General features: G+C 54.2%; 6 protein-coding genes across 15 annotated transcripts; 4 read left to right on the forward strand and 2 right to left on the reverse strand.

Moving 5' to 3' along the window:
- Window positions 1-33,281: 33,281 nt before the first annotated feature.
- PPP2R2D (protein phosphatase 2 regulatory subunit Bdelta) lies at window positions 33,282-56,423 on the forward strand. 2 transcript variants are annotated; one of them, XM_040071048.2, is made up of 10 exons: window positions 33,282-33,406; window positions 33,624-33,716; window positions 44,439-44,536; window positions 46,643-46,808; window positions 47,847-47,959; window positions 51,049-51,226; window positions 52,360-52,524; window positions 53,154-53,323; window positions 53,539-53,630; window positions 54,458-56,423. In XM_040071048.2, exons 1-10 carry the CDS (start codon window positions 33,400-33,402, stop codon window positions 54,735-54,737), a joined length of 1,362 nt encoding a protein of 453 aa, XP_039926982.1. In that variant the 5' UTR covers window positions 33,282-33,399; the 3' UTR covers window positions 54,738-56,423. The 2 variants fall into 2 exon arrangements, with proteins under 2 accessions (XP_039926982.1, XP_039926983.1); XM_040071049.2 differs by having other exon boundaries at window positions 46,697-46,808.
- A 1,119-nt stretch (window positions 56,424-57,542) lies between these two features.
- On the reverse strand, window positions 57,543-65,112 carry BNIP3 (BCL2 interacting protein 3). Its single transcript, XM_040071168.1, has 6 exons — window positions 65,014-65,112; window positions 62,542-62,725; window positions 61,946-62,030; window positions 59,300-59,406; window positions 59,056-59,205; window positions 57,543-58,451 (listed from the first exon to the last, which is right to left on the reverse strand). Exons 1-6 carry the CDS (start codon window positions 65,048-65,050, stop codon window positions 58,400-58,402), a joined length of 615 nt encoding a protein of 204 aa, XP_039927102.1. The 5' UTR covers window positions 65,051-65,112; the 3' UTR covers window positions 57,543-58,399.
- Window positions 65,113-72,985: 7,873 nt separating this feature from the next.
- Window positions 72,986-139,502, forward strand: JAKMIP3 (Janus kinase and microtubule interacting protein 3). 5 transcript variants are annotated; one of them, XR_005701827.2, is made up of 25 exons: window positions 72,986-73,061; window positions 97,991-98,140; window positions 99,445-99,614; window positions 100,712-101,209; window positions 105,807-106,022; window positions 107,662-107,781; window positions 108,236-108,382; window positions 108,788-108,919; window positions 109,368-109,403; window positions 110,756-110,815; window positions 112,736-112,864; window positions 114,242-114,370; window positions 116,126-116,209; window positions 116,878-116,940; window positions 117,707-117,805; window positions 118,349-118,447; window positions 118,528-118,587; window positions 120,083-120,148; window positions 121,341-121,409; window positions 121,486-121,563; window positions 124,530-124,733; window positions 125,046-125,111; window positions 126,292-126,333; window positions 127,051-128,280; window positions 137,266-139,502. XR_005701827.2 is itself a non-coding variant. In XM_058421482.1 (24 exons), the coding sequence occupies exons 3-23, from the start codon at window positions 99,480-99,482 to the stop codon at window positions 126,309-126,311; spliced, it is 2,535 nt and encodes an 844-aa protein (XP_058277465.1). In that variant the 5' UTR covers window positions 92,988-93,116; window positions 97,991-98,140; window positions 99,445-99,479; the 3' UTR covers window positions 126,312-126,333; window positions 127,051-127,174. The 5 variants fall into 5 exon arrangements, 1 of the variants encoding a protein (XP_058277465.1); XR_005701826.2 differs by lacking the exon at window positions 72,986-73,061 and adding an exon at window positions 84,989-85,122; XR_005701828.2 differs by lacking the exon at window positions 72,986-73,061 and adding an exon at window positions 85,158-85,282.
- A 314-nt stretch (window positions 139,503-139,816) lies between these two features.
- Window positions 139,817-154,942, forward strand: DPYSL4 (dihydropyrimidinase like 4). Of its 2 annotated transcripts, none has more exons than XM_058421483.1 (14): window positions 139,817-140,107; window positions 142,499-142,587; window positions 142,870-143,054; window positions 144,503-144,667; window positions 146,603-146,664; window positions 146,758-146,838; window positions 148,920-148,988; window positions 149,074-149,194; window positions 149,840-149,996; window positions 150,192-150,333; window positions 151,316-151,486; window positions 152,143-152,322; window positions 153,318-153,489; window positions 154,079-154,942. In XM_058421483.1, the coding sequence occupies exons 1-14, from the start codon at window positions 139,817-139,819 to the stop codon at window positions 154,168-154,170; spliced, it is 1,977 nt and encodes a 658-aa protein (XP_058277466.1). In that variant the 3' UTR covers window positions 154,171-154,942. The 2 variants fall into 2 exon arrangements, with proteins under 2 accessions (XP_058277466.1, XP_039926745.1); XM_040070811.1 differs by lacking the exon at window positions 139,817-140,107 and adding an exon at window positions 140,829-140,888.
- Window positions 154,943-158,261: 3,319 nt separating this feature from the next.
- On the reverse strand, window positions 158,262-230,169 carry STK32C (serine/threonine kinase 32C). Of its 4 annotated transcripts, XM_040071909.2 has the most exons (12): window positions 230,043-230,169; window positions 191,208-191,263; window positions 170,411-170,562; window positions 168,318-168,491; window positions 166,668-166,705; window positions 165,887-165,976; window positions 165,216-165,319; window positions 165,008-165,124; window positions 163,523-163,648; window positions 163,243-163,374; window positions 162,523-162,590; window positions 158,262-161,745 (listed from the first exon to the last, which is right to left on the reverse strand). In XM_040071909.2, the coding sequence occupies exons 1-12, from the start codon at window positions 230,125-230,127 to the stop codon at window positions 161,628-161,630; spliced, it is 1,260 nt and encodes a 419-aa protein (XP_039927843.1). In that variant the 5' UTR covers window positions 230,128-230,169; the 3' UTR covers window positions 158,262-161,627. The 4 variants fall into 4 exon arrangements, 3 of the variants coding, with proteins under 3 accessions (XP_039927843.1, XP_039927845.1, XP_039927844.1); XM_040071911.2 differs by lacking the exon at window positions 191,208-191,263 and having other exon boundaries at window positions 230,043-230,123; XM_040071910.2 differs by lacking the exons at window positions 191,208-191,263; window positions 230,043-230,169 and adding an exon at window positions 170,652-170,836.
- Window positions 230,170-258,681: 28,512 nt separating this feature from the next.
- PWWP2B (PWWP domain containing 2B) lies at window positions 258,682-276,362 on the forward strand. The gene is given in 4 exon segments (XM_040071444.2): window positions 258,682-258,768; window positions 258,770-258,843; window positions 263,099-264,758; window positions 275,901-276,362. Coding segments are annotated over 3 exon segments (1,803 nt in total). The 3' UTR covers window positions 264,741-264,758; window positions 275,901-276,362.
- The last annotated feature ends 4,263 nt before the right edge of the window (window positions 276,363-280,625 follow it).

The following is a 280,625-nucleotide window of genomic DNA, read 5'->3' on the forward strand; positions in this document are numbered from 1 at the left end:
TCCCTCTCTCACAAGTACAAACACATCTAAACGAGTAAAACCCTCTCAATTAATCCACAGCTTTGTTTGGAGAGAAGGAATGGTGATTCAGGATTTGTCAGCCGCTGTCAGACCCTGACAGCTCCACATCCGAGTCCTTTATTTGTGGGCTGGGCACTGAAACCCCTTCAGGGACCCCCGAGGGAAGGGCAGGGCTGTCACCTCTGCTCCCTGGGGAGCAGGGGCTGGGCAATTCCGTGTGACTCCACTGACTCCATAGAAATCAGGAGTGATGACCCTGAGGGACTCCAGTCTCCTCAGCCACCAGACTCTTTGCCGACTCACAGTCTCCCTGCTTTATTTTGTCATCTCCAGTAACTGGAGAGGAGTGGGAAATGTCTCTTCCACCCACCCTGGCACTCTCAGCCCCTGCTGATGCCTCCCAGAGGCTGCAAGGAGAACGAGGATCCAGGCTGCAAATTCACCTGGGCAGAGGAGCCACCTGAGACCAGCTGTGACTGCAGCTTTTTATCATAGTCCGTGCTTCTTCTAATAGTTCATAAAGCATGAGATAAAGCATTATTGTTATTTTCATGTGCAGCCCAAAGAGCGAGCGGAGCAAGGCTGTTCCCAGGGAGGAATAAAACCCTGATTTTCCTCATGGGAACACTCCCAAGAGCAACAGCAGCTCAGGAAAAGCCCAGAGCTGACCCCAGGAGGGGGAACATGACAACCACAGCTGGGAAAGATGGGATTTTACTGCTGTCACTGACTGCTCTCGTGGCTGGGGAGATCCACATTTTCCAAGGCAGGGAAGGATCACCCACCGCTGAAGGGACACCCTGCTAGGAACAGTGCCACAGCCCTTTTGTCCTTAGGACTTTCATTAGTTCTTCCCCGTTGCTGCGTTTCACAGGAGTTTTTCATTGCTCCCCTCTCTGCTCAGCCTCATCCTCCCCACCAGGTCCATTTGCTCAGTGCTGAGCTCTGCCCAGACTTTGGATCACTCCACTTCATCTCTCTAAGGAGAAGAAAGCCCCTCCTGGACAGGAGGAAGGGACCATTGTGCAAGGCAGTAACAGGAAAATAAATGTGTGTGGTTGTAGGGGAGGGAAAGGCAGAGCAGTCAGCACTCCTGGCTCCGAGGAAAGCTCATCCTGCATCCCTGAGCACTTCATCTGCCTTGCTCAGCCCCCCTGCCTCTGCAGAGCACAGTGGCCACAGCACTGGCCTGGATCTTCACCCACCCATTAATACCTACACGAGCTGAGGATGTCGGAATCTCAGGCCACATTCCCTTCCCAACACACCCAGTGTCTCCAGCTGCACCAGGGAGGCTCGGGTTGGATCCTGGGGGATTTCCTCCCCAGAGGGTGCCAGGGCTGGCAGGGGAGGTGCTGCAGTCCCCAGCCCGGGGGTGCTCAGGAAATGAGCATCTCTCTTGCACCTGGCAGGAAACGTTTCCCCCTCGCTGTGGCTGTCCGTCCATCCCTGCCGCTCAGCTCCACGCTCTGCCCTGTGCGCTGGATCTTACAGAATTACAGCTGTAATTTACAGCTTCCCCCGCCTCTCCTCGGGGCTCTGCTCCCCAGCCCGCACTCCCCTGCCCCCCATTAGCATGTGCAGGCATTTTCCTGGGGACTGCCTGACATAATCCCGCTCCTCTGCACGGCTGCCTGGGTTATTAAGGGAAGTGTGAAAAGGAGAATTACTCTCATAGTGTTCCACAAACTCTTGCAGGGTTAAGCCCTCCCCTGGGTAAACGGTCTTATGAGATGCAGAGTAAATACTACGAGGATTAGACTCCAAATGCCTCTCAACTTTGGAAACCAACAGGAGCCCAGATCAGCCATAACCGTGCCAGGCTGGGTCAGTCCCCAGGCTGAACCAAGGAAATGATTTCTAGGAATGAGGTTTTGTCTAAATGTTCCATGCTTATGAGAGGAACGAGGTTAAAATTCAAATGAACAGCCTTGGTCCTGCTCAGGTGTGAGATCATCTTGTGGCACCGAGAGCACCAGAGCTTGGGGCTCAGCAGGGATTGGGGCAGGGGCTGGGAAATGATCCCAGGCACGGAGAAGGATGAGGGAGAGTTTTGTTCCTGTGTTGAGCTCCTGCTTCTTTCATTGGCTAGAAACCCCACGAGGGCAAATCCAGGCATCGTCCAACCATGGAATCCCAGAATCCCAGCCTGGTTTGGGTGGGAAGGGATCCCAAATCCCAGCCAGTGCCACCCCAGCCATGGCAGGGACACCTCCCACTGTCCCAGGCTGCTCCAGCCCCAGTGTCCAACCTGGCCTTGGGCACTGCCAGGGATCCAGGGGCAGCCACAGCTGCTCTGGGCACCCTGTGCCAGGGCCTCAACACCCTCAGGGAACAATTCCTGATTCCCAATCTCCCATCCAGCCCTGCCCTCTGGCAGTGGGAGCCATTCCCTGTGTCCTGTCCCTCCATCCCTTGTCCCCAGTCCCTCTCCAGGTCTTCTGGAGCCCCTTTGGGCCCTGGCAGGGCCTCAGAGCTCTCCCCAAACATCTCCTCTCTCAGTGAACAATCCATCTCTCCCAGCCTCTCCTCCCAGCAGAGCTGCTCCATCCCTGGGACCATCCTGGTGCCTCCTCTGGACTCTCTCCAGCAGCCCCAGGTTCCCCCTGTGCTGGGCCCAGAGCTGGATTACATCGGTCAAGCTCTCAAACTGAGCACAGGGACATTTAAAGTCTTCTCAAAACACCATTTCCCTCCCACATCCAGGAACTGCCCAAAGGGGACAATCCCAAAAGGGTTCCTGAGGTACAGACACACACTGATAACACCCAGGTGAGGAGGAGGAGGAGGAGGAGGAGGAGGAGGAGGAGGAGGAGGAGGAGGAGGAGGAGGAGGAGGAGGAGGAGGAGGAGGAGGAGGAGGAGGAGGAGGAGGCACAGCCTCTGCAGAGCTTAGGGAAGCCTGATTTCCTTCCCTGCTGTCAGTGAGTGTGGTTCCTTTGAAAGCCGTGTCCTTACCGGTGTCCATGTGCATGTGGACATCCAGGAACAGCAGTAATTGGGCTCGCCTGCTCCGTGACCCTAAATTCGTGATATTTATGAACTCTCTTGGTTTCTCTTTGGCTTTTTAAAAGGGACTGAATTGCCAGCAGCATCAGGACACGCAGTGCTGAGCGATCAGCCAGCGGCAACGAGAACACTTGACTTTCAGAGTAGAGATTAATGGATGTTCCCCTTAGCTGGAAATTGCCCTTCTGACCAATTTTCTATGGCTATTTTTCCACTGCTGTATTATCTTTTTCTGAGGATGTAGGAGTCTTTCCTCATTATTCGAAGAAATCTTATAATAAATTGATCTGGAGTCACAAGGAATAAAACCTTACTTGAACGAATGCCTGCTCCCCTGGGACAGCAGCAAAGAGGAGGTTTTGTCATCCAACAAATGGGAGGGAAAAAAAAAAAAATTAGGTTCTGATTGAGCACGTGTTGCTGGAAGGATGCTCAGTGTTACCTTCTTTCTACAGTTTTCGGTTTTTCTGTTTAGTTTGAGAATAAGAAAAACAAAAAATCGAATATTTGCAATAGAAAATTATATTAAGCTATATATATTAAGCACAGGTACTGTGCATTTATTTGCACAATTATCATACTGTGTAAAAAAATCTAATCATCAGAATTTCTCTAAATAAAAGGGCAAGAGCACCTCTACAGAGAGCAGAAAGGAAGAGTTCCTCAGCTCCACGAGAAAGGCTGGTTTTTAAAATCAGTTCAAACTTAGCCTTTCTTAAAGTTTTTCAAATGCTCTTTGATATTTTTCATTCTTTTCCTTTTGAGGGGTTTGAGGCAGTGAGCCAGAGAACCTGGGCCCTGCCCCTGGCAGGGGTGTGGGAGAGGTCACAGGCACCAGCACCGCTCCCCAATTCAGGAATTCCCTGAGGGAGAGGAAATGTCCGCGAGCTCTCACCGGGAACTGAGGCTGGGGCTCATCCGAAACTGCACTTCCAGCTTCACACGGGTTTGCCTCAGCTCCCAGGCTGCCTTTTACCCTTCACTTTACATCGTGCAAAAAGGAATTTATCCATTGGTGGGACTTTGGTTGGTTGGGTTTTTGTTTGGGTTGGTTGGTTGTTGGGGTTTTTTTGGGTTGGGTTGGGTTGGTTTGTGTTTGGTTGGTTTGGTTTGATTTGGGTTGGGTTTGGTTGGTTTGGGTTGGTTTGGTTTGGGTTTGGTTGGTTTGGTTTGGTTTGGTTTGGGTTGGGTTGGTTTGGGTTGGGTTTGGGTTTGGGTTGGTTTGGGTTGGTTTGGTTTGGTTTGGGTTTGGTTGGTTTGGGTTTGGTTTGGTTTGGGTTTGGTTGGTTTGGGTTGGTTTGGTTTGGTTTGGTTTGGGTTGGGTTGGGTTTGGTTGGGTTGGGTTGGGTTGGGTTTGGTTTGGTTGGGTTGGGTTGGGTTTGGTTGGGTTGGGTGGGTTGGGTTGGGTTGGGTTGGTTTGGTTTGGTTTGGTTTGGTTTGGTTTGGGTGGGTTGGGTTGGGTTTGGTTTGGTTGGGTTGGGTTGGGTTGGGTTTTTGTTGGGTTTGGGTTTGGTTGGTTTGGGTTTGGTTTAGGTTTAGTTGGTTTGGGTTGGTTTGGGTTGGGTTGGGTTTGGGTTGGGTTGGGTTGGGTTTTGTTTTGTTTTGTTTTCTTGTGTTTTTTGTTTATTTTCTAGCCAGGCCATTACAGCGTGTGTGCATCCCTGTCAAACCCACCCCACTCCGGGGTGACCCCAGCACGGAGCACCCCCAGGCACACGGAGGGGTTTGGAGCTCTCCTGCCTCCCCGGATCCTTTCGAGATGCAAACAGAGCTGCAGGACCATCTGCAGCACCAACTGCTCGGGATGGCAACTCCAGTGAAGTGTCCTGACAGCAAATCTGCAATGAATCTGTAATAAACCTGGGAGAGATTTCCAGAGCTCCGTCAAGGGCTGGGTGAGCCCAGGACCCACCGAGCTGCGGATCCCCAGGTGCTCCCTGGCTGGGGGTCAGACTCCGGGATTCATTTCCAATGTGCTGCAGCTCAGAGCACATCTGGCAGCACAGATCCTCCCTCCCCACACGGATAGAGGTCTGTGGGGAGCACAACTGGACAGATCCTCCCTCCCCACGCGGTGAAGGGTCTGTGGGGAGCAGGGAGGAACAGATCCTCCCTCCCCACATGGTGAAGGGTCTGTGGGGAGCAGGGAGGAACAGATCCTCCCTCCCCACACGGACAGAGGTCTGTGGGGAGCAGGGAGGAACAGATCCTCCCTCCCCACGCGGTGAAGGGTCTGTGGGGAGCGGGGCCCTGCTCTGCAGGCCGTGGTTCCCACACTGGCAATCCCGGGATTCCACACAGGGAGTCCTGGCTGGACCCAAACCCCTCCTGTGTTCTGGGAGCAGCGCTGGACACTGGGGCGGGCCAGGGAGCTCCATCCTGGGAGGTGCCCAAGTCCCCGGACAGGTCCTGGGGTGACCCAGGTGGGACAGGGACCCCCAGCTCTGCCAGCCCCAGCTCTGCCAGCCCCAGCTCCCAGCTGGAGGAGGTGAAGCCAAGTTTTTCCTGGCCCAGGGTCCCATTCCAAGGAAAACGCATGAGCTGAACTGCAAGTTCGGTATTCTGGGAGAGAGGAAACAAAATCACTGAGGGCTTGAGATGGAGGAAACATCCTCCCTTTAATTAACCCAAAAAATAGGGCAGCCACACTCCCACTGACATTCCTTTTTCAGATCTTTTATCGACCAGCATTGCTCAGCTATTTTTATCCTCAGGATGCACAGGCAGCACTGGAGGTGCAAAGTGGATGGGCAAGGATGGATAATTTATACAAATAGCAGGGAAACAAGAGCGAGCGCTCACACCAAGGAGAAAAATCCGCTGTGTTCCTCTCACAATTACCTCTCTGCCTTCTCCCCACTGCGCCAGGGGCCTCTGCATCTTCGGCAATAACCGGGAGGTGAGGCAGGAGAAGGATGCAAGTGTCACTGCAGGGCTCTGGCAGCCAGGGGAGGAGAGGCTCTGCACGGGCACAGATAAAGTCAGCATGAAGAGCAGCCTGGCAGCCAGAGCACACGTTCGCTTTGTTCAGCCTGCAGAAAAGATCAGGCAAGGAAGGAAAAACCGAAAGCCTTGTGATGGTGTTTTTTTTGTTAAGTTGATGGAAGAGGTGACAAAAATCTTTGTGTGATGTTGATGCAGGGGATGCTGGGAAGCAGGCCCTGAGCGACAGCGGGTCTGGAGCTCTCTGGAAAGATGAAATGTGGGAACATTGCAGCAGAACACGGTGCTGCAGCACAGCCCCTTCCCCCTGAGGGGTTCCAGGCTGTGCTGGAGAGGAGTTTGTCCTGGAGAGGTGTCTGTCCACCCCTCTGGAGAGGTGTCTGTCTGTCCCTCTGCAGAGCTCTTTGTCCGTCCCTCAGCAGCTGGGATCTCTGCAGCCCCGGGCTGAGCCCCCACCACGGGGTGGTGCTGGCAGCACGAGGAGATGCTGCTGCAGCTGCTCAGGGTGTCCCTGTGGCAGGGACACCTCCCCTGTGTCACCTGTCCCAGCACAGGCAGAGGGGTGGCAGAGGGGCTCCAGCCAGGAACCTGCAGGAGGCTCTGCCCAGGCCCAGCAGTGACACCCAGAGCTCAGGGACAACCAGTTACACTCAGCTCTGCATAACCCAGAGCTCAGGGACAAACATTCACACTCAGTTCTGGATAACCCAGAGCTCAGGGACAGTTACACTCAGCTCTGGATAACTCAGAGCTCAGGGACAGTTACACTCAGCCCTGGATAACCCAGAGCTCAGGCACAGTTACACTCAGTCCTGGATAACCCAGAGCTCAGGCTCAGTTACACTCAGTCCTGTATAATCCAGATAACCCAGAGCTCAGGCACAGTTACACTCAGCTCTGGATAACCCAGAGCTCAGGCTCAGTTACACTCAGCCCTGCATAACCCAGAGCTCAGACAGAGTTACACTCAGCCCTGGATAACCCAGATAACCCAGAGCTCAGGCTCAGTTACACTCAGCCCTGGATATTTCCCTCTGCAGGTCAGGGGTCTCTCAGCCTGACTCTCTCCCTGCTTGTGCTGCCTGATTTTCTGCTTTACCTGTGATTCCCCTTCACACACCTGATGCCAAAACCCTGAACATGAAAGGCCTGTCGCTGAAATCGATTTTTTTCAAGTTACAAATTACACAAAGCGTATTTTTTAATTGGATGTCCAAGAGAACCTTTGCAACAACTACAGGAATTAATAGCGTTTAAAAATAACTTTCCTATGCAGAGCAGTTCCTCTGGAGCAAATCCTCGGAATGTAATGACATGGAGTTTGCATTTATTTAGTTGTTTATTTATTTGCACCCCAGGCCCCATCCCTGGAAGTGTCCCAGGCACGGGCTGACCTGGCACTGAGGAGGAACCAAAACCATCCTTCCGCAGCTCAGACAATTAACAATTGTTAATTAACCATTGAAACTCTCCGTCTTGAAGCTCTGCGAGGTTAAGTGCAATCAATGTTTATCTGATTACACTCAACAGGGTCAGGAGGCTCAGTGCACAGAGTGTTTGAGGAATTACCTTGGAAAGAGAAATAAATGCTGGGGGTAGGACGGGGCGGGGCACTGGAGGGGGGAATCACCTTTGAAAAACAAACAAATATAACAAACAAATAAATAAAACAAACCAACCCATCCCACATTCAGAACTAAAATGTGCCTGGACACAGTTGGTCCCTCCCGTACAGACACCTGGTGAGCGTTCAGCGTCTCAGTGTGCTCAGCAGAGATGTTTTTCCCTGAATCAAACCAAACCAAAGCAGCCTGGAAAGGCCCTGCTCCACCAGCCCCTCAAGCCAGCAGAAAACTGCCTTCAGTGAAGCTGGATCAAGCTCCAAGTCTGCATATTTGTGCTTCCCTGAGTCGTGTAAACTCCATCTGTTCGCCGAGCCCTGGGGAATGCATCTCTGTCTGCCTGGCTCCGTGTGCTCCCTGCCCTGCCCAGCCCAGCCCAGTTCCGCCAGTGCCACACTCCAGTGGTGCACGGAGCAGAGCCCAGCTGCCCGCGGAGGCACCCGCGCCAGGGCTGGCACCAAACCCCTCTTTAATTAAAAACAAAACGTTATTACATCACAGCCGCCTCTCCCGCGTGTGTTCTGAAGCGCAGAGCCTGGTGTGGGACACAGCACAGCACTGAGCTCTCGGAATTTTTGTGTCCTGCGTGTGTCACCAGCCCAGTGCTCGCAGGAGATGCAGGGCTGTGATTCCCCTGGATCCCTGGCAGTGCCCGAGGCCAGGCTGGACATTGGGGCTGGAGCAGCCTGGGGCAGTGGGAGGTGTCCCTGCCAGGGCAGGGGTGGCTCTGGGTGGGATCTGAGCTCCCTTCCCAACCCAGACCAGTCCCAATCCCAGGAACTGTGCCCGAGCTGCTCATGCTGAGCCCAGGCCAGGCTCAGGGAGGTGTCACAGGGCACATCCCCATGGGAGCTGTCCCATGCAGGACCTCTGGTGTCCCACTGGTGTCCCACTGGTGCCCCACTGGTGTCCCACTGGTGCCCATATCCCCCTGTGCCCATGTCCCCCCACCCCTGCCCACACTGGGGACATCCCTGCCCTCGATGCCCACCACATCTGACAGCTCCAGACCGGACCCCAGGTGAAGGGAAAGCAGGGCAGGAGGGGCACAGGGAGCACAGCCCAGCACAGGGCTGGAGGGGCACAGGGAGCACAGCCCAGCACAGGGCTGGAGGGGCACAGGGAGCACAGCCCAGCACAGGGCTGGAGGAGCACAGAGAGCACAGGGCTGGAAGGGCACAGGGAGCACAGCCCAGCACAGGGCTGGAGGGGCACAGGGAGCACAGGGCTGGAGGGGCACAGCGGGCACAGCCCAGCACAGGGCTGGAGGGGCACAGGGAGCACAGCCCAGAACAGGGCAGGAGGGGCACAGGGAGCACAGCCCAGCACAGGGCTGGAGGGGCACAGAGAGCACAGGGCTGGAAGGGCACAGGGAGCACAGCCCAGCACAGGGCTGGAAGGGCACAGGGAGCACAGGGCTGGAGGGGCACAGGGAGCACAGCCCAGCACAGGGCTGGAAGGGCACAGGGAGCACAGCCCAGCACAGGGCTGGAGGGGCACAGGGAGCACAGCCCAGCACAGGTCTGGAGGGGCACAGGGAGCACAGCCCAGCACAGGGCTGGAGGGGCACAGGGAGCACAGCCCAGCACAGGTCTGGAGGGGCACAGGGAGCACAGCCCAGCACAGGGCTGGAGGGGCACAGGGAGCACAGCCCAGCACAGGGCTGGAGGAGCACAGCGGGCACAGCCCAGCACAGGGCTGGAGGGGCACAGCCCAGCACAGCCCAGCACAGGGCTGGAGGGGCACAGGGAGCACAGCCCAGCACAGGGCTGGCAGAGCACAGCGGGCACAGCCCAGCACAGGGCTGGCAGAGCACAGCGGGCACAGCCCAGCAGCAGGCAAGGAGAGCCTGCAGAGCCAGGCCAGCAGGAACAGCGCAGGTGGAACCACTCCTGTGTGTGCAGAGCCCCACACAAACCCCAAATCCTCCCGAGCCGCTCTCGCATCGCCTGGCGCCGGCAAGGGCCGATAGCAGCAAGAGCTCTGATGGCTTGGCGCTGCAATTACGGATCTAGGAGGGGACAGCAAATGTGTCACTGCTCATCCACAGCTGAACGAGCGGCTCCCTGCTCCTGCAAACCTCCGCAGCCTCCGGGACGAGCCATTAGCACAGCTCTGCCTTTCCACAATGTGCTGCTCCTGCACCTGAGCACCAGCTACAGTCCCACACTGAAATTGGGTTTACAGAGCCAAATGTCACCGAAAAAATATCTAAATCGTCTCTGTTCTTTGGTAGGAGCCATTCTCCAGGAAAAATACAGTTTTATTTTGCAAAACCTGACCTATGGCTGTGCAGCCCTCCATCTGCCAGGGCCGTAAAACTGCTCGAAAACACAAATGTGATTTGGGTTTGAAACATGTACACAATTGAGTAAGAAATTGCAATGTTCGTTGATATGGGAGCTGGAAGCACAGCTCACATACAAATAAATCCTGGGTGCAATCAGACAATACCAATGCAGGTGTTTAATCAGCCCTGGAATCGGGAGCTGTGTAAACATGGGCCAGGGGTGATCCAATATTCATCCCACAGCCCCAATTCCAGAGGATTCCAGGCCTGCCCCGAGCCCTCAGCGGGTCCTGCACCAGGCAGGGCAAACACACCTGAAACAGGAGGAGCAAACAAACGTTCTTTACAAAGTGAAGAGGCCTTGGCTCAAGTGTTTCCAACCCATTCCAAGCCAGGTGGTTCCTGTGGTTTGCTCCCTGGCCCCATTTCCCTCTAGGGTTAAACTCTGGGGCTCTTTACATGGATTTATTTATAAGAATCCAGAAATTCAGTGAAAATCAGAATATCTGTATCCCTCAGAACTCACGGTAATCCCCTCACCACCATTCTGCTGTCATTTAAACTTTCACCGCCTTGCAGGGAGCGACTCGGAAACCAACTCTTGGTGGTGTTTTCCCTTTGTGAGGCTCAGTGTCCAAAACGTGACCCACCCTCTGCTCCACCAGCCTGGGGACAGCAGCAGCTGTGCCCTGCTCCACCTCCCAGGGAGGAAATCCTCACCCTGAGGCAGTGGGAAGCCGTTCCCCCTTCCTCATGGATGCTGTGGTTCCTGCACTAATAACTCCTGTATAATTTCGGTAATTCTGTGCCCTCCTGGCCTGTCAGCTGCCCTTCAGCTCCTACATTTGCCAGCACACACCAGGCTTCGTTGCAGCTCCGGTTCCGTTGTTTGCTGAGCTGCTCCGGGGCGGTTTCCCAGGCACAGGTCTCACACGCCCATCCCCAGCAGGGCCAGCAAACACCTGCAGCTCTCTGTCCCCAGCGCCCCCGGGCACGGGCAGAGCCGGGGGTGAGTAACTCCGTGTCCTGGGGAGACAGGGACAGCAGCCTGCAGGGACAGCACGCTGAGAGCCCCCAGGAATTGGGGAACAGCCGGGGCTTTGGGCCAGCGGGAAGCCAGCGAGGCTGGGCTCCAGCAGGGACTCTCCGAGTTAAGAGAGAAGTGTGGGTTTTCTGTTTACCAAAAGGACTGATGTCGTCCTGCAAGATAAAGCAGCTCCTGGAAAGTGCTATTGTTTGTCTTTCTTAACCATTTATCAGCAGAGAACAGTTTAATGTTCTGGTAGAAGGCACAAGTGAGTATCTCTTCAGTGATGAAGGAAAATAAGCTTAGTGCTAAGGCAAATAGAAAATATTGATCTATCTTCAGGTAGTGCGGCCGAAAATCTTTTGTGAAATTTATCTTCCCTACCCCTCCTGAGCAGTGCTCTTTGTCTCTTACCAGCTAATTCTCTGTAGTGGAAGTTTAACCTTGAACACAGAGAAGGGAAAATCTCCAAGCCAAAGCAAACTGGCTCTGTGAGGGGCTTAGATCAGTAAAGGCACAGCTGGGGTGAGCATCTCCACCCCCTCACCCATCCTGGGGAGAGGAACTCCTGGGGAAAACCACATTCGGAGCTCCACTTCTTGGTAAAATCTCCAAGGCAGGAAAGGAACAAGGAGAGAAGTGACCGATTAGGTAAAGCTAGGAGGCTCATAAATGTGATTATCTGGGCTGGGATTAGATGGAGTCCCCAGCAGAGCCGTGTCTGTGTCCTTCCCTGACCACTGACCACTGACCACTGACCACTGACCACTGACCACCCCTCCTCTGGCTCAGGCCCCTCTCATACCCTGTTTGCACCTCAGGGCAGGGACAGCACCAGGCACTGCCCAGGGCTGCTGGGGACAAGGGACAGAGCTGGGAATGGTTGGACTCCATGGCCTCAGGGGCTTTCCCAACCTAAAGAAATCCAGGATTTGGGTTCTGTTGAGCCAGATTTCCCCTATCAGTATAAACATAAAACCTGGGAATCATGGAATCAAGTCCAAGCATTCCTGGCACTGCCCAGGCCACCACTGGCTCATGTCCCCAAGTGCCACATGCACAGGGCAGTGAAATCCCTCCAGGGATGGGGACTGCAGCCCTGCCCTGGGCAGCCTCTCCTTTCCATCAGGAAACCTTTCCTAATCTCCACCTGAAGCTCCCCTGGCACAGCCTGAGGTCGTTTCCTCTCATGCTGTCCCTGTCACCTGGGAGAAGAGCAGCGTGGGGAGCACGGCCTGGCACGGCGGGACAATGGCACAACCCCCGCCTCAATGGCCTCACTGTCCCGTGTGGCACCCACGTGTGACACCCACGTGTGACACCTGTGTGCGGCACCCACACAGTTCAGCCACGCGTGACACCCACACGGGATCAGCAGCACAAGGCCGGGGGCACAAAGAGCCCCAGCAAACCCAACCCCTGTTGAAGCAAACGTTCAGTGGCTGCCCAGAGCAGGCAATCAGCTCCAATTTAGAGCAGCACTTGACAAGGTTCCTGTTTATTCCGGAGCTGGGATGGGCTTTCCAGGCCAGCCTCTTTGTATCTCCTCTCTGCTTCTATTAAACACGGGCCTGTGCCATAATATCATTTTTCCTACTCTCATGCCACTGACAGCGCATCCGTCATTCTTCATAATTGCGTCTAACAAATATTGATTTTGTCTCCAAAAAGAGTAAACAGAAATATTAAAAGTGCTTTTGCAGAAGGCAAAAACACTCACGGAGAGCGCATTTAAGCAGGGCGAGGAGGACGAAGCACGGACAGAACATATGGCCGTGAAAAAGCAGCGCCAATTCTCACTGCCTCAAAATCTCAGCAGGACCGGGCAGAGCTCCGTGCCAGGGAAACGCCGCCGGGACCAGCGGCGGCTCCTGTCCGCTCTGGCTCGAGCAGGAGCGGCTCCGAACGTTTCCCCGCTCCCCTCCGAAGGGAGGAAGCAGCTGAAGCCTCCGAACAGGTTAATGCTGATGAAAGCGCTGCCGGCTGCCTGCGCCGGAGCCACGGCACCGCGGGGACACGGCAGCACTGCCCACGGTGGGACACTGCAGCACTGCCCACGGTGGGACACGGCAGCACTGCCCACGGCGGGACACGGCAGCACTGCCCACAGCTGGGACACGGCAGCACTGCCCACAGCGGGGACACGGCAGCACTGCCCACGGCGGGACACGGCAGCACTGCCCACGGCGGGACACTGCAGCACTGCCCACGGCAGGGACACGGCAGCACTGCCCACGGCAGGGACACTGCAGCACTGCCCATGGTGGGACACGGCAGCACTGCCCACGGCAGGGACACGGCAGCACTGCCCACGGCGGGACACGGCAGCACTGCCCACAGTGGGACACGGCAGCACTGCCCACGGTGGGACACGGCAGCACTGCCCACGGTGGGACACGGCAGCACTGCCCACGGCGGGGACACGGCAGCACTGCCCACGGTGGGACAATGCAGCACTGCCCACGGCGGGACACTGCAGCACTGCCCACGGCGGGACACTGCAGCACTGCCCACGGTGGGACACGGCAGCACTGCCCACGGCGGGGACACGGCAGCACTGCCCATGGTGGGACAGTGCAGCACTGCCCACGGTGGGACACGGCAGCACTGCCCACGGTGGGACACGGCAGCACTGCCCACGGCGGGACACTGCAGCACTGCCCACAGCGGGGACACGGCAGCACTGCCCACGGTGGGACACGGCAGCACTGCCCACGGTGGGACACGGCAGCACTGCCCACGGCGGGGACACGGCAGCACTGCCCATGGTGGGACAGTGCAGCACTGCCCACGGTGGGACACGGCAGCACTGCCCACGGTGGGACACGGCAGCACTGCCCACGGCGGGACACGGCAGCACTGCCCACAGCTGGGACACGGCAGCACTGCCCACGGTGGGACACGGCAGCACTGCCCACGGCGGGGACACTGCAGCACTGCCCACACTGGGGACACGGCAGCACTGCCCACGGTGGGACACTGCAGCACTGCCCACGGTGGGACACGGCAGCACTGCCCACGGTGGGACACGGCAGCACTGCCCACGGTGGGACACTGCAGCACTGCCCACGGTGGGACACGGCAGCACTGCCCACGGTGGGACACTGCAGCACTGCCCACGGTGGGACACGGCAGCACTGCCCACGGTGGGACACGGCAGCACTGCCCACGGTGGGACACGGCAGCACTGCCCACGGTGGGACACTGCAGCACTGCCCACGGCGGGACACGGCAGCACTGCCCACGGCGGGACACTGCAGCACTGCCCACACTGGGGACACGGCAGCACTGCCCATGGTGAGACACGGCAGCACTGCCCACAGTGGGACACGGCAGCACTGCCCACGGTGGGACAATGCAGCACTGCCCACGGTGGGACACGGCAGCTCTGCCCACGGCAGAACCGCAGGGGCTCTGGGGCCCGTCCACCCCAAAGCACAGCACCCCGCGGTGATATTTGGCTCTACTGATCCCTCACTTTCACCCTCCCCTCGGGGAACCTCTGGGATATGGCACAAATGAGCCCCACCTGTGTGTGACAGCAGGGACACATCAGGGTCACACCTGGGACACACTTAGGACACACCTGGGACACACCTGGGACACACCAGGGACACACCAGGGACACACCTGGGACAGCCCAGCACACACCTGGGACATGCCAGGGAAACACCAGTGTTCCCATTTGTGTAAGCAGCAGTGCCCAGGGCACCCGCCCTCCCAGGACAGCCCAGGTGGCATCACCGGGCAGGGGCAGTGCTGCTTCCTCACTGGGCACAGACAAGAACAGATATTCTCCACCTCGCCCAAGGGCAGTGCAGCCTCTAAAAGAGACGGTTCCCAGAAATACCGAGGCCACCTTGATGCATTTTCATTAGGGGCAAGTCTAAAAAGGAAATTATCACCACTTCCAGTCTCAGGAGCTGAACCCACAGCAGCAGCCCGTGTTTGTCCCAGCTATGCACAAGCTCTCCTCTCCCCAGGGAAAACTCAGGTTATGTCCACAAGCCTCTTCCTCTCACTCATGGAACTGCCACAGAGCAAGAGATTGTCCTAATGAGCCAATGGTTTATTTTCTCAAGGATTTTTCCACAGTTCTGCTTAAATTCTCCAGGAGCAGCTCTTCCAGAACAGCCCTGTGGGCAACATGCTCAGATGTTTATTTCAGCAGGGAATGTTCTGTTTGGAGACAACTCTGAGAGGGGAAAAAACCCACAAATCTCTCAAATCAATCAAGCAGTGTGTTGGCATGCAATAAACACCAATTTCTAAAGGAGAAATCTTTCTAGAGAAACTTGATCGACTCTCTGACAGTGTTATGGAGTTGGAAGATGAAAAGAAAAATTATACATTGGAGTTGCAGTAAAATATTGGGTTTCATGTCTTGCTGCATCTTGATTGCTAATACGGTTTGAGCTGTGTGTGTGCAAAATCCCACCACACTGGAAATGAGAAGGAAGTGAAACCAGCAGGGATCGAGGATGAGGAGCAATCCCCAGCTCGTGGGTTCCCTGCCACCTGCAATGCCAGCAGCAGGGAACAGCCCCCGACCTCTGCCCCCAGCAACCATGGAAAAATCAGAGCAGATGGAAAATCAGGCACAAAACCCACCAAGGCCGGGTTGGACAGGGCTGGGAGCAGCCCGGGACAGTGGAAGGCGTCCCTGCCCATGGCTGGGGTGGCACTGGGTGGGTTTCACGGTCGCTTCCAACCCAACCAGGCTGGGATTGTGTGACCCAGCTCAGGGGCAGCTCACGGGCCACCAGCTGCAGCCCAGCTCAGCTGCGGGCTGAGCCCTGGGTCAGCTGCACACCCAGCTCAGCCTCACCCACAGGCTCTGCTGCTTTGGGCACAGATCCCTGCCAGAAAGCTCCTGCACTGGAACCGGTGTCTGTCCCAGTTACCTCCGATCCCGGCAGGAAAGCACTCCCATGATCCACCTCCCTGGGATTTGGGAGCTGGCCACCAGCATGCAGGAGGTGCGGGAGGGACCCAGCAGAGCCCGAGTGTGAAGCCAGGGCTCTCTGAGCAGGAATCCCGAGCCAGAGGTTCTCGAGAGTTTCTGCGCTGAAAAAATCAGGAGTGGATTTATGCATGTTTCTGTCTGGAACAGAGGGGACAAGATCCTCCCGAGCTCATTTCCTCATCTGACACTTCTGCTCTATCACACCCAACCTCGCGCTGATTTGTTCTCTCTCCTCCAATTTGTCTTTGGTATTTCCTCTCCTGTTCCATTCCTAATCCTTTCTTAATTCCTCCTATAAAAAATGACTGAGGAACCAGCAGGAGATGCCCACAGTGGCAGAGAGTCAGGCCCTCATCTGCTCTTACAGTGGCGGATGAGAGCAGTTTCCAGCTGTAATACGTTACATCGAAAGGAAAAAAGCTGCTTTAAAAATCTATATTAAAGCTTTTATCCAATTAATATTTCATTACAGCTGCCTGGGAGAGACTCGTCACTCCTCAGTCGTTTCATTCTAAGCAGCTAAAACCCATTTGTGCAGCTGTAAATCCTTACTTTTTAATATGAATTTTTTGGTAAGGTACTAATTAAAAAAAATAATTTAAGGAATTTTTTTTTTCCTCAATTGGCTTCCTCCTCTTATTGCTTTTTGCAGCGTGAGGAGCAAACATTAAACCCATCGCAGCTGCCTGGCAGTGGCTGTGCCCAGAGCTGAGCGTTTCACCTGCCCCGACCTGCAGGCAGTTAACAGAACACAATCTCCGTGCGTTTATTGAACCCTGACAAACGCGGCCCTGATAGGGAGCGGGGCTCGGGGTGCGGGATCCGGGATGGGGAGTGCGGGATGGGGGATGCGGGATCCGGGATGCGGTACAGAGAGTGCGGGAGCCGGGATGGGGAATGCGGGATGCGGGATCCGGGATGCGGTACAGAGAGTGCGGGATCCGGGATGGGGAGTGCGGGATGGGGGATGCGGGATCCGGGATGCGGTACAGAGAGTGCGGGATCTGGGATGGGGAATGTGGGATGGGGAATCTGGGATGTGGGATCCAGGATCCAGAGTGCGGTATACAGAGTGCAGGATCCGGGATGTGGGGTGCAGGATGCGGGACGCAGGATGTGGGATGCAGGGTGTGGGATCCGAGATGCAGGATCCGGGCTGCGAGATCCGAGATCCAGGATGGGGAATGTGGGAGCCGGGAGCCGGGATAGCGAGTGCGGGATGCGGGATGAGGGATCCGGGATGCAGCATCCAAGATGTGGGATCCTGGATGAGGGATCCGGGATATGGGATCCAGGATGCGGGATAAGGGATCCGGGATGCAGCATCCAAGATGTGGGATCCGGGATGTGGGGTCCAGGATCCGGGATCCAGGATGTGGAATCCAGGATCCGGGATGTGGGATCCGGGATGAGGGATCCAGGATCCGGGATGCGGGATAAGGGATCCGGGATGCAGCATCCAAGATGTGGGATCCGGGATGTGGGGTCCAGGATCCGAGACGTGGAATCCAGGACCCGGGATGCGGGCTCCAGGATGCGGCGGGCGGTACGCGGGCCCCGTCGGTGCGGGAGCAGTGCCCTGTGCTGCCGCGGCGTTGGCACCGAGAGCCATGGGGCGCCCGACGGAAGCGGGCCCTTCACTCCCTTTACCCATCGTCGTGCCCCGAATGCTCTCAGCCGCCTTTCCGTGATTCCCGTGTTTCCCCACGCCAGAGCCCGTGTCAGGAATGACCCCCAGAACCATCAAGCCCAGCTCCCCGCTCCCTGCAGAGCTCCAAAAGCAGAGCGGACCTGAGAGCTCCCGGGTGCCCCCCGACCGCGGCTGGGGCCACGCAGCTGCTTTCAGATCTCTGCAGCCTGATCCATAATTTACATTCGTGTCGCCGGGGGATTTTCCCGGGAACAGCTCTGCGTGTGCCGGGCCAGGGAGCCCCGGACAGCCGGAGCTGGTGAGACAAATCCCGGGGATGAGGCACTCCCGGCACGCCGGTCCCTGCGGTCGATACCCGGAGCTGAAGCGTCCATCAGCAGCTCAGGGGCTGTCTCCGGGAGGAATCAGCCCAGTGCTGAACTCATCACGCGGCTCCGCGTCTCCAGGAGCAACAAGTGCTCTGTATCTCAGCAGATCAGACACTTCCCATTCAATAGTTAATTAGGGGAGCGAGTACCCAATTCACTCCAGCCAGCCTGGGAGAAAATGTTAAACTGATGCAGTTTAAGCACAATTAACACGGGGACTGGCAGCTACCTGCTCGGGGTTACAGGAGGAAGCTGCTCCCCGGTAACAGGTTCCGAGAGGAGAAATCAGCGATTCCCCTGTGCCGCTGATCCTGACCCTGGAACCCCGCAAACATCCCCCACTGCCCGCCGGGGGCTGTGCACCCCAACTCAGCCCAGCAGCAGGAGGGGGAACTGGGAAAATCATGGAATGGACTGGGCTGGGAGGGACCCTAAATCCGCCCAGTGCCATGGCAGGGACACCTCCCACTGTCCCAGGCTGCTCCAGCCCCAGTGTCCAACCTGGCCTTGGGCACTGCCAGGGATCCAGGGGCAGCCACAGCTGCTCTGGGCACCCTGTGCCAGGGCCTCAACACTCCCAGCAGGAGCTCCCAACCCCCCACAGGTGTACTGCTGAACCACCAGAGCTCTGCCAGTGCCCCCACGCAGCCCCCGCAGAGCCACCAGCTCACACCCCTGCTCCTGAGCAGCAAAATAAACGGTGCTGGCATCGATGACAGCCCCAGAGCTGCCACTGCTCAGCCCCAGGAGGGCCAGCCAAGGGGAGCAAATGTCCCCAGGTGAATTGAATGTCCCCAGGTGAATTGAATGTCCCCAGGTGAAGCCAATGTCCCCAGGTGAAGCCAATGTCCCCACAGGCAGTGTGTGTCCCCAGGTGAAGCCAATGTCCCCACACGCAGCACGTGTCCCCAGGTGAAGCCAATGTCCCCAGGTGAATTGAATGTCCCCAGGTGAAGCCAATGTCCCCACACATAGCATGAGTCCCCAGGTGAAGCCAATGTCCCCAGGTGAATTGAATGTCCCCAGGTGAAGCCAATGTCCCCACACATAGCATGAGTCCCCAGGTGAAGCCAATGTCCCCAGGTGAATTGAATGTCCCCAGGTGAAGCCAATGTCCCCACACATAGCATGAGTCCCCAGGTGAAGCCAATGTCCCCAGGTGAAGCCAATGTCCCCACACGCAGCACGTGTCCCCAGGTGAAGCCAATGTCCCCAGGTGAAGCCAATGTCCCCACGTGAAGCCAATGTCCCCACACGCAGCACATGTCCCCAGGTGAAGCCAATGTCCCCACACGCAGCACGTGTCCCCAGGTGAAGCCAATGTCCCCACACACAGCACGTGTCCCCAGGTGAAGCCAATGTCCCCACAGGCAGCACGTGTCCCCAGGTGAAGCCAATGTCCCCAGGTGAAGCCAATGTCCCCACAGGCAGCACGTGTCCCCAGGTGAAGCCAATGTCCCCAGGTGAAGCCAATGTCCCCACACGCAGCACGTGTCCCCAGGTGAAGCAAACCACCCCCGTGTGTTTCTCCAGCCCAGCGCCTCGGGGCACGCATCGATCACAGAATTCAATTAGGAGGCGCCAAGGCGAAGCAGGAGGTTATAAAGAATTGTACTTGTGCACATTAACAAGTTCAGGCTGGGTAACGCCGTGCTCTGAGTGCCTCAGCCTGCACCCAGCTCCACGGGCAGGGAGGGGAAGCAGGCCAGGACAGGAAACCTCCCACGTGCTCGGAATATTCCTCACAGGAAGATTATCAGCTGCTGTCTAGGCAAAGACAGACCCTTCCACTGTGCCGGGAAATAAACTTGGAGGTCTTAGTGCCCTCAAGACCTCAAATATTCTTCAACGTTCCCCTGCAATTCTTCTATCAATATTAATTTACAACTGCCTGTGCAATAAAAACCCTTGTCTCATTAAAAACAACTAATGCCACTGCTGGATTGAGGATCTTCTGATACCTCCCAGAGACAACATTGGAGAGCTTGAGGTGGGTTGGTTTGGGTTTTGTTGGTTTTTTTTTTTCTTGGCAAGAAAACAGAGGAATCTAATTTAAAAATAAGATACTGAGAGGGTGTCGAGGCCCTGGCACAGGGTGCCCAGAGCAGCTGTGGCTGCCCCTGGATCCCTGGCAGTGCCCAAGGCCAGGTTGGACATTGGGGCTGGAGCAGCCTGGGGCAGTGGGAGGTGTCCCTGCCATGGCAGGGGTGGCTCTGGGTGGGATTTGGGATCCTTCCCACCCAGACCAGGCTGGGAGCTGGGGAGGGATGAGGCTCAGAGCAGCCTGATGCCAGGTCCCTGCTGGACCTGGGCTGGGACTCAGCTCTCCTCAGCAGCATCAGCCAGAAGTGTTTTTCCCATGTTCTGAGCCACGAGACAAAAGCCACGAGGATTTGAGGCAGAGATGTCAGAGGCAGACAATGTCACCGATGTCACAGCTCTCAGTACTTTTATTATTGCTTTAATTTCTCCTCTGCTCCGTGCTGTGACCTGCGGCTCCCCGGGAAGCCCTCAGGTTTGTGCCGCGGTGTATCTTCACTTTAACACCTCCTTGAGGGAAAATGCCTTCACAGCTCAAAGTGCCGAGTTCAGGCCCGGGCTCAGAGAGCCTGCAGCAGGGACCGGGGCTGTGCAGCTGCATCAGCCTGCAGCTGGTGCCTGGAGCCGGAGCTGCTGTGCGCGCTCAGGACGCCGCAGCGCGCCAGCCCGCGCCCAGCCACGGGCACACGGGACACGGGAGAGGCGTCAGGGAGGAGAAACGGAACACGAACGGCAGCTGTCCCGGGGAATTCCTCCTTAAACCAACCCTGCTGCCCATCCTCTCTGCTGTGCCCCTCGCTCTCGCGGTTGTTCATCCATCCCCGGACTTTCTGAATTAGCAGATGGCAATTGCACGTTCACTTTTGCAGGGTATAAAAACGAATCCTCGGATTTTACCTTGTGACTGAGCATTTCCATACAAAACACTCCTCCTCCATCAGTATTCTACCCACGGACTCAGTGTGTGGATGTTGGAAACGGGTTCGGAATCATTTCCCTGTGTTTTACACATCTTTCACTTTAAAGAAAGATGAAAACCCATGACCCAGAGAAGCCGGTCCATTAGGAAAAATCTCCATAATTCTGTAGTCATTAAACCAAAAAAAAAATCCTGCTTGTTCCTCTTTTCATTCGTGTGTAGGAGCTGTGTCGGAAAGACCCCCAAAGTTCGAGTGGGTTTTAGCAAAATGCCGTTTTAAGTGGGGTGTAATGAGGACCAATGGTGCCACCAAGTGGGGACGAGCTGCCGATGGAAACATCGCCATTTCCGGGAATCCTCCTTGGGATGGAAACCCGCCGAAAAGCAGAAAGAGCCGCTTCAGTGAAGGTCATCGCACTGCCTGTCCCCTCAGATCTGTTATTTAAGTTTTGAGGCACCATAAGCTTGAAAAAAAAAAAATCGGAAAAATCAAAACCTGTTCGAAAAGTCTTTCCCATTCCAAACGTTTCCTTTTCCCACACACCGAGAAGCTGTGGCTGCCCCTGGATCCCTGGCAGTGCCCAAGGCCAGGTTGGACACTGGGGCTGGAGCAGCCTGGGGCAGTGGGAGGTGTCCCTGCCATGGCAGGGGTGGCACTGGGGGGGATTTGGGGTCCCTTCCTGCCCAATTCCAGGCTGGAATTCTGTGACCACGGGCAGCAGCTCAGAGGAGAACTCACCAGAGAACTCAAAGCCCTGGAGCTGGAGGCAGGAGCAGAGGCTGGGCACAGCTGAGGGATGTCCCTGCTGAGCCCAGGACAGCAGGGAGCACTGCTGCACATGGAAACACCCCAGACATTCCCAGCATTTCCGGCTAAACAGGGGTTAGCAGGACAGCAAACAGGAGAAATCACCTCCAGCTCTCAGCATAAAGAAAAAACACGGCGAAGCAGGCAATAGCTGAGCACCAAAGAACTGTGTCACGTAATAAACCAAATATTTGCGATGCATTAAAATGTACTACTTGGAGAAAAGCAGGAATACTCTAAAAGTCCAAAGCCTGAATTTCTCACAGGAACTTTGTTTGGCATTCGGAATTGTTGCAATGTTTAGTTCAGGAAGATGGGGAGTGCCTCGGGTGCAGGAGGCTTTGCTGTAACAAATGTCCCAGCAGTGCTACGGGAGCCCGAGACACCCCAGCCAAATGGCCACAGTCAGCAACCTGTAAATTAAAATACAGCAAAAAAGGAAATTAAAGAAGGCCAAAAGCTTTTTAAAGTACTGCTGTTAAATTTGCTGGATGGGTAACAGAGTATTTCTGTAAGACTCTAATTGCAGAGTGCTAACCAGCTCAAAAGAAATCAAAATAGAATCCTCATAACTTCTATCAATACTGAAAACTCCCTGGTCGCGGCTGAAGACAGCACCTCGTGCCAGCTTCCCCATCCTGGGGGGAGACAGATCTCCTTCTCCACACAAACATAAAACCTGAGAGCCAAAAAATCACAGACTTGTTTAGGGTGGGAAATCCCTGTGAGCCCAGCGAGTGCAGCCAGCACCACCACAGTCACCAATAAACCCTGTCCTTGAGTGAGTGCCACATCCACGTGTCTTTTAAATCCCTCCAGGGATGGGGGCTGCAGCCCTGGGCAGCTGTGCCAGGCCTGGGAGCCCTTTGCATGGAGAAATGGTGTCCCCTGAGCCTCCCCTGGCCCAGCCTGGGGCCGTTCCCTCTGCTCCTGTCCCTGCAGAGACACAAGGTTCCACTGAGCCTCCTTTTCTCCAGGCTCAGCCCTTTCCCAGCTCCCTCAGCCTCTCCTGGAGCTCCAGCCCCTTCCCAGCTCTGTTCCCTTCCCTGGACACGCTCCAGCCCCTCCAGGGCTCTCCAGAGCTGCCCCAGGATCTCAGGGGATCCCTCAGCAGGGCCAGCACAGGGGACAATTCCTGTCCTGGGGGACAATTCCTGCCCTGGGGGACAATCCCTGTCCTGGGAGACAATTCCTGCTCTGGGGGACAATCCCTGCCCTGGGGGACAATCCCTGCCCTGGGGGACAATTCCTGTCCTGGGGGACAATTCCTGTCCTGGGGACAATCTCTGCCCTGGGGGACAATCCCTGTCCTGGGGACAATCCCTGTCCTGGGGGACAATCCCTGTCCTGGGGGACAATCCCTGCTCTGGGGCTGTGCCCATGCTGGGGCTGGCACAGCCCAGGGGCCATCGGCCTCCTGCCCCCCTGGGCACCCCTGGGCTCGTGTCCAGCCCCAGAGCCTTTCCCAGTGCTCCAGCCCCTCTGTCCCTGTCCAGCCCCAGAGCCTTTCCCAGTGCTCCAGCCCCTCTGTCCCTGTCCAGCCCCAGAGCCTTTCCCAGTGTTCCAGCCCCTCTGTCCCTGTCCAGCCCCAGAGCCTTTCCCAGTGTTCCAGCCCCTCTGTCCCTGTCCAGCCCCTCTGTCCCTGTCCAGCCCCTCTGTCCCTGTCCAGCCCCAGAGCCTTTCCCAGTGATCCAGCCCCTCTGTCCCTGGCCAGCCCCAGAGCCTTTCCCAGTGTTCCAGCCCCTCTATCCCTGTCCAGCCCCTCTGTCCCTGTCCAGCCCCGGAGCCGTTCCCAGTGCTCCAGCCCCTCTATCCCTGTCCAGCCCCAGAGCCTTTCCCAGTGCTCCAGCCCCTCTGTCCCTCCCTGGAGCTTTCCTGGTGTCACCCACAGCAGGACCTGGCACTCGGCCCTGCTGATCCTCACCCCGCTGGCCTCTGCCCGTGCAGCCACCACGTCATTGCCACTGCCAAGGATCTTGTCCCTTATCAGAGACAATCTCTGAGAACGTGCTGCCCGTAATTCCTGTAGCCTAAGCAGCACAAAGGTGCCGTGGAGTGCCCAAAGAAGGGCCCAGACGAGGAGGGGTCTGGTGGCGTTACAGCCTCACTGCCAGCAGCCAGCTTCATTTTCTGTGTGGCTGCCCAGGAGCGTCGGGATGCAGCATCCATCCGTGCTCCTGTCAGTTTGCACAGCGGTTTCAGTGTCACCACCAAATCCTCCAGGCAAGGACAAGAATTAATCTCCATAAGGGCAGGGGCAAGGCCAGCTCCAGCCCAGCCCAGCCCTCAGTGACAACCAGCAGCAGTGACACAGCCCCTGCAGCCCAGCCCAGCCCTCAGTGACAACCAGCAGCAGTGACAGAGCCCCTGCAGCCCAGCCCAGCCCTCAGTGACAACCAGCAGCAGTGACACAGCCCCTGCAGCCCAGCCCAGCCCTCAGTGACAACCAGCAGCAGTGACACAGCCCCTCCCCGGCGGGCAGCCCAGCCCAGCCCTCTCCGAGCTCACCCGGGATGTGCCCAGTCCCGGACAGCCCGGCGTACCTGGAACTGCTCCCCCGTCTCAGCCATCCCTGCTGTCCCAGGACTCTCACGCTGCTGAACTGGCAGATACTCTGTTCCCCAGCTCCACATCTCACATCCCAGCACGCCTGAGCTGCACCCAGCTGACGCCGGGGGCTGGGGAGGAACTCGGGCAGGAGCTGCAGCCCCGCCACGGGAGCTGCTCAGGCAGTGCCAGGCAGGAGCAGGCTTCAGAAAGAGACATCAAACTCACCCAGCTCCTCAGACACAAGGAGCTCTCAGCAGCCAGCGGGGAGACAGCAGCTTTTCCAGCTCCAGCAGATCTCCTCTCCGGCAGAAACAGTAATTCCCTTCTGATTTCACAGGCAGAAGGGCACTTCTGGGTTTCTAGAGAAAACCCTCTCGTTGGTGCTGCTGTTTCTGCAAGGCGTGCACACCTTTCTCCCCAGACCAGCACCTATTCTGAAATGCATTTCATGGCTTCCTTCTTCAAAATAAGTTCCCTTCCTTTGGCTTCAGGCAGCTCGACTTCCTATACAAAACCCCTCTGCCATAAAGGAGCCTTTGCTGTAGGGCTCATTAGTGAGCTCAGCCCTCCCCACTGCTTCCCACGTCTCTGGGATCCCTGGAGAGAACAACTTTGCTTTGATTAGAGGGGAAAGCATCTTCTCTTTCAGTCTGTATCAGAGTGCCTGAAAGCCAGCACCGAATTTGGGATGGGGACCTGGTACTCGTGCGTGCAAGTAACGGAGAGGTTTGCACAGGATGGAGGGAGAGCACAGAACAGCTCCAAACTAAACCGGGCCGACAGACGGCACTCAGCAGCACGGCTCAGGGCAGCGCTTTCCAGCTCTCCAGGGGACGGTGCTCTCCAGGACCTGACGTGATTTCACTGGCTGTTCATCACCCTCAGATCTGGGGAACCCAGGGCTCTCTGCTCCCTGTGGCCCTGCTGGAGCCCTCCAGAGGGATTTGGGCTTTTCCTCGGATGATTCAGGAAGTCGTACCTATAACATGCCTCAGACAAAAGCTATGAACACAGAAATTTGTGAAATGAGGAGCACAGTGCCTGGTTTTGGTGTGCTGAGTGCAGAGAGCCTGTGAAGGCACCCGCACACCTTTGCCAGGGGGCTCACCCGAGCCAGAGCCAGCAGCAGGACGGGTTTGACACAAGCTCATCGCCTCACACTGATGGTGGTCACAACACCAAACCAGCCCCACCAGCCCCTTCAGCCCCACATCCCCCGCAGAACCGGAACCTGGGCTGTTCTCTCGCCCTGCTCACCACCAGGGGGAAGCTCCGACAGCACAGACACAAGAGAAGGCTGACAAAAACACTGCTGAGGATAGAGAGGAAAGGTTGAACCTTGGAAACACTGAGCAAAAATCAGTAAAGCTCAAAATGATGCGTGCTGCAACACTGGAACGAGTTGAAGGTCCAGCAGAAATGTACCCCGCACCTGGAGCGCCGCTGGGTGACAGCAAAGCAGCAAAGAGAGAGGAACTGGAGCCCAGGGACTGCAGCCACAGCCAAGCTCCCCGACAGTACCTGCCCGGGGAACCAGCCCGGGCTTGCAGCACAACTCAACACCACCCGCGGGTGTTTGTTACCGCCCCAGCCAGTGACTTCTGTGACATTGAAATGGAAATGAATCGATGGAAATGGCTTCACCTCGGAATTACCACTTCAAAGAGTTCAATAGCCGAGACAAGCTGCAGTACTAATGAAACTCGCGATCTTTTTGAGTAGGATATTCCGCTTCCAGCAGTAACCCTCCGCGGGGAAGGGGCTGCAAACCCTTCCCGAGCTTGTGGTGAGCAATGAGGGCAGCTGACATCGGGGGAGCGAGCAGCTGCCCGTGCCCGCGCGGTGCTCTCGGGCACAGCGCCAGCCCGTGTTCGCAGCCCGCGGCGCTCCCCGGGCACACGGCTCCATCGCGCTGCGGGACCCGGGCCGAGGGACGCTTCCTGCGCTCAGCAGCGCGGGCAGGACGCGGAGCCGCTGACAGCGGGGCCGTCTCACAGCGGCACCGCAGTGATCGCCCCCAGCCCTGCTGGGCTCCGTGGCACGGCACCTCCCGGCACAGCAGCGCTCGGGGGGCGGCTCAGGCCCGTGGCGAGCTGCCGTGTGCCCGTGGCGAGCTGCGGCGTGCCAGGCTGCGATAACCGGTGCTCCTGCTGCCATCCCTGCCCGTGCCTGTGCCTGGGCACAACGCCGCACCACCACAGCCCAGGGACGCTCAGGAGCCACCACGCCCCGGGGGCACGGCGCTCAGAGCCCAGGGCAAAGCTAAAGGCTCCTCGTTCTGTTTCCTCCCGTGTTTTACAGCTCCGACTGTAATTATCCTAAGCAACAACATTCCTGTTGTCTTTTTTACAGAACCACGTCTCACATCCCGGAGGACCTGCCACCCACACGTGGGTGGTGCTCCCAGCAAACTGCTGCCCGCCTGGCACCGCTGTTTGGGATGAACAGCAGCTCCCTGGGGGACACGGGGCTGGAGCACAAAGCACCCTCAGTGCCACAGCTCTGGGAGTCACTGAGAGAAGGGCCCTGGCTCCACGGCTGTCCTGGGGCAATAAAAACACCCAAACCCGCTGGCACTGCTTTGGAACTCCCTCCCCTTCACACACCATGGCCACTACGAGGTGGACAGGGCAGACAGGCTGGAGACAGAAGAGTTTTTAAAACTTCACTCTATGGAGCCCATAGTAACATATTCTGTTACCAACATCCACCAACTCCTCAAGGATTCTTCCTGAGACTTCCAACCCGATTTAGCTCCACCATATGTCAGCGCTACTTGCTTCAGCACTGGATTTCCTCCAGTATTTCACTACAGCTAAAACACTCCTCTGTTATTCTGAATAGAACTAATAAAGGAAAAAATAACTGAATAACTGAATGAAAAAAAACCCAAAAAACAAAAAACCTCCAACCATTTAAGAGGATGATGAATCTGGAAGCCAACCAAACTTACATCCCCCTTTTGGACAGAGAGTAGGGAGCACACTCACCTGGCCATGAAAATATTCAACGTTTCATTTATGCAGTCACAGAATCCCAGAATGGGTTGAGAGGGATCCCAAATCCCAGTGCCACCCCTTCCATGGCAGGGACACCTCCCACTGTCCCAGGCTGCTCCAGCCCCAGTGTCCAACCTGGCCTTGGGCACTGCCAGGGACCCAGGGGCAGCCACAGCTGCTCTGGGAATTCCATACCAGGTCCTGCCCACCCTCCCAGGGAAGAATTCCTGACCAATATCCCAGGTAAACCTGCCTTCCTTCAGCCTGAGGCCATTGCCCCTTGGCCTGTTCAGTCCCACCTCCCTTAAAAACCCCCTCATTTTTAAAGAGTTCTGCTGAACACTTCCCATGCCAAAGCCTGGTGAGCAGAGCACCCCAAGGGTGCTCTAAGGCACTGCTGCTGGGATGTGCATTTCCTGCAGCAGCCAGCAAGGAACGTGGAAGGGCTTGCTAATCCTGTTCACTTTTAACTCCTGAGCTTGGCCCATGTGGCCCTTTGATCCTTTGACCCTCTTGAAATCACACCCTGACATCAGCAAGGTAAGAGGGGAAAGGAGTCTTCATTCAAGCCTTCACTACCTCAAACAAGAGCAACTACATCAAGGAAAAATGTCAGTTCGTACATTTATGTCATCCCACATAAATGGTTTGGGGGTTTCTCCTTGCAGCTGACTCAGACTGAGGGGAGACTCATCGGGGTCCGCAGCTCCTCCCGAGGGGCAGCTCCAATCTGTGCTCCTGGGGCAGGAGCCAGGAACGGCTGGGGCTGGGCCAGGGCAGGCTCGGGCTCTTCCCCCAGGCTCTGCCCAGGCTCCCCAGGGCAGGGAATGGGCACGGCCCGAGGCTGCCAGGGCTCCAGGAGAGCTTGGACACTGCGCCAGGGATGCCCAGGCTGGGATTGTTGGGGGTCTGTGCAGGGACAGGGGCTGGACTGGATGATCCCTGTGGGTCCCTCCCAGCTCAGGATATTCCCCGATTCTATGAAATAAATGGGTGTTTCCACAACAGGAGTGCTCACAGTGCAATTCAAACATTTCCTTTTCAAAGTGAAGTGTTTTTCTTTTCCCCCTGCCTTAAGCATCTCCATTAGTTTCACGCAGGAAGAAATGCTTGAGGAATGAGTGCTGCCCATGCTGGCAGTGCCACAGTTCCCCGTGGGGAGGGACTGAGAGCCCAGGAGCACAGGACCTGCAGCCACACCTTGCCGAGGCACTGACTCACGGCTCCGCTGGGACATGTTTATAACTTTTCTTCTTCAGAGGAAAATGCACAGGTAGCAATTAAAATCTGGGTGAGGCTGGACAAACCCATAAATGTTTGGAATTATTCCGAAGTTTTAATTGAGGTTGGAGAGCGGAGCAGCTACAAGCGGAACGGGAATGAGATTTTGACATTTAAGGAAGTGTCACTGAGAGAAATCTTGCTGTCACAGATATGACTCACCCACTGCTGTGCCTGACAGGTGTCTTCTCTGACTCCTGAGATCAAGATAATTTCACTTTAATCTGAGAAAAGCAGAGGGATGAGCAATTCCATTTATTTATAATAGAAGCTCCCTTGAAAGGTAACCTGAAAATGAATATTTTGGGAGGACGTTCAGAGTTCATTGCTGCAGAGGTGTGAGAACAGCACAAAGGGCCCTCTGCGGATGGACAGCACGGCATGGAGAAGCAACACCGACCATCCCCAGAACAAAGGCTGTTTAGGGAAGACACACTTTGTGGTGGGGGAAGCTGGGAGACGCTGGGGGAGACCAACATCAGACAGCGCAGCACGTGGCAAGGCAGAGATTTATTTGGTTTTCATTACAGTAACAAGATGACAAACATTTGGCTCCCAATTTAACCTGGAAGGCCACAGTGGCACACCTGGTTCCTTCCAGCAGCGATTCCCACTGGGACAGAAGTGCCCAGGACCTCTGCAACGCCGTGACCCAGCCCTGAAGCCACTGGGCTGGGCAGGACAGAGCAACCAACCGCTGGTGCCAAGGGCAGCAGTAACCCCAAAGGCTGACTGCAAACCTGACTGGAGACAGGATGGATCCCCAGCTCTCAGGCAAATAACCAGGAGGAGATCTCCTCATGCTCAGCTGCTCCCAGCTCCTGCTCCATGAACAGCGAGTCAGGCACCAGAGGAGATGCGATCCCTGGCTCGGGGCTGAGTAACGGGCAGAGCCTTTCCCAAATCCACACCAGAGCCACTCTGGCTCCTCAGCCAGGGGCACAAAGCACCCATTCCCTAGATCCTCTGCAGGCAGCAACGCTTCTGACACGACTCCAAAAGTGATTCCTGTAGAAGCGCTCCCAGAGTGAGGAGAAGCTGCCTGAAGCGTTGGGTTAGCTCTAGATCTTTCCTTATAAAGCCAGAGAGCAATTACTGGATCACAGCACGAGGAACACAATAGAACAGACACTTTCTTCAGTCAGGAGGTGATTCAGCTATCAAAGAGGTTCTTTTGTTTCTATTTCGGGGGAAAAAACCATGACTGCATTCAGATGTCTAACGCTGACGTGTCCAGGGTTCGTCAGGGCTGTCAGTGGCTGGGAAGGGGTCTGTTCTCCCTTCTCCTCACACTCCGGCCTCTCTGACAGCTGTGGAACACCTGGGCACGCACCTGAGGGTGAGCAGGACATGACCAGGGCACAGCGTGCCTCTGCAGCCAGAAACAGAGAGCACAGCTCAGGGCCTCGTCCCTTCCGTCCCCTCACCCCGAGCCAGCCGGGACACACACACGGGGCCAGGAAAACGCCGTGCTGCTCCTTCCCGGCAGAGCTCCCCTCTCCAGGGCTCAGCTGGTGCCAGGCGGGCAGGGGGAGGCTGCTGACAGCCAGGAAGGTGATGGCACTGCTGGAGCTGGCACCGGGGAGGGCAGGGAGGGAGAAGCTGAACCACGAGGTTTAGGACATTTGCCTGGACGTGACAAGGGGATTTTGCTGAGGGGCTTGGATGCAAGGGCTCTTTGGAGCAGGAAAAGGCTCTGAATGCCACACAAACCCCATAGAATGGCAGCATTTCAGGGAAAGCAGGCTCTGTGCTCAGCTGCGGGAGCAGGGACCTGGGCAGGAACCAGCAGAGGTTAACAAGGACTGACCCCAGGGTAAGGATGGAAGTCCAGGGTATCTTTATACACCACAGGGATTAATACAGTTTACAAAATACACAGGTAAAATTGCTAAACACAGGGCTCATAAGGCAACCCACCAACTGCCAAACCACAGGTTTGCTCCAAAGTTTGGAACACTGACAAAAATTCCATGGGAAAAAAATCTGTTGCGCTTCTCACCCAAGAATAATCAGGTGTTTTGCTGTCAATTAGCATGTGATATGCGTGTGGTTTCTATCTGTTAATGAAATCTGACTCTGTGTGCCCACCAGCCGTACTCCCCTTCAGGATAAAGGCTCTTTCCATGGCTTGCCCCCTGTTTTTTGAAATTACCCTTGCAGCACGTTCTGTTCCCAGAGCAGTAGCAGCGAGAGCCCCCTGGCAGTGCTCAGGGCTCTGTGAGTCCCAAGCAGAGGATGGAAAACAAGCTGAGGGACACGGCTGCGGTGCTGGCAGCACCTCCCACAGCACACGGAGCAGCTGGCCTGGCACGATCCTATTTCCAGAGCACATTTGGAAACTTTGCTCTCAGGAGCTCCTCTCGCTCAGCGTGGCCAGGGCAGAACGTCACCTTCTCGTGAGCGCAACCCTGAGTACACGGCAGTGACCCAGTGACTGGGAACAGCCTCTGCTGACACCCTGTGCCTTAGTTCTGGGAATTCTGCAAAAGCACCAGACACAGCCGCGTCCTGTGCTTGTGCAACCCCTCTGCCCAGGCCCCACACACACCCCGAGCCGAGCAGGGAGAGCTTTCCCAACACTCCAGGAACAGCTTTCCAGCACTCCCACCACAGAACCACCGCTGTCCCCAGCGTGGGCAGCAGGAACGGGGGATTCTGCCCCTGTGCCCAGGTGAGAGCCCACCTGCAGAGCTGCCCCAGCACAGCAGGGACCTGCAGCTGCTGGAGAGAATCCAGAGGAGGCACCAAAGGATCAGAGGATGGAGCAGCTCTGCTGGGAGAGCTGGGGGTGTTCACTGCAGAGGAGAAGTTTGGGGTGACCCCACTGTGGCCCCGCAGGGCCTGAAGGAGCCACGAGAAACCAGAGAGAGACAATTTACAAGAGCCTGGAGTGCCAGGACATGGGGGAAGGACTTCCCAGTGCCAAAGGGCAGGGTTTAAAGGCATTCTTTGCCCTTAGAGATGACTTTCCTACAGCTACAGAGCAGACAGCCAAGAGACTAAATAAAAAATTATTTTATTTAAACACTTGATACACAACACACTGCATAAGGAACAAACACAAATCAAGTAATGAATTTATAAATGGGTACAGATGTCATACCAAGAAATTAAATAAGGGAAACTTGAGTCAAACACATTTCTGTATCTAAATTACCAAGAACAGGCTGCAAGCCCAGAGCAGAAGTGTCTCTGAGAGGAACCATCCTGAACTCGGGCAACTGCTGGACTTCAGTCCTTTCACAGGAAAATCCCAAAGAACCTCCAGGTAAAATTCCATTCAGTAAGAGAAAGACTCCCAGCAGAGAGATTTACTTGTCCCTATCAAGACTCTCACTCTGCAAGAGGATGTTCTTCACTCATCTGTGTTCAAGATCTCAATTAACCATGTCTGTTCATCAACCACTTTGCTTGTGTTTCCTACAACCAACAGAATTTAGGAAACCACCTCAGACAGACACCAATGCGGATCTGTCACCTTCCCGAGCACTTAGCCCTGAAGTGCTAGAAGCAGCTGGGCTTAAAAGTTCTTTAAGTTGTACCACTTTCCAGGGGACTTAGAAACCAGGAATACATTAACACAGGAGATTCAGGGTAAACACAGAATTCATTTTCATTTCTTTCTGCTCCTTTGGACTTAGGGGCAGAAATTGCATCTTCACAGCTTCCAGTATCCGTGCTTGGAAAAGAAGAAGTCAGCGTACGAGGCCCGAACTCAACGGGGCATCAGGAATACGCGATTTCTGAGGCAGGAGGTCCGGGAAGAGGCGGACAGCTGCACGCCTGGAGCTGCAGGAGCGCAGTTCCCCAGGGATCCCCGTTCCCCGCTGCCCCCCGTGCCCGTGTCCCAGAGCCGGCCACGCACAGCCGCAGGGCCCCGATCCTCTGCCGCTCCTGCCGTGCCCGCAGCGGGGGGAGCGCGGAGCGGCCGGGCCGGGACACGGAGCCGGGGCAGGCTGGAGGAGATGGATTCCCGAGGGGCAGGGGCTGCCCGGGGAGCGGAGCGGCCGGGCCGGGACACGGAGCCGGGGCAGGCTGGAGGAGATGGATTCCCGAGGGGCAGGGGCTGCCCGGGGAGCGGAGCGGCCGGGCCGGGACACGGAGCCGGGGCAGGCTGGAGGAGATGGATTCCCGAGGGGCAGGGGCTGCCCGGGGAGCGGAGCGGCCGGGCCGGGAGGTGTCCAGGAATTCCTGGAGGTGGCACTCAGTGCCCTGGGCTGGGGACAGGGTGGGGAACAGGCACAGCTTGGGCTCGATGGTCCTGGAGGGTCTTTTCCAACCTCCGTGACTCTGTAATCCTGGATAAATCTGTCCCAGAGCAGCGCAGACCGCCGGACCCCCGCTACCCTCCGTCCCCTCACACCGGCCCTGGCGCTCGCTGAAGCCGGAAGCGACTCAGGGCTACGTTTGGGGTTTTTTTTTTTGTTGTTTTTGGTGGTTTTTTCCCCCTCATCATTATTAACCCTTCAGGGAGCGAGCAGAAATAACCCGGGAGGCAGAGCGTTATCTCCGTGCCGCTGTGGCGGTCCCGCCCCGTCCCTTCACGTAAAGCCGCGTTTGGAGCGGCGCGCGTGGAGCCCCCGCTGCCGCCCGGGGAGCGCCTCCGCGGCCGCAGCACCAAGACCACCACTCCTTCCTCCTCCGCACGCTCACGGTCCCGCTCCTGGCGCCGCGCACGGCCCGCACCCCGCCGGGACGGGGCCGGACGGGGCCGGACGGGGCCGCGATCGCCGCCCCGCTCGCAGCCCGGCCCGCCCTCCCTGAGGGGAGCCGGCGGTGACGTCACGGCCGGGCCGCCCGGCAATGGGCGCCATTTTGAAACCGCGAACCCTCCCGCGGCTCCGGGCGGCTCCGTCCCGCTCCCGGCCCCGCTCCCGGCCCCGCTCCCGCGGCTCCCCCCGCCATGGCAGGTCTGTGTTCGCGCTCCGCGCTCGGCTCCGCGTTCGCGCCGGGTGGGCCGCGGGTCGGCTCCGTGTGGCGGCGGGAGCCGGCCGCAGGCCGGGCCGCGCCGGGCGGCACCGGCGGGTGATGCGGGAGCGCGGCCGCCCCGAGGGGTCCGGGCCGGGGGTCGGCGCGTGGTCTCCCCTCTCCCTCCCTCTCTCACCGCCCTTTGTCCCTCCGCTGTAGCTGCGAGAGCTGGAGGCGACGACGGCGGCAGCAACGAGGTGCAGTGGTGCTTCTTGGAGGTGAAGGGGACGAGCGACGAGGACGTGGCGGAAGGTGAGGGGAGCCCCGACACGCCGAGCCCTCCCGGGCAGCCGCGGGGCAGCGCCGCAGCAGCCCCGGCCGTGCCGGGGGGTGTGTGCCATGACTAAGCGAGCTCCCACCCGTAGAGCATCACCGACCAGTCACGGCGCCTTCCTCCAGGTCTTTAGTGCGAATCCCAGAATCCCCAGATCGCTGGGGGTGGAGGGGACCTCTGGAGATGATCCAGTTCAGGCCCCTGCCCGGGCAGGGTCACCTGCAGCAGGTGGCACGGGAGCGTGTCCAGGAGGGTTTGGAATGTCTGAGGGGGAGAGCCCAGCCCCTCCCTGGGCAGCCGTTCCAGGGCTCTGCCCCTCCGTGGACAGAAGTTCTTTCTCACCTTGGGCTGGAACTTGCTGGGGTTTCGTTCCTGGCCATTGCTCCCTGTCCTGGCTCTGGCACCGCTGAGCAGAGTCTGGCACCGTCCTGTGCCAGCCCTTGGGGAGATTGGTATGGATCGATGGGATTGGTATGGATCGATGGGATCCCCTCTCAGCCTTCCCTTCTCCAGACTGAGCAGGCCCAGCTCCCACAGGCTCTCCTCATCCCAGGGATGCTCCAGTCCCAAAGTGACCTCTGCTGGACCCTCTCCAGTGGCTCCTTGACTTCCTTGTCCTTAGGATAACTGTCTCCAGTTCTGGGCTTGGGATAAAAGCTAACAACAGTGATACCATACAGGGAGAGGAAAAAAAGAAACACCAGTGGAGTCTGTCAGGCTTGTCAAGTTTCGCTCTGACGCACAGAGAGTGCAGCTCTGTCATTTGTGCTGCATTGAAAAGTGCAGTTTAAAGGGTTCCTGCAGCTGGGGAGAGATTTGATTCCCACTTGTTAACGTTTGGGAGCTATAAATAGGGATATTAAGTGGGGAAAAAGGGCACACCTTCACATTTCTCTGAAACTTTCCAAGCGCTTCATGTTTTGGACAGGGTAGAAAACAAGAAATGTTTTAACCAGGAAAAGTGTTTTCTGTAGTGTGCAGATCCTGGGTGGAGTTTTGCTTGACTCCGATGAGAAAGTTCTTTTTTTGTCCCTAAATTTCCCTAAATGTGTTCTAACTGTCCAGGCTGGCAGCACTCCTTTCTAAAGTGTGGATTGACTTGCAGGGCCGTGTGTGCTCAGCTTGGGTTTGGGATTTTATTTTTGTTACTGGATGCAGTAAATATTTTTCCTTGCTGCCTGCTATGGGGAAATTGTGCTGACAGTGTTTTCATTTTCATGCCACTTGTTTGGCATTCCATTCAAAATAATGGCCATGGGAGGGATAGACTGGAAACTGCTCAAGAAAACTAGACTCACTCAGTTGTTTTCTTCCTTTTTCTCCCCTCTGTATATTCTGTAGCTTGCTCTGAAGTTCATATAGGAATGTATATAAGTAGCTTTTATGTTTTTAAATGTTTTTTATTTTTTCTTGGATCTGTCACCTGTGTAACTAGAAGTCAGTTCTCCATGAGTTAAGGATGTAGTCCTGGGAACATCTGGCTCCTGGGACCACCTTGCTTCCCGGGTAACTCCTGAGCCGCGTGGATTTGCACAGAGCAGGAGAGCTCTGGGAACCATTCAGCACCTGCTTTTGCAAAACTACCACTAAAGTTTCATTTTCCTATGGGAATACCAGAACTATTTTCAGGCTTTGTGACTTTTTTTGCTTTATTTTGATTTGTGTCCTTTCCCCTCCTGTTGCATTTTGCCTTGAAATCGGAATTAAATATAAAATATGGGCTATTTATTTACTAATAGTTGCCCAAATTTAATTCACTAGTAAGAGTACAAACACTTGGTAGATTTTGGGCCTCAGTTAGGGACATATTTACTCATTACCATCTTTTAAATCCTCTCTTACCAAAGTGCACATCTAAACCTGCTTGATGAGCAACTATTGCCTTGAAATAGCCTTCAAGTCACACATAAGTTTTTGTGATGGTGCTGTCAATTTTTGTGAAAAATCAGCTCTCTAGAGGAAGAGGACACCATGAAGTTGCTGTTCAGCCTCTTCCATGCAGAGTGTTTTGCTGGATTTTCTTAGAGATTTATTCAGGAGTTGAAACTGCTCAGCCAGGCAACTTTACCAGAAAATCCTTTATTTTACAGAGCAGCTCTAACATTCATTTTATATTCCATCATTGTTTCTCAGGTGTCTGGCTTCAACACAAACACTGGGACGAGTGTCTGTATCAGATTGGCAGCTGGATTTTCCTAACTGGGTCATTAATACAGAAAATCACTGTCTCCCCTTTGTCATGTCCGTGCCTTGCCTTTCCTCGGTGACTAATCCCTGACCTCTGTTCAGCTCTGTGTCAGGAAAGAGAAGGGCACTGTTCAGTCTGACCATTTCTGAAAGACCAGGATAATCCATCACTTACTGAATATGGATTTTGTAAAGGGTTGGATATGACTTTTCTAGAACAGAAACATTAGTTGGATTCAGGGAAGAGGACTGGAGGATAAAACAGATTGAGTGAAAGATTCGATATCGGGGATGGCAATAATCATAATTTGAAAACAAAGCTAATTAAAGATTGTGTTGTAATTTTGTTGTTAGTGTTTACCTCGTGACTCCAAAACTTGCACTGATTGCCATTGGAACTTGTAATTCTTAGACTGCTTTTTTTTTTTTAGGAGGACCTTTCTAAATAGAGAATGCAAATGCTGCCAGAGACTTTATCAATTCCATGATTTCAGTGTTGAATTTGTTTTGTGTGTTCAAAACTGTCCTGTTTTGGGAGGCTCTTTTCTTTTGAACAAGTAAAATGTAAATCTGTTTATTCAGTAATAAATAATAATACAGAAATACCCAAGTTCCTGTGGGCCAGATGTTCTGCATCTAATCCATGAGCACTTCTGGATGCAGTTCTGTATCTCCAGTTAATGATCGAAGAAATAAACTTTCTTTTTTTTTTAAGTTCTCCAGACAGTGGCTGGTATTGATTGATTGCCGTGCCAAACTGGGACATCCCTTGTTACCATCACTTCAGCCAGCTCTCCTTCTGCTTTTGCTGCCTGTTAGCTGCTGGGTCAGACACCTCAGCAGTTTGCCAGGAAGCAGAAGACACAGGGCAAAGACAGCCACAATCTAATAGAAATGGATTAGCCTGTAATCCTGAGTGCAGCTACAAGCCATTTAGAAATGTTCTTTAGAAATTGTCTTTACAGATCAGTGGTTTAAGATGTTCTCATGTGTGGTTCAGGAATTCACTTGGCCTATTCTCCTGTTCTTAAAGGAAATTCTGGCATGATTTTGTGCTTAAAAAAAACCCCCAGCCTCTTGCAGTAACAGTGCAGCTCTGTGTTGTCTGGTTCAGTTCTGTGGAGGGAGCTGCAGAATTGGTTGTAAGTTTAATAATGTCTTTTTTCTGTAAGAACTGGAAAACAGGACTAGTGACTGAGTGCCGAGCCAGGTGCTGTTTGCTGTCACTGTGCGTCCCTGGTTGTGTCTGTGGGTGGCACTGTGTGCAGAGGGGCAGGAGGTGTGCTGTGAGCTGCCTTTGGGCTGCGGATCCTTGAAAGCCAGTGCTTTGCCATGGGCAGGACCTCGGATGCCTCTTTACCCTCCCTGAAACCTTGGGGTTACCCAGAGCAGCTGTGGCTGCCCCTGCAGCCCTGGCAGTGCCCAAGGCCAGCTTGGAGCAGCCTGGGGCAGGGGAAGGTGTCCCTGCCATGGCAGGGGTGGCACTGGACGGGCTCTGAGCTCCCTTCCAACCCAAACAGGCTGAGATTCCATCATTACACTTTGATGAAATATGAAGCTTTGGTAAGATGCAGCTTACAAATGTTGAAGGGTTTGAATAAGCAGTGAATATCAGTTGCAGAGTTGTAAGTGGGAATGCAGAACAAAGTAATTTGAGTGGTGGGAATACAGGAATTAGTGCAGGTCTTCCTGTGTGAGCAGTGGGAGCCACTGGATTTGTCCCTGCAGAAGGGCAGGCTGGGTGCAGAGGGAAAAGCCTAATGAAAAATGACAAAACCCACTCTTTTTTTAAAGGATGGGAAGGTACAAAAGCTTCAATTGAAAGAAAAATTTGATTTTCTTATCATGCTAAGACTTTTATGAACTCCTGCTGGAAGTACACCCAACACCATCACAATGAGGTACTTAGAAAAAACTAACAATAGCATGAATTAATTAAGTATACTTCTAGTAGGAGAAAGCTTATTGGAATTAATCTTCCAAAGGTTAAAAAATAATTCCGAGGCGGTAGATTTGCACAAGGAATACGGGATTATGTCACGAATCTGGGAAGCAGCCTCCATCATTTCTCATGGCTGGTAGGGAAGGCAGGGCACGCTGTGCAGGCAGGAAGGGAGCACATCTGTGTGACTGAGCTCTGGCTTTGCTGCTCCCTTTCCGTGCCACGCCGGTCTCACTTTCCTCTCACTGGCACATCCAGACAGCTCCGGGCACCCCAAACTCCAAGAAAACAGCTTTTTTGAGATACCGTCAGGGGATTTCAGTGTCAGGCCAGTCTGGTTCCATTGAGGAGAAGACACAAAGTGAGCTAAATGAGGGGATGGCGCTCAGTGCCTGCCGTGCTGGAGCTCCGGGTGCTGTGCCGCCCCTGAGGGGTGGCAGGGGCTGGCAGTCCCTGGGGCAGGGTGGCACCCGCGCTGCTCTCTGCCCACCCGGCAGGGCAGCCTGCACGCTCCTCCAGGAGCCAAGTGGCTCAGCTCCAGGCGTGCAGGACACACAGGAGCTGGCAGGCTTTCCCACACAGCTCCAGACAAGATGTTTGGAGTTTGCCACAGCCTGTCAGCAGCAGCGCTGACCTCGGACGGCTTCTGCTTCCCGGCTGGCCGGTGCCCTGCTCGTGCTTTGCCTTCAGTCTCTTCAGGGATTTCAGTTAGTCCCAAAGCAGAGTTATTTTGGACTAAGTTAAACCCTGCCAGGTGCCTAAAGGCAATTCAAGCCGTTTCACAAGTGATTTGAGTATTAGGGCATTAGAAAACTGTTGGACCTTACGGATATTTTCAGTTGGCGGCGTGTTTAGTGGTGTAAGCTGAGAGAAGTTTGGTCTGGGCAAAACTATACCCTTTGTCTCATTCTCCTGATTTCTGGTACACCTCACTCCTGTGTTAGCTCTTCAGAGAAATCCTAAAAGTGGAAGTGTAAGAATTCATTCTATAAGGAGACATATTCTGAAAAATAGGTGATCTCAGTAACTTGGGTGTGTATGTATATTGTCAGGTGGTTACTGGCAGCTGTGAAGTTTGGCTCGTGTTTCGGTACGGTTGTGATTTCGATCAGCTGTTAGGAAACAGCACCTCAGGAGCACTGACAGCAGGAGCAGCGGGTCCCTCCCCGCTGCAGGGTGACCTTCTCTGCTCCACTGGCTGTCCTGGCAGCTGTGGGGACAGCCCTCCCTCACCTGCAGGCAAGTCAGAGACATGGACAGGGAGGAGGGAGAGGCTGAGGGGCAGAAGTGAGTGCTGGAGACAGAATCCTGCAGTGGCTGAAGCTGCAGGCAGGTGGGGAAAGGTCTGTTGGGAGCAGGGTGCTGCCAGCAGCTCCCTGTGCTTGCCTGCTGTGGTACCTGCAGCCATCCCAGCTGGAGAGCTGTGGCTTCACAGCCCTGCTTCCCCCTGCCCACCCCGGAGCCTTCCAGTGCAGCTGCACGTCCGTGGGAATGTTTGGGAAGTGCTATCACTGCAGATCAGTGACAAGCAGTTCTGAGGCCCTGTGTGTCTGGAACTTGTTGAGCTCCAATAGGATTTTGGTTTTTAAACATTTGTTTCTGTGATCTGCTCTTCAGCAGGTGCTGGTCTCTAAATTGCTTCATTTTCTTTGATAATCTCTTCCCTCTAAAGGGGCTCTCTGTTTTTTTCACTGATCTTATTTGCTCCTATTATATTTTTTATTTGAGGAGTCTCTCCTGAGTTGCTCTGAAGCGATGGTTCCTTGCTGTTCTCGCTGCCCACATTTGTCACCTGAGGTCCCTCAGAATGGTCTCTTGTCCCTGTCTGCTGCAAAGAGAGTTGTGTTCCTTCTGTTGTTGTGTCACACAGTTCAGCACAGCGTTCCAGGGAGATCCCAGTGTCTGCTCTCTGAGTTGGTTCAGGAGCACAAGACTGGCTGTGATCCCTTCTGCACACCGTGCTCACTTCCCACCCACTGCAGGAGACCACACAGTGCCTCCCACAGCTTTGTCCAGCCACAGGAGAACTCCAGCTTTGTAGGATATCGGTGTTGGAGGGAAAGGTGTGTCACCTTTGAGCTTGGTCACAGCCTCAGAAATATTCCCACTGGCAGTCTCCCTGCCAGTCCATGCCACCCATCTGCCTGCAGGCCAATCCAGCCATTTCCTCTCAAAGCAGGAGCCTCTGCAGAGGTTTCCGTGGGCCTTGCAGCAGTTCCTGCTTTGGTCCCAGGATGGGTCCTGGAGAACGGGGCTGTGCATTCAGACTGCTCCCCAGAGAGCAGCACAGGAGCCGGGTGTGCAGGCTGTGTGCTGAAGTGGTACGCTGTCCGTTACATACTTGGAAAATTGTGAGTTAAAATGCCCTGGAGGCTGGAGCAGCCTCCTTTTTAGGTGCTGTTAGAGAGCTGTGAGTGTTTGGTTCCTTTTCAGTTCATGTCTGAGGAGCGGGTTTGTGACAAAAGGCTCTGAGCAGCTCAGGAGGATGCGAGGCACTGGTGCTGACCAAGTCTCATTAGTGTTGGTCCTGAACGTGAGCTGCAGCTGCAAATTCCTTCTCTCCTAGGTGAGCCGTCAGGTAATTCCATGTTTGCAGGTTTGGGTTTGAACCAGAGCAGCAACGCACAGCCAGCTTAGAGAGGAAAAGTTCACAGGAGCTAATTTTAGGCACCTGATGTAGATGTTGTGGATCTCTTTGCATTCTCCATTACCTCAGCTGAGAGGCCGGGTGTTGATACCGGTGTCAGAAATACCCGGGATGAATCCTGGGGGGATTAAGTTAGTTCGCAGGTATAAGCTTGCTGTCATCTCCAGATCCTAACAAAAGCTGGTCTCTGCCACCCCTTGACTCCCAGCAGAACCTGCCCAGGAGGCTCTGAGGGCTGTAAACTTCCCCGAGTTCTGGCAGGAGCTGTTTGTAGGGAGGTTCTCACTCAGCAGGGATGGTGTAAGGCTCCGAGCACTCAGGCTGAGCTTTGACACATCTCTCAGGGCCGACAGGGCTGTCCTGGGGCAGGGATGGGCTCCACCACGTTACTGTAGAGCTGGATACTTGTGACCTCCCATGTGCTGGGTTGGCATTTCCTGCCCATGGGCGTGGTCAGTGCTCTGAAATTTGGGGGTACTACGGAATCACTGTGCAGTTGCCAGCAATCCTTTTAATACACCAGCTGTGGAAACAGCTTGGAGTTTCTCCTCTGGATGCAGTGTAACCATTTGGAACTCATTTCCAGAAGTGAGGCTAAACATGAATTTTTCATACCTGGAAAGGAATATTGCCAGCCTTGTATGTTACTGTGACGTCGCTGGGATTGCTGCCCTCCCTGGTTACAGGAGGAGGATTTACACGGATGCAGAGCAAATCCCAGCCCCACAGGAGCAGAACTGGAGGGACAGCTGGGCTAACCTCTGTTTCTAGAAAAGCAGCACCTGAGAGGAGAGCCTTGGGGTGCTGTCCATGAGCAGATAGCACACCGGTTTGGCCTTTCCCACATTCCTTTGGGAGTTAACTCTGCTGGCATGGAGAAGAGGCTGGAAAGTAAAGCCAGGGGATAAGACTGTGCTTGTATCTCTAAGAAGCAGTTATGACATCTAATAAAAAAGCTTAGAAACCCCAGAGTTAATGCAGTGAGGAAGAACCTGCAGAGGTTTGCTTTGTTCTTTCCTAAAAGTTTTAAGCTGACTTGGAAGTGAAGAGCAAATGTAGGTGGGTGAAGTGTTGCGCAGAACAGGGATGGTTTGGAATTCATTCTGTGCTTTTCTTGGAATCTTGGAATATTTTATTTCACCTGCTTTGAGATGGTAGAGTGCTGAGGATAGTGGGTGGAGTGATTTGGGGGATTGATCTGCTTCAATTAAACATGCCTACAGGGAAAACTTTATAATTCATACATTTATGGATAAAACAATTGCAGTGCTATTAAAACAGGTGATTGCTCATATTCCAAATTTTGTAACTTGGAAAATATTTGAAGGAAGCTTCTCTATTTTTGTCCTGCTGTGCCCCCCCAGTCCCTGTTCCCCAGAGCATGTTGGTGGCAGGCTATTTCAGTGCATGTTCTTTACCCTCCTCTCCCTGCACTTCTTGTTTCAAGCCCTGGAATTTGGGTAGTGTCTGTGTTTTGGTGTGTTTCCACCCAAGATTCTGTTTGTCTGGATAGCACTGCTGGGGAATAATGGCTGTGTCAGCAGGTTTGGGCATTTTTGTGAAACAGAAATGATGCACAGATTATTGTGAGCAAATAATTGTGTGAATACTCCAGTAGAAAATGGGAGAAGCTTATAATAACTTTTTGCCTGTCTGAAACGAAACGGAAAAGTAGTTTTTTTGACTTTGAAAGAATTGTGTGTGTTAAGGAGGCATTTATTCCTTCTGTAATTCCTGAGCCTCCAAGGGTAGAAGGGATCCTTGCCAGAAGGGCTTGCAAGTGGTGGTAGTAGTGGAGTATTACTTTTGCTACAAATAAACTTTCATACCTCAAGGGCTTCTTCACATCTGAATACTGAAAATGTCATAAAATTCTCATTGAAGTCACTTCACTGATTGCTTACCTTCTCAGTTTGTGTCTTTTTCCTTCATTTGCTGCTTTTTCAGGGTGCCTTTTAAAATGCCTGTGTATAATTAGTAATAGCTGATAATTGGCTGGTAATTCTCTTTAAAGAAAGGTGACTATAAAACTGGATGTGTCCAAAAGCTGATTAGTAATGTGGTATTGAAGGCTGGCATAAATAAATAGATAAATAAATAGAAAGATGATATTTACTCATTTATTTAGTTATCCTAAATAATCTTTTTTTTAATCCGAGAAGGTAAATATTTATCTCTACATACTAGGGAAAAACTTTTAAGGGCATCATTGATAAAAGGTGAAAAAGGAATTTATATTGAGAGAAAACTGGTTAGGGTTTCCAGTCACCTTCCTCGTGAGAGTGGGGCATTATTGAAAGGAATTTCAAAGATAGCACAGCAAAATCAATACAGGAAAGGAGTTTCCAGGAGTCTCCAGTTGCACCCTCTGGAACTAATTGATATCATACACTTCAAACCTCAGAATTTTGCTGTGTGCATCACAAATGCAATATTTGATATGAGCAGGCCCAGCAGGAGCAGTGTTTGCTGAGTGCTTTGTTGGGTTTGTTACCATCTGCCCCGGCCCCGGGCCAGACATTTCCAGCTCCTTATCTCACCTCCCCTTGGCTGGGCTTGTTCAGTGGCAATTAGTTCTTTATTGCCACCTCCCTAGGGGCTGGGGCTGCACTGGGGATAAGCACCGGCCTCTCTCCAGGCCCTGGCCCAGGGCACTGCAGGTCCTGAGGGTTTTCCTTTGCTCTCCTGCTTCCATGTGTCCTTGCTGAAGCTTTGCAGGGAGCTGCTTCAGCGAGCTCGGCCGGAAGAATTTGGTTTCTATTTTCCCCCTTTGGCTGAGGGGAGCTGCCTGTTCCAGGCTTCTGAAGGAACTCCCTGAGTGCTTGGCTTGGGAAAGGCAGGGGTCCCTCAGCCTCACCTGGTCAGGGTTCCACGGGAACAGCACCTGGCAGGATGCACACACTGGGCTGGGATCCCTGGGGAAGCTCGGGGCAGGGAGATCCCTGTGCACACTGCAGTGTTACTGCCCACACCTTGGGGAGCTCAGGGCAGGGAGATCCCCCTGCACATTGCAATATTCTTGCCCACAGGCAGCACACACACCTTGGGAAGCTCAGGGCAGGGAGATCCCCGTGGACACTGCAGTGTTACTGCCCACACCTTGGGAAACTCAGGGCAGGGAGATCCCCGTGCACACTGCAGTGTTACTGCCCACACCTTGGGGAGCTCAGGGCAGGGAGATCCCTGTGCACACTGCAGTGTTACTGCCCACACCTTGGGGAGCTCAGGGCAGGGAGATCCCTGTGCACACTGCAGTGTTACTGCCCACAGGCAGCACACACACCTTGGGGAGCTCAGGGCAGGGAGATCCCCGTGCACACTGCAGTGTTACTGCCCACAGGCAGCACACACACCTTGGGGAGCTCAGGGCAGGGAGATCCCCATGGACACTGCAGTGTTACTGCCCACAGGCAGCACACACACCTTGGGGAGCTCAGGGCAGGGAGATCCCCATGGACACTGCAGTGTTACTGCCCACAGGCAGCACACACACCTTGGGGAGCTCAGGGCAGGGAGATCCCCATGCACACTGCAGTGTTACTGCCCACACCTTGGGGAGCTCAGGGCAGGGAGATCCCCATGCACACTGCAGTGTTACTGTCCACAGGCAGCACACACACCTCGGGGAGCTCAGGGCAGGGAGATCCCCATGGACATTGCAATATTCCTGCCCACAGGCAGCACACAGACCTTAGGTTCCTAAGGCAGAGTGCCTCTGGTGACTATGCACTGAAGAATGAGTAAGTTTTAGCTTGTCAGTAAAAGTGTGTCAGGCACTGGAACATGGCTGCATTTGGGAATGTAAATGGAGAATCCTGTCATTGCATTAATACAAGTTGTAATGCTTTTTTTATGCTCAAGTCTTGGAACTCCTTGATTTGCTTTCCACATTACAGCGCTGGTTTATTTGTGTTCTCTTTACAGCTGATATAATTTCAACAGTTGAATTTAATTACACTGGTGATCTTCTTGCAACAGGAGACAAAGGTGGCAGAGTGGTTATATTTCAAAGGAAACAAGAGGTCAGTGACTCGAAAAACAAAAGTGTTGTTACTACGCTGTTCTTGTGTTGCACAGTCTCACTTCATCTGTTCATGCCCTGAGGTTTACATGGAGAGTTTTCTCAGAAAACCCCAAGTTAGCCAAGTTTCTAAATATCTGCCCTGTGCTAACTTGGTAAGTTGGTCTGGTGAGGGTTCCCCTCCCTCCTTCCAAAACAAAGTCCCCAAAATCCGAGTGAGCTCTTTACATGTACCTGGTGTCCTCAGTGTTGCTTTGCAGAATTTGGACTTTCTCCTAAATTTTTCCTTTGGGTCAGGCTGATCTGAGATAAATCACAATTCTTTGGGAGAGAACGTAGAAGGAGTTCAGGAAATAAGCTGCAAGGACTACAGGATAAGGTGTTTAAAAACTGTTTGAGGATTTAAAACTGGTGGGAACGGGCACTTCTCCAGAAGCACTTGAGCATTTCCTATCAGGAGGGTGGGAGCACTGTCCCTCCTGCGCTTCCACAGCTCCTCTTCATGGAGTTCAGCTGTGTGACAGTGCTGTGGTGTTCCTGTGTGTTCATCCTGAGCCACATCCCTGAGCTGCACTGGGGATGGGAAACGTGCACCAAGTGCTGAAAAGTAATTGTCATGTCTGGGAGGAATCTGGGATTGTGTTCTTTTGAACAGTCAGGATCCCACCTGGCAGTTCTTAGCAAAGTCTCTGCTTATCCTGTCCTTTGAGGAGTTGAGGGGAATTGGAGGGTTTGAGCATTCTCCTGGGTCAGAAATACCAGAATTGATCATGGAATTTTAATTCAGCTTGTCTGTCCATGAATATTACAAATCTTGAGATGCTGTGGGCTTTCTCCAGCAGAAGCCCTCTGCTCTCGCTGTGGGGCTCAGATGATGCTGGGTTAATGAACACCTGGCCGGTGTTTTGCATTTCTGGTCCTAGGCCTGTCCCACAGGTGGCTGGTTGTTGTGGCAGGCTGTGGAGCAGGCGGTGCCAGCGCTGCTGAAACATTACCCGCACACTCCGGCCTCATTCATCATTTACTCATGGTGGCCAGAGACTTAGCTAAGGCCCAGGGATAAGGTCAGAAGTGCCTCAGGAGCATCCTGAACTTCTCAGGATCTCAGACTTGCCTGATGTGGAGGGGGACTGTTACGGGTTGGCTCTCAGTGGCTCCGTAAGGCAAAACCCACCTGTCACGGCACTTCCTCAGAGGGTGGGGAAAGCAAACCCCAGGTCAGACTGTTCACACAGGAGTATTCAGCTCTCTCCTTGGGAGCACATGGGAACTGAGGGAGGGGTTGGGAACGAGGGATGTTTCTTTTGTCATGTGCATAACTGCAGAAAAGGATCTAAAATAAGTATAATAGTGGAACCTTAAAATAATAACCATATTTTTTACCCAGTTTGGATTTAAGACTAGGTTAACTGGGTCAGTGACAGCCTAGGGTGGTTATACAGTTCCCCAAACACTTGGATTTGGGAGGGCACCCTGGAATGCTCTGCATCGTGCCCTGGGCTTGGAGGACTTGACTTCACTTGCAAGCAGCAATTACTCCAAGCAAAGGTGTGAGTCGAGAGGGAAACCTCCAGTGCCAGGGCTGCTCACTCTGAGTGCAGGGAGCTCCTGGGTGGGGTCATGTGAGGGGAACCTGGCCAAAATTCTTGCAGGTCAGTGATGTGTAGGGAGTAAAATCATGCAGAGTCTGAGAGTAAACTGAGAGTGTGGAAATTCCACAGCCAGGGAAAACTGCACCCCTGGGGCTGTTCTGCAACACAAACACTGACACCAGCTTACTTGGAAAGCCTGATAACAAGGTGCCTCAAATCTGATAATGCAAATCTGGGGAACCTTGGGACTTCACTCTCTGTTCCTTGCTCCCACACCCGGCACACAAGGATAGCAAAGCCTGAAGGGTGCACAGATATTTATACATAAAGCTACATTTCTGAAGAGGAACCTGTGTTGATGCTAAACTGGGTACAATGTCACAGACTGGAGTCACAATTGAAGAGCTGTTGTAAAAGCTGATGTTCTGGTTGACAGTTTCTACTGATTGATTTGTATGGGCCATTTCTGAGGGACCCAGTGACCTCAGCCTCAAGAAATGCTCTTTTTCTTGCAGTCTAAAAGCCGTCCTCTCTCTCGGGGAGAATACAATGTTTACATTACCTTCCAGAGTCACGAGCCTGAGTTTGACTACTTGAAAAGTCTAGAAATTGAGGAAAAAATTAATAAAATTAGGTGGTTACCACAACAGAATGCTGCTCACTTCCTGCTGTCTACAAATGGTAAGGGCCCTTTCTCTCGCACAGAGAACTTTGTCATTGGAATATTGTCTCACCTGTCCTACACTTGGGGCTTTTGTCTGACATGTTTTGGGGTTGTTTTAATGTCTTCTCCAATTACATGCAAAATATGTTTTGATTGTAATGTTGGATGTGTGAATATTGGGTCTGTTTAGTTTTGGTGCATCATGGAGCATCTCTAAGTGAAGTTGTAGAACTGGGGATGTGGGTTAGTGAGAATAGTTAGACTCATGTCTTAAAGTTATTTTCCAACCTAAACTATTCTGTGGGAAACATTCGCTCCTCTTATCAGAGGAATACATTATTCCTAACAGTTTGGATCACTTTGTGAGGTCAGGGTGAAATTCTAAAAGCAGGAGTGACTTCTGTCTGCTGGTCTATGCAATTAAAATAATTTCCTCTGATAGAAGTTTTAATAAAGCATTCTTTAAGTGGTGTCATCTGAAAAGCTCTGCAGGAGTCTGGGGAGGAGAGGTTTGGCTCCAGCTAGGCAAGGATCTCAGCACTGGGTGAGACAAGTGTGCACTCCGTGGCTGCCCCTGGAACACTTCCCTGGTAACACCTGGGAGGTGCATTCCTTTGGGCCCCAAAGAGTGGGGCAGATCCTGATCTCTGCCTTTACTGGCTCTGAGCACGTACCCGGCACAAAGCTGGTTTCCTTCAGCACAGTTAGAGTAAGGAGTTCACGTGTCTGCTGGGTTTGGTCCCTAGCAGTGCTCTATTGATGTAGTTCAGATAATAATCCATGCCTTGGTGGGGAATTTGGGTAATCGTGTGTGAAACTCTCCCCAGGCAGTGGCGTTTGGGTGAGGGGAGGCACGGGGCCTTACTGCTCAGGCACAGCCTGGGATCTAATTCAATCTGCACCTCCCGTTGTGGGTAAAGAGCTCCATCAGGGTCCTTCTGCTGCTGTCAGTGGAAACACGGACAGCTCACTCGTGTCCACCCTGCTGAGTCCATAGTTAGGGATTTCGTTTCGTGTTCAATTCATTCTCAAGCATGTGAATTTTTTGGTTTTAGATAAAACTATTAAACTATGGAAAATAAGTGAAAGGGATAAACAAGCCGAAGGTTATAATTTAAAAGATGAAGATGGAAGACTTAGGGAGCCTTTCCGAGTCACGGAACTACGGGTACGTCTCTGCTCTTTGACTTCGTGTATCTCTCTGCATGCTCTTCTCTGTCTTTGTGCTGCCAAACTGAAATGTGCAAATCAAAAATGGTGTGTGGGTCAGGGTCATTGAAAACTTTCAGAAAAAAACGGAGACGCTTCATTTTCTTAAATATAAAAACTATTAAAAAAGGTTCCTCTGGAAAGCTTGAGGGAAACTTTCATCATTATAATACTGTATTTCTAAGAGGATGACTCAAGAATTGGAACAGGGTATTCTGTGGCTGGGTAAAGATGTGTTAGACCAAATTCCAAGCATTTGGATAACCTGATGTGTGCTGGAATAGTCTTGGACATCGTGCTGTAGTGATAGGGTTAGTGCTCCAAACTTGGGATCATTTGGAGCAGAAGCCCAAGAAATGAAAGGTGGGCTTGGGGTTTTCCCTGGGGTTTCGTGTTGTTCCACCATCAGCAGGAACAGAGCTCTCGCTGCGCTCAGCCAGCCCTCCATGGCTTCAGCTGGAGGCATTTCTTGGGGGTTTGTCTTGCTTTTGCTAGCGTTGAACAGAAGCTTTGGGTGTCCAAAATGCCTTGGGAAAGGCTATCCTCTGCCTCAGTGTGTGCAAGCCAGGGCTGGATTGAGTACTGCAGTGAGAGCAGCTGAGCCCAAGGACATCCCTCAGGATGGAAGGAGGTCCCGGGGGAGTTTTGGGTTCTGCAGCCTTGCCCTGCTGGAGCAGCCGGGGACTTGGTGAGAGCAGGCACCAGCTGGGGCACGGAGGGGCCCTTTGGGCTCCTGCCCGCAGGGAGCAGCAGCAGGAACCTCTCCAGTCACTCCCTGCACTTGCTGCTGCTCCGAGCTGATGGATGAGCCAAATCTGAGCAAGAGCTGGCTGGAGGACAGGCCTCACCTGGAGGTTCCTCCTTGTGTTGAAATGCTCAGGGTTTGGGGAACCAGTGTACAGGAGCTTTGGGGCTCTGTTGGCAGGTTTTGTTACAGAAACACAGTGCCCTTGTTCATGGGGACGTGGCCTGGAGGGGAAGCGGTGCTTTGCACGGACACCACGGCATTTCCAAGCCCCATTCCTGATCTCTCCCATTAGTGCCCCTGTGCTGTCACAGCCAGGCTGGGAGCGCTCTGAGATAGGACAGTGGCCTGGTAAAATGGAATGGATTAATTGTAGTCATTAGTTGGCTGTAAACAGGCTGGGAGATAGAAACCAGGCAAGCAGGTAGGGAGCCCTGGGATGGATCAGGCCTTGCTGCAGGAGGACATCTTAGGAACCCCTGAGCTGCTTGTGGGAGCAGCACATCCAGGTGTGCCCAAATTCCTGCTGACTGTTCACAAACAGATTGGGAATTTTCTTGGAGACTGTTCTTGCCTGACTCCTGAGCACCCGTCTGAGGTCTGGGGATGTTTTTAAGGTCTTGTTTCTATAACCTTTGGGTGCCATTTCAAACTCAGCCCGTGTGCTGTTGGGTGAGACACCAAGGGCTGGCTTTGGCTGCGAGGGTTCCTGTTGGCAGCGTCCAAAGTCAGCGCCCATGTGCTCTCTCAGTGTTTTTCGTGCTCAGTGGATTTCAGAAGTGTTTAGTCACCGAATCAATACAGAGATCTGTGGAGTGCAATTCATTAATTGCCATCAAACAAGCAGTGGGGTTCAGGGCTCAGCGTTGGCGCCAGTTCTGTTTAAGGTCTTTATTGATGATCTGGCTGAGGAGCTCGAGAGCAGCCTCTGAGTTGGCAGAGGATGGAAGGTGAGTGGGATGTGCACCTGCTGGAGGGCAGGAAGTGCTGCAGGGAAAACTGCTCAGGCTGGATTCATGGGCCAGGGCAGGGCTACAGTCCCCATCCCTGCAGGGGTTTCACAGCTGCGTGTGGCACCTGGGGACAGGGGATAGTGTTGGCCTCAGTAGGGCCAGGAGAAAGGACTCAATCCACAGGGTCTTTGCTAAGGCAGTGACGCTGTGCTGGGTGATGTGTGGGGTCAGCAGTGACCCTGTGCTGGGTGATGTGTCTGTGGGGCTCAGCAGTGACTCTGTGCTGGGTGATGTGTCTGTGGGGCTCACAGTGACCCTGTGCTGGGTGATGTGTCTGTGGGGCTCACAGTGACTGTGCTGGGTGATGTGTCTGTGGGGCTCAGCAGTGACTCTGTGCTGGGTGATGTGTCTGTGGGGTCAGCAGTGACTCTGTGCTGGGTGATGTGTCTGTGGGGCTCACAGTGACTGTGCTGGGTGATGTGTCTGTGGGGTCAGCAGTGACTCTGTGCTGGGTGATGTGTCTGTGGGGTCAGCAGTGACTCTGTGCTGGGTGATGTGTCTGTGGGGCTCAGCAGTGACTCTGTGCTGGGTGATGTGTCTGTGGGGTCAGCAGTGACCCTGTGCTGGGTGATGTGTCTGTGGGGCTCAGCAGTGACTCTGTGCTGGGTGATGTGTCTGTGGGGTCAGCAGTGACTGTGCTGGGTGATGTGTGGGCTCAGCAGTGACTGTGCTGGGTGATGTGTCTGTGGGGCTCACAGTGACCCTGTGCTGGGTGATGTGTGGGGTCAGCAGTGACTGTGCTGGGTGATGTGTCTGTGGGGCTCACAGTGACCCTGTGCTGGGTGATGTGTGGGGTCAGCAGTGCCCCTGTGCTGGGTGATGTGTCTGTGGGGTCAGCAGTGACTGTGCTGGGTGATGTGTCTGTGGGGTCAGCAGTGACTGTGATATGTGGGGTCAGCAGTGACTCTGTGCTGGGTGATGTGTCTGTGGGGTCAGCAGTGACTGTGCTGGGTGATGTGTCTGTGGGGTCAGCAGTGACCCTGTGCTGGGTGATGTGTCTGTGGGGTCAGCAGTGACCATGTGTTGGGTGATGTGTCTGTGGGGTCAGCAGTGACCCTGTGCTGGGTGATGTGTCTGTGGGGTCAGCAGTGACCCTGTTGCTGGGTGATGTGTGGGCTCAGCAGTGACTGTGCTGGGTGATGTGTGGGGTCAGCAGTGCCCCTGTGCTGGGTGATGTGTCTGTGGGCTCAGCAGTGCCCCTGTGCTGGGTGACGTGTCTGTGGGCTCAGCAGTGCCCCGTGGGCTCAGCGGTGCCCCTGTGCCCAGCCCGTGTGCTCTGTGCCCGCTCAGGTGCCAACGGTGAAGGCCAAGGACCTGACGGTGGAGGCGAACCCGCGCAGGACCTTCGCCAACGCCCACACCTACCACATCAACTCCATCTCTGTCAACAGCGACTACGCCACGTACCTGTCTGCAGACGACCTCCGCATCAACCTCTGGCACCTGGAGGTGACCAACAGGAGCTTCAGTATCCTTTGGTGCCCGCTGTGCCGCGCGTGCAGCTCGCCCGCCCGCGTCGCAGAGAGTCGCGTTAACGTTACTGATGAGAGCGGACCTTTGAAGCCGGGGATTAGAAGCGGGTTCTGGAGTCTGGAGGTGTAATGCAGTGAAAGCAGGCTTTGGGATGCTCCGTCCTTCCTGAGGGCAAGCATGCCTCCGGTGGAAAGCGGTCAGTAGAAACATCAGACAGGGTTTGATTTCCAAGGAGGAATTGTGGGAGCATCCCTAACTTGTGGAGTTCAGTCAGCTTAAGTAACAGTTGTTGGATATGAACAGTAGGTCCTTTGTTACTGTGGATACTTCTTTCAAAGTTTGTGGTCTCTTTACCAAATCTCAGTGTTTTTTCATGTCAAATGAAAAACCATTAACCGCAGAAGTAACTTTCAGATCCTTTTGCAAACCTGTGCAACTTAAAACTGTGTTTTACATTGACAAGTCTGCAGTAAAATAGGAAGTTTCAGGAGTACTGACACCTAAATAGGTATTTTCTAAGGTTTTAGGTCAGGTTTTCCAAGGCTTTAGGTGAAGAGATGAGTTTTATTTGGTGTGCAATGGGAAACATTAAGAAGGAGGCTTGAGGAGAATTGCTGGACTTTGATTCTTGTGAGATGATCTTTAACTCCAGGAGTCTGAACTTGCGCAGCATCTGTGGATTTGAGATGGAGAAAGCTGGAGAGGCACATTTTAAAAGAGTGTGTAATGACAGGCCAAAGGGGATTGGCTTCCCACTGCCACAGTGGGAATGATGGTGGCAGGGCTGGATGGGAGATTGGGAATCAGGAATTGTTCCCTGGCAGGGTGCTGAGGCCCTGGCACAGGGTGCCCAGAGCAGCTGTGGCTGCCCCTGGATCCCTGGCAGTGCCCAAGGCCAGGTTGGACACTGGGGCTGGAGCAGCCTGGTCCCTTCCAGCCCACACCACTCTGGGGTTCTGTGGCTTGTCAGATGCAGAGCTCTCCAGGCTCTCCCCCACTCTTGTACCGTACACGGTGGAAAGGAAGCTCCTGCCCAGTTTCCTACCTGGCATTTTTAAGCTCTGTCACCGATGAGCTGATGGAGGGGCTCTGGTGTGCAGCGTTGCAGGCCTTGACCAGCTGTGGCAGACATCGTGGACATCAAACCAGCCAACATGGAGGAGCTGACGGAGGTGATCACAGCGGCCGAGTTCCACCCGCACCACTGCAACGTCTTCGTGTACAGCAGCAGCAAGGGCACCATCCGCCTGTGCGACATGCGCTCGGCAGCGCTGTGCGACCAGCACTCCAAGTGTGAGTGCCCTGCTTCCTGCCCTCCTGCCTTCCTTCCACCCACGCATCTGCCCCTCCTGCCTTCGACCAATCCATCCGCCTCCTGCCTTCTTTCCACCCATCCATCCGCCCCTCCTGCCCTCCTGCCTTCCACCCATCCATCCGCCCCTCCTGCCCTCCTGCCTTCCTTCCACCCATCCATCCGCCCCTCCTGCCCTCCTTCCACCCATCCATCCACCCCTCCTGCCTTCCTCCTGCCCTCCAGCCTTCCACCCACCCATCCGCCCCTCCTGCCCTCCTTCCTTCCACCCATCCATCCGCCCCTCCTGCCTTCCACCCATCCATCCGCCCCTCCTGCCCTCCTGCCTTCCTCCTGCCCTCCCGCCGTGCTGCTCTGGCTGTGGGCTTCCCTCCCTCCCTGGGGGTGACAGGGCTGCACTTCTGGGGGTGCTGGGCACGTCTCAGTTGTCTCGCTGTAGGCCAGCAGGGCAGATGAGTGTGGCATGAGGCAAGCACCTGACTGCTCCTGTTTGCCCATTTCTGCCTCATAAACTGGACAGTCACCGATTTAAAGTTTTCCAATTCTGAAAACACTGGAAGCCGTAAGAGCTGGCGTTGGTTTCATGTGGAACTGTGTGTTCTCTCTGCAGTTTTTGAGGAACCTGAAGATCCTAGCAGCAGATCATTTTTTTCAGAAATAATATCCTCGATATCTGATGTGAAATTCAGCCACAGCGGGCGATACATGATGACAAGAGACTACCTATCTGTCAAGGTGTGGGACCTCAACATGGAGAACAGGCCCGTGGAGACCTACCAGGTACAGCAGGACCCCCGCGTGTCCCCGTGTGCCCCGTGTGTGTCCAGCAAGTGTCCCCATGTGTCCAGCGCGTGTCCCACGTGTGTCCCCGTGCCCCGTGTGTGTCCAGCGCGTGTCCCACATGTGTCCCCGTGTGCATGTGTGCATGTCCCCGTGTGTCCCACCACGTGTCCCCGTGCCCCGTGCCCGTGTCCAACGCGTGTCCCTGTCCCCAGGTGCACGAGTACCTGCGCAGCAAGCTGTGCTCCCTGTACGAGAACGACTGCATCTTTGACAAGTTCGAGTGCTGCTGGAACGGCTCCGACAGGTGAGGCTGAGGGGCCCCAGCACTGGGACAGGGCTCTGCCGGCTGCTCTGAACGGGGCACAGGCAGGGCACAGATCCCAGCAGCATTGCAGGGCTGCTCCTGCCCCTGTGCACAGGTGAGAGCCCACCTGCAGAGCTGGGGCCCAGCTGAGGAGGGACCTGGAGCTGCTGGAGCCAGGCCAGAGGAGGCACCAGGATGGTCAGAGGGATGGGGCAGCTCTGCTGGGAGAGCTGGGGTTGTTCACCCGGAGGGGAGAGGCTCCAGGGTGGTCAAAGTGTGGCCTCACAGTGCCTGAAGGAGCTAACGAGAAATTGGAGAGAGACTGTTTACAAGGTTTTGGAGTGCCGGGACACAGGGAATGGCTCCCAGTGCCAGAGGACAGGGCTGGATAGGATTTTGGGCAGGAATTGTTCCCTGGGAGGGTGGGCAGGCCCTGGGACAGTGGGAGGTGTCCCTGCCATGGCAGGGGTGGGACTGGATTGGATTTGGGGTCCCTTCCAACCCAAACCAGTCCGTGACCTGTGTGGACAAGGGACAAAGGGATAGAGGAGCACCAGGAAAACCGTCTTTGCTCACGTGCAGATGAACAAAGTGTAACTGCAGCTAAGTGCCAGTGGCAGGAGGGGACACCAGGGGAACACCTGCTGAAAGAGAAGTGGTTGACTGGCAGCAGTGCTGAGTGCAGGGGGAATGGAGCAGGTGTCCAGTGGAATGCAATGCCATGGAATGCACGGCCTGGTGCTGAACGTGGTCTGACAGTCAGGTGTGAGGGAGGACAGGGTGGATTTCATTTCTAACAAGGTGTGCCTTCCTTTTCCTTGAACCAGTACAATCATGACTGGATCCTACAACAACTTTTTCCGGATGTTTGAGCGGGACGCGCACCGGGACGTCACCCTGGAGGCCTCCCGGGAGAGCAGCAAACCTCGTGCCATCCTAAAGCCACGCAAAGTGTGCACGACCGGCAAGAGGAAGAAGGACGAAATTACCGTTGACAGTCTGGACTTCAACAAGAAGATTCTGCACACAGCGTGGCACCCCATGGAGAACATCATCGCCGTAGCTGCCACCAATAACTTGTATTTATTCCAGGAAAAGGTTAACTAAAGACAGCCGCCCGCGGACAGAGCCTCGTCTCTCATAGTTCAGCTCAGTTGTTTATCTGTAACAGAAGGCCTTGTTGTCCTGTCGGTGAGGAACATTGATGCACTTAACTTCCCTGGAGCTATCGGAGAGCATCTGGCCTGGCTTTGAGTTCCTGGCGTGGTTCTGCCTTCGGTGGGGTGGGAGCGTCCGCGCGCCCCTCTGAGGCACGGCCGGTGGACAGCGCTCAGTGAGGCCAACACTCAAAACAAATGTATTTATTGATGTCTGAGCCTTCCTTTCCAGTTTATAGACCAAAAAAGTTTAACACCTGAGAAGAAAAACTTGTCATAAAAGTGTAATTTCTCTCTCTCGCTCTCTCTGCTGTAATATTTGGGCCTTTCAGAACATTTCTCGTGCTTGATGCCTGCACATTGCTCCTCGGGCCCGGCGCCGGCTCTGACCTCGGAGCGCTGCGGCAGGGCTCCAGCTGGGCTCTAGGCAGGTGTCCATGGCTATTTACTCACCAACTGTACCTATAACCACACCTGGTGGAAACCACTTAATAAATAACAGCCTAGCAAACGTGTTCTTAGAGCTGGAGGGATGTATTCGGTCTTCATTTTGTATTGCATGTCCTGAGCTGGTGCAGAACAGTTCTGGTGGCACCTCTGACAGGGTTTGCCCCAAAACCACCGAGTTTTCGGCAGACTGATACGAACTTCTTCGTGTAGTATTTCAGATCCTAAATTTCGAGTTTCCATGGCATTGTCATAGAGTTGGAGTTGCACTGGATTTGTTGTCAAAGGCTCTGTGTGTGCCAAGTAGGAGATGGAAAGGGTCCTAGAAACATCCGCAGCCTTAACCAAGTGTCGGCCTTGCACGGAGGGAACCAAAACATCGACACCTTCTCTGCCCTGAGGATGAAAATGCAGCTTCTCTGGTGCATCTCACCCTCTGTCAGCCAGAGACAGACCTGACGTGCATTATGGTTTTTAACCTTTTTAGTATTTGTCACAAAGGGAATAGTTTATTTTAAGTATTTGGCGTAGTATCTTGTATTTCCCGCTGCAGTTCCAGAGCCAGCCCTGGCCGGGCTGGGCTGCCCAGGGAGGGCCAGGCCGAGCCCGGGCTGGCAGGACAGCAGCTGCTGGAGCTCTTTTGCTCACGTTTTAAAGCCTTAGGTACCGTTTGTTTCTGTTTTCTTTTCTTCCAAAGAGGCCTCAATCACATCCCCTTCCCCCGGCTGAGCCCGGGGCCGAGTGGGCGCATCCAGCAGCCCCCGCAGGCAGAGGCTGCACTCTGCCAGGTGCCTGCAGCCTGGGAACTCCTTCCCAGAGCCCCAGGCGTTCCCCCAGCCAGTCCCCAGCGTGGTTACACTCCGTTTTCCCTGGAACAGAAGCGTGTTCCGGTCCCAAGAGCAAACCGTGGCCGTCCCGCCCCTCCCGGTGCCACCCCCGAGCCCCTGGGTCCCAGGAAGGTGGCAAGGACAAAGCCCGAGGTTCTCCCAGGAGAGGTTCGGTTCAGCCAGCCCCTGCCCTGTTGGTTGTGACACTTTGGAACTCTGGAGATGTGGAACTGGGGGGTCGCTGAAGCGCCGATCCGACCGCGTTCCCAACGCCTGCTCGAGCCGATCCGTGGGGTTGTACATAATTGTTCAGTTCTTTTGACCAAAAAGTTTAATAAATTTTAAATGTTTACCTGGCCGTGCTCCCTGTGTTTTACAGCATTTCCTTCCGTGTGGGAGGGAGGTGGCTGGATGGGCCAGCCCGGGGGGTTCCCAGCTGGGGTGGTTGGAGGGGCCAGGGCTGCTGCCCCTGATCCACATCCTGTTGTGGATCCGTTCGTTCAGCAACTACAAGTGGAACGTCAGTAAAAAGGAGAGGATGGAATCTCCTCCAGCCCTGGTTGCTGGTACCGCTTTCAATTGGCTTTTGACCGTTCTCATGGTATTTTATCCTTTTATCTAGAACGAGATTTTAGTGTCAAGTTTGATAAAAGTGCTGCCCTAGTGGAGCACCCTGGTCTAGTGACAGGTTGTGCCTCCCAAGGCAAGGGCTGGAGCTGGGTGGGCTCCAAGGTCCCTGCCAAGCCCGGCCCTTCTGGATTGTTCCTGCCCACGGCTGGGGCAGGCGCAGCCCACGGGCTCAGCCCCGCGGAGAGGAGCTGCCGGGACACTGGAACTCAGTGCACTTCACCGGGAGTGAGCGAGCCTGGAGCCCTCAGTGCCTCTGAGCCCTCCTGCACTTGGGGGACAACGGCGCTGAAAAGGGACTTGGTGCTTTAACCCCCTCCCTTCCCCGCCAAAGCCCCAACGTTTGCTCAGCACTGAGCTGCTGCTCTCAGCCCCACAGGAAATGGAAGTGGCACCGGAGCATTCCGGGGATTCCGATCCCACCTTTGCTTTTGGCTCCAGCCTCAGGAGAGACATTTGGAGATTGGGAAAAATTCCCTCCTGGAAAGGGCTCCCAGACCTGGCACAGCTGCCCAGGGCAGGGCTGCAGCCCCCATCCCTGGGGGGATTTCACAGCCCTGTGCATGTGGCACCTGGGGACACGGGGCACTGCTGGGGGTGGTTGGACTCCATGGGCTCACAGGGCTTTTCCAGCACCAACAATTCCATTTCCAGCTCCTCAGGAGCACCTCACCCCTGTGTGTGTATGCATTGAGTGCAGGGCACCAGGGCCTGCCGAGGTTGGTCTGATGCTGTTCCCATGGAAACTTCTCAATTCCATCAGGAAGGGACCAGTGGGAAAGGGGCAGGGGGAGGCCAAGAGCCTCGGCCTCTGTCAGCCATTACTGGAGAAAAAACAATGAGGAAACTCCGAGTTCACCAGGAACCTTTTTATTTAAATATATAAAACACGGTATTTTGGCAAACATTCATTTTCTCATTAAATAAGGTAAAATCACTGAAGGGAAAGGCATTACATCAGTAAAAACCAAGAAGCCACCCTGTGGTTCACGTGCCCAGGGCCGGGGTCAGGTGCAGATTTCTGTGGGACAGGTAAAGCCTGTGAAGCGACAGCCGGCAGTAGGTACAGCAGAGAACCTGGACTAACTGCTAGGGGTTAAATAAATGTCCTGGCAAAAGCAGCTGTTAGTAGGCACTAAATCCAAATTCTACCTCTGAACTAAGACAAACTGATAAGAGTTTTACCCACGTGCTCCTCTCTTCCCCCTGTGTCTCAACACCATACACCTTCCACCGACGTGAACTAAGCAACAACTAACTACCAGAGAAGCTGTGCCCCGGGGCGGTGACAGCCCCCGGGACCTCCCGGCTCCATCCCTAAGGCCACTCTCAGTGCGGGCTCCTCCCTCCCCGCGGGGACTGCAGGAGCAGCAGCGACATTCCCACCGCGGGCACGGGAGCGGGCGGGACGGGCACGGCTGGCACCGATCTCAACACGAGCTGCTCTAATTCTCAGGTACTTCACTACAAAGCACTAAGGGGCATTACAGCGTCTGCCACGTGCTCTAGGGGTTGATCCAGCAGGGATTGATCCAGAAGGCTCTATGTGACACGGGGGCTCCGGCGTCTCCCTTCCCATGTTTAGACTAAAGTAAAACAGGACACGGACAGGACACACACACGGACGGGACGGCGCCACGCAGCTCCCCTCCTGCGCGCTCCCGCGCTCCAGCCGAGTCCGCCGCGCTCCGCTCGCCCATCGCGGCCGCCTCTAAAAGGAGCTGCTGGAGGCCGTGGTGGTCAGGCGCCTCCCGATGTAAATGCTGCGGGGCAGAGCACACGCTCAGCCAGCGGAGCGCTCTCCCTGCCGGCCGCAATCCCCGGCAGGAGCAGCGCTGCAGCGGGGCCCAGCGCGGTGCCTGCTCCGCTCCGGAACCCACACCACCCCGCGGGTGAGGGAAGGAAACGTGCACCGTGTTTAATGGCCTCAGACACTCGCACCGACCCCCTCCCCGCCAGCAGGGAATTTAAAAATGTATTGAGTCATTTCAAAGAATTGTAAATATTTTTAAATCTGTGTCTGTGGAATTTTAAAATCTGTTCAATATCGGCTTTTTCCTTTGCTGATCTCCTATCTGTGAGATTGAGTCTCATCTCCAGTGCCAAGTGTTGTGTGACTACAGGTCCAGTGTACAGAATTCCTCATTTCCCTGCCCCTTAACTGTTCTGAGAAATTCTCAGCCAGGGAGAAAATCAGAAAACTTCACCCATACAGCAATACCACAGACAGGAAGCACCACCTCTCCCCCTGCACGGAGAAAAGTTACTCTTCTCTGGGACAAAGAGAGAACTGGGAACCAGAACGAGGCCACAATGAAAGCAGGTGAAAAACAAAAAAATCTTTTTTTCTTTCCAACTGAACCTTACCCCAGTCCAATGGCCAGCAGGTGAGAGAGCAGCAGGGATGGGAGGAACACCTTCAGGAATTCTGCAGAGAATATCCCCCCTTTCTTCATGACGCTGGTGTTCCTCATGCTGAGCGTGGCCGTGCGCCGGGGGTGCTTGAAGAGGAACTCCCTGCGTTTGGGAAGGAGTGTGAGGTGTGCGCCCCGCCCGCAGCAGAAGCTGCAGGAGCTCTCCCAGCAGCTGCGCCAGCGCCCGCTGCACTCACTTGGGGGGGATGTTCTCGGGCCGGCTGGACCAGTCCCAGATCCAATCCGCGTTCTTCCTCAGCAGCCGCTCCACCTCCCTCCTCCTCTCCAGGAAATCCTCCTCGGACTGGAAGCGGGAGCCACAGCAGTCAGAGCCGGCAGAGCCGGGAGAGCTCCTGCTCCGCAGCGGGAGCGCTGCCCGGGCCAGCTCCGACACCCACAGCCCTCCCCACGCCCCTGCCGCCAAGGGCTCACACCCCAGAGCCAGGTGGGGAGCAGGAGATCCATCCACCCTCGGAGTGGGGTGGGAATGGCAAAGACCATATCCCATATGCATATCCCGTACCCCATAGCCTGTATCCCATATCCCGTATGTGCCTGAGACAAGACTGCCCTGGCAGGGAAATTCTACAGCCCAGTGTTTAATCCTCACACACAGACCCAAAATATCCCCAGCTCCCAGTTCTGATGGATACTGGGCACAGGGATTCCTGCCCTATTCCCATTCCCAATGGACACGGGGCACAGGGATCCCTGCCCTATTCCCATTCCCGATGGACATGGGGCACAGGGATCCCTATTCCCATTCCCATTCCCGACAGACACGGGGCACAGGCATCCCTATTCCCATTCCCATTCCAAATGGACACGGGGCACAGGGATCCCTATTCCCATTCCCATTCCCGATGGACACGGGGCACAGGGATCCCTATTCCCATTCCCATTCCCAATGGACACGGGGCACAGGGATCCCTGCCCTGTTCCATTCCCATTCCCGATGGACACGGGGCACAGGCATCCCTATTCCCATTCCCATTCCCGATGGACACGGGGCACAGGGATCCCTATTCCCATTCCCATTCCCAATGGACACGGGGCACAGGGATCCCTGCCCTGTTCCATTCCCATTCCCGATGGACACGGGGCACAGGGATCCCTGTTCCCATTCCCATTGGTCACAGGGATCCCTGCCCTGTTCCCATTCCCATTCCCGATGGACACGGGACACAGGGATCCCTGTTCCCATTCCCATTCCCGATGGACACGGGGCACAGGGATCCCTGTTCCCATTCCCATTCCCATTGGTCACAGGGATCCCTGCCCTGTTCCCATTCCCATTCCCATTGGTCACAGGGATCCCTGTTCCCATTCCCGACGGACACGGGGCACAGGGATCCCTGTTCCCATTCCCATTCCCGATGGACACGGGGCACAGGGATCCCTGTTCCCATTCCCATTCCCGACGGACACGGGGCACAGGGATCCCTGCCCTTTTCCCATTTCCGATGGACACGGGGCACAGGGATCCCTGTTCCCATTCCCATTCCCATTGGTCACAGGGATCCCTGCCCTGTTCCCATTCCCATTGGTCACAGGGATCCCTGCCCTGTTCCCATTCCCATTCCCATTGGACACGGGGCACAGGGATCCCTGTTCCCATTCCCATTCCCGACGGACACGGGGCACAGGGATCCCTGTTCCCATTCCCATTCCCGATGGACACAGGGCACAGGGATCCCTGTTCCCATTCCCATTGGTCACAGGGATCCCTGTTCCCATTCCCATTCCCAACGGACACGGGGCACAGGGACAGCGGCAGCCCCGGGCCCATGCAGCCTGGCAGCTGTGTGCTGACAGCAGCAGCCCCCAGCCCCAGCTGCGGGGCAGGGACGGCACAAACGCTGAGTCAGGGCACAGCTCCTGCCTCAGCTCGGCTCCATTCCACACGGCCCAGGCCTTGGGATAAAAATAGACCCTGCTCCCAGAATTCCAACAGCTCTCGATGCAAACACACACACAGGATGGAAATAAAACTCCAGGCATTCTGATGGCTTTCTAACTTGGGGTTATTTGTTCTCAAAGTCTAAATAATCATCTTTAAACAGCTGAAGGGTGTTTCTGACAATATAAAAATAATTAATTTTCAGCAATAATTAACTAGCAGTACCACATTTAGCTAACCTAAACCTGGGTCCTTGGGTCTGGCAGGAGCTGTAGAAACGATGCAGAAAAATTAGCTTCCTTCAAAAACTTCCTTCCGCAAAATGTTTTGCAAGTTATTTTTTTTTTTCATATTAAAAGCTAATTTATTACATTTCAGATTTCAGCCTGTCATCCTGCAATAAGCCCTGTATTGATTAAATATGGTCAATGTACAACCTTTCCCCCACTCTTGTTGCAAATGTGTTTATTCATTTTCCTTGCAAGGTAAACAAACCTACAAAGTGAAATCAGAAGGAACAGGGAGTTTTCCAAAGCAGCATGTATTCAGGTTTGGTATTAATTGGTAAAACACCTGGAATCAAAGCTATGGCAGGCCTTGGAAATTGTGTATTTTTGGCTGCCATATTTGACTCTAGAAATTCTTGCTGCTGTCAAAACAACTTTTAAAGTTCCTACTAAATTGGTGGAGGTACATTTCAACATTGGTGGGGGATGTAGGGAATGTACCCCATCAGCAGCCAAAGAGAGAGGGGAAACCCCTCTGAAAAATCTTAGCCACAGACTGGAAAGACCAAAACATCCCCGTGTGTCAGGACCAAACACAGGCAGGATCTGCCAGGGTTACTGTGAGTTGTGGAAGTCCCTGCTTCAGAGACCCCCCTGTTCTCCCCCAAAGCACAGGGAGTCAGAGCTCCTCTCCCAGAGCGAGGGGAGGATCTTACCTGGAAGCTGTTCTTCTCCCCACTGCTGTGGCTCTCTATCTCCAGAGCTCTGTGGCTGTCCTGGGGGGTCTGGGAGCGAGGAGGGCTGCACCGAGACACAAGGACAGCAAGGAGCAGGTGAAGCTTTCTGTGACACCCTGCAGCTGGGCACGTTCTGCCCAGGAGTGCCCAGCCGTGCCCCCAGGGCTGCGCGGGGCACTGCTGCCACAGCCACCACCGTCACATGGGCCCAGCTGTGATCCCCAGCCCTCTGCACACTCCTGCTGGGGCCCTGCCTCTCCTGCAGAAACAACAGGCACCAACCAGGAGGGGGTTTGCTTTGAATCCCCACCGGCCAGGCCAGGCAGTTCCACGTCCCGCTGTGGAGTCTGAGTCCTGGAGCCTGGGTTTTTCCAAACACAGTTTAGGCTGGAGACCTCACAGCCCATCGAAGCCCAGCAAATGCATTAACTGGGCTGAGCTGTAGTGTGGCACTGCTGGAAGCCTGCTCTGGTTTCCAAACACACCTGCACACGCGTGCGGCGCTTGTCCTCGCCTCGGGGGCACCCACACGTCCTTGGGACCCCGCGGTGCCCTCGGCAGAGCCCCCCGCTCACCTGTCACAGTGCGAGCTCTCCCTGGAGCTGCTCCTGCCCGACTCGTGCTGGGCGTCCAGCAGGATCTTCTCCATGTCCCCGTTGTGGATGGAGAGCGAGGCTGGCACCTGCTCCTGGCTCCCCCCAGACACAGAGCTGCCGCTGCAGCTGCCATTGCTGCTGAAGTGCAGCTCCACCCAGGACCCTGCTGGGCGGAAACAGAGCTCAGCCCCAGGGCCCGAGGGCTTTGCTGCAGGCATGAGAGCGATGACAGCCCGGGAGTGACACGGCCAGCCCTGCCCCAGCTCATAAACAGCACGGAATGCAAAGTGCAGGCAGCTGAGCCGGGGCGGCTCACAGGCCTGGGACACAGCTGCTCAGTACATTGTGTTTCTCTCTGCACATACAGATCTTTTATTTTGGGACACGCTCAATTTTTATTGTTCAACATAGGTGGCAGTCCAAATAATCTCAAGGACTTTTGCTGCCAAAGTTCAGTTATTCATTCATTGAAATTATTTTGGGCTCTGGAGCTCAGGGACTGTTTTGTGCAGCTTTTTTCAGTCCCATTTGTAGGTGTTGCTGTTAAGCAACAGCGGCTGTGTGGCAAGGGCTGTCATGGGTTTGCTCCTCGCAGTATATTTAACACGGTCACATGGGCTTTGTTTTCCTAAGGGAGGGAATAACAACTCCCTCCTGGGCAGGGACAGCTCGCTGCAGGGCTGGAGCTGTTCCCTCCCTTAGGAATCCTGGAATGCTTTGGATTGGAAGGGATCCCAAATCCCACCCAGTGCCACCCCTGCCATGGCAGGGACACCTTCCATTGTCCCAGGCTGCTCCAGCCCCAGTGTCCAACCTGGCCTTGGGCACTGCCAGGGATCCAGGGGCAGCCACAGCTGCTCTGGGCACCCTGTGCCAGGGCCTGCCCACTCTCCAGAGAACAATTCCTGCCCAAAATCCCATCCAGCCCTGCCCTCTGGCATGGAAAGCCATTCCCTGTGTCCTGTCCCTCCAGCCCCCCGGAAACGAGCTCAAGGAACAGAAAATACCCGAATTACACAAAAGCCAGAGGAGTCCCACTGTGGAACAGATGTGGCCCGGCCACAGCAGAGCACAGGGAACAGAGCAGTGAGGACAGGAGGAGAAGGGCAGAGGGAATTCCCTGAACTGGGGGGAAGGATGCCTAGGGAACTAGCAGGGAAAGGCAGAGACACGGACAGCGGTGCTGGGGCTGCTGGTGCTGGCTGGGCAGAGCTCCGGGGAGAAATACAGGCACAGCAGGGAGAGAGGGAGCTGCAGGGCCCCTTCCCAGCCATGCAGGGCTGACAGAGCAGCATCACAGGAATGCAGCGGGGAGAAGCCAGTGCAGGGCTCCGTGTGAAGCAGGAACGCCAGGCAAGCAAAGATATCCCAGATACCCTGGCTGGGAGGAGACTGAGGGCTCCAAAATCAAATGGGAACAGCACAAAGCCAAAGTGCCTCATGGGCATGAGCAACACGAGTATCTCCCTTCTAAACAGAGACCACCACCCAGACAGCCAAAGCACCACAAAACCTGCTGGATAAAAACATTCCAGGCCCCCGCGGTTGGGAGAGGCGCTTTTCCTCAAAAGCCCTTTTCCTTCACAGCTGCTTTGTTGCTGTTGGGGTTTGTTTGGGAATCTTCCCCTCCACGTGACAGTGCCTGGTATGTGGCAGGGAGTGTGCTCAGAGCCACACAAACCCTTCCTTACCCTTTCCCCCGAAATTTATGGAAGCTCAAGTTGTTACCAAAGAACGACTACAATCACTAGAGCTCAAATTAAGACTTTATCTGATTAAATCCTACTGGGTACAGCGCTGGGAACACAAGATAAAGCAGCAACAGGACTGGGATTGCAGCAGCAAGAGCACAGTAGATGTGGTTTATAATTTTCCCTTTTTTTCCTTCTCCTTCTGGACACTCCTCAGAGAGAGGCTGTGCTGGAGCCCATGGAATAGGCTGTGATATCATCATTTAAAGATAGAAGAAGCTGTGTCTTTATGAAAGTGAAAATACAAACAGACCAAAGCCCACGAGAGGCGATGCAGCCCGGCCAGACGAGTCACGGGGAAGGAATCGGGACAGAGGGGTCTGTCACGATATCCCAGCCCAGGACACATGTGCGAGCACAGACCAGCACTGCAAAGTACCGCATCAGCGCTAGAAAGCTCCGTTTTCTTAAGATACAGCTTCCAACGCTTGAAATTAAGAAGCAGAATTCCACAGAGCGATGAGAACGCCCCCTTAAATCGCTACAACCACAGTGCCAACCGCCCTGTTTGTGCCGGCACTGGGACTTTTCCCTCTCCGGGCGAATCTGGCGCTATCTAACAGCCGATCCCCGCGACCGACCCGACCCCTGCCCACGGACACCTCCACCCGGCCCGTTCCCCGGGACAAGGGAGCACGCACATCGGCGAATACGCGCCAGGAGGCCCCCGCGGGGCAGGGCCCGCTCCCCGCGGCCTTACCCTGCAGGTTCTCCTCCTGAGGGCTCTGTCGCGACATGGCTGGCGGGCGGCGGGGCACGCACTGACCGCGCAGCGCCCGCGCGCAGCGCCCCGCGCCGCCGCCTGACGTCACACCGCCCGCCCCGCCACGTCAGCGCCGCGCCGCCCGCGCATTGGCCGCTGCGGAGGGGCGGGGAGCGGCGGGGAGGGGGCGCGCGCCCCCTCAGCGCTCCCCTGGGCCGCCATGATGGGCGGGGAAACGGGGAGAGACGGGTGAAGGGGGGAAACGGGATAACGGGGGGAAAACGGGATAAAGAGGGAAAACGGGATAAAGGGGGGAAACGGGATAAAGGGGGGGAAACGGGATAACGGGATAACGGGGGGAAACGGGATAACAGGGGATAACGGGATAACAGGGGAAACGGGATAACGGGGGGAAAACGGGATAACGGGGATAACGGGGGAAAACGGGATAACGGGGGGAAACGGGATAACGGGGGGAAGCGGGATAACTGGGAGTAACGGGATGACGGGGGGAAACAGGATAACGGGGGGATAACGGGATAAAGGGGGGAGACGGGATAAAGGGGAAAACGGGATAACGGGGGGAAACGGGATAACGGGGGGGAAGCGGGATAACTGGGAGTAACGGGATAACGGGGGAAAACGGGATAACGGGGAGAGACGGGATAACGGGGGGAAGCGGGATAACTGGGAGTAACGGGATGACGGGGGGAAACAGGATAACGGGGGGATAACGGGATAAAGGGGGGAGACGGGATAAAGGGGAAAACGGGATAACGGGGGGAAACGGGATAACGGGGGGAAGCGGGATAACTGGGAGTAACGGGATAACGGGGGAAATGGGATAACGGGGAGAGACGGGATAACGGGGGGAAACGGGATAACGGGGAGTAACGGGATAACGGGGAGTAACGGGATAACGGGGGAAAACGGGATAACGGGGGAAAACGGGATAAAGGGGGGAAACGGGATAACGGGGGGAAACGGGATAACGGGGGGAAACGGGATAACGGGGAAAACGGGATAACGGTGAGAAACGGGATGACGGGGGAAACGGGATAAAGGGGGAAAACGGGATAACGGGGGAAACGGGATAACTGGGGGAAACGGATAACAGGGAGAAACGGGATAACGGGGAGAGACGGGATAACGGGGAGAAACGGGATAACGGGGGAAACGGGATAACGGGGAGAAACGGGATAACGGGGAAAACGGGATAACGGGGGAAATGGGATAACTGGGAGTAACGGGATAAAGGGGGGAAACGGGATAACGGGGGAAACGGGATAACTGGGAGAGACAGGATAACAGGGGATAACGGGATAACGGGGGAAAACGGGATAACGGGGGAAAACGGGATAATGGGGAGAGACGGGATAACGGGGGAAAACGGGATAACGGGGGAAAACGGGATAACAGGGAGAAATGGGATAACGGGGAGAAACGGGATGACGGGGGGAAACGGGATAACGGGGAGTAACGGGATAACGGGGAGTAACGGGATAACGAGGAGAAACGGGATAACGGGGGGAAACGGGATAACGGGGGGAAACGGGATAACGGGGGGAAACGGGATAATGGGGAGAAACGGGATAACAGGGAGTAACGGGATAAAGGAGGAAATGGGATAACGGGGAGAAGCGGGATAACGGGGAGTAACGGGATAACGGGGGAAACGGGATAACAGGGGGAAACGGGATAACAGGGGGAAATGGGATAACAGGGGGAAACGGGATAACGGGGCCGGTTCCCGCAGCACAACTCGCAGGACATCCCGCAGCCCGTCCCTCGCCCTCCCGCTCTGTGGCTCCGCACGGCGCCTCGGAGCTTTCACAGCGCACACGGAGGGGATTTCAGAGGATGACGCCTCCGGCTGTCAAATCACAGCTTGCAGCCGCCGGACCAGCCCCGCCAGCGAACAGGACGTGGCATTGAAACAGGTGATAATCACAGAACGGCTGAGTCGGAGATACATGGCATTGAAACAGGTGATAATCACAGAACGGCTGAGTCGGAGATACATGGCATTGAAACAGGTGATAATCACAGAACGGCTGAGTCGGAGATACATGGCATTGAAACAGGTGATAATCACAGAATGGCTGAGTCGGAGATACATGGCATTGAAACAGGTGATAATCACAGAACGGCTGAGTCGAAAATGCATGGCATTAAAATAGGTAATAATCACAGAATGGCTGAGTCGGAAGGGACCCACAAGCATCGTCGAGTCCGACTCTTAGCCCTGCACAGAACAGCCCCAAGAAAATGAATAAATAATAATAAATGAAAACAAATAAATAAATATTAAGAAATAATAAATCTTCTCCTTTTGGTCTTTAATTGACGCGATGCCATCAGGGCTCTCGACAGCGGGAACCACTTAACTTGTGTTGTCATTTGAAAGCAGATACTGATTTACTGCTGGGACTTTGTAAAGGCAAATAAAGCCTGATTTTATTTATCCAAAGCATTAACTCGGTTAAAGCATGCAGGCTTTTTTTGTCCTGTCTGGAATTGTTTTCGCTCGTACCTTTCCGCAGCTGAGTCACAAAGCCCGAGTGAAACCCATCAGTAAATTGTGAGTTATTGCACTAGTGAGGAATATCGCCTTACAACCTTCCCAGAAAGACAAGGTCGGGATGTGATGGATGTGGGCATTGCACTCTGTATAGCCGGTGGATAAAGAGGAGGAATGGAACCCATTCTGTTCTAGTAAGGATCTCAGGGAAGAATTGTCCACGGCAGAACAGAACAGATTTATCGGATAACTGCGCGTGGAGCGGGATCCGTGCCTGTGCCTTCATTCCCGCTGTGCTCCGTGCTCGTCCCGCAGTGCTCTGCTGCTCCCTGCTGCCCACCAGCCTCCCCTCCGGGCACGGGCAGCCGCTCCTGGGGCACAGCCAGTTCTCCCTGGCGGGAACGAGCTCCGGGTGAGCCCCGGGGCTGTGTGAGCAGCGTGTCAGCACTGCGGTCATACTGCGGGGGCTGCCTGGCTCTGCAGGGACACGGGGATCGTGGAATCACGGAACCACAGAAGGGCTTGGCTTGTGAGCGACCCCAAATCCCACCCAGTGCCACCCCTGCCGTGGCAGGGACACCTCCCACTGCCCCAGGCTGCTCCAGCCCCAGTGTCCAACCTGGCCTTGGGATCCAGGGGCAGCCACAGCTTCTCTTTCACCAGTCATTGGGTGAATGCTTTTATTTTCATGCCAAATTTGATGGCAAAGACTTTTGGGTTATTGACAGAAACGCACGGTGCTGAGATCAGGAAAAATTGTGAACTTTCCTGTTGTTGGATGAAGTCTTTGAAAGGTTATCGATTTGTTGCACTGCAATCCTCTGCACAGCTGGGACTCGTTCTCATCTTATTTACTTGCATGTCACAGAGCAGTCATGTATTGATTAATTCCTTTTAGGCCAGAGACAGTGACCTATCTCCTCCACAGACTAACAAAGGCGATGATTTGCGTACACCCTCACTGCTCAGACAGCTTCAACTTTGTGTTTGGTTTTCAGCCTGTGGCTTGGAACTGACATGCAGGCTCAGCCCAGCTGTGAGGGACAGATATTCCAGGCATTCACAGAAGTTGTTTGTAATCTCAAACCGGTGATGAACTTGCATTAGTTTAGAAATTGGTAATATTCACTGATGCTTCTTTGGTTTCTTACAAATAAAAATAATCCGCCCACTTCCTATCAGCACAACGTGAGGAAGTGGGAATTTCAGGACTGACTTGAGAAAATGTGCCTACAACTCCCTGACAGGAGGGGACAGCCGGGGGGGTCGGGCTCTGCTCCCAGGGAACAGGGACAGGAGCAGAGGGAACGGCCTCAGCCTGGGCCAGGGGAGCTCAGGGGGGACAGCAGCAGGAATTTCCCCATGGAAAGGGAGCTCAGGGGGGACAGCAGCAGGAATTTCCCCATGGAAAGGGAGCTCAGGGGGGACAGCAGCAGGAATTTCCCCATGGAAAGGGAGCTCAGGCACTGGAACTGCCCAGGGAGGTTTGGATCCCCATCCCTGGAGGTGTCCCAGGAATCCCTGGAGGCGGCACTCAGAGCTCTGGGGACAGGCTGGGGATGGGGCACAGGGGAACTCCGTGGGCTGGGAGGGATTTTCCAACCCAAGTGATCTGGAGCTTCTGTGACTTCTCAAAGGCTCAAACCCTGCTGAAATCGGAGCACTCCCTGTCTCCATCCCACCGAGGGGTTGGTCATTAACCTCCCTGGCTGCCTCTGGAAATCGAACCGTACGTGGATTTTATGCTGAGCATTTCTTGGAATAAGGTTCATCATTAACCACCCAGCTGCTCTCACGTCCTCCCGAGCTGCTGCTGCTGGCCCAGGCTGTTGATGTGGGACAGTGCAAGGTGTCCCTGCCCACGGCAGGGGTGGGACAGTGTTACCCTGGTTTTTCTGGTTTTCTTTATTAGCCTTTTGATTTTCATAAATGGAGTCAGATCTTTTAGTTACTGTACAATATTGGAGCAGTTTTCTACCTTTCCCACAGAAGTAATATAAACAAATCCTTTGGTTTTCATTCTCTGTCCTTTGTTTGCATATTTCTAACCTGAAAACAATTGTAACTGACAATTGGTCTGGCCACTGAGGCTGAGGGGTGGAAACCCCAAAAAGCCAATCTTCTGCTGGACCCACAAATGTATAAAAAGTAAGAAAATAAACAAAGGGGTCTCCTCTTCTCTCCGCTCTTTCAGCTGGGAGCTGGATCAGAAGAACCTCTGCGAAAATCTCTCGTCTGCATGTGATTGCTTTGTGTGTCTCGGTGACAGGACAGGACGAGCCTTAAGGTCCCTTGCTGCCCAAACCCTTCTGTGATTTTCTGTTCCTCTAGCTCTGTTCCATTTGGAGAGCATGTGAAGAAGCTGTGCGTGGTGTGGGTGCTGCCGTGGCTGTGCTGAGTGTCCTGGGCCACGTCTGTCCCGTTCCTCAGCGATGCCCGCACGCTCGGTGCCGTGTCTGTGGTGGCTGCACGGCGTGGTGGATCCCTGCCTGACCTGAGCTCGGTGTCACGGGGAGCTCAGAAGCGTGTGCTGGCACAGCTGGACAGGGCACAAACCACGCCCGGAGTGCTGCTGGGTTGCCTTTCAACCTCACAGTGGAAGAAACCGACCACGTCCAGTGTGAATCTGAAAAGCAGAGCATCAAAATTCTGTCAGCTCTTCTTTGCTTACTAACTTCAAGTTTTTAAAGTCTGTTCCCGTTTTTGTACAGCTCAGCCCATGGAAGTTGCCAGAGGAATGCGTCTCCTGAGCACTTGCCAGCTGAAAAACAAACCCCAATTCTTTGAGTGGTGCAAACCACTGCTCTTGCTGTAAGTCACTTACAACACTGCCTGTGACGTGACTTGTTTTGTTTACAAACTCCCACAAAGTGTTGCAATTCAGCTCTAAAAATAGAAACCGGCTTTATTTATCTTGGAGCCGTTGTTGTCACAGCTCTCAGAGCCACAGCCAGTCCTGTTGTCTCCAAGCGCCACTACATGTCCCTTGGCAAAGGATAATTGAACCACCGAGCAGAGAACAGGCAGGAGGAACACAGCACTGGTGAGCCACAAACATAGGAACAACTTTCTGAGGAATCTGGTTAGCAGTCACGTGTTTCTTTTCCTGCACAGCTGGGAGCTTTGGATGCAGGGAAAATGAAGATTTTCAATGTAAAGTTGCAGATATTTAGCTATGGTTTAAGGGGAAAAAAACCCCAGACCCTCCTTTCCAAAACTGAAACTGCATGTAGGTTTCTGCTTCCCAGCCCTGCAGTCAGACCACTCTGGCATTCCTGTCAGCAGTTCATGGATATACACCGGGAACAGTTCCCAGTCTTCACTGTTTCTCATCTCAGACACAAAATGGAACAAATATGCCCTATATCCTATTTGCTAGTAGAGAACTTTGTGGTGTGGGACTGTCAGAAGTACCTTGTACCCACATGCATTTATTTTTTGCGTATTTGTGATTAGTTTCTGATGGAAAGGGGAATTTTCAGTGGGAGTCAATATTGACAATGGATATTTCCTCAGGTATGAGGAGCAGTGGGATACAGCACACTGGGGTTACAGACCTGCTTTATGTCCATGCTTTATATCCATCCTCAAATCAAACCTTACAGGGCTTAGGAACAACACCTGCCTTTCCCACCTTCCCAGCACTGCCACGTGGCTTCAGAGCACGCTGGTACCCAGGAATGCCATTCCTGTGGAGACACACCCCTGTGCCTGGCCCTGCACTTCCACTGGTGGGGATTCCAGAGAACATGGACCTGCTGCAGTGAGTCCAGAGGAGCCCCTCTGCCCTGGAGCCAGGCTGGGACACCTGGGGGTGCTCAGCTGGAGAGCAGAAGCTCCAGGGAGAGCTCAGAGCCCCTGCCAGGGCCTGAAGGGGCTCCAGGAGAGCTGGAGAGGGGCTGGGGACAAGGGATGGAGGGACAGGACACAGGGAATGGCTTCCAGTGCCAGAGGGCAGGGCTGGATGGGAGATTGGGAATCAGGAATTGTTCCCTGAGGGTGTTGAGGCCCTGGCACAGGGTGCCCAGAGCAGTGCAGGTATCGGGAAGGGAGGGCTCTGGAGCCCCGGCCCGTGCTGATCTCTGAAGGGAGGGCTCTGGAGCCCAAAGCAGTACTGATCTCCGAAGGGAGGGCTCTGGAGCCCAAAGCAGCGCTGATCTCTGAAGGGAGGGCTCTGGAGCCCAGGATCAGTGCTGCTATCAGGAGGGAAGGGCTCTGGAGCCCAAAGCAGCGCTGATCTCCGAAGGGAGGGCTCTGGAGCCCAAAGCAGCGCTGATCTCCGAAGGGAGGGCTCTGGAGCCCAAAGCAGCGCTGATCTCCGAAGGGAGGGCTCTGGAGCCCCGGCCCGCGCTGATCTCCGAAGGGAGGGCTCTGGAGCCCCGGCCCGCGCTGATCTCCGAAGGGAGGGCTCTGGAGCCCAGGATCAGTGCTGCTATCAGGAGGGAAGGGCTCTGGAGCCCAGAGCAGCGCTGATCTCCGAAGGGAGGGCTCTGGAGCCCAAAGCAGCGCTGATCTCCGAAGGGAGGGCTCTGGAGCCCAAAGCAGCGCTGATCTCCGAAGGGAGGGCTCTGGAGCCCAAAGCAGCGCTGATCTCCGAAGGGAGGGCTCTGGAGCCCAAAGCAGCGCTGATCTCCGAAGGGAGGGCTCTGGAGCCCAAAGCAGTGCTGATCTCCAAAGGGAGGGCTCTGGAGCCCAAAGCAGCGCTGATCTCCGAAGGGAGGGCTCTGGAGCCCAGAGCAGCGCTGATCTCCGAAGGGAGGGCTCTGGAGCCCAAAGCAGCGCTGATCTCCGAAGGGAGGGCTCTGGAGCCCAAAGCAGCGCTGATCTCCGAAGGGAGGGCTCTGGAGCCCAAAGCAGCGCTGATCTCCGAAGGGAGGGCTCTGGAGCCCAGAGCAGCGCTGATCTCCAAAGGGAGGGCTCTGGAGCCCAAAGCAGAGCTGATTTCCAAAGGGAGGGCTCTGGAGCCCAAAGCAGCACTGATCTCGGGAAGGGAGGGCTCTGGAGCCCAAAGCAGAGCTGATTTCCAAAGGGAGGGCTCTGGAGCCCAAAGCAGCGCTGATCTCCGAAGGGAGGGCTCTGGAGCCCAGAGCAGCGCTGATCTCCGAAGGGAGGGCTCTGGAGCCCCGGCCCGTGCTGATCTCGGGAAGGGAGGGCTCTGGAGCCCCGGCCCGTGCTGCTATCAGGAGGGAAGGGCTCTGGAGCCCAAAGCAGCGCTGATCTCCGAAGGGAGGGCTCTGGAGCCCCGGCCCGCGCTGATCTCCGAAGGGAGGGCTCTGGAGCCCAAAGCAGCGCTGATCTCCGAAGGGAGGGCTCTGGAGCCCAAAGCAGCGCTGATCTCCGAAGGGAGGGCTCTGGAGCCCCGGCCCGCGCTGACGTGCTGCCGGAGCTGCAGTCCCTCCGCAATGGCCGAGCCTGCCGGCGCTGAGCTCATCCCGCCGCCGCGGAGCGCCCGCAGCCCGCAGCCTGCCGGGGATCGCCGTCCTTAGCCGCTCCGACCGCTCGCGTCCGCGCCCGGGGCTACGCGGTGAGCGCATTTTACTCTACGCTTGGGGGATTTTTAGTATCTGTTATTTTGTTTTCCTTCCCTGTGCTCTCAGTGCTTCCCTGGACCGATCGATGCATCACTCCCCATCTGATCCCGCCGTTCGGAGGACGGAGGGGGAAAACAGAAGCATGTGCAGCAGGGATGGATTATTTTTATTTAGCCTTTCGCAGTGTGAATCGTAAAAATCTCTGTAAATGCGATTGCCTGCTGGAGCAGCCTACAGGTTTTATGTGAAGCGCGCCGCAGGCTGGGGCTCCCTGGGTGTGCGGCATGGGGGAGTGAGGATTCTGCCTACCTGTGCTGCTTAATTAGCGCCTACCTGTGCTCGCTAATGACTGCCTACCTGCGCTCCTTAATTAGTGCCTGCCTGCGCAGTGTGTGCTTGTTAATCTGTGCTTACCTGTGTACTGTACCTGTAAATACGGACAAAATGTGTTATGGACAGACAGGTTTGTTGCACATGACCCCTCTGCTGCCTAAAGGCTTAGTGGGCTCCATTTTCAGATGTGTTGTTGTTCACTCCGTGCCAGAGGCTCTTTCGGCGTGGTTATAACCACGGCTCTGATTTGCAGAGCTCTGCTCTCGGCTGCCAGGAAGGGGATGGCTCTGCCTGGCACCGGGGCCCTTCCTGCTCTGTTCATTCCTCAGGATTTCATGGAGTCTGTGTCGTGCGTGCTGCAGTTGGGGTGCCAGGGTCAGTGGCTGCTGCTGAGTCTCCTCTGCAGCTGCAGATGTTGGTGTTGGGGGTAGTGCACGCCCTGATGAGTTGCTGTGACAAATAATCCGTGTCGGTGCTCACCGAGGAACTGATTCGGGCATTTCCTGTTTGCTGCACTCCGTGCCCTGCGTGTCTCAGATCTGCTTCCCCTGGCAATGCCGTCCTCATCGGGAAATCCTCCCTGGCACTGCCCAAGGCCGGGCTGGAAGGGCTTGGAGCATCCTGGCATAGTGGCAGGCGTCCCTGTCCATGGTAGCGGTGCACTGGGATGAACTCTAAGGTCCCCCACAACCCAAACCACTCTGGGCTTTTGATTTTGTTCTGATTCTATTCTATTCTATTCTATTCTATTCTATTCTATTCTATTCTATTCTATTCTATTCTATTTATTTTTCTTTCATTTTAAATGTGATTTATCTCGTCCAGATTCCTTTTCCTTTCCGTTCACGGTATGCCTCTACTGACACTGCTAAAAATGGAGACAGAAATTAGAAAACACATTGGAGTCGGGTTGACTTTTGCCTGTTATTTCACACATTGTGGTACAGCCAGAGGAGTGTGTGTGTGTGGGGTACAAAATAATAATTTCCTGGCAAGACAGGCTCACAGCTGCCAGCCTGGGCTCTCAGCTGACGTGCAGCACCCTTAACCTGCCCCTCTCTGCACTTGGGCTCCTCTCTCTGGGAGGGCTCGCTGGGTGCTGGATGGATGCTCAGAAGCTGAACGTGTCTCAGGGGCTGCTGGATTGCTTTACTCTGCAGTGGAATTTCTGTCTGGTTTGTGTTGGCTCTGGGCAGCGTCCTGACTCATAACCCCTTGTTCTTCACCTGCAAATATCAGACTGGTAGGAATTTTAGTGTTTGCAGTGGTGTTTAAATGCAGCAGTAGGAGGCCACAAGGATGGCCTGAGCAGAGCAAAGTGCATTTGTCACCAGGGCCCTGATGGAGAAAATGACACCCCACTTGAGTGAGGCTTTAAAGAATGTGCTGAAGGCTCATGGGTTGTCTTGACAAATACCAGGCTGGGATGTATTTGTGGAACTGTGTGCCTGCAAATCCTTCTCTTGGTGTATGCTCAATTGTCAACACCTCCCACGTGGTGAAGTTTCACCAAGTTTCCCAGTGCAATGTCAGCTTACATGAAGAGTAAAACTTTACTTCACTTTTTTTTTTTTTTTTCTCTCAAATGTGTGTCTAAAATATTACTTTTTATTGCAGATGGCTTGAATTCAAAGTAGCATCAGCAAATGAATGTTAACAAGTGAAGGCCCTTAAATAATGTTCTCTAACGTTTTCCCTTAAAACGTGCGTTCTCAGCTTGCCACGTTCTGTGCTGCAGCTCTTCATGTATGATCAGGAGCAGAGGCTCAGCTTAAATGGAAAAATAACTTTAAGAGCAAGTCCTGATAATTTTACACATCCCATTTGACTGAGATGTAGGATTTGACCCCATCCAACCACTCTGGGAGTGAGACTCTAACAGCACTGAGCAATTTTAAGATGCATAACAGCATTTGTGCAAATATATTTTATGGTAAAAGCAGATGAATATTAACCAATACTTCAGAAATCCAAACTAAATCACGTTTTTATTTGCCCACGGTGGGCCAGGAGCACGTACCTGCATGCAAAGGGGAGGAGAGGAGAGCTTCCTTCTCCCAGAGCTCCGAGTGTTGGCTGCTGTAGTGACAAAATGCTAATCCATGTCTAGCAATCATTTCAGCTGGAAAGCTAATTCCTGATTCTCCTTTGCAGTCACAGCCAAATGCACCATGCCCAAACAAACCCCCGAAGGTCTCAGGAGCTGGACGGAATTCTGTAGAAATGCCTCTAATGGAGGATGAGATGGTGGTTGATGTTTGAAAACCTCTTCGTCCCTGTGCAGACCCACGGTTCTTTCCAGGCACACGTGATGAGGGATTTGTCATTCGCTGCTGGCGGGGAATCGAGATGAGGGTTCAATGGATTTCATCCGTGGAGCAGAGACAGTGCCTGAGGAGGGAGCTGGGAAAGGCTTGGCAGAATGTCTGGAGGATAAATGGGTTTCCTCAAACACACAGGCCAGCAGCAGGGCGTGGAGTCTTGGCTTTGCTTAAATCCGGTAGAGATCCTGGGTTGGAGCTATTGCCCCGGTGCCGTGGTCATTCGACCTTGACAAGGTCGTGTGCCATCAGGGGCTCTTTAGAAGGGTCACTTTAGGCTGCAGAGTGTCTTTTGCATGCCCTCACCTCATGTTCCTGCCCCTGTTTCCCCTGTCGGTGGTTGAGCTCGGCTCGCCCAGCCGGGAGGCGTCACTGCCCGGGGAGGGGCTGCGGGCTGGGCTTCCACCCCGCAGCTTGCCCACTCTCCCTGGGATGGGGTCACGGAGTCCTGGGAGGGTCCTCAGAGCTCATCCCGTCCTGGAACCCTCCGGGTTTCACCCAGCATGAGGCACAGAGGCTTGAGATACCGCGGGGTTTGACCAGGGCGTGTCAAACTAAGTTTGTTACAAGCATTTATCAGATCAGGGCAGTGGTCCCCGGCCTCGGTGGTGATTTGTTTGCTCTCAGGGCTGTTGTGCTTCTCTCAGTGTCACTGCTGAGGATCCCTGAGGTGCTGGCTGTCCCCTCTGAGCGCCGGGCCCAGGGTACCCGTGTGCTGGGTTTGGGACACCTGTTTATGGTACAATGGAATGGTCCTGAAGGAGAATTTATTTGCTTCATGTGTAGTATAAACAGCAACTGGCAAACACTCAGTGGTCAAGATTCATCCGTTCTATCCCAGATAATGCCTGCAGTGGTTAAAAGCCTTTTCTCTCCAATCCAAACACTTTTGGGATCTCTACTGTGGCTGCTAATGACTAATTAAAAACTTGCTGTCCTGGCAGATCCCAACTTTTCCCAGCAGTCACCCGTGGGATGGATTTGGGGTTCGTAGGGCAGCCCCAGAGCTGATGGGAGCACCTGCAGGAGGCTGCAGGGCTGGCCCTGGGGCTGGGGCTGCCTCGTCCCCACGGGGGAACACTTCGCTGCCTCTGGAAGGATTCCTCACACGGTTTGGCACTGTGTGAGGAAAAAATATATCATGGAAAGGCTTTTCCAGTCCTGCCACGGGCTGGCCAGGGGGTGTCCGAAAAGCGTGTGGCTGTGGCCCTTGAGGACGTGGGTCGCGTGGCCTTGGCTGTGCTGGGATGGCATCTGAACCCAGCGATCTCAGCGGTCTTTTCCAGCCATAACAATTCCACCATTCCCTGATTCAGCAGCACAGCCAGAGACAAACCAAAACCAGCCTTTGGAGCAGAGGGTGTTCTTTGGGTTTAGTTTCCTCTCCACTCCTGGACACACAGCTGGCTCCTGAACTTGCGCATGCAGGAATTCCAATTCCACAATTCCGACCCCAGTTTACAGGGACAAAACCAGCACTGCCAAAGCCCTGGACTTTGCTGGTTTGCAAAGTTGCAGTGGAAGGGAATCTCGTTAGCTTTTATGCCCTTAGGATACACTCAGGCATAGCAGGAGTTAAAGGAGCTGTTGCTTGGCAGGTGCCCTCGTTACCTGTCAGTCACCCTGACCTGGTTCCAGGCTGAGCCAGCTCTGGACAAAGGGAAGTTTCTGCTTTCTTTGGTCTGGATTTTTTTTTTTTTTTTTTTTTAATTCCCCTCTTACTAAAATATCAGTGTATGTCCTAGGACTGACATGGTTCTGGCCTGATAAGGTTTTACAACCACAAATCCGTTAAAACCCATAGTGGAGGAACGAGCGATGCAGCGGACAGGAGATATCACGGATGTGAAGAGGAATGGAAAAGACAGGAATGCTTAGAGCCTTCCCAGAGGTGTCCTGCAGGAAATGAGGCGGGTGTGGATGCTGAGACGGGAAAAGCAGGGACACAGGGACGGGGAGAGTCGCCGAGGCTGGTGTCAGAGTTAGCACCGAGAGCAGGAGCAGACAAATATAAACATGGGCTTCTTCCCCTCAAAGCTGTTTTTTGGTGTTTGGGAGTTTGGGGTGGGTTTTGTTATTATTTTGTTTGTTCAAAGGGAAAATATGAAATGGGAGTGTGTGAAATGAGTTTCTTCAGCAGTGCCCAGTGGCCAGCAGGATCCCAGACCCGTTTGGGTGGGAAGGGACCTTAAAGCTCATCTGGTTCCACCTCCTGCTGTGGACAGGGACCCCTTCCACTGCCCCAGGTCTCTCCAAGCCCTGTCCAGCCTGGCCTTGGATGGCAGGAGAGGGTCAGACTCAGTCTGGTATTGGCAGAGGGGGCACATCCCAACCCCAGGAGAGCAGGAACCTGATCAAACCCCTTGGAACACCCAGGCTCTGCTGTTGGGCAGCACAAAGCTCAGTAAAGGACTTGTATAAGTTTGGGGGGAAAGTCTTAGTGTAAAGCTTTTTTCTCCTCCTTTCCCTGTAAATTCCCTGCCATTATGGTGTGAGGGTTCCTTTTCCTTCCAAGAGCTGAGGTCTGGATGTTTTAGGGTAAGAGCAGTTCAGTTCCCTGAGAGGAACAAATTGTTGGTTAACTCGGTGTTCTGCATAAACACGAAACTAAAGAGAAATAAATGCTCTGCTAAAAAATATCGTTGCTGTCATTTAAAAATAAGGCAGTCAAGGACTGAATGGGAGACTGAAGAGCGTTCCAGAGGCACGAATGTTTCCTTTTGTGCTGCTGTTTCCGTGTCAGGCAGGCAGGGGTATCCGGCAGTGCTAGTGAGCCGGGAGCAGACGTCGCTCCCGGGAAGGAGTGTCTGCACAGGCAGGGATGTTCTCCTGCATCCCCAAACCCGCAGTGAAAGGCGGGCAGCAAAGATCCGAGGGCTCGGTGAAACAACAGCTGCGTCTTTGGGATGGAGTTTGAAGGTGTTGTCCTCTACCCGCACCCAGGGGCACCGGGTGATTCAGTTCCTGACGAGCCCAGCCCTGGGAATGGTGGAATTGCTCCTGCCCCTGGCCAGAACGCTTCCCATTTCCTCCACATCCCTCAGCTCTTCGGCCCTTCTGGAAGTTCCCTGTTCCCAGGCACGCTCGAGTGGCTCTGGGTGGGAAGGGAGGGCCCTGTGACCCCCTGTGTCTGTTCAGCACCCCCTGAACGCCGTGTCCCAGCCCTGCCCTGCTCCCGCTGGGGCTCTGGGTGCCACAGCAGTGCCAGGGCAGGGACACTGCTCAGGATATGTCAACATGCACCAAAGCAGGCACCCCGTGTGCCCCCAGTGCCCCCAGTGCCCCCAGTGCTGGGCTTTGCCCATCCTGGTGGTGCAGGAGCTCCCTGCCAGCCAGTGGTGAAGCTGTGGTCAGCATCACCGCTGGGCTCTGACCTCCTGGGAAGGGAAAGGAGCCCCAGGAGGGGCTGGGGGAGCTGGGAAGGGGCTGAGGCTGGAGAAAAGGGGGATCAGTGGAACCTTGTGTCTCTGCACAGCTCCTGACAGGAGGGGACAGCCGGGGGGGTCGGGCTGTGCTCCCAGGGAACAGGGACAGGAGGAGAGGGAGCAGCCTCAGCCAGGGTGGATTTTTTTTGGGAAGATTCCTTCCCCAAAAGGGCTCCCAGGCCTGGCACAGCTGCCCAGGGCAGGGCTGCAGCCCCCATCCCTGGGGGATTTCACAGCCCTGCGCATGTGGCGCCTGGGGACACGGGGCACTGCTGGGGATGGTTGGGCTCCATGTTCCCAGGGAGCTTTTCCAGCCTGACCAATTCCCTGGCTGTGGCTGTTGGGGACACACAGGGGTCCTGTGAGCGTGGCCCTGCTGTGCAGGTGTGACACAGGTACCTGCAGGGAGAGCTCCTGGCTCAGGGGAGCCTTGGTGCTCTGGGTGCAGCACAGCGAGGGCTGAGCAAGGAACTCTTTAATTAAGGAGTGAACTTGGGACAGGTATTTATGGATCTTTAGCGCTGTGGGTCAGGACCTGCTCCTGGGTGTGCAAACAAAAGCAGCAGCAGCCTACGGGCGTCGTTCCCTGGGGTGCCAGGGAGGGTTTTGCCCTCGAGGGTCTTGTCCAGACAATCCCCAGTGCTTGGATGGGGCACTGAGGTGTGCAGTGCTGGCTGTGACCGGGGAGTCCCAGCTTTGCTGAGGGGTGCTGTACTTCTGGCTTTGGGAACATTATTTCCTGGCTGCTTATTTCATATTGATGAGACTCATCTATTTAAAGTAACATGTGTGCGAGCCGAGGCCCTTCCAGTTTCCCTGGAGTTCTGAATTCCAAGCTAGCTTCACTCACATGGAGTAAAATTCCTTGAGATGTTTTTCTCATGCTCTTTATCACCCAAATCGGTTTTGTTACATTGAAATTTGGGCCATCAGCCATGCAGGACTGGTCGGAGCCATTTGTTACACCAGTCATTATTTCATTGCTGTTGTGTTTTCGTGCTCAAACCCATTTCTGGGTCTGGCTTGTGTCCTGATGACAATAAAGCTGAATTGAACATGAGAAATGTGAAGTGAAAACCTGTCAGGGCCGAACCTTCCCCTGGAGATCAGGATCTTGTGCCATTTCCTCTGCAGCCCCCAGCAGGTCCAGGTCACGATTCCCGGAGACGCCTTAGTGCACTCCAAGTCAGCCTGCTCCCAGGAATGTGCCACTGCCTCAGTTGTTGTCTCCTCGTCAGCAGAGGGCTGGGAGGGAGCTCAGACAGAAAAGCTCTGTGTGAAATGTCACATTTGGCAGCCTTGCAGCACCTCTTGAGAAAGTTTCATTTGGATCCTGAAATATTTGTAATATTCTTGCAGGGATATAGGATTTGTTTTGGTTATTAAAAAAAAAACAAAACTGCAACACATCGACTTTGAAGATGAAGCATGAAAATTATTTTTAGCATTTGCTGCTAAGTCATCAGAGATGATAAAGGAGAAAGAACATTTATAGCTCCCTTCTCTTTGGCAACAGCAGAAAAGCCCCATCCTCCTTCCTGGCTGAGTAAGGAGCTTTCCTCAAAGTTGACCTTAAAAATCTTCCAGAGCCACCCCTGCCACGGCAGGGACACCTCCCACTGTCCCAGGCTGCTCCAGCCCCAGTGTCCAACCTGGCCTTGGGCACTGCCAGGGATCCAGGGGCAGCCACAGCTGCTCTGGGCACCCTGTGCCAGGGCCTCAGCACCCTCCAGGGAACAATTCCTGATTCCCAATCTCCCATCCAGCCCTGCCCTCTGGCAGTGGGAGCCATTCCCTGTGTCCTGTCCCTCCATCCCTTGTCCCCAGCCCCTCTCCAGCTCTCCTGGAGCCCCTTCAGGCCCTGCCAGGGGCTCTGAGCTCTCCCTGGAGCTTCTCCTCTCCAGCTGAGCACCCCCAGGTGTCCCAGCCTGGCTCCAGAGCAGAGGGGCTCCAGTTTCAAAATAGGGCTTTAAAATTCTTGACTTTAATTGAACATAAGTGCTTCTAAAAATTCAAATGCCATTCTAAACCATTTCAGTTTCACTTTCGACAGCATCTCAATCTTTCATCTTAATGTTTTGACTAAAATGATTGAGAGGAATAAATCCATCATCAAAAAGTGTTCCAGGCAGCGAAGTTCACCACAGCAGCTGTGGGAGGTTTGGATCCCCATCCCTGGAGGTGTCCCAGGAACTCCTGGAGGTGGCACTCAGAGCTCTGGGGACAGGGTGGGGATGGGGCACGGCTGGGGCTCCATGGGGTTGGACTTGGAACGATTCTGAGATCCTGTGTGTCAGACATTGCCTTGTGCCCGTGGGAGCCCTCTGGAAATCTCAGTTCCCGATCTGCAGCAGTTGTTGGCCTTTATTTGCAAAGGAAAAGGCAGAGGAGCAGCGGCTTTGGCCTCCATGGTAACGGCAGGGCTGCCAGGCTGCTGCGCTGGCTCCGCCGCCTGCGGAAGTTGCTCCCGAGGATGTATTTGTTTTCCAAAGCTCTCTGGCTACAAGCCCGTTTGCCAGCGGAGAAACTCGTCCTTTCCTTGCTCCAGTTAGGAGAGGGGTGTGTGGCTGTGCAGGGCCCCGGGCTGCTCTGCATCCCGCTGGGGGCTGCTGAGAGCCCGGGGAGAGACCTCGCCCTGAGCTGAGGGAGCAGGGTGGGACAGGGCTCACCTTGGGCACTGAAAGCCTCTGCTCGGCCCAGGACAGGGAATTCATTCCCATTCCCACTCCCATTCCCATTCCCATCCCCATTCCCATTCCCACTCCCACTCCCATTCCTGTTCCCATTCCCGTTCCCATTCCCACTCCCATTCCCACTCCCATTCCCGTTCCCATTCCCATTCCCATTCCCATTCCCATTCCCGTTCCCGTTCCCGTTCCCGTTCCCGTTCCCATTCCTGTTCCCATTCCTGTTCCCACTCCCCATTCCCATTCCCGTTCCCGTTCCCATTCCCGTTCCCGTTCCCGTTCCCATTCCCGTTCCCATTCCTGTTCCCATTCCTGTTCCCACTCCCCATTCCCATTCCCATTCCCATTCCCATTCCCGTTCCCGTTCCCGTTCCCGTTCCCGTTCCCATTCCTGTTCCCATTCCTGTTCCCACTCCCCATTCCCATTCCCGTTCCCGTTCCCACTCCCACTCCCATTCCCATTCCCATTCCCATTCCCATTCCCGTTCCCATTCCCACTCCCATTCCCATTCCCATTCCCATTCCCATTCCCATTCCCATTCCCGTTCCCGTTCCCATTCCCGTTCCCGTTCCCATTCCCATTCCCATTCCCATTCCCATTCCCATTCCCATTCCCGTTCCCGTTCCCATTTCCGTCCCCACTCCCATTCCCATTCCCATTCCCATTCCCATTCCCATTCCCATTCCCGTTCCCGTTCCCATTCCCATTCCCACTCCCACTCCCATTCCCGTTCCCATTCCCGTTCCCATTCCCATTCCCACTCCCACTCCCACTCCCATTCCCACTCCCGTTCCCACTCCCACTCCCATTCCCTCCGGTGGATTTCCTGCTCTGCCGGAAGGTTCCCAGCCCCTGGCACGGCTCGGAAGTGCCCAGGGCCGGGTGGACACCGGGGCTTGGAACCAGCAGGGGCAGAGGGAGGTGTCCCTGGAGTGAGAGGAGCGCTCCGCTCCTTTTCAGCCCAAACCAGCCTGGGGTTTTAGGGATGTGCCAAGCACAGGAGTCAGACAGACGCAGAGCTTTCAGCCTTTCCTCGGTGTGCCCCCTCCCAGAGGCATTTCTGGGTGTAATTAGGGGCGGTCTGGCGGGTCCTGTCCTCGGGGGCTCCGGGCTGCTGCCCCCTTCCCTTTGAAGCCAGGCCAGTGCACGGAGCTGCTGTGAGCAGTAGCTCTGGCAGCAGCAGCACAGCAGCCGTGCTCTCCTGGGGGTTTGCAGGCTCTTTGAAATCGGGATTCTCTACTGCTTCAGGCTAATATTGATTTTTTTTTTCCTGTTTTTATTATTTTTTTACTCAAGTATTCACCTTGTGTCTCCTGCATGACATGAAAATTTCATTCTTCTGCTGTCTTACTCATCCACTATTGAATCCATTCTAAAATTCTCTACTGCACCTCGTATTTCTCTTTTTAAAGAAGTTGCTGCTCCTTGGTTCACACCTGAAAACTGTACCTGGTGGTCTCTAATATTTTAGTGGTTTGAACAGATCTTTGTCTGCAGAGATGTCAGAATTCTGTATGTATCTCTTCTATATGTATTTCTTCTCATCTCTTCTGCACCAATTTTTGGCTGCTGCTGGAGCACCCTGTATCTCAAAACCTGATGGCCTGAAGCTTTGTAACCTTGAGGACTTTGTGAAACCCATGGAAATGTGCAGGATGTGTTTGGGATTCAGTGGTGCCAGCACAGGAAGGAAAACAAGACAGTCCTTTTAGATAAATGGCATCTGCATTCTTGCTTCTAATTAAAAAATCGAAGGGAAAAGCTTTCTGTAATTAAAGGACGTGTTTGCTAATTTGTCACAGGCTGGATTCGGGAGCGCTTGTGGCTGGATCATTCTGGCAGTACCTTCCAGCTTTCCCTGTCCACGGGAGCAGGCTGCTCCTCCACCCCTCTGCTGCTCAGAATGCCGAGGGCAGGGCAGGGGGAGCAGGGACAGACAGTGTCCGTGTGTCCCACCCGCATTGCTGGGGCTGGAGCTGGGCGTGTGGCACTTCTGGAGACACCTGCGCACGTGTGGGGCCGTGCCGGAGCTTGGGGCTGTGCTGGAACAGCCTGGGCTTTATGGGGCTGGGCTTTGTGGGGCTGGGCTTTATGGGGCTGGGCTTTGTAGGGCTGGGGTTTATGGGGCTGGGGTTTATAGGGCTGGGCTTTATGGGGCTGGGCTTTATGGGGCTGGGCTTTATGGGGCTGGGGTTTATAGGGCTGGGCTTTATGGGGCTGGGCTTTGTGGGGCTGGGCTTTATGGGGCTGGGCTTTGTAGGGCTGGGGTTTATGGGGCTGGGGTTTATAGGGCTGGGCTTTATGGGGCTGGGCTTTATGGGGCTGGGCTTTATGGGGCTGGGGTTTATAGGGCTGGGCTTTATGGGGCTGGGCTTTATGGGGCTGGGCTTTATGGGGCTGGGCTTTGTAGGGCTGGGGTTTATGGGGCTGGGGTTTATAGGGCTGGGGTTTATGGGGCTGGGCTTTATAGGGCTGGGGTTTATAGGGCTGGGCTTTATGGGGCTGGGCTTTGTAGGGCTGGGCTTTATGGGGCTGGGGTTTATAGGGCTGGGCTTTGTAGGGTTGGGCTTTATAGGGCTTGGGTTTATGGGGCTGGGGTTTATCGTGTGGCTCAGCTGTGGCTGCTGGGCTGCTGGTGCTCAGGGCTGTGCCAGGGCAGCCCCAGGTTGCCCGGCTGGCTCGTGTCTGTGCCCACCTGGCAGGCTCAGCTCGACACACGGGGTCTCAGCCCTTCAGAGCTCACCTGAGATCCCCTGGGCTGTTCCCCCGTGGTGTGGGTGGTGCAGAGCCGAGGGGGTGCTGGGGTCTGGCCCCTGGCTCAGGGCTGTGCTTGGGGTGAGGAGCTCATTCCCTGCCTGGTCCTACCCAGGGGGATCCTGCAGCCTGTGCAGGGGCCGGGGGGATCCTCCCAGGGCCTCGTGGGGCATTTTCCACCCCTGCCAGCTGCCGGGCTCCTGGGGCAGGGGCTCCTGTTCTGTTCCCATTCCCGTTCCCGTGCCAGCCCAGCACGGGCACCGCAGTTCCCGGGATGTGATGTCCGACTCCCTGGCTAGCAGTGAGACCTTTGCTTTGCTTTTGAATCCAGCGCAGGTAGGAGCTGGGAGCCTCTCCTTCCTCGCCCAGCCCGCTTCCCAGGCAGCCTCTGCATTTGATTTTTTTTTCCCCAAGAAAGCGTTTCCTGTCGTAACGTAACCAGATGGGGAGGGTTCACTGGAAATACCTCGGGAGAGGCTGGCAGAGCGGCGGATGCGGGAAGCAGATCCTCCCCGTAGCATTGGCCCGCTTTGGTAAGTTCCATCTGAAAAATCCGAAGCTGCTGCTCCCTTTGCTGAGTCACAGCCCCGCGGAGCTGCTGGACGCGGAGCGGGGGCAGCGCAGGCGGCCCCGGATCCTGCCCGGGTGCTTTTCTGGCCCGAGACGATTTTTTAAATCCCATTAAAGTGCTCTGTAAGTTGGATCGCGTCTGTGGGAATGCATTCGTGGCTCGGGGGCGGGGGTGGCACGGCCGCGCCGAGGCGGATGCCGGGCGCATCCCGGGGAGCCGCGGGCACGGAGCGGCTGCGGGCGGACGCAGCGCCTGGGGACGCTGTCCCGGGCGGCACCGAGCGCTCCCCGGGCTGGCGGCAGGCGGCGGGGCCCTGCCGGGGCCCGAGGGGCCGCTGAGCCGGTGCCAGGGGCAGTTCTGCCGGGGCCGGGGCGGGCGGAGCTCCCCCGCTCCCCGCGCAGCCGGCCTCTGCCGGAGCCGCTCTCCCGTTCGTTCCCGTTCCCGGCTCCTCGCCGCTCTCCCGTTCCCTTTCCTGGCTCCTCGCCGAGTTCCCGTTCCCGTTCCCGGCTCCTCGCCGCTCTCCCGTTCCCGGCTGCTCACCGCTCTCCCGTCCCCTTTCCCCTTCCCATTCCCGGCTCCTCGCCGCGTTCCCGTTCCCATTCCCGGCTCCTCGCTGCTCTCCCGTTCTTGTTCCCGGCTGCTCGCCGCGTTCCCGTTCCCATTCCCGGCTAATCGCCGCTCTCCCGTTCCCGTTCCCGTTCCCGTTCCCGCTCCCGGCTCCTCGCCGCGTTCCCGTTCCCGGCTCCTCGCTGCTCTCCCGTTCCCATCTCCATCCCCGTTCCCTTTCCCGTTTCCCGCTGTCCTCGCCGCTCTCCCGTTCCCGTTCCCATCCCCGTCCCCGTCCCCGTCCCGTTCCCGTCCCCGTTCCCCGCTGTCCTCGCCTCTCTCCCGTCCCCGTCCCCGTTCCCATCCCCGTTCCCGTCCCCGTTCCCCGCTGTCCTCGCCGCTCTCCCGTCCCCGTCCCCGTCCCCGTCCCCGTCCCCGTCCCCGTTCCCCGCTGTCCTCGCCGCTCTCCCGTTCCCGTTCCCATTCCCATCCCCGTCCCCGTTCCCATCCCCGTCCCCGTCCCCGTTCCCCGCTGTCCTCACCGCTCTCCCGTCCCCGTCCCCGTCCCCGTCCCCGTCCCCGTTCCCCGCTGGCCTCGCCGCTGCAAACCCCTCTGCACCGGGGCCTGCGGCTGCCCCAGCCTTTGCCCCGGGGTTTGTCTGCTGCAGTTCCGCAGCTCCGTTTGTACCTCGGGGGTTTCGGCTGCGCAGTCCCACGCTTTTTCCCGAATATTTTCGGTCTCCTCGAGCCCACAGAAGCGCGTGTCAGGTCCGGAGGAGTTTATGCAGGGAGGAGGGAGCCGGGATTGCTGAAGGAAAGACGGGAGGGTTCCCTTAGAGCAGGTAGGACAGGGACACGGGAGCGTTTCCTGAGCACCGGTAAAATGCAGCATTTGACACTTGAAAGTAATTCTAGTTCTGTTGAAATTCTGCCAAGATATGTATTATCTAGACAGAAAAATGCTCTTGGGCTTCTATTTCCAGTGTAGCTGTGGTCATTTCAATGGCGGATTTGTTTTTCAAAGTGAATCTGAAGTTGTTATTATCATTAGACATGTTTTCCTTGTAGTCTTTAACAAGCTTTTGAAGAACTGTAAAAATCTCCGTGTCTTTAGGAGGTGTGGTGTTGCTGGTCCGTGGGTAATCAGCGCACCTCAGCTGCCTGACCCCTGCCGGTCACCGCGGCCCGAGCTGACATCCCCGAGGGATGCAGCACAGCCATGGAATCACAGGAACACACAATTGATAAGGCTGAAAAAGCCTTGACGGTCATCAAATCCAGCTACTGACCCGCACCAGCACCATGTTCCCTTCCAAACCATGTCCCTAAGAGCCACATCTGCGTTTTCTGGACACGTCCAGGATGGTGACTCCATCACTGCCCTTGGCAGCACTGACGACTCTTTCTGTGCAGACATTTGCCCTGATCTCCAACCTCCACCTCCCCTGGTGCAGCCTGAGGCCGCTTGCTCCCAGCCCGAGGAATTCAGCTGCGGCCTCTCCTCCCGGCCCCTCGCCCCGCTGCTGAGCCTCTGGCGCCTTCCCTCTGCTCCTGGCCCAGCAGGGCTCTCCCGGGATGTCACTGGGATGTCACCGGGATGTCACAGGGAGCTCCCAGGATGTCACAGGGCTCTCCCGGGATGTCACAGGGATGTCACAGTGCTCTCCCAGGCTGTGTCACAGGGATGTCACAGGGCTCTCCCAGGATGTCACAGGGATGTCACAGGGCTCTCCAGGGATGTCACAGGGCTCTCCCAGGATGTCACAGGGATGTCACAGGGCTCTCCAGGGATGTCACAGGGCTCTCCCAGGATGTCACAGGGATGTCACAGGGCTCTCCCAGGCTGTGTCACAGGGATGTCACAGGGATCTCCCAGGATGTCACAGGGATGTCACAGGGATCTCCAGGGATGTCACAGGGCTCTCCCAGGCTGTGTCACAGGGATGTCACAGGGCTCTCCCAGGATGTCACTGGGATGTCACAGGGCTCTCCCAGGCTGTATCACAGGGATGTCCCAGGGCTCTCCCAGGATGTCACAGGGATCTCCAGGGATGTCACAGGGCTCTCCCAGGCTGTATCACAGGGATGTCACAGGGCTCTCCCAGGATGTCCTGTTCCATTGGCTTTGCACCAAGCAAGAGCAGAGCAGGAGCTGCGATTCTACAGAAGTACAGAAATAAATAACTGAGAAGGACAATGGTCTCGCCCAAGGCAGAGTGCAGACACCAGGGAGTGCCAGTGCTGCCCTGCCCTGCCCTGCCCTGCCCTGCCCGGCGGTGAGGGGCTGGGCTGGAAGGGCTGACCTGTGGGGCTGCTCCGGGGCTGGGAAAAATCCTTTTCATTTCCCGCCGGTGCCCACAGGGTGGTTTCTTGTTCTTGCATTAGTATGAAGAAGTAACCAAAACATCCTTTTCACCTACACAGTATCAATCATTTCATCACTTCCTGTTCAATGCCCCTTCCAAAAACACACAGATCCCGACTCTTTTATTATCTGGTTGCACCTATTATTTATTTAGGGGAATTTGAGTGGATTAATGAGCACCCACCGTTTAGCTTTCTGCAGCATCATAATGCTTTTCCTCTAATTTCACATCTCTTGCCTCTGTAATACCTTATTTACATTGCTGTGTGCACAACAGATGTCCTCAGTGATGGCTTGATCTTTCCTCCTAAATCTCTGTGTGCAGGATATGTCAAATAGTTTTGTTTTTTTTTAAATGTAGATTATCTTGTACTTTCACGGATTGAATTTCATGTTGCTAAGTTACCTATTTTTTCTAGTTTGAGGTTATTGTTTTATTTTTTTCTTCCTTCTGCCGGGCTTGTCCTCTTTCCTGATTGACCTACATAATTCTCTGCTATCAGCAGGTTTTCGTGTCCTGCCCTTTACCGGGTCACCAGAACACCAAGCGGTGCCAGCCCCAGCTCTGGGCCCTGGAGCTCGCAGCTGGGAATGTCCTCCCTGGAGCAGGGGCTCCTTTGTTTGGATCCCCATCTGGGGCTGGGGTTTGTTACACGTCACAGCGCTCGGTCTCCTCTCGGGGACGCTCAGGGTGGGATTGTGGGGTGTCCTGGCTGGGCTCAGTGACCCCTGTGTCCCACCCAGCTCAGGTGTTCTGTGACCCCACAGCCCCTGGGCAGGTAACCGCAGGAGTGTCCCAGCCTGGAGTGTCCTTGTCAAACTGACATCCAGATTCCCATCCTCACCTCCCCATCACCTTTTGGAGGCAGGGTTCGCTGAGGTCGCTGTGCTGCCCCTCTGCCTGCTGGCAGTCACTGCCTTGCTGGGCATGGGCTGATCATCCCCTGGATGTAAGGAGCCACAGGAATTTGCATAGTTTCCATTAAAACTCCCAGGCTGCTGTTTTTCCATCAATATAAACCGGACTGCAAAACTGATTTCGTACCTTGGAGTTTCGGAAAAAGGCTCTCAGCATCTCTTTTTTAGCACCGCTTCGTTCAGCAGCGGCGCTGGAACAATTGGATGGAGCGGGGTGTTGGCTGAGCGAGCAATCCAGTGCTGCCTCCCTCGCACCGAGCGATCTGTTACCACACGTGGAGGATTTCGGAGGTGCAGCTTGGCGCACCACAGCCGTGGCTGTTCCCCCCGCTGCCCCTCCAGGTGCTCCGGAGCTGCAGTGCCTCCCTCGGTGCCCGGAGAAGCGCCCGGCCGGGATGCCGGGACGCGTCCTGAGCATGCCCCGGCTGCGGGCGCTCCCCGAGGGTCGGGATCGGGCGGACACAGCCCTTGGCTGAGCTCCGGCACAGAGCCAGAAGCCACTTTCCCCGGAGGAGTAAGGGCACAGGGCTAAAGGACCGGAGAGTGCTGGGCTCAAATCCCGGATTAGCCAGCTGCCACACTGACCCAGAAGCGTGGAAGGGGCTCCTCTGCAGCTGCTCCAGCCCGCGGAAGGAGAATGTTTTCCCGGTTCATTGTGCAGCACATTCCACACGCGAAAGTGGGCCGGTGCTTCTCCTGATCATCTGCACAAGTCCTCGAGGGGGAGATTCCTGCAGGGGAGGGCTTTCCCCGAGGGCAGGCATCAGCCGGGAGATGCCGCTCGGCAGTGAGTCACTCGTCCTCAGAGGTGAGCTCCAGGAAGACAGTTTTAGCGACCCAGTGGAGAGCACAAGCAGAGGCAGCTCTTGAAGCTCCTCTTTTCCCTTTTATTTTTTTTTTTTTTTCCTATTTGTTGTTAGTCTTAAAAAAAAAAAAAAAAAAAAAAATTATAGGGCTCTCGTGTTGAAAATAACATTTTCCCCAGAGAAAGGGATCCCAGGTCCCAGAATGGTTTGAGTTGGAAGGGACCATAAAGCTCATCCTGTTTCACCCCTGCCGTGGCAGGGACACCTCGCACTGTCCCAGGCTGCTCCAAGCCCCGGGGTCCAGCCCGGCCTGGGACGCTTGGATGGGGCAGCACGGCTGCTCCGGGCAGCTCCTCCAGCCCGGGATCCCCGCACTCCCGTGTGAAGGTGAGGGTGAAGCAGCCCTGTCCTCCCCTCAGCGCTGGCTGTGCCCAAGGCCCCCCGTGGATGTGTGCGGTGAGGCTGCGGGGCCGTGCCCTCTGCGTGCCAGCCAAACTGACTCCAAAGGTTTTGCAGCATTTCCAATCAAATCAGCTTTAAGCAATCAGATTTCAGCCGCAGAGCCCTCCTGGCAGAGCTGCCCTGGCCAAGGGCAGCAGCCCCGGGCCAGCTCCGTGCCTGGGGGCCGTGCCTCGATGCCCCATGGGCACAGGGTTTGGGTGATGCCACACCAGCGCTTCCCTCTGCTCCCTGACTCTTCCCCGTGCGCTGCAGCCCCTTCCTTGCCCCTGCTGCTGTGTCTCCGCTGGAGAACACGAGCTTTGTTCAGCCGCTGGGTCAGGGTTTCTGCCTCACCATCTGGGAGGACATTTTGCTTTTAGGATTTTATTCAAGCATCTTCCGGGCTGCTGCTTTTGCTATAATGTCTTTTTTATGATGAATAATTTCTTTATAGCTGGAAATGCTTATTTATCCGGGGCCTGAAGGGGCTCCAGGAGAGCTGGAGAGGGACTGGGGACAAGGGATGGAGGGACAGGACAGAGGGAATGGCTCCCACTGCCAGAGGGCAGGGCTGGATGGGATTTTGGGCAGGAATTGATCCAGTTTCTGTGTTCTGAACTCATTTGCCATCTCTGGGTTAGGTCTCTCTCTCCCTTCCCCAGCAATATCCGTGCTGGAAGCTGCAGCAGGTGAAAGCAGCTGGGTGTGTCTCAGTCTGGGGTTTCTCTCAGTCTTTGGTCTCTCAGTCTGGGGTTTCTCTCAGTCTGGGGTCTCTCTCAGTCTGGGGTCTCTCAGTCTGGGGTCTCTCAGTCTGGGGTCTCTCAGTCTGGGGTCTCGCAGTCTGGGGTCTCTCTCAGTCTGGGGTCTCTCTCAGTTTGGGGTCTCTCTCAATTTGGGGTCTCTCAGTCTGGGGTTTCTCTCAGTTTGGAGTTTCTCTCAGTTTGGGGTCTCTCAGTCCGGGGTTTCTCTCAGTTTGGGGTCTCTCAGTTTGGGGTTTCTCTCAGTTTGGGGTCTCTCAGTTTGGGGTTTCTCTCAGTTTGGGGTGTCTCTCAGTCGCTGTAATGCAGATCTGCCTGTCCCCAGCACGTCCCCAAAGCTCTCCTGATCCTCCCCAGGGGCCGTTTTCCCAGCTGACACCACCCTGGAGCGCTGGCTCCGGCTCCCAAGGGCGCTCCCGCTCCCAAGGGCGCTCCTGCTGCCGGCCCTTGCCCTGGTGCCAGGGCAGCAGCGGGGTTGATGCCTGGCACTGCCGCCCCGCTGGGTCCCACCCCTCCCAGCGCGTCCCCAGCCGCTCTGGGAGCGTGGGCATGCTCCTGCCGTCCCTCTAAAGCAGAGTTTGTGATCATTTGGGGGGGGGTCACCTTTGCCATTCGGGGACAGGGCAGAGGTGCGCTGGCGCCGGGGAGGAGACTCGCAGCAAGCGTCACAGAAAGGTCATTTACAGCAGGATGTTCAGCAGTGAAAAATCAGGTCTGAAATAATCTGATCCTCAGGTTTGCAGGCTGCAGGAACAGCTTTTCCCTAGAGCCTGATGGACATCTCCCAACTGTTTGCATTTGGGAGATTAATCGAGTTTCCATTCAAATTCTTGTCTGTTGCCGTGAAATGTCAATTTTTATCTTGATTTAGAGCTGGGCACACATACTGAGAAGTAAAACCCACTGTCAAATAGAAATGTAATTTTTGGATAGTCTGGGTCGGCCTAAGGAAAGGTTCCTACTCCCATCAGTCTTTTCCTGCTGCGCAGTCCCTCACAGCTGAATTTAATGGTGATGAGTCAGTCTGGAAATTAACCTTAATTCTGAAATCCAAAGTGCGGTGGTTTTGTTGCCACTGTTGAGTCTGTTATTTTTCAAGCTCATTAATAAATTGGATAAATCCAAGAATGAAAATCTTTTATAAGAGCGTAGCAATTAAATACTGCCTTTTCCATCCCCAAATCCAGCTGTGTTGTGTGTTGGTGCCGAAGAGGATCGGAGGGGTAGCATTAAATAGTTATTTAGGGATGTTAATAACATGTTTAAAGTGTTTCCGTCGAGTGCTTTTGGATGGTGCGATGCCATCTGTGTTACAGTTGATTTGGTTAATTATACAGGCATGAATTCCTTGGGAGAAGGGATGGCATTGCTCGAGCAGCTTGCTTGTGAGCCAGATAACGCAGTGACACGCTGTTAAACCCCTGGAACCGGGTCTGAAATACATTCCTCACTTACAGTCCTCCCCAAGTTTAATGCATAATTTGGGTGGGCGTGTCACTGGAGTTCATTGCAGAAACTCCAGTGGGTTTGTGTACCTTAAATATTGGGGGTTATCTGAGAAAAAGGAGAAATTGCTTTCCTACCTTCTCCCCTGTTTGTTAATGAATTGTTGCTCTTTCTGCAAATTAGCCCTAAGGGTTGTTCAATTAAACGGGTGTCCTGCTGTAAAATCTACCTGCTGGGATCTGGCAGCAGTTGTGGCTGCCACTGTTGCACGCAGAGACTGTCCTGGGCTGGGACTCACAGGGGTCATGGATCCAGACCCCCCAAAATCCCAGCCTGGGCATCCCTGGCAGCCTCATTCCCTGGGGAGCCCGGGCAGTGCCAGCACCCTCTGGGGATGAACCTCTCCCTAAACCCAGCCAAGCCTGCCCTGGCACAGCTCCAGGTGCTCCCTATAAACGCTAATTAACTTTATGATTGACAAAACAAACCCCAAAAGCCTGTGTAAAACTGAACCAGAGGAGGGGATTTCGGTCCGGGGGTGTGGCACAAACGGGAGCCTTCGCACCCCAGGAGAGTCTGGAAGCTGCAAACGTGGAGCTTACAGAGGACACGGTCCCCCCATCAGTGAGCTAAAGCCAACAGCAGTGGAAGGATTAATCTTTGAGGAAAAATCCAGGTCAGTGGGGATTTGACATGTGTCTGTTACAGCTGCTGCTGCTGCTGGAATTGATCTAATCCTCAGCAAAACTTTGGCTCCACCTCCATCTGCAGAGATCTCAGGGCTGGGGGCTGAGATTATTTTGAATCTAAAGCAGATATTATTTCATGAGAGGTAGGCTTCAGGGTTTACTTAACCCTGGGAAGCCTTGGCTGGTTATTTATTTCCCTTCTGGAAATGGAGCCTTGCCCCACAGCCGCCAGCTGCAGGGACCAGGCTGTGTTGACCCTGCAGTGGGGGCAGCTTCAGCTTCCTCAGCAGGAGCATGGACCACTCAGATGTGCCTTGGGGACGTCTGGGTCCAGTCATCCGCAGTGTTTGTATTTAAAAAAGGGGATTTTCCCTAAATAGTCTCAATCTAAACAGCACAGAGGAAAAATTCCTCATAGAATGTCCAGGGGAGGGAAGGGAGCTGGGAAAGGGAAAGGAGCTGGGAAAGGGAACGGAGCTGGGAAAGGGAAAGGAGCTGGGAAAGGGAACGGAGCTGGGAAAGGGAAAGGAGCTGGGAAAGGGAAAGGAGCTGGGAAAGGGAAAGGAGCTGGGAAAGGGAACAGAGCTGGGAAAGGGAATGGGGCTGGGAAAGGGAACGGGGCTGGGAAAGGGAACGGAGCTGGGAAAGGGAAAGGAGCTGGGAAAGGGAACGGAGCTGGGAAAGGGAACGGAGCTGGGAAAGGGAAAGGAGCTGGGAAAGGGAACGGAGCTGGGAAAGGGAACGGAGCTGGGAAAGGGAAAGGAGCTGGGAAAGGGAACGGAGCTGGGAAAGGGAATGGGGCTGGGAAAGGGAACGGAGCTGGGAAAGGGAATGGGGCTGGGAAAGGGAACGGAGCTGGGAAAGGGAAAGGAGCTGGGAAAGGGAAAGGAGCTGGGAAAGGGAAAGGAGCTGGGAAAGGGAACGGAGCTGGGAAAGGGAATGGGGCTGGGAAAGGGAACGGAGCTGGGAAAGGGAATGGGGCTGGGAAAGGGAACGGAGCTGGGAAAGGGAACGGAGCTGGGAAAGGGAACGGAGCTGGGAAGGGGAACGGGGCTGGGAAAGGGAATGGGGCTGGGAAAGGGAACGGGGCTGGGAAAGGGAATGGGGCTGGGAAAGGGAACGGAGCTGGGAAAGGGAACGGGGCTGGGAAAGGGAACAGAGCTGGGAAAGGGAATGGGGCTGGGAAAGGGAATGGAGATGGGAAAGGGAATGATGCTGGAGCCCCAGGAGGGGCTGAGGGAGCTGAAAGGGGGCTGAGCCTGGAGAAAAGGAGTCTCAGTGGAACCTTGTGTCCCTGCACAAGTCCCTGACAGGAGGGGACAGCCGGGGGGGTCGGGCTCTGCTCCCGGGAACAGGGAGAGGAGCAGAGGGAACGGCCCCAGCCTGGGCCAGGGGAGCTCAGGGGGGACAGCAGCAGGAATTTCCCCATGGAAAGGGAGCTCAGGGGGGACAGCAGCAGGAATTTCCCCATGGAAAGGGAGCTCAGGGGGGACAGCAGCAGGAATTTCCCCATGGAAAGGGAGCTCAGGCACTGGCACTGCCCAGGGAGGTTTGGATCCCCATCCCTGGAGGTGTCCCAGGAATCCCTGGGGGTGGCACTCAGAGCTCTGGGGACAGGGTGGGGATGGGGCACAGCTGGACTCAATCCTGGAGGGCTTTTCCAGCCTCAGGGATCCCAGGATTGGACTCTGTGGTTCTGCATGTGAAGGAAATGCACCACAGAACCCGGTGTGCAGGACAGTTCATGGCTTGGCTGTTGTTCCCTGATCTCAGCTGCCTGTTCCCTCCTTTTCCCATGCAATTTCCCACAGGTTTCCTTCTCACACTGCAGCTGAGTGAGCGATCCACTGTTTATATGGATACATGACAAATGTTTATATGGATAAAGCCCAAAGCACAGCTCCAGCACGGGACACGATTGCACTGGCTTAGCATGAAATTGCTGTTCAGGGGAAAACTCCTTTTGTTGCCCTCAGCTCTGTAGGCTGGTGCAATCCCAAATGGAACGTGGATATCGCTCATGTGAGGAAGCAGGAACTCAGCCATGAACAGTATTACATTTTCTTTCTATTATGTTATTTCAAGGTGCACCAGAGGCTCAAAGAGGTTTGTTTAAACTAATTAATCAGAACAATTTGTCAAAACCAGAGAACACCAGTGCTCACAGGGCTGTGCAGACATTGGAAATGTTCCATATTTGTACGAACAGCGTTCCGCTTTCAAATACTGGTACCCTGGGTAGGGATTAATTCACTTATTTTTAAGCGTGGTGAAACGTTCATTTCAGCAACTGCTACCTAGAAAACAGATTTCCCAATTAGTCCTGATGTCTGAATTGCAAGTCAGGAGGCAAAGGGAGCGCTGAGCCCTGCTCAAGGCAGCTCTGATGCATTATTGATGCTGTTTTCAATATCAAACATGCCAGGAATCAGATGCATAATCTATTCTCCCAGCAGCAGGAATAGGATGACCTTTCTGTTCCGTTGAGGTGATGTCTCTGATAGCTGCCCCTTCCACGAAACTCCTTGGAAAATAAAGGAGAAATCCGGAGGAGGTGCCCGGTTTTGCAGGGAGTGTGTGCTGTGCCCAGAGCTGCTCTGTCCCTGCAGGGACGGGGTGTGTCGAGGCTCTGTCCCCAGTGTCCCCGGTGTCCCCCAGTGTCAGAGCAGGGCCCGGGAGCAGCAGCTCCGTGTCCCCTCAGCCTGGGCTGAGCCCCTCCTGGCAGCTTCTGGGTCAGCACAGCTCTGCTGCCTTGGCAGCGTTCTTGTGGAGTGTTTTTGTGGCGGTACTTGTGATAAATATTCTCTCTAGCCTGGCCTGGCATCTGTCCCCGGGCGCCAGCTGGCTCCTCAGCGCGGGGCGTGCTCCAGCAGGCACGGCTGCCCCGGCTGCAGGGCCACCCCTGTTCCCAAGGGGACACAACACAGCCCCCCTCTGTGCCTCCAACAATGCCTCTTGTTCCCCTGCACACGCTCGGGGTGGTGCTTGTCCCTGGGAGCTGCCGTGCTCCGTCCTGTTTCCATTCTCACCCTGGGAGCAGCAGCCTGCAGTGTCCACCCCTGCTGCTGGGGCAGCTGCTGGGCTCTGCTGTGCCAGCACAGACCTGCTGCGGCACCCCGGGTGGGCACTGCCACCCCGTCACCACGCTCACATCCCCGCTGCCGGCCCAAAGGAGGGCTCTGCAGGATCCTCTGACCCCCTCGGGGGGATCCCCTGGAAGAACACACCGCAGTGTGCCCTGGGCTGGAGGAAAAGCCTTCCCCCGCGGTGCCCTGCAGCGCTGTGTGGTTTACCCCACGTGTCCCCAGTCCTCGTGGTTCCTCCTTTCCCTGTGTCCCCAGTGGCTGCGGTGTCCCCTGCAGGGCACTGCCCTTTGCCCTGCCCTTTGTACCCCCTGTGCCCCCAGAGCCGCGGTTCCTGACCCTAAATTAACCCTGCGCTCACCTTTGATCCCGCTCCTCTGTCCCGATCCCTTCGGGCTGCTGGAATGAGCCCTCCCTGGCGCTGGTGGCACCCGAGGCGCTCGCTGCCCCTCCTGCCCCGTCCGTGCCGTGCCCGCATCCTCCCAGGCAGCCTTGCCCAAGGGGATGGCACCGGGGATGGGTGCCAGCAGCCACCTCCTGAACCCCCCGCTGCTGCAGGGCTCCAGCACCTCCTCAGGACCTCCTCGGGTCCATCCCTGCCACGCACCAGAGGCTGGCTGGGCATTTGCGACGTCTGTGATATGGCTCAGTGGGCATGGTGTCAGCGCTGGACCGTCCTGGGCAGGGATGTCAATGAGCTAAGCAGATGCTCAGTGGGAAATGTGGCAATTCCTTCCACTAAGCCTTTCTAACATTTTAAAGAAAATTTAGGGGTTGCAACGCTGTTAAGTGTCAGGGTCTGTGGTTCTACAAACTGACCTCAGACAGAATTGCCACTGAGTGAACTCTGCTCCACAGTACCAGCTCCTGTTTTCTTTTCTGTGAGCACACAAATGTAAATTCTCGCAGCCCTGGTCTGCCAGAAAGGATCCTGTTAGCAATTACTCTCTCAAATCCCTGCACCATTCAAATGATGATTTGTCTGCCATTCATGTGGAAGCAGCTAAAGCTTGTTGGTGGCTGCTTCTCGTTTCCTCAGGTTGTGAACTAACCTGGCTCGCTCTGCCTCTGCCTTTGCAGGGAATCCTCTGAGAAAATAATTGTAATGTGCACAAAGGCCTCATTTGCTGCAGCAGGTACGGCTCTGTGCCTGTGGCTACAGGCTGCCCCATTTTTTATCAATAAAGAGATAGGGGTTTAAATCTCCATTGGTGGGTTGTGTCTGCTTGCACAAAGCATTGAGAATCTTAAATGCAAAGAGCATGTACTCCTGTTATAGATTTTTCAGGCGATATCTTTAAATTTAATTTATTTCTATTTCCTTGCCCAACCAAACATGTTTCTTTTTATAGAAACTTCCAGGCTACAAAGTCAGGCACCAGCCTGAGAAACAGCAGAACTGACACTGCTTGTACCACCTCGCTTTGGACAATTAATATCAGGAATGTTATTTTGTTCTCCTTGTTTCCCTAGGTCTCAGCCTCTCTCTGACCCAATGCAGATGTGCAGTGACTGCTTGTCCTACGGGATTTCTCTGGCTCTCGGCAGCTCTGCCCTCCCAAACTCCAGCCCCTCTCCTGGATGCTCTGAGCCCTCTCCCAGCCTTATATCCCATTTTATACCCACAGAGCAGCTGCCCCCCTCGGCTCTTTTCTCCCTGATAGCTTCAGGCCTTTGCTCCATGGATTCAAAGCAGGCTTTTTCCCGCCGATGCTGTTGTGGAGGTGGTTCTTGTGGCTGCTTTGCTGTGACCATTTGTTGTTCCTCTCTCCTTGCAGCTGGCCTGACCTGCTGAGGGCCATCCCGGTGTCTGGCCAGGGACAGTGCCTCTGCTGTGCTGGGACTGAGCCATGCGGGGCAGACCCCGGCACTGAGGGGCATCGGCCAGGAGCACTGCCGCCCACCTCAACAGCACCGCTATCAAAAAGGTTGGAAATGTTCTCCCAAATCTGAGTGCTCTCTAATGAATTTCGTGGTGTAACCATCCCGTGATTCCATGAAAACAGAATAGAAATTCAATCTTCCCAGCGGGTGCTGTCTCCGAGCCGTGGCAGTGCTGGGGGCTGGTGTGTGGATGTCCCTCCTGAACATCCCCATCCCCTGCGCTATGTGGGTTCCTCAACCCCTGTGCTATGTGGGTTCCTCAACCCCTGCACTGTGTGTGGGTTCCACATTCCCTGTGTTATTTGGGTTCTACATCGCCTGCACTGTGTGTGAGTTCCACATCCCCTGTGTTATGTGCGTTCTACATCCCCTGCACTGTGTGAGTTCCACATCCCCTGCACTGTGTGTGGGTTCCACATCCCCTGCACTGTGTGTGAGTTCCACATCCCCTGTGTTATGTGCGTTCTACATCCCCTGCACTGTGTGAGTTCCACATCCCCTGCACTGTGTGTGAGTTCCACATCCCCTGCACTGTGTGTGAGTTCCACATCCCCTGCACTGTGTGTGGGTTCCACATCCCCTGCACTGTGTGTGAGTTCCTCATCCCCTGCACTGTGTGTGAGTTCCACATCCCCTGCACTGTGTGAGTTCCACATCCCCTGTGTTATTTGGGTTCCACATCCCCTGCACTGTGTGTGAGTTCCACATCCCCTGCACTGTGTGTGAGTTCCACATCCCCTGCACTGTGTGAGTTCCTCATCCCCTGCACTGTGTGAGTTCCACATCCCCTGTGTTATTTGGGTTCCACATCCCCTGCACTGTGTGTGAGTTCCTCATCCCCTGCACTGTGCAGATTCCTCATCCCCTGCACTGAGTGGGTTCCCCTGCGCTGTGCTGGTTCCAGTGCAGATGAAGGAACAGGACACTGTTCCTGCCTGGCAGGAGGGTGCAGCCAGGGGCTCAGACCCTGCCCAGGGAACAAGGGATGGGACAAGAGGAAACGGCTGCATCAGGGGAGGTTCTGGTTGGACGTTGGGCTCCACTTCTCCATGGAAAGGGCTCCCCCAAGGGATGTGAAATCCCCAAACCTGGAGGGATTTAAAAGCCGTGTGGATGTGGCAAGTCCCCAAACCTGGTGGGATTTAAAAGCCCTCTGGATGTGGCGCCTGGGGATACGGGTCACCAGCAGTGCTGGGGGCACCGTTGGACTTAATGGTCTTGGAGGACTTTTCCAACCTGAACAAAGCTGTGATTCCACACCTAAGCCAGGGAATCCTCAGCTGCTGTCCCTGGGGGTGCTGTGGGCGGTGTGTCCCAGGCTGTGTGACAGTGCTGTCCCTCCTTGCAGCCCCCAGAAGATGTAGAGCGGAGCAGTCCCTCACCATGGCCAAGAGGGGCTCCGGCAGCCGCGCCAGGGGGGACAAGCCCGACGCCTTGGCCGCGCTGCAGGCTGCCAACGAGGAGCTCAGGGCCAAGCTCACCGACATCCAGATCGAGCTGCAGCAGGAGAAGAGCAAGGTGGGCAGCTTCCCTTCCTTGGAGTGCGAGTTGGGGTCGTTCGGAAAGTCAGAAATGCTAAAATTCTCCTTGCTGGTTCTTCTCTTTCCCTTTTCCACTGACTTCATTGGGATTTTGAGCTCAAACTCCTTCACACCAGCTGCCTACCCACATGTACAATACCAAACCTCAGCTCTGCCTCCTGCTCTAATTCCCAAATTCCAAGGAACCGCTGCTTCTCCCTCAGCCCCCAGGAGAGGGACAGCTGGTGGGGCTGGAGCCTCAGCTCTAAGAGTTTCCGGCTCCTGCCCTCAGATCACTTCTCAGCAAGAGCATGGAATGTTCATTTGCTTTTCCCTAATTCCCCAAATCAGTTTCCAGTGATAAACTTCGGGGGAGTTTCGGTTCCAAAATAGAAACATGTTACCATGCAGGGACAAAATGATAGCTTGCATTGTTCCATGAATTTGCACCATTTTTGTGCATTTTAGACCATGAATACAACGCACACGGACATATACATAGAACATCTGTTCATCCTTTTGCTGTGAAGCAGCATTTTCAGCTTTAAGGCTGAGGACTTTGTTTTCCTTCTCCCTGTCCTTCACAGCCACTTCTGGCCGTGGCTTCTCTAGAGTTTATGGCACGGTTTTAACTTGAAACATCACTTGAGCCTTGTGTGGCCAGGTACAGTCAGTCCTTTCTGCTGAATATTTCATGGTTTAAAAAGCAGCTGGTAAAATGCAGCTGTTTGGGCCTTCACAGGAGCTTGCACAGAGCTTTTCGTGCCCTGCCCATGCACGTGCAGGGTTGGTCTGCGTGCCTGAGCGTGCCAGAGTGATGGCCTTGGCAACTGATGTTTCCCTTGCTTTGGGGGGAATGTGCTGTGAGAGCCTCTGCGGGATAAAGTAAGGACTCAGACTTACTCAGAAGGTGCTGACTGATTCATTAATGTGTGTTAAACATGAGCCTGCTCCAAAAGAAAGGTCTTTGCTACCACCAGTTTGCATTGAGGTGTGATAGTGTAAAGTCATCTGTTCCAGTTTTAAATGATATCATGATACGTATGCACTGTTTGGTAGATGGGAAACGCTGTCCTTTTCTGATTTTCCTCACAGGTCAGCAAGTTGGAAAGGGAGAAAAATCAGGAGGTGAAGCAGATCAAGGAGCACGAACAGCACAAAAGCACAGTGGTGGTCACAGAGCTCAAAGTCAAACTTCATGAAGACAAAATGAAAGAGCTCCAAGCTGTCCGAGAAACCCTTCTGAGGCAGCACGAAGCTGAACTGCTCAGAGTAATAAAAATTAAGGATAATGAAATCCAGAGACTGCAGACCCTGCTCAACGCCGTACGTGACGGGGCCCCGGACAAGGTGAAGACGGTGCTGCTCAGCGAGGCCAAGGAGGAGGCCAAGAGGGGCTTTGAGGTGGAGAAGATCAAAATGCAGCAAGAGATTTCCGAGCTGAAGGGGGCTAAGAAACAGGTGGAGGAGGCTCTCACCATGGTCATCCAAGCTGACAAGATCAAAGCAGCGGAGATCCGGAGCGTGTACCACCTGCACCAGGAGGAGATCACCAGGATCAAGAGGGAGTGCGAGAGGGAAATCCGCAGGCTGGTACGTGTCGCCCTCTGCTCCTGGCACTCGTGCTGCTGAGAGGAGCTGATCAGGGCTGGGCTCGCTGCCTGGGTGCTGAAACTCTGGGGCTTGCTGCAGGTCTGTTTTACATTTACTAGGGAAAAGGCAAACTGTCTTTTAAAAGTATGAGTTTGGTTATAAAGGTATTAGTTGCTGGTTTTGTAAGAATCATCTTTATCCATGATGTTGTTCACACTAAAGGCATCAGGAGGAGCCCTCAGGTTCCTGGCTGGTCAGGGGAATGCTACAAGAAGAAGTAGAATCAGTAGAACAGTTTTGTTTCTTGGGTTATGCCTCAGTTTCCTCACCAAGCGTTCCTCCCTGATCCACCTCGGTCCCTCCCTTTCCCTGCCCTTGCTGGTTCCCATGAGCATCCTGCAGCGAGGCTTCCACCATCCCAAACGCTCCTTTTCTGCACCCCTGAGCACCAGGCGGGCAGCAGGGCGTTCAGGGGGCTCCTCTGCGTGCCCAGCGTGGTGGTTTTGCCCAGGACAGGGGCAGGCTCTGCTCCTCTGCTGGCTCCCAGCTGAGCAGTCCCTGGGCTCTCCCCTGGTCCTGGTGTGTGCCTGCCCTCGCCTGATCCAACGTTTGACCCTCAGCTGCAGCAGCTCCTCTCTCAAAGGAAAGAGCTTCACACCTGGTGTTTGGGGTTTTCCTCTGTGTGGGAACTGCCTGGGGAGGTTGGAGGGAGGGTGGTGCTCGGAGAAGGGGGAAATCCCTGTGGGAATTTCACAGGGAAGCCTTTGCAGCAGAGCCTGGCAGGCCCCCAGCACCTTCTGGGGCTCGGGGGGGTCCTTGCTGCTCCCACACTGCAGGGAGTGTCCCTGAGCTGCTGCTGCGCTCCCGGGGACCTGGAGACGTGGGGACACCCCTCCTCTTGGGATGTGGGGACGTGGGGACACCCCTGCTCTCAGGATGTGGGGACATGGGGACACCCCTGCTCTCGGGATCTGGGGACATGGGGACACCCCTGCTCTCAGGATGTGGGGATGTGAGAACACCCCCTGCTCTCAGGATGTGGGGACATGGGGACACCCCTCCTCTCGGGATCTGGGGACGTGGGGACACCCCTGCTCTCAGGATGTGGGGATGTGGGGACACCCCTGCTCTCAGGATGTGGGGACATGGGGACACCCCTGCTCTCAGGATGTGGGGACGTGGGGACACCCCCTGCTCTCATGACCTGGGGACATGGGGACACCCCTGCTCTCAGGATGTGGGGACATGGGAACATCCCTCCTCTCGGGATCTGGGGACGTGGGTCGACCCCTGCTCTCAGGATGTGGGGACACCCCCTGCTCTCAGGATGTGTGCTTTGGCTCCCATCTCAGGATTTCTGTGCTCGTTTTGTGTTTGCCCTGCTGCTTTACAGCGCCCATTGTCCTACCACAAACCCGTCCAGCTCTCTTCTAAGCCATCGGCCCTTAGCCCCTACCCAAACCCTAAAAACAATTTGAAATGCCCAGAGAGCTTGCAGCCTGGCCCCAAATCAAAGGCTGGCCACACTGTGGAGCCTCCTGCCCTGGCAGGATGCTGGTGCAGCCCCACCTGAGCCCTGGCACCCAAGGGCCTGGCAGGGACCGACACCCCAGCAGTGAGTGTCCCCTGCCTTTATTTACCCTCCTCTTCTCTCAGACTTCAGGCTGTTAAGGTTTTTTCACAGGTTATTTTAATGAAGAGGATATTCAAAATAATTTATAACCAATTTTTCCACTGATGTTGTTCAAATATCCTGCAGTGTAAGTACCTTCTCTAAGTATACGTCACTGGTGCATTGATTCCGTACATCCCAGTGAGTGGGGGCAAAATGGGCATCCTAAATAAACTTGGTGCATCCCAGAGAAGGTCCCCACTAATGGCCTTTAATGTAGAAGCTGTCAAATAAATACAGTGCTAGTTATAGGGAATAGAGTGGTTCAACGGGGTGTTTTCTAAACTGCCTTTGAAAATGAAACTTTTTTTACAGTTCCTGCTGAAAGAATCAGATTGGCTCACTGCACCAGTGAAATTACCTGAGCCTGTGACTCTGCCAAGCCCTGAGCGCTGCCTGGGTGCCATCCCAGCTCCACCCTCAGTTATTTTGGTGGGACCTGGTGGCTGCTGGCCCCTCGTGAGGAGGGCCCTGAGGGAAACAGAGACTCAGGGATTCACCGACAGCTTTAGGGCGTGTTTTGTGCTTGCACTGACTGGCACTCTGTGACAGGAGCAGATGGAATGTGCTCAGGGACACCTTTCCATTCCATTCCTGTGCTCAGGGACACCTTTCCATTCCATTCCCGTGCTCAGGGACACCTTCCCATTCCATTCCCGTGCTCAGGGACACCTTTCCATTCCATTCCCGTGCTCAGGGACACCTTTCCCTCCCATTCCCGTGCTCAGGGACACCTTTCCATTCCATTCCCGTGCTCAGGGACACCTTTCCCTCTCATTCCCGTGCTCAGGGACACCTTTCCATTCCATTCCCGTGCTCAGGGACACCTTTCCATTCCATTCCCGTGCTCAGGGACACCTTTCCATTCCATTCCCGTGCTCGGGGACACCTTTCCCTCTCATTCCTGTGCTCAGGGACACCTTTCCCTCTCATTCCCGTGCTCAGGGACACCTTTCCCTCTCATTCCCATGCTCAGGGACACCTTTCCCTCCCATTCCCGTGCTCAGGGACACCTTTCCATTCCATTCCCGTGCTCAGGGACACCTTTCCCTCCCATTCCCGTGCTCAGGGACACCTTTCCCTCCCATCCCTGTGCTCGGGGACACCTTTCCATTCCATCCCTGTGCTCAGGGACACCTTTCCCTCTCATTCCCGTGCTCAGGGACACCTTTCCATTCCATTCCCGTGCTCAGGGACACCTTTCCCTCCCATTCCCGTGCTCAGGGACACCTTTCCATTCCATTCCCGTGCTCAGGGACACCTTTCCCTCTCATTCCCGTGCTCAGGGACACCTTTCCCTCTCATTCCCGTGCACAGGGACACCTTTCCCTCCCATCCCTGCTGTTCCCACGCTGTCTCTGTCTGGCAGTGGGCTGCAGGCACCAAACTTGTGCATGTGTCATGTACGGAAATTTGCTCGGCTGAAGGAAGATGTCAGTGCTGATCTTTGCTTGTGGTTCATGTTTAGGGATTTTTTTTTTTTTTTTTTTTTTTCTGGAAAACAACCCATTAGTTAAATGCTGTGAAATGTTTCATGTTTCCTCATCTCTTTGTTGCTCCCAATTTCATGTGTTTCCTTTGTTGTAATGCGTCTTTGTTTCCACATTAATAAGAATCAACTATCCAATATTCTGCTTATTTTAAACAAATAATCATTTGATGATGTGTTAACTTTTCATCTGTGCATCCATTTAGATTTCTCCTCATTAGGCATTTAGCAGAAAGACCTCAGGTGCTCGGGAGCACCTGTGTCTTTGTTTCGTTCAAAGTCAGCAGACGCTGCCTTCATGGACATTGTTGCGAGGATCTTTAGTCAATGGCACCCCAAATCCCTTTCATTTGCTCCATTTTGCTCTCCTCATACCTGTGTGACCTGCCAGCCCCTGCCCTGGGTGGGCCACCTTGGCATTTATTGCCAACAAAGTCCTTGGAGTGACCATCGATTCCCAATGTCATTTTTTTTCCAGGTTTACAAACAAAGTGGAGATAAAAGTATTAACACAACTCTTACAAGCAAAATGTTCTTAACTTAAGCAGGCCAGGTTTAAAAACTGACCATTGAAATGAAAAGTGTAAAGTCTCAAAATCCGACAGCCAAAATCTCGTGTTCCTGGAGTGTGGAAGCAGCTGCCAGACCCCGGAGGGGATGGAAGTGGTTTGTGCCTTGCTGTGGATCCCTGTCTGTGCCACCCGTGGCACCGTGAGCAGCTCTGCAGCCGTGGGTGATGTGCCTGTGGGGTGCAGGGTGGGCAGCACCACCCCAGCCCGGCTGGGATCAGCTATTCCCTCCAGCCGCCCTCCTGAGCTGCAGCCACACTCCAGGGCTCCGACCCTGGCTGATCCCACCGGCCCTTGGCACAGGCAGACAGGGAAGGAGAGCGTTAGAGCTCCCTGGGCATTGGTCATTTAAGCACTTCATGATTTTGGGTAATGTTTATTATGTGTAAGTAAACCCTCGCATGGAAAGGGAACTGCTCACAAGGGAGAATTTTGGGGAAAAAAAATAATTAAAAATTCACATTTCTTCTAGGAATTTTTAAAATTTAAAAGATACTGAGGGTTCAATATTTTTCTTTAAAAATTATTAATCCAAATTTTCCAGGGGTGGCATCCAAGCAAAATGCTGCAGAGTGGTTAAAGGGTTTTAGTGAAGCAATCGAAGTGTGATGCGAGTGCCAAGCTTTCATGTTTTTTCAGCTGTTCTGAAGTGGTGGTAGGATTACAGGCTGTTCCCCCACATCCCAATGCCAAAGTGCCTGCTGAAGGAGGGGTTTGCTGCTGTGTGGCCCCGGTGCGGTGCTCTCTGCCCTGTCCCTGCCCCTGTCCCCGCGGCTGCTCTGGCGGCAGGGCAGCGATGCTGCGTCACCCCGGGCTGCTCCGGGGGCTCCCGAGCCACTGTGTGATTGTGTTCTGTTCTCCTTGTAGATGGAGGAGATTAAGTTTAAGGACAGAGCAGTCTTCGTGCTGGAGAGAGAGTTAGGGGTGCGAGCCGGGCATGCTCAGAGACTGCAGCTCCAAAAGGAGGCTTTAGATGAACAACTGTCCCAGCTCAAAGAGTCTGACCGGCACCTGAGCAGCCCCAAGCGGGAACTTCCTTATGCAAGTGGTGCAGGAGACGCTTCAGATCACTCGGGAAGCCCCGTAAGCACTTCCACGTGGTTTCACCTAAACGAGCGACCAAACGGCACCGAGTGACAGAATCTTGATGAGTGCACCCTGAGCAAGAGCTGTCCCATGGCTGTGCAGGGGGGCCCTGAGGCTCCCGCGCCGTGCTCTCGTTTTTATCGTGCCCAAACCATTGAGATTTCCAATCAAACCTCGCCATGGGAGAGCTTTTGCTTTCTGTCGTTTTGTTTTCCCGGTCGGTTTGGTTCGGTTTGGTTTGGTTTTGTCAGCAGGGTGAAATTCCTCTGTTCTCTCTCTCCTTTTCCTCACCGCACCATGCTCAGCCCACCCGCCTTAGTTTGACGGTTTGACACGATTCCGCCAACAAACGATGCAAATGCATTTCTCACCAAGCGCTGTTTGTGTGCGAGCTCTGGGAGGCTGGGGCTCGGGGAGCAGATGCACGAGGCCAGTTCCAGAGGGATCGGGGGAGGCAGTGGGGCAGGGCAGCACGGAAAGCCTGCAGACCCCCAGGGCCCCCTCTCCTGCTGCTCAGTGCTCTCACCGTCAGCAGGACGCAAAGCGAACCAAAGACCTCCCAACCTATTCTCTCCTGTTTATTCTCTGCAACGGCCGGAACGTTCGATTGGAGTCACCCCCCACAACGGCTTTTTTCAATGTAAATTTTTTCAATGTTTTCTGGCACCTCCCTCAGCCCAGGAAAGCCCTCGGGTCACTGCCCTCGTGCCTCTGACGTGTGCAGGACGTCCTCATTGCTGCTCCTCATCAAGATTTCTTTTGCGACAGCCTCGATTGTCTCAGTGCAAGTGTAAAACTTATACCTGAGCAAACCAATCTGTTTTATTCTTTGGCCCAAGCCTCTCCTGCACCTGTTGAATGAGGAACCCTAGACCTCCCAAAAGTGTCACCAGAGCTGTGGGCACTAATTTGCCTCTCTCTAGTTGTACTCAACTTCTGCCAAAGACCAGAACAAGTCATAGACAAGGGGAAAAGTCTGTCACGTTTGTCAGTAGCTGTAACTCCTCTCTGACTCTGAACGAGAATACATCTACCTATATCTCTATTCATTTCTAATTTGGTTTAAGCATTTTCACTCAGATAAAGTGCTACCTCTGTGGCCTTACAAGTGACCCTTCAGGACCCCATAAGGGCCACAGCTTTCTGGAAGAAGAGCTTATTCAATGCACAATTCCATGGATTTTCCCCATTTAGTAATTCAGTAATTTTAATATCAGTTTCTTGTGACCAAGTCCTCAGAGCGGGGGATGTGTCTGAAGCTCTCACTTCAACAGTGGCATCATTGGAACACGGCCTTCAGTTTTGATATTTTCTGTTGTTTCCAAGTTTACCATTTGCAAACTTTGTATTTGCACATTCGTAATGTCACATTTGTGACTTTGTATTTGCATATGCATATATGTATATGTATGCATATACATTCCTCTGCATTTGCATTCTTTGTTACATTTCCACTCCTGACTTTCCATTGGTCTCGCCCTGCAGCTTGCCGTGGTCAGTCGGGTTCCATGGGTTACGCTCCACGCGATCACATTTTGAAGTGTTTGGATTTGGGATGAGAAAAAGCTTGAGCTTTGCCGTTGTGCCTTTGCATGTACACTTACGAGCAGTTATTTGCAGTTGATCTTTGTTTTAGGAACAGCAGTTGGATGAAAAGGATGCCCGGCGCTTCCAGCTGAAAATCGCGGAGCTGAGCGGGATAATCCGCAAGCTGGAGGACAGGAACGCGCTGCTGTCGGAGGAGAGGAACGAGCTGGTGAGTGCAGCAGGGTGAGGGCACAAGTGCCCTGCCCCAGAAACACCCAGGGGTTTGCTCCTGTGCTGGTTGGAAAGGAGGGGCTGCCTCCTCCTCCTCCTCCTCCTCAGCTCGGTGCTCGGGGCTGTGCCGCGTCACTCCGCTCTTGGCTTGTACAGCCATGGATTTTTTAGATGGCATTAGCTTAAATTATGTTTATTTCTTTTTAAAGAAATAAATTATATATAATGTATTTCTTTTAAAAATAAGTGTATTCCCCACATTGAACGTTTGCTGCACAGATAGAGTATCTTCTCATGCAGGAACACTCTCTTCCCAATGGAAAACCCAAAGAATTTTTGCCCAGTTCTGCTTTGCATCAGGAGAAGACACTTCTAGTGCGATGGTTACAGAGAGTAGTTAATGTATTTGATGAAAAAGCTACAGAGGTGTTATTTTTCTCTTTATCTTTCAGCTGAAACGTCTCAGAGAAGCGGAAAGTCAGTACAAACCCATTTTGGACAAAAACAAACGCCTCAGTAGGAAGAATGAGGAGTTGTCACATGCCTTACGTCGAATGGAAAATAAACTGAAATTTGTGACGCAGGAAAATATTGCCATGGTGAGTGCCCGTGCTCCTGGGAAGGTGGGGTGTGGAGCTGGTGGGGCTGAGGGGGTCAGGCATTGGCCCACACTTGCAGGCTCCATGAAAACTCTTCCGTTCTGGCAAGGTCCCTTCCAACCAAACTAATCTGGCATTCTGTGACCCACCGTCAACTTTCCTGCCGGAATCACCTCATCTTCCCTGGGAAATCTGCGCTTGTGGCCCTGCCCCTCTTCCAGCTGGAGGAGCAGGACCATCTGGCACATCTGGAGCCCGGATGTGAGGCCCAGCAGAAGGGGAGCAGGAGAGCAGCAGGGCGAGCACTAGGGAGATATCTGCATCACTTGCTGCTCAGGGAAGGGCCAGACAAGCCCCTGGCAGAGCCTCCTGATCATTTCCTCTTCTGTGGTTCTTGGATTCTAGAGGCAAAGAACTGGAGCAATAAGGAGACCAAGCTCCCTAAATGACCTTGACCACAGCCAGGAAGAAAGGGAAGTGGATTTCCTGAGGCTACAAGTTATTGAGCAGCAAAACATCATTGATGAGCTCTCCAAGGTGAGATGGAAGGCTGCTGGGGCAGTGCAGAGGAAGCCCAAGGAAGGGACACTCAGGGCTCTGGGAACTGGCACAGCAGGGGAACCTGGCAGGCATTTCTGTGCTTAGTAGGAGTGTAAATTGTCTGTGGTGTGGTGCCTGGGGGATAAACCCTTTCAGTCTGCATTGGCCTGGCATGACAGAACCATGTCCTTACATGTGCTGGTGACAAGGTCTGGGGGGGAAATGGAGTTCCTTCAGCTGGAGACACCACCAGGCTGGAGATTCCTGTGTACAGGGGGTGCTCTCAGTCCTGGGCTTGGGGTTTTGCTTCCTTCTTTACATGTTCTCTGTCCTTGGGAACAGAAAACACCAAAGCCATGACACTCCTCTAGAAAACAGCTTTTATTTCTTCCCTTTGTTTTTAAGCTTGTCCAGTGGCTGACATTATTTCATTCCTTTTCATTAGACCCTGGAGACTGCTGGCTATGTGAAGAGCGTCATGGTAAGAGTGACATCAACTTCCTCCTCATCTATATGTGCTTTAAATTGCTGTTCATGGAAAGCAGGCAGGGTACAATAATATTTTTATTTATTTATTCTCCCTTCCATCAGTGTTCAGCAGTGAGCTGACCCAGAGATTTCCTCAGAGCAGATATTTTATCAGCAGTTGTTCACCAGAGAAAAGCACAGTGATAGTGGGGAGGAAAGCTTTAGTCCCACCACCTGCCCTGATGGCTGAGAGTGAGTGTCCCCATCTCCAGGGCACCTCTGTCACCTTGGAGCTGTGTTTTCTTCCTCTGGCTGCCCCTGGCTTTGTGTCAGCCACACCAGGGTGTGCTCAGCCCTGCCCTTGCCCATCCCTGTGCTGTGGTGGGCAGGGATGTTGTGGGGCTACACCACTGGTGGGAATTGATGGGATCTGTTCAATTGTCCTCAGCCACTGCTGCTGGCCTTGGGATTGGCCACCTGCACATCTTAGTGTCCCCAGTGCCACCACACCCCTGTACCCAGCGGGCAGAATGGAACATCTGAGGGTTTCCCCTTTAGAGCTTCCATCTCTGCATGTCCTGGGCTTTGCAAGTCCAGAACAGAGACTTTTTTCTGAGTATTGTAAAATATCAACCTAACTCCATAAAGAGGAAGAAATTCTTCCCCTGTGAGGGTGGGCAGCCCCTGGCACAGGGTGCTCAGAGCAGCTGTGGCTGCCCCTGGATCCCTGGCAATGCCCAAGGCCAGGTTGGACACGGGCTGGAATCAGCCTTGGAACAGTGGGAGGTGTCCTGCCATGGCAGGGGTGAAAGGAGGTGATATTTAAGGTCCCTCCAACCTGGAATTTCATTATTCTATTATTTCCTCCAATTGGAAAAATTGTTGGCAGCAGTAAATTCTCAAACCTCACTCCAGAGGCACAGGGAACCTGCAGATCCTTAGAGAAGGAGCTGAGCCTGAAAATGCTGAGCTCAGAGGCCCTGAAATGTGTGCAGTGTGGCTGTTGGGTGTGTGCACCTCCCAGAGCCACCCACAGCCAGCAGAGCTGGGGGCAGGAGCAGAGGCAGGGCGAGGGCTCCAGTGCCGTGGTCACCCATGGAGCAGCTCCAAGGGGACACCCAAACGCTCAGCATAGAGCTCCTCATCAGCTTTATTTTAGTTTGGTCTTCATGGGCATGAAGAGCAATTTCTAGTTGTCTGTGGCAAACCTGAAATCTGTTGGAGTAAATCACCCGGGACTGGTGACAGCGTGGGACAGCAGGGACACTCCTGTCTGTTGGCTCCCCAATGGCTCCCTGTGCTGACATTGTTAATTTAAATAACTGCCCTCCGAAAACAGCTGACACTGGTCTCTGACTCTCGCAGGAACGTGATAAGCTGCTCCGGTTCAGGAAGCAGAGGAAAAAAATGACGAGAATTCCTAAGGTAAAGAACAAAACCTTCTATGGTGACATGCTGATGGACGGTGCTGGGATGCTCAGAGCACCTCGGGCCGTGGCCATGGCAATGCTCTCCTTAAGGGTCTGCAAATGGGTCCTAAAGTTAAATTTGGGTGGCATGTTGAAGGACATTCACAGACTGCATTGGGATGTTCAAGGTGGGGCAGGGGACCTGTTTGCACGGAGCACTCTGAGCCTTTCCATGCTCTGCATTTACCCTGAGGGACTTCGGGGGAGGTGTGGTTGTCTAAAGAGGAGACAAATTTTATTAATTAACACATCTGCAAATGATCTTCTAATGGTGCTGCCCCGCGAACATGTATATGTTGTAAATAATTCATGACAGAGTTTAGTAACATGCGAAAATTGCCGGGTAGGGAAGCGATGGTTAGAGCTGAGGGAAAAGGGAGTGTTGGTTAATGAGGGCTCGGCAGGGTGTTAATGTAAATATTAACACTCAAATGTCACAGGGAGGTTTAGCGTCAGGGACTGCCTGTGTGCTGTGATCCACAGATGAAGAATTAGAGCGAGGCTGCAGCTAATGAATCTATGAATAACTAATTAAGGTCGATGGGAGATAACTCCTGTCATCCTGAAAATCACACCCAGGCCTTCCAGGGAGTCAGATCTGTCTCTCTGAAAGCTGGATAGGGCTTGGGACAAGGGATGGAGGGACAGGACACAGGGAACGGCCAGGGCTGGATGGGATTTGGGGCAGGAATTGTTCCCTGGGAGGGTGTTGAGGCCCTGGCACAGGGTGCCCAGAGCAGCTGTGGCTGCCCCTGGATCCCTGGCAGTGCCCAAGGCCAGGTTGAACACTGGGGCTGGAGCAGCCTGTGACAGTGGGAGGTGTCCCTTCCACATTCTGGATTCCCCTGATTCTCCTTCAAAAGTTACCCACTGCAAATTAAAGCCAAGGGCCAAAATCTAGGTATGTTTTTGTGAATCATCCATTAAAAGTGTCTTTAGATCTGTGAAGTGTTGTCTTTGACTTCCATGCATTTACAGTAAGTCCTTCTTTACCACCATTCTTTTAAACAAAAAACAGTTGTGAGTGGAAAACTGGATTTCTTCAGACCACAGACTTATTGCTGTGGCGATTAACTTCAAGTACAATACTTTTTGACAATTTTCACGTGAAAGTTGTGGTGCTGACGGGAGAGACACCATGGTGATGACAGTGGATTAAAAGACATTTCAGTGCACAGCTCTCCCCTCCTGTTGAGGGGAACACTCAAAATTAAAAGGGTGCTTAGCCATGGGGGAACTGGAAAGAAAATGCATTTAAAAAGGCAGGGCCTGGGAGGGGTCACAAAAATGCCAGTTCAGGGATTCAGATGGGTTCAGGTACGGTTTGAGCTCTGTCGTGGGTGACAGATGTTATAAATACACCTGTGAAGGACTGGGCTGGTGCTGGAGGGGCAGCAGAGTGAGAGGTGCCAGCACCTGGAGCTGAGGGGCTGCAGAGCCTGTGCTCAGCCCCCAGGGCAGTCTGTCTGTCCCCCAGGGCAGTCTGTCTGTCTGTGTCCCCCAGAGCAGTCTGTCCCCCAAGGCAGTCTGTCCAGGTCCCAGGGCATTCTGTCTGTCTGTGTCCCACAGGGCAGTTTGTGTCCCACGGGGCAGTCTGTCCAGGTGCAGGGCAGTCTGTCTGTCCCCCAGGGCAGTCTGTCTGTCTGTCCCCCCAAGGCAGTCTGTCCCCCAGGGCAGTCTGTCCCCCAAGGCAGTCTGTCTGTCTGTGTCCACAAGGCAGTCTGTCCAGGTGCAGAGCAGTCTGTCCAGGTTCCAGGGCAGTCTGTCTGTCCCCCAGGGCAGTCTGTCTGTCTGTCCCCCCAAGGCAGTCTGTCCCCCAAGGCAGTCTGTCCCCCAGGGCAGTCTGTCCAGGCTCCCTGACCCTGCTCTCTGTCAGAAGCCCGTGGTGGAGACGTTCTATGGCTACGATGAGGAGGCTTCCCTGGAGTCTGATGGTTCCTCCATCTCCTACCAAACCGACCGCACTGACCAGACCCCCTGCACGCCCGAGGACGACCTGGAGGAGGTACAGCTCCAACATCCCTCTTGGTCTGGTGGTAACCTGATACTGCTCTTTAACGAGAGTCCTGCCCTGTTCCGTCATTTCCATCATTTCTGTTCTCTCATGTCTGCTCTATCACTCTGTCACCTCAGACCACAAAATGAAACATTCCTGTTAAATTTGGTACTATGCATGTTGGTCGGCATCTCCAAATCTCAGGTCTTCAGTGACTTCACAGCTTCCAGCCAAGCTGGAAATCTCATATCCCAAGAATATTGAATTCGTGGCCGGTCTGCAGGTCTAAAGAACTGAGAAATTGGAGAGCCCCTGGGAGATGTGCTCGCTCTGAGCCTGGCTGCAGATTTTGGCCAGCCGAGCTCGGCGCAGAGCAGTAAGGTCCGTGTTTGTGGAAGGAGAAGGGAATGTTCTCCTGAAGCTCTGGGCTCCAGGGAAAGGCTGGTTCCTGGCTGAGTTCCAGAGGCTCTGAGAGCACAGCACACAAATGTAAAACAAATTAAAGGGATTATTCCGTGTGTTTGCCAGGGCTTCTCCACAAACGCATTCCCCAGTGTGTGTCAGATCACCGGACCATTCCACAGCTCTGGGCTTAACAAGAATCTTATAATAACCAAAAATTGCCAGTGATGATGTGCAGCCTTTTCACGGCGTGCTGGCTGCAGGTGTGATTAGATCTGCTCAAAGGGAAGCCGCAGAATTCCATCATGAAAGGCACGCGATGGTTACCAGGTGTGCGCTGCACTGCAGGAAACGTGAATGCATTTGTGTATGCATGAGCCTGTTTGTTTTTCACTCCGTTATTGGCATTCTTCCCCCTGCTCAGCCGCTGGGAGGGTGATGCGTGCACCCAGCAATGTCATTCCATTTCACATTGAGTGAAATATTCCGGTCAGCCTGAGATGAAAGCCTTCCATCCTGGATATCGTAAGGAGGGTGAAGAAGATGAAGGGCTCCTTTCATGTTGCTGTCACCACTTCTACAACTATTAACTCCGGATTCGTGTTTGAATAATTGAGTGAGGCTGTCAGGCTTGGTTTCCTTTCCAAATGGAAAACCTTTTGTTGTTAAAGAAAGCTGCATTTTCACCTTTAATGTGATGATTTTCCCGGTTCCAGTAAGAAAGGGTGGTGCAGTCATTAGTGCGCTGTATGGAAGGTAATCTTTTATCTTTCCAAGGCAGGGATCACCTCTTTATTTCTGTGTTGCATTTCCTGGAGGTAAGAGCGTGCAAGAGATGCGCAGGGGACGGAGGGGAAGCAGCTTGAGGGCACTTAACCAAGGTTTTCAGTACCGTGCTTCCAAATCGCATTTCAAAAGCGATGATTCGGGCACTTTTCAGAGCAAACAAACCCAATCCCCTCCTTTTTTCTTTTGTGCTTGCAGGGCATGGCCAAGGAGGAGACGGAGCTGCGTTTTCGGCAGCTGACGATGGAGTACCAGGCGCTGCAGCGCGCCTACGCCCTGCTGCAGGAGCAGGTCGGCGGCACCCTGGATGCGGAACGAGAAGTGAAGGTCTGCACGGATTAGACTGCATGGAAGGGAGCGGCTGGGGCTGGGAGGGTGCGGGGGATCCGAGTGTCCTTGCTCAGGCTGTTCCCAGCTCGCCCGGGCGGCTCCGGGCGCCCTGAGTCCTGCCAGCCTCGCTGGGAAGGGTCTCTGAGAATCCACCGCTGCTGCAGCCGGGGCTTTTCACCTCTGATCCCTTTAAGGGAAATCCAGGGGGAATTCTTCATGGGAAATCCTTGAAAGTAAGCTCTTTTTCTATAAAGAACTAGGGCAGTTAGCCTTAAATATATAATGCGTGGTCTTTAATTCCTTCTGGGCTCTGAGAGATTACATGATTCCTCATAAAATGTTAGAAGGCTTATAGCTGAGATTTTCCTGTTAATTTAATTGCAAAGTGCCCCGTGCTATTCTGCCTGTCTGCCTCTCAGAGTTCCCGTGGCTCTGGACAGCTGCCCTGAGGTGCTGCTTTTGTTGTGAACTCGTTGTGTGTTCCAAGGAGCTACAAAGGAATTGTTCCCTGGAGGGTGCTGAGGCCCTGGCACAGGGTGCCCAGAGCAGCTGTGGCTGCCCCTGGATCCCTGGCAGTGCCCAAGGCCAGGTTGGACACTGGGGCTGGAGCAGCCTGGGACAGTGGGAGGTGTCCCTGCCATGGCAGGGGTGGCACCAGGTGGGATTTGGGATCCCTCCCAACCCAAACCATTCGGTGACTCTCAGAAGGGCTGGCAGCATGGGCCATGCCCAGCCTGCAAGGGTGACTGCAGTCAGGAAAGGGACAAATTTACTGTTTGACAGGATAAATGTGCTCACATTTGTTCCTGCATCTGTTCTGTGAAGATGTTATCCAGGAACTAGAGTGGGTCAAGGTGTAATGCACGTAAGCTGACATTCCCACAAGTGTCCCCAGCATGAACATCCACGGTGAAACATCAGGGATTGCCCCTGGAATGAAAATCCCAGTGAGCCAAGGCATGCCCAGCTGTGAAAGTGACTGGATTTTGTTTTTTCACAGTGAGCCAAAGGAGGCACCAGTGTAGGTCACGCAAACAAGATCATTTTCAGTGTAAATAATGGGATATATAGCAGAGAAATGGTTCAAGGAAAGAAAGTGTTCCATGAAAGTATATAACAAATAAAACAACTAGCAGCAATTACATTTATTCTCCAGAAAACGTGTAGGAATGGGGTGTCTATTTAAGTAAGCAGAAAGCAACAAATATCGTAAGAAATAAGACATGGGTACGAAAGAGACATGGAACTAAACCATAGATGGGGTTTTAAGTCGTAGATAAAGGACTAAAGGCACAAAGGTCAATGAAATTTGTCAGTTTGTAAGGTGGGATCTGTTCTGAGTGTTTAACCTGCCCCAAATTTAAGGGAACCAGGTGTGCCCAGAATTGTGCCATAATAATTTTAATTTGTTTTCCTGGAGGAAGGGGAGTTCTGGCTGCAGCCTGCCATGACCAGCTGCGAGGAGCCAGCTCTGCTTTGCCATTTTGTTAATCTCGAGTTAAATCTCAAAATCATTAATCCTGTCTCCCAGACTTGACTGGATTACATTTGATTGTTTGATACTCTGTGCTCAGCTGTAAATTTCTTCAGCCAAAAAACTCTAAAAATCATTTGTTACAAGCTTTTGGAGTTTTAAATATTTTCTGTGACTGCGTTAGGTTTGGTCTTTTGGTGAAAGATTTAATTTTTTATTTTTTTTAATTGTTCTTTATCAATTGGGGGGGTTGTTTGTTTCTCTCTCATGTCCCACAGACACGTGAGCAGCTCCAAGCAGAAATACACCGGTCCCAGGCTCAGATAGAAGATCTGGAGAAGGCTCTGGCTGAGCAGGGACAGGTAATGCTGACTCCAGCCCTTCCCCACCCCTCTGCTGGGGAACCACAAAGGTTCCCAGGCTGGTTACAGCTTCTGCAGACCAAAAAACCCAACAACCAAAGAAAGAAAGAAAAAAAAAAAAAACCAACAAACAAACAAAAAAAAAACCAACTACAACAAAAACAAATGAACCAAGAAGTAAACGGAAAATGGTTTTGAGAACAATAAAATATTAAATAATTTATTCATTGCCATCCCAGCTTAACCTCTTATTGTTGTTCTTGCTGATAAACCATGTTCTGGGGTTTGTGGGGTTTATATATTCCTCAGACTAAGAGATTCGCTTCCAAATCAAGTTTTGTTTGCCCCATCTGCAGAAATATGTAATTTGTATTTAGCAACATAGAGATTTGTTCATAAACACATAGTTGGAAATATACCTTTTAATGCAAACCAGATTTTACCTGAAAGAGTTTTTTAAACACTGGAATGTTTTTATTCCATTTGTCTACTACAGAGCTGTTAAAATTATATGGGCAAGTTTATCTTAGGAAGTTATTTTAGGAAGTAATGGACTCACATTTCACAGCTATCATTATTTTATCCCTTGCATGTGAGATTCAGTGAAATCCTTGCTGCTGTGCTAAACGTTGCAACTTCACCTCCATGTTGTTCATTTCCTTCCCAAGGACATGAAGTGGATTGAGGAGAAGCAAGCCCTGTACAGAAGAAATCAGGAGCTGGTAGAAAAGGTATTCAACTTTTCTGTCTGTATTATTCAATTAGTGTCTGTGTCTTGGTGGTCGCAGAAGGTGCAATATTCTGTCACTAGTGCACACGGGTAAATACGCACCGATTTGCCTCCAAGAGATGAAGGCTGAAGAAGAAAGAACTTTATTGTTTACAAAGACTTTGCTTTTAGAGGTTTTGAAGAATGACCAGGGATTGGAGAACAAGGTTACCACCACTCCATCCCGCTGGCCAGGCTAGAAGTCCATCAGTTGACTACCATCAGAAAGGAATGTAGAAAAACAAAATGTTTACATTAGGGGCTGTGGGAAAACTCAGTCACAGAGCCGTAAACATCTCACAAAATCTCACATAATATGGCAACAATAGTCTAACCTTTATGGCTGGAAATAGTTCCTGTTTAACACAAGATCCTCACGTACCTGCTGGGATAGTGGTTCCTGGCACTCTGCCGTGGTGCCAGGCGCGCAGGGCCAGCGGCCTGGGCCCGGCCCGTGTCCCCTCAGCTGGGCACGGCCGAGGCGCGGCCTGGGCCAGGCCCGTGTCCCCTCAGCCGGGCACGGCCGAGGCGCGGCCTGGGCCCGGCCCGTGTCCCCTCAGCCGGGCACGGCCGAGGCGCGGCCTGGGCCCGGCCCGTGTCCCCTCAGCCGGGCACGGCCGAGGCGCGGCCTGGGCCCGGCCCGTGTCCCCTCAGCTGGGCACGGCCGAGGCGCGGCCTGGCGGAGCGCCCACGGGGCCCGAGCCCAGGAAATCCTCATGCCTCCGCAGATCAGACACATGGAGGCCGAGGAGGCTCGCCTGAAGCACGACGTGCAGGACGCCAAGGACCAGAACGAGCTGCTGGAGTTCAGGATCCTGGAGCTGGAGGTGAGCGCGTGTGGCGCTGCCCGGGCACGGCGGCTGTGGGGACGCTGAGGGAGGGAGGCCGAGGGCTCCAGGCAGAGGGGAGCACCACAAACACACAAACCACCCACTCTGGAGGAACTGCTGGGGCAGGAGGATGGGGTGGGATGAGCTTTATGGGCTGCTGGCAGGAGGATGGAGCAGGATGAGCTTTATGGGCTGCTGGGGCAGCAGGGTGGATGGCATGAGCTTTATGGGCTGCTGGGCAGGAGGATGGAGCAGGATGAGCTTTATGGGCTGCTGGGTAGCAGGGTGGATGGGATGAGCTTTATGGGCTGCTGGGTAGCAGGGTGGATGGGATGAGCTTTATGGGCTGCTGGGCAGCAGGGTGGATGGGATGAGCTTTTTGGGCTGCTGGGGCAGGAGGATGGGGTGGGATGAGCTTTATGGGCTGCTGGGGCAAGAGGATGGAGCAGGATGAGCTTTAAGGGCCCTTCCCACCCAGACCGTGCCTGGTGCTGTGGTGGGACACAGCGAGAGGGTAACCAGGAATTCTTGTCCTCGCAGGAGAGAGAGAGACGGTCCCCTGCCATCAACTTCCACCACGGCCCCTTCACGGAGGGGAAGAGCCCTCTGCAGGTGTACTGTGAGGCTGAAGGGGTCACGGTAAGGGATGCTGCTCTCCCCTCCTCCTCTCCCCAGCACAACCTGCGCTGACCCCTGCTTCTCCCTTTCTCTCTCGTCAGGACATTGTAGTAGCCGAGCTGATGAAAAAGTTGGACATTTTAGGGGATAACGCCGTAAGTGTATGTTCCTTTAATAAATTGTGCATGCTTTGGGGAGTACCTGTCCTTGCGTGGAGTGAGCAAAGCTGCCTGGTTCAGTGCTGCACAGCCTGTCCTGCCCCTGCTTTGGGCGACCAGCAAAGCGTTTCCTGGCATTTAAAGGGATACCTGAGGCTCGGTATCACGATATTGCTCCAAAGATTGCTGTTATTTGGGGGAAAATGTTGCTGTTTGGTGCTTCTGGCCACTGGGCACACACGGTTTCTTGATTTGCTTGCTCTGCGTTTGCTTTGCTTTTGCATTTCAGCAGCCGAGTGCTCTGGGTTTGTCTAATAACCCATTAACCCTTGATAGTAACCGGGATATTAAACAAGAAGTCAAAGCAGCAGCGTGAAAAGGAGAAGCAAATAACGAGAAACTTGTGAGTGCTTCTCCTTCAGCAGGGGGCAGTGAATAACTGCACGTTCAGTCGTGCACGGGGAAGGCACACACGTCCCGTGTGTCCTTTGCTGCGCTCTCCCTGTCAGCAGAGCCCTCTCCAGCCCCACAGAGCCCTCAGCCACTCCAGAGCCCTCCTGGGAGATCCCCCAGCTCTGGGGCTGCAGGAGGGTCCCCACAGTTTCCACACCTGGGCCGCCCCAGGCTGGATAGCAGCAAAACGCCATCACCCAGGAGCGTGGCACAGCCTGGAATACCAGAACCATAAACACCTGAGGGTGTTGAGGCCCTGGCACAGTTTGCTCAGAGCAGCTGTGGCTGCCTCTGGATCCCTGGCAGTGCCCAAGGCCAGGTTGGACATTGGGGCTGGAGCAGCCTGGGACAGGGGAAGGTGTCCCTGCCATGACAGGGGTGGCACTGGGTGGGATTTGGGGTCCCTTCCCACCCAGGCTGTGCCAGGATTCCCTGATCCCGTCCCTGCAGGATGGCACTGCCATGTCCCAGCAGTGCCTTGGGCCGGGGCTCTGCACAGTCCCCCTGCTCAGCACCTCCCTGGCTCTCACTCAGGGTCCCCAGGAGCGAGCCCAGGCCCCTTCCCTGCTGTACCTGTGCTCACACTGGCATGAAATGCAAAGCCCAGCTCCAGTACTTTGGTTTATTTTTAAGAAAGCAACAGAAGATGGATGGAATACCAACATCTCAATAAATGCTTCCCAAAATCACCACCTGGCTGCACAAAGGGAGGCTGGTGCATGGGATGAGCACTGCATCTCCCCTCCCCGTGGCTCTTTGTGCTGAGCTTGATCCTGTCCTGTGTAAATGTGTGTTTATTCCCTGTTGGGTGCAAACAGATTGAGAGTCCCTTTTCTTTTTGGTAAATATGAGGATTTTGGGAGAATGATGTACGATAAGGATTGGTAATGAATAGTGACAGTGGCTCTTACAGTGATTCTGCATTACAATATTAATTTCCTCTGCCTCAGTTTGTCATTCCTCAGACATGTTTAATTGCAGATGTATTTGGGGTTAGTAACAGGACCCTGGGATTGGTTGTAACTGTGCTCTGCTTTTGGTGCAGAACCTGACCAACGAGGAGCAGGTGGTGATCATCCAGGCCAGGACTGTCCTCACGCTGGCTGAGAAGGTAACGGCACAGCAGCGCTGCTGTTTGTGTGTGCAGCATCCCCCGAGCACGCACTGCTCCAGAAAGCACGCGTGGTGCTTTGTGTGGAGCTGCACTGGCCTTGTCCCAGGGCGGGTGCCAAGCCAGCAATGCAGGCAGACAGTGCTTCATTTAAAATGTTACTGAGCTCGCAAAACCCCCAGATTTGGGGTCAAAACCTCCCCAGAACCCCAAAATTTTGGGGTAAAACATCCCCCCAAAACTCCAAGATCCCAAAATTTGGGACCCCTCAAACCCCTGGGACTCTCAAATTTGAGCCAAACTCCCAAAACCACCCCAGAACCCCAGATTTGGATGAAATCCCACCCAAATCACACCAAAACCCCCAAATTTGGGGTGAAACTCCCCAAAACCTCCCCAAACCCACCACAGGCCCCAAATTCTGGCTGCAAAACCCAAAACCTCCAAATTTGGAGGGAAAACATCCCAAAAGCACCCCAGAACCTCCCAAACTTGGGGTTTAAATGTCCCAAGAAAAACCCCAGAATCCCAAATTTGGACTCAAAGCCCCCCCCCGAATCAGCCTGAAGCCCCAAATTTGAGACCACCCAAAACCCAATACCCCCAAATTTGGGCTGAATCACCCCAAATCACCCCCCCCCCCAGACTCACCCTGATGTCAGAGGGAAGGCCCAGGCTCTGAAATGCAGCGGGTAGAAAAGGAGAACGGTGATCAAGTTGGGTTTGCTGTGTTGGGTTTGCTGTGTTGTGTTTTGCTGTTGGTTTTGCTGTTGGGTTTGCTGTTGGATTTGCTGTGTTTTGCTGTTGGTTTTGCTGTGTTTTGCTGTGTTTTGCTGTTGGTTTTGCTGTTGGATTTGCTGTGTTGTGCTGTTGGTTTTGCTGTTGGTTTTGCTGTTGGTTTTTGCTGTTGGGTTTGCTGTTGGGTTTGCTGTTGGTTTTGCTGTTAGTTTGCTGTTGGTTTTGTTGTTGGTTTTGCTGTGTTTTGCTGTTGGTTTTGCTGTTGAGTTTGCTGTGTTTTGCTGTGTTTTGCTGTTGTTTTTGCTTTTGTTTTTGCTGTTGTATTTGCTCTTGGTTTTGCTGTTGTTTTTGCTGTGTTTTTCTGTTGTTTTTGCTGTGCTGCTGAAGTGCCCGGCCCCCAGGGGAGGCTGAACCCCGGGCTGTGCTCAGCAGGGCTCTGCTCTCTGTCCCTCAGTGGCTCCAGCAGATCGAGGTGACCGAGTCTGCCCTGCAGCAGAAGATGCTGGACCTGGAGAACGAGAAGGTAGCAGGGAGGGGTGGGGAAGGGACACGGCCCTGGGGCCGTGGTGGTCACTGACAGCCCCTTCCTCGGTCCCCAGGAGCTGTTCAGCAAGCAAAAGGGCTACCTGGACGATGAGCTGGACTTCAGGAAACAGTCCCTGGACCAGGCTCACAAGGTGAGGGCTGTCAGTGGTGGCTGAGCCAGCACACCTGGCTCAGCTCACTGCCCGTGTGCTCTGTCCCTGTGCAAACCCTGCCTGGGGCAGTGCTGCTCCTGGAGTGCCCCCAGAGCTGCCTGGGGTGAGAGCTCAACAAATCCTCTGCACCCTGAGCTGGCCACAGTTCCTCGGAATCCCTGGGTTCCAGTGGCCCTAGCAGGGTTAGAACATTAACTTACTCAACACGAGTTTTAATTCGGCCAAAGTCTCAGTAAATGACTGATGGGGAAATTAGGTTTTCAGTAATTTGTCTTACATTAAAAAAAAAAAAAAAAAAAAAAAAAAAATTAGCCTAGAATTTCTTTGGATTATGGATTACACCCTGTGTAACCAGAGCAGCTGGAGGTATTCTGGGATGTGTAAATTGGAAATGAAACTGCTTTTAAGTCAGGTTCATCATTAGCTGATCCTAAGGCATTTCGCCCACCTTTCAGTCTTGTTTCCATCAATGACAGAAAGGCTATATATATATATATATACACATATATATATACACACACACATATATATATATACACACACACACACACATAAAAGGCCTAAAGTTTCCCCTCAGTTTGTCTCATTTTTCCAGTTCTACATGAACCTAGAGCGCAGTTACACTTTCTGAGGAACAGTGAGCATTTATGCCTCTGTTAATGCATCCTGTTGTCTACTTGTGTCTTGAGCCATTTGGGGGAGCTTTTGCTCCATACATTTTGTGTCCTGTGGGTGATTTTTAGCACTGATTTTGCCACATTCTGAGCTACATCTGGAACCAATGCACAGTGGAAACCTTGGAAAGCACACAAGCCCCCTCACCTGTGGTCTCAGCCCTGTAACACCTTTCAGTGGAATTTCCCTGCCCATGCCAGGGGGTGGAACAATATGTTCTTTGAGGCCCCAGTCTGGACTCTGTGATTCCATCCTCTGTCCTGAGCAGCAGTTTGTGCAGCTGCTGGCTGTCTGCTCGTGGGAAGCAGTGAGTGCAGAGGGGGCTGAAGGTTGTTTGCATTTTCCTGTATTTTCTGAAGGCACCACACGCGTGTCCCAGGCACAGCTTTGCTCCAGGGAACAAATGCAGCCCAAAAGCAGCAAAGGAAACTTTGCCCTGCCCTGGAGTTCGAGTGTAAAAAGCTCTTTTGCTTTGTAAAATTCGCCTCACTTCCATGTTTCCTTTGTGCCCCTGGAGATGAGGAGCAGCTAATCATGAACCCCCTGAAGCAGAGCCAACAGGATTAGCAGGCACAACCACTGAGCCTTGGCTGCTGCTGGGGGTTCTGCTGCAGGTTCTGGGCCCTTGGCTGGCACTGCTGCTGCCCTGGAGGCCAGGAGGGACCCCTGCCCCTCCTCCTCACCAGTCATTCCCTCCAGAGAGCATGGATGGCTGTGTCCATGGGTTTGAGCAGAAATCCAGGGATCAAACAGCAGCACTTCACTGGGACGAGGTTAGCAAGTTGTTGGTGTTGTTTTTAAAAGGTAAAGCAGAATCTTTTACTGAGATCTGACATGTTCCTCCCCGTGGAGATGCCATAGTTATCAGCAGTTATCATCAGTTATCAGAAATTATCTTCAGTTATCACCAATTATCACTAGTTATCACCAGTTATAATCAGTTATCACAGTTTCTCCCCAGTGATCACTGGTTATCATCACCCATTATCCCCGTTATCCCCAGTTATCCCCCATTATCAGTTATCCCCCATTATCCCCAGTGCCAGGGCTCCTGCCCTGGTGCCCCATCCTGCCGGGAGTGCTCTGCTCCCCTGGCCCTGCTGGCACCAGCCAAGCACCAGCAGCAATTCTGATCCGAGCTGAGCTGAGCTGAGCCCAGCTGAGCTGAGCCCAGCTGAGCTGAGCCCAGCTACCACCACAACCCCGCAGGGTTTAAAGGGTGTCCCTGTGGCCCCTGGGGCACTGGGTGGCACTGACCTTGGCAGTGCTGGGGGACCCTGGGCGCTCTCCCAGCCTCAGCAGTCTATGATCCTGTTGCAGAGGGGTTCCCAGGGGCCATGGGAGCTCTGCAGGGTGCCTCCAGCCCTGGACAGGGTGTGCAGAGGTGCCTTCAGCTGCTGCCTTTTCTCCTGCTCCGGATCAAACTTGTTGGAATAGGTTCCAGCTCTCTTGGCTTGCCTGGGATATAGATTTATCCTGGATTGCAGGGCAGCAGACACGGCCTGGAGGAGGACTCAGTGGAAGGCTCAGTGACCCAGGGAAGCGTGGCCAGTCCTTTTCCTGCTCACCTCTCTGTCCCGGGGAATGCAGGCTCCATCTGTCTGCCTGGAGGGGCAGCAGCAGAGCCCAGCTGCAGGGCACAAACCCTCCTGGAGCTGCCAGCTCTGCCAGGGGACGTGCTGGGAGTGGCTTCCCATGAGGATTCCCCCTGGCTGGTACCAAGAGCTGCACACACGGCAGGGAGTTGTTCCTTCTGGCAGCAGCAGGGACTGGTGCTGCTGTGTCCTCTGCTGGATACAGGAGAGCTGGGCAATGGGAGCCGAGGGACTGAAAAACACATGTAAAAAATATCTGTACCTCACAAAATGAGTCTTTCATGAACCTCTTTCCTTCTTCCCTTTCCTATTTACATTTCCCTTCTCCCTCTTCCCTCTCCCTTCTCCTTTTCCCCCTTCCTTTACTTTTTCCCTTTCCCTCCTCTCTCCACGGCCACCTCCCATCCCCAGGAAGGAGAAGGTGACTCCCACATGTTTGTGGGGCAGACGGTGCCGGGTCAGAGGCTGTCCCGGTTCCAGAGCCGCTCAGGATGAGGGCAGCCCGCAGTATTTTCCCTCTGGGTGGATTTTCCGCGCTGTCCCGTGCCGGGGGCTCAGCCCGCAGCCCCTCCGCTGCTCCCGTTGCCTTTCAGGGTCGGATGTTCCGTTCCTCACAACCTCCTCGCCCAACCAGGGACAAGGTCGAGCTGACAGCTTTATATTGTTTTTGATTAGCAAATTCTGGAATTAGAAGCCATGCTCTATGATGCCCTGCAGCAAGAAGCTGGAGCCAAAATTTCCGAACTTCTTTCAGAAGAGGAGAGGGAGAAGCTGAAGAGCGCCGTGGAGCAGTGGAAGCGGCAGGTGATGAGTGAGCTGCGGGAGAGGGACGCCCAAATCCTGCGGGAAAGGATGGAGCTCATCCAGCACGCCCAGCAGGTGGGTGTGGGGCAGGCTGGGCCGGGGCTCGGGGAGGGATGGGCCCTGGGAGCACCAGCCTCTCCTGGAGCTGAATCAGGCTGCCCAGGCGTGTCTGGGCCTCGCAAAACCCTGCACACAGAGTTAGCTGCTTCTCCTGGCTTTGCCACACACGGTGACGGTCACACAGGACTCACCTGCAGCCTAACACCCAACTTATTCTTGGTAGAAGCACAGCACATAGAGTTTATATTCCCCCAAACTAAAATGCATCTTCCGGGTACATCTGTATTTGGTTGGTTAATAAATATCTTTTTATTTGAAATCTGACAGAGAATTAAAGAGCTAGAAGAAAGAATTGAAGGCCAAAAAAGACAAATAAAAGAGTTAGAGGAAAAGGTAAGGTCATGCAGACGGAACAGCTGCTGCGTGTGCACATGACCATTCTCCATTTCACCTGGGCCAAGGAAGCAACCCTAGAGAGAGCTGGTGTGTGCAGTGCAGAGAGAAAGGGGGCAGCTCCAGGAAAACAGCTTGCATTTGCAGCAGTCCCTGTGAGGAGGGAAGGTGAACTGGTTCAATGGAGTCCCTCCCTCCCGCTCCCCTTCAGAGGCAGGGTGGGCAGGGACGGGGCCATTGCAAGCGCCAGAGCCGAGGGCTCGGGGCAGCAGAGCTCTGGGGAACGAGCTGGGCTTGGGGCTTTTCCCTCCTTCCCTCCCAACCCAGCCCTGGGCACGCAGTGCATGGAGCAGCCTTTCCCAGCAGGAGCCGGGGGCTTCGCTCTCCGCCCTCACCTGCAGCTCATCCAGCTTTCTCCAGCCAGCCCAAACCGGCGTGTTTCACCCCGGAATGTTTCACCTCAGCCCGTGCGGGGACACGGCCGTGCTCAGGGGCAGAGGGGCTGAGCTGCACCAGAGCCTGAGAGCGAACCCAGAGCTCCGCAGGGCTGGGCTTGGGGTGTCAGGAGAACTCAGCTGGTGCTCAGGAGAACTGGGGTGTTTGGAGGTGTCAGGAGAACTCAGCTGATGTCCAGGAGAACAGGAGAACTGGGGTGTTTGGAGGTGTCTGAGGTGTTCAGAATTGGGGTGTTCGAAGTGTCAGGAGAATTCAGCTGATGTTCAGGAGAACAGGAGAACTCGGGTGTTTGGAAGTGTCTGAGGTGTTCAGAATTGGGATGTTTGGAGGTGTTTGAGGTGTTCAGGAGAACTGGGGTATTTGGAGATTTTTGAGGTGTTCAGAATTGGGGTGTTTGGAGGTGTCAGGAGAATTCAGCTGATGTTCCCCCCCTTTTCCCCTGAGCTGGGGCTGTGGCTGGCTGGGCTCAGAGGGGCAGGGCGTCACTGTCACCAGCCCAAGGGACACTGGAGCTCCCGAGAGCCAAGCTGAGCCCAAGCACTCGGACTTTACTTCACACTCCATGTTTCTTCTCACCTGAGAGTTTTGTTGCACTCTGTCTATAACCACAGCTTATTTCTCAGTTAAACACACTGTAAACTCTTAATCTCTTTCTTCTCTTCCGTTTTTTCCTCTCTTCTCTCCCCTTTTCAGTTTTTATTTTTGTTTTTATTTTTCTCTTTAGCTTTCATTCTTTGGTCATAGCCCTTCAGGCCACATGCACAAGGTAAGCCCTCGGGTCTCCTCTGCTTTCTCCTCCTCTCCTCAGAAAACATCAGACCCTTCCTTTTGCTGTACCAGCAGGATTGAAGGGACTCTTGGGCATCCCAGAGAACCTAAAAATGGAAATCAGCACATCCTTTAAAAAAAGGGAAACCTGGACCCCAGCAGGCAAAAACTTGGCCATCAGAGTTTCCTTCTTTAGAGGGAAGGACAAGGGAAAATCAAGCAGGGTTAAAAGCAAGGAGAGCTCCAGCAGGCCAGGGAAAACAGCCAGTCTGGGGTGATTCCTCTGAGTGCAGCTGATCCGTGCTCGAGGTCCATGGAAACCCTCAGCCCCTCTCCCTGCACAGCCTGGAGAGAGAGAGGGAGCCTGTCCTGCCTCCAGGACAGCAGCCAGGTGTTTTGGGGGGAACATGGCATTTATTAGGGTGTGCTCCAGGCATTATGCCATAGGGCCCCAGGGACTCCCTGAATTCCCTTTTCCCCCTGTACATAGGGGATAAATGCCCTATTTCTGTGTGTGCTGCCAGAAATGACCATTGCATGGGCGTGGAGGGAAACACTCCCCACTAACAGCATGAATGGAGTAGTTCACAAATCCTTTCATATCGGCTGTACAATTCAGCAGATAATTATAAACGGGACCTCGCAGGAGTTTTGTGGATGTTATTTCTGCCCAGGTGGGCTTTTCTTTGATTCCTGTTTTTCTCTCCCGTTTCAGCCCCCTGAGGCCACTCCAGCTGCTGCTGCTGTTGTTCCCAGAGGGCCAGCCCTGCTTCCCCAGACCCACAGAGAGACTTTGCCCTTCCCACCCGCCCGGATCTGCCTGGTCCTCTGCTGCTGGCCACGGGAGGTGCAGCCTGTGGCGCTCCCGGTGGGGCTGGGCGAGGGTCCCTGCCGCCGCGACACCCCCGAGGGCTTTGGAGAGGATGGAACTGAGCCGACGGGGAAAGGCGAAATGTGCGCTCCTCACCCTCCCCCAGCCCCAGGAGTGCTCCCGGAGTGCCAGCCCTGCTGGGGGACCTGCCCGGGCTCTGCCAGGAGCACCCTCACTAATTCAGATACACTGGATTTATTCTGGTTCCCTGCTGAGCAGGTGGCAAATTGCTTCTGTGTAGAAGTGCCCGTGTCCTGTTTGTATGCCACACACTCGCGTTTGTTATCCACAGCTCTTCAAAAACCTGTCTTGGAAGGAGATTTTAGGAAGTGTTCCAGAGGAGTAGCTCATGAAAAGAGGAATATGAATGAAAATGAAGTGGTTTGTTCCAAGGTATTTCTTCGTTACACAGGCTATGTCCCGTGCTTTGTTGAATGTTCCATGAGCCCAGTTTTAGGAAAAAACATAAAGCTACATTCAAGAAATCAAGCTGTAATTTTTTTTTTTTTTTTTTTTTTTTTTTTTTTTGGAGTTGTCAGTAAACCGTTATGCAAAAAATTATGGAATAATTTATAATCTATAACTATCCCTGAACAATGACAAAAGACCCAACACTGTCCCAGCAAAAAGTTCAACCTGGAAAAAGTGATCTAAACCAGATCATCCCTGATCCACGTGCACTGGGCTGGGAGAGGCAGCAAGAGGGAACAGAAGAGGTTTTCACCTGGAAGCTGTCACCTGCAAAATGTCCTCACCTAGGGAAAAGGGAGCACAAGTCCCCCAGAGCCCGAGCCCTGGAGGCTGGCACGGGAACCGGGAAGGAAAAAGAATCCTCTAGAAAAACGGCTGAGGAGGGGAAAATCCAGAAGAAATTCCAGAGTGTGATTGGACATGGGACTCACAGCTGAGCACCGAAATGTGGGGCTGTGGGGCAAGGCCAGGAAGGAGGAAGGAGGCCAGGAAGGAGGAAGGAGGCCAGGAAGGAAGAACAAGGCCAGGTCCTGTTGGCAGCCACGGTCCCACGGCGCCCATCCCTGGGGGCACGGGGCAGAAAGGGATCAGAGCTCCCGGCAGGTAAGCTGTGCTGACCAACCCCTTTAGCCTGGGATTCCGTGTGCTCTGGAACTCCCCCACCTGCTGGTCTCTCTCACTTGGGTTGAAATACTTCAGGTGATAACAGAGGAAATACTGAATTTGGTATTGAAATTACCGGAGTCTTTATGTAAAAGTTATTTAATTATTGCTATTTTACTGCAGCAATTTAGGTGTTAAATTTCAGTGCGACATAATAACAAATGCTGACTTCATGTTTTAGGTCAGTGGTCACTCTTAACTCCCTTATTGGGAGGTAATTAAATGCACTGTCAGATTTGTATGGACAGCGAGCAGCCTGCTTTTAAAAATGCATGTTTGAAATGCAGGAGATGAAAATATTTTTCATTTTGCATAGAGAAGACAAACAGTAATCAGAAAAATATTTTAATTCACAATTCCACTCACTTTTTCTCAAATTTGTGCTGATAATGACTTCCAGAGCGGCAGTGAGAGCTGCAGTTGCACAGGTTTTACAGAAGTGTTATTTGCATGCCAAATTCATGCATTAATGAGGCATCAAATTGTAATTCCACTACAAGATGAAGCTGCCCTGTGTGTCAGAGTGGGCAGTGCCCAGGTGGGGGTGGGCAGAGACCCCACCAGGGCACCCCACTGCAGGGGCTGTGGCCAGGGGACGCTGGGACCTGTGTGCTGCAGGACCAGAGTTCTGCTTTACCGCCCATTGGATTGTCTCAAGCAGGCTTAGGGTGGAATTTCACTTATTTTTCAGTGTGTGTTTGGTTTTGGAGACTGGAGGCTCGCAGGGGTGGGCAGCGCTTGCCTGTGTCCAAATTAATAAGTTTTCAATTACCTAAGAGAAATTTTTATTAGATATTACCTCTTACATTTATGGAAGAGGCTTGAGCATCCATATTTTTTTGCCCAAATTATCTTAGTTTAATTAAAATCCCCTGAATTTATTATAGCTCCATTTGATATTTGTTTATTCAAAGGAAATAACACCTGGAACTTGCTGGAACAAATAATATTAAATTATTGTTTTCAATTTTCCAGTGGTAGAAGGATGGGGAAAACACCATGGCAGAGGGTTTGAGCTACACAATCTTTGCAGTCCCTTCTCCCCAAGCCGGTCTATGTCCCACATTTCTAAAATCAGGTTGCTGTGTTTAACTGCTGTCTGTGGAGCTGAACGTGCCCTGGGGCCGTGGGGAGATGCCTTTCCCCCAAAAAGCCAGCAGCAAGGCAGTTTTAGCTTCATGGTGCACCCACCTATTTTCAGATCCTCCTCTAACCCTTGTATTTCTTAAAACAATATAAATTCTCTTTAGAAATGGCCTTAATATTTTTAATTAAGACTATATCACGTATTTCCTCCTGTGGGCAGCAATTAGAAATACCAGTTTCCAGAGTCCAGAGGTTGATGTTTTCCTTTGACCACGGATAGCAGGGGTGCTGGGCTGGGGGCATTTCCCGGGACAGCCTCCTTCACCACCCAGCAGGATCTGTCCCTGCGAGCCCCTCCGTTCTGGGGATAATTCCCTTTCTTTCCGTGACTTTTCACAGTGATCCACTGAGCAGCGGGCAGATTGTTCTGTGCTCCCGGTGCACTCCAGCTGTCCGCAGAGGGTGGGGTTTGGGTTTTAACTCCCTTTCAGGAAGGATGGGCAGGGAAGGTGAGGATGGAGCTGGAATTGGCTGCAAGGCTCCTCAGCAGTGCTCTGGAAATGAATTCCTTCCCGGGGGCACTGGAGGAATGCACCCCACAGCTGGGCAGGGGTTTCCGTACAGGGAAAGGTTTAAGAGTCACCCCTTGCTGTTCTTACAAGGTAAAAGACCCAGAAACTTCGATGTTCTTTTCCCAGTAATTGCCCAGGTGCCAAGCAGAGATACCTGGAACTCAAAATCAATTTCATTGGGCAAGGTCCCAAAAAGCCCTCCTGGGGCATTCAGTACTTAAAAGATTGCACAGAGCTGCTCAGTGCTTTTTTGGACTGACTGCCTTAACCAGTGCAAGAGTTCTCTCTACACTGTGCTTGGCTTCTATTTCTTTTGTCTGATACTGTTAATTATCTTTGTCCTTGCTAAAACCTTTTCTTTTACAAAGCACGTCCAGAGAAGCCGTCTCGCTGTTATTAATCCGCTCTGGGGGGCTGCGGGTCAGCCCTCAGACCCGATACATCTCCACGGGCTCATTCCACTCTGGCCACGGGCACTAATGAGCTCAGCACGGGACTGCTAATTGGGCAGCCTTTGCTGCTCAGGGTGACCCCGAACATCCCTGTTAGCAGTGAATGTGGGGTAACTCGGGCCATCATCCCCGTTAGCAGTCAATGTGGGGTAACTCGGGCCATCATCCCTGTTAGCAGTGGATGTGGGGTAACTCGGGCCATCATCCCCGTTTGAAGTGGATATGGGGTAACTCGGGCCGTCGAGGGTCTCCCGTTGAGCAGGGGCACCCCTGGAAGGCTCGGAGGGATCGACTCAGGAGCTCTGAGTCCCTTTTACTGCGCTGTGAATCTTGCGGCTCTCTCTCACTCGGGGAAGAGCAGGGTTGGGCTCGGCAGTAACGAAGGTTTTTCCAGAGGGTTAATAATTGTCAATTTGTATCAGAGCGCGGGGTGTCGCCTGGCACGGCGTTTGCTCTCCGCTGTCTCCGGGGCTGTGGCAGACTGAAATGCCGGGAAATGACAATGTCAGGGTGAATTTGTGGATGAGGCGGGGTGAGATGGAGGCCCCGGGCAGGAGTGCGTGGCTGGTGCTGAAGGAGGCTCCAGCCAGGTCTGAGCACGGCCGGAGCTCGCTCACCCCACTGCTCATCCCAGATATCGCCGGCTGCGCAGGGGCTGCTCCTTCATGGAGCAAATCCCAGGGGAAAACACTGTGACACGGGCCAGCTGGGATTTCCCTTCTGAGCAAAACACCTGCTTTATTACAGCAGGAATTTTGGTTGTGCTTCCTGGGCCAGATGTGGGACCAGCCTTTCATTCATCCTCTCTACAGCTGAAAACCACCCACTGCTGTGCTGCTGCAGGGGTATCACACCCGGCACAGGACCCAGAATGCTTTGGATTGGGAGGGACTTCCAAGGTCACTTACTGCACCCCTGCCATGGGCAAGGACACCTCCCACCATCGCAGGTTGCTCCGAGCCCCATCCAGCCTGGCCATGAATCGTTTATGTGGGTGTTCCTCTTTCTGTGGGAAATAGAGGAGAGCTTTTTCGGAGCGTGAATTTGTGCAGCAGCAGCAATTTGGTGTCCAGTGTGCTTCCCCCTCAAGACCCCGGCGCCTTCCACCCCCAGCTTGCTCTCAGAAAGAAAACTCTGCCTAACTCTGTACAGAGCTGGGGCTGGCAGGGTGAAAGCCTGCTCCACCAAGCTGCTTGTAAGGATAATCATTCATTTCACCTTCCATTCCCAAAGCACTCCTGGGCAGAGCAGCTCCAGTTCTCATCACAGCTGAAGGGTTCTCCCCCTTCCTTAGGGTCTTGCTGAGCTCTTGCAGATAATAAAGACACGCATTTTTTGTAGTTTACCAAACTCAGTGTTAGCCTGAAGGATTATTCGGCTGGAAAATCTATCATAAACTTATATTTTTTTAAAAAAAGAATGCTTTCTGTTTGTAAATCAGTGTGTGCAGGTGGCCCCTGCTGTGGAGGGGGTTGGGGTGCTCAGTGATACGTCTGCACTTCCAGGTCAGCAGAAATCCCAGAGAAACGTCCTCGGGAAAGGAGAACACGTCCAAGTCAGAAAGGCTGCACTGCCTCATGCAGATCTGTCCAGGCAGGAGGAAATGCTGCTCTGTCAATGGCTTTTTCTGCAGACGGTTGCCGCGGGGGGCACTTTGCTCCTTGTTAGAGACGAGGATGCTGTAAACAGCCCCGGGATGCAGCAAAGGGTGAGTGGAGTGACGGCAGGCTGTCAGGAGGGGCCGCAGGGACCGGCCTCGGCAGCGCTGAAACGGTCCTGAAAGGGGATTGTGAATACTGGCACCGTCAAATCAAAGCCACATTTCTCCCTTTCTGAAATACACCGGGAGGATCCTAGCGGCTGTCAATTCACTCAGAGCCGGGTTCTGAGAGCGCTCTCTGGAGCTGTGCTCCCCAAAGCCGCTGTGGTGAGCAGGATGTCCCAGCGGGATGGGGCGGTGCTGTCACCCCGTGCTCCTGTGGGGTGGGGTCAGGGCTGGCAGCCCCCATGTCACCGCGGTGCCTTCCCGGGAGCAGGTGCAGGGGAGACAGACGTGTCAGCCTGCATTTCCTGCCTCACCTGTCCTGCTGAACTGTCCCTGCTGAAATGTCCATGCTGATCTGTCCCTGCTGAACTGTCCCCGAACAGTCCCTGCTGAACTCATCCCACTGAACTGTCCCTACTGAACTGTTCTGTCTCCTCTCAACTGATCCCACTGAACTGTCCCTACTGAACTGTTCTGTCTCCTCTCAACTGATCCCACTGAACTGTCCCTACTGAACTGTCCCTGTACTGTCCCTGAGCTGATCCTGCTGACCTGATCCTGCTGAACTGTCCCTGAGCTGATCCTCCTGACCTGATCCTGCTGATCTGCCCCTGCTGACCTGATCCTGCTGAACTGTCCCTGAGCTGATCCTCCTGACCTGATCCTGCTGATCTGCCCCTGCTGACCTGATCCTGCTGAACTGTCCCTGAGCTGATCCTCCTGACCTGATCCTGCTGATCTGCCCCTGCTGAACTGTCCCTACTGAGCTGTCCCTGATCTGTCCCTACTGAACTGTCCCTAAACTGATCCTGCTGAACTGTCCCTGTGCTGTCCCTGACCTGATCCTGCTGACCTGATCCTGCTGATCTGTCCCTGACCTGATCCTGCTGACCTGATCCTGCTGATCTGCCCCTGCTGAACTGTCCCTTCTGAACTGATCCCATCGAGCTGTCCCTGCTGAACTGTCCTTGAACTGCCCCTGAACTGTCCCTAAACTGATCCTGCTGAACTAATCCCACTGAACTGTTCCACTGAACTGAAAATCCAATGTGGAAAGAAAATGCTGTGGGCTTTTATCCACATAGACAAATGTGTGTGTGCGTGAAATGAGTAGTACCAAGATGTTATCACAAGTGAATGATTTGTAATGGAAGGAAACAGCTTTTTAAACCCTGCTCTTAGGCCTGGAGGGAGCAGCCCTGTTCTCTGCTGTAGCAGCAGCAGTTTGCAGCGTGTCTGTGGCAGAATCCCCCGTGCCCGTGGGGGAGGATGGGCACAGCCTGACTGTGGGGCCAGAGCCGCCGGGTTCCTCTTGCAGCACGGGAGGCAATGGCAGTGCCAGAACACAGCCCTGCCCTGCTTTGGGTGGCAGGAAAGGACCAGGAGTGGTTCCAATCAGCCGTGCTGGTTGTTCCCTGGGGATGAAAGGGACCAGGAGTGGTTCCAATCAGCCGTGCTGGTTGTTCCCTGGGGATGGAAGGGACCAGGAGTGGTTTCAATCAGCCGTGCTGGTTGTTCCCTGGGGATGGAAAGGACCAGGAGTGGTTCCAATCAGCCGTGCTGGTTGTTCCCTGGGGATGGAAGGGACCAGGAGTGGTTCCACTCAGCCGTGCTGGCTGTTCCCTGCAGTCCCCACCCCGCAGAGCAGTGCTGGAGTGATAGGCTCTGGTGGTGCCCAGCATCCCCAGCCCAGCTCCAGCCTCCCCCAGGCTCCTGGAGATGCTGGAAAACTTCAGGGGGCCCAGGAACAGCGTTTGGGATTCCAGTCCATGAATATTAACGAGGTGAAATGCGTTTATGCTCGTGGGTAGCTCCTCTGCTCAGCGTGTGCTCCAGCCGTTGTCGGCATAAATGGGTACGGTCGGGAGCGCTCCTTCCACTGGTAAATTGGACTGGTTTAAGACAGGAAAACCCCAAAATTTTCCAAGTCACTATAGACAGGAACGAAATACATCATGGACATCCGTGTTTCACTGGGATGTCCTCTGAAACCATGCTCGTAATTATTAAATTGAAAATGAGCAATTAAGTAACAAATTAAGTGGACAGTGAGGGGCTGCTGATTGCTGAGGTTCTCAGTTAGTAGCCCATCCTCCAGCCACAAAAAACATTGGATTGTGGCCTGAAATGCAATTAAGAACCTGAATTTTTGCAGAGACTCTGTAGCAAATTGCCTGAGTGTGTTCACCCCCTCATCCTGCTCACAAAGGCAGGTGTTTAAAAAATAGCATCTTAAAAAACGAGGGTGCACTTTTGTCAAAGCTGGGGGTGCAGCTGAGATTTGTGTAGGTGTTGAAAGATCCATTAACTGCTTTTATCACTGCAGCCAGCAGTTTCCTCTTTCTCACCAGGAAAAAGGGGAAAAGAAAATAAAGCTTCCACTTCTTCCCCAGGGACCTGCCCCATCTTCTTCCCTGACATCAAATGTTCATCTTTCTCTTGGAACTAAATGTCCACCAGTTTTGGATGGTTAAATAACTCCCCTCTCTATTTTATTCTGCTCATGATCTCTCATCTCCCTGCTCTCTGGCCCCACTCCCTGCCCTGCAGTAAGTCCCAGTGGGATATTTGCATTTGTATTTGGATAAATGTGCACAGGAGGTCTGAACGTGCCATAAATGCCCTGGTGTGAATCCAGTGGCAAAGGAAGGGGAAAAGGCAAGGAAGCCAAGTCCAGCCCTTTGTTCTTTACACAGACTGTTTATTCTCAACGTGGGGCATGAGTGGGAAGAGGAGAGATTCTGCATTCCCATCTCCTGGGGGCTTGTGGGGTCCCAGGAGAGGAAGGGATCCATCCCCCAAGGCCGCAGTGTTCGTGCAAGGGCTCTCTGATCCACTCTTTCCCATCCCATGGATCCCAGAGGACGGATTCATTGTCCCAGCGACACCTCGCAGGCAGCAGCGGGGTCCCCGGCTGTGTCCCAGGCTGGATTCCAGGCTGGATTCATGCTTAGCAGGCGATGAAGAAGCTCAGGCTCACCCAGGCAGACTGTGAGCAGAGAGGGGTGAGCTGCCTTAGAGACACTCCAGCATCACTTCACCTGCTGCTGCCTCTGCTTAAGGGGCTCAGTGAGGCATTAACCTGGCAAGTGCTGCCTCATGGTTTTGGTGCATTTTCCTTACACCCCAAACATTTCCCACCTTTTCCCAGCAGCCCAGGATGCCTCCCTCAGCCATATGGCCCTCTGTGATATATATAAATAGATAGATAGATATAAATAAGCATATAAATATATACGGAGAGACAAAGATAAAGATGAATGTGTAGAGATATATCTCCTTCCATTGCAGCCTTGGTAAGAGGCTGTGCTGATGAAGGTGATTGTTCTTCATCAGGAGCTGTCAGGACAGGACAATGGGTTCAAACTGAAACAGGGAAATTTAGCCGAGATATACAGCAGAAACTCTTCCACAGGGTGCCCAGAGCAGCTGTGGCTGCCCCTGGATCCCTGGCAGTGCCCAAGGCCAGGTTGGACACTGGGGCTGGAGCAGCCTGGGGCAGTGGGAGGTGTCCCTGCCATGGTAGGAGTGGCACTGGTGGGGATTTGGGGTCAAAGCTTCCCACCCAAACCACTCTGGGGTTTTGTGATTTGATCCATAATCTTTGAGGAATTGCCTTCCTCCATTGTTCTATTCAGCAAAGCTGCCGTTTTCCACGGGCCATGGATGCTCCGAAGCACGAATATTCGCGCTCCATCCGTTAGCATTTTTGCAATGCTTTTGTCCCATTTTTTGCGGCTTCCCGGAACGATTCCCTGCCCGTGGCGGGGTGAGGGATGGTGAGTGTGCCTTTTGCGGTCCCGCAGAGCCGGCAGACAGCGGCGGGGCGGCCGCGCTCCCCGGGGCGCTCGGGCACCGAACGCGCTCTGGCGGCCCCGGGCGCTCAGGGGCACGGCAGGAAAGCGAAGCGGCCTCTGGAAAAGCCCCACTCAGCCGCTCTGGCTTCCTCTTCCGTCGTCTGCGTCTGGGTCTCTTCTCAGGAATTGCCTCTGCAATTCTCGGGGTGCTGTTGTCCAGCTGTGAGCAGCGTCCCCCGTCTCAAGGCTTTGGAGGGGAAAGAGGAGCCCCTGACCGGCAGGACCTGCTCCGGTGGAAGGTGTCCCTGCCCACGCCAGGGGCTTGCAGCGGGATTGGGTTTAAGGTCCCTTCCACCCGAGGCAGCCCGGGATACCCTGCCCTGCCGGCCGGGAGGGCAGAGAAGGGTTAATCCTTTCCCCGCACGGTGCAGGGGCTGCGCCACGGACGGGATGGAGCTATTTCCAGATATTTCCAGTGTGCTGCTGCTGAGGGCTGGGGGAGAGCAGACACGGAGCGGGGAGGGAGAAGGGACAGGGAATGGGGCGTTCTCTCCTCTCCAGCCATCGGCTGGGCTGTGCTGTCCCCGGTGCTCTCCGCAGGGATCCCCGGTCCCACCGGCGCTGGGTGTGAGATGGGAACAGGGACAGGGAATGAATGGGGCGTTCTCTCCTCTCCAGCCATCGGCTGGGCTGTGCTGTCCCCGGTGCTCTCCGCAGGGATCCCCGGTCCCACCGGCGCTGGGTGTGAGATGGGAACAGGGGCACGGGCCGAGGGCGTGCACGGGAAGGGTCCGGGCAGTGCAGCAGCCCCCTCCCACCCACGGGCACCGCGTCCTTCCTTCGTCCCGCCTCTCCGCCCCCGAGGAGGTGGAATTTCGCTCCGTGGTAATTAACTCGTCCTCTCAGAGTTTGTCAGATGAGGCAAATTTTGAATTCGTCGTTCACCACTATCATCACCATATTCTGAGTGTTACCCGGAACTGTTAGGGGAGTGTTGCTTAAGGAAAATGAATGGCTTGATGTATGGCACAGCCTAGAGAAAGCAGTACATTTAACATTTAATAAATTAACTCCTTTTTTTCAGGGAAAACACAGGAACTGGCTAAGCCTACTCCAACTACGACTTAACTGAGAGCTGCTTAACACAACCCAGCACAACCTATGGAAGGGAAATGTAGATTTTGGGACTAAAAATCCCGTGTGGAGGAGAGCACCACATCTACAGTTAAACCCGTGTTTATTTTGTTCTGTAGGTACCTGTGCCGCTGGAGTTTATAAAGCTGTGAGGAAAGCTCCTTGATACTGAAACTCTCCAACCTCTTCCTGCACTCGTACATCGACCGTGTTCTAGCCCAGCACAGGGAGCTCAGCTGCAGAAACAGGAGGAAGTGAGTTAATCAGAGAAGTGTGATGTTTGAACTGAAGGGATGCGATGCTTTAAGGCCAAGGTTGTGGATTTTGATATCAGCATATGATTCCATCACAGAATTGATTTAGCAAGCTCCGATTCTACCAGAGATCGATACCGGTGCTGGGATTCTGGGATGAGCTGCATTTTTGCTTCTGCATTTCACGCCCCAAATGGGTCCATTTTGAATTCCACCGAAATACTTCATGTCTTAAAATACTGTATTTACTGGAAGCCCTTCAGGTGGTGGTTGAGGTGACAAAGGCCACGTTAGGAAGCGGCTGGAGTCCATCTCACAGTTCTTCATTCGGGACGTGCCCTTGCCTGGTGTGTTCGTGTGTCTCAAATATTGGTCCTGTTTTCTGATTAACTTCCTTAATCCTGGCGGTTTTAAGTACAAAGAAAATTGTACAGGACAGGTCTGTGTGTAAATAAGGGATTGTGCTTACCTATATGTCACTATAAATATGTATGAAGTTTTGTACATAGGAAAGGAAAAAATGGCTCAAAGAATGTTTTCAGAGCTGTTTCCTCCGTTTAAATGCGCAGACAGGAGATTGCCATCCATGTGCTCCTCGCTCCCTGGGAAGGGATCTTGCTGGGCTCTGTCAGGAGTCTGATCCTGACCCGGAGCAGGGCTGGGCTCTGTCAGGAGTCTGATCCTGACCCAGGGCTGGGCTCTGTCAGGAGTCTGATCCTGACCCAGAGTAGGGCTGGGCTCTGTCAGGAGTCTGATCCTGACTCAGGGCTGGGCTCTGTCAGGAGCCTGTTCCTGATCCAGGGCTGGGCTCTGTCAGGAGTCTGTTCCTGATCCAGGGCTGGGCTCTGTCAGGAGTCTGATCCTGATCCAGGGCTGGGCTCTGTCAGGAGTCTGATCCTGACCCAGGGCTGGGCTCTGTCAGGAGTCTGATCCTGACCCAGAGTAGGGCTGGGCTCTGTCAGGAGCCTGTTCCTGATCCAGGGCTGAGCTCTCTCAGGAGCCTGTTCCTGACTCAGGGCTGGGCTCTGTCAGGAGTCTGTTCCTGATCCAGGGCTGGGCTCTGTCAGGAGCCTGTTCCTGATCCAGGGCTGGGCTCTGTCAGGAGTCTGATCCTGATCCAGGGCTGGGCTCTGTCAGGAGCCTGTTCCTGACCCAGGGCTGGGCTCTCTCAGGAGTCTGTTCCTGACCCGGAGCAGGGCTGGGCTCTGTCAGGAGCCTGTTCCTGACTCAGGGCTGGGCTCTGTCAGGAGCCTGTTCCTGACTCAGGGCTGGGCTCTGTCAGGAGTCTGTTCCTGATCTGGGGCAGGGCTGGGCTCTCTCAGGAGTCTCTTCCCGGCCCGGGGCCGGGCTGAGCCGTGTCGGGTCTCGGCTGCTGCCTCCTCCCTCTGGCCCCTGTGCATCTCTGACAAACAGCGTCTGCCAGCCCCGGTGGGACAGTGCCCGGCCCGGGGCAGACCCCCCGTGCCTGGTGCGGGGTGCAGCAGCCGGAGCAGGGGGTGCCGCGGGCCGCCCCTCGCCCGCCGCCTGCGTGCGTCAGGCGTGGACTCCTTGTTCAAGCTGCTGGAGGATGTGGCTGTTGTTTCCAGTACTCTGCTCTATAATATCTGTAGCCTTCAGTGATTCCTTGAGTGCCTTACGTGGCTTGTGGACAGAATTCCTGACCAGGAGGAGAAAACGCCCCTGGACCGACGCTGGCTCCTCCGCAGCCCTGTGCCCCTCGCCGGCAGCGCGGCTGTGCCCAGGAGGGATTTAGCTTCGACTCAGGAAATCGCCGTGTGAATATGTGTATTAAACCCTGTATGATGTGCTGTACAGTTTATTAAAAGAGACTAATGTAAACTTATGCAAAACGTAACGCAGAGAAACCGGAGGGGTTTGGTCCGCTGGCTGGCGTGCCGTGACCCGTGTCCTCTAATCCTACTCCAGAATCATATCCAAAATATGGAATGCTGGCTTCAGTGCTGCGACAGCAACCGACAGCCCGAACACGGGGCTGGAGCGATCGACCAGAGAATTTTACAGATATTTTTGTATTGTGATTCCTATGATATATATCGAGAGACTTTCTATTCCTTTGTAAAATACATAAATTATTGTCAGCTTTTAATTAAAAAGATCTGTTTTAAACCTTCAAATTAGATGACCTGGCTCGGGGTTGAGGGGATGGGGACGCTGGGCTGTGACAGGGGCCACCGGGAGGGCTCCAGGGGGGCGTTCCCCGATCCCCGGGGCAGCCAACCCCGCGCTGTCTCTGCCATCACAGACGCTGGGAGATGTCACCTCCCGGCCGTACGTGGGGACGGTCACGGGCGGATGGGCACCGGGAGGGGCGGGGGGTCCCTGGGCGGCTCTTAACGCGGCGCCGGGCTCTCGTCCGCGGGGCGAGCGGCTGCGGCAGCGCGGCGGTGCCGGGCCCATGTCGGGGCGGCAGGAGGAGGCTCTGCCCGCCTGCTTTGCGGGGCTGGGTGCGGGCAGCCCGCGGCCGCGGCAGAAGCGCGGCGGGATGTTCTGCAGCGTGGAGGACGCCTTCGACAACAAGACGCTGAACTTCTCCTCGCTCGCTGCCTCCGGAACCGCAACACCCGTCGGGGCGCACCGCCGCGACACCCACCCGGGACCGAGCCCCGACCCCGGTCCCAGTCCCGGCGCGGCCGCGCTGCCCCCGAGAGCCGCGGCTCCGGCTGCGCTGCCCGACGGCTGCCGGCAGGTAACGGGACTGAGCCGCGACAGCGGCCGGGGAAGCCTCGGGGAGCCGGCCTGGCCGTGACCGCGCCGGGAGGGCGAGCGGGGACCCGTCCGGCTGTCCCCCTGCCGCCCCGTCCCGATCCATCCCGACCCGTCCGGCTGTCCTCCTGCCGCCCCGTCCCGATCCATCCCGTCCCGTCCGGCTGTCCTCCTGCCGCCCCGTCCCGATCCATCCCGTCCCGTCCGGCTGTCCTCCTGCCGCCCCGTCCCGATCCATCCCGACCCGTCCGGCTGTCCTCCTGCCGCCCCGTCCCACCCCTCCTGTCCCGATCCATCCCGTCCCGTCCCGCTGTCCTCCTGCCGCCCCGTCCCGTCCCGTCCCGATCCATCCCGTCCCGTCCCGCTGTCCTCCTGCCGCCCCGTCCCACCCCTCCTGTCCCGATCCATCCCGTCCCGTCCCGCTGTCCTCCTGCCGCCCCGTCCCATCCCTCCTGTCCCGATCCATCCCGTCCCGTGCCGGGAGCGGGCGCTGGGCCGGCCCCAGCGGTGCGGGTTCGAGCCGGGCACGGTCCGGGGGCTCGAGGGGCCGCTTTTCTCTCGGGACACGGCTGCAGCGGCGCGGCCCCGCTCGCTTCCCCCGCTCCGTCCGTGTCCGCGGCCCGGGCGCGCGGCGGGGCGGGCGGGGGCGCGCACGCAGGCGGGGGCGCGCGGCGGCGGGCGCGGGGACGCGCGCAGCCCCGCACACGGCGGCGGAGGCGGCGGCGATGTCGCACCCGGGCAGGAGGAGCGGGACCCGCGGCACGGTGAGGGCTCCCCGAGGGGCGAGGGCGGCGGGGGCCGCGGGCCGGGGCCGGGGCTCGCTCGGGCCGGCGGAGATGGAGCGGGGCGGGCGGTCTCGCACGGCCGGGGGGAGCCCGGGCTCCTGCTCGCCCCGGGGCGCTCGCCCGGCGGTGCCGGTGCCCGCGGGGCCGAACCCCTCTCTCTCTCCGCGCAGCCTCCCCGCCGCGCTCCTTTGTTGCGCGGCCCGGCCGGAGCCCGGCGGTGCCGGCGCTTTGTCCCGGGGCCGCCCGGGGGGACAAAGGCGGGCGGGCTCCGCTGCGCGGCCGGGGGCTGCCCCGTGCGCTCCGGAGCGCTTCCATCGCGGGCCGGGCCGGGCTCTGTGCCAGCCTCTGGCAGCCTCCGCCCGCTCCCCGGCGCTCCCCCGGCGCTGCCGCCCGCGCCGGAGCTCCCCGGCCGCGCCGCGTGGGAGGGGATTCCCTCCTCCCGGCGCCGCCGCTTCCCGGCAGGAGTCGGGACAAATCCCTCGATTGCGATGCCTTGTGTTTTGTTTTTTCTCCTCTTGCGGGCTCGTGGCACAGCTCCCCCGGGAAAAGCCCGGTGGGTGCAGGAGCCGGGGACCAGCCGCGGTACCGGGCTGCGGGAGCGGATCCTGGCTGTGGGGATGGGGTGAGGACAAGGGTGGGGATGGGGTGAAGACGGGAATGGGGTAAAGACAGGAATGGGGTGAGGACGGGGATGGGGTGAAGATGGGCCCCACAAGGGGAGGGGCCGTCCGGCTCCCCCATGGGGCAGCAACACTGAGGCTTCCTTTGATTGATGTTACGGGACGAGGGGAAACAATAAAGACAATAAATCCTTGATAGTTCAAAAGGGAAAAAAAAGGAAAAAAGGAATGCGGTTCTTTAATTTTCCTTCTATATGCCAGCGATGCTCTTTTAAGCAAGCCCCAAAATGTTTCAAGGCGGTTTTGCCTCTGGACCCGTCTCTTTGTGGTGCAGCATCTCCGGGCTGTGCTGCCACGTGCTCAGGCGTCCCTCGGCTGGTTTTGTGCCCAGGCCGTGCTCTTTGTGTTGCCCATTTCAGCACTGGATATAATTTTTCAAGCAACACCAGAGAGCAGGAAAGGAATCCTCTGAAATTAGGTTGCAGCTCCACACAGACATCAGTGCTGCTGCTTCTTAATTTTTCTAGTTAAAGATTCTGGGTGAAGATTTCTGCAAATCTGAGAACTGTGACAGTGTCTGGCTTTGAAGTGAGGCAAGTCCTCGAGGCTTTATCTGCCTCTGACTGTGAAAACAAATGAATGGCAATAAATTACCAGGTTAATGAGATGCACTGAGAGCTGAGGGCGGAGGCAGGAACACGGCTCAGCCCTCGGCGCCGGCGGTGCCCAGGGCTGCCAGGCTCAGCGCTGCACCCCTGGCTCCTGCCACCCTTCAGAGAGCTGTGCTCCTCCAAGTGACAATTTCATACGGTTCCCCTCTCAAATGTAGGTGTAGAATAGTCTGGACAGTCCCTGGACTTGAATGATTGGAGGGAAAACATTAAACCTAGACTTACTTAAAGCTTGGAATGAGTAAAGTAGAATCCAAACAAAAGAATTTTTAAAAATCTGTGGCTTTTTTCCCATTAGAGTGACCAGATTCTAATCAAAGGAGGAAAAATTGTCAACGATGATCAGTCATTTTATGCAGACGTTTATGTGGAAGATGGCTTAATAAAGTAAGTTAAAAATTTATATTTGCTAATGTAATTTCTTAGAATGATACAGTGCCTTGGGATTTGGACAAGGCTCCTTCCCATAATTTTTTTTTCTTGAAAACATTTTGGAAAAATAAAGGCAGCATGTTAGAGTAGCGTCAAGAAGGAGGAACACTGGTGCAGTTCTGCAGCTGGAAAGACTTGCAGAGCGCTGGCAGCCTGGGGAGGAGCGGCAGAGGTTGTTTTGTCATCCTCACTCCAAAGTCGTTGCCAGTTAAGAGGAGATGTTGTTTTCCCTGGCAGACAAATCGGAGAGAACCTGCTGGTCCCCGGCGGCGCGAGGACCATCGATGCCCGCGGGCAGCTGGTGATGCCGGGGGGCATCGACGTGCACACGCGGCTGCAGGCGCCCGCCACGGGCATCAGCTCGGCCGACGGCTTCTTCCAGGGCACCAAGGCAGCGCTGGCGGGAGGCACCACCATGATCAGTAAGAGGGGTCCCGAGGGGCTGCTGGGTTTCCTGACAAAGCACCCCAGGCCTGCAGTCACTGCGGGGGTGTTTATTTACCTCCGTAGCACGGAAATGTCAGTTTCTGGTGGGCAGATCAAAACATCGCTAAGCTAATCGAAGGTGTTGTGCTCTGGGCAGAACCTCCTTCCCTTGCTGCACGTGGATATTAAAAATACACACGTATATTTAAAATATGTGCCTGCTCCTGCCTCACCCCATCAGAGAGCAAAACAGAAGAACACTTTAAACACCTTTTGATATGTTTTTAACAGCTTTGCAAGTGTGAGGGGTTTTTGAGCTTCTCATCTTTAAGCACAGACTCCATTTTTGTGTTAATGTAAAATAATTTTGCTCTCTGCTTTGCTCCTATTCCATCCCCACTGTAGTGTGGGACTGCAGGACCGGCCTCAACAGTCCTGGCACAGCTGCCCCCGAGCCCACAGCCAGTGCTGAGGGGAGTGACGGGCCCTGGGTGCTGCCCACGGGAAATGCCCCAGAGCAGAATCATCACCAGCCACTCACGGTGCTGTGCCTGCTGAGAAAAAGATGAAAAACCCACAACTTGGGCTTTGCTTCTCCCATTGGTATCACTTTGGGAGATCCGCTACCCGTGGTCTCTAAGCAGCGCTGTGAGATGAGCTGGCACTGCAATGTCCATTCCCAGAGCAGCAGGTGTCCGGCAGGGCCGTGGTGCCTGGCTGTGTCCCCGTCCCTCACACCACACAGTGCCCAGCCGTGTGTCCCCGTCCCTCACACCCCGCAGTGCCCAGCTGTGTGTCCCTGTCCCTCACACCCCGCAGTGCCCAGCCGTGTCCCTGTCAGGGATGCAGTGCCCAGCCGTGTGTCCCTGTCCCTCACACCCCACAGTGCCCAGCCGTGTGTCCCTGTCCCTCACACCCCGCAGTGCCCGGCCGTGTGTCCCTGTCAGGGATGCAGTGCCCAGCCATGTCCCTGTCCCTCACACCCCACAGTGCCCAGCCGTGTGTCCCTGTCAGGAATGCAGTGCCCAGCCGTGTCCCCGTCCCTCACACCCCGCAGTGCCCAGCCGTGTCCCTGTCCCTCACACCCCACAGTGCCCAGCCGTGTCCCTGTCCCTCACACCCCGCAGTGCCCAGCCGTGTCCCCGTCCCTCACACCCCACAGTGCCCAGTCATGTCCCTGTCAGGGATGCAGTGCCCAGCCATGTCCCTGTCCCTCACACCCCGCAGTGCCCGGCCGTGTGTCCCTGTCCCTCACACCCCATAGTGCACAGCCGTGTCCCTGTCCCTCACACCCCGCAGTGCCCGGCCGTGTGTCCCCGTCCCTCACACCCCATAGTGCCCAGCTGTGTCCCTGTCAGGAATGCAGTGCCCAGCCATGTCCCTGTCAGGGATGCAGTGCCCAGCCTTGTGTCCCCGTCCCTCACACCCCGCCGTGTCCCCGCAGTTGACCACGTGTTCCCGGACGCGGGCAGCAGTCTCCTGGCCGCCTACGAGCAGTGGCGCGGCCACGCTGACGGCCAGGCCTGCTGCGACTACGGCCTGAGCGTGGACATCCCGCGCTGGCACGAGAGCCTGCGGGAGGAGCTGGAGGCCCTGGTCAAGGACAAGGGTATGTGGGTTTGTTATCTTCCTTTCTCCTGTTGGAGCCGGGATTAATACTCGAGGGGCGCAGTTTGTGTTCGACTCAGATATTTATGAATTCTTATCTATGTCACAGTCTCACAAGCTCTGAGTTCTAGCTAACAAAGTAGAAAATGCCTCTGTCTCTAATTCTTTCCAAGGTCTTTAAAGTACAAACTGTCCAATTCTGAAATGACACCTAGATTATCTTTATTTTTAACCCAATAACCAAACACCCATGGTCTGCAATGCAGATTTTCTTACCCAGTTACAATACACCACCCAGACCCAAGAAGAAGGTAAAAGAAGAAGAACTCAGCCAACACCCTAAATCCTCCATCCTTCCTTATCTATGTTACTGTATACAAAGACCTTAAACTCTCAGTTTTGCACCCTGTGACATCACACACTCCTATCCAAACCCCACACCCCCTATCCCAGCGCTGTCACTCCATTTTGGAGCCTTTTCCACGGCCTCAGGTCAAATGCAATATTTGCCAGGGGGTCAGAGCCTGGCAGCACAGAAAGCCTGGAATTCCCAGTGCCCAGGGTTCCAGCAAGGGAGGGGCAGAGGGACCCCAGCGGCGTTGGGGTCACTGCAGGGCCCCAAGGGAGCGGTGACAGCGCTGCTGCCCCGGGCACCCAGCGCTGCAGGGACACGCACAGGAGGCCACGCTCCTTCCCCTGGAGCTGGGACCATCCTTGGCCATCCAGGAGAGAGCTGTGGATGGGGACACTGGCACCAAGTTCCATAACATCTGGATCTGTGCTCTCTTCTTTGGGCAATTGGCAGCCAGGTCATGGAAAGGGATTCTGGAAAATAAAGGGATAGGCTTGGCCACCCTGACATGGGCTGCCAGATGTACAGAAAAAAACACTGAAATAAAAACCTCCAAGACAGGGCTTAGAGAAGGAAACTTAGCTTTAAGCATTCCGTAGTGATTCTCTTGTCCCTGTAACTCCTCTCCATCCCGAGGTATCCGTGGGACAGGGCTCACTGGAAAGCAGGAAAGTAGACCATGAAGCAGGGTTCCTTGCATTCATTAATAACTATTGCCATGTTTGGAACTACATTTTCCTTCAGATATGCTAATGCAGAGCTAAATGTAGTAATTTGTAGTCTTGCAAGCAAGGCTTTAATTGGCCAATTACCATAGAAATTCACAGTGAATTTCCTATTAAAATGCAGGGTGGCTGGGGTAATGGAGCTGTTCCTTGGAACAGGTATGAAACACAGCTGTAATCGGATCATGGTTTGGTATTGATTATTGCCTCTATCCATACAAAATACAGCAGCAAGTCATAGAACCATGGAATGGTTAGGATTGGAAAGGACCTGATCCCATCCCCTGCCGTGGCAGGGACACCTCCCACTCTCCCAGGCTGCTCCAGCCCCAGTGTCCAACCTGGCTTCGGGCACTGCCAGGGATCCAGGGGCAGCCACAGCTGCTCTGGGCACCCTGTGCCAGGGCCTCAACACGCTCCCAGGGATCAATTCCTTCCCAATCTCCCATCCATCCCTGCCCTCTGGCAGTGGGAGCCATTCCCTGTGTCCTGTCCCTCCATCCCTTGTCCCAAAATTGAGGATAAGCCATAGGCTGAAGCCACCCCTGGAGGAAAACCAGCCTGGGAGTGAGGCACTGAGTGTGCATTTGGACCCAGTCACAGAGGGCTCCAAACCCCAAACATGGACCACAGGGTTTGCATATTTTGGTTCAGGTGCACCACAAAGTAGGGGGTTATTTTCTTCCAGCTTTGGGGTCAGTGCTTGTGGGGACATTTCCCCCATCCGCCCTTGGCTTTGCTTTGCTTCCAGTGTAACCCTCAGCAGCACAAGCCCCTGGTTCAGCCCCCCTGCCCAGCCCACGCCAGGGCAGCCAGTTCTCCGAGGGACAAAGCCACACGTGTCGTTTTCTTTTTCAAGGTGTGAACTCCTTCCTGGTGTTCATGGCTTACAAGGACAAGCTGCAGTGCACCGATGGCCAGGTAGGACACGGGGAATGCAGGGAAAGCCGCAGCTCACCTTGACCCAGGTGGGTGGCGACGGGGCTGACCCCGGCACGCGCCGTGTCTTGGCAGATGTACGAGATCTTCTGCATCATTCGGGACCTGGGGGCCATCGCCCAAGTGCACGCGGAGAACGGAGACATCATCGAGGAGGTACCGTGTTCGTGGCCCCTGAGACCCAGGGGTGACCGGGGCCCTGGGGAGGAGATTCCCAGCCCTGTCCTGCCCTGCCCCTTCCCCTGCCCCTGCCCTGCCCTTCCCCTGCCCCTGCCCCTGCCCCTGTCCTGCCCCTGCCCCTGCCCCACCCCTGCCCCTGCTCTTCCCCTGCCCCTGCCCCTGCCCTGCCCCTGGCCCTGCCCCTGCCCCTGCCCTGCCCCTGCCCCTGCCCCTGCCCCTGCCCCTGCCCCTGTCCTGCCCCTGCCCTGCCCCTGCCCTGCCCCTGCCCTGCCCTGCCTCTGTCCCTGCCCTGCCCCTGCCCCTGCCCCTGCCCCTGCCCCTGCCCCTGCCCCTGCCCTGCCCTGCCCCTGGCCCTGCCCCTGCCCCTGTCCTGCCCCTTCCCCTGCCCCTGCCCTGCCCCTGTCCTGCCCTGCCTCTGTCCCTGCCCTGCCCCTTCCCTGCCCCTGCCCTGCCCCTTCCCCTGCCCCTGCCCCTGCCCCTGCCCCTGCCCCTTCCCCTGCCCTGCCCCTGCCCCTGCCCTGCCCTGCCCCTGGCCCTGCCCCTGCCCCTGCCCCTGCCCCTGTCCTGCCCCTGCCCCTGCCCCTGCCCTGCCCCTGTCCTGCCCTGCCTCTGTCCCTGCCCTGCCCCTTCCCCTGCCCCTGCCCAGGGAGCTGGTGCCCCAAAGCCTTGGAGGGAACGGCGCCCTGTGTAGCAGCGTGTGCAGGCAGAGCAATGTGCAAGAGGATCGGGGTGTCCTGTGGAATCATCAGTGTCCTCACGGATCTCCACCTGTGCTTGGGTTCCCAAAAAGCACTTTGGGGGTTCCTAAGGGATAACTGACTGCCTTAAGCAATGCTTTTTCCCATTATCTGTCGTGTTTAGGAAATGGATTACTTGAAAAAATCAGGAGGTTTGAAGTTTTACAGTACTGTCCATGACATTGGCAGTATTTAACTCCACCATCAGCACTTGGGAATTCCTTGGTGTCGCAGCCTCTGCTCATGGGCCTTATTTTTCCTTTTCCTTGTAGAAAAGACAGTGTTGGCTCCAGCCTCAGTCAGATACACAAAGTGCAGTTAGACTGACAGTTCCTTTAGCTCACGGTCACGCCAGCACTCAGTCTGGTGTGGGAGGAGGGCTGAGCTGAAAGCCAGATCCAATCCTTCAAATGGGTTTATTTGAACAAACAGGATAGAGGCTAATTCCCCCCTCCTGGGATTTCTTCTGGAAACCTGTTCCTCAGCTGGCTGTGGAGCATAAATGACCCCAGGCAGCTCAGAGCTGCAGCAGTGTTTCTGTAAGCTGCCAGCGTGGTGACACTTGAGCCCTGGGGACAAACTTGGAGGAGATCTGTGACAGGAATACAGAGAAATAAGCACGCTCTAAGAGCAGGGTCCTGTAAAGGATCCTGTGGGATCTGCTCGGTGGTGTTGGAGGTCTGACTGGGAGGTGACATGGTACAGAGCAGCGCAGAGGGGACAGGCTGAGGTGTGTGCTGGACATCTGCATTCAGATGCCGCATGAGTGACCCGGGACATCCCAGAGCCCATCTCAGCCTCTGTCACCGCGAATTCCCTTTCCTCCGTGCCACGTGGGGAAGTGCAAAGGGACAGCAGTGCAGGAGAGGTGGCACTGGCTGCACCCCAGTGACAGTCTCCCATCCCTGTGCCCGTCCCTGCCTCCTCCAGGGGCTCCTGGGCAGCTCCAGCAGGCTCAGCTGGTGGGGAGCCCCTCTCCCTTTGCTGTAGCACCAGGGCTGGGGCAGCCTCGCTGTGAGCTGCAGTGGGTGTGGGTCCCCTCCTCCAGAACTGTGCCTTTCAGGGGCGGGAGGCTCCAGAGGTGCTGCTGGGAGACAGCAGCTCCCACGCAGGAGCATTTCTGCAGCACAGGCCAGGTCTGTGGGAAGTGGCCCCGCGGTCAGTGAGTGGATGTCCCAGCGGAGTGTCCGTGACCCACCTGCTGGGGTGGGCTCGTGACTTGCCCTCGGGTGGCTCTGGTCGAGGCGTGCCGTGTCCCAGGGTGCTCCAGCGGGCTGTGCCCAGCACTGACTGCTCTCTCCTCCCTCCTCGTCCCCCCAGGAGCAGAAGAAGCTGCTGGAGCTGGGGATTACGGGGCCGGAGGGGCACGTCCTCAGCCGCCCCGAGGAGGTAACGCCGCCGGCCCTCGCGCCGCGCTCCGGGCCCCCACCTGCAGAGGGGCTGGGACACCCGTGTCGTGTTCTTGTGTCTGCAGGTGGAGGCAGAGGCCGTGTTCCGAGCCATCACCATCGCCAGGCAGGCCAACTGCCCCCTCTACGTCACCAAGGTCATGAGCAGGGCTGCTGCAGACGTCCTGGCTCAGGCAAAGAGGAAAGGTAACAGCTGACTGCACAGGCACTCACTGAAGCTCTGGATCCAGCCAGCAATCTCATTCTAGCTGGGAGCTCCGAGAAGTCCTTATCTCCTGAGCTCCTCCACACTCTCAGGGCGCTGAGGCTCCTGCAGGTTTCTGTGCTAGGGTGTACTGGAGCTAATTGCTTGGAGCTGGGGAGATTGGAAGGGATGTGTTGGAAACTGACACTTCCATCCTGGCAGACACAGCTGAGAAAGGGGAATAATCCACTTGTGATTGTTTGGTGTGAACTGAATGAAAAACAGATGTGGAGAAAGCTCCAAAATCTGGCTGGGGTGGAGTGGGAAGGGCTGGGCTCAGCCCTGTGGGGAGCAGGGTGGAAGGGGAAGCACAGTCACCGCTTCCCCCAGCCTGGTGGCTGCCAGACAGACACAGGCTGGGTTTAAAGGAAGGCATGACAGCTTGTAGGAATGTGTGCCTGCTCTAAGGAGAGGACAGACAGATCCCAAACTTGCTTTGACAGTGTCTCCCGGTCATCTGAGATAATCTAAAGGATTAGAGAGAGTCTGAAGCGCTGGGAGTGCCGAACGAAGCGGAGCTGTCGTGTGTGGTTACGGCAGCGCCTGTCTGTGCCCTGCTCCCGCCTCATGCCCGCTTTGCTCTGCAGGCACCGTGGTGTACGGGGAGCCCATCACCGCCAGCCTGGGCACCGACGGCTCCCACTACTGGAGCAAAAACTGGGCCAAAGCCGCCGCCTTCGTCACGTCCCCCCCCATCAGCCCCGACCCCAGCACGCCGGATCACCTGAGCACTCTGCTGTCCAGGTGGGTCCGTGTCACACGGGCACCTGGGCACACCTGTCCTGTCTGCGTCCCACCCCCGGCTGCCCCCGGCAGCGCCCGAGGGGCCAAAGCCCACGGGCCATCGGTGCCCCCGTGGTCTGCCCCACCAGGGGGGCTTTGCCGGCCCGGGGGTGCCAGCAGTGCCCCCTCCCTGAGCCCTGCCCTGCCCTTCCCCAGCGGGGACCTGCAGGTCACCGGCAGTGCCCACTGCACCTTCACCACCGCACAGAAGGCCGTGGGCAAGGACAACTTCACCCTCATCCCCGAGGGCACCAACGGCATCGAGGAGCGCATGGCCATGGTGTGGGAAAAGTGTGTGGTAGGTGCTGCAGCCTGGGGTGGGATGGGAGCACAGTGAGCTGCGCTCCAGGCTGTCACAGCCGCCTTAATTCAGACAAGCCACGGGGCTGACGCTGTCTAGACACCGCTGCAGCTTCAGAGAGCTGCTAACGACAGACTGAGACACACGAATGCCTGCACGGCGCCTTCAAAGGCCGCTGTGTAGCACCATCCTCCACTCCCTGTTACCGGGGAGCCTCTCCAGCACTTGCTCCCAAGGGTGGTGAGGTTCCTGTCCCTCGTGCTCACCAGAGGCCTGGGGAGGTGCTTGGGGAGAGGGTGTCTGTCCCGTGGGACATGGCTGGAGCCATGCTTCCAACTGCCTGGTCACCCCAGGCCCCACCAGGGGGGACAATTCTCCGTGTCACTCAGTGTCTGCCTGGCAGCAGGGCTGTGACCTGAGGGTGGGATCAGCTCGTGTCCCTGCACCCCAGCGCACGCTTCCCTGCCAGCAGCATCCCTGGGGCTCTATCCCCATCTCACAGAGCAGATGTCCCTGTGCAGACTGCAGGAGCTCGGGAGCCAAGCCACCCTGAAACCTCTCTTAGGTGAGCCTTGTTCAAAGAGAAATAGAACTTCTCTGAAGATGACAAGTGAAGATGATAGATAGCACTAGTTAGGATCACTTCCAGTCTTTCTTCACTGGGCTGCCCTTAACCCTCTTCAGTGATCCTGAGATGCCTGTGCCAACCCGTGAAGGTCTTGTTTTTCAGGAACCTCAGCCTTTGGAGTCCAAGGAAAATAAACCGTGTCTCTCGTATCCTTTATCCCACAGGGACCAGGCTCATCCTCACATGCCCCTTCCCCTGTAACCGCAGCCCTGTGGCAGTGCAGACCCTCGCCCACATGGGCACGGGGGTGGGGGCAGCAGTGGGGCACCCAGGCCTGGCCGTGGGGAGGGACCGTGCCCACAGCGGGCACGGGGCCGTGTCCATGGCGATGTTTCCTCATGCCCTCCCCAGGTCCCCGGGAAGATGGATGAGAACGATTTCGTAGCGGTGACCAGCACCAACGCTGCCAAGATCTTCAACTGCTACCCCAGGAAGGGGCGCGTGGCTGTGGGCTCCGACGCAGACCTGGTGCTGTGGAACCCCAAGGCTACGAAAATCATCTCAGCAAAAACCCACCATTTGGTAAAATATACTTTAAATCATTTCTGGGGCTGGTTTTAGAGCCAGGAGAGATCTGAAAAGCAACACATGTCCTTAGCAAGATCAGATCATTCAGCAGGGGAGGAGTTGTCTGTGTGGGTAAACTGATGAAGGAGCTTGCATGTGCTTTTAGAAATACTAGGAAAATATCCTTTTATTGCTGTAAAGGGTGGGATTGGTACTGAGAGACCACTCCAAGACAGTCGGCATCTGGTATGGAAATCTTAAGGTCAGTGTATTTGCTGTGGACTAGAAAAATGTAAGTGTTGAACTGAAGTATTGAGCAATTGCTAAACTGTATTGTGCATTAGTTACAGTTTAATATGTATTAAACTATTGATATTGTTTAATATATAATGGTATTAATCTTAATATAATAACTTAAATATTCCATAAATAATATATAAATAATAAAATAAAACAAGTATAAATTAATAAAATCATTAAACTATTGCTGTAGTTTAATATGATTGGTTTTAAGGTTTATTTTCTCCATTGCAGTTTGCTTCCCATTGGAATCTTGTTATTTGAAATATGAGGGGTTAGTTAGTTCTGAGGAGCAGTGTACAGCATTGGGGGTATTTTTGGCCTCCTCTTACATCCTGAAGGCACTGAATATCAGGGTTTGCTTTTTCTAGAACGTGGAGTACAACATATTTGAAGGCACCGAGTGCCACGGGGTCCCAGCCGTGGTCATAAGTCAGGGAAGAGTTGTCCTTGAAGATGGAAATCTGTGTGTCACCCAGGGCTCAGGTCGCTTCATCCCTAGGAAGACATTCCCTGACTTCGTCTATAAAAGGATAAAGGCAAGGAACAGGGTAAGGAGAGTTTTATTTGCCATAATCCCTTGTTTTGGTCACAATCTCTCTGCTTTAGTGTATTGGGGCTGCTGTGATGGGTGGCAAGCCTGCAACAGCAGCAGGAATATTATTAATGCTATTTCTTTCTGTGTGTTGTCGTGTAAATGCCTGGAACCTCAACCAAGAATTCTTAGTATTAGAGCTAATAATGACAGTGTTATTAGCCTATTAAAATGTTACAAACCAAAAATAACACTTCTAGCAAAAGGGGTTTTTTGTTTGTATTGGGGTGGAGGGAGGAATTCCTCTCCTGCCTGTGCTAGAGAAGTTTCTGTTGCTGTATTCCCAGTGTCTGCTCTGCAGCCGTTAGAGGACAAGGGATGTACATACCATTGGTACTAGAAATACAGTAAAATAAATTCTCCTGTGTGCTGGCATAGCTTTGTAAAGAGACACAAAGACATGCAAATATGTAAAGAGCTTCTTAGAGCTCTGTCCTCCTTCCCTTTCCCCTGTGCTATTGCAGACACTGTAATTCTGCATCCTACGGGATGCAGAGCAGGAATCAGTAACCCAAATTAACTGCAGAGGCAGGAGCCCCGGCTCTGGTGTGCCTCGGGGTGTCTGGGGTGCCTGGAGGGCAGGATGGGGATCTGCCAGCTCCCTGCAGGGTGGGAATGGGATCCAGAGAAGCTGTAGATGCCCTATCCCAGGAGGTGTCCAAGGCCAGGCTGAAAGTCATTTTAAGACCATCGATTCCAATAATTCTCCCAGCACATCCAAGGCCACCACTGGCCCATGTCCCCAAGCACCACATCCACACAGCTTCCAATTCCCTCCAGGGGTGGGAACTCCACCACCGCCCTGGGCAGCTGTGCCCGGGCTGGGCAGCCCTTTTCCACGGGCGGAAAGTTCCCGGTATCCAGCCTGAATCTCCCCTGGCACAGCTGCAGGCCGTTCCCCCGCCCGTCGCCCGTCCCTGGCGGCGGCTGACGCTGTGCTCCCCCCTGCAGCTGGCCGAGGTGCACGGCGTGCCGCGGGGGATGTACGACGGGCCGGTGCACGAGGTGCCGGCCAGCGTCAAGGCCGTGGCGCCCGGCGCGGCGCCGCGCATCGCGCCCTGCGCCAGCAAAGCCGCGGCCGCGCCCGTGCGCAACCTGCACCAGTCCGGCTTCAGCCTGTCCGGTACGTGGGGCCCCGGGGGGTGGGCCTGGGGGGAGAGCCCGGGCAAGGCTGGGCGATAACAGCTGCATCTTTACTCAGCAATAAAGCAGTTTGTCCTGTGGCAGCAGCCAAGGGACCGAGTGCAGCGCAGAAAGCTCTGGAATGTTCTACAGCGTTTATGTCAACGCACACAGCCTGGCGGGGGCTCTGCTTCCAGGAGCCAGAGCAGGCTGTGATTCAGCATCACTGGCTCTGCAGAAGCCTGCCCAGCAGCTGTCGGGAGCTTGGAAAGCCGATGCTCTGCCCTAAAATGACTTCCATAATGGGTTTTTAGCTGGTTGGATCAGAGGGGTCCCATATTGTTTGATAAATGTTGCCAGTCTCCACATTTTATTATCTACAGAATTTATTTATAGGAAAGCCATTTATAAATCTTCCAGAAAGAAACAATGAAAAATTAAGAAGCTCAGGCAAATACAGCCATTCCAAACTGTGCTATGCTCATAGTGTCTCCAAGAAGACATATAATGAAATTATCAGTATTTCCTGAGGAGATGTTTTGTGGTGCCATTTAAAGCAGCGGGACCGCCCCGCTCTGTGCTCTCCCCAGGGTCACAGGCAGACGACCACATTGCCCGGCGCACGGCGCAGAAGATCATGGCCCCGCCGGGCGGGAGGTCCAACATCACCTCGCTGTCCTGAGGCTGTCCTGAGGCTGTCCTGGCGCTGTCCTGGCGCTGTCCCCGCAGCGGTCCCTCCCGGATCCTGCCGCCAAGGGGCCGGCGGGCCACTCTCACACAGGAGGACAAGCGAGCGAGCGCTCGTCAGCTGCGCCAGCCCTCCCCTCGTAGGTAGAAAGTAGAGTGATCCCCGAGGTAGCGCTCCCAGTTGGGTTCTCTGTCAGTGTTCTGCTAGCTGCTAGGAAAGCCCTTCCCTGTGCATGCGGCACGGCCACGTCCCCAGGGCTGCGGGGCCAGCCGGGCCCCGGGGGGCCGGGGCAGAAATGAAGGCACATCCTGGCTGGATCACGCTCTTTTCCAGCAGCATCCGCTGCCCGCTCACATCAAAGGATGTCCAGCCCATGGCACTCCCGTGGTTTCCCGTCGGAGCCCTCGGCCCTGGCCGTGCTCCCGGAGCCACCCCCGGGCCGTCCGTCCCTCGGCGGCCGCAGCTCGGGGGCGGGTGCAGCCCCGTGTCCCGGGGCAGAGTGCTGCTGGCCCTCCAGGACCCGGCCGTGCCCTGGGCCCGTGTCCTTCTCTCAGCCTTGTTTTTTAAAGATTATTTATACAGTTTTTCAAGAACATACCCAATACCAGGGCTCGTTTGGAAGCCAGGTGCATGAGACACACTTTTTTATAAAGATTATTCTATCCCAATTACTATATTTAAAGGTGTGTACATAGAGCTGTGCATGTACCTCCAGGAATGGTTTTCCGTTCCTGTCTGCTCCTTGCTTGGAATAAACTTGGTTGGAAACCACGAAATGGTGGAAGTGGTTGATCCACCTGAGTCCATTTTGCTGTTTTCTTCCTTTTTTTCCTTTGAGTTTTTCTGGGTGAGGCTTGTACCATCCCATCCTGACTTGCAGGTTACTGTGCTCCCCTTGGAGGGGGGAGAGGCTCGTCATGTGTGGGCAGAGTCCCACCCTTCTCCTCAGCCGTGCTCGGGGCCGTGCAGCCGCCTGCCCTTTGGTTTGCAGATGCACCCACAGCTCCAGGAGTGGGGCTGCTTTCCCCTGTGCCACGCTGGTTCCAGTGAGATGTCCTGACACATCTGTGACACACTGATTTCCCTCGGGCACTGCCGGGCGTGGGTCTCCAGCTCTGTCTGAGCCAGGCACGAGAAGGGGAGCAGGACTTGTGATGGCACAAGCAGGGATCTGTGAGTGGGAGCTCCAGGTCCATCAATCCAACAATCCATGAATTAGGAATGAACACACAAATGTAAACCAGGGAGGGATTTAATTTTTTGCTGGGATTTTTTTTTTTTTTTTTTTTTTTTTTTTTTTTTTTTTTTTTTTTTGCATTATTATTATTTGGTATGACCTACATTTCACAGCTTAATGCTGCAGTAATTTCCGCATTAAGCATATGGGAATGTATTTGTTTGGATGTTTATATTTAATTTTAACATAATTTCATTTGTTGATTTTCTGATTTTCCCTGAAATTGCACCAAGGCAATTAATATCTAGTGAAAGGTGTCCCTGCCATGGCAGGGGATGAAATGAAATGAGCTTTAAGGTCCCTTCCAACCCAAACTGTTTATGATTCTGTGATCCCTCTTCTTCCTGAACAGAGCTTGAATTAGAGCAGTGGAAAATTCATAAGGAATGGGAAAGATAGAAGTCATGGTCTGATGGCAGTGACCCATCAGCCCAACATCCATGGGGTGACAGGGACACCCCAACACCTCCAGCTTGTAAACACTTGGCAAAAGAAGTTCTGAGGTCCCTGTGCTGTAAATGTCCCTTTTCCCACAGCTGGCCTGGTTGTTGCCAGGCCCCTGGGCCAGTGAGGGCCCAGCAGAGACACTGTTCCATCTCCCACATCGCCCAGGTTAGGTCCCTCCACGCTCTGTGCCAGCCCAAGGCTCAAACCCTGCCAGCCCTTCCCTGACGGAGGGAGGGTTTGCGTTTATTCCCTCTGTCAGGGAGCTGTCAGAGCCAGCACAGCTGCCCCAGCCTCCTCCTAATGCGGGGATCAGAGCCAGCAGCGTCTCTGCAGCTCTCCCGGTGCCAGGAGAGGCTGAGCTGAGTCCCGCAGCCGCCTGCTAATGGAGCCAGAGCCTCCAGGAAACATCCCCCCATGGCACCTACACGCTCCGTGGCCCTAATTCCTTCGGACAGCTTTCCTGCAGGCTCTGGGTCAGGGACTCCGAGGAGACGCTCCGTGCCCTTGACTGCGCATCCCTGGCTCTGCAGCACCGCCATGGAGCAGCCCCAAGTCCCCACACTTGTGCCTGGAGTGGGGACAGACCCCTGGGTTCCCTGCAGGACAGCAGTGCTCCTTAGGGACAGACCCCTGGGTTCCCTGCAGGACAGCAGTGCTCCTTAGGGACAGACCCCTGGATTCCCTGCAGGACAGCAGTGCTCCTTAGGGACAGACCCCTGGGTTCCCTGCAGGACAGCAGTGCTCCTTAGGGACAGACCCCTGGATTCCCTGCAGGACAGCAGTGCTCCTGAGGGACAGACCCCTGGGTTCCCTGCAGAACAGCAGTGCTCCTTAGGGACAGACCCCTGGGTTCCCTGCAGGACAGCAGTGCTCCTTAGGGACAGACCCCTGGATTCCCTGCAGGACAGCAGTGCTCCTGAGGGACAGACCCCTGGGTTCCCTGCAGGACAGCAGTGTTCCCCAAGGAGCAAACAGGCAGGCACTAAACTATCCCTGTGCTTTTCCATGGCTTTCCATACTCACTGTATATTTTATTTTTATTTTGCATGGCTTTCCACTTTCACAGGGTGGGGTCAGGTGGGATTTGGACAGGAATTGTTCCCTGGGAGGGTAGGCAGGCCCTGGCACAGGGTGCCCAGAGAAGCTGTGGCTGCTCCTGGATCCCTGGCAGGGTCCAAGGCCAGGCTGGACACTTGCTTCAGCCGGGTCTTGGAGCACTCTGGGACAGTGGAAGGTGTCTCTGCCCATGGCAGGGTGGAACGAGCTTTAATGTCCCATGTCACGCTGACCATTCTGGAATTCCATGGTGCTGTGATTTCCCTCAGTCCAGCACCTTGATCATCAGCAGGATCAATCGCAGCAGGTAAGAGAGACAAAGCTGATTGATGACCCTGGGAGGGTCATTCCCTGCTTGTCCCTGGCAAATTCCAGTTCCCATGCTTTAGGCACAGTGGGGATGGCACAGGGCTGGCAGGCACTGAGCTCTCCTGGCTGCTGTGGGTGTTTTAGCCCCTCAGCTTCTCCTGCCCTGTGTTTCGGGGCTGTGTGTGGGCAACTGCCCTCACTCTGTGACCTTCACCTTTCCCCCTGCAGTGAACAGCCCAGCCTGGCGAGTGCCCTTGGTCCCTCGGGGACACCCATGGACCCCCAGAATGCCGCCCCAGAAGCATCACAGTAGCGGTGTGGCTGTGCAGAAGGGACGAGTCCAGGCTCAAACATCGATTGGTCTCAGCCTCCACTGCTCCTTTGAAGTGAGCAGCAGCTTTGGGAGCTGCGTCTGCACTGCAACCAGTGAGCGGCACTCCGTGCCGAGCGAGATAAACCGTCCCTGCACCGAGGGGGATCAAAAAGATCAAAGCGGAGATCTCCCGACCCTTCCAGAGGCTGCTTTATGGAGGTTAAAACACAAAATCCAGGGCCGCGCGGGGAAATACCAACCCCCTGTGGGCCGTGGCAGTTGTGCCCCCATCCCCTGGCACCTCCGCCTGCCCCTGGTGCTCCCGGCCCAGGCAGCAGCCGCAGCGCTGATGGCACAGTGCGGCGTGGGCAGAGCTGAGCCCGGCCAGCTCCTGGGGTTCTGCTCCTCCGCGGGATCCGCACGCACCATGGACAGCGCCCGCAGTCCCATCGTGCGCGGTGCGGCCCCGCCACGGAACCGCAAACGCGGCTGGCACGGGAAAGGGACACGGAAACGCCTGGGTCCGGCTGTGCCCCTTTAGCGCCTGTTTCTGAGGCATTCCATGGCAGTGGCCCCACAGCTCCCGCCCCACCCAGCTCTGCGGCTGCTGGGAGTGGCCCACCAGCCCAGATTCCGGCTGGGCTCCAGAATTCCAGCATTTGGATGCTTCCGTGCCTTCATGCATCTACATCTCAGTACCCTGGAAATGACAGTAAATCCTTGGCAATGTTAAAAATACACATTTATTACCCCACATGTGCAATGGCTTCTGGCAGTATCTGCAAAAACACAGCCTTGTTCTAACTTAAATATTCTGTGATGTGGTAAAATTGTCATGCAAGAAAATTACAGGAATTTATTAACATAAAATACAAAGATATATTTACATATATCTGCACTGAAATAATTTTTAAAAATACCCTCCAAGGCAGCAGGATTTCAGTACTGTCCAGGGTCAAGTCCATATTACTGGTATTTTTGTTATTATTTTATTACTCAGACTTTCTGGCAAGCTCTGGAGTAATAGAGAATTGGCAACAGAAGAAATATCAGGACCTGACCTGGCATTTGTCTTCTGCACAAAATTCCCAGTGAAGGCTGTGGAATTCAATGCAAGCGCTTAAAAATACGCAACTTTGCAAAACTTCGTAACACAACAGAGATAAGAAAACAATCTCATGGCAAGTGATTAAAGGAGAATAATTTATAGGTGCTGTAGACTTTTCACAGCAGATAATGGCACACACTGTATAAATCTGTCATACAAAAAAATACAGGTATTTAAATATTTATGTACAGAAAATTCCCGTGTTCCGGCTGCAGTGGAGGTGTAACCCAGAGCTGTCAGTGACACCTTCCAGGCCGGGATGTGGGACCAGGGCTCTGTCACAACTTCATTGTGAGGTTTGCTCAGCAGCAGTAGCCGGGGCACAGCCAGGACAATGGCACCAACACTGGCACCACCTTGGGCACCACAACCCCGCCGTGCCCCCAGAGCTTTGTCCCCATGCCCAGCCCAGCCTGTGCCAGCAGCCAGGGGCAGGCAACGCCCACGGGACGGGCACAGGGAGGAGAGAGGATCAAACCCCCAGGACTCCATCGTGGATGGGGTGAGCCAGACATGGGACACGCTGGCATCCCCCCAGAAGCTCTCCTGGCTTCTGCCAGGAGCCGCTGAGCTGTTTTGCACAATGCACCGAAGAAGAGGGGTGCTGCAAGGGGAACAGATGACTGACAGAGAGAGTGTTTGGGCTGAGAAACCTCAGTGCCAGAAGCAAGCCAGCGGCTCCCCCCACACACCAACCCCCACCTCAGGGCCCACTTGTCTCTTGTCCTAAGGAAAGCGATGAAAACATCAATTACACACGTCCTGTAACTGCCAACACCTCTCCTGGCCCGAGAACTCCTGGCTGAATAGGATGTATCTTCATCTCTCACCTATGGGATGGTTTGGTAAAAAAATCAGTGATGCTCCTCGTCATTCTGATAGTCCAGAATTTTGTTCTTATTTGCAGAAGTTGCTAAATAGTGCAATGGAATTCATTGTAAAACCCTACCCACACCGGTGGAGTAAATCACCTATAATGCTGAATAAATACGTGGTTTGGCCCTCATCTGCTGTGCCAGGAGAGAGCAGGTGTTCCAGCAGAGAGATGTGGGATGGAGACACAAGGTGAGCACAGAGCCCCGGGGAGAGGACCAGGCTCCCCGTGTGGAGAGCAGGGGCTGCTCAGCACAGCCAAGGGGCCAGAGCACGTGGCCCACCGGCACACAAAGGTGAGCCCTGACAGGTGAGAAGGTAATTAGGCCTCCCTGGTACCCAGTAAGAGACTGGAAGTTACTGGGGACAGAGAGGGCAGTTCCCCAGCACAGCCTGAGATCAGAGCCAGGGTAGGAGTCCTCCTGTAGCTGGGAGAAGGAGCAGAAGGACACACTGATTTCAGGCCTCGCTCACTAACTGGCCACAGCCCCTGAGCCGTCATTAACGCAGATCCTAACGAGGCACGGCGTGGGCAGGACCCATGGCTGACATGAGGGACCCCGGCGCTGACAGCATCTACTGGCTCTGCCCTAAAAATAACCACGCAACTGGAGCCAGAGCTTCGGCTCTCCTCCTCCTGCACACCCTTAGAGACTTCCATCAAAACATGTCTCGGCACACACACTGATTCCCACATACAACTGTGGGAGACACACGCTGTGTCCTTGCTTGTGTAAGATCATTCTGCCTTTCTGGTTTATTCATGGAAACAAAAACTGCAACAAAATCGGTCCTGACAGAATCTGATCTGTTGAGAGCATGTCCCATCCATTTCTGCATTAGGAGGACCCAGTAAGGCTGCAGACACTGCAGCCTCCCAGTGCCTGGCAGCAAACAGCTGCTGATGGTTTGATGCTGACTGTGGTCTCACCACACACCTGGGGCACCAGAGCAGTTGTGTGGCACTGCAGGGCTTGGGTTCAGCCACAGAAACCAAAAACCACTCTGCAGCAGATTAAACTACTAAAATAGTGAAGGCCCCTGCAACGAGAAAGGCAACATCCACAGCTGGAGCAAGGGAAAATTTCCCATCTTATTAAGAAGTTAAGACAGGTATTGGCAAATTATATACAGTACTTTACACTGAAAATAAAGTCAATCAAAGGGTGAAATACAATATTCCTGTCTTTCATAACCAAGCAGCCTTGCAAGGCCACCCACTCTGCCTCCAACAAAACCTCAGCTGTGATGAACTGTGTCCTCCAAGCCTGGGCACATGGAGCCAGACCCTCCAACCCATCCCACAGCTCCTCACTGCCTGCAGCAGCCACGTCAAGGAAGAAAATATTTTAAATGCATTCTGCATCTCAAATACACATTAAACCATTACCCAGGTCCTGAAGAATCCATGGAGTGCACAAAAACCATTTATTTGCCTTGAATCGGGTAAGGAACTGACAGGTGACACAAGGACAAGGAGGTGCCTGGGACATCCTTGTGCTGCAGGCCCCGAACAGCTGGAGGCTCCCAGGAGCTGGTGCCAGAGAGGCCCCGGGGCTGCTCTGGCTTGCACAGGGATTGCCCATCCCCAGGGCAGCATTTGTGAACGGGGAATGCCAAAGTCCAGCTCACACCACGGCTCTGGCCTTCCTCCCTGCTCCTTGTCTCTCCCCGTGGACATGGCTTCTCTCCCTGTCCTCTCACTGCATTAAAAACGTGTAGCTCAGCAACCTGACATTAAAACAGAAAGACTAAATAAGTTGATCTCTTCCCCTGACAAGTTGCATAGGCCGTATCTTCCCCCGACAGGCAGCCATGGTGCCAGGGCCCGGGAGGACAGTCCTGTGGGAACTCTGGTTTGCCCCGGCTCTCGGGGGGAGCTGGGCAGGCGATCCACGGCCCGGGAGGACAGTCCTGTGGGAACTCTGGTTTGCCCCGGCTCTTGGGGGCAGCTGGGCAGGCGATCCACGGCCCGGGAGGACAGTCCTGTGGGAACTCTGGTTTGCCCCGGCTCGCAGGGGGAGCTGCCGGCGCTGTCCGGGCGGGCTCGGGTGCTCGGCGCACCTGAGGGCGGGTGAGGGCGGGCGGCCTGGCCCGGCGGCCGCGGCCTAGCTGCTGCCCGAGGAGCACACGGAGCTGCACATGTGCAGGGGCTCGGCCTCCGCCTCCTCGGTGGTCTCGGAGGCAGACGCGGACTCGCTCGGCTGCTCCTGGCTCTTCTTTAGCCTGTGGGAGCGGAGGAGCCAGGGGTTACACAGCTGTGCCCAGGCAAACACCCCCAGCGCTGGGCAGGACGCTGAGCCCCGGTGCCCAGACAGAGAACGGGGAATGCTCCCAGAGCTCACAAATGGGTCATGACAGAGCCCAGGGATCAGCAAACCACACTGAACTGCTCTGAAATGCCCCAGAACAGCCTGCAAGGCTTCAGCCCACCCAGACCTCGGCCACGAGTACCCAGAGCACAGGCAGGCTCCTGCCAGCCCCCTCCTCCACGGAGCCTGCCCCACACTCTGCTCATGGACCCATGAGCCCCAACAGCCTCAACCCTCGGGAAGCAGTGCCTTTAATCCAGCACTTCCACTGCCTGCTTATTCCCACTGGGGACTTTTCCGACCTTAATTATCTTATGAATCTATGCTATGTGTTAAAGACCTCCACAATCGAGTCCAACCTTCCTCATCTTCATTTCCCAAAACATCCTCTGCTAAAAGCAGGATGGATGAGGAGGTGCCCCGGGGGAATGGAAGCAGTGTGACACACACATGTTAAATCCCAGAAGTCTCTCTACAGCATATTTTATTTAATGGCAGTTAATAATCCCTGATCTTGCCTCCCTTTGTGGCCAGAACCATTTTTCATACACAGGCAGTACCTGAGCTCCTCTGCTGACACCAGTCACCTGGGGCTAAGCCAGCAGCAAGGTGCTCCTGGCTGTCAGGCACTGGCACTGATTCCTAAGGGAAGTCACAAAAAGGAGTGTTTTTCCCTAAAAAAACCACTCACTTCTCTCTGTTGAAGATTACAAAGTCCTGCTGGATAGCTTCAAGGCATTCCTGGAGATAGTCATTTTCCTGTTGAAGAAAAACAAAAAGTGCGTAAGCAGCCTCATTTGCATCTCACTGCTGCCTGCAGCCCCCAGCACTCCCAGCTGTGTGCAGGAGCCCCATCCCCCTGAACCTCTGCACAACAGCTGGAGGCAGCAGGGCTGGCTGCCACGCGTCTTTCACCAGGGGCCTGTGCCATCCACGGCAGCAGTTTTCCATAAAACACAGATCTGTTTTATGGAAACGCAAAACTGTTCCTGACATAAACATGACACATTTATCCAGTTATCCTGTATTTTGGGAGTGCTGTCAACCCAAAGGAAGCACAGGCAGAGTGGGGAGAGCCCAGCACACAGCCCACGTGTGGGAGTCCCTGCAAAGGCACACAGGGAGCTGCTGCCTTGTGCCCAGGCTCGCAGTCCTGGATCTGTGCAGGGGCAGAGGCTGAACACACCGGGCTGCCCGGACCTCTGCTGCTCATTTCACTTTCCAAAGTACCCACTACTGTGAAAGTTTGGTCGAACTTCCACAAGAGGAATATGTGGTTGTTGAAACTATCCAACAGGGAAATGTTTGCATCAAAATAAACTCATGGCTCCCGCAGTGTGGCAGTGACAGTTGCAGCACCCGCCCAAATCCAGCCTTTTCCCAGCTGGATGTTACCCCGGGGAGCACATACAGACTGGGAGCTGTCTTTGCTGTTATCCCTTGACTTGTTCTTTGCAAGTCTCTTCTTCTTCTTGTGCAGGGGCCTTGACTCCAGGATCATCTCCTCCAGCTCGAAGGTGGGGTCGCAGTGCAGGCGGCCCTTCTGCCAGGACACACGACACGACTCACGTCAGGCACAGCAGAGACTCAGAAACCTCTGCCCCCTCAGAACAGCTCTGCCCTCACAGCGGTTCCTCCGGGCTGAGGAGCAGCCCCTGCTCGGGCTGGGGACACGGGTCACTCCTACTCACGTTGGGGACGAAGCCCGGCTCCACGCGCTTCTCGCACACATCGCTCCAGACCACGCCCGACAGGTGAGCCGAGGCCTGGATGTGGGCCAGGCAGGAGAAGCGATGCTCGGGGTTCACTGTCAGCAGCTGGGGAGGGAAAAGCATTGGTGATGAAGCACCGAAGAGAAGAGTTTTCCTGCCAGAGGAGGAAGACAAGGCACCCAGCAGCAGCCTGCCCGGGCCAGCTGCAGTGGTCCGGCCGTGCCAAGGACCCTTTCTGCTGTGGGAAATAGAAAACGTTCTGCAGGAAAAATACCTAAGGAAATGTTCTGCAGGTACCCCAGCGCTTTGGGGTGACACGGGGGTCCCTTCCCGGCTGAGGGGACTGCTGGTACATCCCTGCGGAGAGGCTGGATTCCCTGGAAGCCCGGCTGCCCAGCAGATGGCAATGCAAACCTGCCGAATGTGCCGCCGCAGCCGCCGCCAGCCACGCTGCTCCTCATTAAACTGAATCTAATTATGCAAATTACCCACCCAACATTAACTCATATCGGAGGCACTTATTTGCTGCCGGCACCGGCTGTATCTTTCCTCCAGCAAACTCACCAGCTACTTTTCAGAGTTCTCAAGCAAGCCAGAGCTAAACCTGCTGCCCCAACACATCCCAGCTTTCTCCAGCAGCAGCACAAGAAAAGCACCAGAGCACTCCAGCCCCAAAGAACCAGCGAGAGGGTGCTGCAGTACAGCAGATGTGCTCCACCTCACCTGCCATCCCAGGCAGAGGTGCTGCCTTTACAGGTGACAGTGATCCTGGAGAGGATGGGATGCTGCATGGCTCAATTCTAGCCCAACTGGGAATCTGACTGTCACACCAAAATCAACCTTTTTGCTTCCCTTGCTATCAAATATCATGCATCTTATTACAGTGATAATAAACACTCAACACAATTAATCATAGATTCCCAGACTGGACTGGGCTGGAAGCCCACCCAGTGCCACCCCTGCCATGGCAGGGACACCTCCCACTGCCCCAGGCTGCTCCAGCCCCAGTGTCCAACCTGGCCTTGGGCACTGCCAGGGATCCAGGGGCAGCCACAGCTGCTCTGGGCACCCTGTGCCAGGGCTGCCCACCCTCCCAGGGAACAATTCCTGATTCCCAGTCTCTCATCCGGCCCTGCCCTCTGGCAGTGGGAGCTATTCCCTGTGTCCTGCCCCTCCACCTCTTGTCGCACCTCTTTCCAGCTTCTCCTGGAGCCCCTTTAGACCCTGGAAGGGGCTTGAAGGTCTCCCTGGAGCCTTCTCTTCTCAAGACTTAACACCCCTAACTCTCCCAGCCTATCTTTTGTATATTATTTTGTATATACTCTTATTATTCATTGTTTATTAATATGCTGATCATTTTCAGCTAGTCCTGCCTGCACAGTAGCTGCCATCCAACCCAAACCCACCCCCGAAGGACAATTCACCCCACAATTCCCCCAAGTGCACCCCAGGAGGGCCATTCACCTTCCGCAGCAGCGCGACCATTTCCTTGGACCAGGCTGAGGAGTACTGAACGCTGACGGTGCTGAAGAGCTGCACCAGGGACTCCACGGGGTTGTTGGAGTGGATGTCGTACGGCCTCTGGGGACAAGAGCACAAAGGTGAGGCGTCCCCTCTCCCTGTGGGTCAGCCAGAGCACGCGACCCGCGGGCCGGGGCGGCCGGAGCCCTACCCAGCCCCGCAGCAGCTCGTAGGCCATGATTCCCAGAGACCACCAGTCCACCTCGAAGGAATAGCCCGTCCCGCCGCTCAGGAAGGAATGGAAAATCTCCGGGGCTGGGCAGAAAGGGACAACAGGCAACAGGTTATTTGTGGTTCTCTGTTCCAGGATTTCTCGTAAATGGGCGCACAACGCTTGCAGTGACTGCTCTGAACAGCTGCCCGAGGGGAGGCTGTGTGGGGCAGGGGAGCAGCAGCAGCGCTGTGCCTGCCCCGCTGGGAACTGGGATGTCAGCCACCTGCAGGGACAGCCCTCCCGACACAGCACAGCGCAACCGTGGGACCCCCAGGACACCAAGGGCAAGGCTGGAGCCAGAGAGGGATGGGGAGGGCAGGAGGAGGAGGCTGGATGGGATGGGGAGGGCAGGGCGGAATGGAGGGGATTGGACAGGAGGTAATGCAGTGGGCAGGACAGGACAGGATGGGATGGGGTGACATGCCAGCCACGATGCCTTCACACTCAGAGTTCCCTTCTCAAACAGTCAAGCTCTGCTGAAGGACTTGGGCACAAGCACCCATGTCCTAAATCAACTGGACACCCCTGCCCCAGCCAGGGTCCGTCGGGCAGCGTGTGCTGAGCGCTCAAAACGTGACACAGGCACGAGAGCAGCCACTGTTTCTTACCCATGTATGGCTTTGTCCCAGCCAATGCTGTCGCTCTTTCACCGTCCCTAATGATTGTTGCAATATTAAAATCTGTTAAATGGGCATGACCTTAAATAAAGACACATTTTAAGAAGGAATTAATGGCAGTGCAGTGGCAATGCAGAGTCAGAACACATTTATTTCCTAAGATTCTGCCCTCAGACAGGATAGCACAGACACGGGCAGGTCAGGGTCAGATCCCATGGAATGGCCATAAGAGATCCCAAAGATTTCCCAGGATCTGTGCTGGCCAGGTGATTAAAGGGTAGGGAGCTTTGGGTCTTGATTTTAAATCCCACTTGGAACTAGCCAGTAACCCCCAGCAGCTTCAGCTGGCCAAATTGCTCTGGCCAGAAACTGCAGGAGTGAAAAAGACACCAGGGAAACACTGCCATTGAACCATGGAATGTTTGGGTTGGAAGGGACTTAAAGATCATCTCGTTCCGAGCTCCTGCCATGGAGCTGACAGAAGACATGGGTGTTCCAAGCCATGGAAGCCATTGAACTGCAATGGCTCCGAATTCCCAGGGCTGAAGTAGGGCTGCCACTCCGTGCTGACCACAACACACTGGACAGGCCAGTTGGGTGATCACCCCCACATTAAAAAGCACAGGAATGTTCAGCCAAACATGATCCATTAAAGCAGAGCGGCTTTTCCCACACTTTCCCTAGGTAAAATGATGCCCAGTACCCAGGACTATAAGGAATCTGTCCCTGGAATGGATGAAAGAGCAAACAAAGAGGAGCAGAGTGACCCTACCTTGTTCATCGAGGAGGATATTGTCTGGTTTTACATCTCTGGGGAAAGAAGGAAGATTACAGCAGATGGAATCTCAGTCAGACCAGGGATGAGACTCAATGACAAAAATCCTGCAGTTGTTTATCTATCAAACATTAGGAACAAATACAACAAAAATATTCTAACATGAGGCAAGCCCCTTTATGATGGACCAGAAATACTCTTTTCCTGGGCAAATTGGTGAAAAACTGGAACCATTAGACTTGCTCAGGCCTCATTCCCAAGGAAAAGGAATAACGGTACTGGGGATGTTTATGTGAAGCCCTGGATGCTTTAAGACCTGCCCTGAAACATCCAGCCCCCCAGTGAAGCACCAGACTCCCTCTGAGTGGTAGGGGCAGGACCAGCAGCCAGAGGACGGCCAGGACCAGCACGGACAGTGTGACCCAGCACAGGACCAGCACAGACAGTGTGACCCAGCCCAGGACCAGCATGGACAGTGTGACCCAGCCCAGGACCAGCACAGACAGCGTGACCCAGCCCAGGCCAGCACAGACAGTGTGACCCAGCCCAGGACCAGCACAGACAGTGTGACCCAGCTTGGGACCAGCACAGACAGTGTGACCCAGCTTGGGACCAGCACAGACAGTGTGACCCAGCCCAGGACCAGCACAGACAGTGTGACCCAGCACAGGACCAGCACAGACAGTGTGACCCAGCCCAGGCCAGCATGGACAGTGTGACCCAGCACAGGAAGAGCATGGACAGTGTGACCCAGCCCAGGACCAGCACAGACAGTGTGACCCAGCCCAGGACCAGCACAGACAGTGTGACCCAGCTTGGGACCAGCACAGACAGTGTGACCCAGCACAGGACCAGCACGGACAGTGTGACCCAGCCCAGGACCAGCACAGACAGTGTGACCCAGCCCAGGCCAGCACGGACAGTGTGACCCAGCCCAGGCCAGCACAGACAGTGTGACCCTGCCTAGAACCAACATGGACAGTGTGACCCTGCCTAGAACCAGCATGGACAGTGTGACCCAGCCCAGGCCAGCACAGACAGTGTGACCCAGCACAGGACCAGTACGGACAGTGTGACCCAGCCCAGGACCAGCACGGACAGTGTGACCCAGCCTGGGACCAGCATGGACAGTGTGACCCAGCCCAGGCCAGCACAGACAGTGTGACACAGCCCAGGACCAGCACGGACAGTGTGACCCAGCCCAGGACCAGCACGGACAGTGTGACCCAGCCCAGGCCAGCACGGACAGTGTGACCCAGCCCAGGACCAGCACGGACAGTGTGACCCAGCCCAGGACCAGCACAGACAGTGTGACCCAGCACAGGACCAGCACAGACAGTGTGACCCAGCCCAGGCCAGCATGGACAGTGTGACCCAGCCCAGGACCAGCACGGACAGTGTGACCCAGCCCAGGACCAGCACGGACAGTGTGACCCAGCCCAGGCCAGCATGGACAGTGTGACCCAGCCCAGGCCAGCATGGACAGTGTGACCCAGCCCAGGCCAGCATGGACAGTGTGACCCAGCACAGGCCAGCACAGACTGTGTGACCCAGCCCAGGATAGCATGGACAGTGTGACCCAGCCCAGGACCAGCACGGACAGTGTGACCCAGCCCAGGCCCCGCAGCTGCAGAGCCCTGGAGTTACCTGTGGATGATGTGCTGACTCCGCAGGTAGTCCAGAGCCAGCGCCATCTCACAGATGTACAGTTTGACGGTGTCCTCAGTGAACTGAACGTTCTGCTGCAGGTGGTAGCGCAGGTCACCCCCCAGGAGCAGGTCCACCACCATGAACATGTCCTCCTCATCCTGGAAGGAATACCTGCGGGACCAGGGAGCAGCTCAGCCTCACGGGGCTCACAAACCCAGCCAGGCTCCTCCCCTCTCCTAATCACACAGCTCCTGGGAGAACTGCACATGGCCCCACTATGGGCACAGAATCCAGAATCGTTTGTGCTGGAAAAGCTCTCTGAGACCATTGAGTCCAACCATTCCCAGCACTGCCAAGGTCACCAATGACCCATGTCCCCAGCTGCTGCAGCCACATGGATTTTAAATCCCTCCAGGGATGGGGACACGACCACTGCCCCAGGCAGCTGTGCCAGGGCTGGACAGCTCTTTTGGATAGAAAATTTTCCCAATATCCACCCTGAGCTTCCCCTGGTTCAGGCTGAGGCTGTTCCCTCTCCTCCTGTCCCTGTTCCCTGGGAGCACAGCCCAACCCCCCTGGCTGTCCCCTCCTGTCACGGACCTGTGCAGAGCCACAAGGTTCCTCCTGAGCCTCCTTTTCTCCAGGCTCAGCCCTTCCCAGCTCCCTCAGCCCCTCCTGGGGCTCCAGCCCCTTCCCAGCTCCTTTTCCTTCCCTGGGCGTGCTCCAGCCCCTCAAGGTCCGTGCAGTGATGGGCCCAAAACTGAAGATGCAGCTTTGCTGCTTGCATCTTCACAATCAAGCAATTCCAACTCAAGGTGCTCTCTTGTTTTTTAAATCAATTCCTACACTAAGAGATGTCCCCCTGCTCACCCTGTCACTGTCCCTAAGCAGCTGTGCCATGTCAGCCCACCAGACAGAGCTCAGGCTCTGCCAGCCAGACACTTCAGAGAAACTTCACGTTTTCAACTGCAAACAATCTCATAAAACCTACTTAAAATATCTCAGACTATCTTGAAGATGAATTGGAAAGTACAACCGCTAATTTAACCAGATAAACCAGAAAAAGATTTATATTTACTGTGGAGTAAACCGCCTCTCTAAATCTGCCGTGGGTCCCACGGGAGACTGACAGCAGTGGGGATACACTAAAACAACATTCATTGTTATATTTGGTGACTGCAGTTCCAAGGGAAGAGTATGTGGGATTGTATAATACTTATGAATCACTCACTTCTGCTCCCATCTTAAATGTAGGTTTATTCTAAAAGTATGAGCAGAAAGGGTTTGCTACGAGATCAAGTTCTCTCCAGAATTTCATTTCTTGTGGGGAAAAACATTTACAATTATTTGCTAAGAAAATGAAAAATATCAATATTAACTCAACTGGCTATTCTGGAGCAACGGAACAATAAAACAAATGTGGCACATCACCCACTTCCATCACTTTGGGTGTAAAATTTCCTCAATTTTTAGAAGTCTCCCCATTCCCACCAGCCTGTCACACATCCAGCACGGCTGGAGTGGGAGGGGACCCTTCACTGGGCAGGAAGGCTGAGAAAGGACAGATCACCTGGAGCAGCAGGTCCCAAGGCCTCTGCCTAGGGCTCACCACAAACTAACCAACAACCCCAGGATACAATGCTCTGCTTTCTAAAACTGTAAATTAGGTTTTTTCCTGCAAAATTTGATAATGAACTCCAAAGTAACGTGTTTTATTTGGCTAGTGAGGGTGGTGCAAAGCACACTGAGGGGTGCTGGTGGGCTGGGGGGTGGATGTGGTTGTAGGGCAGATGAGACAGACTGCAGCCCTTGGTACTGGCACTGCCTAGACAGGATACATTTCACAGGCATTGACAACTCAAGCTATTTGTTAGATTTCAACCCGATTGTGAGTGGTTTTTTTTAAACTAGTCCCTAAATCGTTGCTCAGTAATGAGGATATTTCTGCCAATGCACACTCAGTGAAGTCATTATCGAGCAACTTGAAATGTCACTATTTGTAGCGATCTGCTGCTGAAGAAGCTATGGGAGCCCTTGGAATCATCAGGTGGCTCTGCGAGCCTGGAGGCACAGGGGAGGGAGCTGCTCACCAGAGATTCACCAGGAACACGTGCTCGATCTCCTGCAGGATCTCCAGCTCCCTGAACACGTTGCGCACCTCGTCCCTCTCGATGCACTGCTGCTTGTTCATGTACTTCATGGCGTACATCTTCTCCGTGTCCCTCTTCTGCACGATGCACACCTGGGTGGGGGCAGAAAACGGTCAGGAACACGTTCCACATCCTCATCTGCTGCTGTGGGAGCTGAGACCCGCTCTGCCCAGCGCCTCACCCGCTCAGACACCCCTGATCCCTAGCCTGAGGCTGACACTCGGCACCTACAGACAGCGCATCCCTGCTCCCAGCGCCCGGCCGGGGAGCGCACGGGCTTTGCTCCAGCCCGCTGGCCATCGGTGAGCGCAGCTGCCTCCAGGGCACGATGGCCGGCTCCGGAGAGCCCTTCCTGCAATTGTCTGGAGCCGTGCGAGAGCGCTTCGGGCTCGCTGTCTCTGGGTGGAAAGCGGCGGAGGCAAGCACAGGTTCCGTGCCGGCCTCGCCTCCCCGCTGCTCGCGGCCGCTGCTGCCCAGCCCCGCACACCGCTGTGCTCTGCAAGGGGAGAGGAATCCCTTTGGGTCAGCAGAAAGCGACTGAAACACCGATTTGTTACACCCACAACCACCAGCTGGCCCAGAGCGATGCCCCGGGACTGTCCCGAGCCCCGCACTGCCGAGGGGCACGGAGCCCGCTGCGCTGCCCTGGGCACCGCACTCAGCCCCGCTAATGACACCCCAATTACCGAGTGGCTGCTCTCGAAAGAGCTAATTAGCTAGCACGGTAAGTATTTTAAAATGAACTACCGGCGTGTCTCCATCTGCTATAATTATGTGTGCCCACTGTTAATTATCAGACGTGGCGGTAATTAGGACGAGGTGGGTGCGTTCCTGGGCAGTTCGGCCGGCTCCGGGCAGGGAGCGGGTCCGGCTCACACCGCGTGGAACAAGGAGAGGGAACCGCTGCGGATGGCAGGGAACCGCAGACAGGTGGGAGCCATTAATAACCGTGTGCGAGCGCTAATGGTGCTCGGTACAATATCATCGAGGACACGCTGCCGCGAGGAGGTGACAAAATAATGGGTGGTTATCGCTAGCCTGATAAACCCCCCAATTAGCGATGCACAGGAATTACCAGGATTGTTTTCCGCCGCCGTTACAATTACGGTGAGAGCTGAAAATCGGCTGTTGCCCTAACTCTCTGCACTCCTCAGAGCTCACAGTGAGGGCACTTCGTGGGCAGAGTGACCTGAGCTGTTTCCCTGCGTCTGCACGCCTCCGGTGCCCATGGGCGAGCAGAGCCCATCAACTCCAGCTGCCAGGGACCGTGCCAGGTACAAAACATAAGGGAAAACCTTCTTCATGCAAACTTAATAATAATAATAAACGACCCACCACGGTGCACACCACCAGCAGGATCCAGCCCCTGCCTAGAGCAGGCTGAATTGGTTTACGTTCAATAAACCAGGCAAAAATAAATTTATATTTTATAAATTCTTTGAGCAGCAAAGCCCTAACAATTTTCCTTTAAAATTATGGTCATTGCTGTAGAACTGCTCTGAAAACAGTCCTCTGGGTAACAGCCATCAAGGCACTGAGCAACATTCTCTCCTGATGTCAGTTTATTCCACATTATTGCTGGAAGCTCATTAATTTTGGTGGTTTGTTTTTTGGGTTTTTTTTGTTTTTTTTTTTAGTTGTGATTTGCTGTATCTTAATGAGTATTGCATGTTATTCTGATGTCATTTGTCGCTCGTTTCTCCACGGTGAAAATGGGAGCCCAGCATAATAAAAGGGAAAATGATGAAAACTTCATGTAGTCTGTAATTATGATAAACAGTTTTCTGCATTGGAACAGCATCACCTCCACACACAGCAGCACCAGTTCTGGGCACTCTGGAAATGTTTGTTGTCTGATTTCTGGGGGGAAAAGTGGATGTCAGTGGAGAGGCTGTTCCTGCAGTCAAGCCCATGGAAGGAGCAGGGGCTGCCCTGTGCCCATGGGGCTGTCTGAGGGCACCGTGTGTGCCCCATAGCAGATGGACAAGGGCACTGTGTGTGCCCCTCAGCCGATGGACAAGGGCACTGTGTGTGCCCCACAGCCGATGGACAAGGGCACCGTGTGTGCCCCATAGCCGATGGACAAGGGCACTGTGTGTGCCCATGGGGCTGTCTGAGGGCACCGTGTGTGCCCCATAGCAGATGGACAAGGGCACTGTGTGTGCCCCCCAGCAGATGGACAAGGGCACCGTGTGTGCCCCACAGCCGATGGACAAGGGCACTGTGTGTGCCCCCCAGCAGATGGACAAGGGCACCGTGTGTGCACCCCTGTGACTGGCATACGCAAAGCAATCACACGGAGTCAAGAGATTTTCACAGGGCAGAGAGTTCCTCCAAGCCAGCTCAAGGCTGAGCCAAGGAGGAGAACAAGGCCGAGAGCCCCTCTGCCTGTTTATTTCTTACTTTTTATACATTTGTGGGTCTGGCTGAAGATTGGCTTTTGGAGTTATCACCTCCCAGCCAAATGGCCAGACTAACTGTCAGTTACAATTGTTTTCAGGTTAGAAATATGCAAACAAAGGACAGAGAATGAAAAACAAAGGATTTGTTTATGTTACATGTGTGAGAAAAAGTGAAAACTGCTCCTAATATTGTACAGTAGCTAAAAAGCCTGACTCCATTTTATGAACAATCAAAAGGCTTTAGAAAACTCAGAAAAACCAGGGTGACACACCCCAGCCGATGCACAAGGGCACCGTGTGTGCCCCACAGCCGATGGACAAGGGCACTGTGTGTGCCCCATAGCCGATGCACAAGGGCACCGTGTGTGCCCCACAGCCGATGGACAAGGGCACCGTGTGTGCCCCTCAGCCATCCCCAGGTACTGATCACGCTACACCGCTCTTGGTCAGGGTCTAACTCCAGTCAAACCAGCACCAGGACCAGCGCTGGTGCTGCCTGGGCTGGGCTCAGCCACTCGGTGCCCCTGTCACAGGCAGCGAGCATCCCTAAGGTGCCCCTGCTTACAGAAACTCATCAATGTGTTTGTGTCCCCCAAAAACGTCAGGGACACCAGATGTATCTTTTTTCTTTTTGTGCTTCTCCGTTCATGCATCTGCTCCTGGGGAAGGAATAAACATCCATTTAGTCACAACTCAAGAGTGCATTTTCTAAATTAATCCATTTTCAGGCAACTCTACAATGTGGAGCAAGGCAAGAAGCAGAAATGACTCTGTCCTCATTCTGCACAATGCAGCCACACAAAGGGAATGTTTGGTGGTTAAATACAGCCATTAGGAACACGAGTGGAACAGAGCCAGCCCTGCGAGGCAGAAGGCGGGCGGCAGCTGGGAGCGGATTGCTCAAGACATGGCACTAAAAAGCTTTCCCAGAGCCCCAGACACCCCGAGCATCCCCTGCAGCTGCACTCACAGAGGGAGGGCTGGAGACCCACCCACGATTCCAGGCAGGACGGGGGCGTGTGACACCTCCCAGGCCCACTTCACCCCATGGGTGAGACAGTGACACTGACAGCTGTACTGTGACGGTGACAACACCTGTACTGTCACAGTGACATCAGCCATACTGCCACAGTGTCAACACCTGTACTGTCAGTGCCAACACCTGTACTGTCAGTGACAACACCTGTACTGTGACAGTGACAACACCTGTACTGTCACAGTGACAACACCTGTACTGTCACAGTGATAATACGTGTACTGTCACAGTGTCAACACCTGTACTGTCAGTGCCGACACCTGTACTGTGACAGTGACAACACCTGTATGGTCACTGACAACACCTGTACTGTCACAGTGACAACACCTGTACTGTCACAGTGACATCAGCCATACTGCCACAGTGCCAACACCTGTACTGTCAGTGACAACACCTGTACTGTCAGTGACAACACCTGTACTGTGACAGTGACAACACCTGTACTGTCACAGTGACATCAGCCATACTGCCACAGTGTCAACACCTGTACTGTCAGTGCCGACACCTGTACTGTCAGTGACAACACCTGTACTGTCACAGTGACAACACCTGTACTGTCACAGTGACAACACCTGTACTGTCAGTGCCAACACCTGTACTGTCACAGTGACAATACCCATATTATCACTGACAACACCTGTACTGTCACAGTGACAACACCAGTACTGCCGGTGACAATACCTGTACTGTGACAGTGACAATACCTGTACTGTCACAGTGACATCAGCCATACTGCCACAGTGCCAACACCTGTACTGTCAGTGCCAACACCTGTACTGTCACAGTGACAACATCTGTACTGTCACAGTGACAGCACCTGTACTGTCAGTGACAACACCCATACTGACACATTGACACATACTGACACACTGCCGTACCATCACCTCAGCTGACAGCTCATCCGAATACCCACACTTCCCAGTCTGGCACACTGTCTCAAGTGGGCTCTGCCTTTTCTCCCTTAGAAATCCAATAACTTTTTGCCATGCTGATTCTGAAGGAATTCGTCAGGCTGAAATCCCCACTCAGATGAGAGGTCACCTAATAATGTAATAGCATGTCCTGGCTTAGCCTTGTTACACAGGGACAGCACAGCCTTCCTGGGCTCAAACAAAGCGTGTGGCTGCATTCTGGGCAGGATCCCTGCAGCTGGTAAATACTGGGGATCGCTCAGCCTCGGCTGCACGAAGACCTTGTTTCCTTCTGCATATGCAGAGGTCACCCAAAGTGAAGGTACTCGTGACCCCCGAGGGACGTCACCGTCACGGCTGGTGCACAAACCCACAGCTGACTCAGGGATCTGTCTTTGGGTCTGAACTGGGAGCAGTGGGTTTCCTTCTTGAATTTCTCCTTTTTTGGCTTCTGCCTCTGTAAGACGAGACCAATGTCCTGTAATCCCTCCACACACAGACGCTCTGTTGACTGCAGCTCAGAGCCACAGGGACATTTCAGCATACAAGCCTGGATTTCATTCCTTTTGTTTTTAGAGCAGAGTCAAGGCTTAGAGTCAGCCAACACTACACACCTACATCAAACACCTTAATCCCACCCAGTTCTGAACTGTGGCCAGGCACTGCTCTGGTTTATAAAAATGCTTGTTTGCTGTGGTTGCACCTTGCCCATGTATATTGATTTCTTCTCCAGCTTCTGCTGGGTATTTATCCTTATCTGTTGTCCCCAATATCTATAGAACCACCATTTACCAGAAAGGTTGAAATTTGAAATGCAGAGCATTAGCATTAAATTGCCCGCGGCACCCAGAAACATCAGCAAGCTTTGGGGCTGCGTGGGGAAAGAAGGCTCTGCTGTGGGGGAAGCACGGCAGCAGCCGTAGGGGGGTGTGGGGAAATGGGACATTTGCAGCCCCTGGAGCAGGAAGAACTGAGTATTTCATTCTGAAGGACCAGAAGCAGTGAGAAGGCACTTACCATGATGTGGAAACAGCTCGAGCTTTTTTGACAACTGATTTCACTTTTGAACACTAAATTTTGCTTCGGAGACAAACTGCAAAGGCAAGGACAGGTTGGACAATTGTGTTCACTGGTTTCCTGAGCTTGTTGAGCAAAGAGTAAAGCAGGTGAGAAAGGCTTTACTGCACCTCTGCACTGCTGAAATGATAACCTCAATATTGACTTCTAACAAGTTATCTCCTTTAGCCAAGTTCTCCTGGAATGGCTCAGCTCGTACACCAAGACATCGTTCACTTTTCCCAGGGTTTTCATCCTTTAAAAAGCATCTGGAGAGAAATCCCTGTCACCCAGCATCCCCAGGACCCCTCTGCTTTGCTCTTGTACCAAGAACTGTGGGCAGAATCAGGCCAATTATATATTAAAAAAAAAGTATTAAATCATTTAAACTCTCAGCTGCTCAGCTGTTTGCAGAAAAGCTGCAAATGGGGATCACTCTGTTCTGGACATGGTCACAGCTGCACAGGACACAGAATTACTTCCTCTGGCATTCAAATGCATGTTTGTATCCATCCTGTATTGTGATGGTGCTGTCAGCAATTAAAATACAACCCTTCCCTGGTAATTAGCATCTGTGTAATACCGGTAATCAAAAAGTCCATAATAATATGTTCTACAATCCTCACAAATATTAAGGATAAAATCAGCTAATCAAAAATTTTTAGGCACAGCCAAGAGAACAAAGCCTAAAGCTGCCTCGCAGGTGTATGTGCAGCGACATAATTCAATATCAGGGATTCGTGAAGCTCCTGAGCCATGGGAGCAGCTGGAGGAAGCTCTGCTGGAAGCATCTCCCACAGGCTCCCCCAGGAGCAGCTCCCCCACACGAGCAGCCCCTCAAGGATGCTGCTGCTCCCCCACAGGAGCTCCCCCTCCACAATGCTGACCCAGGGCTTGGAGCCAGGAGCACCAGGGACTGGAAACGCTGGGAGCAGCCAGCACCTACAGGAGCCTGTGCAGCCCCTGCCCATCCCTTCAGGGCTGGTCCTGGGAGGGAGCTCTGGGCACGGCAGATCCTTTCACATCGACCCTTAGTGGGGGGGTAACACCCCTGGTCTGGTAACACCCAGAGACCTGGGGAACCAAGCCCTGGGATGGGGCTGCAGCTGCACACAGCCTGCCTGTGACAGTGACAGTGATATTCACCCCACAGCCTGCCTGTGACAGTGACAGTGACAGTGACAGTGACAGTGACAGTGACAGTGACATTCACCCCACAGCCTGCCTGTGACAGTGACAGTGACAGTGACAGTGACAGTGACACTCACTCCACAGCCTGCCTGTGACAGTGACACTGACAGTGACAGTGACAGTGACACTCACCCCACAGCCTGCCTGTGACAGCGACAGTGACAGTGACAGTGACAGTGACACTCACCCCACAACCTGCCTGTGACAGTGACAGTGACAGTGACAGTGACAGTGACAGTGACAGTGACATTCACCCCACAGCCTGCCTGTGACAGTGACAGTGACACTCACCCCACAGCCTGCCTGTGACAGTGACAGTGACACTCACCCCACAGCCTGCCCGTGACAGTGACAGTGACAGTGACAGTGACAGTGACACTCACCCCACAGCCTGCCCCTGACACTGACAGTGACCCTCACCCCACACTCAGAGAGAACATGTAACCGTAACCCTGTCTGATCCTGAATAAAAGCTTACTTTGAATCAACCAAAACCCTTCCCTGCTTGACTGCGCATGTTTTTGAGCGGCCCCTTGTGCCGGGAGCAGCTCTGACAGCAGTGTCCCTGGCACTGCTCCTCTCAGCCATTACCTCCAGCGCACAAAGACCAGTTTGCAGGACCAGGACATGGTGCTGCCATTCCCACAGCCACCTTTCCATGTGCCAGTGACCCAGCCCGGGGGACACGGACATGTGAGGGCTGCTGGCTGTGACAACAGCACTCCTCAGCCCTTCCATCCAGCTCACAGAAGCATGGACTCACGGAAGGGTTTGGGTGGGAAGGGACCTTAAATCCCACCTGGTGCCACCCCTGCCATGGCAGGGACACCTCCCACTGTCCCAGGCTGCTCCAGCCCCAATGTCCAACCTGGCCTTGGGCACTGCCAGGGATCCAGGGGCAGCCACAGCTGCTCTGGGCACCCTGTGCCAGGGCCTCAACACCCTCCCAGGAGAGATTTTTTTTCCAGTATCCCATTTAAACCTCTAAAGTTGCAGTGGTAGCCAAATGAGTGTGACCCTCAGGAGCCATGCTCGAAGTACAAGGTTATCAGCTCAACAAATCTGCCTTCACATCTTTAAGCGCTGATTTTGTCTCTCCTTCCAGACTCCTTGCCACATTTCACTCCTTAAGATATTTTTCATGGAGCCTTACAACTCTAGTTTTTCCCTGCTGAAAAGCTGTGCTTTTCCCCAAGATTGATGGACTCGTTTGTCAGAACACCATAAATCATTAAAATCTCTTTTATGCAGTACTGCTGTTCGCTGCAGCCAAGTTGTAACAGCAGCTGATGAAACTTTTATTCACAGCAAGCCTGTTGGTGTTTCCAGGTCGTGTCAACACTTCCATAAAAAATATCTCTCTCAGTTGCTTCTGTTAGAGCCAAAAAAGTCTTCTGACCCAAAATAACACCTGCTATTCCCCACAGCACTTCAGTGTGCTGTGTATCAGAGGATCACTGTCCTAGACTGGACTGGGTGGGAAGGGATCCCAAATCCCACCCATTCCCACCCCTGCCATGGCAGGGACACCTCCCACTGTCCCAGGCTGCTCCAGCCCCAGTGTCCAACCTGGCCTTGGGCACTGCCAGGGATCCAGGGGCAGCCACAGCTGCTCTGGGCAGTCTCAGTAGCTTCAGTCTGGAGTCCTAGGCAGGTTCCTGTGCCTCTGTGCCGGTGCACAGCCCCCCTGAGGCTCGGCAGACCCCTGTGGATCCGTGTCCCCCCGGGTGTGCCCAGCACCGTGTGCTGCCAAAGCAAACCACGCGTGCATGCAGCTGGAGTGGCCCAAAACCCGGGCAAAGCTAAGCTTGTCCACCTTTTCTGGTTTCTTTTTCCCAGAATGAGCTGCCTTCTGTCCTGCTCACACAAATGGCACAACCAGCCCACTGAAACTAGTCAGGAAAAGCTCTCCTCATTGGTGCCCTGCAAATGAGGCCAGACCTTCCAGTTGGTATGCTTCAGAGAACATTTCCTAATTTCCCTGCAAGAAATCATGGAAGGGGGCTGCAGAATGTTATCTACAGGGTCTGAATCCTGTGATTTAATGCGATTTAAGGTGGTTCAGAGTAAGCATTTCCCTTTAATGCCACACTGAGAAAACAAGGTCCCATCAGACATTAAGCAGATGTTTCTGTAATTGAGTTTGGATATGGGGGATTATTTGACTTGAAGCTCCAAAGCACGTGTAGATTTCTTTTCCTCAGGAGAGACACTAATCCAAATAAACAAGGAGAAACTGACCAAGTCACAGCAGAGAACCCTGAAGAACAAAAAGGAAAGAGGAGCGTTTTTCTTCGCTTTTCCTTGTCCTGGTTCTCCACCTGTCCCCTGCACGCTGGCTGAGCAGCCTCATCACCAGCCAGACACCCCAAAGCTGGTGTTTTCACTCAGTGCTCAGACAAAAATGCAGACACTTGGGCCCATCCTTTGGCCAGAGCCCCGAGCACATCCCTGCTGGGGCACGGCGTGGATTTGCTGACCCGCAGCCATGGAGCAGCCCCCTGGGGAGGCTCCCTGGGGTCAGGGGCTGTGCTTGCACCGTGGGGAGAGCAGGAGGAGCACGGCCCAGGAGGCATGCTCTGGAGCTGTCACACTGCCTACAGAAAGGCTGATAGGCACCTACATTTCTGTCTGGCTTTAATCACACGCTCAGAGATCTCTGCTGGGCTTTTCTTTCTCAATAATTAAAGCAGGGTGATGAAAACTCAGACCAACCTGCAGAGATCCCTGAAGACACCGTGACCCATCTTTCTGCCTTTTGGATGGATCCAGACCTGGATCCACCATTTCCTCCAGCTCAGCAGCGCTCCAGAGATTTACATCCCGGACCCTGCACACAACCACAGCTAACGAGATTGTCTGAATAAATGTTGCAGCGTTTCCCTGTGGGCGACACGCATTTTGAGCTATGTCTAGTATTTGGAGCCATCTCTCCTCATGGCCTTGACTGCATTTCTGTGATAGGCTGGTTAGACAAAATTATTTTTTTTAACTACATATTTGACAGATATTGGGAACAGAAAGAAATCTAATTACTTCCAATGAAGATTGGAGGGCCTTATTTAATCTCTGAATGTAAATTGAAGTTCCCTGACCCCAGGGCAAGAACACTCGCTGTGCTATTTTGAAAAGCCTCATCAGTCATGGTGATCCAGCCCTGACGGGCACTGGCATCGGGACCAAGTGGCCCCGATGTCCTGGTTTGTGCTGCTGCCACAACACGCCCCCAGGCACCAAAGCTTCCCTCCTGTGCTGAAGGAAATGAAGACAGGTCTTTCTTTCCAGCCAGGAAAGTTGGGGATACTCGTGTTCCACAGTGCAAAGCCCTCAGGAGGAATCAGTGCCTCTTGCAGCCAAACTCTTGCTTTTCCCTTGGCAGAAGCTCCATCGAGCTGGGGTTTGTTCCTGTGCTGCACACAGGGCTCAGCCCTGGAAGGGCAGCTGTGGAGAGATGGAGATCCCTGCCTCAGCGAGGGCACAGGGGCTGTGGGCACACAAACCCCTGCTCCTCCTGGCTGCTCTCCCTCCCCAGCCACCCCAGAGCCAAGCCCCAGCAGTCACTGTCACACAGGGGCTGTCTGTCCCCTGTCCCCAAGGAGCCTCCACAAACCTTTCTATCAAACCTACCCAACAGCACGTAACTACCTCAGGTTACCACGATAAAGAAATGTGCTTTCTGCTCCTCTGTATTTGCAGGATGGGACTCCTCTGCCCAGGAACACCCTGACTCTCACAATCACAGAATCACAGGATGCTTTGGGCTGGAAAGAACCTTAAATCCCACCCAGAGCCACCCCTGCCATGGCAGGGACACCTCCCACTGTCCCAGCGTCCCACCCGGCCTTGGGCACTGCCAGGGATCCAGGGGCAGCTGCAGCTGCTCTGGGTAACCATCTTCACCTCTCTGGCAAGCCCAGAGACAGTAGCAGGGGCTGAAATCGAGTTTCAGAGCAGAGCAGACTGAGCTGAGAGCCCGAGGATGCAGCAGCAGCCCAGAGCTCTGTGAGGGGCACTCGGGGGGCACAATCCCCCCACGGGGTGAGTGGAGGCTGAAGCTCCTGCCTGGGTCGGTGCTGGTAACCTTCAGAGAGGTTTGGTTCAGCTGCACCGCTTGCTGTACATGAACAGATAAGTATTTCATACCGCATTGCCCTTTATTGAGAGGAATTTTTAGCACTTACTTTTAAAAACAATTTTTAGATCAAAAGTAATAATACGGCACAACAAACTTACTGCAACTCCTTGAGAGAACGACAGGAACAGAAGGGATCTCGATGGATTTTGGACATAAATAGTAAGTAAACGGGAGGTGAGGGTGGAAAGCAGAGACACAAAAGGCTTCTGTTCAATAAACATGGTTTCTTTCCATGCTCTTCTTTCTTTAAAAAATCTCATGGACTTACGGTCCAGAATGCTTTCTGAAGGGAGATAGAGTCCCTGATCATACAGATAAAAATATGGTCTATCCCAAATATGATGGGTCAGTAAGAATAAAAAAGTAGTAAGAAAAAATAAGAAAAGCCAATTTGCAATTGTCAAAGTGATCCTGTACTTACAGTTTTATTTCAGAGAACAAAATGGCCAGTTGGTACGAAAATGGAAAGCACTAAATTTAGAATTTGTCAACATTTTCACTCCTGGTATTTTAATTTCATGGAACTATTGAAACAGACATGATTTTGCTATGCACATTACATAAATAACCTTTTCAGCAGGTGACCCTCACCGGGTTGCACCCTCACCCCTCACCCTGGGCTTGGGAACAGCATCACCGATGGAAAGAGCCGGGGGAAGGAACCCAAACCCACCAAAAGCCACACGCAGCTCCCCATGCTGCTCACAAACATGTTCTGTGCTCCCTGGCTGTTTTCTCGGGAGCCCCTTGCAGTGCCAGCCTGGCAGCCTGACCTTTCCCTGGGCCATCCTCCCGTGCCCTGTCCCCCAGTGCTGGGCGCGGGGCTGAGCACAGAGACGCATCAGCAGAGACAGAACGAGCAGGTGCCGTGAGGATTTCCCGTTCCTGTCTCTTCCTCCCAAATCCATCCATCAGTCTGGGGCCGAGAAGGAGGCGTGGGGCAGAGCAGTCCCAGGGCACAGCTCGCTGAGGAGCAGGGTTCTGCAGGCTGTGGGGCAGTGCGTGCCCAGCCCCGCTCCCAAACACGCCCGGGGCCCGGGGGCTCTGTGCAAGGACCCCCTCCGCTGGAGGAGACACCCAGCCCTCCACACGACCTCCCAGCCCTCCACACGACCTTCCTGCTCCACCTCTAAAGGTCTATCCCACAACAGCTTTTCCCACATCCTCTTCTCGCCCATGCCCACAGCCCACCAGCACGGTTCATCTGGGAAACAAGGCAGATGGCCACCTCAGAGGACAGGAAAAGAGGCAGCTTCAAAGGAGAAAGGCTGGCAGGAAAAGCGGGAGGGACGAAAGCAGCGGGTGTGCCCAGCACTGGGAGGGGCAGTGCCTGGCAAGCGTGGCACACACGAAGGGCCTGACCCCGGGCAGTGCTGGCACTGCCGCTGGCTCCAGGTGCACGGGCTGTGGGCTCCTCAAACTGCAGCAAAATCGTGTCAGATGCCCCCTCGCTGCGCTCCCTTCCGCTGTGAGTTGTGCACCAGTTGCATCCGTTTCTGCGTCTGTTTTTCACGCCCCATCTTTAATTCATCGCTGAGACACAGGAAATCCCAAGGGCCTCGTCGTGGCTTGTGGGCAGCTCCTGCCCTGACCACAGAAAAACCAGAGCAGAACTGCGTGCAGCCTTTCGGAGCTGTGCCCGTACAATTCCCACGAGATTCAGAGCAGTTTCTAAGCGGTACACAGACACCTCAATAAGAATTCATGAACTTTAGACCCACAAGAAGAAATACGTCCTGTGAAGAAGAGGAGAAAGTCTCCTTCCACAGACACCACTGCCCAGAGTCACAGCAGGGTACAGCAGTAATGCTCTGGGCAAAGCCAGGCAGTATTTTCCTTAATAAACTCTATTTGCTGTATCATGCTGATGTATCCATAATTTCATAGGAACCCAGGACACTGCTCCTTATCATTTATGACATTAAGTGGTTTGTAATTGGATTGTCCAACCATGAGCATTAACACAACCTCCCAAACTCACAAGCTGCAGTTTCCAAAGACCTGCAGATGACCTCGATGTCCAACACAGCTTCAATTTTACTGTTGCCAAAAGCTGCATCTGATGCTGGAAGCTTCCATCTCTCCGTTCCATTTACGAGCTGCTGGGGGTGTGGGCTATGACGGCTTGTCAGAACAAAAACAAGATCCAAATGCTGGTCACATTTCAGCCGCTGAGAAAATTATAATTATCGTTAGTGACAAAGGATGGATTTTTTACTTTAAAAGTAAGAGGTTTTTGTGTTGGCCGTGAGAGCTGCAGTGTGGCGTGGCCGTGGGGGCCGTACTGGGCAGGAGGAGCCTCTGCACAACGGGAGGTTCTCCTGAGGGCAGTGCTAACAGAACAATCATCACATTCCCAATTATTAATCTCATCAATGCCAAAACATTCTGCTCTTTGTCCTTACAGGTGGATGAATGTTTAAGGAATTCCGTGATGCATTTAGGCTATGTCTCATGGAATCACAGAATCCTTTCTGCTGGAAAAGACCTCCAAGATGGAGGTGCAATCTTTGACCAAACACCACCCTGCCCACCAGAGCAGAGCACTGAATGCCACGTCCTGTCGTTCCCTGAACACCACCAGGCAGGGGTGGGGACTCCACACCTCCCTGGGTACCCTATTCCAATGTTTCTCCAAATCCAGGATCCCCTGCCCCAGCTCCATCCTCCCCTGCTCCCTCTGCAACTCCTCCTCCTCCTGACGGCTTGCAGCTCTCCATCCCTCACCCCACTGCCCTCCTGACAAAGGGTCAGCACTCAGCACACCTGCCGCCCACCAGGCAGCAGATGTCCATCCCCAAAATTCCTCAGTCGAAGACCCCAAAACGAGATCTCTTTGGGTTCAGGAGGGGAGGGGAACAGGGGAGGGTGTGGGTGGATTTGGTTGCAGAATCCAATGCTGAAAAGTCTCATCTAAGAGCCAGGAGGAGCCCAAGCAGCCAGCTGCTCTCGAGGCTCGGTGCAATGCAGGAATTCAGGTGAGAGAACACCGCTGCTGGCACAAGCCACAGCCAGCTCTCGGTGTCCCGGGGACAGGAGCTGCCTTGCCGTGCAATGCAGGAATTCAGGTGAGAGAACACCGCTGCTGGCACAAGCCACAGCCAGCTCTCGGTGTCCCGGGGACAGGAGCTGCCTTGCCGTGCAATGCAGGAATTCAGGTGAGAGAACACCGCTGCTGGCACAAGCCACAGCCAGCTCTCGGTGTCCCGGGGACAGGAGCTGCCCTGCGCTGCAGCTCTGGACACCTCTCCTGCTCTCAGCAGAGCAGAGCCACGACAGGGCACCCCTGGCCCGTGCCACCCAGGGGACACCAACCAGCTCGTCCCCACCTGTCCTGAGCCACTGCCTCGCTCCAGCACCCTCTGCCAGCGGTGCCAGCCCCCGTGGAGAGCCAGCGGTGGCCCAGGGCCATCAGGAAGTGTTTGGGTGGCGGCCCAGGGCCATCAGGGCGTGTTTGGGTGCAGGACGATGCTTCTGCCCCCCGGGCAATAGATGGGCCATTCGTTGCTCCCTTAGGTGTCTCTGCTGCCCACAGGTCCCTGGCTGCTGTCCCACCTCCCGTCCCACCCACACTCCCACAGCAGCGTGACTCACCCACTGCGAACGGTGGGGGCTCAAATAAACCCCAGGCAGCTTCTAACGCAAATGTTAATAAGGCGCCGGGTGTATAATAATAACAAAAGTGGGCAGCTTGTTTGATAAATCGTGGTCTTTTCAAGTCTGGTCTTTCAGAAAGCCCGAACAGGTCCCCAGTGGAAGTGCAGGATAATCCCCAGCTCCTCCCGGCTGAGCTCACTGCTCTCCCAGTCACCCCAGACCCTTCGGGGCACTCCCCACTCTGTAACTCTGCCGCTGCCCCCACAGCCGGAGATGCAGGCAGTGAGGAGGTGCTGGACCCCGTCACCACTGCGTTCATGCTCGGCCGTTCTCTCTCCGTGGCTTTTGCCTCACGCTCACAGCTTAGCAGCGCCCACGGAAGAAGAAAAATCCCTTGGTACTACCTGGGAGATGGCATCAGAGGGAGGGTCCCCCCTCTGTGTGTGCTCTGCGCTTTCTCCTGCTGCTGGCCACTGTCCCCAGCCCAGGCTGCTGCCCCTGTGCTGGGTGCACTGGTGGTGCAGTCAGAGAATCACAGAATCATGGAAAATCCTGAGCTGGAAAACACCCTGGCACTGCAGAGACCCCCAACAATCCCACCCTGGGCATCCCTGGAGCAGTGTCCAAGCTCTCCTGGAGCTCTGGGGCCATGCCCATGCCCTGGGGAGCCTGGGCAGTGCCAGCACCCTCTGGGGATGAACCTCTCCCCAGTGTTAGTGTCTTTCACCTCGCTCCTGCTGCAGTTGCCCATCTGTTGCAGGACTCCCTGGGCAGCCTGGGGGCCAGGCAGGACAGGACCTGAGCAGCGCAGGGTGGCCCAAGAGCAGCAGCTCTCCAGACAGCCCAGGAGCCACCAGCAGCTCTCCAGACAGCCCTGACCTGGCTGTGCCCTCTCCAGCACCAGGCTGCCCTTGGACAAAGCCGAGGCACCCCTGTCTCCGTGGCCTGCCAATGACACGGTGTGTGACCGAGTGACAGCAGCAGTGTCCAGCACGGACAGCCTGTGTCCAGCCCCTGCCTCTGGCAAACCCCCAGCCTCATGTGAGATCCAGGACAATAAAGGAAAAATCAAAAATATGTGTGGCAGCTACGTATCAAGGGATTAAGTTTCCAGCCTTTCTTTAGGGGGAAAATCCAACATTTATAATGCTGGAAAAAAAGAAAATGGATCAAGCTAGTGTTGATTTCAAAGAGGGATTCAGTTGCGAATAGACTTGAAGGGAATTTTATTTATGGTGCAGCTACTGGCTGGGCATCTGTGACCTTTAGAAAATGGATTAAAGCCTTTCTGTACCCAGCTCCAGGCGGTGTGAATTATTAAAGCAACAAAACCATGAAGTTGAAGCACTTGTGCAAAGCAACCCAGACACAGGCAGCCCTCCCTGGGAGGGTCAGTGTGGAGCTGGGCACTGGGACCAGCACCCCCAGATCCCTCTGGAGCAAACGGAAAGCCAGGCCCCCACGGGCCCCCAGCCCCCACCCCAGGCACACTGGCTCCCTCTGGAAGATTCCATCTCCTGCTGCTGCTCCTTCCAGCCCCAATCTTGGTTTAATCCCCTATTTCCAATGGCGCACGAAGGCGCAAATCCATGCTGAACAACTTCAGATGTGTCCTTATTTCTTCTCAGCAGCGGAGTGCAAATAATGAATTCCCACAGCCCCACCCAGCTCCTCATGCCTCGGAAAAGCTGCTGCAGGACCGAGAGGGCAGCCCAGCTGGGAGGAGGTCAGGAGCAAACGGCCACAGCTGCCCCACAGGGGCTGAAGCCAGAAGAGGCCAAATTTAACAGGCAGAGGTCCCCACCCTGCAATGTTCCCACTGCCTTCGGAGATTTCTGGGTCTCACCCTGTTTCTTGTGAAGCACAATGAACCTCAGAGCAAATTTCCCACTAAAACAGGGCCACAAACTGTACCCCATTCTAGAAATCCTCTCCTGGCTGCTGCTCCTTTGGAAAGGTCATCAGAGCAGCCAAAACCTGAGCATCTGCTGCTGCTGCTGCTTGGAAAGGAGCTTGTGCTGCAGGAGGAACGCCATGCTGATATTAAATCACTGAAAATCAAATCATTCCACCTCTACTGTGTGTGGAAAATATTGCACACTTACAAATTGGAGTAAACATGGAATTGAACCTGACCTTCATTTGATTAATTGTGCCTTAAAGCTGATTAAACCCATCTCTAGAAAACAGAAGTTGGCAATTTATTGCAGATACGCAAGAGCCACAGCTCTGAGGCACTCGGGCTCTTCAGAAGAGATTTATGAGTTCCTCGTCCCTTACTTTCCTACAGTTCCCCCACCGAGGACATCCCAGTCTGTCCTGAGAGGTGCACCAGGTGACCATGGAAGGAAATGCTGTGCCCAAGGCCACCACAGGAGCTGCTCCCAGGTCCTGTCCCTGTGAGATCCCTGTGTCCTGACCCATGGGATCCCTGTGTCCTGTCCCCATAGGATCCCTGGGTCCTGTCTCCATGGGATCCCTGTGTCCTGTCCCCATGGGATCCCTGGGTCCTGTCCCCATGGGATCCCTGGGTCCTGTCCCCAGGGCATCACTGTGTCCTGTCCCCATGGGATCCCTGGGTCCTGTCCCCATGGGATCCCTGGGTCCTGTCCCCATGAGATCCCTGTGTCCTGTCCCCATGGGATCCCTGTGTCCTGTCCCCATGAGATCCATGTGTCCTGTCCCCATGGGATCCCTGGGTCCTGTCCCCATGGGATCCCTGGGTCCTGTCCCCATGGGATCCCTGGGTCCTGTCCCCATGGGATCCCTGTGTCCTGTCCCCAGGGCATCACTGTGTCCTGTCCCCATGGGATCCCTGGGTCCTGTCCCCATGGGATCCCTGTGTCCTGTCTCCATGGGATCCCTGGGTCCTGTCCCCATGAGATCCCTGTGTCCTGTCCCCATGGGATCCCTGGGTCCTGTCCCCATGGGATCCCTGTGTCCTGTCTCCATGGGATCACTGTGTCCTATCTCCATGAGATCCCTGTGTCCTGTCCCCATGGGATCACTGTGTTCTGTCCCCAGGGGATCCCTGGGTCCTGTCCCCATGGGATCCCTGTGCCCTCTCCCCATGGGATCCCTGTGCCCTATCCCCAGGGGATCCCTGGGTCCTGTCCCCATGGGATCCCTGTGTCCTGTCTCCATGGGATCCCTGGGTCCTGTCCCCATGGGATCCCTGGGTCCTGTCACACAGTGCCACAGTTCTCACAGGTCACTCACACTCTGAGGCTCTGCTTGGACAGTGGCTCCTAAATGTCTTCTGAACGTGTGCAGAGAGTGATTAAATCAAGTAAAGCAATTAAGTCACTCCTAAATTTTTAATAACCCTTGCCAGGTACATAGTTTTATTTTCTGTAATTAAATGTGAGTTGTAAAAGACTTGGTAAACGCAAAAAGCTTTTCTCAGTGTCAGAGGAAATGCAGCATAATGTTATAAGTACCCAGAAAGATGACATGAATAATTTCAGCATTTTGTTGAAAGCGTGTGTACAGTTCTGATGCCTGATAGGCTGCTCCACACTAGATTTAACCTTTCTGACACACAAAGCACAGAGTGAGCAGCCACAGGGAGCAGCTCTCCTCAAAGCCATGAAAGTCCTGCCCTGGGACATGAACTGGTTTTCCTCTCTTTCATGCTCTGAGCAGAATTAATTTTTGAGGTGCTGCTCCTTAAAAGAATAAAACCTCCTTCTCTGGAAAGTTTATATTTGAAGTATGAATCTTCTCCTATCAGCTCGAAACAAAAATGTGAGCTGCTCTTTTCCACGAAGGTTTTGAGTTAGTTCTTGGTCTTTGATTGTGAGCTGGGGACACAAGACCTTGAGTGTTCCTGCTCTCACCAGGAGTGTCTGGGGAGTCTTTCTTCTGCTGCTTGCCTCATCCTCACAGCACAAGGACTGAGCTGGTATTTAATCATTCACCATCATTCAACAGGAGCCCAGAAATCTGACAGAGCTCTGCTGCAAGCTTTTGCCTCTCCTTGCTCGAGGGATGTGGCTGCAGAGAGGGGTGAGTGTTTCAAACCACCCCCTCAAACCGTCACAGTGACTTGCACGCTGCTGGCAATCCATTTTCATTAGCCCTGGAAGTCCCAGGCAGACTTTCATGGAAACCCGGCAGGAATTCACGTGGGTGGGTTGTGCCAGAGCAGGGTAATGGATCCCCTGGTGTTCGTCAGGGAGCTGAGGCTGTACCAAAAGATCTTCTCTCAAAAGGAGCCCTGACGGCAGCACTGGGACTGACAGTGTCCCCTCTGCCACCTCTCAGACCTGCTGGACCCTCCTCATACCCTGACGGCAGCACTGGGACTGACAGTGTCCCCTCTGCCGCCTCTCAGACCTGCTGGACCCTCCTCATACCCTGACGGCAGCACTGGGACTGACAGTGTCCCCTCTGCTGCCTCTCAGACCTGCTGGACCCTCCCCACGCAAGCCCCACCTGATTTTGTGCTGCTGCCGTCACCCAGCACTGAAACTGCTTAATACACATGCAGTATCCAAAAAGAGATGTTCAGGAATTGGTAACAACTTGGGTTCTTCTGACCCAACAGGTCTCAGATCTCCTGGGAAATTTCTGCTTTTGCAAAGTTTCCATCTTCCAGCCCTCCAAGCACAGCAGGGCAGGCTGCTCCTGAGGGACAGGACCTCGTCAGGCTGCACCAGAGAGGGAGAGGGCAAAGGACAGCGTGGGTCATCGCCAGAGCCAGATCTGGATTTTCTCGCCCTCATGGCATCAGCTCTTGGTCAAATGTGATGGGAGAAACCCTCCAAGATGACCTGGGGAAAGGTGAGCAGGCGCAGCTCACCCAGCCTCTCAGCTGTCCTGTTTGTGTCACCGGCGTGTGGGGACACTTGTGCCACCCGCTGAGCAGGGCTGGGCCCTTCCACGGCTTGGGCACTGCTCGTGTCACACTGTCCCCAAGGCCACGTCTCCCCCAAAGGCCCAGTGCTGGCACATGGCCCCACCCCACACGGGACAGCTGAGCAGGGGACACAGGCGGCTCTGCAGGTGACACAGGCAGCTCTGCAGGTGACACAGCCAGCTGAGCAAGGGACACAGGCTGCTCTGCAGGTGACACAGGCAGCTGAGCAGGTGACACAGCTCTGCAGGTGACACAGCCAGCTGAGAAGGTGACACAGCTCTGCAGGTGACACAGCTCTGCAGGTGACACAGACACCCGAGCAGGTGACACAGGCAGCTCTGCAGGTGACACAGCTCTGCAGGTGACACAGACACCCGAGCAGGTGACACAGGCATCTCTGCAGGTGACACAGACACCCGAGCAGGTGACACAGGCACCTGAGCAGGTGACACAAGCAGCTCTGCAGGTGACACAGCTCTGCAGGTGTCACAGCCAGCTCTGCAGGTGTCACAGGCATCTCTGCAGGTGTCACAGCTCTGCAGGTGACACAGACACCCGAGCAGGTGACACAGGCATCTCTGCAGGTGACACAGCTCTGCAGGTGACACAGCCAGCTCTGCAGGTGACACAGCTCTGCAGGTGACACAGCCAGCTCTGCAGGTGACACAGCTCTGCAGGTGACACAGCTCTGCAGGTGACACAGACACCCGAGCAGGTGACACAGGCAGCTCTGCAGGTGACACAGCTCTGCAGGTGACACAGGCACCTGAGCAGGTCCCAGGTTCGTCACCGGCCCTGGCGCTCCCACAGCTCTCATCCAGGTGACCCTGTGCTCACAGGGGCACCGCTGCTGGGTGACAAAGGGACTGCAGAGCCCCCAGAGCAGCCCTGTGCTGGTGTGAGGACACTCACATGCCACGGACACCGTGCTGGCACTGCCAGGTCGGGGGGCAAATGCCCAGAGTCACCGGCACAGGGAAGGAGGGGGAGCCAGAGAAACAGGGAATGGAAAAGGACTGACACCAGGAAAGCAACCAGCAACCAACCCCAGAGAGACACAGCTTTCTGATCATCACCTCCCACATCCTCCCACATGCTTGGCAAGAAAAACCAGATAAAAATAAACAACAAAGCCTCTTCAGCATAACCGAGCTCTGGTTGGGAAAACAGCCCAGGACTTCACAGAGCCCTGCTGAGCAGGGTGCCAGCTCCGTCAGCCACCAAGGACAACCCCAGCACCTTCCTGCCTCAGTGCCCCCACAGCCCAGACATCCCCACAGCCACTGAAAGCATGAAGAACGTTTGCTGTAAAAGGGCCACGGTTGTGCTGGTAATTTACAATGCATCTGTTGCACCGAGATGCCAAGAATTAAAGCAGTGCCAAATGGCAGCAAGGTGTTTTCCTGAACATTTGTCCTGTGCTGACTGAGCAGCCGTAGTAAAAAAAATACAAAAATAGCCAATTTCGGCCCCGTGGCTGTTCCAATAAACCACAAGTACACAGCAGCAGACCCCCGATAAACAAACCGTGCAGGACCGAGAGCTCACCTTGCCAAAGCTTCCCTTCCCAATCGCCCGGAGGATCTGGAAGTGGTCAAAGTTCACTACGAGGTAAAGAAAAAAGGATTTACATTTGTAAGTGCTTTACTACAAATAAGCTTGCATTTAAAAGAAGGCAGGGGGACAACCAGAGAGCGTTGCCAAGCTTTTATTGAAAGTTTTCCTCTGGGGAAGCTGCAGGACAGCAGCTGCTTTCCTTTCGAGTCTCTTTTCACGTGCTCGAGGGAGCGGGCAGAGGGTTGCGTGAGGTCACTAAATTCGTGGTTTAGCACAAGTTAAAATTCAGCTTCGCCCTCTGTGGATCCAGAGGGAGCTTCACAGAGCTCAGAGGCACCCGGGGAGTGTGGCAGGGTGGGAAGCGTGGTGAGACCCTGCCCCACACTCTGCCCCTGGCCCCTGCCCCACAAACACTGCCCCACAAACACTGCCCCACAAACACTGCCCTACAAACACTGCCCACTGCCCTGCCCCACAAACACTGCCCCACTGCCCACAGCCCCACAAACACTGCCCACTGCCCACAGCCCCACAAACACTGCCCCACAAACACTGCCCACAGCCCTGCCCTACAAACACTGCCCACAGCCCTGCCCCACTGCCCCACAAACACTGCCCCACTGCCCTGCAAACACTGCCCACAGCCCTACAAACATTGCCCACAGCCCTACAAACACTGCCCCACAGCCCCACAAACACTGCCCACTGCCCACAGCCCCACAAACACTGCCCCACAAACACTGCTCACAGCCCTGCCCCACAAACACTGCCCACTGCCCTGCCCCACAAACACTGCCCTACAAACACTGCCCCACTGCCCTGTCCCTGTCCCCTGTGCTCTGGCAGTGCTGGCTGTGCTGGTGCTGGCGCTGGTGCCGGTGCTGCCAGGGGACAGCTCTCAGGGGGCAGCTCTCAGGGGACAGCTCTCAGGGGACAGCTCTCAGAGGACAGCTCTCAGGGAACAGCTCTCAGGGGACAGCTCTCAGGGGACAGCTCTCAGAGGACAGCTCTCAGAGGACAGCTCTCAGGGGGCAGCTCTCAGGGGACAGCTCTCAGGGGACAGCTCTCAGAGGGCAGCTCTCAGGGGGCAGCTCTCAGGGGACAGCTCTCAGGGGACAGCTCTCAGGGGACAGCTCTCAGGGGGCAGCTCTCAGAGGACAGCTCTCAGGGAACAGCTCTCAGGGGACAGCTCTCAGGGGACAGCCCTCAGAGGACAGCTCTCAGGGAACAGCTCTCAGAGGACAGCTCTCAGGGGACAGCTCTCAGGGGACAGGGACAGCCCCTCGCTGCCTTCCCCTGCAAACCCATCTGCAAGGATCCGTGGTTTGTCCCAGAGCCAGCCCGAGGAGCAGTGACAAGAGATGATGGTGCAGCTGTAACACCTCAGCCACTGCCTCCATCAGCTGCTGCTGCAAACAGAATTATTTTTATACCAAAGTACTGCTGTGATTTCATTGAATATCAGTTTTAAATGAAAAAGACAGGGTGAGGAGGAGCTTGTGATGGGCTGAGCCCACCTGCCCAGACACAGCTGTCAGCCCTTGCCAGTTCTACCACGAGACCCTGACCGTGCAGGGGACCCTCAGCATTCCTTGCCGGATGTCTGGACGAAAAGAAATGCTTGGCATGGGCTTGGGGATTTGCGGCATGAGGTGGTCAGCAGTGAGCGCTGAGCCTGGCCACAGAGACCAGAACCACTCAGGAAGAGTGGGAACAAAGAATTCACTATAAATATTACGAGTCCCACTCCCAGATCTTAAATAAATGCACATCTGTCATCTCTGAGGATGAATCAAGAGCCCACGCATGCCCGTGGAGTTCCTATTACCCTTTTGTGCTAGGCTTATATCCAAAATATTGTTATTGTCACTTTTGTGGGACGTTTTCTGCAGGAGAGCTCAGAAAACTTTGCCAAATGAAACTGCAAACAGAATCTGGGCCAGCTCGTGCTCTGTGAGTCCCTGCACCAGCAGTCCCCTCCCTCGGTGAGGCTGAGGGGGGATGCACCAGCACTGCTCCACGTTTGCTTGGTTTAGTTGACTTGGTGGTGATCGGTCAAAGGCTGCCCTCATTGATCCTGGAGGTTCATTCCAACCCTAATGACTCTCTGATCTGCCCAAGATTCCTCCAGGAGATCCCAGCACAGACCCCACAACCTTCTGCAGCCTCCCGGGGCTCAGCTCCAGGGGTGGTGTGTCACCTCCTCATCATCTCCTCATCACCTCCCTTCTCTGTGGGCCTTTTCTTTAAGCAGTGATTTTATTGAGGATTTTCCTACCACCCCTACAGGGGCTGCAGCGAGCAATGCAAAACTGCTGCTTCAACTTCATGAATATTCTGTCTGAAATCCTCTGGCCAAAGCATTCGGAGCAACAGATGAAATGTCTTCCACGTGCAATCAGATCCCCTGGCCGACCTCCCCTCCCCAAGAGGGTGCCCAGCTCCAGTGAGCCCCTTGGCAGGGCAGCATTCCCCTGACAATTAAACCACGGCGCTCACGATCTGCCATCGCTCCAGGACGAGAGCTTGGGACAATTCTTTGTTATAATGTTTGGAATACCGTGTAAAAAGGCATTGCCACCGAGAAAACAAACCCCAAAGTGTCATTTCCATGTATCCATGACTACAGCTGATCTGGGAAGCCTGCTCGAGTCAGCAGGCAGGAAACAAACCTAGATATGAATATTCACCAGGCCCTCGAACCTGTCAGCAGAGATGTCACTCTTAATAAATTAATCCAGAGTTCTGCTGATGGGAAGTTGCACTGACTGGTCTCCCAGTTCCAGTATTTTCTGCAGGATTCAGCAGGCCATCCAATAATTCTCTGTGAGTAAATGATTCTATGATTACGTGATCCCAATAAAGCAAAGGCAATCTCAGCATTTGAAGAAGAAAATCATAGTAGCAGCGTGTCGCTTTTTGTGCACAACACACTGGATTACTAAGAATGTTAACTTATCACTACAGAATATGTGATTATCCCTAAAATAGAAGCCCTGGGCCTGCCTGGAACAATTGCGTGTGCTGGCGAGGCTCCGCTCCCCGCGCTGACAGGAGAAAGCTGTCATTCACCCGCAGCCAGGAGAGCCGATTACCCGTGGGTGACTGCTACGAGCCTGACTCCCAGCCGCCGGCACAGGCTTCGGTGGCAGCGAGCAGGAGGTGACAGCTGCTGCCTTTGGCAGCCCCGCTCGCCCGCTGCTCTGGCTCCGCAGCCACCATCTGGAGAGGCAGCAACGGCCCTGGCCTGAGCAGTCGCTCACCAGAGCGGGACAGGGACCCCAGACCCGGGTGCTTTAGGAACCGGCAGCAGCCACGGCCATGACCCAAGCTGGCAGTGCTCGGGAGGCATTTGGACTACGCCCTAAGAGCGTGCTTTAGCTTTGGGCAGTCCTGAGGCACCAAACTGAGGCACCGGGTGAGCCTAGGTGAGGGGGACTCGTAGGTGCCTTACAACTGAAAACATTCTATTCTTCCCTTCCATTCTGTTCCATTCCATTCTATTCCATTCCATCCCACTCCACTCCATTCCATTCTGTTCCCTTCCATTCCGTTCCGTATTATTCCGTTCCATCCCACTCCATTCCATTCCATTCCATTCCATTCCATTGCACTCCGTTCTGTTCCATACCGTTCTGTTCCGTTCAGTTCCACTCCATTCCTATTGCATTCCATTCTATTCCATTCCATCCCACTCCATTCCATTCTATTCCATTCCATTCCGTTCCATTCCATTCCATCCCACTCCATTCCATTCAGTTCCGTACTATTCCGTTCCATCCCATCCCATTCCATTCCATTCCATTCCATTCCATTCCATTCCATTCCATCCCATCCCATTCCATTCCATTCCATTCCATTCCGTACTATTCTGTTCCATCCCATTCCATTCCATTCCTTTCCATTCCGTTCCATCCCATTCCATTCCATTCCACTCCATTCTGTTGCACCCCACACCCACCTGCAATGTGCACACAGGAGGAGCTGGTGTGCCCATCACCCAGGCAGTGTGTGCCCATCACCCAGGCAGTGTGTGCCCATCACCCAGGCAGTGTCCATCACCCCAGACAGTGTGTGCCCATCACCCCAGACAGTGTCCATCACCCCAGACAGTGTGTGCCCATCACCCAGGCAGTGTGTGCCCATCACCCAGGCAGTGTGTGCCCATCACCCAGGCAGTGCCCATCACCCAGGCAGTGTGTGCCCATCACCCAGGCAGTGCCCATCACCCCAGGTAGTGTGTGCCCATCACCCAGACAGTGTGTGCCCATCACCCAGACAGTGTGTGCCCATCACCCCAGGCAGTGTGTGCCCATCACCCAGGCAGTGCCCATCACCCAGGCAGTGCCCTCAGCTGTGCTGCCATGGCCCCAGGGGTGTTTCCTCAGCTCCTCCCAAGGACAGGACACAGCTGTCCCACTGACTCCTCCTTATCAGCTGCTCCTTATCAATGTGGCACCTTGGCAGGGGACGGCGCCTGCGGGACACAGCATTTGCCCTGTGCTGCTTCCTGGCTCTCCCTGGCACCAAGTGACAAAGCATGAATCACAAATAACGATAAATACCATAGCCTGGCTTTGCTCCGTGTGCTGTGCCTTTGTTCTCTGGCTCCAGGAATGTGTGACAAGAGGGGTGGCAGGGATGGCAGGGGTAAGGATAACAGGGATAACAGGGATAACAGGGATAACAGGGATAACAGGCATGGCAGGGTTCCACGTGCCCACAGGACCTCCCCAAACCTCACGCAGCCCAGCCCTGCCCACTGCACAACAGAGAGCCAGGTGCTGCTCTGGCATCCCTGTAATTAAGATCTCATTGTAATCACAAGATGTGCTGTGGGATAAAGCAGGCTGGATACACAGCTTCCATTTGCCAGTGAAATAGAGAGAATGAAGAGTACATTTCCCTGCAAAAATTCATTATACAGAAGGATGAGGGATGCAAAAGAAAAAAAAAAAAAAAAAGAAAAAAAAAAAGGGAAAAAAAAAAAAAAACAAACAAAAAACCAACCCACAACCACCAGGGCTTTGTCTTGTCTTCACTATTTTAAAATTATTACATCATTTTTTTGCTGTTTATTCTGCAGTTATTTGCAAGATACCTAAAAGTAACACTTTAGGTACACGGTGAACTCCCAGTGAGTGTTCAACATCAGGACCTGGTATTAATCTCCAGCAGCAGGAGAACAATATAGTAGGATGCAGTTAGTAAACCTGGTCTACAACATACTCAAAACTGGGGAAGCCAGCAAAATAAATCACATTTTAAGGTTCAAATCAACCTTTTACTCTTTAGCTGCATGTTTTCCAGCTCCATGAATATCAACAGGAACATTTAACTCCAAGAATTATTCTCTTCAACACTAAAGGCCTAACAAATTATTTTTAAAATCTTGTAACAGCAGATGCGTCGGGGTAGTCTGACATGATCCGCTTTCCATTGATGTATTTCTGCACATTGGCATAATTAATAGCATTTCTCTACCCTCTGTCCTTCCGCAACGTAGCTTGGAAGAAGCACCCCAGTAATGGATACAGAAACATGAAACTGTGGCCACAGAAACCACAAGTTTGCTGCCACAAAATGCCACAAGTTTCATCTGGCAGGAAGGAGAGTTCCAGCCTTGCTCCAAAGCCATCCCACAGGTGGGCTGGCACGAGAGGTGAGGCCACCCCTGGGCAGGGACAGGAACACGGGGGATGCACAGACTGGGGATTGGAGCCGCTCTGGGGCCACAGAGGGCCTGGCCAGGGTGACAGGGCACAGAAGGGAAGGAGGCAGAGCCCAGGGAGAGCTCTGAGCATCCCCAAGGATGGGCTGAGCCCGCCAGGACCAGCAGGGAGAGAGGGACAGGACGAGGCAGGGACGAGAGGACGCAGTATGAAAAGCTCTCAAACCGGAGGATCAGCCTGGGCAACTGGGAGGATCAAAAGCGAGATTTGTGCTCAAATGCAGAGGGATGGAGAGAGGCAGCAAAGGGCGATGGGGAGTGATGACAGCAGTCCCTCCCGAGCCTGGAACCCTTGGAGCACAAGGCATGGCTCTAACCGTGCAGTGCAGGATGCCTCTGCTCTCCCTTCTGTCCCCGGAGAAAACACAAGCTGCGTGTTCGGTCACCAGCGTCTCGGGCCAATCTGTTTTGCCTATTCGTATCCACAGAGAAGATTACACAGGTGAGGGAAATGGAAATCCAGTGTCTGGACTGTCAGGAACCTCAAGTGAGCATTCACTACCCGGGAATCCAGGGAATGCTGGTAGATAATGGAAGAAATTAAAGGTACAATGCCAGCCCAGCGCTGTAAGTGAGCCCCTTTAGAAACCACAGACCCCAGCCTACTGTTAGGAAGCAACCCTAAAGTCATGTAAAAACGGAGTTATTGTATCATTAAAGTTAGTCCCTGCAGCTCCTTAAGGAATTGAACACACCATGCAAAGCAAATGCTAAGTCAGTTTAGGAGGACTGGGTAATTGATGAGCAATGCAAAAATGTTTGCATTGGCCAGAAACCATTCCTCATGAGCAAAAAAATACCCCTGGAGTTGGCCAGGAGCTCTTCCAAGGAGTGCGAGCACGCTGCATTGATCTGATGTCCATCAGCGAGCTCAGGAGGCACTGGAGAGGGAAAAGGAAACCCAGCCCTCATCCCTCCTGCTCCGCGTGCTTGGCCAGTGCTATTTCTGTTAGAAAAGCACTTTACTGTGCAACAACAACCCAGGGGGGCCAACAGGTCACTCATTAACCGGCTGAGCCCTGGCTGGTGCAGATTAATGAGCACTAAATGAGTTCACAGGGGTTCCAAAAGCCGGGGAGATGAGGATGGGCTTCACACACACAGGATTGGCACCCAGAGCTGCTCCACCCACAGCCCTCACAGCAGCCAGGGCTCAGGTCAGCCTGTCTCAGGATGGCTGCAGGGCAGCTCCACGGACATTCCCCAGAGCCCTCAACCACCCAGAGTGAGTGAGCAGTGCCCCAAGGCCAGCACCGAGGATGGCCCGGTGGCCTTTCAATAAATATCTCCTTTTCTAGCTCTAGTCTCTGTTTCAGGTCAGCGTTCCTAAGGCATCAGTTCTGTTATCCCATGCTGCCACGTGTCTGGCTGTTATTTCACAGAACCACGGGGTCACAGAACCACGGGATCACAGGGTCACAGGGTCACAGAACCACCGAGTCAAAGAACCACGGGATCACAGGGTCACAGGGTCACAGGGTCCCAGGGTCCCAGAACCAAGGGGTCACAGGATCACAAGATCACAGGGTCACAGTGCCACAGAACCACGGGGTCACAGAACCACAGGATCACAGAATCACAGGATCACAGGGCCACAGGATCACAGGATCACAGAGTAACAGAATCACAGGATGAGAGGGTCACAGGGTCACAGGGTCACAGAATCACAGGATCACCAGGCTGGAAGAGACCTTCCAGATCATCGAGTCCAAGCCAGCCCTAACACCTCAGCTAGACCACGGCACCGAGTGCACTTCCACAAGGGCACTGCCCCTCGGCAAAACCACCTGCTAAATGATCCGTTTTACAGTGGTCCCTCTGGTTAAATGGCTTCCTGGAAAATTCCTGGAAAATTACAGAGCAGGGGTGCTGGAAAAGCAAAGGTCACTCAGGCATTCACTCCACAATGGAAACACCCAGGTGACCTGCAGGGCCAGGGCCACCACGCCCCCTCCCACAGCTGAGGGCAGGAGGCAGGTGCTGGGCTGGCAGGTGACAGGGACAGCCACCACATCCAAGCCTCCTGCAGGGGAGCACAGCAGGAACCACTGCCCAGAGCAGCAGCAGCCACAGCACAGCTGCACACACCTTTGTTCACCTGTGCCCAGGAGCAGCTCCTTCCCAGGGCAGCAGCAGCCACAGCGCAGTGTCACAGCACAGTGCAACAGCACAGTGTCACAGTACAGTGTCACAGTACAGTGTCACAGCAGTGTCACAGCACAGTGTCACAGCACAGTGCCACAGCACAGTGTCACAGCAGTGTCACAGCACAGTGTCACAGCAGTGTCACAGCAGTGTCACAGCAGTGCCACAGCACAGTGTCACAGCAGTGTCACAGCAGCACCCACAGTGGGCTGATGGGCAGCACAGCCAGCTCTGCCCCACAGCAGCAGTCCCAGGGCTGGATTGTTGCTTTTTTCCTTACTTCTACTGATAAGAAAATTTTATTTCAAGGAACTGTAATTCATTTACGGAAAAAAAGGGGGGAAAAAAGCTTTTATAGCACATGCTTATGGTAGCATAACGTTAGCAGTAAACAGCTGCTGGATGTTACCTAATGTTTGTGCAGCATGTGTTAGAAATGATAAATGGCTGAGTTTCGGTGCCTCCTGAAAGATTGAGGCTGTGCCACATTCAGGGCTCCGCTGGGACTGCTAAAATCCCCAAAGTGAACAGAAGCACCTTTGTAAAGCTTCGTAATTTTAGACAAGTTAATTCCAACAAGGATTGTAAAGCTGGCTGGACCAGGATTCTGAATTAATTGCCTCCATTCATTTGTTTACAACATGTAAAATTGTCTCTTCTGGAGTGTTTTCAATACTGGCCATGCCAGGACTTTTTAGCCCAATAAAGACTCTTCTGCAGTTTTATTTTAAAAGGTATAAAAAGAATAAAGACTTACACAAAATTAAACGGTTGAGCTCAAATGAAGTTTTCATTTCTCCTCTGAAAAAAATCTGAATTTCAGGTGTAATGCCCAAACTGGGTGTTTTTCACCACTTCTGTGTAATGCTGATGAAGCTCCAGCCCCACTCTCAGCTCCTGGCCCAGCTCCACACCCTGACCACGCAGGCAGGGACTCCCCAGCCCTGGCCACAGGGAACGCACTGGTTTGGGGGAAAACACTCATAAAAACCACCCTAAACAATCACAGAATCATTAAGGTTGGAGAAGACCCTTGAGTTCACCCAGTCCAGCCATCAGCCAGCAGGGTCCCAGCAAAGCTCAAGCTCCACATCCCCTCGGTTTCTGAGCACTTCCAGGGGTGGGGAGTTCACCCCTGCCCCGGGCAGCTGTGCCAGGGCCCAGCAACCCTTCACAGGAGAACTTCTCCCCTGTGTCCCCCCTGAGCCTCCCCTGGCCCAGCCTGGGGCCATTCCCTCTGCTCCTGTCCCTGCAGAGCCACAAGGGTCCTCCTGAGCCTCCTTTTCTCCAGGCTCAGCCCCTTCCCAGCTCCCTCAGCCCCTCCTGGGGCTCCAGACCCTTCCCAGCTCCATTCCCTGCCCTGCACTCCAGTCCCTCAATGCCAAAAAATAAGGCTGAGAACAAAGTTTGGGGTGTCTTTGCCATTTCCATTCAAAACTGAGAGCTGAGAACCAGTTTGCTCACAAACTTTTGGGGTTTGTCAGCCTGGGTTCACCCCCATCCCTGGGAAAACATCCATGGTTTTATGCATGTTCTGCACGTTCTGGCTCTTCAGTGTCGAGGTTTGCTGAGCAAGCCCAGCTTAAATACAATTAAGGAACTCTCATAGGGATGTAGAAGCCTTTAGTAATCAGAAATAAAATCCAGGCAGCAGACATACACTGTTTCCAGGAAGAAACTCATCACTACTATTCTAAGCCAGCTCCAGTCCTCCCAGTTGTACGAGACAATGGCTACCAACATCAGATGAGGCAGAAGTCCACAGAGGACCCTTGTGATGAAGCAGAAAGCTTGAGGAGGAAGAAATAAAGAAAATATTGTTGAAATCTGTAATAAAATTCAGGATGTGGAAGTTCAAGGAGTATCTCCAACATTAAATTAGAAGACACATGGCAGAGATGGATCATAGAGTCACAGCACCCGAGACTGGACTGGGTAGGAAGGGATCCCAAATCCCACCCAGTGCCACCCCTGCCCTGGCAGGGACACCTCCCACTGTCCCAGGCTGCTCCAGCCCCAGTGTCCAACCTGGTCTTGGGCACTGCCAGGGATCCAGGGGCAGCCACAGCTGCTCTGGGCACCCTGTGCCAGGGCTGCCCACCCTCACAGGGCAGAAACCCTCCCATATATCTAAACTAAATTTAACCTCTGTCAGTTTAATCATTTAAGATCAAAGGAAGTGATTTAATTAGAACCCCTTTGAGGCAGGATTTTTCCCCCTTCATGGGACGTGTGTGCAGCCTCACAGGACCCTGGTTCAACAGCTCGTGTCCTTAAACTTCTCTCCAGTAAGTGCTTTTTAGCAAGAGAGGGTTTCTGCTACTGCAGCCCACTCAGAGCAGTCCTCCCTTCAGTACAGGTGCACCTGGCATTTTACCATCAGCCACAGCCCCGGAACACACAAGGGGGGGAAATGGAAGATGCCCAAGCCCTCAGCACTCCTGTCCTGGGCCCTGCAGAGGCAGGACTGGACCCTCGGCTCATTCCTTCATCCTAACCGTCCTCATCAGACCTGTCACTCATGAAATATGGATACTGCAGCACTCCTCAGCCTCCACACTGGAGCAGGAAACCTGCCCTGCACCCTCGGGCTGCAGCTGAACTGTAAAATATTTAAGCCCATCCAGAGATGCTGAATGAGTTCTGGAGGCGGGACACCAGCAGGGCTGGCAGCTGAGCTTATGCAAACCCATACTGAGGTGGAAGGAGGATGTGTCTGAAGAGCTGCTGGAGAGCTGGTGCCTCTGGGTTCCCGTCCTGAGGGCAGCACCAGCGCCGTTCTCCTGCCAACACGAGAGAGGCCCTAGGGCCAGCAGGAACCAGCTGCTCTTACGGCAGCCTGAACAACAGCCACTGTCCTTTGGCAGCCCCTCAGCGTGACCTGGGATGGGTTTCCCAAGAGGGAAGGGAGGGATCAGCATCCCACAGCCTGTGGTGCAGGGACGAGGGCTGTGACAGGGACCTGCCTGCCAGGGCACAGGCGGCAGGAGCTCTGCGGGTTCTCTTCTGAGCACAAGCAGGAAAACAATGCATGGCAGGTTCTACTGCTCTGTGGGGAAGCAATTCCACCAGCCAAACTCCATTGCCTCGTCTGAAATTTCCAGAAGGCACAGCACTGGAAGGCAGTGGTGCAGGAGCCTCCAGCTACCCGAGCCACCGGGCTCCATCCTGCCCCATCCATCCATCCATCCATGATCCATCCATCCATGATCCATCCATCCATCCATGATCCATCCATCCATGTCCATCCATCCATGTCCATCCATCCACCATCCATCCACCATCCATCCATCCATCCATCCATCCATCCATGTCCATCCATCCATCCAACCACCCATCATCCATCCATAATCCATCCATCCATGTCCGTCCATCCATCCATGTCCATCCATCCATGTGCATCCATCCATCATCCATCCATCCATCCATCCATCCATGTCCATCCATCCATGTGCATCCATCCATCATCCATCCATCCATCCATCCATCCATCCATGTCCATCCATCATCCATCCATCCAGGTCCGTCCATCCATCCATGTCCATCCATCCATCATCCATCCATCCATGTCCATCCATCCATCCATGTCCATCTATCATCCATCCATGTCCATCCATCCATCATCCATCCATCCATGTCCATCCATGTCCATCTATCATCCATCCATCCATGTCCATCCATGTCCATCTATCATCCATCCATGTCCATCCCTCCATCCGTCCATGCCTCCATGCCTCCATCCTCTGCTTTAGTGTTTGCTGTAAGGTTCCATCCTGCCATGCCAGTGACACACCCTCTGCCTGGGTGAGGAGCAGCTGAGCTGTGCTGTGCTGGCACCATTTTCAAGCACTGACCACACTTCAGTTCTGTCTAATACAACAAGGACAGATTTTCTTTTTTTTATCATTTATGGCACAGTAATAGTTCCACTGAGTGTCCCCAACTCGCAGTGTAATAAATACAGGGTTTATATCAGAAATAAATCAGCTTATTTCCACAAGCTTGGCTCACCCTGTGCTCCTGACTGTACAAGGGAAACCATTAAACAAGAAGTTAATTCTTTAACCCATTTCAATCCACAATTTAAAGACAAGTTGTTCTGTGACAAAGCCCAGTCTGAGGGTCTGACACACAAACTGCTCCCCACGCTCAGGTCCTCAGTTCACCTGCGCCCTGAGGAGAAGGCAAGCCCAGATCTCGGCCCTTCTCTCGGTAGGAGCCTTCCTGGAGTGAACTCACAGAGCTGAAAGGATGCAAAGGGTTTGTGCTGCCATCCTGCCCAGGAGCGTGTCTCACTCCAAAAGCACTCCACCTTCCATGCTCCAGCCTCTCCTCTATGTTAATCACTTCAAAGTTGCTAAATTATTCACTGCTCAGAAAATACATTTTCATTTCTTAGAGCTGGCAGCCAAGAATGACTTACAGAAATAGGTCATGCTCATCCCATAGAAGAATTACCATACACTTCATGTGCTCCCCTCCCCAGTTTCCATTTTTAAGCTCTGCTCCACGTGAGGATGGGCCAAATTTAAACCGTCTGCATTTTTCATGCTTCTCCCACCGTCTCCACCATGTACCCTGACTTTCCATTTTTAATAAACTGTACCCAGCAAAAATATTAACAGACCAACTTTTGTCTGGTTTTCCTGTAGACTCGAGCAAAGCTTTAATGATAACTGCAAAGGAAATAACCCCAGTTTTCCAATGCCACTACCGTGGCTTGGGAAAACTCCATCGTGCCAGAGCCCAGCCACCCCTGCCCTTGTCCAAGTGGGGTTTGCACCTGCCTTGAAAGGGGTAGCCTGTTGTAGTTTTCCTTCTTTTCATTTTCTCTATCTAAGTATTTCCAAAATAAACAGATTTTAATGTGACAGAAAAAAAAAAAAAAAATCTTGCTGGCACATTTAATTTTCTGGTTTTACGCATCCCCAAAGAAAACACAATCAGCCAAGGCCTGTTCCCAGCAAGCTGTCAGCCAGGATATTCCCAGGCTGCTGCTGTCTGTTGGGTCCACAGGAATTTTTCCTCACTGGGAGGCACAGAACAAGGGCCCCGTTCAAGCTCTGTGCTCCTGTTGTGCTTTGCACAGGCAGTGCCAGCCCTGGATCTCTTGGAGACCACACTGGTGCCTGCAGCCTCTGGGATGGGATTCAGCCCAGGGGAAACACGTGGCACATGAAACCAAAGCACAAAGCAAGAGACCTTTAATAGAATCAAAGAATCACAGACTGGTTTCTCTTGGAAGGGACCCTGAAGCTCATCCAGTTCCAAACACCTTCCACCAGACATTCTCGCAGGAAGGCTCTGGGAAGTGCCAGCCCCTTTGAGCTCAGTCTGGTTAAGCACTGGGGACCTGCCTGAAGCCAGCCCCGGTGAGACAGCCCCGGTGAGACAGCCCCGGTGAGACAGCCCCGGTGAGACAGCCCAGCAGCCCCCAGCAGGTTCCAGCCCTGCCCTGGCCCAGTCCCTGGCAAGGCCGGGTCCCTGCAGCCCGACTCTGCTCTGTTTGTTTGTGATTCACGCCAAGAGAGAGGGATGCTGATCGCAGAAGGCAGCTGCCCTGCCATATGCAGCGGATTAATTACTGTATCGTTTGTTCCCATGGCAGGTCGAGGAGATCATTACCAACTCAGGAACACGAGCGCTAATAATAGTATTGCTCCCCATCGTATTCCAGCGTTCAGCTTGTTCCGATTGTTCGGCTCAATAACAGCTTACACTAATTCCCACCAACTTTTAACGCCCGTGCGTTGAGAAGTCCACGCTCAAACGGCACAAATTCCAATTCACAGCAGGATTAACTCTTCATGCTTTAAACTTAATTACATGCAGTCAGGTGGCTCTTGATGTTCCTTCCTCCTTAGCTAAACCCAGGCACACACGTTTAATGATTCCTCTGCACATTCTCTGATGGAGCTAATTAGGACTCCTGGGGGGCCAAGTGCAACTTCCCCAGTGTTGTCTAAACCGAAAACAAAATGTTCCAGAAGTCACGCTGCGCATCCAGGCTCTGCGAGACAACTCGCCCCTGTGAGTCTGCAAAACCCAACGATGTTTGCCGGGAGGAAGGAAAAAGGCTCAGAAAAGTGCTGCCCACAGAGTCACACAATTGATCAGGTGGGAAAAGCCCCCTGAGATCATCGAGTCCAATTGCACCTCCAAGGTAACCAAGCCCCCAAGGCTGCTCCTGGCACTCGCTGCTGCATCCTCGTCGCCAGCGAAGCAGAGCGATCAAACACACCAGCACTGGCAGCTCACCGGCTCCCGCTATCACCCCGCAGCCTCTCCAGCTGGGTCACGGAGGTGGGAACTCTGTTTGGCTGCCAGGACGGTGCACGGTGAAGCCGCTCCATGACTCACTCCCAAAAACAGGAAAAACCTCAAACCCAGCATCTGACTGATGCCAAAAGCCCCCAAGTAAATAGACAAAGGGATAAACTCCTATGAAACACCATAAATATAACTTTGAAATACCCAAACTGAAGCCAATGAAGCACTGCCTTTGCTCAAAGTAGTGCAATTCCCCCACAGGGAGGGGGAAAAAAAAAAAAAAAAAAAAAGAAAAGAAAAAAAAAAAAAGAAAAGAAAAAAAAAAAAAAAAAGTTGAGGAGGAAACAGCCTCAACAAGGTTGTGGGGACAACACCAGGGGCCATCCTGTCCTCTCACCTGCCTGTGACGCTGCCCCAAATCCCTCTCCCACCTCCTCATACACCATCTGTTTTCCCTACAGCTGGGTCACAACTTTTTTCATGCATCTCACTTTAAACAGCAGTGAGAAACACCGAATTCAACAAATTCCTGATAAATTGTAGAATCAATTGAATGAAATCAAAACCTTTCCCTTCTCTCAGCCTCTGTTTTCACACTTGACATCTTGAGCACTTTCCAGTTAGATTTAATGAACAGAAAGTGTTCTCTTTTTTATTCCCTAAAGGCAAATACTACTTTTCTACCTCTTGGGGAAAAAATTGTTCAAAATCTGCTTCCTTTTGATCAAGACACAGAGAGAAAAAGACTAAATGTTCCTTAAATTAGCCTACTAGTATCCAGAAATACCAAAAAGCCATTAAAATTGATATATATGTATCTTCATAGGATGGAGGATGTGTACATTTGCTGCCAGAGGAGGGGCCAAGCGTTGTGCTCGCGGTCAGGATGGAGATGCAGTGTCTGATGCACGCAGGTAACACCCTCCTGGAAAAGTGAGAGCACAATCTGCTTTGTCCCTTCCACCTTTAAACCAGCGTCCTCCCACAGCCTCATCCCAAACGATACTGCTGGGGCCATAGGGAAAAAACAAGCTCTGCATTTCCAAAGACTCCTTCTCCTCGCCTTTTCCTCGGCTATGTGCCGGTTTTCCAGGGGTATTTAAGCTTTGGCCCTCGCGCTGCTCGCAGCGCAGGATGAAGGCTGGCAGCGCCGGGATGCCAGCAAGGCTCTGGGTGCCTCGGGCTCCCCTCCCACGGCCCCGCGCTGAGCCATTCACCCCCCGGCCGCAGCTCCAGGGACACCATTCCCACGGGAACAGAAGGGTCCGTGCCACCCTGGGGATGTGCCACACCTGCCCACACCCTGCTCGTCCCCAGCACAGACCCAAACCCCACCCAGCAGAGCAGCGTCTCAGCCTTCTTCTGCAAACAGCGCGGCTGCCTCTGCTACCTGTGTGGAATTCCTGCGGAGCATCTCCCAGGGAAACGGAACCGAGCGCTGACACTGAGTCAGCCCCAGACAGGAACCTCTCCGCAGAGCAATCTTCCCAGCTGCTTTGGGCAAACCAAGGCTGACTTTGCACGTACGTAGGCATTTGTTTTTCCTTTAAAAACTGCCGTGTTAATTGCTGGCTGACTCTGCTGGCTCTGGCAGGAGTTGGGGAGTCCAGAGGCAGCTCCTGCTTCATCCCCAGCGCGGGAGGAGATGCTGGTCCAGCCGATGCCTGCTATTTTTTTTTTTTTTTTTTAACTAAATATGTAATTTACAATATTGAACAAAATATGGAATAAATACCACTTGTCACTATCCAAAGCTACAACTTCCCTTAAGCCTGTAATTACTTAGAAAAGCCTTTCACTACTGTACAGATCTCCCACTGATTTTCCCCCAGTAAATTCAGGCTGAAGCTGACGACTATCGGCTGAAAGACAGGAGTTGATTTCAGCCTATTTATCCTGCAGTTTGACCTATCCCAGCGATGAGGAGAAGAAGCCAGCTGGGTGTTGTTCATGTGTACTGGGAGCCCGGACAGGGCTCCAGCCCGGCTGGCGTGGCCGCGGGGGTCACGGCGCCCACGGTCCCCTCCGGCGATGGCGCTCCCGAGGGTGCCTGGTGCCAACCAGGAGAGGAATGAGAAGGATACGGCTCATCTCCCAGGTGGGAACTGGGAGGGGTCCCTGAGTCAGGAACCTGCTGAGCCCCCTCCTGCCCACGCTGTCCCCAAGGGCCCCCAGCCAGACACAGCTCCAGCACTGGGAATCTCCACTCTGCTGGCCCAGCCACTGCTGACTACAAGGCTCCCCACACCAGGAGATGCCTGCCCGAGGTGACAACGCCCAGGTGACAGGCACCAGAGAGGTTCCTGGTGCCATTCCACGGCGCACACCCCACGCCCCGTGCGCCACCAGCTGCAGAGCCGCCGTGCTGAACATGTGCCAGCTTGCATCATTAAACATAAGGTGTTTTTTCGTGTCTTTTGGGCAAGAAGTACTCAAAATGCATTAATGTCTTGCTCTGTTAACAAAGAAACTATGGCAACACACACAGAGCTGCCAAGAGAATTACTGAAACAAGGTTTAATAGTTAATAAGCAGCCAGATGATGTCAGATTCATCTATTAAGACCAGTTTATATCTGCCTATTAGAACTTAATGTCCCAGAAAGTTGGGTTGGCCAGGATTAAATAGTCTCCCTTTTAGCCCAATTATCAGCAATAAAACCAATTTTCTAAAGAATAGGGTAGAGTTATCCAAAATGTGGCCAGACCAAGCCTGTATTTTGCAGCATGCCTATAATGTTCCTTTTGTTAAGGAGCAATTTTCTAGATGTCAGAGATGTGAATCAAAATTTAATGTGTGTGCGTGTGTGTGTTATGGAAATGGCAATTGCAGCAGTTGCTCGCAGCACACCCCGACTGCCAGGCAGCACAGGAAACCAAAGGCTTTTATTCCCATTTATCCCAGTGCATTTCTGAGTGTGCTGGAATTGTTCTTCTTTCTAATTGAGGTGATCAAGAATTCTTAAGAAATAATTTTCAGCTAAAACTAGTTTCTAAAATGGAATAATGAATATTTTATGGAAAAGCATTAAGTTGCAGGTACACCTGCAGGGAGTTTTGTTCGGGCACATCCACCATGAGGAGACCCCGAGGTCCCACAGCTGCACACGTGGTGCTGGCCCTGGGAGGCTGCCCCATGGAGCTGGCTGTCCATCAGGAAACTTCCACAGCTTCCTTCCTGTTTATTGAACCAGCTACTGCTTGTTTTGCTGCTGATGGAGATGGAGCAAAAGGTGCCTCCCTCCCTCTGGCACTGTCGCCCGGTCCCAGACCAAAGGCCAACCTCCCCAGGCCGAGGTCACTGGACAGAGCCCACCTCCAGTCCCTGCCCAAGCTGCTGCCACATCAAAGCTTTATGATGGATCACACACCCCAGTTCAGGCACACTTCTGTTCCTGCAGAGCTGCTCTCTAACCAGTGTCCTCCCAACCCCTCATCTCTGCTGCTGCCATCTCCAGAGATGCCGCAGCTGCAGGAGCATCCATCCCTCAGACTGCCTGACACTCTGTCTCTGCCTTGCTCTATTCTTAGCAACTCTCAGATCACCAATCCTTGAAACCATCTCATCTCTGACCTACCACTTCTTCAGCTTTCCTTCATCTCAGTCTCCAGTGCTGCTTCCCCTGAAATCAATCAGGAACTCTCAAGGCTTTCAGAGGGAAAGACAGGACATTATTTCTGGACAGTTCCCCGCTCTCTCCTGATTATGTCTGACTCCTTCCGCTCCCCTTACGCCCAATGCAAAATTAAAATCTCTGGCAAAAAAAACTCCTCCTGCACTTCCTAAGGCTTTTTGTACCATCCATCTTTAACCGTGGCACCCAGCACTACAATTTCAGCTGACCCCAGAGGAGCTGCCAGGCGTTGGGGGCCAGCCCAGGAGACACTGGGGGAAGGGGGTGGTTCCCCAGCACCCCTGGGACCAGCCCTCACCTCCCCAGGCAGGAGCAGAACCTGCACCCACCTCCCACAGCTGCCCTGAGCCCGGCTGCACCCACAACACAATGGCTCTGCCTGGTTTTGCCCAATTTTAACACATCTGGCACCTTCACACGACAGCAGGGTGAATGCAAAAGAGGCACTGGAAACTCCCACCAGAGCTGGTGGGCCCTGGGCAGGTGGGACAGAGAGGTCACCTGAGCCACACAGCTCAGGGAGCGCTGAGAGAGCCCGGGCTGCACTCCAAACCTGACCCACCTGGGCAGCCCTGAGGCTTTGGGAGCACAAAGTGCCAGATTTGGTGGAATTTCTCACGTGTACGCAACCCCTCAGCAAAGAAAATCATTAAACAGCTTTAAAAGACTCAGCTCTTCATGCAAACACCCTGGGAGAGATAGGAAACGTTCTCTTCTCTGTGAAGTGAACAGCTGAGTAACTTGCAGCAGATGGACCATATTTGGATCTCTCGCTCATAAATACAAGATTCACCATTTGGAATTAAACGAGAGGAGCAGCTGTCCATTGTCCCATTTGGAGGGGTTCTGTTCATTAAATAAGCAGAAGCCAGGTGTCTGTGGAAGGAAAATCACAGAATCCCAGAGTCACTGAGGCTGGAAAATCCCTCCCAGCCCATGGAGCCCCAGCTGTGCCCCATCCCCACCCTGTCCCCAGAGCTCTGAGTGCCGCCTCCAGGGATTCCTGGGACACCTCCAGGGATGGGGATCCAAACCTCCCTGGGCAGTGCCAGTGCCTGAGCTCCCTTTCCATGGGGAAATTCCTGCTGCTGTCCCCCCTGAGCTCCCTTTCCATGGGGAAATTCCTGCTGCTGTCCCCCCTGAGCTCCCTTTCCATGGGGAAATTCCTGCTGCTGTCCCCCCTGAGCTCCCTTTCCATGGGGAAATTCCTGCTTCTGTCCCCCCTGAGCTCCCTTTCCATGGGGAAATTCCTGCTGCTGTCCCCCCTGAGCTCCCCTGGCCCAGGCTGGGGCCGTTCCCTCTCTCCCTGTCACAGAGTGCCAGTCAGTGCAAGCACAAAGCATGTGTCACTGAATCCCTGATTCTCTGTTACCAAGGAATAATGATCTTTGGAGTTTCCAGACCAGACAAGGCTCCTGCTCAGCCAGGAGTCCTGTCATTTCATCCCACGAGCAGTGCCACTGGAAGGGGTACAGCTATTCCCCTAATCCTGCACAAAAGAAGGGCTGGAACTTAGGGAAGGATGCTTTTCCTGTCTGGATTTTCCCACACAAACCCCACAACAGCTACAAAAATAAACAATAATTAAACTGCAACCTAATCAATTGTCTTTGTTTATGATAAATTATGAATTCCTGTATTATGGACACTCATTAAGTCCAGAAGGCTGCTAAATAAAATGTATCAACATTCATAACTCCCTGACCTAGTGCCCACATAATTTAGTGCCAGACTTCCATGACTCCAGCGAGGCCAGCAGCAGGCTGTGCCAGGAGGATTTGGGTCCTGCTGGAGTGGGCGTAGAGGGAGCGTAAATCTAAACTAGGGATGGGATGACTCAGTTGAGACCGTTCGAATGAGGCAGACGATAAAAATACCCAAAAGACGTAAAGCAAATCTCAGAAACACTCCTCTGGTTCTCAGCCAGCAGGGCTGGGCCGTGTTCTCTCACTCGCTGCCACCCCAAGCCCTGCCGTAGGCAGGGACAAGGCTGGCACGAGCCGGGGGTGGGCAGCAGGGCTCGCACCCTCCCGGCTTCCCCAGCACTGCCCCTGCGAGGCTGACCGGGAAACGCTGGGAAATGCTCTGAGTGGCAGGGAAGAACCACAAACCCAGAGGCAGGTGTGGGGTGCTGGCCCCCCAAAAGCACTGAGGGGTTCCTCAGCTCCACGCCAGAGCGGGCACAAGCTGCGAGGGCCGGCCCTGCAGCAGGGCTGCTCCCACAGCACACGGAAATGCCACCAGGGCTCTTCCCTTTCTGGATTAAAGCCCTCCAAGGATGCGCTTCTTTTGATTCATTTCTTTCGGGCTTCACTTCTGGAGCAGAATAAGCCATCCTTATCTTATTATCTTAAAAAGTAGATTTTCCCTAGGAAAGTGGAGCTTCGCCTATTTCAGAAGTGAGGATCTTCTCTCCATAATTGCCATTAAGTAACGGACACTCATTGAATTAAAGGCTCTCTATAATTTGACAAGAATCTCTAGAAATCATTTCTCCCTCGAATTAGCTCTTTGAGAGGTTTTCTGACAAGATGTAATTGAGAGGCTGACCTTCACCGGGAGTGGGGGTAGCTCACAGAGCCCTGTTGAGGAGCTTGAGGAAAAGGGCTGGAGGGATCTGGAACAGAGTCAATGGTCTCTTATGCCCTCCTGAATAACCCTGGAGTCCCAAAGTCCTTTTTTCAGAAAGAATTTCAAACCCTTGCCTTAACCCAGCCTCGTCCCTGTCAATGGCCCCAAGGAGTGAGGGGAAAGGGGAAGTGTTGCCAGAGAGTGTTTGAAGTTCCTATTTTTAATTAATAACGTCAAACATCTGCTGCACATTTCAATGGGGTTTGAGAGACGTGCTCATTGTAAATGATTCCTTGTTAACTAATTATGAAATGCAAAGTCATTGCCAATTTACCATTGCCAGACAATGCTACAGCTGCTTTCACACGACACAATAGGCTCAGGCTTTTAGACAGATTCTTCAAAGGCAATAAGTGATGAGCAGGAAAATCGGGCCCTTTTCATGATGGCAATTGAGGATTCCCACTGTTTTGAACAGAGATCTCACTCAAAGACTGAAATATTGTATTCCTGCTATGATACCTGAAGCTGCTGCCTCAAAATCATTGAAAATGTAGACACGGTTTTCTCTCTGTTGTTATATTTCTGTTCCCTTGCTCACTTCCCCACAGCCCACTCAGGCACTCTGGGTGACATCTCTGCTCAGCATCTGCCTCTTCCTCACTCCCAGCACGGGGACCCGAGGATGCAGACGCTGGAAGCTGGGCTCCAGCTGCCACCAGTCCCAGGGACGAGGCTGCAGGCTGACAGCGTGTCTTTAATAACCGCATCTCACGTTAGCAGAACATCTTTGTTTACGCCTAACACACCACATGACATTCAGCAGTATACGAGGAAGGAGTGTAATTAAATCTCTACTGTAATTGTCAAAACAAACAAGCAACGTTTATTTTGCTCACTTGCCGATATAGATTTGCAGCGGAAATGGAAAAACGCAAGTGCTGGGGGCTGGATGTGGAGCACAGAGGGAGGCAGAGGGTGGAGAGGGTGAGCAGTGAGGGTGAGGGTGGAAGAGGGTGAGCAGTGACAGTGGCAGAGGGTGAGCAGTGACAGTGATGGTGGCAGAGGGTGAGCAGTGATGGTGGCAGAGGGTGAGCAGTGAGGGTGAGGGTGGCAGAGGGTGAGCAGTGACAGTGGCAGAGGGTGAGCAGTGGCAGTGGGTGAGCAGTGAGGGTGGCAGAGGGTGAGCAGTGAGGATGCAGAGGGTGAGCAGTGACGGTGGCAGAGGGTGAGCAGTGACAGTGATGGTGGCAGAGGGTGAGCAGTGACGGTGGCAGAGGGTGAGCAGTGACAGTGATGGTGGCAGAGGGTTGGCAGTGACGGTGGCAGAGGGTGAGCAGTGACAGTGGCAGAGGGTGAGCAGTGACAGTGACGGTGGCAGAGGGTTGGCAGTGACGGTGGCAGAGGGTGAGCAGTGACAGTGACGGTGGCAGAGGGTGAGCAGTGAGGGTGGCAGAGGGTGAGCAGTGAGGATGCAGAGGGTGAGCAGTGACAGTGATGGTGGCAGAGGGTTGGCAGTGACAGTGGCCGGGCGCTGGGAACAGCACAGCCCCAGTTCCATGGGGCACAGGAGAGCCACGGGCAGAGCCAGAGGGGTCACACAGAAATGGTAACCAGATCACCCTGTGCCCTCTCTAGTGTCCCTCAAGGAGCTCTCCTCTCCACCACTCTTTAATTACCTGCCGGTAATTAGCGTCACCCAGCAGCCTCGGCAGGGCGCCTCTGAAAGGCGCCGCGCTGCCCTCCAAGCGCAGTGCCCGCTCCTCAGGAGTGCTCTCAGCCTGGCCGCTGGGTCTGTGCGGCACCAAGGCCAGCTCCTGGTGCTGACCCACTGGTCACGCGGCACCAGGGCTCCCTGAGGGCTCCCAGAGAGAGCCAGAGCAGGATCTGTGTGTGTCTCCCTGCTGGGGCACACCAGGGTGATGACCCCTTTATGATCCCATAACACCCCCCAAGGCAACCCCGACCAGCCAGGCTGGACACAGAGGTTTGAGATGCAGTGGGCAGCCACAGCACTGCACTGGGACCCTCAGTGTCAGAGGGGTGGGTTTAAAACAACATTAAGGGATCAGTCTAAAGGAAGCAGAAGCTCCAGCAGAAGAATCAGGTTCCATTTTCCCGTTCCCCCGTCTCTTCCCCGGTTCATGTCCCAGCACGCCGGCTGCAGGGGTGCCCACCAGGACACCCCACATGCTCCTGGTGCCAGATGTGGGGGGCACAAGTCCAACGTGGGGGCACAGCGCAGCCTGGGGGCTCCCAGAGCAGCTGGGGGTCCCTACACGGACAGAGGGGTCACTTCCACCTCACCAGTCAAACTGGAGCCTGTAACTCCTTGACACTCACGAGCCCCAAGAGAGGAGTTTGTGACCCGAAGGGACGCTCATGGCCAAGGACAAACCAACACGGCCAAAGCAAGAGCATCCCTGGGCTGCGCTGTGGTCACTGGGCAAACACCCCTGTGTGCTCAGAGCCAACAAAACAGTTCATAGTTCCCCTGCAGGCAGAGGTGCACCGCGTCCTGATGGACCCAAGAGCCCCCTGGCAGCACCTGCGGGAAGGAATTCGGGTATGTAGGGCATGGAGCTGACATGGATGAGAGCTCGAGCCCAGCACCAACAACCTGCCTGCAGAGACCTACTTTGGAGCTGCATTTGCATCCTGTGGAGACACAAAGAACCTGCAAGCAGTGAGGCTTCACTGAAAGGTTGCAAAACAACCCTGGGGAATGGAGCTTAGGTCACACATGGGAAATCTGATCTGGGTCTGTCAGAACAGCCCCAGCCCCGCTCCTCACCGCAGATCCTCGCGAGGAACACCGGCGTGAGACGAGCTGGGGGCACCTGAGGGCCAGAAGTTACACCCCTGGTACGTCCCTGTCCTAAAGAACAGAATCACTTCTTTTGCAGGTCTGTCTGTGATGGTGGCACCGTGGGTCATTTCCTGTGTTCAATGATTGTTCCTGACTGCAGCCATGGATCTGACCTTTCCCCACCCGCTGAGAGGGCTGTGCCTGGTGGCAGGGAAGAGGCTCTCTGGTCAGACACACGGAGCACTGGTCACACGCCCACAGCTCCAGGCAGAATGATGCCCAGATCAGACTTTGCCGAGGCCAAGGAGATCGGCAACAGTCTCTGCGCTAATGAAGCCCGAGGGTGGCTTCCCTGCAACCTGGGCAGGGCTTGCAGCTCCCCCTTGGCACACAGCTCTGCCCCTGCCTGCCTGTGCAAGGGCCACATCCCGCACCCCGCTGCAGCCCCAGCGGCGCCTCACTCGCCTTCCTGCGCCTCTGAAAGCCCTGACAGTGCTGTGCTGTGCCCCGAGCGGGCTGCCAGGCACCAGAGCAGGGTGTCTGGGGTGCAGACAGGCACACGGGGGTGCCCCAGCGGCCTCGGGCACTGAAACAGAGCCAGGAGCGCCGGAGCACGCAGCTGGGCGCAGCAGCACCGCCCGCTCCTGGGAGCTGCTCAGCGGTCCCATTGCTCCTTACGCTCTGTGACATTAGCAAGGCACATTTAGAAACAACAGACTACTTCTTTATATAGCAGCAGCCAACCTGTGGCAAAGAGCGCCCCGAGACTGCAGAACAGATTCTCCAGCCGGGTTTTTAGGAGCTGTCAGGCTGTATCGGCACTCCCGGGCTGACGGGCGCAGGGAGCCGCAGGGACACTGGCGCTGTCACACCAGGGAGAGCAGGAGCTGCTCCTGCCCAGCCGGCTCCCTGCGGCAGGAACACACCTGGAGCGGGGCTGGGACGGCTCGGGGAGCTCACCTGGAGCCGTGTGGCACGGAAAGCTAAGCAGGGCTGCAGTCTGCTCGCGGAAAATGAGAGCAGATGGAGTCAGCAGCCGTGCACAGATGGGCAGAGCTGTGCTGGAGCTCTCCAAGGGACAGCCCAGCCCTGGCCCCAGGGCTGGTGGCAGAGGGGACCCTGCCCTCACCCCCGGGGCCCTGAGCAGCCCTTCCATGAGCTGTGGAAATACAGATAATAACAAGCAGCACGGGCCATGCTCGGGATGCACCGGCTGCTACCGTGAAATCCAGGGCACCTTTTCATGCTGTAACCGTATCCCACCCTCCTGCAAGCACACATCTGCATCCTGCAGAGAAGGAGCCGCCTGGGAGAGGGGAAAACAATGAGGCTTTGTATTAAAAGATCACGAAACGGCTCACAAGGACATTTGATGTAGACAGACCATGGATAACTTCAGTACCGCAGCACTCGGGAAGGCCCCGACACTGTGTTTGGAAGATTTACAACATTAATTAATAGAGAAAACAGCAATTTTAATAATTAAGAACACTTTTCCAAGAAAGAGCCACATTAAATCCAGTCACCACAGGTAATTGAAGCCCTCAGACCCGGCGTTGTTTTTCTGTGCACCCAAGGAGAGGCACAAAGGCTGCTCGGGGCAGAGAGCAGAAGGAGCCGCCCACATCTGGTTTAACTTTGTGCTCTGTGCAGCGGCAAACAGCGAGGCATTGTGACAGAACTGCTGGGCTCACAGCAGCAGCCAGGGGGTGATGGATCACACACAAGCATTTTTAAGTGAGAACTTTAAAACCGTTGATAACAAAACAGAATTCAGCGTTCCCTTTTTTTTAAATTACACGGGAGGGTTTAAGAGGTCTGAGACAAACACCGGTCTTTTGGGGGATGACCTCCCTCATTCTATTTGGTATCACAAATTCTATCACTTATTTTATGTCTCCTGATCATCGTTGCTTTCCCCAAATCATTCCAGAAGCATTGGAGTCTCCTACTATGTGTAGCAGCCCTGGAACAACAACTCTTTGTAACACAGAGAGCCCAAGAATATTTTCTACAATCAGCTGCTTCTGGTTTTCCATCAAAAGAGGCTTTTACTACTCGCCACACCAGCAGATTCATTGTGGGTCATGAAAGGCAGTCTTGTTCCTGCTGCTGTGCCACTGGGGCTGGTGACAGCTACCAGAACACTGGGAAAATACACCAAAAAGTCAACCTGTGCACCAGCCCTGTTGCATTTGAGCTGCAAGAGGTGCAACAGAAGAGACGTTTCATTTGGAAATGCCATTTCCGTGTTTTCTAGCGCTCCAGCGCTGCTGCACACCCTGCAATTGCAGCACCGAAGGATGCTCTCTGCTGCAGCCTTTCACACCACTGGAGCACCAAAAAGCAAATCAAAGAAGAAGAGAAAAAAGTCTCCCAAAAAAGCTGAACTGGCAGCTTTGCTCATTTCTTGGCAACTGGATGGATCAGCACCATGAAATCAAAGCGATGTCTGGTTTGGGGTTGTGGGTTTTAACACGTGCACGGTGATGAACCCACAACATCCTCCATGGCTTGGAAAGGGTGCTCAGGCCCTGGCAGGGGCTGCCCAGGGAGTGCCCATCCCTGGGGGTGTCCCAGGAATTCCTGGAGGTGGCACTCAGAGCTCTGGGCTGGGGACAGGGTGGGGACGGGGCACAGGGGGACTGGATGATCCTGGAGGGCTTTTCCAGCCCCAGGCATTCTGTGATTCTGTGTGAAATACCTGTTTCAAAAGGCAGGAGTCCTTCCTGTGCCCGCACGGGCGGTGAGCAGTGTGCACTGTGTGTGTACACTGCACTTGGAGTTAATTCAGACATCCCCAGCTCACACCCTTTTCCTCACGACAGCCTTGTCAACACAGCGATGATGACTTGAAAACAAACTCTGGATTTCCCTCTCGAGAGCAGCCACTGGTGGGGTGTGCAGGCTGCAGGGTGCTATTTCAGGCACACGCTCCTATCTTTGTCCCAGAGGCTCGTGAGCAGCAGACGCTCCCAAAATACCTTTGGCTGGGCTCAGTGGATGTGCTGCTCGGCAGAGCCGCTGCTGCAGCAGCTCGGGGGCTGTGGAAATGCTCCTCCACTGGCCCTCCCTCCTGTCACAAACTCTGCTGAGGGTGGCAGACACGGGCCAGGGGCTCAGCAGGGAACCCAGCTGCCGGGAGCAGGCTGAGCACCAGCACCAGCTCCAGGAGCCACCGGGTCCCAGGCTGGCCAGCAGCGACAGCGAGGCAGCCCACGAGGGTTTGGTGTCCCCGGGACCACCGGTGTCCCCACGTGCAGGCCGGTGTTCTGCCACACGTGGAGCTGGGCAGGCGTTTCCCACAGCTCTGGCAATGGAAGAGGCTCTTTTTGGCAAAGAAGGAAAAATCAGGAGCAAGACAGTGTGGATGAGAGGGTATCACTCACACGTGCTGGCAATGGCAGTAAATCCGGGAAGGAAAAAACAAGAGAGCGATGAAAAGCTGAAGATATTTTGCTTGACCTCAGGTAGGAGCAGTGCTCCTTTGGTGCTCCCTGTAGCCAGCAAGCAGCCTGCTCTTTCTCTCGAGGTGTCGGAAGAGACTGGCTCCATGGCCAGAGCTCGCTGGTGCACCCGAGCATGGCAGGGACTGGGCTGACACAGCTGGCACCTGCAGGACGGGGGGCCATAACCACCCAGGATCCATTCCAGCTCCACAGGAAGGGAGCAGACCCAAATTCGCAGCAGATGCCAAACAGAATTATTCACCAAGTTCAGATACTCTGGGGAAAGCAGGCGTCCTACTTGTGTGATCAGAAATTCCCTGGAGCACGGCGATGCGCAACTCGCTCTGGAGAGAAAGAACGTTTGGCAGAGGATCAGCCACGGGGAGGAGGGAGGGCAGGTCCGGTCCTGCAGCAGCTCCTGCAGCAGGGGCATTGCCCTCCCCTCCTTGGGGGGCTGCACGGGGCAGCGCTGGCCCTCGGGGAGCCCCCTCCTCGCCCTGCACAGTGCCCCGGGGTGCACAGGTGGCTCCTGGGGCCGAGCACGTCCCCGGGCTGTGTTAGCTCAGTGCCCCCAGCGCCAGCACCCATCCTCCCCGGGACACCCTGCAGAGCAAAGCCCCGGGGATAACCCCAGGGCAGCCTCGGCAAGAGAAGAGCTGGCAGCGGAAGAACCCCACCACAGCAGAGAGCAGGAGGAGGAGAGGGGCCCCTGGAGAGAGCACGGGGGAGGCAGGGGTGCCTTTGGAGATGCCAAGCTGAGAGCATGGAAAAATCCTAACCAAGGCCAGAAGAAGCACCAGCTAAAATGATTTCCCAAGCAGCGCTGAGGTGCAACAGAGACGGAACTGTTTGTTGATGTTACTCAGCCTTTTGATAAACAGAAGCAATTTGTTCTAGTTAAAAGAAACCTGCTATTTTTTTAAATAAATCCACAGATTGATCTTTACATCAGAAAGCCGTGTGGAGAAACACAAAACAGGCTGAAACTATTCATTAATCAATCCCTAAGTTTGCCTCGCTGCAGCTGTGCATGTTTTGACACCTGCTTGCGACGCTCCTGCTGCGGCAGGAATATATTTAACACGGAATAAACCCCAGCGGAGCAGGGCAGGCGCTGCCCGAGCTCCGCACCGCGCCAGAGTGGCCGCAGAGCTCCTGGGCTGTCTCTGCTTTTCAGGGCTCTCCCGAGGGGCCAGGGCAGAGCCCCGTGTGGGTGCTGGAGCGGGAGCTGGCGGCTCAAGCAGCTGCCACACGGCTCCGGCTCCTCGGGAGCTGCGGGCCGGGGATGGAGGGCCAGGGCAGCCAGGATGCCCGAGCAGCGCCGCTGCCAGCGCCCCGACAGGAGCACCGCTGTGCCCTCCAGCTGCCAGAGCTGCTGCCGTGCTGTGTGCAGCTGTGCCCGAGCCCCGCACCCCCCAGAAACCCCGGGATGAGGCGGTGGGCAGTGCCTGCTGGCGGGATGAGCAGGGCACTCACACCCCAAACCACTGCCCACTCCTCCTGCCCCGGCATCAGCTCACCCCCTGAACAGAAACTGTCTGCGCTCCGGGGAGCTCAGAGCTTCGTGCTGAGCCCACAGCAACAGCTGCACCCCAAAATCCTTGGTACAGGAGAACCAGGGCATGAAAGGAGACCGAGCCTTGAAGGTCAGGCTCAGCAGGCGCTCGAGGCACGGAGCTGTCGGAGCCACTGGCCAGTGCCCCCCAGCAGGGCAGACAGGGCAGCTCCGAGCCCCGAGGAGACACACAGCAGCACTGCCAGGAGAGGGGATTGTTTCACCCTGTGCTGACAGTCCTGCCAAGCCTCTTCTGCGCTGGACGAGCCACTAATCCATGCCAGTTCAAAGTTCTGAGCAAATCCAGAATCAGGCTTGAATGTGAAATCGTGGGGCCTGATTGCGTGTGCATGAATTATTCATGTGCTTACCATATGCACCATTGAGCCTTTAGAGTGGGAATTATTTGGGACCAAGCTCGGGCCCTATTTTCTGTGAAGCATAAAGCACGTTTTCCAACAGTGCAAACAATCCCCACATAATGTGTATCATTTTCTGTGTTCCCTGCTCGCTGGTCTCGCCTGCCAGCTCCCATCAGGGCTGGGAACCGGCGCACAAAAAGCCAATGTGCAGCATGTCGCTTTCCCGGGGGTTCTGGGATGTTTCTCTCCCAGGGCAGTTTAAGGGGCCACACCTCTCACTCCGGAGTACCTGAGTGCTCACCTCTACCCCTCTGGCAGTGAATCTGTGATGTTTCTCTCCCAGGGCAGTTTAAGGGGCCACACCTCTCACCCAGGAGTACCTGAGTGCTCCCCTGTACCCCTCTGGCAGTGAATCTGGGATGTTTCTCTCCCAGGGCAGTTTAAGGGGCCACACCTCTCACCCAGGAGTACCTGAGTGCTCACCTGTACCCCTCTGGCAGTGAAAGGAACACGCTGAGCCCTGTGGGGAAAGGGGCGCCCAGCCAGCACCAGGGCCCGGGGGAGATCCACCCCCACCCACGAATGCTTCTCCTAATCCTCACAAGAACGACCTGCTCAGGGGAGGAGGCTGAGCTTTAGCCCAAGCCCTGCCCAGCCCACCTTCCTGGCCTTTGTCAGACACCAGAATTAAAAATACAGGAACTCTGCAAGGAACCAGCCTGTGCCTTCTGTGGGCTGTCCCACCTATACACCGATGCTCCTCACTGCTGATGCTGGGAAGTGTCCTGCCTTGGGTTCCTAAACACTCCAACAGGTTATTCTCAATCGAAGCTTCTTCACGGTTTCTACGAAGTTTCCCGGTTCTTTTGCTTCTTTTCCCCACCCTGGATACCTGAAATATTCATGTGGTGGCCTTTTGCCACCGTGTGATCCCTCTAAAATCCCAGGACACAAATCACACCCCGGTATGTTAAGCAGTGATGGCAAATTCTTTGAGTCATGCATTTTCTTTGTCACAGTATAGGAGGGGGTTATGGCCAGGAGAAATAAAGAAAAGGAGAAATAAATGTTTTTTTCCTGAGCAAAGACAGCTCAGGCAGGAATGGGAGAGCCAAAGTAAGACAGCAGTAGCTGCAGTGCTTCCCCAGCCTCACTCCAGCCCACCCCACTCTGCTTCAGAGCTACTCTGGGCACCTTCTCCAGTGCTCCAGAGCACGGATCACCCACCTAAACACAAAATGTCACTTTATCTTCGCACAGCTCAGCTGTAACCAAATGCAAGCCTTGCACAGTGAGGCGACTGTGTTGGGACAGCCCCTTGCAGGTTACCCTGAAAGTCACTCGGGCATCATCAGCCTCGGGAGCTCTTTGCCGGAGCCACTAGAACCAAGTAAGGGTATTTTCTAGAATAATAAATGAAATTTATCAGCTTCCAGAAACATCAGCAAAGCTATGAACACATTACATTGCAGTTTAATTTAATTTAATTAAATTACGCAGCAGGGCTAACCGTCAGCCTGTAAGGATTCATGGGCACAGGCAAACCAGCAAGCCACGAAATTCTGAACATCTTTCAGTGCCTGCACCTCCTCAGCACTCCCAGGTACTGGAGAGCCCTGAACACCACCTGGGATGTAAATGAACACATCAACACCGTCACACTGTCACACTGTCACAGTGACACAGTGTCACACCTCGCTGCCTGGCAGTGCTCAGACACGGCTGTGCCCACACATCAGAGGCGCTTTTAATTTTCCATAACTGTCACCGAAAGCAACTGAATTCCTGAAGAGCAGCGGGAGAGGGAAAGAGGACGCTGACATTTATCTTCTCTTGCGCAGAGGAGCTGAGCCCCCCTCAGGCTGTCCCGACACTGCTTGAGGAGATAAACACCGAGCCAGGGCCCAGCCAGCACGGATCCCACACCTGGCACACGCCCGGCAGGGACTGGCACACACCTGGGCAAACACCTGGCAGGGACTGGCACACACCTGGGCACACACCTGGGCACACACCCAGCAGGGACTGGCACACACCTGGACACACACCTGGGCACACACCTGGGCACACACCCAGCAGGGACTGGCACACACCTGGACACACACCTGGGCACACACCTGGGCACACACCCGGCAGGGACTGGCACACACCTGGCAGGGACTGGCACACACCCGGGCACACACTTGGCAGGGACTGGCACACACCTGGCCCAGGGCACGACCCTGCCGTGGGCGAGCAATGCTCCACCTCGGGCGTTCCCACAAGAAATAAAGCAATGGGAAGAAGGAAACACAAGCTCTGCCCAGCCCTGCGCGGGCCCCTGGGCACACAGCAGCTCGGCGCCCCTCCTCCCCTGGTGCCACACACCGCCATCCCAGCCAGCTGCTTCACTGCTTCGGCACCCCAGGTTCAGACGGTGAAAGCTCCAAACTGCAAAAAGAGCAGCTTTTTCCGTTTCTGGGAAGGTTTTTCTCACCAGGTGCCGCTCCCTGCCATCGCACCGGGCGCGGCAGGAGGTGACCTTGCGCTGCCTGCGCAGGCAGCTCTGACAGCACAGCTCTCCTGTGCCCCTGCCGCTCTCCACGAGCTCCAGCAGCTCATGTCCCGGGACGTGTGCCCCAGAAAGCACGGCTGTGGGCACCGGGGAACGCCAGCCCCACCAGGAAGGTCACCGTGTGCCACTCTGGGGACACGGGCACCAGGGAATGCCAGCCCCACCAGGAAGGTCACCATGTGCCACTCTGGGGACATGGGCACTGGGGAATGCCAGCCCCACCAGGAAGGTCACCGTGTGCCACTCTGGGGACACGGGCACCAGGGAATGCCAGCCCCACCAGGAAGGTCACCATGTGCCACTCTGGGGACACGGGCACCAGGGAATGCCAGCCCCACCAGGAAGGTCACCGTGTGCCACTCTGGGGACACGGGCACTGGGGAATGCCAGCCCCACCAGGAAGGTCACCGTGTGCCACTCTGGGGACACCGGCACTGGGGAATGCCAGCCCCACCAGGAAGGTCACCGTGTGCCACTCTGGGGACATGGGCACTGGGGAATGCCAGCCCCACCAGGAAGGTCACTGTGTGCCACTCTGGGGACATGGGCAGGGAGGTGGGCAGATCCCCAGCCACGTGCTCCTGCACGTTATTCACAGGAAACCCATGCCAAGCTAGTCATGAGGACTGTGGCCTCCACAGAACACACCAAGAATTAATCTGATTTAATATTTCACTTGAATGGTACCTCCAGTGACTTTTCCTTGATTGCCCTTGTCCCTCCCTATCCATCAAATGTCTCTCAACTTGCTGTTGTGCTTTGTCTGTCTGTTTTTTGTTGTCTGTGTGTTTTTTGTTGTTTGTGTGTTTCTTGTTGTTTGTGTGGGTTTTGTTACTCCAGCTCCATGCGAGCAGTCTCAGCTGCCCTGAGGGCTCATTTCACCCGGTCTGAGCTCCTCAGATCTCCCACAGACACATGAGTGCCTCAAGAATGGTTTTTCTTCAGACTTCAGCCAGAACTACGCAACAGCACGCAGCCAGCAGGGTGGAGAGGGACAGCCCAGTCCTTAATTAACCAGACCAGGGCCAGTAACCCCACACTGCACATGGTACCACACACCTCCACAACTCAAAATTGCTGAATTCCCAGGATTTAACCTATTTCGGCATTACATGACACACTGCAAAGCTTCCTGCCTTGAAAAGTTCTCTGTCCTCGGTGAGGAGGAGGGGCGGTGGCTCTGCCAGGGGGCCGGGGACAGAGAGCCCACGGAGGGAGAGAGTCCTGGACAAAGCTCCGGCAAAACATCCCAGATCGGCGAGCAGCAGGAGCAAAGCCCGGCTGAGGATGCTGAGCACAGCTTTGCTGACACCTCCTTGCAATTCCCACTCCCTCCTCCCCCCGCTCACTTACTTAGCTACACTTTGATTGTACAGAAAGGCGTTTTTCCCTTGTGTTTAAATATCAGGGAACATCTGTGCTCCCAACCCACAGCCGTGAAAGTCGGGCTATGGGAAGAGTTCTCCTTGCAGTCTGAGCAGGGAACACTTCAGTCAGTGGTTTGCGTGGAAGAGTAACACATCTGTACCTGACCCCAGATAAGTAGTATTTGGGATTTTACAGCTGCCTTACTGGGCACTGGAGCAGAGGTTTCCAATAGGAGGGCAGTGTCTCCTGCCCAGGTTTTGCCAGCCCTGCCCAGCCGCGGTGACAGTCGGGTTCTGTGAGGAGCGTGGCCGGCAGCAGGAGCAGGGACAATGCTTAGGGCCCACAGGGACCAGGGGACACAGCCAGGCCACGCTGGCTGCCCCACGACCAGCACGTGGTTTATGGCACTGACCACCTCAGGAGAGAGAGAGAAACTTTTCCTGATCCTTGGATCCATCTCCCAGGTCCCCCTCCCAGCAGCACAGCAGGATGGCCCCAGGCCTATCACAAACCTGGCCAGAAGGATTTGGGTCCCCCAGAGGTGGAGAACACAGAACAAGGGAGGTCAGGCTTTGCTCCCCAGCCTTCCATGCCCCTGTTGCCCGCAAGCCCTGACTGCCTGGCAGCATGTCCTTGTTTCCCTGAAGGTGCCAAGCCCTGGAATAAAAAGTTATGGGGAAGAAGCCCAAGCTGAAAATCTACTGCTGAGAGTGTGGATAATGTTGGACATCTCACACCCGTGGGAGCAGAGGAAGGAAAAGCAGGAGCACAGAGTTTGCCAACCTGCGAGGAGTGAAGCCCAGGGCTCCGCGGGACGCAGGTGACAATGACAGCGGGTCCGGGAGCTGCCGAAGCTGCAGCCAGCACCCCGGGCAGGCTCGGAGGAGGCTGCAGGATGCTGAGGGGGTGCAGGATGCTGAGGGGGTGGATGCAGGATGCTGAGGGGGTGCAGGATACCGAGGGGATGCAGGATGCAGGATGCTGAGGGGGTGCAGGATGCCGAGGGGATGCAGGATGCTGAGGGGATGGATGCAGGATGCTGAGGGGGTGCAGGATGCCGAGGGGGTGCAGGATGCTGAGGGGATGCAGGATGCTGAGGGAGCGCAGGATGCCGAGGGGATGCAGGATGCCGAGGGGATGGATGCAGGATGCCGAGGGGATGCAGGATGCTGAGGGAGCGCAGGATGCCGAGGGGATGCAGGATGCTGAGGGGATGGATGCAGGGTGCCGAGGGGATGCAGGATGCCGAGGGGATGGATGCAGGATGCCGAGGGGGTGCAGGATGCCGAGGGGATGCAGGATGCCGGGGGGATGGATGCAGGATGCCGAGGGGTTGGATGCAGGATGCCGAGGGGGTGCAGGATGCCGGGGGGGTGGATGCAGGATGCCGAGGGGGTGCAGGATGCCGAGGGGATGCAGGATGCCGGGGGGATGGATGCAGGATGCCGAGGGGTTGGATGCAGGATGCCGAGGGGGTGCAGGATGCCGGGGGGGTGGATGCAGGATGCCGAGGGGGTGCAGGATGCAGGTCCCGGCTGGGCACCGCACTGGGGCAGGCGGGCTGCTCGCCCAGGCTCCCGGCGCGGGACCCCGCCCTGCCGACACACGGCCTGATATGAAAATGAGCATTGTTTGAAGCAGGTCCCCCAGGGTTTGCAGCTTCTCGCCAGTCCCCACGGGGACGGGGGCACGCCGCGGGATGAGGAGCGCGGGGCTCCAGGGTCCCCCGTGTCCCCGGAGCTGCGCCCTCCGGCCGGGTGACAGCCGCCCGTGTCCGCAGAAGCACACTGACACAGCGGTGGCTCTGCTGGGAACTTCGGAGCGGCTCTCTGAGACCCCCCCCGGCCCCGCAGGCACCAACACGCGGCCGGAGGCACCGCGGCACCCCGCCAAGCCCGGTGCCTGTTCCCGGTGCCGGCTGAGCCTGTTCAGATCCCCAGCCGCGGGGGACACCGCGCACGACAGGCACGGACACCTCTCCTGACCCCGAGTAACCCTGAGCACGCACTGCCAGGCTGCTCCACCGGCACAGCTCCACCCGTCAGCTGCGGAACTGGAAACGCGTGTTTAAAAGTTGATTTTGATGCAAGTAGGATAAACACAGGCGCCTGCACCTGACCCCCTTACAAAACACCATCTGCATTCTGGTAGAGTCAAACAGGGGATGGGGGAAAAGTGTTTGAGACACAAATACTAACCATGATCAAAGTCACTGGGCTGCACCATTGAAACCTTGTACGTCAGCAGAAAAACGAATTCAGCATCAGGACACGGACAGGAACCCTGGACCACTCACCTCGTGTCAGCGAGGGGAGGCACAGAAAAGCGAAAAGCAGCAGATGGCTTCACAGATTCTTGTGTATATTTACACACGTTTTTTTTTTAGTAAACCACTTTGATTCAGGAGAAACCACATCCAAAATGCACTCTTGAAATTCCTCTTCAGACATAATTGCATAGAGAGATAAATCATGCTGTGGTTTCCCCCTCTCTCATGTAACACAACTGTGGGCAATGCTAATAGCACTAAGTGTGCCCTGTATTTCCTCCTGCTCAGCCCCGGGGCCTGAGTCCAACAACTTTGCCAAGCATTTTTAGACATCTGGGTAGAAACATTCCCATTGGCTTGGGAATGACAGGTTTTCCTCACTTGCTATAAAAAAGAAATTTTATATTTATATATATATATATTTTTTTTTTTTTTTTTTTTTTTTTTAAGGAGGAAGATGTCAATAAACTTGTTTGTTTCCCAGAATGACAGCATAATTCCTGCCTAAATGACAAACAAACCTCATGACTTCTGTGCCTCCTCTCGCTCTCTAACCCCTGACAGGAGGGGACAGCCGGGGGGGTCGGGCTCTGCTCCCAGGGAACAGGGACAGGAGCAGAGGGAACGGCCTCAGCCTGGGCCAGGGGAGCTCAGGGGGGACAGCAGCAGGAATTTCCCCATGAAAAGGGAGCTCAGGGGGGACAGCAGCAGGAATTTCCCCATGGAAAGGGAGCTCAGGGGGGACAGCAGCAGGAATTTCCCCATGGAAAGGGAGCTCAGGCACTGGCACTGCCCAGGGAGGTTTGGATCCCCGTCCCTGGAGGTGTCCCAGGAATCCCTGGAGGTGGCACTCAGAGCTCTGGGGACAGGCTGGGGATGGGGCACAGCTGGGATTTGATCCTGGAGGGCTTTTCCAGCCCACAGGATTCAGTGATTCTGTGAGACACCCCGGTGCCCCGTGCCCTGCACAGAGAGACGTGTCTCAGCCAGCAGACAGCGGTGACCGCCCTTCCCTGGGGCTGGAGAAAAAATCCTCCCCTTGAGTGAGGTTTTAAAAGCTCCTTACAGGGATAAATTACAAACCCTGAAAAGCCCCTGCAGACAAGGGTGTTTTTGCTGATGGAAAACAGCCCACAGTGTCAAGGCCACTAGAATTCATTTCAGCTCACTGAGCTCACCTCACTCCAGCACACCACAGCTCTGAGTGCTCCACCCTGCAGCCCTTCTGTTCTTTTGCCTTGTTTATTTCTTCCCATACTTTTCCCCTTACTTTGTTTTTCCTCCTTCCCCTCCATTCATTAACTTTATCTGTTCATGAACAGGGTACCACACACCTTGCCAAAACCAAGCTCTCAAAAAGGCATCCCTAGGCAGTTTCCAGCTGGACAGGCTGCAGTCGCTCCCAGCTGATGGATGTGCAGCTTGCCAGGTTTTCTGTGGGACTGGAACCAGCTGGAGCAGCAGCTCCCACAGGCAGAGAAACCCATCTCCCTGGAAGCACAGACAAACACAGGCACTGTCCTTTCACACTCAGCTTTCCTGTTAGCTGAACCCCAGTTCTGAAAGGCCCAGAAGATCCCTCAGGCTGCGTGTGCAGGCAGGGAGCAGCATGGTGAGCACTGCAGGCAGGCAGGGGCGGGTGCACTGTGCCCAGCACAGCACCAGGCACACCTGGCCTGCACCCGGCCCACAGCCACGGGAAGTCACCTGAACTGGGGGAAACTGGGGGAAACTGGGCATGGGGACACCACAGCACCCGGCAAGGGAAGCAAGGAGGGAGCAGCATGGCCGTGCCTCGGGCACGGTTCCCCAGAGCTCGGCTCCACACTGCCCTGGCCATGGGCGGAGCAGGAGCCAGCCCCACACAGCAGCTGAACCAGCACCAGCTTCCATCTCTGCCAAAGAACAAGCCCAGCCCCAGCACTGACAGGAAAGACGCTGAACAAGTGCAGGGGGTTGAGAGAAGGTCCTTAGGACGTGCTCTGGAATACTCAGTTTACCCTTGGAGTCACAGACTGGGAGAGCTCAGCCCACGCGTCCCACCGAGGACGGCAGCACCCAGAGAGGGGTGTGACACAGGAGCCCCTGCCTTTATCCAGAGGAGATCCAAGCAGCTGGGGCTGGACAGGCGCAGGCTGAGGAGAAACCGCCGTTCTTAACGGGGGGTAAGCAGTGGGTAACCCTCTGAAGCCCCGTGTTTCGCACCAAGAGACAAACACATCGCTGCTCACCCCCAGGATATCCCCTTGCATCGCTCAGCCACAGTGGAGTGACAGCAGCCAGTGACTCAGTGAAGTCCCAAACCCAGTCCCCAGGAGGTCAGGGATGGAGACTGTGAGGTCTGCAATGGTTTGGAGTCAGATTTATCTGAGAGAAAACACTAGTTGTGTTGCTACTGACTACAATAAGTGTTAACCTATCTACATACACCCTGACAAAATTCACAGGGATTATCTGCTGGATTTCAGCAGTCGGGCTCATCCTTGTGCAGAGATCCATCACAAGGAACCACATACGGGCAAAATTACCAAACTGTCTTTTCCTTTTTATATTTTTTAATTGATTTCTCATTAAATTGTTGTCACTAGTAACTCTTCCACATTATGTCACACACAAACCCAAGTATCAACTGGCTTCTTTATCTAAGGAAGTTATTGGGATGTCTTAAGAGATCACCATAGCAACCGTGCCATGACAGTAAATATGAGTTCACTGGAACAACGCTGTAATTGCTCTGAGCACACTCTAACAAGGAATTATGGAAAAGCAGGAGATATCAAGGAAGCGACGTGCCAATAATTGGGACGCGGTGAAAGCGCTGCTTGAAAGTACCTGAAGAGGTGTTCCCAGGCTCCTGTCAGTAGCAATTCCGCTGCAGAGATCACTCGCCCTGTTTGGCTGCACACAGGCTCAGGGCAGAATTAAAAGCCCCTCACAAAGAAATTTTGCTTTCAGAATGAAATTGCAGCAAAGCCTCAGATTTAAGTGTCTTTACTCGGCTCGCTCAGTGTGAATCGTTAATAAAAACGTGTTGGAGAAATCAACCGGCTCTTGTGTCAGGAAAAGTTTGACTGATTTAACCCTTGTCAGCTGCCAGGGCAGCACGGACAGGTGTGGTCCCCTCATCGAAGGATTCCAGCAGACCCCGACTCTCACATCACTGCACTCAGACTCAAACCAGCACATCTAACTCCAGCTTTCTCCAGTGCACAATCCCGGCAGCCCCACACACAGACACACAGGGATTTTTGTGCGTGCTCGGTTGGTGCCACAGGGCCAACGCAGCATTCAGGACTGCCCCGACCACCCGGCACCCGCCTGCTGCTGGCCCGATGGCTCTCCCGACTCTTCCCCCACCCGCAGTCAAAGTTTCCTTCCTTTGCTCCTCTGAAATTTCACCCTGCACCCGAGAGTTATAATGCAACGGTGGTATTTCACGGTGTATTTCTAAAGAAAGAAATCCCAACTCGTATTATGGGAAAACCCCAAACCAGCTTTGTGCGCTGGCAGCGGCGTCCGGGTGTCGCTGGCCGGCGGCGCCCGGCTCGCCCTCGGTACGAGCGGGGCTGTCCGTGCACAGACCGCAACTTCCCTGCTGAACTGCCCCTCGCCGCCGCTCTCAGCGCCCCGCGTTTGAACGGCTCCGTGGCCGTGGGGTGGCCGCGGGCAGAGTTCCTGCGTCCTGCGGAGGGGCGACGCCCGGCCGGACCCCCGCACCCGAGCACGGCCCCCGCAGCCCGCTCGGCCGGGGGCACCGCCTGGCACCGCAGCGCCGGGGGGCAGCTCGGGACAGCACACCCGGACAGGGCACCCCGGGATGGGCACCCGGGACAGGGCACCCGGGGCTGGGCACCCGGGACAGAGTACCAGGGACAAGGCACCCCGGGCTGGGCACCGCGGGCTGGGCACCCGGGACAGAGTACCCGGGACAAGGCACCCCGGGCTGGGCACCCCGGGCTGGGCACCGCGGTAATGGCACCGCCGGGGCTGAGCAGGGCAGGGCAGAGTGCCCCGGAGCCGCACATCCCGGGGCTGGGCAGAGAAGGGCAGGGCAGAGCATCGCGGAGCAGGGCGGGCGGGCACCCCGGAGCATCTCGGTCCGCACTCACCGTCCTCCCGCTCGTCGAAGACGGGTCTCTTGGAGGAGGAGGCGCTCGCTCCCATCCTCTTCTTCCACTTGCTCCAGTGAAACATCGGGGCGGGCGGCTGGCATGCCCCGCGGCCTCTCCCCGCCGGCCCGGCGGCTCCCGCTCGGCCCCGCCGCCGCCCTCAGCCGCCCCGCGCCCCGGCGCCGCCCGCCCGCATGGCAGAGCCCGGCGCCGCCGCCTCCGCCCGCCGCCCGCCGCCCGCGGCCGCCACAGCGCGGGGACAGCGGGGCGGGGACCGCGGGGACCGCGGGGACAGCGGGGCCGGGCCCGGGCTGCGGGCGGGGCCGAGCGGGGACAGGGGACGGGCGGGGGGGGCGATGGAGAGGGGCCGGGCTGGGGATACGGGCGGTGGGATGGAGCGGGGCCGGGAGCCGGGCTGGGGATGCGGGCGGTGGGATGGAGCGGGGCCGGGCTGGGGTGATGCAGGCGATGGAATGGAGCGGAGCCAGGAGCCGCGCTGGGGAGATGCGGGCGGTGGGATGGAGCGGGACTGGGAGCCGCGCTGGGGATGCGGGCGGTGGGATGGAGCGTGGCCGGGAGCTGGGAGGATACAGGCGATGGGATGGAGCGGAGCCAGGAGCCGCGCTGGGGAGATGCAGGCGGTGGGATGGAGCGGGGCCGGGAGCCGGGCTGGGGATGCGGGCGGGGGATGGAGCGGGGCCGGGCTGGGGTGATGCAGGCGATGGGATGGAGCGGAGCCAGGAGCCGCGCTGGGGGGATGCGAGCGGTGGGATGGAGCGGGGCCGGGAGATGGGGGGATGCGGGCGGTGGGATGGAGCGGGGCCGGGAGCCGGGGGCGGGCCGGGGGATGCGGGCGGGGCGGGGTGAGCGGAGCGGGGCCGGGGGATGAGGAGAGCGGGGTGGAGCAGAGCGGGGCCGGGAGCCGGGAGCCGGGGGCGGGCCGGGCGGAGCGGGACCGGGGGCGGGACCGGGGGGCCGGGATGCACCTCCCGGCTCCGCCCGCATCCCCCGGGCGCGGGGCTGCGGCCGCGGCCGTGCCGAGGGCGGTGCTCCGGGCCGAGGCCGTGGGCGCGGTGCTGGCCCCGCAGCTCCCCGCCCCGAGCCCCGCCCGGCCCCGTTGTTTTAATCGCGTTGACAAAGCCGGCGCCGGCAGGACCGGCTCTGTGCCGCAGCCCAGCCTCTCCCCGGCGCTCGGTGCCTGTGCGCGCCGGTCCCTGGGGCTCGCACCCGACATCGGAAGTCACTGGGAGCCATTGCCCCCTGTCGTGCCGCTCCAGGCACTTGTAAACAGCCTCTCTCCATCCTTCTTCCTCCAGGCACTGGAACGCCGCGATGAGGTCGCCGCAAAGCTTTTTATTTTCCGTGCTGGCCGATCTCGGCTCTCAGCCTCTCCTCATGAGAAAGGTGCTCAGTGCCTCAAACCATCTCCATTGCTCCAAAAGGCCGACGCGCCTGGCCCCAGGGCTGGAGGCAGCTCTGCAGGTGGGGTCTCACCTGAGCGGGCAGAATCCCCCCTCCCTGCTGCCCAGCGCAGGGGCTTTGGGCACGGCCAGCTCTCACCCACAGCACAGGGCTTTGGGCGCGGCCAGCTCTCACCCACAGCACAGGGGGCTTTGGGCACGGCCAGCTCTCACCAACAGCACAGGGGCTTTGGGCACGGCCAGCTCTCACCCACAGCACAGGGCTTTGGGCACGGCCAGCTCTCACTCACAGCACAGGGGGGTTTGGGCACGGCCAGCTCTCACCCACAGCACAGGGGGTTTGGGCACGGCCAGCTCTCACCCACAGCACAGGGCTCTGGGCACAGCCAGCTCTCACTCACAGCACAGGGGGTTTGGGCACGGCCAGCTCTCACCCACAGCTCTGGGCACGGCCAGCTCTCACCCACAGCACAGGGGGCTTTGGGCACGGCCAGCTCTCACCCACAGCACAGGGCTCTGGGCACGGCCAGCTCTCACCCACAGCACAGGGCTTTGGGCACGGCCAGCTCTCACTCACAGCACAGGGGGGTTTGGGCACGGCCAGCTCTCACTCACAGCTCTGGGCATGGCCAGCTCTCACCAACAGCACAGGGGCTTTGGGCACGGCCAGCTCTCACCCACAGCACAGGGGCTTTGGGCACGGCCAGCTCTCACCCACAGCACAGGGGTTTGGGCACGGCCAGCTCTCACCCACAGCTCTGGGCACGGCCAGCTCTCACCCACAGCACAGGGGCTTTGGGCACGGCCAGCTCTCACCCACAGCACAGGGGGCTTTGGGCACGGCCAGCTCTCACCCACAGCACAGGGGGTTTGGGCACGGCCAGCTCTCACCAACAGCACAGGGGGCTTTGGGCACGGCCAGCTCTCACTCACAGCACAGGGCTTTGGGCACGGCCAGCTCTCACTCACAGCTCAGGGGGGTTTGGGCACGGCCAGCTCTCACCCACAGCACAGGGGGTTTGGGCACGGCCAGCTCTCACCCACAGCTCAGGGCTTTGGGCACGGCCAGCTCTCACCCACAGCTCAGGGGTTTGGGCACGGCCAGCTCTCACCCACAGCTCAGGGGTTTGGGCACGGCCAGCTCTCACCCACAGCTCAGGGGTTTGGGCACGGCCAGCTCTCACTCACAGCACCCCGGCTCCTTCTCCCAGGGCTGCTCTCCACCTGCTCACCCCGCAGCCTGCACTGGTACCAGGGCCTGCCCCCATCCAGGCGTAGCACCGGCACTTGGCCTTGCTAAACTCATGAGGATGTCGGGCTGGAACACGCCGGTGACTCGGGTTTTCCTGGCTGGCTGAACTGGGATGTTTCGTGGAATGGATAATGAAGAACATCTCTCGGAAATAACTCTCGGTGCCAGCAGACCACACCAGAAACGCCATGGCAAGGGACAGCCCTCGAGCCAGTAGACCGCAGCTGTTACACCAGCAGTGCTTTCGCGGCTCCTGAGATGCTGTTTCCCTGCTTTTCATTTAAAATTGATACTGTTTTCTTTCCCAGCGTGTTTTGAAATGGATACGTCAGTTATTGTGATCCTCACAGAACGCTGGCGAGGAGGCGATCATTATTTCAAAGAGCCTGGAAGTTGTAAAAGGATTACAATGGAAAGCTATCATTTAAGAACAGTTTTCCAAAGGCAAAGAATAATTCTCAAAGAATATTTCTTTGAAAAATCAGAAAGAATTTGCTCTCAAATAAAAAGATATAACACTTTTATGCAAGACAGTAATTTTAGCTTTGTTTAGGTATAGGTTCGTGTTTAAATACACTGTGAATCTCTGTGCTATCAGCTTTCCTCTCTCCTTTCTCCCACCTTTACATTCTGTAGGAAAAGTATGAAAGATGTCATCAAACAGCCTCAGTCAGTTGTCATTTCTTTCTAATTCTTCACTAAGATCTGGACAATGAAATCCAGAGCACAGAGTCAGAGCTTTTTCCCAATAAAATTTCAAGGTGCAGTGTAGGAAAAGGATTGGGACATAAGGATGTGCTTGTCCTCGTGCCAGAGGGGGGTTTTGTGCCACTCCATTTCCTAAGTCCTTTCCCTGTGCAGAGGCAGACAGTGCAATACAGGGTTTGTTCAATTTATTCTTCATTGAGCAATGTAGTAAGTGGTTTTACCTTCCTAAACAGGAGTCGAATACAAGACAAATAAAAGATCTTGTAAGACTTTTGGTTTGTTTTTTGGGTTTGGGTGGGGTTTTTTGTTTGGTTGGTTTTGGTTGTTTTCTTTGGGTGGTTTTTTTTGTTTGTTTGTTTGTTTGTTTTGTTTTTTTGTTTGGTTTTCTTTGTGTTCCATTATTATAGCAGAATTGTATTAATTTTAATTGTAGTAATTCTCTACTTCAAGAACTTGAAAAGTGTCTCCCTTTCTGCTCGTTGGACACCAATTTTAAAGCCAGTGAGGAAGGTGCAGTGAAAGATGTCAGCAGCTCCTGCAAGTCGGGAGCCTCAGCACAGGTCACCCCCCTCAGTGGCACAGCTCCAGTCACCTGAGGAGAACGACCAGCCATAATTAATGCCAGTCCTGCAGCAGGGAAAAAGGAAAATCCAAAGCCTGCTCTACAGTGGTCCAGTGTAGGAAAGGGAAATGGAGAGAAAATTCTGCCTTCTTACATATCCCGGTCTCCAGGGAAACAGAGAACCACTTTGTGTTTGAAATGAGGGAGTTTAAATAAAAGCTGACTTTCACAGTAATTTATTCCTCAGACATCTTTGGCTGCAGCTCTGACTGCACCTCTGAGGGGCAAACGTGCAATCTGGGTGGCCAAAGGGGTCACTGGGAACAGGCTGTCCCTGAAAACACTGAGAGCTCATTGCTCTTTTTTCAGATTTTCCTCTTTGTTTGCCAGACTGGTTTTAGTGGTTTATATTTCATGAAGAGACAGCCAGGCATTTTACCAGTGGAAGTCCCGGGGATAGCGCACGGGTGTCTGTCAGTCCTGCCAACTGTGAGCACACAGCAGATTGGGTGGTTTGCTCAGATCACAAAACACAAACGAGCTGCGAGGAGGTTCTGTTCCTCCCCGGGAAAGCAGGAGAAAACCTCGGGGGCACCGGGCTGCCTTGGTGGCAGTGTGCAGTGCTCCAGCCCCCCTGGCTGAGGGCAGAGCCTGGCACAGGGCACAGCCACCGCTCGGACCTTTGGGAGCGTCTGTCTTCTCCCGCCCGCGTTTACTTTTGTGTATTCGCTCTTTTCCCACAGGCTGGGAGAGGTGAGAGTTTTCTTTCACTTCACCAGCCATGAAATCATCTCCAGCTTTGCAGAATTGCATATGCTGAGCCAAATTCACTCTCTGTCCAGTCAGAACCATCATCCAAACCCACAGACATTCAACGGGCAAAGTAAATGTGCATTCATTTAACTGCGAGACACGATAAAGCCAAATAAATTCCTTATTAAACTCCTGGATTATTATTATTTTAATCAAATATTTGTATCGGTTATTATTTCATCCCACTTTTCTCAAATGCCTCGGCTCTGCAAGTGAATGAGCCTTCTGTGAGGAATGACTGATCGTTCTCATCCCCAAGCATCATGAGCTGCGTATTTCATATCGTGTCAAAATTAGTACCAGGGAAGCTGAAGATAATGTTTAAACTTCACTGTTAATCTCACATTTCAATTGAGCAGCACGAAGCCTGGCGTTTACCTTGTTATGCTGAACCCTACTGGGAGCTATTACAGCTCCCATTCTGTCGTGTTTCTGGTGGCACAAAATTATTACAATTTTCTCCTTTCATTGCTGTAAATCAGGATCAGGTTCCTTGGTATCAGTGAAGTTATCCTGAATAAAACCAGTGTAAACAGAAATGGGCTGCTGCCTGAAGCAGCATTATGTTCTTCATGGTTATCTGGGCTCAGGAAGCTGATGAGGCAGTTTCTAAACAAAAATACCACCAATTGTCACAAAACTGCAAAGGAGGCAAATATTGTGAGAATCTCCTACTTTGGGCATAGAAACAAGGGGGGCAAGATACCATGATATTAAATTCCTTAAAAAGCCCTATCCTGAATATAATGGCTGTAATTGCAGCACGTTTAAGATGATGAAAGGAATATTACTGTGATTCCCAGAATTCACATGCCTTCAGAAGAAAGCCTACAGAGAAAAGCCTGTGTTTATTTTTAAAAGCCCCTCTAACAGAACACATAATTCTTTCAATAAACATTACATAAGAGGGAAATTTCACATATTTTCCTATCATTAGTGTTTCTGTAAATACTGCCGATTCTATTTTTAAAGATGCTGATAGTAATGACTCTGAGCCAGCTGTTCAAAGTCTTTTAACACTACCACAGTCAACTAATAAATCGTGTTAGAAGACAGGGGTGTGGTGGATGGCTTCTCAGGTGAGACCCCCCTGCAGAGCTGCCCCAGCCCTGGGGAAGAGCATCAGCAGGACCTGGAGCTGCTGGGGAGAGTCCAGAGGAGCCACGGAGCTGCTCCAGGGCTGGAGCCAGGCTGGGACACCTGGGGGTGCTCAGCTGGAGAGGAGAAGCTCCAGGGAGAGCTCAGAGCCCTGCCAGGGCCTGAGGGGGCTCCAGGAGAGCTGCAGAGGGAATGGGGACAAGGGATGGAGGGACAGGACACAGGGAATGGCTCCCACTGCCAGAGGGCAGGGCTGGATGGGAGATTGGGAATCAGGAATTGTTCCCTGGAGGGTGTTGAGGCCCTGGCACAGGGTGCCCAGAGCAGCTGTGGCTGCCCCTGGATCCCTGGCAGTGCCCAAGGCCAGGTTGGACACTGGGGCTGGGGCAGTGGGAGGTGTCCCTGCCATGGCAGGGGTGGGATTTGGGATCCCTCCCAACCCAAACCCCTGCGGGGTTCTGTGGTCGCCTGCAGTGGCCCAGAGGAAGCAGGAGCAGAGCTCCTGCAGCCTCAAAGTCAAGGCTTGAACATTCTGGCAGGGGCAGGCTGGCGCCTCTCAGGGCAGTTCAAGGCTCCTGCCACCCCTGCAGGTGCCAGCAGTGGCTCCAGGGGCACGGCAGGTGCTGAACCCAAAGTGTGATCAAAGTGCTGCCTCGCTCCTGCCAAACTCCACCTCCCACGCTGGAGAGCTACGTGCAGCTCCTTCCGTTGCTTGTTTTGGTTTAGCCTTTTGCAGTATCAAATACATATCCTGCTTAATTTTATCTTTGCTGTAATGCTTTCTCTTGCCTAATGGTGTGAAAGAGTGATTTTATTTCTGGCGCTATTTGAGCAATTCAGCCCTTTAATTTTTCAGTGACTTCTGCCTCCTTTAAGTTCGTGTTGTTTTTCTTTTCATTTACTTGTCTGTTTTTCTCCTTGTGTCATTCATTTATTTAGATTACCCAAATGTCTTACTAAGAAATTGAGGACATATGCTGCTACAGTTTAATAAGATGCATTCTGAGAATTCAGTCATTTAGTTCTGGATGCTGCTTTGGGACTGGAGCTCGTGACTCTGGCCTGCTGAAAGTCAAATGAAGCTATGGAAGGATGTATTTATTGACTTTTGCTTTACTATTTCTTTCTGCCTCATTAGGATAAAATCTTCTTAGACAGTGCCATGTCGAAGGAATGGTATTGTGTTACTGTGCTGATGCTGCAGAGAACTCAGGCTTCATGAGGAGCTTGAACTGGACAACCAGATTTGAAAAAGGAACACTGGAAGTCGTGCTTTGACATGATTTACCTGAGTTATGGATCTTACCCAATGCACTTTCTCTCCCTGAAATGTCAGTGAACATCTTTCTCCATAACTATTTTGCTATAAAATTCTAAACACAACGCTGAGATCAAAACTAGCTGAAATAATCCCTGCTTTAATAAATGGAATGATGTCATTGCTTTCAATCCTAACATATTTTCTTATGTAACCTTAAATAAAATTACCCTTGAATATTTTTTGCTTTGGATAAACAAATATAAAGCAGTATTTCTTCCAGCACCTCCTTGCCATTGATCCATCTGTATTCCATGAATGTTGCCCTCTGGTTTACAAATACTGCTTGTAATTAGGATTTAACTACCTAAGCAGCCTCAAAGAAGATCTGTTCCAGGAAAAGCATGATACAATGACTAGTCACGCCTGCTTTTTCCCAAAATCAGGTAAGAGCCTGTTTAGTAGCATCTGTCCTTTCAAAGCAGAGATGCATCCGTGCTGAGGAACAGGTGCTTTGCCTCATTCAGTCTTTTTCAAGAGCTTGGAAAAAAAACCCCAAAAGCAAAAAAACACAACCCAAAAACAACCCCATGAAAACCCCACCAAGATTTAGGCCAACTCAGTTGTGCGTTGCAGCCAAGCGTCCCTGCGAAGCAGCAGCGCCATTTGGCACTGCAGGACAACACGGCAGGTTTTTTAAGAATTCCAAGGTTTCCTGTGGAATGGAAGCTTTCAAGGTCCAACACGCCCCAATACACAGCAGGCTCCTGTGTGGGCAGCCCCTGCAGGTCAGGAGCTCCTAACCAGGGCATGGACCAGGGAGCCAAGGTGGGAGCCAAGGTGGGAGCCAAGGTGGGAGCCAAGGTGGGAGCCAAGGTGGGTGGGAGCAGCAGGGCAGCGTCCCTGGCTGTGGGAGCGTTCGGTTTCCAGCTGTGCCAGCACGGGATCCAACCACGTTCACTGATTGCCCAAAGATGGATTTCCTTCCCTTCGCCGTGGGATGGCTCTCACAGCTCCAGGTGAGGGGTGAACTGCTCTGTGCACAGATCTCAGGGGGCAGACCAGCAGGGGTGACCCTGCTTTAGTGTCAGACTGCCTTGTACCTTGTATTCAGCGTTTGTAGGGTCACAGGATGGATTGGGGTGGAAGTGACCTCAAAGCTCACCTTGTGCCACCCCCTGCCATGGCAGGAACACCTCCCACTGTCCCAGGCTGCTCCAACCTGGCCTTGGGCACTGCCAGGGATCCAGGGGCAGCCACAGCTGCTCTGGGCAACCTACAGATTCTTACCTGTGGTCTTTAATTCCTGGATTTTATATTTTTAAGGAAAAAAAATCCTTGAAAAATCACTTCCATGCACAGTTGATGTAGTTGTGCATTCTTTAATGCCCTTTAGGTGTTCTTCCCACAGAAACCTGGAGCCTCTTAGAGTGTTCACATGTGGCATTTTGCACACCACGGGATACCAGCCCCTCTTTCTGGGTTTAAAGCATGTTTGTGTTTTTCTCTCTCAGAACTGGCATCTGGAAGAAAATGTCCTATCAACAATTCCCGACAGTTTGTTTCAGAAGCTGCCAGATCTGCTTTGGCTGGTTCTCCGCTCTAAAAGGATTAAAGCTTCCCCATGCAATCGGTTACCACACGTAAGATCACTGGTCACACAGGCAATCTAATAACAATTGTATTTCTTTTCCTCTTGCCTGACTGTGATTTCAGTGCAACAGTCAGGTTTGAGCAGCTATTTTTTGGTACTGACTTTGGTGCAGGGGAATGGTAGATAAGCTTAATGTTGATTGCTGAAGCTCAGATGGACTGGAAGGTCCAACCGATATTACAGGGCGAACCCCGAAACTCCTTTAACTTCAGAAATGTTGGAGCTGCTGTTTTTTTCCTGTGAGATCGGTACCTTTTCCATTTGGTGGCTATTTGGAGGGTGTGTAGGGGCGGTGGAGGTGGGGTGTCTCCTCGGTGACAGAGAGGGACAGCCCTGTCAGAGTCCCCCGTTACCCGCTGCTGGTGGCTGTCTGAGCAGGATCCGCTCCCTGGCCCTGCTCACATGGAGTGTGCAGGGAGGAAGGTTCACACCGACGGTGACACCATCGCTCCCCTTGCCATGACCACCAAAACTGACTTCTCACCAGGCTGGTGGATGCCCTTGCACAACTCCTGGCTTCTCCTTCCAGAAGGGGAAGACAAGAAGTCCCAATAAGCGGTAACTGGAACAAAGAGATTATTTTTTTATTGGAAGAAAAAAACAGAATAGACACTACAGACGCTACAGCTTGTTTGCTGTAGTGGTACTGAAACAAATATTTCTGTGAGAATGTTGAGGAGGAAAAGGAGGCAGCCCTTGGTCAGTAGATGCTAAAGCATTATCCAAAGTAAAAGAGAAAAAAAAAAACACAAAAACCAGACAACAATATGGTGGTGCCTGTGGGGAAATTCTTCATAGGCATTCCTCCCTGGCAGGGTGGGCAGCCCTGGCACAGGGTGCCCAGAGCAGCTGTGGCTGCCCCTGGACCCCTGGCAGTGCCCAAGGCCAGGGTGGAGCAGCCTGGGACAGTGGGAGGTGTCCCTGCCATGGCAGGGGTGGCTCTGGATGATCTCTAAGGTCCCTCCCAACCCAAACCTCTCTATTCCATGATTTTATCTTGTGACTGAAACAAGGTGCTTAAAGGTATTTTAGGATCTCTTGTTCGTGAATCGTTACGTACTCTGCTCGTGATTAGACCAATGCAGCAAATGAAGGTTATGGCTCCAGAAATAGCTGGAAAATATCAAGGTTTTGAAATGCAGCTCTCATGTCCAATCTGTAAATTGGACAGGACTGGTATTATTTTGATGCGGTTTGTAAGCTGTATGTTTGTCATTGTTTGAGGGGTTCCTCAGATCCACTGTCAGTTATTAGTCCCTTCACGTGTTGTGTTTTGTCTTGTTTGTGTTTTTCCACTGATTTCAACCAGCAGCTCAGCTTTTAGGAAAAGCCCATCAGGAATACTCACTGAATATTCCTGAGATGCTTCGTGTCCTTATTACATGTTGGTCCACAAGCTGTATACTAAGCTATTTGGACATTCTGTGGGTATCCTTTCCCTCCTTCTTCTGCTTTAAAAGCCATTGAATTCCCCACTTCAGAATGTGAATGTGAACACAAGTGCTTTCAGGCTTTGACTGAATTGAAATGTCTTAAAATATTGCCACAAATGTTAATGTGGTGTTGAACAGCTGCCAAAACGTTTGTTTCTCCTTCCTAGAGGTAATGAAATATTATGACTGAAACTACCAAGCTTCCTTAGTGTTTGTTTCGTTGAGTTTTCACAGCAAACAAGTCAATTTGCAACGCTAGGAAATGGAAGCAGCCCTTTGTCTGGGGAGTTCCGTTCGAGCTGCTCTGCTGCTGGATATAAAAGCTGTTTAGAGGAGTGGCATTGAAATGGTGACACGAGGCAGTGGAAAATGAGGAGTGGTTGAAGCTGGTCTGCGTCTGGTCTCTGTTTGGAGGCTGTGGGTGCAGGACAGTCCCCTCCCCGTGCTGGGGTGAGGTGTGCCTGTACCCCAGGAGGAGATGCTCCAAACACAGGCACACGCAGCGACCCCGAGCATTTTACAGCTCAACAACAACAACAACAACAACAACAACTGTTTCCTGAGCCTGGACACGCTGACATTTTTCAGAAGCTTAGGGCTTGGCTAAATGTTAACAGGTTTTCAGATAGATCAGAAAATATTATCGTAAATGTGACATGAATGTCTTTTGTGCCCTATGCAAAGCTTCCAGGATGCTTCCCGGAACACGAACACCAGAGTTTTTCAAAAAAGAAAGTTGATGAAATTAAATGAAAACAGGGCATCTTTCTTTCTAATCTTATTATCAAAAATGGCTGAGCAGCTTTAGCTCAGATTTAGCCAGAGGAAAGCACTCAGCAGCCCAAAGAGCTAAATCTCAGCAAAATGATAAACAACAGCAAATGGTGTGTTTATAACGGGGACAGTCAGCATCAGACTTTGAAGTGATAAGCAGGATTTGCAAAGATCAAATACTAAATACTGGAGCAGCGTTTAATGAATGGGCATAAATGCAAACTTCAGATTGTCATGCTGGAAAGCTTTGGGGTGTGGTGTTCTCCAGCACTGGTGTTAGTGATGGAGAAATCTGGATTTGTCCTGTGTGCCTTTCCTACTCCTCCCTGCTGAAGGAAACAGGGGCAGGGAAAAAAATTACAGCGGTAAAATATTCTTGTGTTTCTATTTAATTCAGTGAACTTTGCTTGCTCTTTTCAGTTTTATTGAAAAGACAATTGAAAACTCTGCTTTGGGAAAGGAATCCTATAAATGAGCTGCCACAGAGCTTGGTGAGTGCTCACTTCTGGTTTGAAGATGTCAAAGACTTTTTGTCAAAGACCACACACCTGTGCTCAGTGTGTAATACCTGTGCTCATTGTGTGACACCTGTGGTCAGCGTGTAATACCTGTGCTCATTGTGTGACACCTGTGGTCAGCGTGTAATACCTGTGTGTCAGTGTGTGACACCTCTGGTCAGTGTGTGGTACCTCTGGTCAGTGTGTGACACCTCTGGTCAGTGTCTGGTACCTCTGGTCAGTGTGTGACACCTCTGGTCAGTGTGTGACACCTCTGGTCAGTGTGTGGTACCTCTGGTCAGTGTGTGATACCTCTGGTCAGTGTGTGACACCTGTGGTCAGTGTGTGGCACCTCTGGTCAGTGTGTGGCACCTGTGGTCAGTGTGTGGCACCTCTGGTCAGTGTCTGGTACCTGTGGTCAGCGTGTGACACCTCTGGTCAGTGTGTGGCACCTCTGGTCAGTGTGTGGCACCTCTGGTCAGTGTGTGACACCTCTGGTCAGCGTGTGACACCTCTGGTCAGTGTGTGACACCTCTGGTCAGTGTGTGGCACCTGTGGTCAGTGTGTGACACCTCTGGCAGTGTGTGATACCTCTGGTCAGTGTGTGGCACCTGTGGTCAGCGTGTGACACCTCTGGTCAGTGTCTGGTACCTCTGGTCAGTGTATGGCACCTGTGGTCAGCGTGTGACACCTCTGGTCAGTGTCTGGTACCTCTGGTCAGCGTGTGACACCTCTGGTCAGCGTGTGACACCTCTGGTCAGTGCTGCTCGGACACGGCTCCCACGCTCCCAGCCCCCTGTGCCAGCTGCTCCTGCACCATCCCTGAGCAGGGCTGTGTCCTGTGGGTCTGTGTCCCAGCAGGATGGTTGGAAGGAGAGCTGTGAACACACAATCAAAGCACATCAGGAGCAGGGGGTGTCCTCGGGCTGGGGCTGGCCTTGGTGGCCGCTGCAGTCCGGCTGCCAGGGTGGAATGAGCAGGAGCCCAGGCAGGGGAAGGACGGGACATCAGGCACTCCATTCCTGCTTCACATGAGCAGCCTGCTCCTGGAATAACTCTGTTCTATTTATCCCAAGCTGAGCAGTGACAAATCAAAAATATTATTTGACTACTGAAGTATCTTTGTATGCCTCAGAGCAGAACGAGCCACAGGTCTGCTGCCTTCCTGCAGTGAAACTGGTTCCAAGCGATGCTCCTTCCTGGCCTGATCCTGGATCTGCATTTCTGCACTGTAATACTTCGATCACTGCACATTTCCCAGGTTGTTTCTGAGCTGAGGGGTTTCCTGCCATATGTGCCATTTATCCCTTTCCGCTCTCTCTGCGGGGGACAGCTCTAAAAAAGGCTGCCGGTGTTCCTGCTGTGCCTGAGGCTTCCTTCAGGCCACAGCGATGGAAGGGCACGGAGCACTGCAGGGCCTCAGGGCAGGCTTTGGGCAGCAGCACAGCGGGGACAGATGGCAGAGGCTCCGAGGTGTGCTGCAGGCACAGCCCTGCCTGGCGGGCAGAGGTGCCCATCCCATCCCATGGATCCCATCCCATCCCATCCCATCCCATCCCATCCCATCCCATCCCATCCCATGGATCCCATCCCATCCCATCCCATCCCATGGATCCCATCCCATCCCATCCCATCCCATCCCATCCCATCCCATCCCATCCCATCCCATCCCATCCCATCCCATCCCACCCCATCCCAGCCCATCCCATCCCACCCCATCCCATCCCACCCCATCCCATCACCCATCCCAGCCCCCCATCCCAATCCCAATCCCATCCCATCCCACCCCATCCCATCCCATCCAAGTCCCATCCCATCCCATCCCATCCCACCCCATCCCATCCCACTCCCATCCCACCCCATCCCATCCCATCCCATCCCATCCCACCCCATCCCATCCCATCCCATCCCATCCCATCCCATCCCACCCCATCCCATCCCATCCCATCCCATCCCATCCCATCCATCCCATCCCATCCCATCCATCCCATCCCATCCCATCCCATCCCATCCCACCCCCATCCCATCCCATCCCATCCCATCCCATCCCCACCCATCCCATCCCATTCTCCCACTATCCCATCCCACACTCCACGGATTTCCGTGTCACAGGGACAGGGGTGAGGCTGGCAGGGTGGCTGTGCCAGGCCGCTGCTGTGCCCCGAGAGCCCTGCTCTGGCTGCTCTGTGCCCGGGGTGTGTGGCAGGGGACAGAGCAGAGCCCCGTCACAGTCACAGTCACAGTCACAGTCACAGTCACAGTCACAGTCACAGTCACAGTCACAGTCACAGTCACACACGGTGTGCTTGCAGCCCTGCCCCTCTGCCCCGAGCTGTGCCAGGCTCCTCTCCTCCCACAGCGGACAGGGTGAGCCCAGGACCAGCCCGGTGTTCTGAACCCCGGCTAAAGAGATGGAGTGCAAGGATTTGCCTCGATCCAGATCAATAAAGGCATTTATTTCCCTGCAGGGCAGCTGCGCCTCTCAGGGCTCCTAAGGCAGCCCACATCACGTCCTGCAGTCACAAGGAGCTGGGCATTACCAGGCAGCCCAGCTGGTACCTGGGAGAACACCTGGAACTGTGCCTGGGACACAGGGAGGGCTGCCAAAATCTAGTGTGATTTTGCAAACCGCTCGTGTTTTCACAAGACGGCTTTTTCTGAAAAAGATACGATTCATGAGCTGATTTCCAGCCCACTCCTCCTCCTCTGCTCCACATTGTCCCCAGGCTGCACACCTGCTGTCAGAACCAGCTGGATGCAGAGAACTGAACAGGGGATAAAGGTGCAGAGGCAGCTGTGACCCAGAGGAACCGCCCTGCACTGCTGTCGTCTCTTCTAGTGAGCAGAACAGCAGCTTGCAGACACTGGTACCAACAATACCAATCAAAAATCTCTAAGGTCACCTGAGGTCAGTTTGGAGGCTTTTATTTTTTTATCTGTGATAATTCTGCCTCAGCTGTTAGTCTTGGGAATGGTTTCGTGTAGAACCTGGAATGAATTCTCAGAGTTCACCTTGGCTGATTGAACTTTCACTTTCTGCTGTTAAAAGTCACCTGTTCAATGAGTGTGACACCTTTGGAAAGGGGACAGAAGTCTGAAAGTGACAAAGCACTTTTGGCATTTACCCGTGGCTGTTCCTAAATCTGGTTCGCCTGATTCGTGTAGAACCGTCATTAAATAGCAAAGATGAAAAGTTCAGTGCCCAGGCCTCAGTCCTCTCTGCTGTGAAAGGGGGTGAGAACAGAGTTATCAGCTCTTCAGCCCAAAAAAGAAAGCCCAGGCACTGGAGAATTGTGTGGCTGCTTCTGCCCAGGAGTTCTTTAGAAGTGTGAGTGATTGAGGAACAGTTCTGGAGTGAAGCTTCTCGGTCAGGGCTGTGGTTGAAACTGAAGGGACTGAGTTTGTAAGGGATGCTGAAAGCTGCAGTGCCAGTTTGCCCCCCAGACGTGCCAGTGCAGCCAGAGGAAACTTCCCCCTGCATTCAGATCAGGGTGCTCAAACCTCCTTGGCTCTCAGCAAGGTAGAAAGAGATTGCATTTTTCCAACAGTGAAGTCATCTGTGACTCATTTTGATCATTTCTGTTTAAAAATAGATTCAGTTTCTTCGTAATAAACTATTTTAAATCTAATTATATTCCCAAAAAGTCCTTTACAAGGTGCATTTTCAAACCCATTTCTGCTTGTTAATAACGCAACTCTTCCACTTCTGCGTTTGTAATTTATGATTATTTGAAGTAATTTTCTAATTTGTGACTCATGGCCTGATGAAAAGGCGTTCTGGTAATTGTATCTTGCTTAGCAAACCTTTGGGTTTAGATGGAGGGAATACATTCAGTGTGCTGCACCCCAAATCCGAGCACTCCTGTCACCAGGGTGTGCTGGCAGCCGTCGGAGGGACGCTGAGGGCACGGGGGATGCTTGCTGCTTTGACACTGTCACAGTCCTGACACAGCCTAGAAGCTCTCTAGACATTTTCATTCACAAAACCAGAGCAGGAATTACACAGCAGCATGTTTAGTCTGTGCAATGAACACGTATTCTCAATTTTATCCACTTTTGTTACTCTGTACTGTAATTACACTTATGTCACGTACGGCTCTTCTGGGCTTCTGGGCTGGATTTTTGCTTTGTAGGCAAATTCTTCCTCGATGTGGTTTTTCTTGGCCATTCTGCCTGCCTGGAATATTTCCACTGCTCCATAGTCCCAGGCAATTCCTCTTTCCTGACCTCTCAGAACTCCTGGACTTTTTACATGGGCATATAGTGACAGGACAAGGGGGAATGGCTTCAAACTGAAAGAAAGCAAGTTAAGATGAGATATTAGGAAGAAATCATTCCCAGTGAGGGTGGGCAGGCCCTGGCACAGCTGTGGCTGCCCCTGGATCCCTGGCAGTGCCCAAGGCCAGCTTGGGGCAGCCTGGGACAGTGGGAGGCATCCCTGCCATGGCAGGGGTGGCACTGGGTGGCATTTGGGATCCCTTCCAACCCAGGCCATTCCACGATTCTGTGAGATACTGGAGGCTGATCCCACCTTGCTCCCCCATAAACTTTAATTAGAACAAAATGCAATGCCTGTTCTGCAGCCAGGATGTGGCACGAGTGCAGTGCAGTTGAACTTCCCCCTAAATTCAGGTGTCACTGGGACAAAGCCACGCTCCTGGCGCAGCTGGGCTGGAGCTCTGGCTGGTGTGAGGAACCCATCTGCACCTGCAGCTCAGGTGTCTCTCCCAGGAGAAGGAGCCCAGAAGGATCCAGCTGTTGTCCCCATGGTGGTGCTTGGAAAACTCCTTCACGCTCCCGGTGTCCCGAGCCCCCGGTGCCTCCGTCTGCTGCTCCTGGCCCGCAGCTCCTCTCGGGCTGGGTTTTGTTTTTCTTTCCAGGTGTACCTTGTCAATATTGCAGGAGTTGACATTCCCAGGGAAGTGCTGTCAAATGGAGCCGCTAATCACACTGCAAGGTTTGTTTTGGAACATTCCTTTCAGCTTTAATTACTGGTAATTTAGAACCAAAGAGCTGTGCCATTAGCAACGTATTTGTCATTTCTGCAAGTGAGGTTTTAGAGAAACATTCCAAAAGGGCAAATACATTATTTCCGACAGGAATGAGGGAGGCACACACACACAGGCAGAATTTTGAGCAGCCAGCTGTTGAAGGTGAGGCAGGTTGGACTGTACAGTTTAGCTGGGAATGGAGATTTACAGTGAAAAATATATCCTGATTGAAATTGTCTGTGGGGCTTTTGGTGCTGTGCTTCCAAAATACATCTTTATTAACCGTATGCCCATCTAAGATAAATGTCAGGGCAAAGTATGATATTACCTTTCTCTTAGAGGCTTGGTACATTCATTTTCTTAAAGATTTACCAGATTTCAGCTGCTGTGTTTTTGTTTGAATCAAAAATAATGGAGAGTATTATTTATTTCTGCAAAATCTAGTTAGAAAGGGAAGATTGCTCCTTTTATTTCACTGCTATGAAACATAATTTATAAAAATTTATAAGTACTCAGCAGAAACCTGATTTCTGAAATGGATTGTGCATCTTTGGCACGGTGTTCCCATCTCAGCAGGCAGCGAGAAGGGCCTGACAGGGGACTGCCACCCTCCCTCTTCCCGTGCTGCACATATCTCTGCTCAGGAGACAACAGCTGCTCATGCTTTCCTTGGGCAACAACAGTTCGGGTGGTGCTGGGACTGAGAAGCAACAGAGACCCAACGATTTCAGCAGCAGCAGAAAGTCACAATGAACGAGAAAAAAAAAAAACCAAACATGGAAAACTTCAGTTAAAAAACTTCAGTCCCTTTTCTGTCATATGAAGAAAAAATAATACAGCATAAAAATTATTTATCAGAAGATTCCATTCACTTATGAGTGGGTGGTAGCGCTGGGTTAGCTGACAAAGTTCATTTTGTCTGACTAAGCTTGAATAGGGCAAACAATTTGCGTAGAGAAACAGTCAAAAATTTTAAAAACCAAGTTAAAAACAACAACAACAACAACAACAAAAAGGGAAATTTGCAAAGCTATTAAGCAACAGGAGAATATAAGGCCAAAAGAAGGAAAAAGAAGAAAAGCATGCAGGGAATCACTACAAGCATGACAGCCTCTTTTGGACTCGTTAAGAATCACTAGACTTGGCCAAGTAAACAATTTAAGGCAGTACACAGTGTGTGCCTATGTACTACTGGTGATTACCACAGAAATCAGAAACCCAGCAAATCCCAGCCCCCGCCTTCGGCTCAGCTGCTCTGGCCCCTGAGCACTCACCCACCTGTCCCAGCACTGGGTCCTTCCAGGTGCCTTGGGCTGGGCCAGGGGCAGGGACTGCTCAGTGTACCTGGAAATGGAAATGGAAATGGAAATGGAAATGGAAATGGAAATGGAAATGGAAATGGAAATGGAAATGGAAATGGAAATGGAATCTCCACTGCACTGACAGCCTGCAGCCTGGCCAGGAGCAGGGATTGCTCCATGTACCTGGAAATGTACCTGGAAATGGAAATGTACCTGGAAATGGAAATGGAAATGTACCTGGAAATGTACCTGGAAATGTACATGGAAATGTACCTGGAAATGTACCTGGAAATGGAAATGTACCTGGAAATGTAAATGGAAATGTACCCGGAAATGTACCTGGAAATGTAAATGGAAACGTACATGGAAATGTACATGGAAATGTACCTGGAAATGTACCTGGAAATGTACATGGAAATGTACATGGAAATGTAAATGGAAATGTACATGGAAATGTACATGGAAATGTACCTGGAATCTCCGCTGCTGTCCCAGCCTGCAGCCTGGCCAGGAGCAGGGATTGCTCCATGTACCTGGAAATGTACCTGGAAATGGAAATGGAAATGTACCCGGAAATGTACCTGGAAATGTACATGGAAATGTAAATGTACATGGAAATGTACATGGAAATGTACCTGGAAATGTACATGGAAATGTACATGGAAATGTACCTGGAATCTCCACTGCTGTCCCAGCCTGCAGCCTGGCCAGGAGCAGGGATTGCTCCATGAACCTGGGATCCCCACTGCTGTCCCAGCCTGCAGCCTGGCCACTGTCCCCCTGCATCTCCAGCCTGAGGGGTCACACACCAGGGACTCAAATCCTTCCTTGGGGCATTCTGGGGATGGAGAGCCACTCTGCAGGGAGCCTTCAGGCGTGTTGGAGATGTGTTTGTGTGCCTTTGCTGGAATTTGTTTGAAGGAAAGGACACTTTTCTTGTGGAGCTTTTGGTGAGGAGCATCACCCTGCTCTGCAGCCCAGGGGATGCTGGGGGCTGGCAGAGTGAGGAAGGAGAAATGCCTCAGTGGAGTGATAAAATATCAACCTGTGAATTCAGAGCCCTGAGAGGAGGAGAGGAGGCTGTGTTTGTGTGAGAGGCACACGCACTCATCCCAAGGACTGCGGATGGAGAAACACCTGGTGGAGTTTTTGGCAGAGGCGGTTCTTTGGAGTCAGCAGCGGGGAAACAGGAGCAGACCGGGCTGTTTTGTGGGGATGAGGATATAGGGGATATAGGGTAAATTAGGGTATTAGGGATCAAAAGAGGACAGCTAATTAGCAGAAGACTCCAGGGAAAATGGAAATGCACTGCTGATAAATATGGAGGAAATGCCTTCTGTGTCATGGGACATAATCACCACATTTGTGTACAACCAGTGCTCAGACCTACTTTAAAAAAATAATTTAGTTCACTGTAAATACCCCATAAATCATTTTCAGAAGCTGCTCGATACTGTTCATGCACACACCAGAAGCCTGAGTGTTGTCTGTCTTTATATGAGGTGTTTGAGCTCAAGTTCTTAGAGCAAATTGTGTTTGTCTGTTCTCACACTTTCTCTTTTTTTTCCTCAGTATTGCAGTTATAAATTTACATTAGGAGGAGAGAATTAAGAAGTTGTCAGCAGAGAGGGAAAGATGCATTATTTATGGAGTGATGGATTCCAGAAGCCATTAATAATAGAAATACTGGGCATATTCCCACAGAATGCCTCTTCTCTTACTTAAGCTTTCCTGTAATGAAGGCTAATTACTGTGGGCACCATTAGTATCAGACAGGAATTAGGGGTGTTAAAATGTGATATCATTCAAGGAAAAGCAGTAAAGTCGGGGTATAAATGAGCTACTTGAAGTGCTAAACCATGTGGTGAAATATTAAAATACAAAACTATCAGCTCAAAATGCTGTGAGACTGGAAACTAAGTCAACATACTGATGTAGAGATGATTTTTTTAAATAAATCTCAGTTCCATGTGTGGTATCATTAAAGGCAACCAATGCATTCCCAGAACGTCACATGATTATTGTCTTTGTATTTCAGGACCTTGGTTTTAATTCTTTTTCTTTTTTAATTAGGTGGTATTGTTGTTTAATTAGCACTATTTACCTTCAAATTTTACCACATTTTAGCCGGCAAGCAGCGCATTTTTCTAAGGAGACACATTTCATCCCGTGCTTAACGTTTGTACCATTTTTCCATGTTAGTGGACATTTATTTCAGCGTGCACAGTATGTAAAACCAGCTTACTTAGCATTCGAAGTTATCAGGATGTCGAGTGGAGCTCCAGACCAGGACACCATCGGTGTGACCCTCCTGCCTGGCTTTTTTACCTGCACCAGAACGACGCTGCACGAGATCTGCAGAGAGACTGATGCAGAGGATTAGAGAATTCAGCTGCTCAGCAGTTTGCAGGTGAATCTGCTCTCTCAGAAGAGCTAAATGGAGGCTGTTCCAGAGCACGGGTTCTGTGAGCTGCACACACCTCCCTCAGCACGGCTCGGGAGAGAGGGGGACTGCAGCAGGTCTGGCTGAAGTGGGCTGGGAGAGGAGACCTGACTGCAGGAAGGGTTCCTCACACCTACCTCCAGCCACAGCAGCCTTAGTGGAAATTAGTGAATATTAGTGGAAATTAGTGGAAATTAGTGTAGATCCATCATCTGGAAACCTTTACAGAGTTTCCCAGGAAGGAGACCAGTGCTATATTAAACAGACCTCTAAAAGCATACTTCTGTGCTTTTAAAGACATTCTGTGGTTTTAGAAGTCCAGTCCTAGAATTATTTTAAATCTAGTATTAATGATAGAGCTAGAACTGCAAAGTTCCCTATGTCAGTACCTAAAGGGGCTCCAGGAGAGCTGGAGAGGGACTGGGGACAAGGGATGGAGGGATAGGACACAGGGAATGGCTCCCACTGCCAGAGGACAGGGATGGATGGGAGATTGGGAATCAGGAATTGCTCCCTGGAGGGTGTTGAGGCCCTGGCACAGGGTGCCCAGAGCAGCTGTGGCTGCCCCTGGATCCCTGGCAGTGCCCAAGGCCAGGTTGGACACTGGGGCTGGAGCAGCCTGGGACAGTGGGAGGTGTCCCTGCCATGGCAGGGTGGCACTGGGTGGGATTTGGGATCCCTTCCCACCAAACCAGTCCATGGTTCTGTGAATCAGAACAGGCCACTGCTAATCATGGAAATAATTCAGAGGTTCCTCTCCTGAGCAGGAAGCTGTAGAGGGGGAGTTTCATTAAGTGTTTCAGGGGGGTTGGTAAATACTGGCATTTTAGTCAGTTTGGTTTGGAAATGAGCAGAGTAGAGCAGACAAGTGTGTGTTGCTTGTGTGGTAAAGTGAACTACTCCTGTTGTTTTCCCAAGCTCCCTCATCATTTGTTACAGCCTTCCTTTCTGAACAAACAGCAAACCTGAATCGCTCTAGCTAGCGATTTGGGGGTTTAACTCCCCTTCAGTGAGACACACTCTTGAAAATTTTCAGGATTTGAATACTGTTCTTCAAAACAGCAAATCAAGTGTTGTTCCTGCTGATTTTTGTCTGCACAAGTACATGGAGTTGTGTTCTGTTCTGTTTAACTCAAGTAGGTTGGAACGACAAACCAAGTATAAATGATGGTCTAAAAGAGCATTGTAACTTAACTCCATGATCACCCTTAATGCTAGTTTAGAGAGTGTGTATTTAAAGAAAAATATTCCCATGGTCTTAATATTTAGAATCTGTGGGCATGGACATGAGGTTTGGGAACCTTGTGTAACAGGGGAGAGTTTTGTGCTCCCTCCCACGTGGCCCATCTGTGTGCGTTGGATGGGAGCTGGCTGAGGAGTAGCAGCTACACACTGCCTGCAGGGAATCAAGGAGTGTGCCTGGGAGAGATGCTCCTGCTCCCAGGAGTGAGCAGAGGAGGGGGCTGGAACCCCGGTGGGAGTCTGCTCCAGGACCCAGGGAACCCCCTGAGCCTGCAGTTTGGATAGAGCCACACCTGGCCATCTCCGCACACCCCAGTGACTGTGGCAGCACTGGTTTGGGCACAGACCTGCCTGACAGCGGGGCTGAGTCCTGGGCTGCTCAGCTACTGAGGAGCTGGGCTCCTCCATGGGCACACAAAGAATTCCTCACACAGCTCCCCGAGAGCAAGCCAGGCTTTGGAGCACAGTGTAAATGTAACCTCGAATTAATCAGCAGCAGGTAAACACGAAAGATCACTGCCTGGGTTCGGTTCTGTACCTATAAAGGTGTAATCTGAGATAACACTAGGTTTGTTTAAGCTGAGATGCCAGCTGGGATGAACTGCAAGGGGTGCAAAAGCCTTCGTTTCTCGGTTGTCACCATTATATGGCATTATGTCACATATTTAGCATCACAGGATGACAGAAGGGTTTGGGTTGGAAGGGACCTTGAAGCCATGGGCAGGAAACCTTCCCCTAGCCCAGGTTCCCCAAGCCCCATCTAATCTGGCCTCGAAATTTAAATGGATTATGTTAGAAGTTCTCTCTTGTTTTGACTCACAAGTTGCATCTGGGCCCTCGTAGTATGTTAATGGTTATTGTAGCTGTTTGCTTTGCCTTTTTGCTTCCTCTGATACATGGAACATATTTTTAACTCCTATTCATCATGCAGAGAGCTCTGTCTTCAACTCAGTCATACACAGCTCATGTAATACTTATTTATACCCCAGTCAGTACTGGCAGGCTGTAAACGCTGCAGGCAAATGCAGTGAGAGAAGTTGGGGTTATATATGGCTCTAACTCAGTCCTTATATGCACAATAATTACGTCAGTCTTGGCTTCCACTCTATTTTTTCTTCAAAGCAGAGATCCCAGCACAGAGCTGGGATTTTCCGCTGGCATGCCCCGCTCTGTTTCAGAATTCCCTGCTGTTTGTACAGTGGATTTGACACAGTTAAACTTCACTGGGGGCTCTGGTGGGCTTTGCACGGGGTGGGGTGACCCTGACAGAGCACGGGCTCAGGCAGCAGTGTGGGGTGGTGCTCAGCCCTGTGCCCATGGCCAGGGACCCTCAGCAGGGCTGTGCACACCATCCTGAGGAGATCATCTCTGCAGGGTGTTGAGGACGGGGGCTCTCAAACTTGGCATGAGTCAGAAATACTGAGCACTTAACAAAAGCGATTGTAAGCTGGATTAGCTTCTACATGCTGGGATGGATAAAATCCAGGTGAAGGGCTTGCCAGATGATGAGATCCATTAACTGTGAATCCATTAACGATGAGATCCATTAATTACCCGTCAGAAGGAAGCCACTGCTGTGCTCAAGTAGTTTCCTTGTTTCTTCCAGAACACAGATTGCTTTGTGAAAAATCCTTGAGAATAAAATATGCATTAAAAGAAAATAGGCCAATGAACCCCATTTCCACTGGGCTGCCTGAGTGACACTACACACAGGGTTTTGCTTAAAGCCCAAGAGGTTCAGCTGGGTCACAGCGCTGCAGCGACCTCCTTTCACTCCACAGAAATGCCTGAGTGAGCTGTCATGGTCCAGTGTGGCTCTGCAGGACACTGGCCTAAGGCAGGGGACAAGCCAAGAGTTTAGGAGCTGAAAGAAGAAACAACAAAAGATGTAAAAGAAGAAACAGTAAAAGATGTAAAGGAAGAATTTCTTGCTGATGAATGTGTAGGTGCAGCCCAGGATTCTACTGGACCAGGGAAGAACAGCTCTGCACCAAGGCAGCTCCTCTGTGCAGGTGACCGAGCCTCTGTGGTGTGTAACAAGGGTCATGCAAGTGCTGGAAAATTCTATTTTCCCACTGAAAAATATAAAAACAGCTTAATGTGCGTCATTATCAAATCTGTACTTGATGATCAAATGGTATTTTGACATAAGTGTATAGAAATACAAACCAACTTTTCTATTTTCTATTATTGGAATTATTTTTTTCTCCAAGATTAAAAGCAATTTGAGTATTTTTTTATTTTCTTAGTTGCTACTTTTTGCATTCCTATTTTTGGTAATTGTACCCTTGAATATCCAGATTCTTTTTACTGATAACCAAGAGGATTTTATAATACTGCTTAGCAGTGGACTGTTAAATCCTACAGGTGACTTGTTTTTTTCATTTCTAGTACATGCAATATGATAAATTACTATATATAAACACTAAACAAGATGTTACGTTCCTTTACATCGGCATAGAAAGCACTTAATGAATGTTTTATGTCACGTTTTGCAATATGCATTTAATACAAACCCTGCTGGAGAGAATGTGTTGGTGAATCCTTTCTGAAACGGGGAAGTACCCTGTTGCGTGAAAGAGAGAATAAACCCACTGGAGATGCTCTTAATTTCATTTTTTGGTCAATAACTGCCACGGCAGCAATGGCTGGTTTTTTTGGGTTTTTTTCCCTCCACAATATTCACGAACATTTTTGGGGGAAGTGCCCGTAATTCTGCATCTTGCGAATCCTGTTCTGTACTTTCACTTCTGCCAGTTTCGTCCACGCACGGTCGGTTTCGCGCACGGTCAGTTTTGCCCACGGTCAGTTTCTTTCTGCCCACGGTCAGTTTTGCCCACGGTCAGTTTCGTTTTGCCCACGGTCAGTTTCGTTCTGCCCACGGTCAGTTTTGCCCACGGTCAGTTCCGCGCCCGCTGCCCTTGTCTCCGCGTTTCAGCAGGTCGGGGCTGTCAGTGCCGTGCGTGAGCCCCGTCCCTGTGCGGGAGCCCCCCACAGCCGCGCTCCCGCAGCTGCCGGCACCAGCCCGTGCGCCCCGGCACAGAGCGCTGCTGTCCTCTGGCGTTCCCCGGCAGCACCGCCCGCCCGCCCGCCGGGGCACCGGGGCACCGAGGCACCGGGGGCAGCGGGGGCACTGAGAGCACCAGGGGCACCGGGGGCACTGAGAGCACTGGGGGCACCGAGAGCACCGGGAGCACCGGGAGCACCGAGAGCACCGAGAGCACTGGGGGCACCGAGAGCACCGGGAGCACCGGGAGCACTGGGGGCACTGGGAGGACTGGAAGCGCTGGGGGCACTGAGAGCACCGGGAGCACTGGGAACACCGGGGACACCGGGATCACCGGGAGTACCGGGAGCACTGGGAGCACTGAGAGCACCGGGGGCATCGGGAGCATCGGGAGCACCGGGAGCACTGGGAGCACTGGGAGCACCGGGGACACCGGGAGCGCTGGGAATACCGGGAGCACCGGGAACACCGGGAGTACCGGGAGCACTGGGAGCACTGAGAGCACCGGGGGCATCGGGAGCACCGGGAGCACTGGGAGCACCGGGAACACCGGGGACACCGGGAGCGCTGGGAATACCGGGAGCACTGGGAGCACCGGGAGCACTGGGAGCACTGGGAGCACTGGGAGCACTGAGAGCACCGGGGACGTTGTGAGCACCGGGAGCACCAGGAGTACCGGGGACACCGGGAGCACCAGGGACACCGGGGGCACCGGGAGCGCCGGGACAGGCTGCTGTCCTGGGCAGGGATGCAGCGCAGCCCGATGGGTGCTGTCCCCTTGCACACCTGGGTCAGGGCTGTTTAACCGCTGATAATGAAATTAATGAGAACTTTGCAATGAATTCTCATACTTCGGTTATGGTTCATGTTTGCTCTCATGCTAAGCATGTTTCTGTGTTCTCTTATCACGTGTTAGAAGCAGTTTTTTCTTCAGGCACGACAGAGAGTATTCCTTTATTTAACCCCAAAGATTTCAGTTCTCAAAGACTTGTTGGAACGGGGAAAAACCACGAGGCAGCTGCTCTTACTTAATACAACTTAGAACATGTTTCGGAAAATTATGGGATTATCTTGGGTTTAGAATCCAGCTTCTGAGCAATTGTGCTAAAGGCAGGACAGGCGGTGCCATCGCACACCTTGGCTTTCCCCATGTGTGTCAGATGGATGTGAGCCCCCTCCACCCTGCTCTGTCCCCACCCTTAGGGATAGGGCCACAAGGAAGAGTTCTGGAAGTGGGTTTGCTCCATGGGATTCTGGCTCTGGGAGCTGAGTGACTGCAGCAGCACAGGCACTGCAGTTAAAATAGACTTGGCAGATGCCTCGTAAGCAGCACAGAGGGGAGCTTGGCACAGCCAGAAATGAAGTGCCTATAAAATGATTCAAATCTGCCACAGTAATTTCTCTTGGTGAAAAACCTTGGGATTTATTAACCTGAAACACGGGAAAGGTGGTTTGTCTAGGAAATAATTTGCTTCACCAAATAGTTTTGAGGTTTAAAGGCTTTCAACCAGGCAGAACAAAGACAATTTTTTGTTGTTCTTAATTTGGAAACTGCTGAGGGAAGAGCCTAGCCCGGCAGCAGCGTGCCAAAGAGCAGAAGTCTGGGAATGTGAGCAGTGTGGAGGTGGGGCTTTGCCTTGGCTCTGCCACCCGTGACCCCACGAGGCTCCTGAGTCAGCTCCCGTCGGTGTTTCCCGGCAGAGCTGTGTTCCAGAAATAACTGACTGCCCTGTGATCCGGGCAGCCGGAGGTCAGAACATCTGGCAGGAGGCCCTGGGGCAGGCAGGGTGGAGGAGGACACAGCACCTGCCCTTCTGTCACCCGGATGTGCATGAGGAAAGCTGGAGATGCTCCGCTGGGCCTCCTGATGGCAAGATGCGCTGGTTTGCTCCATCTTGCACTTCTGAAAATTAGTGTGTCTGTATTGGAGGCTCTATCTCGACTAACTGTACAGGTGTGCTCCAGCTGATCCTCTCAGGGCACAGCTGCTGAACAAGTGCCTGTAAATGGAGGGGAATTTTCACCAGCTTTAAGGGAAAGTACACAACGTTAAAGTATCTCATAACAAGAGGTGGTTCCAGATCCCACTGGTGTGGCCAGTCAAGTCTGATGTTCACAGAAAGTTAGTATATTAAGCAAAGCAACTGAAGAAATATTTTTACCATGTTTACTTAGATCCCTCAAAGAAAATAAAGTGGAACAGCACATCAAACAACACATGGGAATGATGAAGCAGGAGGGGGGAAATGAAAAGGGACATCCCATCCAACCCAGTTTGATTCACTCTGCAAACAGCTCCTCTGAATGTCTGTAAGGTGTGGTTATGTCTGTCCGCCGTGTCCGTACTGCTGGCTGGGCACTGATTTATTCTGTACATTCCAAGAAGGCCCAGCTGCCCCAGGTGCACCCAGAGCCACTGGATTTAGGGAATGCTGCAGGGGACACTGCAGGGACAGCAGCTGAACTTCCCGAACACAATCGCCAGCATTTGCAGGATGCTTCAAAATACCCTTTTCCTTCTGAAAATGGGTTCTGGTTTCTCTGTCCTTAGGGACATCAGAACTTCCCTCTGTGCTTGTGTCCTACTCTCATCATATTTCCTAGGCAGCCCAGGGACTTTGGCTCATGGACCCCACTTGATATGGTGATTGAAACACTAACATAGTTCCACAAAAATTAAACCAAACACCAACAAAATTGAGATTTTTTTTTTTGTTCCTATTTTGCTGTTTGGATTAACAGAATCAAGGAAGCTCAGTGCTGCTCATGGGAGTAATTGTTTATTAGCCTTTCTGGCAAGTCTCTGCTTGACACGGTTGGGTCTCAGCCCTTTGGGTACAACGAGAGTTCATCTTTGGTCACAGCAGAGACACTGTATTGATTCCATTGGATCAGGCATGCTTCAGTCCGTCAGCAATTTGGGAAGCCACAGGCTCTTTCCAGAAAGCATTAGTAAAAATAAGCATGTCGCTTGTAAATATTCGTGTTGGAATGCATTTGGATCAGTATTTACATCGGGTCAAAGGGCCAGCAGGTCAGGGAGTGATCCTGCCCCTTCTACTCAGCCCTAGTGAGGCACACCCGGAGTGCCGTGCCCCAGTTCTGGGCTCCTCAGGACAGGAAAGCCAAGGAGCCACTGGAGAGGGTCCAGCAGAGACCACAGGGGTCACTTTGGGACTGGAGCATCCCTGGGATGAGGAGAGCCTGTGGGAGCTGGGCCTGCTCAGTCTGGAGAAGGGAAGGCTGAGAGGGGATCCCATCGATCCATAGCAATCCCATCGATCCATACCAATCTCCCCAAGGGCTGGCACAGGACGGTGCCAGACTCTGCTCAGCGGTGCCAGAGCCAGGACAGGGAGCAATGGCCAGGAACGAAACCCCAGCAAGTTCCAGCCCAAGGTGAGAAAGAACTTCTGTCCACGGAGGGGCAGAGCCCTGGAACGGCTGCCCAGGGAGGGGCTGGGCTCTCCCGATGGGCCCGCCCCTGCTGGCCCCGCCCTGTTCCCGCCCTATTCCCGCCCCGTTCCCGCCCCGTTCCCGCTCCGTTCCCGTCCCGTTCCCATTTGTTCCCGCCCTATTCCCGCCCCGTTCCCGTCCCGTTCCCTCCCCGTTCCCGCCCCGTTCCCGCTCCGTTCCCGTCCCGTTCCCATTTGTTCCCGCCCTATTCCCGCCCTGTTCCCGTCCCGTTCCCGCCCCGTTCCCGCCCCGTTCCCGCCCCGTTCCGGCCCCATTCCCGCCCCGTTCCCGCCCCGTTGCAGCCCCGTTCCCGCCCCGTTGCGGCCCCGTTCCCGCCCCGTTCTCGCTCCGTTCCCGCCCCGTTCCCGCCCTATTCCCGCCCCGTTCCCCCTCCGTTCCCGCCCCGTTCCCCCTCCGTTCCCGCCCTATTCCCGCCCCATTCCCGCTCCGTTCCCGCCCCGTTCCCGCGGGTGCCGATGCGCTGTTTCGCCGCCAGGTGGCGCGAGGTGCCGGTCCCGCCCCAGCCCGGCCCCGCCCTTTCCGTACAGACCCCGCCCCCAGGCCCCGCCCCGCCCCGTCCCACGCACGTGCCCGGCGGCGGGGCGGGCCCGTGACGTCATGGCCGGCGGCGGGGCGGGCCCGTGACGTCACGCGCGGCGGCGGCGGGCGCTCCGTGAGGTCACGGCGCGGCCCGGCCCAGCGGCCCCGCCGGCGGGGAGCGGCGGGAGCATGGCCGAGCCCGGGGCGGGGGACGCGGCGGGGGCGCCGCCGCCGCGGGTGGGCGCGTGGGTGCCGGTGCTGGTGGAGCAGATGGTGAAACGACACGCTGGTGGTGACGCTGAGCTGCGGGGAGCGGCGCTTCACCGGCGTGCTGCTGGACTGCTCCAAGAGGTGCGGCCGGGGACGGGGGCGCCGGTACCGCGGCGGGAGCGGGGCCGGGACCGGCGGGGCCGCGCCGCCCCCCGCGCCCCTTTGTTCGGCCGGGCGGGACAAAGCGGCGGGGCCGGGAGCGGCGCGGGGCGCGGGGCGGAGCGGGGCCCGGGCCGGCGGGGCCCGGAGCGGCCGCGGCCCCGCACGTGGTCCCGGTGAGCGCGGCCGCGGCCCCCGCGCCGTCGGTTGCCCTCCCCGTCCCTCTCTCCCCGCCCGGAGCGCCCCGAGCTCCCCCTGCCGAGCCGCCGGCAGGGCCCCGGCGCCGGGCGGCGGTTCCCGGGCAGGCCCCGCGGTGCGCCCGGGTTCCCGTGGGCTGCGGCCCGGCCCTGGCCGTGCCCCGGCCGAGAGGGGCATCTCTCGGAGCGGGGCCCCGCAGGATGCGGCTCTGCGCGGCGGCCCTCGTGCTCACACCTGCCCCGGCTCTGAGGGGCGGGTCGGGCTGTCCGGGGGCTGCGCTGTGTTCTGTGCTCTGTGAGGAGCAGCCTGGGTGCCGTGCGCCGGGTCAGGGACAGATCCGTGCTGCGTGGGAGCGCAGCAGCCTCACCTCTGAGCCATCCTACGAGATGTGCGGAGAACGACTTCTGAGCTTCATTTTTGTCATTTATTTAGTTTCACGCGGCTATCCCGGAAAACTGGAGGCAGATTTTCCAAAGCACGCAGGCACCTAATGCTGAGCAGAGTGCACAAACCAACCCTTGAGTCTGCTCTGAACCCGAGCAGCTGGTGTCCCTCGAGCCCCCAAATCAGCTGTTTCTGCCTTTCTCACATTTCAGTTGTCTTCCTCTGCAGTGACACTTCTTTTACCTGTTTTTTTCACCCTCACCTTTGTCCATTATTTTTCTTCATCTCCCTCCCTCTGCCCCCTGTGGGTCCAAGAAGCAGTCGGATGGGTGTATTTCCCAGGCTTTAAGGCCGCTCTGCAGCCCGGTGCTGCCCCAGCGCTGCCAGTGGTGACGCTGATCTGTCCTGGGTGGGAGGGCAGTGGATGCCCCCTGAGCATTGGGGCTGTCCGCAAGGGTCAGTGCCCGTTCTGTGGCCGTCTCCTGCCCGTGGTGGTGCCGAGCACTGGCCGGGCAGGGAGGTGGCCAGCACAAGGTGAGAGGGGGGACTCTGTGTGAGGCAGGTGCCTGGCTCCTGGCAAACCCTGGGCATTTGGAGTGAGCACTGCAGTCATCCCAGGGTGTGGAGGGGAGGAGAGAGCTTGTTCATCCTGCAGCAGAGCACAGGAGTCGGCCTGGCAGTGACTGGAGGGTGAAGGTCAGGATGTGTCCCAAAGGCAGCAGGAATTTATCCACTTGGTGCTGAACTCGGAGTGCCTGAAATGGATACGTGGCAGAGCTGTTTCTCCTCCTGCTGCTGCCTGGCTGATGGAGCTGTGTCCCACCAGCTTGTCCTTATGCCGGGGTCACCCGTGCTCTGCCTGTACCCCCGGGGCAGTGAGGTGGGACTGGCAGGAGAGGAGCCACCAGAGCAGGCTGTTACACCTGCAGAGAAGGAGGAGATTACCCCAAAAGGGAAGGAGGGTCTGTGTGGTAGTTCTTCAGATTTCTTTTGTGGTTTGAAGTGGTTTCAGCATCACACAGTAGATTTATCTGTTTGACTTAGTTGTGGCTGCCCCATCTTTGAAAGTGTTCAAGGTCAGCTTGGACAGGGCTTGGAGCAGCTTGTCCAATGAGTGACATCCCTGCCTGCCTGTGCCCTGCCTGCGCCCTGCCTGCCCCCTGTGCCTGTAGGAATGGGGGGATGTAGGGAACAGTCGTGCCTGACCTTCCAGCCTCTGGGGAATTATTTGCAGAAAAAAGTGCTTGTGTCCCTCCTGTGCGTGTCCCTTCCTGCCCCAGACAGGATGATGCAGCAGCACCAGGGCCTGCCCAGTCTCTGGCAGTTACTTGCTTCCAATAAATTGGCTCTGCTCAAAGTAAGCTCCATAGTGTGCATGCTCAAGTAGAGATTTAAACACAGTTACAGTGTTTCTGGTAACAAGATTTGGTAGTTTTGCTTCAATTGAACTTTAAAAGTTGGGGTTTAATTATGCAGAGATATAAATAAAGGAGGATGGCATTTCCTGTACTGGATTGAGGTAACCAAGTCCAGTTGGCTGCAGCTGCCCCAGAAAGGGGGATTACAAGCAGGGTGAAATCCCATCAGCAGTATTTCCTGCTGCTTTAATCACAGAATCCCAGAACGGCTTGGATTGCAAGGGACCTTAAAGCTCATCCTGTTTCACCCCCTGCCCTGGCAGGGACACCTCCCACTGTCCCAGGCTGCTCCAAGCCCCAGTGTCCAACCTGGCCTTGGGCACTGCCAGGGATCCAGAGGCAGCCACAGCTGCTCTGGGCACCCTGTGCCAGGGCCTCAACACCCTCCCAGGGAAGAATTTCTTCCCAGTATCCCATCCAGCCCTGCCCTCTGGCTGTGGGAGGCCATCACCCCTTGTCCTATCCCGACAGCCCCTACTGAGAAGTTTGTCCCCATCTCTCTGACATCTCTCTGCTGAGCTGGCACCTGGCACGGGTGACAGATGGGGAGGGCAGTGGCCTGGGGTCAGTTCCGTGGCACGGAGGCCGTGCCCAGCGCAGTGGGGTTACAGTGTGCTGGTACGTTAATGTTACAGGCACAAACCATCCTGTGAGTGAACCTTTGGGTGCTCCACTTCTGCCAGGTGAGGAGCTCGGTGCCACTCTGGAGGGTTCAGTGACCTGGACAGGGGCAGTGGGCTTGTGTCTACATGAGGAGCAGTTTTCTGTTGTGACCAGGTCATGCAATCTCACTGCATAATATAACCATCATTTATAGCCATCATTTCATTCAGAAATGGTCTGACTTTGGATTATGAGTGGTGCTGACACCTCTGTCTGACTGTACTGGCTTTCTGGGTTGTCATTTAAAGACACCTACATTCTTGGTTGTCTCTGTTTAAAAAAAGCCTCGAAGAACAAAAATATTTTGTTCCAAATTACGTGATTTCAACAGCTTAATCCTTTCCCAGCTAAACTGTCATTTAACAGCAGGCTGTTGCACTTTTGCAGTAATGGGGAAGGACTTTGGAGGCTCCTCTCCATCACGAAACCCACGGCAGTGGCTTTGTGCTGCTCTTGGTGAGAGGTATGGCACTGAGTGGATGCCTTCAGCTCTCCTGCAGCGCCCTTCTGCTAACGCCTACCAAAGTGTCCCTCTCTGTGACACCACCAAGACCCTCCTCCCTTGCCTCAGGAAGGGCCCTTCCTTCCTGGTGATTGGAAAGAAAGCAGTGGCTGGCAAGGAGCGGAATGGGAATATAGCATCCAAAACCCACTGGTATTTGGTCTGTACCCGTTCTCCATTCCTTTGTCTCTTCTTCCTAACTCTCCTTTACAACATTTTGTTAATATTAAAAAAGCCCCCACACTTCACTGATGGTGTGTTCTCTGTAGAAGTGTCTCTGGAAAGCCAAGGCAGCGAGCATTGCCCAGTCAGAGTCAGTGTTCCAGGGCAGAATCTGTTCCAGTGCTGTGTTAGCGTGATATTTCCAATGCCAGGCCAAGGGTGTAAATTCGTAAATTTTGGAGACATGAATTGCAGTTGTGAGTTTCAGCGTTTTGGAGGATTTGCATTTGCCAATATCCAGGCAAGATACTGTGTCTGTACTTCGGTGGCTGTAATGAGACTTGGCACTGAAGGACGGAATCTCATCATTGTTAACCCTGCTGCTGTGAAGGAGTGGTGGGTGCCTTATGCTACCAAATACAGCTGAATTTGGAGAGACCAGGGAAGAGGAGCAGGGGAACCTGTGCAAGTTATCCACCCAAGTCAAGGTGTTCAGGCTTAGAATGAAAAACTGGAAAATCATCTACAGTGAGAAGAAGGGCAGTTTCATAGCTCCCTAGGCTAGTCCATATCTCATCCCTCCTCCAGCCTTGCCTGCCTGCTGATGCAGCAAACTGCTTTGTGGGATGAAACTTAAAACTTCTTAGAGCAAAACTCTGTGCATAGAGTTCATAGAAACAGAGATTCTGTGCCTTTTCTGGGAGGAGAGTAGGACACCTCGCCGAATCTCTGCACTGCTGCTATTTTTCTCAGTGGCAGAATTGGCTGCTTTGTTAAAATTCCAGAGAAGGTGTTGAGCTCTCGGTACCTAAGTTGTGGGACGTCGGGATCTTTCGGCTTCCCAGAGAAGCGCCTTTCGAAGCTCCTGACTCTGTTTCTTTCCCTCCCTGTCCTTCTCGCCCCAATTTAGGTCTGGATTGTTCTGCCTGCCATCGTCCTTCCCCAAGCACGAGGAGCCCCCGGCCGGCGCCTGCGCTAACGGAGCCGCTGACGGCGGGGATGGGGCGCGGGGCGAGCCGGAGCCGCAGCCCGCCGGCCAGCAGCCCGCCGAGGGCAGCGGGGAGGAGCCGGTGCCGCCGCTGCTGCCGGTGCCGCCACCGCTGCCGGGCGGCCTCCCGCCCTACCCGCCCTACTTCGAGGGAGCCCCGTTCCCCCGGCCCCTGTGGCTGCGGCACACCTACAACCAGTGGGTCCCGCAGCCGCCGCCGCGGACGATAAAGAGGACGAGGAGGCGCTTGTCGCGCAACAGGGACCCGGGCAGGCTCATCATGAGCACCATCAGGCTGCGGCCCCGGCAGGTGCTCTGCGAGAAGTGCAAGAACACGCTGAACCCCGAGGACGCCGGCGCGCCGCGGCAGAACACCAAGACCAGGAGGAAGCTGAGCATTCAGGACAAGGAGCAGAAAAAGCACGGCGAGCCTGACTACGCGGAGAAAAGGAACAAAAGAGAGAAGAGGGAGGACGACAAGTTTTCTGGGGAGCTGGTGCATCGCACGCCGGTTATAAAAATATCCTACAGTACTCCGCAAGGGAAAGGCGAAGTGGTAAAAATCCCTTCCCGGGTCCATGGCTCGGTCAAACCGTTCTGCTCAGAGCGAGCGCTGCAGAACGGAGCCGGGGACCAAGAGGAGACCAGGGACTCTGAGCGGTGTCGACAAACCAAATGTTTAATGGACAAGTCAGCGGGCAGCCAGCTTGCCTCCATTCCAAAACTGAAGCTCACACGGCCAGTGCATTCCAGCGTGGATGTCCCACCCCCAAAGATTCGGCTGAAGCCCCATCGCATCAACGACGGTCAGAGCGTTTCAATTTATAAGGCAGAACTGATAGACGAAATCAATGTCCTCCAGAACAGCAGGGAGCCCAATCCCGGAGCGTTTTACAACGATGAGGCCACCGACAGAAGTTTGGCTGAGATCTCTTCGGGCAGTTCGGGTGAAGATGATGACTTTAAAAGGTTTCCCCAGGGTAAAGATGGACACGATAACTTGGCTTTCCTCATGAATTACCGTAAAAGAAAAGCAGATTCTTCTAGTTTATCGGTGTGTAGCAATGACAGTCTAGATGAATCCAAGTCCTCTAGTTCAGAAGTGGCATCACCGGAACTGTTTGACTTTCTGCCTGGTGATGATGCCTCCGTCTCTTCATCTTCAAAAGATGAGCGTAAAATTGTGCCGCCACTGACAGTCAGACTGCACACGCAGAGTGTGTCTAAATGCGTTACGGAAGATGGAAGGACTGTTTCGGTGGGGGATATTGTCTGGGGTAAAATTCACGGGTTTCCGTGGTGGCCGGCACGTGTTCTTGACATAAACCTCAGCCAGAAGGAGAACGGGGAGCCTTCGTGGCGAGAAGCTAAAGTGTCGTGGTTTGGTTCTCCGACGACTTCGTTCTTATCCGTTTCTAAACTCTCTCCTTTCTCGGAATTTTTCAAACTGAGATTTAATCGCAAGAAGAAAGGGATGTACCGGAAAGCAATCACGGAAGCTGCCAAGGCAGTCGAGCACCTGACTCCAGAAATACGAGATCTCTTAACACAGTTTGAGACATAACTTTGCCTCCAGTATCAGGTGAGTGATTGCTAGACTAATGCTTGCCATGAAAGACCTCCTGGTGCTTTTTTAATCTGTATTCCACCGTTTGTTTGCATTTGTTTTTCCATTAAACCTGAGATCGACAATTGTGAAACTTAAATGCTTGGCTGTTAGTCAGTGGGGTCATTTCAGAGGTGGTAAGAAGCTTTAATTCCAAACTTCTTTGGGGACCGCGGGAATTGGAGCCTCATTCCCAGAGGGAAGTGCAGGCCAGGCAGGATGCTGCGAGGAGGCAGCACTGCTTGTTCAGAGAGCTGATAAAGCTGTGTGCCTGAAAGACTAACAGCTCTTAGGCTTTCAGTTTCCTTGGGCCAAAGAACTAAAACGCACTGGAATCGAGACGGCATTTGTCATACGGACATGCTGGTGCCCAGCAGTTACCTGTTACAGTCCAGCGCCCCTGGGGGCCCTTTGCTCCCCTCCCTCTGATCCCTCTGGTTTGGATTTCTTATGAAGGCCATTTATGGCTCCTCAAAATGATTGTACCAAAAACTCTTTGGGGAACAGTGTTTCAGTATCTCTCACAGTACTTGAGGTTTGGTTTCTACCTAAATTTTCAGTGTTTCTCTGGGGAATGGCCTGGATCAAATTAAATTCCTTTGGGCTTCACCTCTGTGTGAGGATATTAGGTGGGAATGGAAACGTGAGAGTTGATTCTTTCTAATGGATGGGGATGGGTTTCCCTTTCTCATCAAACAATCTGCCTGGGATGAAAATTTGGTACCAAAAAATACAGGATGTGGCGTGACTGGGAATAAAAGTCCATGGAAAAATCCAGTGGCTTGGATAAGACCTGGAATCATTTCACAACCTGTCAGTCATCACTGTCCAGACAAGACCTCAGCTGTGATGGTATTAGACAAGGGGAGGGATTAACTTTTTGTCAAAAAACAGAGGTATCACTAGGAAGAGCCTTGTGTCAAAGGCCATGCTTTATGCAGTGTGGTTCATTATGCTCTGCTTGTTTCATGCTTGAAGGACTCTGTGTGAGCAAGCCAGTGCTGCTTCTCTGGACTCTCCTCTTTATCTGAACTGTCATAATGCAGTGGGACTGGGACGGTCAGTGCTCGTGTAATCCTGATGGGAAAAGGAGATTTTTTTCATACCCTCTGTCATGGGACCTCACCCTTTGGTTGAGTGTGATGAAGGACTTGCTTTGCTTGGGTTATGACTCCATCCCAGCAAGCCTGGCTGGAGTAAATAACCAGAGCATGACATATTCATGCTGTGTACTCAGGGTGTCTGGACAACTGCAGCAGCAACATTTCAGCTTCCTCCTTGATCTTGCCCATAGAGCTGCTGCTTAACTCTGGCTAAAGACTTTATTATATCAAGAGTGTTTGGATTGGACCCAAATTCCTATTAGCTAGATCAGGAGTAAAAATAAACCTGCTGCCCAGAATGTACTGTCCTTGCCAGTGGAAGAGTCCTGGCCAATCCATGGCTCCTGTCTGGACGGTGCTCTGGTTAAAAGAGCAGCAAACTTCATCCTCTGCGCTGTCTTCCCTGTGCGTGCGAGCAGTTTGGGACAAAGGTAATGAATGTCATCTCATCGTTCCTGAGGTCCGTCCTCGCCCCCATGGTCCTGGCTGGGCTGGCATGGCCCAGCTGCAGGAGAAGGGACACCTCCAAGGAGCTTCAGCTCAGACAGACTGGCTGTGCCTGTCAGCCCCTGGGGAGGAGGAGAGCTGTGGCCAGGAGGAGTCCCACGCCCGGAGCTGAAGTCAGGATGGGAGGACGCTTGCCCCCGCGCCTCAGCCCGCAGGGAGCGCTGGCTGCTGCTACCAGCAGGGCCTGGCCAGGCTGGGGACAGGCTGCAGGGCACGGCCTCGAGGAGGAGAAGCAGCCCTGGCTCCAGCGACACGGTGGGATCCGAGCTGCAGGTACAGAGCAGGTCTGTAAACGGGAAAGAACATCTGGAGAATATGTGGAGAAGAAGATGATGGGATGGCCTGGGTTAGACCAAAGCATTCCTCCCCTCTGTGCTCTTCAGCCAAACTCTGCATGTGTGTATAGGTATGTACATTTATCAGATACCACAGTTTTGTTGGCTTCCTTCAGCTGGCTTTCCACAGGGGATTTCCTGCCTTACATGTCTGAGCTGAGCTGCCAACACAGTCTGCCAGGCTGAAGACAGCATGACTGTTGGATAAAGAACTGCAAAACCAGAAAAGCAGAACTACACAACTTCCTGTGTTCCACATGTCACATTTACCTAGATTCCCAGTTAGACCAGCATGTCTGGAGTTTTGGTGAATCACTTAAAAAACTGCTCATTATTTCAGAGAATTGTCTGTACCTAGTTCTCTCCTTGCAGGAGGATTGAATTTTGTTGCTTTCCTTGATTTTCCACAAGGTAGAACTGAAATGTTTCCTTCAGCTGCTCATTGACTGTCCTTCCCTGAGGGATGGCATTAGAGGGTTTGGGCTGGAAGGGACCCTGAAGTCCATCCCATCCCACCCCTGCCGTGGCAGGGACACCTCCCACTGCCCCAGGCTGCTCCAGCCCCAGTGTCCAACCTGGCCTGGGACACTGCCAGGGATCCAGGGGCAGCCACAGCTGCTCTGGGTAACCTGGTAATATTCATGGGAACCCTATTAAATCCATCCTGGGGCTTCACCAGCAGCAGCACAAAGGTTTTTGTCATCAGGAGTCCATGAGGTGGCTCCAACACTGACACCGCTCGTGCTAATCCCGGGCACAGCAGAAGTTTGTGACTGGTGACATATTGTGAAACTTTCTGTCTTCTGGCACGTGATGTATTCTGCAGAGGGTATTTACTGGAAAAATGTACAGACACTGCAGGTCACTTGTGGATGCACAAAACTGGAAAAATCCCATTTTGATTTTTATTTATTTTTTAACTTGGTTTGAGTTGGAAAAGCTGGTAGGATCACTTCTTGTTGTTACTGCTTTGTCCTAGGGGTTTCTTTGCAAGGAAGTACTAGTCAGGTAATGACAGGGTTTTAATTAAGTAAAACAAGTTTCTGGAAAAACAACAGGCGGAATAGCAGCCTGTAGAACTCAAACCTGTAAGACACGGTTTAGAGTAGTGCCAGGAGAGACATGTCTGCTCAGCAGCTTCTGGTGCTGCTCTGTAGCTTCCCTGGTGTGCAACAGCAAGGAGCCAGCTCAAGGCACAAGGAAGGAGCTGCCCCTGGCTTGGAGTGACAGACATTTGCCTTTCCCTCAAGGAAACCCCAGCTGAGAGCTGGGAAGGGGGAGCGAGGACCCCTGGGCTGGGAATGAGCTGTGCCTCTGGCTGGCACAGGAGGGAGGGAGACCTGTGTTTGGCCCCAACCCTGCTGTGTGGGCAGGGGGTCCCTGCAGGGACAGGCCTTGGCAGGGCTGGCTCTGCTGCTCTGGGATCCTCCTGAACAGCTCCTCATGGCAGATGCCCCCTCCCTGCACCAGACATGTGCAGTAAAACCTCTAGTAAAAACTGCTGGTAGGTTTTCATCCACATCTTTGCACAAAACAAGTTTACAAGATGTATATTCCTTTGCTTTTTCAGTCTGGAAACTCGTTTATTCTTCTTCTCTCTCCCCTGTCCCCAAGCTGTGACTGTGGAACCATTAAACTTGCAGATGCTGAAGGCTTTCATTTTAACTGCTAAGAGCTTAACAGACCCTCAGTGTCAGCACATCAAGCCATCCATCACACTGCTACTGTGTGCAGCAAACTCAGAGCTGGCCGCGTGCTCACGGTCTGTAGAAGCCACTAATGTCAGACCTGGAATATCACATCGTGTCTTCACCTTCAAAGGTGTTCAGGGCTCTGTGTCCATGCAGCCAGTGCTGCTGCCAGCAGCTCGTGAAGCAGCATAAATCACTCCTCTGTTCCTCTTACCTCCTCTCTTTTGCTCTACCAGTGGCACAAAAATATTGTACCTTGGTATAAAGTGATGGGGATGATTGGTGTGAAGCTATATTTTTTAGCACATGGAATATTTCAGCCTGGTCACATGGAATATTTCAGCCGAGAAGGTGAATGCTTGAGATTTTTCTTGGCCTGCTTCTAGATGCTTCAGTCCACTAAAACCAGGCATCCAGCTTAATTACTGTTTCTCAGTCTTCCTGCAAACAGCTTGGAGTCAGCGTCTCTGCATGCTAATGCAAGGTGGGAGAACAAGTCCAAAATGGCCCGTGCTGCATGTCTGTGTGCTCATCGCTGCTGGTTGGAGCTGCACCTTCTGGGTGACACCCCAGAAGCATTTGCCCTTTGTGCCCAGGGCCTGCCTCTGGAGACACCTGGGTTCCTGCTGCTGCTGGCCCCTGTCCATCCCCTCTCTGCTCCCAGGTGTGTTCTTTGGAAATGCCTCCAGGCCCTACATTGTGCTATTTCCAACTGCACCCATGGCCTTTCAGAGCTGTAACTTCAGCTGCTGGAGGAGATCCTGCCCACCCCAGGGCTTAGCAGCTCCCTTGGGAGCACAGGGAGCTGCTCCCAGGGTCTCCAAGCTCCAGCTGGAGCCTCAGGCCTCTGCAGGTCGTGCTGGCCGAGCGTGCCCACGGTGGGCAGGACAGGTGGGTGTCCCCAGCAGTGTCACCAGCCCACAGTGCACCCGGTGCTGGAGGATCCACACAGCATCGGGGCTGTGCCAGTGTCTCAGGGCACAGAATGGGAGAGATGTGTGGGCAAAGAACCTGGAAACCGGTTTCTCTGAAAACTTTTACAAATAAAGTAAAAACAAATTTTCTGTATGTTTTCCTGAGTTGCATTTATTTACTTGTTTGGTCTTTGAACTCGAGTGGAGGTGTCTGAAGTGCAGCTGGAATTCCCCTTTTCCCAGAGAGCGTGGAGAGCGGCAGGGTGGGAGCCAAGGGGCACCCACGGGAGTTCTGCCCTCTCCAGGGCTCTGAGCTCATCCTGCCTCTGGGGTGCTTCAGGTATTTGTACAGGATTGAGCACCTCCAAGGTGCACTTACAGAGGGGCTGCTTTGGGCCAGAAGGGAGTAGGGGATTTTGGGGAACTTGTTGGTGAGCTCCTGAGATTTTATTTCAACCTGTGTAGGGAAAGGTGCCTGTGCTCTGCAGGTGAGGGACAAACAGGATCTTCACCCAGCAGCCGTGCACTGCTAATGGCACGTGCAGCTCCTGGGGCTGCCTGACACAATGGGACACTAATTGTAGAATCACAGAAGGGTTTGGGTTGGAAGATACCTGAAAGATCATTTTGTTCCACCCCCTGCCGTGGCCAGGGACACCTTCCACTAACCCAGGTTGCTCCAAGCCCCATCCAGCCTGGTGCTGAACAATTGACTATTTCTCATTTTCATGTTCAGGTGTGAAAGGTAGGACTTTGATCCCAAAAATTGACGTGAAGGCTCTTAATGTTGAAAAACATACAAGATGTTCTTCCATAAGCTGCCATCAGTGGTGCTGGGGTCAAGGTGAGCAGGAGTGTGTGGGCTGAGTGACAAGCTCTGCTCCTGAGTGACAGAGCTGCTCACCCGTAAGACGAGATGCAGACTCTGTGAGCATGAGCTGGGATGTGCTGGTTTTGGCTGGGGTTAGAAGAATTGGCTTTCTTTAGATGACTGATCTGGGGCTGTGTTTTGGACTTGTGCTGAACACAGGGTTGATAAAGTAGAGATGATTTTGTTACTGCACCGAGCCAAGGCTGTTCCTGCCCCTCGTACAGCCATGCTGGGGAGGGGGCTGAGGGTGTGTGGGAGGTTGGGAGGGGACACAGCCGGGACAGGTGACCCCAACTGGCCCAGGGGCTACTCCAGTCCATATGACATCTTACTGTGTAAAGTGGGGGGAGGAAGGACGAAGGGGGGACATTTGGAGTGCTGGTGTCTTTTCCCAAGTCACGGTTAGATGTGATAGGGCCCCGTTCTCCTGGAGATGGCTGAGCACCTGCCTGCCCATGGAAGCAGAGATTTAATTTCTTGTTTTGCTTTGGTTGTGTGTGCAGCTTTTGCTTTCCTATTAAGTTATCTGTCTCAACTCATGAGTTCTCCAGCTTTTGTCCTTCCAGTTCTCTGCCCAGTCCCACTGGTGGGGGAGAGAGCAAGTGGCTGCAATGTTCTTGGCTGCTGGATGGGGTCATACCACCACATGGGGCCTGGTTTATTTTATTTAAATCTGCTTGCTGCAGCTGTTCTGTGTGCTGTCTCTGCCTGTACAGAACACATGGGCTCTGCATTAGCCAGATAATGAACTCTGCACATCCTGAGATTACGTGCAGCTGAAAGAGGCTTCTGGTGTCCAGCAGCAAGGGCACAGATGGGGCTTAATACCTCAGCTTAATTCCTGGAGGGCTCGTGCTCCTCATATCTACAGCCTGTGCCCCACGTCTGCTGCTCTTCAGTCAGCTGCCAGTGCTCTCTTGCATCTCCTGGGGCTGTCTGTGACAGAGCAGGAGCAGCAGGACCCTGCCGTGTGCACAGGTGACGATGTCCCTCTGGTGTGTGAGGGCTGGGGTTGTGTCTCCTGCCCCCTAAAGTGCCCACGGGCAGCAGAAGTGTTCCCCTCCCTGCAGATGCCTGTGCAGGTGATGAGTGGGAGGGTCACTGGTGCCAGGGCTGTTCCCACATGACCCTGTTGCTGCCCCACATCAGCTGTGTCCTCCTGCCCTGCTCGCTGCCTGCTCTGCTCACTCCCTGCCCTGTTCATTGTCCACCCTGCTCACTGCCCTGCTCACTGCCCACCCTGCTCACTGCCCATCCTGCTCACTGCCCATCCTGCTCCCTGCCCTGCTCCCTGCCCTGCTCACTGCCTGCTCTGGTCACTCCCTGTGCTGTTCATTGCCCATCCTGCTCACTGCCTGCTCCCTGTCCTGCTCCCTGCCCTGCTCCCTGTCCTGCTCACTGCCTGCTCTGGTCACTTCCTGCCCTGCTCCCTGTTCCCTGCCCTGCTCACTGCCCTGCTCACTGTCCTGCTCCCTGTCCTGCTCCCTGTCCTGCTTCCTGTCCTGCTCACTGCCCTGCTCCCTGCCCTGTTCCCTGCCCTGCTCACTGCCCTGCTCACTGCCCTGCTCACTGTCCTGCTCCCTGCCCTGCTCCCTGCCCTGCTCACTGCCTGCTCTGGTCACTTCCTGCCCTGCTCCCTGTTCCCTGCCCTGCTCACTGCCCATCCTGCTCACTGCCCTGCTCACTGCCCTGTTCCCTGCCCTGCTCACTGCCCTGCTCACTGCCCTGCTCACTGTCCTGCTCCCTGTCCTGCTCCCTGTCCTGCTTCCTGTCCTGCTCACTGCCCTGCTCCCTGCCCTGCTCCCTGCCCTGCTCACTGCCTGCTCTGGTCACTCCCTACCCTGTTCATTGCCCATCCTGCTCCCTGTCCTGCTCACTGCCTGCTCACTGCCCACCCTGCTCACTGCCCTGCTCACTGCCCATCCTGCTCCCTGCCCTGCTCACTGTCCTGCTCCCTGTTCCCTGCCCTGCTCCTGCTCCCTGCCCTGCTCACTGCCTGCTCTGGTCACTTCCTGCCCTGCTCCCTGTTCCCTGCCCTGCTCACTGCCCATCCTGCTCACTGCCCTGTCACTGCCTGCTGTCTCTGGCAGGGAGGAGCAGGGCGGGTGTTAATGAAGGCTCTTCTCATTAAGCTGATGAATTTCTAAAGGAGCGAATGCCCTCACTGATGTACCAGTTCCTGTTTCATCTGCAATAGGCCGTGCTAGTGCAGGATCAGCCAGCCTGGGTTTCTTTATAAAGTATATTTCCTGTGTGCTCTCTGCAGCTGAATGAATTGTAGCAAATTACTAGTTTGACTTCCCTTGTGAGCGATGACTTGCTCTGTTTTGATGTGAGCCAATAACCTGAGCCATTTTTTCATGTGGAAAACAGTCCTTTCCAAAGGCAAAAACCCTCCGTGCAGGATTTGTCATAGGGGTGCTTGGATGATGGAGTTGGAGAACTCCCGTGCTGGAGAACGTAGCTCCCAGCCTGCTCAAGTCAGCTGGACTGTGGTGCCCTGAGAGCTGGAGACAGTTCCAAAACCTCATCAGTGGGCCAGAGATGGGGATCCCAGCTGCCACCCTCTCCTTCCTGCTGGAAGGGAAGGGAGGATTTACCAGTCAGCTGCTAGCTGCAGCCTGTCTGCACTTCCCTCAAGGAGAAATGGCTACAGGAAGGCTGATTTGGTGATGCTCAATTACAGCCTGCTGTTAATTGCTTTATGATTAGAAAATAATCCTCAAAATAAGCTGCTTGGGCACACTCGGGGTGCTGCAACCTCCAAAGATAAGTTGTTCTCAGCACTCTGCTGCTGCTGCTCAGTCTGGATTTATGAATGGCTTTATTTGATCCAAAACTTCATTTTTTAAATTATGAACAAGCACTTGGCTTCAGGGGAGCTGTCTTGGCTCTCCTTTGGACACCCAGGCTGTCCTGAACCTGCCCACATGTGTTGTGTTAGTCACTCACACGTGGACAGAGACAGCAGTGATGCCTGGAACGTGGGGCATCAGCTGCTGCTCCATGCTGGAAGTGGTTTTATAAATGTAAATTTCATTCCAGGGATGAAGTGAGAGTGTACATGGGGCTGTCAGTGCACAGGTCTCCTTGGACACATGAAAATTCCTGTGTCTGCACCAACACCAGGGCTCTCTCGTGGGGTGGCTGTGCCCTTGGAGCCCGGCTGCAGAGCTCGAGGTCCAGGTGTCCCCAGGCATAGGGACACAGCTGTATCCTGAGGTTCCAGGTGTCCCCAGGCACAGGGACACAGCTGTATCCTGAGGTTCCAGGTGTCCCCAGGCACAGGGACACAGCTGCAGATCTCTGCAGTTCCAGGTGTCCCCAGGCACAGGGACACAGCTGTATCCTGAGGTTCCAGGTGTCCCCAGGCACAGGGACACAGCTGTATCCTGAGGTTCCAGGTGTCCCCAGGCACAGGGACACAGCTGTATCCTGAGGTTCCAGGTGTCCCCAGGCACAGGGACACAGCTGTATCCTGAGGTTCCAGGTGTCCCCAGGCACAGGGACACAGCTGCAGATCTCTGCAGTTCCAGGTGTCCCCAGGCACAGGGACACAGCTGTATCCTGAGGTTCCAGGTGTCCCCAGGCACAGGGACACAGCTGTATCCTGAGGTTCCAGGTGTCCCCAGGCACAGGGACACAGCTGTATCCTGAGGTTCCAGGTGTCCCCAAGCACAGGGACACAGCTGCAGATCTCTGCAGTTCCAGGTGTCCCCAGGCACAGGGACACAGCTGCAGATCTCTGCAGTTCCAGGTGTCCCCAGGCACAGGGACACAGCTGCATGCTGAAGCTGCAGCGTTCCAAGCCCAGGAGCATCCTAAAGCAGCTTGCTCTGTTGCTGGCCCCAGGTTTCTGCTCCCACAGGACAGTATCCCTGATATTTGCCCTCAGGTGGTTCCCGGAGCAGCTGAGGTTTGGCCCCGGTCCCTGTCCCCGTGGAGGAGCCCATCTGCCCTGGCAATGGCAGGAGCCTTCCCTGGGACCTGTTTGGCATCCTGCTTCTGGTGTGATTCTTTCTTCTTCCCAGTGAGAAATCCCAAAGAATCCAAGCACCCGAGGGCTTGCTGTTACCTCCTCAGCCAGGAAATGCATTTTTTCCTGTTTAGACAAGATCTTTTCACTCTGTAATCTGTCTCTAAAGGGTCAGTGCTTTGCAAGCCACTTGAGGGATATTGTTCCAGGTCCCTGGGCCTCAGAAGGGCGTTCCTAGGTGTAAGGTGATAAACCTGCAAGTGAGATTGTTGTGTTCTGGAAAGTCTCTCTGTTCATCAGAAGACAAATAGATTCTCCTGCAAGATCAGGTATGAATTTATCTTCTGTTGGCTGCAGGTAATGGAGCCCTGGGGTGAGACCTCCCCGTTTCTGCCAAATCCTGAAGGAGCTATGAAACCTGATTGCAGCCCTTCTCTGGCATACAGCTTTTGGGACAGATGTTCTGGGTATTGAATCAGCTCTTTGCATTCTGCATTGTGCGGGCAATGCTGAGGATCATTCTGGATGCTGAGTCTGAGTGAATCAGTGTCACTTTGGGTCCCCTGCCTGCAGAAGCAGTGCCGCTGCCATGTCAGCAGCTTTGGAGATGTGATCCTCTTCCTGTGTTTGGTGTTCTTGGTTCATTGTGCTCTCTAGGTCGCAAACCTCATCTGGGGGTGGTTTGAAGGGTTTTGATCCGCTCTTCTGCGGTGTTAGTGCTGTGTGTCAGGAGCACACATCCACGCTGGTGTGTCCTGCCCTTCCAGCTCAGCTGGAGTTGATGGATTGGTGTGGCACACACCTGCCCGGTGAGGCTGGTCATGTTCTTGGGCTGCTGGAGCTGCTCTGCACGGGCAGCAGTGATGCAGCTGGTCAGTGTGGTCAGTGGGAAGCGTGAGTGGAGGTCTCCGTGCTGTTCTTCACTTGGTTCTGTGTCACCGAGTTGTTCATGTGTCTTCTGGTGCCTTCACTTGAGGGCAAGTGGATTCTGCCCTTGAACCCTTCCAGGGCTTCCACGCTGTAGCCTGGCCTGCAGGGCCGGTGTAAGTCCCTCCTGCACGCAGGCCACAGCTGAGGACTCCCGAGTTTTTGCCTGGCACGTTGTTCTCCAGGAGCTGCACCTTTCTCGGGCCGTCAGCCCTGAGCCCAGGGGCCTGGTGGCACGTCAGGCCGGTGACAGCAGTGTGGCACGAGGCTGGGGGGGGGACGCTGGCTGTCCCCAAGGGCCGCTCCCTTCTGGGGCCAGGGCAGGGCAGGGCCCAGCAGCACCGGGGCACGGCCGCTCTGCCCCGGGCACTGCGGCCACGGTCAGCCCTCAGCCCTGCAGGTTCTTAGAAAAGCTCCTGTACGGCCGCTCTCAAGGAGAGAGTAATCCTATTGTGTAGCTTGTGCTCGGAAAGCGGAGGCAGATGTTCTTCACGTGGCACGCTCTGTGGGGACCTGTGGTGGATTAACCTACAGTGACCCACCCCAGCAGGAACTCCGGAGTCTGTAAGCCAGGCTGGAGATGAATTATCATCGCTGAAATTCATATCGTGTTGATCTTGGGGAAAATTCCCACTCTTACTTTGGGTTTGTTAACCTGACAGCTTTCCTCCCAAGCTGTGCCTCCGTGCCTGCTGGGCCAGCTGAAGAGAATTCCTGGCTATATTTAGAGGGAAGCCGCAGCGTGCGCCTTGCCCCTCTGTCACAGTAACCTCTCCTCTCTGGCTTTCTTCAAGGTAACAGAAGACGAGCACAGCTGTTCTCCTAGAGGGTCACCGCGTGTGGAGCGCCCGGACGTGCTGCCAGGAGAGGCACGGCACGAGGACCAGGCTGCTGGGCACGGTGCTCCCTGTGCCACCCGCCGCGGCTGACAGGCACCGGAGCTGGGGGCTCTGCTGGGCTGAGGCAGGAAAGGATAAGGGATATCTGACCCTGGACTGGCAATTGACCGGTCAGACGGCAATGAACTAGGAGAACAGCAAAAACCACAACTCGGAATGTATTTATTACTTAAAAGTTAGCTATTCTTGATAAAATCCCCCAGATTATTGCTGCTGCTTATTTTACTTACAGATTTCACACCCTTTTTAATTTTAAAGCTACCGAACTTTCATTCAATACTGTACTCTGAGAACTGTAATCGGGTCAGGACATGCAACAGAATGAAATCATTGTAGTGTCTTCAGTACAATGGACTCACTTTGTGTCTATTAAACCTTGGAAGATGTGCAACACGCAACAGTGTGCCTCTCATTGCGTGCTGGAGCTTTCTCGTGTCGTCCGCTGCAGAGCAGGAGACTCGGTGCTTGCAGGTACCTGAACGAGCAGTGCTGGTGGCCCGCAGCCCTGTGCTCTCCCAGGGCACCTGGAGCAGCAGCAGTGCCCCTGCTGCGTGCAGAGGCTCCGTGCCCAGCTGCTGGCTCCAGGCAGGGAGGGGATCCACGTTCTGAACTGACCGTGAACGTGAACACGAGCATGAGCACGAACTTGGATGCTCAGCTCCGTGAGTGTGATTTAAGGCTCTTTGAACGTGTTGCACAGAGGATCCTCTCCCTACCCACGACCGAGAGCTGATGCACGATTCTAAACCAGCACACCAACAGCTTTTTTGCCAAATTCAAACGGTTCACAAACTGAAGTGACCTATGGAGAGGGTTTTGGAACTGTATCAGTTCATTTTTTGGGTTTGCATTAGTCTAGCCTTTCCTTGGATTCCCTCAGTCCAGAGACATTGATTTGAGGTGATCTGTCTCTTCTGGTGCTGGAGAAAACAGTTCCGTGTCCGTGCTCAGTGCTGTCTGTGGGAGGTTCCTTGCAGCTGCAGGATCTCTGCACTGATCCTGCTTCCTGTCAGCTGGATGTGCTGCAGCCAGCACAGGGATGAACTCTCGCTGGCTTAGAGCGAGCGGGTCGGAAATCACACAGCCTCGCGTTTTCCTGCTTTGTGCTGGTTCACACTGCGGTCTTTGAATGTCAGCAAGAGAGGTCAGAGCTTCCCCTTTCAGCAACAAAGTGTCACAAGGAGGGCTCAGCCCCAAAACCCTGCTGCTGAGTCCCAGCCCAGCACTCTGGGTGAAATCTGCGTCCCCTAGAACAGCAGGAAGGCTGTGCTGTGGAGCATGAGCTGTTGAACCAGGACAGCTGTTTCCCGAGCCCATTTTGGTCACCTCTGCAAACAAATCAATGAGCTTCCTGTTTTCCAAAAATAAGTGCAAGAAGGACAGCAGTATATAGCGGGAGATGTGTTGCTGCACCTTGTGTGAAGCCTTTGTGCAGTGGGTGTTTACCCAGGCTGGCAGAGGAGCTCCTGTGCTGGGGGTGCTCCTGCTCCTGGACGAACAGCCCTGCCTTTCTTAGCTCCTGCCTGTCTGGCCTCAGGGCCTCTTTGTGAGGTTTGTTCTAGCATCTTCTCGAGCTAGGCCTGGGCTGACCCGATGGCTGTGAGGTGGTTTTTGTGTTTTCTGCTCACACAGTTGTGCACTGTACAAAACCCCTGCCCAAAAGTGCTGCCAAGCACTGCTGTAGCATGACAGCAGTGAGCTGCAGGGAGGTACAAGGGGCCTTCTGTTCACTCAGAAATAATTTTAAAAGGCAAACAAAATCAACCAGGAGCCTACTCCTCACTACTCCCAGGAAAAGCTCTTGTCTGCTCCCATCTCCAGTGAAGGGCTGCTCCCCCACACGTGTGGAAAGGCTGCTGCAAGGTTCAAGGAGATGTCTCCGGGGACCGTAGGTGAGTGCTGGCCGCGTTCCTGCGCAGGCAGCCCGTGGCTCTGGGGTCATGAGCAGGCAGGGGCACAGTGAGACTCTGGCCTTGCCCAGTGCCCCACGATGGACAGACTGGCACTGCCAGCTGTGACACAGCACAGTGAGACTCTGGCCTTGCCCAGTGCCCCACGGTGGACACACTGGCACTGCCAGCTGTGACACAGCACAGTGAGACTCTGGCCTTGCCCAGTGCCCCACGGTGGGCACAGACTGGCACTGCCAGCTGTGACACAGCACAGTGAGACTCTGGCCTTGCCCAGTGCCCCATGATGGGCACAGACTGGCACTGCCAGCTGTGACACAGCACAGTGAGACTCTGGCCTTGCCCAGTGCCCCACGGTGGACAGACTGGCACTGCCAGCTGTGACACAGCACAGTGAGACTCTGGCCTTGCCCAGTGCCCCACGATGGACAGACTGGCACTGCCAGCTGTGACACAGCACAGTGAGACTCTGGCCTTGCCCAGTGCCCCATGATGGGCACAGACTGGCACTGCCAGCTGGTGCCCTCCCGGCAGCGCTCTGCTCCTTGGGGCTGATGAGGAGTGAGTTCCTGTGTCCGTGGCAGAGACCTTCCCCGTGCTCCCCTGCAGGCTGCTGTGTCCAGGCGGGGATCCTCTGTCCTTACACCTGGGTGTGTGACATTCCTGACATTGCTGTGGAGCAAACAATGGGCTATTCCTGCCCCAGCCCCTGCTGAGGGGAAATGCCAGTGCCAGCAGGATTCCAAAGCTGATTTGCTTTGTGCCAGGGGCTGGGCAGGGACCCTCCTCCAGAGAGCACGGAAGAGTTGGTGTGACAGGTCTCCTTGTTTTTCCTGTGTCCCTTGTGATGCCCGCTGGTGTGACAGGTGTCTGTCTGTCTGTCTGTCTGTCTGTCTGTCTGTCTGTCTGTCCTAACGCCAGCCTAAAGAATGAAACAGAGGAGTGACATTTCAGTGCTGCAGGTGAGTCACTGGATTTTTGACACTTGACTAAGATCTGCCACAGAGAGCTCCAGTACAAGCATGGTAACAGAGAACACGGTGCTTGGGAGGCAGGTGAGTGCAGGGGACACGGGTCAGTGCCAGAGGCGGCCTAAACCCCAGCCCTACACAGCACCAAAGCCCAGCCCAGCTGTGGGGCTGTGTGGGGGCTGCCAGAGCTGCCCCACTGCTCCTCGCTGAAAAGATGACTCAGGTTTGGGCAAGGCTGAAAGGATGAATCTCGTAACAAATTGCTTCTTTGCCTTGGCCATTATGCAGATAAATGAAAATAATTTCTCAGCGAGTGCCAATGCATAAGCCAAGAGTACAGCGATGGCTCATTTCTTAACTGGTTTAAAAAAGCAAATTAATGTGGAAGATTCTAGATATCACTTTTAATAACATGAGGTTGGAATGGCTTAATTCAGTCTTTTCCCCTGTCAGAGAAAAAGCTGCATTGGGTTAAAAACCTGAATGTAACATTCAGGACTAGTGAGTGGTCTGCAGCGTTGTCTGTGCTTCCCATCCAGTCCCACCCCGTGCCACGGGCAGGGACACCTTCCTCCGGACCAGGTCGCTGCAAGTCTGGTCCAGCTTGGCCTGGAACACTGCCAGGGATGGGGCAGCCTTTGCCAGGGCCTCACCTCCGTCCCAGGGCAGCATTTCCAGTTATCCCCTCTGACCCTGCCCTCTGTCAGGATGAAGCCATTCCCCCCGTCCTGGCCCTCCAGGCCCTTGTCCAAGTCCCTCACCAGTATCCAAACCAATATCAAACCTATCAGTGTTTTTGTAATAAGGCTCTTTGCCAAAATTCTAAATCTATAGATTAAATTTTGGAGGGGGAAAACCATCGTAGCACCTGCTTCTAAACCTGTGATGTTTCCCTAAAGCTTCTCCTCTTGCCTCTCTTCCAGCTTCAAGGTTTCTGTTCTCTGTTCCCTCTTTGGGCACTTCCCAGGGATCCTGTCTTCCTCGCCTGGCTGTGGCCTCACTGCAGTAATCCTTCCTGAGGCTGCAGTGTTCCCTCATGGGAAAATGGAGCTTTAAATGTGAAAATAGCTTTATCCTGGCAAAAGAGATACCTGCTCTTCTGGAATGTGGGAATCTTCTTGTTTTAGTAGATCTTCAGATTATATACTGTCCATTTCTTTTATTCCTGCCTGTAGCAGAGGACTTCCAAGCAGCCTCAGTGTGTTTTCCTCTGTGTCTCAGGATTTATGGCGCTGCTGTTAGAGCAGGGAGCGCCCTCAAGCATCAGCAGGCAGGTGGGTGTCGGGGGCTTACTCTAACATTGAGGTGGTTTCAGGGTCTTTGCTCCTCTGCACAGCTCCGAGCTGAGCTGAAGGAAGAGACGGAGTTCTCAGGTTTAGATTTTTCAAGGTTGTATACTTCGTTTATTGTTTCTTATCTTACAATTTTCTCGGAGTCCGACAAGATGTTCGCAGCTGCATGGATTCCTCACATCTCCCCCCGAGCTGGGCTGTCCTTATCTTTTATACTAATTACTACGTATTTCTTATTTACTATTTTTTACTAATGTCTATCACTATTACTAAAAAGGTCATCTTTACTTTGACCCAATCCTCACTAACTACTTTGTGCCACGTCAATGCAGCAATGGAGTGAGGGAAGAAGAAGGAGAAGGAGAAGGAGACAACGCCCCAGATTCTCCATCTTGTCCCCATTCACTTCAATGCTAGGAACCTAAAACTATTATTTTCTCATTCTGT

The sequence above is a fragment of the Hirundo rustica genome, chromosome 8 (assembly GCF_015227805.2).
Source record: "Hirundo rustica isolate bHirRus1 chromosome 8, bHirRus1.pri.v3, whole genome shotgun sequence".
In the NCBI taxonomy this organism is placed as follows: domain Eukaryota; kingdom Metazoa; phylum Chordata; class Aves; order Passeriformes; family Hirundinidae; genus Hirundo; species Hirundo rustica.

What these genes read in the sequence shown, in the direction of transcription:
- JAKMIP3 (XM_058421482.1), top strand. Translation starts at nt 99,480, where the DNA reads ATGGCCAAGAGGGGCTCCGGCAGCCGCGCCAGGGGGGACAAGCCCGAC. An exon ending in ATGCGGAACGAGAAGTGAAG is followed by an intron (nt 114,371 to 116,125) that starts GTCTGCACGGAT and finishes CATGTCCCACAG; the next exon opens with ACACGTGAGCAGCTCCAAGC. An exon ending in CTCTGGCTGAGCAGGGACAG is followed by an intron (nt 116,210 to 116,877) that starts GTAATGCTGACT and finishes TTCCTTCCCAAG; the next exon opens with GACATGAAGTGGATTGAGGA.
- DPYSL4 (XM_058421483.1), top strand. Translation starts at nt 139,817, where the DNA reads ATGTCGGGGCGGCAGGAGGAGGCTCTGCCCGCCTGCTTTGCGGGGCTG. An exon ending in GGCTCAGGCAAAGAGGAAAG is followed by an intron (nt 149,195 to 149,839) that starts GTAACAGCTGAC and finishes TTTGCTCTGCAG; the next exon opens with GCACCGTGGTGTACGGGGAG. An exon ending in TGGTGTGGGAAAAGTGTGTG is followed by an intron (nt 150,334 to 151,315) that starts GTAGGTGCTGCA and finishes TGCCCTCCCCAG; the next exon opens with GTCCCCGGGAAGATGGATGA.
- STK32C (XM_040071909.2), bottom strand. Translation starts at nt 230,127, where the DNA reads ATGTTTCACTGGAGCAAGTGGAAGAAGAGGATGGGAGCGAGCGCCTCC. An exon ending in CTTCGACGAGCGGGAGGACG is followed by an intron (nt 191,264 to 230,042) that starts GTGAGTGCGGAC and finishes TTTACCTCGTAG; the next exon opens with TGAACTTTGACCACTTCCAG. An exon ending in GTGTTCCTGGTGAATCTCTG is followed by an intron (nt 168,492 to 170,410) that starts GTGAGCAGCTCC and finishes CTGGTCCCGCAG; the next exon opens with GTATTCCTTCCAGGATGAGG.
- PPP2R2D (XM_040071048.2), top strand. An exon ending in GGTGACCAACAGGAGCTTCA is followed by an intron (nt 51,227 to 52,359) that starts GTATCCTTTGGT and finishes CAGCTGTGGCAG; the next exon opens with ACATCGTGGACATCAAACCA. An exon ending in TGCTGGAACGGCTCCGACAG is followed by an intron (nt 53,631 to 54,457) that starts GTGAGGCTGAGG and finishes TCCTTGAACCAG; the next exon opens with TACAATCATGACTGGATCCT.
- BNIP3 (XM_040071168.1), bottom strand. Translation starts at nt 65,050, where the DNA reads ATGTCGCGACAGAGCCCTCAGGAGGAGAACCTGCAGG. An exon ending in GAGAGCTCGCACTGTGACAG is followed by an intron (nt 62,031 to 62,541) that starts GTGAGCGGGGGG and finishes GTCTCGGTGCAG; the next exon opens with CCCTCCTCGCTCCCAGACCC. An exon ending in CTGCTGGCCATTGGACTGGG is followed by an intron (nt 58,452 to 59,055) that starts GTAAGGTTCAGT and finishes TCTGCCCCGCAG; the next exon opens with CATTTACATCGGGAGGCGCC.